At 50.6% G+C, this 256,577-nt stretch overlaps 1 protein-coding gene and 1 long non-coding RNA gene across 5 annotated transcripts; both read right to left on the bottom strand.

Annotated features, from left to right (window-relative positions):
- Positions 1-63,652: 63,652 nt before the first annotated feature.
- Positions 63,653-231,061, bottom strand: ATXN10 (ataxin 10). Of its 4 annotated transcripts, none has more exons than XM_053895386.1 (12): positions 230,724-231,059; positions 212,074-212,265; positions 204,626-204,708; positions 191,152-191,248; positions 188,782-188,940; positions 175,192-175,272; positions 165,701-165,866; positions 157,541-157,649; positions 155,947-156,116; positions 92,723-92,786; positions 65,401-65,609; positions 63,653-64,936 (listed from the first exon to the last, which is right to left on the bottom strand). In XM_053895386.1, exons 1-12 carry the CDS (start codon positions 230,837-230,839, stop codon positions 64,934-64,936), a joined length of 1,449 nt encoding a protein of 482 aa, XP_053751361.1. In that variant the 5' UTR covers positions 230,840-231,059; the 3' UTR covers positions 63,653-64,933. The 4 variants fall into 4 exon arrangements, with proteins under 4 accessions (XP_053751361.1, XP_053751362.1, XP_053751363.1 ...); XM_053895387.1 differs by having other exon boundaries at positions 65,401-65,588; positions 230,724-231,058; XM_053895388.1 differs by lacking the exon at positions 175,192-175,272 and having other exon boundaries at positions 230,724-231,061.
- LOC109265718 (uncharacterized) lies at positions 71,311-73,739 on the bottom strand. Its single transcript, XR_008419581.1, has 2 exons — positions 73,426-73,739; positions 71,311-73,028 (listed from the first exon to the last, which is right to left on the bottom strand). It is a non-coding gene; the product is annotated as an uncharacterized LOC109265718 (long non-coding RNA).
- Positions 231,062-256,577: the final 25,516 nt, after the last annotated feature.

Below are 256,577 nucleotides of genomic sequence, written 5' to 3'. Positions count from 1 at the left end.
GTCCTCATCTGAGGGCAGGAGGGGGCCCAGGCCAGCACTCAGTGGTTGGGGGGGCCCGTGGGGCCCAGGCCCCGGGCTGGCTAGTTTGGCAGGAGGCCCCGGTTCCCTGCGAGACGGTAAGCAAATCCGCGGTGGTGGCTGCCTCGGAACGCCGGGGTCCGGCTACTCCCACAGGGCCAGGAATGAGGAAGGAGCTTCGAGAATGCCCCGGCCCCGGTGCCCAGACTGTACTTACTTCTTGGCCACGGTTCAACCCCAGCCCTGGCCTCCCAGGGCCGCCCGGCACATCCTCCGAGGGGCCCTGCCCGAGGCGTCGAGCCCACACCGCCCAGCCCGCCTGGGGGCCCACCTGACCCCCAGCCCGAGGCTCCGCCTCTGAGGCTGCGACTTCAGGAGCGTCCACAGGCAGCCCCCACCCTCCACCACGGTGGCTCATCACCATCGGGGTGACACCCCTGCCCCCTGGGCTCTGGCCACACTGCTCTTAGCTGGCCACGAAGCTTCCCGTCTCCCCACCTTCACCAGGGATGCTCCCTCTCCAGACCTGCCTGCCCGCTGTGCTCCAGGAAGGCAGAGTCACCCAACAGGAGCGAGTCACATGGGCTCCGCCGCGCGATGTGGGGACACTACCAGCCATTCATTCATTCCTTTCTCGCTCATTCCCTTGGTTCGGTGGTGCCGGAGGCTGGGTGCTGGGCTGGGCCCTGGGAACAGAGGTGGCTCGTGCCTGGCCTTGACCTCTAGGGACTCTGGCTCCTCACTTGGGTCTCCCGCCCTGAGCGGCAGCCTGTTCTCGAGGGCAGCTGCTGGCCGAGAGCCTAGGAGACAGGAAAGGGCTTTGGGCGGGTGCTTCCACAGCTCTGAGCCTCGGTTTTCCTCTCTAGAATGGGTACGGGGGAGCAGCTGTGCCAGCCAAGCCCGGCTCCCTCCTTCTCTGCGCGAAGGCTGCCCTTGCCCACACTCTGCTCGAGGGCTTTAGCAAGCCCAGGATCTCCCCCACTGCCCACCCCCAGGGCTGCCCAGGCTGTCCACCCAGCTGCTATCTGGTGGCCAGAGCTCGCAGGGGGCTGTGGCCCTGGCAGACAGAGGTTTGCTCCTTGGTGTGGCCTTCGGAGTCCTCCCTGATCCTCTGGCTCATCAACTACAGCCCATCTCCACCCACCTCCACACAAAGCCCCCTGCCCTGCGGGCAAGCCACCGGTCCCCAGAGCTCCCTATCACGCTCCACACCACCGCCTGTCCCTGCCCAGCCTCCGCTTCAGCTGTGCCCTCCGGCCGGGATGGCCTTTCTTCCCACGTCCCCGGCCCACATCCCCTCCTTCCCATAATGCCCACCTTCCCAGCAAGCTTGCTGGGGCTCCTGCCCTCTCCTTCACTCTCCATTCGGCTTTCACCCTGATGGACGGGCATGTCACTGTTGTGACTGTCCCTGCACCCCAGCAGGCCTAGGGTCCTGAGAAGCTCTGTGGAATATTGAACACCCCCCACCGTGCCAGACGCTGAGTGTGGTTCACAGGTAACCACAACCTTCACCCCTTCCCCACATGGGTCAGCGCTGGCTCCATTTTGCAGATGGGAAAACCTAGGCACAGAGAATCGAGTGTTCTGTCCAAGGTCACACAGCCAGCAGAGGCAGAATCAGGATTGGAATTCGTGTCCTCTGGGGTCTTCCTTCTACCCACCTCATCTCCCTCCTCTCATGAGGGGAAACTGAGGCCCTGGGATGTTGCCCAAGGCCGTACAGAGATGTGCGGGAAGGGAATGGCTGAGGCTAGTCCTGGGGAGGAGGTGAGGGCAATGCTCTGTCTTGAGGACAGAACAGGAAAGACGAGGCTGGAAGACAGCAGGCAGGATCTGGATTAGACATCTGGGTGAACTTCCCAACGCCCAGAGCTGGGAGGCAGGGGGGCTGGGGAAGAGAGGCGAGTGGGGCTGTCGCTCTTTGCACTCAGGCAAACAGGAAAAGTGCGAGTTCCCCTGAGCGGAGCAGTCAGGACCGCTCCCGGGAGGCACCAAGCCAGGAACAGGGCCGCCAGGAGCCAGGAAGTTCAGCTGGATGTCAGCCTGGGTCTCGCCCACTGCTGTCCCGGTCCCTTTCCCTCCTCTGGGTCTGAGCTTGCGCCCACCTTCCTTCTCTGGGATGCCGCCTGCCTGCCCATTGTGTCCTTGGTCTTCAGGGCCCGGGGACTCAGCAGCCTGGCCTGGGCATCCCGGGGTCTTGCGGTCTAGGAAGGCCCAAGAGGGTTGTAGGCTTGGGACCCACAGCAGTGCCCAGCAGAGGCCTGGGCGGTGGGCGGGTGGTTGGCAAATACTGGGGCTCAGGGCTCCCTTACCGTGCGCCCTGGGCAAGCACTGGTCCCAGGGCCCCAAGGGTGAACAGCACCCAGGTCAGAATTGCCTGGCCGGCTGCCCCGGCTGGCCCTTCCCCGTGTGATCTGGGCCTCACGCCTCTCTGGGCACAGCTGGAATCCCACAGCCATCTGGGACCTTGTAGAAAGGAAAGCCCTCACGGCCTTGCAAGGAAGCAGCCCAGGAGCCCCCTGCCTGAGCCACTGGTGCAGGGCCACCGCTGACGCCATTCTGCTGGCTCGGCCTGTGTGGGCTGGGGGGGTGGTTTGCTCAAGGCCCCTCCCCTGGTTTCTGGCTCAAACCCTCACTTCTGGCTCCTGAGCCCCTGGCTTTTCCACCAAGCAGGACAGGGTACAACGTCCATCCACTCAGACGCCCCTCCGTTCCCTCGCCCCTCGTTGCTGGGCTCCTCAGTGCCCAGAGCTCAGTTAGGTGTTGAGGGCTTCCGGAGCTGAACGGGCGATGAGGTCTTCTAATCAGCACCCAGAATGGCGGATGGAACGGTGAACAAACGGGCCTTGTCAGCCCCCCATACCCAAGGCTGCCATGGAGGGGAGTGGGGTCTGGAGGGCAACGGAGTGTGGAACCCGGCCTTGGGTGGACCTTGGGGTGGTCAGCAAAGGCTTCCTGGGGGAGCTGGCATCCAGGCTGGGCCCCAGAAGAAACGGGATGGAAGGAAGGAGGTGGGAAGGATGCAGAAGGGAAAGAGACGCTTCGGGCACAGGAACGGAGGCCAGGGGGGCTCTCGTGGGTCCCGGGGTAACTGTGTGGACAGCGGAGCATGGGGTTTGGGGGTGCCGGGCAGCGAGGAGAACAGAGCTTGAAGGGCTACCCCATGCCCGATAGGGTTCCAGGACCCTCTGGAAGGCACTTGAGCCTCACGGTTTCCAGCATTTGACAGGAGCATTCCCGGCCCCCCTTCTTCTTGTGGCCAACACGGTCTCGTGCCTTCTGGGCAAAGGCCCGCATGCCAGCTGGCTTCTCTGACACCCAGGCTGCTGTTTGGAGCCCCTGTTTTCCAGTGGGAAAGTGTCTCAAATGAGACTCCTCGGGCCGCGAAGGATGCGGGGAGGGAGGGCTGACATTGCCGGCCCTCCATCCAGGTCCCTTTGCTGGGCTCGGGGGCCAGGGCTCTTGGTTACCAAGGCTTTGCCAGACCTTGGGCTGTTTTCTGAGGTCCCACCAGCTTAATGTAAACATTCGAGGACGGGCCTCCATGGGCCTCCTCTGGGCCTCAGTTGCTCTATTTGGACTCTGGTGGATCCCAGGGTCCTTGTCAGAGCCAGGAAGAGCCCCGTCTGGGTGAGCACTGGGCAGGCCGCCCCCCAGGCTCCCCGTGCCTGCCCTCTCTGGGCTAACAAGGCCGCACCAGGACCCCGAGCTTCTCCTTGTCGACCAACCTGGGAGGGAGCGCCCTGCTTACTGACGGAGTGGGGGCAGACTTGTCAACATGTCCTATCAGGGCCTGGGCGTGGGCGGGCTGTTTCACACCTGCTTCCCAGGAAAGAGAGATCAATGAAATCTCAATGACAAGGACTCTAGGAGAGGGAGGGCCGTGGTTGGTGGCCACATATCTGAGTCACCAAGACTGTCTCCAGAGCTGGGAGAGTGCCCATTAGAGGGAGGGACATCTCAAAGGGCCTGTCTCTAGTGGAGGGTCCTTCAGGCCATCAGGGTCCGCCAGCGCCTCATGGGGGAGACTTTGGGGCAGCCCAGGAGGCCCAGAGGGGGGCAGGCCTCAGGCCGTATCAGAACTTTCTCATGGCCAGAGCTACTGAAGAGAGGTGGGAGAGGTCACAGTTCTGGGCCGGGGAGGAGGGCGGGCAGGGTCCGGTTCTGGGAAGACTGCCCTCTCCTCTTGTCCTGACTTTGGCGTTCCCTCTGGAGGCGAGAGTCTCTTTGCCTCATGGTTGTTCATTCTTTCCACAAATATTGTGCTCCCCCGCCACGTGTCAGGTGCCGGGGAAGCCACGAAAGGGAGCCGACGGTCCGGAGGGGGCGTGAGACCACATTCTTTATGGAAAGTGTGAGGGGCTCCTCCCTGCAGCCTGGAAGCAGGGACAGGGGTGGGGAAGCTACTGAAATAGTCCAGGCGGGAAGGGGGAGAGTGGAGAACCTGGGCGCACTTTGCAGACAACGCAGCGGCATTTCCGGAAGGGAGTTCGGGCCTTGGGTAGGGATCCACAGAGAAGGGCCGGCCAGAGAAGGCCGATGGCATGCTCAGCCCCGGCTGTCCCTCGAGGGCAGTGGGGAGGGACTTAGCCCAGGACTCAGTCCAGCCTGCTGCTCAGAGGGAGGCTGGGAGAGCACCTGACCTGTCTTCACCCGGGTAGCCTTGGATCAAAGGCATGGCCCCGACAGCTGGGCCCCGGGGAGCACGAGGGGGCTCTGGGTCCAATACTTCTGGCCTGTGTGACCTTGGCCCCACTCTGCCTCAGTCTCCCCTCCATAGGATAGGAAGAGAGTGTCCGCCTAGGGCCCGTGACTAGGGGCCAGGGAGATGGCTGGTGATGAGTCAGCGGAAGTCAGCAGCTGCCCCCCTCCTCCCCGCCCCCCTCCCCATCCAGGCCAACTGAAGACCAGACGTGCCCCCCCAAGCTGCGAAGCCCCTCCACTACCCCCCCCCGCTCAGCTCTCCCTTTGCTAGGCAGGCTCCTCAGTGGAGGGGTGCTGTAGGGGCTGGTAGACCCTCCCCGTCCTTCCCTACCATGCAAGAGGGACCCCCCCTGCCCCACCTCCCTGGAAAGTCTGCCTGTGAACAGGCCTCTTGCAGGTGACAGCCAGACAGGCCCCAGCACAGGCCTGCCCTCCTATGCTCACCACACTTTACAGTTTACAAATTTCCCTACGACTATTTCCTGGCTCAGGGCCTAGACGCCCCAGGTCCCAGCCTCTCCCTGGTCTCCAAGGCCCTCTCAGCTGGTACCCCTCTCCTCTCGCGTTTCTCCTTGGGGGCCTCTTGCTGCCCCCTGACTGAGGCTGGGCCTCAGGGTCCTCAGGGCCCCCTGCTGTCCCCCTCACGGTGTTTTCATGGCCATGAAGTCACCTGTCTCTCTAGCCGACGTGGCCAGAGATCTCTTTGACCCTTAGCTCCCATCGGTGGCACCCAGCACATCCCCCTAACTGCTTCTGTCCCTCTGGGACTCCCTGGGACCTCTTGCCCTGCATCCTGGCAGAGCCCCCTCCCCGAGGACCCCCCGGGTCCATGTCCCGGCCGTACCCCTGGAATCCTGCCTCGTGTAGCTGGGACACCTGGGCCTGAGTGCCACAGGGCCGTCTGGTGGGCCCTTGGCGGGGCCGCTCAGACCCCTTGAACTGGCCCATTACATTGCCCACTTAGCCCCCATTCTTCACAGGCCTGCAGGCTTTTCACCCACCCGTCCCTTCTACCCTCCTCCAGGCCCTCCGGCCTCCCTCCTTGTGGCCCTGATGGCACTTCTCCCAGGATGCCCTGGTCTGCACCAGGTGCTCTGTGCTACCCCCACGGGCTGGGTTATTGTGGTCTGTCTACTCTGAAATGGGGGGAGGGGTCATTCCTGTCGGGTGAAGGGTGGGTGCCCCCGGCCCTGCGCCTGCCCACCTGGGTGTGGCCGGCCGGCGAGGACATGCCTCCTGCGCAGCCGTAATGGGCACCTTCATCCCCTAACCATCTTCTGATACCTTCATACCCCTGTCACCGACAGTTAAGTCAAAACTTGGCAGGAGCCCCGGAGGGCCAGGCCAGGCCTTGCACAACACGGGGTGGGGCGCAGGGGTGGGGGGAGGAATCCCCGCAGGGACGCTGAGACGCCCCTATTTTTAGCCTCCAGAAGAAAACTAAACCCCAACACACACACAGCATGCAACACAAATATTTGTTTTTATTCTTAAAAGGGCTCGGGTGGCGGGTTTGGGGCCTGAAGCACACGCTCGGTTGAGCCACGCTGGCTTGGAGGAAGTCTCGCCTGTCCCCACATGCCCCACCCTGCGCTCCCTCCCTGGGACCCCACCCTGCGGCTCCAGGAGCCTCCCGGCCCCGCCCACCCTCGCTGTCCTTTAGGGAACTAGCCGGGCAACTTCCCACCTCCCGCCCTGCTCCCTGCTCGACCGGGTGTCCCTCCAGCCCCGTCGTGACGCCCTGCCCCTCTGTACGGGCCACAGGCCTGGAAATCCGGCCTTCGAAAAATTCCTGCTCTGCGGAAACCTTCCCCAGCTCAGGATTCCCTGTGGCCCCGGGACCGACCCTCCACGGGCGACGCTGGGGGACAGTCGACCCCCCATTTGGGAGCGTTCGTTCCGATTGTTCTGCCACTGCGTCCGGGCTGTGTCCCTGGGAAGCAGACACGAGGGAGACATCCCCAAAGCGCTCCCGGCCTCAGGGACAGGCAGCGGGGTGTTTGAGCTGCACGGGAGTGCTGGGGAAGGAGGGGGGCATGGCTCTCTCGCCAGGGCCAGGGCCGCCCTGACCAATGACAGCAACTGGGGCAGCTCTGAACAACAATGAACTTTCTCACGGTTCTGAGACCAGGGTTCGAAGCCAGGGTGTCGGCAGGGGGGCCTCCCCGAGAGACTCTGCTTCAGCTCCCGGTGGCTGCTAGCAGCCTGGGCTCGTGGCCGTGTCACTCCCTTCAAGGCCAGCACCTGCTCATCTGTCTGTGCTCCTCCTCACGTGGCCGGCTCCTCCGGGCGCGCCAGAGGGCCCCCTCGGAAGGTCCCCTGTGATCGCACTTGGGGTCCTCCGGTAATCCAGGACAATCTCCCGTCTCAAGACCCTTCCTTAGTCACATGGACCCTAGAAGGAAACATTGACAGCTTCTGGGATTAGGACCTGGATGTCCCTGAGGCTCACAGACTCCGTGAAGTCTCTGTGAAGAGAGAGTCCCCCCAGGGGCAGCTCTTTCTGAGAAGAGGGCAAAGCCGGGAGGGGTCCACCAAGGCAGAGGACAGACCCGAAGCTGTTGCATCCAGAATTTGGGATCAGGGACAAACGCAAGCTCTCGGCTGCATCATGGACTACCAGGCAGATGGGGGGCCCTCTGAGAAGGAGCAGGCCTGGGCTGGCTTCGCTCACACTCCTGAGCCAGCGAAGAAGCAATTGTCTGAGGCTGCAGGGGTCCCCACGATCCACGGCTCCGAGGGCCCTCCCTTGAGGTGTTGCCCCAATAAATATTCGGTAAAGCGGTGGCCCTTAGCATTCTTGTGACTGCTCTGTCCCCACACATCCCCTCCTGCCCAGGACTGTCTGGTTCACCTCCAACTTGGTTAGGGTCTACCCAGGATCCTTAGAATTCCTCCCGTCTCCGGCCCTGCCTGTGGGGCAAATGAGGTGTTCCCTGACTGGTATGCTCTTTCCAAAGACCTCTGAGTGGCCACCTTTTTGCTCCTTGGGCCTCAGCTTGGCGGTCACCAACCCAGAGACTCATTTATTTGTTTCTTTATTATTTTTGAGAGACAGAGTGTGAGCTGGGGAGGGGCAGAGGGGGGAGGGAGACACAGAATCCGAAGCTGAGCTGTCAGCACAGAGCCTGACACGGGGCTTGAACCCACGAACTGCGAGATCGTGACGTGAGCCGAAGTTGGATGCTTAACCAACTGAGACACCCAGGCGCCTCCCCAGAGACCCTTTCAGGCTCCAAACTTAGAAGCGGCCCCCTCCCCAGACCTCTCACCCAGCTTGTCCCCCAGGGTTCCAGTTGGTTTGGCCACCATGTACATCCTTGGATAGGACTATTGCTGGCCCTTCATCACTGCGGCCCGATGACAGGACCTAGACCGTGGCAGAAATACGGCGATGTTCTGTTGACCCAGTGGATGGATATGTACCACACATTGGTTCGGTGATGAGAAAATGCCATAAATACCGGAAAACAACACCTGAGGACAAAATACCTATGTGTCTTGCCCCTGGCAGAGCGAATGCGGGAGCAAGCAGACTGCTCTGGCTAGGCGGGGGATGGGTGGGGTAGGTGGGGGTGGTGGGGGGTGGTGGGAGTGGGGGGCTGGGCCCGAGGCCCTGGCTGGGCTCAGGTTATAAGATGAGGAGCTCAGGTGGAACCTCTGTCCAATGAGTGCATTTATTAAGCGCCCACTGTGTACCAAGACTGTCCAGTGAACAGCGTACTAAGGGCCAGGGCCAGGGTCACTCCCGGGCTGGGGGCTGCACAAGGCCCTGAGTCTGTCCTCAGGGATCCAAGCGGTTGTTCTGGAGAAATGCAGGAGGCTGGACATCTTTCTGTCCTGCTCTCCTGTAGTCAGGACGCTGTGGGGCTCAGGGAGCACTGAACCGAGTCAGGCAGGACCACTAGGGTGGGGGGGCGCCTCTTCCGTGCACACAGCCAGGAGGACCTCCGAAAGTGTTCACCTCACAGGAAGTGTGTTTGGAGGGGAAGGGGTCCGGGGCCTGAATCCCCAGCGGCTCAGGTGGGTGCCAGGTCGGACGGACACTGTGGCACATCGGGGTGAGCCTCACAGGGCTGTTCTCACGTGCTCTGGGAGCCCTCGGCTCCGTCCAGAGCCTGCTGGGGGCAGGGGCTCTGGCCCTCAGACCCGCCTCCACAGGGCGCCTCTGCGGTGGCCGCCTTGACCGTCAGGGTTCCACAGAAGAGTTAGTTTGACAAAAGGGTCTGGCTGCTAAAAATGCCAGAAAACCACGAAAAGAGTGTAACACTGGAGTGTCACGGAAGGTGTGCAAGGCTCAGAGAGGGCCCTGGTCTGCCCCAGGTCACACTGGCTGGTCCCCTGACTCCACCCAAACAAAGGCTTCCTGAAGCTGGGCTTCTCAACGCCCCCGGGGCCCGGGACAGAGCAGCCCGGTTCTGATCCCATCACCCCAGACTCGGCTGGAGGTCCTGAAGGAAAGTTCCGGTGAAAAGCCAAAGCTGGGAGACTCTGGGCTCAAATGTTCCTAAGTGAAACTGGCAGCCGAGAGACAAGTTCCAGAAATGGCTGGAGAACTTTTGGCCATGCTAATTAGCCACTGAGGTCACGGGTCAGGGTAGGCGGCAGGCACAGGGAGGCCGGGTTACTGGATGCAGGCTGGCTTACCTGGGGTTCTGGTCGATGCCACACTTCCCGGTAGGTCTGGCTGCCTCTCTCTGCTGCTGGGTGTCACCCCGTGGAGACAGGAGCTCTGGCAGGGTCCTCCTGTGCCCGTGGCTGGGGGTGGGGCTCAGCGCTGATCAATCTCAGGAGGCAACACTCCCAAAAGGACTCGGGGCCCAGAGAGAAGCGTCTGGGGCGGAGGGAGGTGCGTGGGGCTGAGAAGGCCGACCGCCCCCAGCTTTCTAAGCAGAACTCAGCCCTCCGGGATCTGGCTGGCTGTGATGGCGAAAGGACTTCGGGAGCCAAGGCTGAGGGCAGGAAAGCCCAGGGAGCTCCAGGGCCAGATGGGGGAGTCCCGGGTGCCCCAGGGAGCAAGCAGAACCCGGGGGTCCCCAGGCCTGCAGGAGTCTGGGCCTAAGTGTGCAAGGCCTTGACTATCAAGCCTGGGCCGCTGACTTTTCTTCGACCCCTGGTGACCCCGGCAGTGGCCCGGTGACCTGGGGGTCAAACCTCTGTGGCTTTGCTGGAAGACGTCTCCCCCTTGGGCCCCATAGCCAGCACCTGCCCCCAGGCCTCCCCAAGGTGACAGGTGAAAGAATGAAGCGTTGAAGGATGCGTCAAAGGATGAGTGAGTGAATGTATGAAGGAGGGAGGGAAGGAAGGAGTGGACGAGCGAGCAGAAGCATTTCCCCAAGCTGAGGGCTTCCCCGCTGAGCAGGGCTGAGGGATAGGGCCCCAGGCCTCACCCGGGCAGGACCAGACAGGGGTCAGCCCAGGCTCTGATCCACAGGGCCTCGCTGACTGCTGGGTTCTTGAACACCCCAGCAGGTACCCTGCAGGACCGCGAACGCAGCTGGAGTAGCCCATACTCAAACCCACAGCACCTGAGGCCCCTTCCCCCGTTGGTGCACCTGCTGTCCCTTAGCTAAGGTGACCTTCCAGTCCTGTCTGCTGGGCAGACTCCTATGTATCTTTCAAAACCGGTTCATGCGGGGCACCTGGGTAGCTCCGTTGGTTGGGCGTCTGACTTAGCCTAAGTCACGATCTCGTTGTTCCCGAGTTCGAGCCCCGCATCGGGCTCTGTGCTGACAGCTCAGAGCCTGGAGCCTGTTTTGGATTCTGTGTGTGTGTGTGTGTGTGTGTGTGTGTGTGTTTCTCTCTCTTTGCCCCTCCCCCACTCACGCTCTGTCTCTCTGTCTCTCTGTCTCTCAACAATAAATAGAAAAAAAAAAAAAGCGGTTCATGCGGCACCCCCCTCCCTCCAGGAAGTCTCCAGGGCTGCATAAACAAGGGCAAGAGGAGTAGGGGCTCCAGGGGCCATGAGGGGCTATATGGCTGCTTTGCCAGCATCGGCTCCAAGTGCCCACCCAAATGCAGGCCCGGAGCGGAATCTTGGGGGGCTCACTGCTGGTGGGAGAGACTCCTGCACTCAAGGCACCACAGGCAGAGCAGGGCAAGGGCCCGGTGTGGCGGGAGGGAGCGGCCTCTGTGTCAGTGTCTGGCCCTCCTGTTACCTCCCAGGCCTGTGGCTGGGTGGCCTTAATCTCTGCAAGCCTCAGTTTCCTCTTCTGTAAAGTGGGATTATCTAAACTCCCACTCCGAGAGGTCTAAATGGCCTGGGTGAGGAAACGAGCCAGGCACACTGCCCGGTATAACGGAAGTTCTTGGTCTACCAAAGTTTGCTGCTCAAGAACGGCAGCTGTGCACAGAGTAGAGACCACAGATGCACCGAACTTGAGAGTCCGGACGAGGCTCTTCGGACACGTGACGGCTGCTGGATCAGCCCCATGGGAGGCTCTTCCTACTCCCCGCACCCTCCGTGGCTCCCAGCAGGGCTGAGCCCCTCAGGGGGCAGGATGCTGGTCAGCCTGGGGCTTGCGCACACCCTCTCTGACCCTCCTGGGTGGCCGGTAGGGCTGGGGACTGGGTGTGTGAGGGTCTCCCAGGCTGGACCCGACTCCTGCCTCACACCCCTCCGGTCTGGTGGCCCTGGGAGATCCCCTGGGTCCCCTCTGTGAGACGTCACGGCCCGACGGTCACAGCCCCACTCCTGTGAGCTGCCAGGGCCTCCCGCCTTTTTCTGGGGATGCCTCGGACGGACAGAGCTCAGAGGGGCGGGCAGGCGGGAGCCAGCGCTGGTGGGCCTCTGGTCTCAGGACAGAAGCTCCCCTCTGGGGCCTTGGCCTCCTCGTAGCCAGGCGGATAATCCCCACCAGCATTGTGGGAGCCGGAGCCCGGGCCCTGGGAAGATGCCCCAGAGGCTCTGCTTGGGCCCTGGAGGGCGACCTCTGGGGTTTTCACTGGTTGCCCCACCCTTGGGGTAATTGAGAAAGCGGCTTCCTTTTAATTAAAGCTCTGCAAAGGGTCTGAGCTCCCCAGGAAAGGAAAAGTGTAGATGCAGAATAATTAGCCAGACAAAAGGCAAATCCCCTTAGCATCTCCCTGGGTGATTGCAGGTTAATTGGTTGAGGCTCTAACCCGCCTGCCCGGGCCAGACACCCGGGCTCTCCCCAGCCTCCCGCCGCTCGCTGACCCTGAGGCCACACCTGCCCCACTGTCCGGTGTGGGAACCCAGCAGGGGCTCCGGTTGCCCTCTGATCCGCCCCTGCCCCGCCAGGCCCTCTGCTGGCCTCCTGGCCCCTCCCCCGTCGTCGTGGCCCAGAGCCAGGGTGAGCCTGCCGAGGAACCCCGGCCCGTCTCCCTGGAGCCCCTGCGGCCCTGGGCAGGCACGCTCTCCTGGGCTGTTCCAGCCCCAACGCACCTCTGAACCTTTGGCTGGGCTGACCCCTCTGGCTGGCAGGCCCCCCTCCCCACTAGCGCCCCAGGATGGCACTTAAGCACTTCCAGGCCCCAGGCAAGGCTCTGGTGCAGGGTGTAAATAAGGAGCTGGGGAGCGCCGGGGGCTTCCCTCACCAGCCCCGACTCAGGCCGGGGAGTAGGGCTGCCTTCCTGCTCAGGCCCTGCGTCCACAGGAGGGAGCTGGCTTGAAGAAATGGAAAGGTTATCAGTGAGAAAGAAAAGGAGGGAGGAAGGAGGGAGAAAGAGAGAGAAGGCAGACGGGAGGGAGGGCCCGAGGACCAGACGGCCAGACCTTCAGGATCACCAGCCCCCAGACTGGGCGAGGCTCCCTGGGAGGCCTTTGCTAAAATCATTCTGAAATGTGCCGTTTTCCCGCCCTGCTATGTGAGGCCTCTCCTTGGCTGTGGCCCCCGGGGGGACCCCTGAGCCACGGCCACCACCATCACTGTCCACAACCGTGGTCAGAGCAAGAGGTGCCCAGGCCAGCATCTGGTTTAGTTGATGAGGCCACCGAAGCCGGGAGAGGTCAGGACCGAAGGTCACACACTGAGCTGCGGGAGGGCACAGTGCAGCGGGACGGGCGCACCCCCAGTCCCCCCCCCCCGGCTCAGTGGACGGTGTGGGGCCCAGACAGGGGTGGGTCTGGCCTGAGGTCGTGGAGGGGCTCCTCGGGGCAGCCCTGAGCCCCTCTCGCTGCCTCCGCCCCGGTGGCCAGTGAGTCAGCCCCACAGCTTGGTCTGAGGCCTGGGCTGCGACGGTGTTTCCAGCTGCGGAGAGAGGGGGACAGCTGTTTATTTTTCTTGCAGTTAAGGGGGTGGGGTGGGGGCGGGGACGGAGGAAGCTGACCTTGCTGTTCTCACACTGCTTCAGGCTTCCCGGGAGCCCCCGAAGGAAAGGGGGGCCGCAGGGGTAGGCTGCTGGGGGGGGGGCGTGGGGCCTCCCCACCACACTCCTGGGGCGGCCGGCCAAAGCCAATTCCACAGGCCAGTTCCTGGAGCGGGATGTTGGGGTTTCCGAGGTCGGGAAGGAACTGGCAAAGCTCAATTCATGATGTCACCGGCCGGGCCCCAGCCCTGGCCCAGGCCCCCGCCCTGCTACCGCCTCTGGAGGCCGTGGGGCACCCTGGGGATCGCTCAGAGCTGACATAGTGAGGTGCTCAGGGGATCGCTCAGAGCTGACACAGTGAGGTGCCCACGGGGGACTCAGGTGCCTGTTCCAGAGCAGCCCTGGGCATCCCTGCCCCTCAACACCCAGATCCTGGCTGCGGGGGGCCCTAACCCGGGGGCCCCTTGGAGGCAGGGACGATCTCCTGGCTTCTGGGATTGGCCACGGTGGCACCAAAGGGGTGTTTCCTGAACCAAGAGAACATCTTTCCAAGATTCAGTGATTCACCTGCAACGGGAGGCCCTCCGAGCACTCCTGGCCCTCCTCCTGGCAGCCCCAGGGCTCAGCCCCATGGAGGGAGGGGACCCCCGCCCAGCCCAGGACCAAGTGGGGGGTCGGTGCCGGGGGGAGCGTGTCACCTGCAGCCTAGAGTTGAGGACCCCTCCGAGTGGGAAGAGAATGGACGCGAGGGGCCGTCTTCTTTCTCCTTTCCTGGGATTTCCAGTTTTCTGCCGCAAACACTATTTTTTCTGGAACTTTTTAATGAAGTATAACCCACAGGAAAGTGGACACAGAAGTATACAGCTCGACGGGTTTTCACAAACCAAACCCTGCACGTAACCGGCACAAGATCGGAAACAGAACGTGGCCAGCTCCCAGAAGCCTCTCGATCCCCTTCTGGCCGCTGTCCCACCCCGGGGGCCACGCTCCTGACTCCCACGGCCGTGGGTTCGTCTTGCCTGGTTTATAACTCACATGAACGGGTCACACAGCCTGTCCTCACATGGAGGGTCACGTAAAGCCTGTCTGGCTTCTTTGTTCAAACTTGTGTTTGTAAAAAGAAACCCCAAAAACGAAAAACCCCCAAACCAAAGAAGATTCTGTGCAAGGTAGGTACAGGGGTACCCACAGTCGTGTGTGGTTGTAACTCATGTGTTACTCTTAAAAAAAAAAAAGTCCTGTACAAAAAAATTGAGGGGAAAGTACAGAGTTCCCATATACCGCCCTCCCCACCCCTACTATTCACGTCTATTTGTCACGATTGACGAGCGGATGGTGGTATGTGATCGTTCATAAAATCTATAGGTGACGTTCGAGTTCACGCCTGATGGGTACATCCTACGGGTGTAGACAATGTGTGATGAAACCTGTCCACCATCATAGCATCATACAGAGTGTTTTCACTGCCCTCAAAATCCTTGGTTCTCCACCTCTTTATTTACTTCTCCCCTCCCAGCCCCTGGCCAGCACCGATCCTTTATGTGTCCACAGTTCTGCCTTTTCCCGAATGGGACAGACTTGGAATCGTGCGGTGTGGAGCCTTGTCCTAGGTCTTTCTTGCAGTTAGCGGTGTGCTTAAGGTTCCTGTACGTCTTCTCGTGGCTTGATAGCTCATTTCTTTTTAGCACTGAATAACGTCCACGGTCTGGATGGACCGTCGTCTATTTACCAGATCACCAGCTGGGGGATTTCCTGGTTGCTTCCAAGTCTTGGCAATTACGAATAAAGCTGCTAGAAACGTCCACGTGCCGGTTTTTATGTGGACGCAAGCTTGCTGGTCCGTTGAGTACCCACCGAGGACAGGGATTGCTGGGCCGAATGAAGAGCATGATGAGTTTGGTAAGAAAGCACCGCGCCGTCCTCCACGGTGGCCGCGCCATCCCGTGTTCCCGGCGGCCGTGGACGGGCGCTCCTGTTGCTCTGCGTCCTCCCCAGCGCCACATGCTGTCTGCGTTCTGGATTTTGTACCTTTCTCCTGGGTCTGTCGTGGTGGCTTGTTTTCACATGCAAGTACCTGATGACACAGGACGCGGAGCAGCTTTTCATGTGCCCGTTAGCCGTAAATAGGGTTGAAATAAGCCATCTCCTGTGTTATTTTCCCTCTTTTCAGATCTTTCGTGCATTTTTTATTTGGGTTGTTTTCTTCCTGAGTTTTAAGAGTTCTTTGTGTACTTAGGACAGCAGCCCTTTATCAGATACTCGTTGCAAATATTTTCTCCCCGTCTGTGGTTTATCTTCTAATGCCCTTTGCAAGCGTCTTTCACGGAGCACAAGTTTCTCATTGTAATGCTGTCCGGCTCATCCATTATTTCCTTCACGGATCGTGCCTGTGGCGTTGTGTCTAAAATGGCATCACCAAACCCAAGGTCATCTAGGTTTCCTCCTCTGTGATCTTCCAGGAGCTTTATATAAAGTTTTGCATCTTAGGTCTATGATCCGTTTGGACTTAATTTTTGTGAAGATCGCAAGGTCCGTGTCTAGATTCATTGTTCTGCACGTGATGTCTGGTGGTTCCAGCGACATTTGTCGAAGAGCCTGTCTTCCCTCCTTTGTCAGGGTCAGTGACTGTATTTACGTGGCCCTAGTTCTGAGCTCTCCATTCTGGTCCATTGAACTGTTTGGTCTTTACCCCAGCACGCTGTCTTGATTACTATAGCTTTACAGTGTTGGGTACTGTGTATTCTTTTTCTTTTTTAGTGTTTATTTGTTTTCGAGAGAGAGAGACAGAGAGAGAGAGCATGAGCAGGGGAGGGGCAGAGAGAGAGGGAGACACAGAATCCGAAGCAGGCTCCAGGCTCTGAGCTGTCAGCACAGAGCCCGACGCGGGGCTCGAACCCACGGACCGTGAGATCATGACCTGAGCCAAAGTCGGACGCTCAACCGACTGAGCCACCCAGGCACCCCTGGTGCCGCGTATTCTGTAGCTTTGTAGGAGTCTTTGCGTAATACTCTTTTTAATTAAGAAAAGTAGCCGGTGCTATTTTAAAGAGATGCCACGGGAGGAAGCCGCTTGCAGCCGGCCCGCTGTTTGGGGTGTCTCCTCCGCTGGCCCCGTGGTCGCCTGCAGTAACTTCTAGGCCCCAGCGGGCCTGTGGGTGGCAAGATGGGCAGGGAAGGGAGGTCATTGTTTGGTTTTGCTCTTTAGGCTTGCGGGCTTGTGGGGTGGGGGTAGGGGAGGTGGGAACTCCTTGCTGTCATGTGACTATTAACCATTTCGTCAGCCGGACCAGGCCTGGGGGCAGCTGGAGGGGGAGCCCCATTCCCCCGAGGGGGACCTCTCCCATTGTTGGCTTCCCACGGCCATTCTAGAGAGAAGTCCCCATTAAGGTTTGTGAGGCTGGGGTGGAGGAGGGGCCCAGTCCCCATGGGGCCTCGGCCAGGTCACTCCTTTCTTTGAGCTCTTGTTTCCTCACCTGCAAATTGGGCCCCTGAGGGACACAAGCAATCGCTGTGGCTCCGTGGCTCCCGGAGAGGGAGTGAGGCCCCTTGCAAACTGTAAAGTGCCAGGCAGACCTGTGAATGTTAAGATCGGTTGGAGCGTGAGCACGGCCCATCTGCCCGGGGACCTGTGCCACACCAGTGACGTGGCCCCAGTGGCCCCCTGGGCAGCTTGGTTCCGGGATCGACGGGACATCTGCCTCCCAGTGCTGCTTCTGTTCAGTTACCCTACTCCGTTCCACTTAAGAACATGCGGCAGCCCTGTGAGGGGCAGGGGTGTTTCCCTGCTCGTCTCCATAAGGCGTCCGGGGCCCAGAGCTCTGTCCCGGCCTGGAGAGAGCCACTTGGCCAGGAGAGGGTGGTGAAGGCTGAGCTTTGAGCCCCTGAACCCAGGGCCTGGCTACATCCAGTGACCCTGACCCCGACTCTGATGGGGGACACGGGGGGGCCTCTGTTGGGGCCCTCCCCCACTGGGGCCTATGTTCCCCTCTTGGGCCTGGCCTCCTCATCAGCCTGCCCAGTCTCCAGATGGTCATCTGCTCCCAGCAGATGCACCGGGGCCTCTCGTCCCCAGCCTGACCTGAGTGTCCCCTGAGGCAAACGTTCCCGCCCCCGGAGTGGGAGCCTGGGCGGCCCAGTGCCTGCTGCGTGCTCCATTGAGGGCATTTTAGGGAATAAGAGAGGGAGGAAAGGGTACATCCCAACAGCTCTGGAACACCAGGGGGTTTGGCCTCTGTTCTCTGGGCACTTGGGGAGCCATGGAAGGTTCTGGGACCTGCAGGAGGGGGTTTGGAAGGACATCACCCCGGTGGGCCTATTGGATTCTCTAGGATTTACAAACCCCTCTTGGGACATCTGTTCCCTCGGCTGGGAGAAAGTTCCCCGAGCAGAGGCTGGCGTGAGGCCTCAAATAGAGGGACACGAACCCACTGGTGGGTGCTGGGCCCGTGGTAGGCGGGCAGTCCCCATGGCCCCTTCTGAGGAAGTGGAGCCCTGTTGTGTCCCTGAATGTCAGGACCGGTGGGCTCTCGGCCACAGGACAGCCTGGCCCACGGTGGACCCCACCCCCCACCCACACACACAGGGTGGGACAGCACACAGCGGGCCAGACACAGTCCCTCGTTAGGCTGAAGGAGCCAATCCGGGTCCCGGAGGAGGACATTCTCGAAACTGGCCAAGCTAGCTGCAGGTGCAGTTTACCGAACCAGGCGACTGGCCCGTCGGTTTCTTCAAGAAGCGGCACCCTCCCTGCCACCTCGTCCTCCAAGGCCAGGCCCAGCGGAGCCCGAGGACGGCAGCCCGGCAGGGGTCTGGTCAGACGTGGGCCTCCCTCCCCCCTCTCACTCTCTTGTCTGACTCCTGCTCACCTTCCAAGCAAAAGCTCCAGAGGCACTCCTCCAGAAAGTTCTTCCTCCTTCCTCTCTGATGAGGGAGACCCAGGGGCCATGGGAGGCTCCTATAGGAGGTGTTGGTGGAGCAGGGGTTTGAGTCAAGAGGAGGCAGGAAGGAGCTGAAGGAGGAAGGCCAGGAGGGCCTGTCCGAGGGCCCTTGCCACCCTGAGGGGGGTTACTGGGGCATATTGTTGTTCCCCTTTCTGGAACAGGGGCTGGGCTGGAACCTCTCCAAGGGCCTGGTGCACGCGGGAGACGCCCGACCCCGCTGGGTGCATGGGTGAGTAAACAAGGAGGTAAGAATGAGTCAGATGATCTGGGAGCCCCTCACCGGCGGGCCAGGTCCTCTGGGAGGGGCCTGTGGGGCACAGGGATGCATCGATCCTGTGTGCCCATGGCAGGTGGGCCTGGCTCTGGCTGCTCTCGTCTCCGTGGTAACGGCAGGGCAGCGTAGCGGTCGAGGAGGGAGTTCTGGAGCTCCCGCTGGTTCAAATCCTGGCTCCACTCCTTCCTCCCGCTATGACTTTGAATAGCTCACTCAGCCCTGTGCTGTGCGAGAGGATGGTAAGCCACGGGCCAGGCCGTGGGGACTAGTGAATCAACAACACAAAGCTGGAGGACCAGGGCTGGCTTGGTAGACGCTGGTAACGCTGAGCTGGGGAGACGACGCCATTCGATAACGTCACAGGGGACGCGCACACGCATGCTGGGGCTTTTCGGCTTCTCCCCAGTGCTGTCCAGGGGATTATGGGACCCCAGATGTCGGTGCTGGGTGATGCCAGGAGCAGATCTAGACGGCACAGTGCTGTGCCCAGCCCGGATGCAGACCCCAGGGTGGGGACAGAAACCCCAGAGGAGGGGCAGGAACTCAGGAGGAGGGACACGGACCCCAGGCCCAGCGAGCGGGGGATAGGGGGTCGGAGGGTGGCGCAGCTCGGCCCCTGGGCAGGGAAGTTAGAGGAGGGGAACGAATGATTTATTGTCTGAACAAGGTCGCTTTTCGAGACGGAAAGGGTGGAGGCACTGAAAATCATTTAAACTATTGGTTGCTGCAGGGGCACCTGGGTGGCTCAGTTGGTTAAGCATCCGACTTGATTTCAGCTCAGGTCATGATCTCATGGTTCATGAAATCGAGCATCTGACTCTATGCCGACAGTGTGGAATCTGGGATTTTTTTTCTCTCTCTCTCTCTCTGTCCCTCCCCCACTCGTTCTCTCTCTCTCCCCCCCAAATAAATAAATAAACTTAATAAAATTTAACTATCAGTTGCTCGAATATGTATTTATTGATCAACAAATCAGTTTTATCATATTGGTGGAGCTACAAAATAGTGATGTTCAGAACCTCTTAAAAAAACAATACCATTATTTCTGAAATAATTTAAGCAAATTACACCCTCACACATTAAGGCACGTGGAAAAGATAAGCCTGCCCCGGGTTTGATTACCTGCCATGAAAAATAATGTATGTGCAACACGGATTCTCCATCACACACGTTTTTGAGCCCTTGTCTGTTCATTTGTCTGGGTTTTTCTCTTCTCAGTGTGTGTGTGTGTGTGTGTGTGTGTGTGTGTGTGTGTGTTAAATAAGGTCTAATTATTTTTAGGGTTGATTTCAATCAATTTTCAATGGACGGAGTTCTCGTTCTAATAGTTCGCGCTGAAATGTGGAAACGTTTCAGCCCAAATGTCCTCACAGGCACTGTCTTTTGGCCTCCATTCAAGGGTGCAAATATTCAACAATAAAAGAAACGGTAAAAGGCAAATCTTGTCCCAAAAAAGCTATCTCCATGGTTCTTTTAGGTGAATCTTCACATTTAGAGGCTGCAAAACCATGGGCCTTCCAGATTCCACCCCGCTTTTTTAAGTTTATTTATTTTTTGGAACAAAGAGGGGAGGGGCAGAGAGAGGATCCCAAGCAGGCTCCACACTGTCAGCTCAGGGCCTGATGTGGGGCTCGAACTCAGGAGCCGTGAGGTCATGACCTGAGCCGAAGTCAGACGCTTAACCGACTGAGCCACCCGGGTGCCCGGCTGATCCAGAACACGCATTTACCGGATTCATAGGAGAACCCCACCAGCAGGTGCTCCCCGCAGCGAAGCGGTTTCATCGGACTTTAGAATCTCGTTGCCTTGGGCGTCTCCCCGGCTGGGGGGACCGCTCCTCGCTCGCTTGCGTGGGGGCGGATTTGAATGCCTTCTGGTTTGCAAGAAAAGGCTTCCAGCGCTGAAGGTTCTCGGTGCTCCTTTTGCTGAAATATTGGATGAAAGATTCCTAGCCGATTTTCTCACGCATTGCAAGCCGAAGTTAGAGAACTCCCTTCTGCAAACCCGCGGACACCGTCGGCCTCCCGCGTTGATTCAGGAAGCGGCCTTCCCAAGCCGGAGGGCCGGAGGGCCGGCCGGCAGCGTGGGCACATCTGTGGGCGTGACGCCACATCACTGCAGGAATGTGGCCACTCGGCCCTGACCTGCGCACGAAAACCAGCTGGAAAGGCCGATTCATACAGTTCCTGGCGTGCAGCTTGGCAGAATTCTGCGCGCATCACGACCAAGCGCATCGCCACTCATGGGTTTGTGAGTGTAGCTGGAACATCACTTTTCCCGCTAGAGTCCCTCCTACGGTCACCCCTGCAAGGACCAATGATTTTGTCTCCATGCTGAACGTCCAGCTGAACTTACAAGGGCACTCGCGGTCACGCCCCCGAGTCCCCTAGACAGGTTGGACTTCTGAAAGCTTTACCTGGACTGCATACAAGAGGCAAAAGCGTCTGCTCTTGGACTTGTCCGTTGTCTGTTGGTGATTCATTGTCCATGCCCTGGGGGCAGGGATGGTCAGCCCCCCACGTGTCCAGAGTCTGTAGGACCGCAGCCCCTACCCCAGGATTCTCCCTGAACCGTCCTGACTTCTGGACGCACAGGCTGCAGCTGAGGGTCCTGGACACCTTGCCCAGGCCCCGGTGGCTCTGGGGGACCAGAGACTGAGAGGTGGACCCCACGCAGGTCCCTGGGCCTCTTTCAGCGGCTCCTTGCCGCCCACAGTCCTGGGGTGGGGGCGGGGCTCCAAAGAGGTGGGGCCACGGAGGCCCTGAGCCAGTGGGTGACAGGGAGCAAGGGCGGAGCAGGGACTGAGCCCAGGGTCTGGCCACACTTGCCTGGTGGGGGGAGACCAAGGACATGGCCAAAAGAGCGGTGTGGGGGGAGGGGCCCGCAGGGCCACGGCAAGAGGTGGCAGCTCCTTGGGGGTGTCCCAGCAGCGAGGCCACTCCTCCCACGGCCTGACACGCCACCGCCACGGTTCCACGCCCTCGGCTGTGCTCCCTGCGCTATTTCCTAAACCTCTGATGACCCTTGAACTTTTCTGGGGTCCAGCTTTCATGCCCTGTGGGGCTCCATGGAACACGGTTTGGGAATCACCGGGCAGCACCTGCACTACACGCTTTCGCAGTGACAGCTCTCTGAGGAGCTGGTGTGGCCTGGCATGCCCGGCCCACGGGGCAGCTCCCGGGTGTGTGAGCCGTGGGGTGCGGCTGCCTCCCTGTTCAACCGCCAGCTCGTCCCTTCCCTCTGCCTCAGTTTCTCCACTTGTATAATGGGGACAGATGGGGCTCCTGGTCGGGTCTGCCGGCCGGGCACTGTTCACACCGCTTCTGACTCCCTGCCGGGCCCTTCCCCGCAGAGCCCAAGGCCACCCCCTGCAGCCTTCAACCACAGCTGCCAGGCCCGGCCCCGACGGGAGCCCCACGAGCTGGCAGAGGCAAGGGGCACCCAGCAGGCCAGCGGGGCTCTTGGGTTTTTTGCGGCTGATGGGATCGCTAGGGTGTTCGGGTCCTGCGACCCCGGGACAGCCCTTCCCTTCTCTACCTGTCCCTCCAGAAACAAGAGCTGTAACGGGCTACGCGGACAGCCCCGAGGACGGGACGGCCACACCCAGGGGTGCAGTGACGGGGGCAGCCGGGGCCCAGGCTGTGAGGAGGCAGAGGGGCCAGTGCCCGTGTTACAGACGAGAAACTGCAGTCAGGAGAGCAAGGGAGGCGCCCGTGTGTCGCTGGGAGAGGCCCCCCCCCCCCACATCCCTCGGCTCTGTGCCGGGTGCTGGCGTCCTAGGCGCCGTGGGCACAGTGAGCAGGTGCCTCCCGTAACTGCTGCCCAGCGAGCGGCAGGGGCTGAGTGGGGGCTCGGGGGGCCGGGCGAGGGTCGTGAGCATTGCCTGCTAGCGGAGGGTGGGGTCCGAGGGGGCTGAGGGTGGCGGGGAAGGGGCGAAGAGCCACCAGGAGATGGAGGGCGGTGGCGGAGACCCGGTGATGGAGCGTGAGGGTGGGCGTGTCCGATTCCAGACATGTCTAGAAGGTCGAGCCAACAGGATTCGGTGATGGATGGAGTGTGGGGTCAAGAGGAAAAGGAGGCATGGGGAGGGAGGGGGGTGGTCCAGGGTTTTGGTCTGAACCTTTGGATGGAAGGAAGGAGGGCTTCCTTCCTGAGACAGGGAGGGCTGGGGTCAGAGCAGGGGAAGGGCCTGGGAGGAGAAACAAGAGTGGTCTTGTGGCTGGCAGTTGGTCCTAGATCTGATGGGATCATGGTTGAGGGAGGATCTAACCCTCTGGGGCCTAGTGGGTGTCTCCCTTTCTCTCTACGGCAGCCTGATTACTGCACACGTCCCAACACGTCTGCACACATGCCCGGCACTCTCATGCTGTCTGCTGGGTGCAGAGAGCCCTGTGGGCGGGAGAGGATGGGGAATCAGGGTTCGGAGCGGTGGTAATGTGCCCCAGGCCTCAGCCCTCGCCGGGATTTGGACAGGGGGTGTCAGAGGCCAAAGCCGCTATTTTTCCAGGGCTCACGCCTGCCTTGGGGCCTGTGGGAATTTTCTCTCCAGGGCGGGGGCGCCGAGTCCAGCTGATGGAGGCGAAAGGGCCACATGCTTTTTGTGGTTGAATTATCCAAACACTGAATCGCTCCATCCGCCCGGGTGGCTGTGAACGGGCCGGCTTTGTCCAGTCCTGAGAACAGCGGTGGCGGGCAGGGCCAGACAAAGGCGGGCGCTGACACGGACTTTTCCATGGTCCGGCAGAGAAAGAAAGGCCTGATGGACAAAGCCTGGCGGAGTCAATGGGGGGGGGGGGGGGCGGGGCGGGGGCTCCGGCGTTAGTCACGGTGGGGCTGGCGGGCGGGGCGAGGGGCGAGGGGCGAGGGGCCCCCACCCGAGCTCCCCACCGGTTGGCCAGAGGCGTCAGGATGGGAACAGAATGGCAGGAGCTGACTTTCTGGTGGCCCTCTGTGTCCTGGGGCCAGCTCTCAGGGCTGCAAGCCCCCCCCCCCCAAATCACCTGACCACATAACCCCCCAGAGGAAGCCTCCAGGGACCCCAGGAGACCACTCAGGTTCCCACGGCCATCAGCACCCACTCTGCCTGGCTCCAAGGCCTGGCCATGCCTCCTGGGGATAGCACCACGCCTGGGGGTGTGCAAGGCCTCCCCAGGCCCACAGCCGGAGACTCCTCTGAGGGGCCCCGTGACTGGCTAAAACCGACCTAAAAGAGTGTGTGTGATGGGGGCCAAGCGATAACACAGCAGGGCTGGGGCTGGGAGCCCCTTTTCCTCACCCCTCTGTGCACGGGGACCGAGGAGCAACCACAGGCCGAGAGCCAGGCCTGCGGGACTCAGCACAAGGCCTGGGGTGCAGGGAAGGGTGGGCGGAGGGGGTGCCCAGGACAGGAGCGGACCCGCTGGAAGCTGGGCACGGCGGGCTGCCTCCGTGTGGCCCCTGGACGGCGGTCTGAACCCTAACCCTGGGGCCGCGGACCTTGGTGTCACAGATGTGGGCATTTTGACCAAAAGGAGCACACGGGGGTGATGGGCTCATGCCTGCGTTGCAGAGAATTTCCTTGAGGCCCCCTTGAGAATGAGCTGGAAGGGGGAGGCCAAGCCCTGATCAGGGTGGGCCAGCGGGGGTGGCGTGGATGGTTCGAGACTGCGTTCGGTCCAGGTGAGGCGTGGGGGTGGCCACAGCAGGGGCCGGAGTTCCCTGGCTGAGCTAGCAGGGGGCTGTGCTGGGTGGGGGTCCAGATGCCAGCAGAGCAAGGCCTGGGAATAAGGGCCTGAACCGCCAGGCCTGGTGCAGCCTCTTCACACACGATGATTTCATCCTTTAACCCTCAAAACTGCCGGGTGGGTCTTGTCCCGTTTACACGCAGGGAAACCGAGGCCCAGGGACCAGGAGTCTCAGAGCCAGGCCTAGGGCAGCGTGGGCTTTACCCACCATGCCCGGTGGCTGCCTTGACTGCCCCCAGCCCACGGCTGACCCCCAGACCCCCCCAGCCTTCCCAAGGGAGCACCTCACCATCCCCGCAGGTGAGGCCAGCTCACCCCAACACGGAGCCCATCTGGGGACCCGCGGGGCACACCCGGACGCCCGTGCGAGGCCTGCCGGGAAGGCACCTGGGCCTTGGCCAGGGTCAGCGTCATCCTCCCTCGGGCAGCGCTGGGCCCCCAAGCCAGGAGGTGGACCCCCAGCCTCACCGCGGCCCGCACCGCCCTCTGAGGCCTGCCCCGGATCCCATCTGGGTCCCATCAGCTTGCCCTCGGCCAAGAGCGTGTGGCGTCCGTGGGAGTATGAAAAACAGCCGCAGGGGCCCGTCCTGCTGCCGACGGGCCTGGCTCTGCCCCAGCGGGGAGGGCGCATTTCTGATGAGGAAGCAACTTGGCTGACCCATCCCCCATCAGGTGGCGCCCGGGGAGGCTGCCCAGGCCCCCGCCCAGCCCCGGCCACCAGGCTCCTGCCGCGATCTTCTGCCAGGATGTGGCTAAAGACCTGGCCGAGGCCTGTGGGCCGCCTGGAGGACAGCATCGGGGGCCCGGCGGGCACCCGGCAGGTCGGGAACGCATGTGTGTGTGCACGCGTGTGCGTACGCGCTGTGTGCTTGCACGCACGTGTGTGCACGCGTGCGCGTGTCGGTGGCTCTGTGCTCGGGTCCCGGTGCTGGGAGGAGAAGGTGGCCGACCAGCTGTGTCCACCATGGGACGGGCCCTGTGACCCAGACCCTGGCATGCCGACCTCAGACAGCCCCGGGCTCGGGTCCCCCCCCCCCCCCCGCCCCCCCCCCCCCCCCCCCCCGCCGGTCCAAGCCTCCGTTTCCCCACCTGGAAACTGACAGTGATGAACTGACTCCACAAGCCTGTTGCGAACTTCAAGAAACGAGGTCATTTGTGCAAATCCCCTAGCACAGCCCTTGGCCTGTAGCAGGTGCTCAGTGAACGAACCTGCCCTCTGAACAGGACGGAACCTTCGCGGACCTGGCCGAGGGTGTCAGAAACAGCTTTTCTGCGCAGGCAGGGGGAGCCTCAGCACGCATCAAGATCCCATGGGACTCTGCAAACATTACCCAAGGTCCTGCAACCCACCGGGCCCTGCATTCGGAGCTAAGGATCCTGAGGTGACCAGAGCATGCTCCCTGCCCTTGGGGAGCTCACACCGGCGGGGGAGATAGACACTGCCCCCGAGGGATGGCTGCGGGACCTCAGCCTCAAAGCCTGACCAGCCCTCAGCCCCTGCCTCGCTGGGCTGGGGTGCAGTCCGGGAGGGCTTCCTGGAGGAAGAAGCATTTGGGCTAACTGCGTAGAATGAACACGTGGGCCTGGCGGACGGAGAGAGGGAAGAGCAGGAGGAGGACCAGCACGAGCGAGGGCCGGACAAGGGACTGCACGTGGTGTCCACGTGTGGGATTGAGTGCCGCGCGGTGGGGGGAGGCAGGAAGGACAGTGGAGGAGTGGGTGGGGCCAGGGGACGCTACCGAGCAGAGGCACAGACTACCTGAGGCCCCCGGGAGGAGGTGGGCTCCGGGGTCCTCTGCGCCCGCTTCCTCTCTTCCAGCCCCCGCCCCCCTCCGTGGGCGGCCCACACGTGTTGGGGGCAAGCGGGAGCCGGCTGGCCTGGACGAGGAGGCGGCTGGACCTGCGTGCCTCTCGGTGAGCTGGGCCCTCTCTGCCCCTTCGAGGTGGGAGAGCGGCCACCGCCCCCACTCCGCCCCCAGGGGGGCTGGGACCCTGGGCTAAGCCTGGGAAGCCACCTGGGAATGGCATTTGCGCCGTGGATAATGAGGGCGGAGGGAGCGTAAATCTCCAGAAAGCCCTCTGATGTGTTTGGAGAGACCAGGCAAGCGTCTGGGAATGCTCAGTCACCGCTGGTCAGCGCTGGGCCCGGCCTTTGTTCCCTGGCCTCTGGGCCCTGGCGTCCGAGAGCGTCCCAGTCAGCAGAATCAGGCAGGTCGTGTTCAGACCCCGGGCGGGGGTCACCGCAGGGCTCCCCCCAACCCCTGGGCAGGCCTCCCTGAGGACAGGGAGAGGACGCCGGGCCCAGACCCTTGCGTTCAAGTTGGGTGCGAGGCTGGTGGCGGTAGCCGGGACGGGGGGGCACCTTGGAGGCTGTGCGTGAGCGGTGGGGGCCGGGGGCTGGGGAGTTGGGGGAGCAGGGCTGTGGACAGCGGTGCCCGTCTCTCTGCCTCATGCTGTCTTCGGCTGTGTCTCCGGGTCCAGAAGTCTCCCTCACCGGGGACCAGGGGCCCTGCTCACCCCCTCACAGAAGGGGGCTCCCGAGGCTCGGTCACAGAGGTGCACCCCAAGCAGGATGGCCCCCCTGCTCTGGGGGGGCAGGGATTGGAGGCAGTCAGGTTGTAGGAGCCCCACAGGTGCCCCCAGGACCCACCGAGTAGATGGGGCCAGTGCAGGATCCTGCTGGGTCCAGGAGGGCAGCGGGTAGGGGTGCTTGGACCCAACTCGAATGAAGCCTGGGACTAGGCCGGAAGGGAAACCCAAGGGACTCCCGTATCACCACAGCTGGAGCGGGGCCAGGACCGACGATCAGGTCCTGATCCCCAAGCAAGCGTTCTTGGCACTTCTACACCCTTCCGGAGGTTTCTAACCGCCCACTGCCCTGCTCGCAGCCGGACCATTGTCTCCAGAGTGTGGATGGCAGGGACAGTGACAGCCACCCCCAGTGGGCACTCAGGGACGGCCCTGCGCCCGGGCATCAGCCTGGACCTCTCCTCCTGGCCCCAGGCATCCACCCCGCCCTCGCTGCCATTCCCAGGGACCAGCACCGCCTCACTGCCCACAGCACCTCCTGGAGCAGGTGCCACCGCCACCCCAGCGTATACTGAGCACATCGTATGGTGATGACGTCGAGGCCTCCTGCCTCGCCGGGGGTCTTCTGGGTCAGGGGCAATATGGCTCAGGAGCCATGGCCTTGACCTCCGCAGCACGTGAGGAGGGTAGCAGCCTGCTTGTCAGCTGCCAGGATTTATAGTTGTGTTTACTTTTCCTAAAATACATTCTGCTCCCTCAAACACCTCCCATAGCTCCCCATTGCCCGCGGAATGCAGCTGGCATGAGTGCATTCCCACGGTGTTCTTGCGGCACGGGGGCCCTCACTGTGTCCCCCCTCAGGACCCCAAGCTCTCTCTAAGGCTTCCCTTCGGGCTCCGGCACCCCCAGGACTCCCCAGCTGCTCTCGTTCGAGCCTGGCACGGTGCGGGTCACGGGGCATCTCGCTCCTCCGTGCTCGTGGAGGATGAAGGCCCACGTCACCTGCGTCCAGCGCCTGGCTCCGGTGACCCGGCTGTGACCAGTGAGCAGGCACTGGTCTCAAGGCTGCGCTCTGGGCGTCCCGCTGGGCCCTGCTGTAAAGAGGCGTGGGCTGGACCTCGGGCCAGACCGTCACTGGCACCGGGAACCCCCTCCCGACAGATGTAGATGTTGTCAAACCCAAGGACGCGGAGGGCCCGGCTAGCGGTCACCGTGCCACGCTCCCGGTCCGCCTCGAGGGCCGCCTCCAAGCTTGGAATTATGGTTCCCAAATCTGTCCCTACTTGGGTTTGCTTTTGAAAAGGTTAGGATTTAACTTTCACCCGATAACACGCACGCTCAGCTCCGTCTGAGATTACAGAGCGGCCGGTCCCCGGGCTCTGGCGTGTGCCCGCGGCTTGGTGAAGAGGCTCTCTGTGGCTGTTGCCCCTCTGCCCGGGCTGGGGGTGGGGGGTCCAGGCAGTGCCACCTACCTGGGGCGTCACTGGGGGTGCTCTGGGGTGTCGCTCACACCGGGCAAAGTAGGGTCTTCGGGACAGGAGGAGGCCCCTGCCGGCCGCACCCACAGGTCCTGACAGCGACGCCCTGTGTCTGGGGACGGGCACCGGGCCCGTTGTCCCCACCCTGGTGCCTCGTACAGTAGGTGTTCTCAGCTCCCTCAGGAGCTTGACCTCCGACACTTGCTGGCACTGGGGCCCTGGGTAAGTTGCTTACCTTCTCTGGGCCTTGGTGTATCATCTGTGAAATAGGGATCGGGGCGGTTGCAAGCGGAGAAAACGTGTGCACAGGCTGACCCCGGGGCCCACTCATAGCACACAACACCCAGGAGCTTTGGGGGTGAGAACGGGGGCCCGGAGCAGGGGCAGAGGCAGCGAGCCCAGGGGGGCACGTCCCAGCCCAGGGTCCAGTGGGTCCCGTGCGTGCCATTGTGGTGGGATGACAAGGACATTAGTGTTATTATTCTCTCCACTGAGTGGGAGCCGGGGAGGCGGGGCCAAGTGCATGGTGTCCGGGGAGCTCTCGAAGGTCCTGGGAGTGGATCCCTGCGGGGGGTGAGGAGTAGACCTTGGGGGGGGGGGACCCCAGGGCAAGCAAACCCTGTGTTTGCGTGGGGAACATGTGGGCGCCCCGAGTCAGGACCCCCGAGGCTCTCTAAGCGCTCCCCCCAGCTCTCCCTGACCACCCCAGCCCCGAGCCCAGCCTTGTCCCAGGATCCCTGAGTGTGTGACACACACCGGCTCTCCCTCCGCACTGGCCCCCCCCCCCGCCCCCCCCAAGGCCTCCAGGGCGGGGCTCACCCTGGGGACACCAGCTTTCCCGCTGGGACCTACCAATGTGCTCTGAGCCTGTGGGCTTGGGGCCCCAGTGTTGTCCCCTGCACCCCCCACGAAGCAGCTGCCTCGGTTCCTGGGCCTCCTTTCCACCCCCCTCCCTGGACACCTCCGGCCCCTTCAGCCATGTGAGGCAGGGAGCCCGGCAGGTGTGGGTGGAGTCTGCTTGTTCCCTTATAGCTGTGTGACTCTGGGAAAGCTAGTCAACCTCTCTGTCCCCAGGTTCCTCTCTATCAGGGCTATCTGCCCCCACCCCGGGCAGGGGCTCAATCGACATCAGAGGGACTCGTCCTCCTGCCGACGAACACGGGTCAGATTGACCCTGGGGACGACGCCTGACCCCCCGGGCCAGCGTTGGGGCCCCGAACCCGCCATACAGCCTCCCTGGGCCGCCTCGGCCCCCTTGCTCAACAAAGTAGATGCCTAAGGCACGCACCGATCGGCCCCAGCACAGGGACATAGATGAGGGGTCACCCCAGGACCGACGCTTGGGTGCTCCCCATCTGTTGTCAACGGCCAGAGCAGGGTGGGGCCCTCAGGGTCAGGAGGAGGATGGCCTGTGTCGGGAGGGGCACGTGCCAGGCTCCAACGTGCGATGTTTCGTCCTTCAGTGAGACGCCTGGGCGCAGCATGACCGGGGCGGGGGGGGGGAGGAGGGGCAGTGGGATACGGAGTGTGGGGGAAAAAGCAGACCCCGGGCACCCGGCATTTGCAGGTCTGACCCTCAGCTTGTCCTGGCGAGGAGCCAGCGTGCTGGTTCTGTCCTCTCGGGTCCCCTCTCCCGTCCAGCAATGTTGGCCATGGAAAGTCTTCGGTGGGCAGATCCCCACCAGGGGCGACAAACTCCGGGGAGGCCTGGGCCCGGGGAGGAGGGGCCTGGCTGCTGGCCGTCCAGACTCCCCACCCAGGGGGATGTGCCAGCACAGGACTGAAGACAGGGACACAGCGGGGACAGAGAGAGGCGAGGGGCGATGCCGAGTCACGGCTGCAGGGGCTCCGCGTCCAGACCCCAGCCCGGGCCCCGGAGGCCAGGGGCTCAGCTCGCTTGAGCCTCAGTTTCCTCGCGAGAGGCAGAAACGGGCCAACGCCCCCACAGAGCCGCTGGGGGGAGGGCTGATACCGTGGACGTCAGGCCAACATCTCGCTGTCGCTGTTACCAGAGAGCCCCCTGTGGCCCAGCCCCTGAGGGGGGGCCCCTGGAAGATGCCAGCAGCTCAGGTTTGAGCAGAGGCCCCCCCCCTTGCTTGAACGACCTCAGCACAAGAAGCCCAAACCCAAACAAAACGCAGCCCCAGCCTCCACAAGGGCCTGTGTGTCTGCAGAAACTTCCACCCCCTGGGACATCTGTGGCGGCCCCGGCGGGGGACGTGAATAGGTTCGGTGGCATGTTCATTCAGCCAGGCCCCAGACGCAGGGTCGCTCCCTTCGGGCCCCACACCCAAGCACCCTGGGCCGCCTCCAGCGTTCTGTCCCCGGGGTGGTCCCCAGCCCCCCCCCTCCCATCCCCAGCACCTGCCATCGCCCCTGAAGGATGCCCAGGGGCCTGTGGGTATTGTCCCGGGGCCACCTGTCCCGTCCCGGGCAGGCACGCGGGGTCACGATGGCTCCGCTCATTCACACGAGCCTGAAAGGCGGCCCCTTCCAGGCAATTGCCCTTCTCCTCCTCGGCCGCGTCGGAGCTGTGCAGGGGGAGGGGCCGGGCAGAGTCAAACAGTATTTTTTCTGTTCTCTCCTGCACAGATGGAATTCAATTAGGAAAGAAGAAACCCAAGCCCAGCCAAATACTGCTTAAAAAAAAAAAAAAAAAATCTTGCAGGAGAGAAACATCTTCCCACATCCTTAGCAAATCAATGAGATCAACGGCTCCCGTCCAGTTTCCTCCCCAAACGCCGAGGTCGCGGCCAGAACGTCCTCCCCCACACCCAGAGGGGGCAAGGCGGGAGCGGGCAGTGGAGCCCGCTCCAGCCCCTGACCCGGGTCCTGCCCCGCCAACTCCCCCCGAGAGCGGGAGTGCTCAGCAGGCCAGGCCAACTCTGCCAGACCCTGGGTGGGGTCGAGGGTGTCACTGGGCTCTGAGGCAAGAAAGCTTCTCCCCACGGCCCAGCCGCCTCCTCGGCTCTCCCTCCGGCCGCTGCCCAGGGCAGCCAGAAGCAGCCTAGGGCCAGGCCACAGAAAACCACTGCAGGAGGCTGGGTCCGGGGGCCTGCCTCCCACTGCCGTGGCCTCTGTCACCAGGTCCCCGCCAGGCTGTTCCCCACCTCAAACAGCCATCGCTCCTCAGCAGTCGCCGCGGGGTCAGGTCGCGGCTGCCCCTGTCCTGCTTCACAAGGAGCAGCCCCGTCCCAGGGAGAGGATGGCCCAGAGCCTTCCCAGCTGTCCTGACGGCCCAGCCCCAGGCTCGGCTGCTGCGAGTGGCCTTCTTTGGAGAAGGACTGGACGCTCATCGAGACGTCCTGTCTGATCTCTAGATGCTTCACGGGCTCCAGAGACGGACTCTACCTCTAGAGACAACTCTTTTGAGAGTCTCGGTATGAAACCGGAGGAGAAATGTGTTGGGCTTTAGAAGAAGCAGCCCAGTCAGTGCCCTCCGGCCTCGGGTGGGGGAGGAGGCCATCAGGACCCCGTGTCCTGGGATGGGAAGACCGCAGGGCCAGTCCCGGTGTCTGGGCTCTAGTCACGCCCCCTTCCCACGCCCTGCCCCAGGCTCAGTGCAATTCAGGCAGATCCTTGTTGTCCGAGTTGCCCCCGTCTGGGGAACAGGTGTGTTGGGGCCCAGGACCCAGAGCGCGGAGGGAAGAGAAGGAGGGGAGGCGGGACAGCCCCTCTTCGACCTGTTGATGGCTGAGTGACAGTCTGCTTGCCTTCTGCTCCGGGCCTCTGCGCCTGCTCTTTCCTCCACGCGCCCGGTGCCCAGCCCTCACCCCAGCCTCTCTGGCGCGTGTCTGTCTTCCAGAAGCCCTTGGACCCATTTTGCCCCAACCCCCTGGCTGTGAGTTCCCCGAGGGAGCCATCCTCTCTCGGACCACCCGTGGGCCCCCAGCCCCAGCACAGAACCAGCACGGGGAGGGGACAGAACGGAGCTGAGCTCCTGGCCCACGGCGGCCTGCTCTCCTCCGCTGCGTGGCCAGCACCTTCGGGAAGGACCACCGGCCCCGCGTGCGCGTGCCTCTTCCACGCCGCCCCGTGGATGCTGGCTCAATGCGCCCGTGTCCAGGTGGAGGCCCTCCTCTCGGGCAGGACAGCCGGCCGGGGGCCGGGCCCCGGGCACAGTACCCAGCCTTCCGAGAGCCTCCCGACAGCCCGCGGTCTGCGGGGCGGAGGGCGGGCCAAGGTCACACGGAGGGAGGGGGCAGAAAATGGCGGTGGATTTCAGCACAGCCCCGGTTGAGGTGCAATTCCTTCGATGCTCTGAACCAATGGGAACCATTTCAATTCTTTCCAGCCTGACTTGTCTCACAGATTGCCGAAGCACTAATTAGTGCTAATTAGAATCGGATCCACTCGCCAAGGCAATCTGTCCTGCTGGGGCAGGCGGGATCCCAGAAGCACGTCTGATCTCGAAGGGAGTGGAGTCTTTTCTGCAAAAAGGCCCCCGTGGGTAGCTTTGGGGGCGGGGTGTTTTGTGCCTCCCTGCCGGCTTTGAGGACGTCCCTGTTAGAAGCGATTCTGTTCCAACGTGTTTGACACATTCCAAGGGGAGAAAAGACAAATGTATGCCTTTGAGAGATGGGTGAGGGGGGACAGGGCAAGGCCGGCCAAGTATCGTCTTGGGCGTTTTGTGCGAAGGCACCAATGAGGCCTCACAGGCCAGGAGAGGCCCCGGTGTGGTTGCCATGGGAACTTTCTCCCGCTGGAAGGGGAGAGCGACACCCTGGGTCTTCCCTTTCTCCTTCTGCCTGGGACCCACTCCAGAGCGGGGTGACCACAGACACCTGCCCGGGCCCTTGCGAAGTCTGGAGAGGGAACAGGGGTGTCCCTGGTGTCCCTGGTGTCCCTGGTGGGAAAGAGGTGACCCTGGTGTCACCTGGTGTCTGGTGGAGAGCAGCCAGCCAGGGAGGGCTTTGGTTTACAAGGCATTCTGGCCACTGTCACAGGTGATGGGGGCGTGTGACCCCACCTAACCTTCACAATGGGTCCTGGAGATCGGCACCAGCATCTCGATTTGACGGAGACGGAAACCGAGGTTCCAAGAGGTGAAAGGAGAGGGCTCGGAGTCACGGGTGGGCTAGGAAGAGGCAGGGCTAGTGACAGACCAGGGACAGGGCTCACACACGTGTCCAGAGTCCAGAGCTGGAGCCAATCACCGAGGACTGGCTCCCCCTGTCAGCCTCCATCACAGAGGCTGGCTCTCTTTAGGGTCTTACGAGTCCAATGCTTGCCTCCATTTTACGGGTGGGGGACCGAGGGTCAGGAAGGGAGCGGACGTGCCCATGGCAAAAACCCAGGTCGAGCAATGCTCTGCCCTCATGCCGCCTTTCTTCTGTGGTTGTGCCCAGGCATTTATAGTCTTGATATTTTTATAGAAAACACCCATGTGTACGTGGGTCCCCCTCTTCTCCACTGGCAGGTGGGTGAGCACCTTAGCCTCAGGCTCGGAGCCCCAAGACTGCAGGTCCAGTGTGAAGGGGGAACATTCATTTCTTTGAGCAGAACCTCGGTGGTGCCCAGGGAACATCTGTTTATTGGGTCTGTTGCCTCGCAGATTGGCAGAAACACGGGTTTCTCTAGGTTCTCAAGCAACACGGTTCAGCCTCTCTGCCTGGACCCAGGTGCTCTGTCTGTGTATGTGGGGTAGGGGTGTGGGGGGGTCCTATTGTGCTGCCCTTGACAGTCACAAGCAGACCCTCCTGCGGTCAGGGAGATTCCACCCGACAAATCCCTGACCCAGGCCAATTTGCAGCAGGAGGAGTAAGGTCAGAACCTCCGGATTTCTGATGAGCCCCGGGATGGCGATTCAGAGTCTGGGTCAGCTCTCTGTTACCAAGTATCTCCGCAGCGAGACTATGGGCAGGATGGGGCCTCCCTTCTGGAACATTCCTCTTGCCCTTTTTTCAAAAGCAGCTTTATTGAGGTATAATTGTCAATTAACGGCGCGTGTTTAAAGGGCACCGTTTGATAAGTTCTGACATCTGCGTGCATCTGTGAAACCACCACCACAAAATCAGGATAATGAACCAGCCCGCTATCCCCCAAAGTGCTCCTCTGCGATCAGCCCCTCCTTGCCCTACCTTTTCCCCAGACGTCCACTGATCTGCTTCCTGCCACTATCCATTAGTGTGTATCCCCTAGAATCTAGATAAATGGACTCACGCCCTATGTTCTCTGTTTGTCTGGGTGCTTACCCTCAGCACGCTCAGACTGATTTTGAGACTCACCTGTATTGTGGGGTGTATCGACAGTGGGTTCCTTTTTATTGTTCAGTGTGTATATATATATATATATATATATATATATATATATATCACAGTTTGCTTTTTTATTCACCTGCTGATAGACATTTAGGTCGGATCCAGTGTAGGGTTACAAATAAAGCTGCCGTGAATATTCGCATACAAATCTCTGTATGGACGTTAAGTTTTCGGCTCCTTTGGGCAAACATAAGGGTGGAATGCTTGACAATACTTGGTATTGTGAGTTTTTCTCACTTTAGCTGTTTCAAGTAGATGTAGGGGGTAACTCACTGGGATTTCACTAACTCACTGGGATGAATAAAGCTACTGAGCATCTTTCCATGTGCTTATCTGCCCTTCATAGGTCTTCTTTGGACCTCTTTCAATGCATATGTTGTTTTGAGCATTTTTTTTTTTTTTGGAGTGGGCTGTTTGTTTTCTTATTTTGGGTTTTGAGAATCCTTTCTGCATGCTGGATACAAGTCATCAGATATATGCTTTAAACTTATTTTCTCCCGGTTTGCGGCTTGTTTTTTTTTCATTCTGTTGACGGTATCTTTCAAATAACAACAGAAGCTTTCATTTGTATAAAGTCCAATGATCAATCTGTCCCCTTATGAATCATGTTTTTTGCTGTTGTAGCTAAGAGATTGTTGTCTAACCCAAGACCGCAGAGTGCTTCTAAAGCTGTTATAGTTTTCGGCTTTCCATTTAGGTCTGCGGTCCATTTGAAGTTAATTTTTGTCGATGGGGCCAGATAGGGGCTGAAGTTTGTGCTTCACTTTGTTTGGTTTCGTTCTGGCACACATTTGTTTTGAACAAATGTTTGAGTGTTCTCACACCATTTGTGTAAAGGACGATCACACGATCACTTCTCCGCTGAACTGACTTTGCACTTTGTCCAACATAAGTTGCCTGTCTATGCGTGGGTCTCTATCTTGTCCCACTGATCACTACAGTCTCTTGATTACAGTAGCCTTATAATAAGTCTTTAAATGAGATAGTGTGACTTCTCCAGTTGACTTCTTGTTTTCAAAGTCTTGCTGGGGGTGCCTGGGTGGCTCAGTTGGTTAAGTGTTCGACTCTTGATTTTGGCTTGGGTCATGATCTCATGGTTTGTGAGATCGAGCCCCGCAGCAGGCTCTGCACTGAGCGTGTGGAGCCTGCTTGGGATCCTCTCTCTCTGCCCCTCAACGGCTCGTGCGTACTCTCTTCCTTTCTCTCTCCCTCAAAATAAATAAATAAACATTAAACAAATTTAAGGTTGTTCTGTTTTTTCTAGGTTCTATACATTTCCAAGCAACTAGACTATGAGAGTCAGTTTTTCCGTCTCTAGAGGAAATCTGCTGTAGTCTAAGTGTCGTGACATCGCATCTATACATTGACTTGGGGAGAAAATGACATTTTTACAATATTGAGTCATTCTAATCCATGAACACGTTCCATCTCTCCATTTATGAAGATCTGTAATTTCTTTCGGCAATATTTTGTAATTTTCAGGGTAACAGGTCTTTTGTGTCTTTTGTCAGATTAACCCGTAAATGTGTCATGCTGTTTTGATACTATTATAAAATGAATTTTAAAGTCTTCATTTCTGATTATGTGGTGCTAGTATATAGGAATACAAATTGATTTATGGATACTGATCTTGTTTCTGCAAACTTGTTAAACTCATTTATTGGTTCTGGTAACTTTATTGTAGATTCATTGGATTTTCTGCATAGAAGATCATGTCATCTGTGAATACAGACAGTTTTCCTTCTTCCTTTACAATCTAGATGTGATTTATGTATTTTCCTTGCCTGATTTCCCTGCCAAGAACCTCCAGTTCAATGCTTAATAAAAGTGATGAGAACAAACATCCTGTCTTGTTCCTGAACTTAGGGGAAGAAAATTTAGTCTTCCGTCATTAATATGATGTTAGTTTTAGGTGCTCTGTAGATGTCTTTTCTCATATGGAGAAAGTTCCTTTCTATTTCTAGTCTGCTGAGTTTTTAATCAAGAATGGATGTAGATTTTTTCACATTAAACCACTCTTGTATTCTTTAGATAAAAGCTCACTTGATCGTGCTGTGTTGTCCTTTTTATATATTGTTAATTGGGAAATACATCCCTTTAATATTCTGAGAGTTAGTGTAGAATTTCCTAAACGTTTCATAGAATTCGCTAGTGAAGGCATCTGGGCCTAGAGTTTTCTTTGTGCAATGTCAATTTCTTTAATAGATATAGGGATATTCAGGCTATCTATTTCTTTGTGAGCGAACTTTGAAAGTTCATGTCTTTCCAAGAATTTGACTGTTTTAACTAGGTTGTCGAATGTATAGGTATGATGTTGTTCATAGTATTCTCCTATTATCCTCTTAATATCTGTAGAGTCTGTAGTGATGTCACCTTTCTCACTTTTAATTTTAGTAATTAGTATCTTCTCTCTTTTTTTCCTGATTAGTCTGCTTAGAGTTCTATCAGTTTTATTGATCTTCCCAGAGATGGCCTTTTGGTTTCATTTTTCCTTTCATTATTTTTCTCTTCTCTATTTCATTGATTTTCACTTTGGTCCTCTTTATTTCCTTTCTTTTGCTTACTTTGGGTTGACTTTTCTCTTTTTCTATTTTCTTAAGATGGAGCTGAGGTCACTGATTTGAGTTCTTTCTTCCTTTTTGATACAGGCATTTCGTATATTTAAGGTGAAGCTTATCTCTGCTTTAGCATCAGGTCACAAATTCTGATCTGTTGTGCTTTCATTTTCCTTCAGTTTTAAATACTTCCTAATTTTAATTTGTTTTCCTCTTTGACTCATGGGAGTACAATATAAGTTGTTTGGTTTCCAAATATTTGCGAATTGCCCAGATAGCTTTATATTACTGATTTCCATTATGGTAAGAGAACGTAATTTGTGTAACTTGAATCCTTTTATATTTCACGAGCAAGAATATGATTTATCTTGGTAAACGTTCTATGTGCCCTTCAGAAGAATGTTTATTCTGCTGTTGCTGAAATGCAGCCTTCTAAAAATTGTAATTAGGTCAAGTTGGCTAATAATGTGGCTCAAATCCTCTATATCTTTGCTGATTTTCTGTCTCCTTGCTCTATCAGTAGTTGAGAGAGGAATATTGGAATCTCTTCCCATAATTATGATTTAGTACCCCCTTCAGTTCTATCACTTTTTGCTTCTTGTATTCTGAGGCTCTCAATATTTAAGATTATGTCCTCTTGATTGACACCTTTACAATTATGAACTGGCTTTGTCTCTGCTAATATTCTTTCTTCTGAAATTTACTTTGATGGTACAGCTACTCCAGCCTTCTTTGGATTACCATTATAGTGGTAAGTCTTTGACTACCCTTTTACTTATAACTTATTTGTGTCTTTAGATTTAAGGTGCATTTCTTGTATGCAATATTATAGTCTGATCTTGATTTTTTTAAAGTTTATTCATTTAAGTAATCTCTACACCCATCATGGGGCTTGAACTCATAACTCTGAGATCAAGAGGCTCATGCTCTTCTGAGCCAGCCAGCTACCCCTGGACCTTGATTATTTTATTCGATCTCAATCTCTGATCTTTAATTGGGATGTTTAGACAATTTACATTTAATGTGATTACTGATATGTTAGGTTTCTTTGTTTTCTGGGTTTTTTTTTTTTGTCCCATCTGTTCTTTGTTCCTTTTTCTTTTATTGCCTTATTTTAGATTAATTTTTATTATTACTTTTTATCTCCTTAGTTGTGCCTCTCTGTTGTGTTATTTTAGTGATTGCTTCAGGGTTTATACTATAATCTTTAACTTATCAGAGTCTACCTTCAAGTGGTCGATGTCACTTCACCTACTATAGTGTAAGAACTTTAAAAAAAATTTTTTTAAATGTTGTATTTATTTTTTGAGAGCGAGAGATAGTGTGAATGGAGGAGGGGCAGAGAGAGAGAGGGAAACACAGAATTCGAAGCAGGCTCCAGGCTCTGAGCTGTCAGCACAGAGTCCGATGCGGGGCTCAAACCCACGAACTGTGAGATCATGACCTGAGCCAAAGTCTGACGCTTAACGGACGAGCCACCCAGGCGCCCCTAGCATAAGAACTTTATAATAGTATTTCCTTCTCCCCCCTCCTGGCCTTTATACTAATGCCATACATTTCACTTATTTTATAACTATATTTGAACAATCATCTCTTTAAAAATTGAGGTGAAATTCACATAGCAAAACTTACCTTTTTTTAAAAGTTTATTTATTTTGAGAGACTGAGAAAGTGGAGGAGGGTCAGAAAAAAGATGGAAAGAGAGAGAATCCCTAGTAGGCTCTGCACTATGAGCACAGAGCCCAACGTGGAGCTTGAACCCATGAACCATGAGATCATGACCTGAGCTAAAACCAAAGCCAGACACTGGGGTGCCTGGGTGGCTCAGTCGGTTAAGCGTCCGACCTCAGCTTAGGTCACGGTCTCACAGTTCATGGGTTCGAGCCCCGTATCGGGCTCTGTGTTGACAGCTCAGAGTCTGGAGCCTGCTTTGGATTCTGTGTCTCCCTCTCTGTCTCTGCCCCTCCCCCACTCTCACTGTGTTCTCTCTCTCTCTCAAAAATAAACATTAAAAAAAAGACGCTTAACCAACTGAGCCAGCCACCCAGGAGCCCCCCAAATTAGCAATTTTAAAGTGAATAATTGTGATATTTAGTACATTCACAATGTTGTATAACCACCGCCTCTACTGAGTTCCAAAACATTTCCATCCCTCCAAAGTAAAATCCCACACTCATTCAGAAGTCACACCCCATTCTCCTTGGACCCTTGACAACCACTCACCTGCATTCTGTTTCTATGGGTTTACCTATTCTGGATATTTTGTATAAATGGGATCCCTTAATGTGTGACCTTTGTGTCTGGCTTCTTTCACTTAACATGTTTTCAAGGTTCATCCACATTGTATGTAGCATATATCAGTACTTCATTCCTTCTTTTTTAAAAAAAAAATTTGTTTAATGTTTATTTATTTTTGAGAGAAAGAGACAGCACGAGCGAGGGAGGGGCAGAGAGAGAGGGAGACACAGAATCTGAAGTTCGCTCCAGGCTCCGAGCCATCAGCACAGAGCCCGACGTGGGTGTCGAACCCACAGACCGTGAGATCATGACCTGAGCCAAAGTCAGACGCTCGACCGACGGAGCCACCCAGGCGCCCCTATACTTCATTCCTTCTTATGATTGAATAACATCCTACTGTATGCACACACCACAATTTGTTTACCAACTCATTCACTGATGGACATTTGGGCTGTTTCCACTCTTTGGCTACTTGTGAATATTGTTGCTGTGTGCACTCATGTGCAAGGATTTAAGTACTTGTTTTCAATTCTTTGGGAGAATTGCTGGGTTGTATGGTCATTCTATGTTTAACTTTTTGAGGAACAGCCAAACTGTTTTCCACAGCAGCTGAATCACTTTATATTTTTACCAACAACGTACGAGGATTCCAATTTCTCCACATCCTTGCCTGTGTTCATTTCCTTTGTTTGTCTGTTCGAACCATAGTCATGTGAAAGTGTGTAAAGTGGTATTTCACTGCGGTGTTAGTTTGCATTTCTCTAATGACTACTAATGTTGAGCATCTTTTCATGTGCTTATTGACCATTTGTATATCTTCTTTAAAGAAGTGTCTACTCAAGTCCTTTGCCCACTTTACAATTGGGTTGTTTGTTGTTGGAGTTGTAATAGCCTTTTATATAGTCTGGATACTACACCATTATTAGACATTGGATTTATGAATATTTTCTCCCACTCTTTAGTTTGCCTCTTTACTATCTTCATAATTTCCTTTGATACACAGAAGTTTTTAATTTTGATGAAGTCCAATTTACATATGTATTTATTTAGTTAGTTCATTGTGGTTTTGGTGTCACATCTGAGAATCCATTGCCAAACCCAAGGCCATGAAGATTAAGTCCTATGTTTTCTTTTCAGAGTTTTATAGTACCTTTGATCTTTAGGTTGTTGTTGATCCCCTCAAGTTAATTTTTGTATATGGTGTGAGGTAGGGGTCCGGCTTCATTCTTTTGCAGGTGGATATCCAGGTGTTCTCAGCACTTGTTAAAGAGAGTGTTCTTTCCTCACTGAATGGTCTTGGCAACCTTGTTGAAAACTCAGTTGGCCGTCGATGTACAGGTTTATTTCTGGATTCTCCAATTTATTCCACTTGTCTATATGCCTATCTTCATGCCAGTACCATACAGTTTGTATTACTGTAGACTCGTAGTATGTTATGACACTGAGAAGTGTGAGTCCTTCAACCTTCGTTTTTCCTTTTCAAGATTGTCTTGGCTATTTGGGACCCCTGGCAATATCACATGAAACTGAGGGCTGACTTTTCTATTTCTGTGAAAAAGGCTGCTACAATTTGGATAGGGGTTGTACTGAATCTGTAGATTACTTTGAATAGTATTTCCATCTTAGTGACATTAAGACTTCCAATTCATGAACCTGGAATATTGTTCCATGTATTTAGTTCTTCTTTTCAATTGTCTTTTGAAGAGATCTAAATTTTAGAAAATTAAATGTACTCGTGTAGGTACCATTTACAGTGTTCTTAATTTCTTTACATAGATACATTTTCAGCTGGTATTATTTTTCCTTTGTGTGAAGGACTCTAACATTCCTTGGAGAGCAGGTGTGATGCTAATGAATTTTCCCGCTCTTGTGTGTTTAAAAATGTTATTGTTCATGTTTCCTTTACAAAGACATTTCACTGTGCACATATTTGCTGGAATTATATTTTAAAAGATTTTTTCTTTTATTTATTTATTTATTTATTTATTTATTTATTTTTCTATTTTATTTTTTATTTTTTAAAATTTACATCCAAATTAGTTAGCATATAGTGAAACAATGATTTCAGGAGTAGATTCCTTAGTGCTCCTTACCCATTTAGGCCATCCCTCCCTCCCACAACCCCTCCAGTAACCCTCAGTTTGTTCTCCATGTTTGAGTCTCTTCTGTTTTGTCCTCTTCTCTGTTTTTATATTATTTTTGTTTCCCTTCCCTTATGTTCATCTGTTTTGTCTCTTAAAGTCCTCATATGAGTGAAGTCATATGATTTTTGTCTTTCTCTGACAATTTCACTTACAATAAAGATATTTTTCTTTTATTTAAAAAAATTTTTTTTTAACATTTATTTACTTTTGAGACAGTGAGAGAGCATGAACAGGGGAGGGTCAGAGAAAGAGGGAGACACAGAATCTGAAACAGGCTCCAGGCTCTGAGCCATCAGCACAGAGCCCGACGCGGGGCTCGAACTCACGGACCGCGAGATCATGACCTGAGACGAAGTTGGACACTTAACCGACTGAGCCACCCAGGCGCCCCAAGATATTTTTCTTTTAAAGATAGAAATAGATTGACAGCTTTTCTTCTGGTGCTTTATTTATTTATTTTTAATTTTTTAAAATGTGTATTTACTTTTGAGAGAGAATGAGAGAGAGAGAGAGAGAGAGAGAGAATGAGAGCAGCAAAGAGGTAGAGAGAGAGGGAAACATAGAATCCAAAGCAGTCTCCAGGCTCCAAGCTGTCAGCACAGAGCCTGGCGTAGGGCTCGAACTCATGGAGCGTAAGACCATGACCTGAGCCGAAGTTGGACGCTTAACCGACTGAGCCGCCCAGGTGCCCCTTTCCTGGTGCTTTAAAAAAACGCTGTTGCTTCACCTGCATTGTTCCTGACAAGAAATCTGTTGTCATCCTTATTTTCCTCCTTGACGTAATGTCTTTTTCCATAGCTACTTTTAAGATTTTCTCTTTGGGGTGCCTGGGTGGCTCAGTCAGTTAAGTGTCCAACTTCAGCTCAGGTCGTGATCTTGCATTTCATGGGTTTGAGCCCCCCCGTCAGGCTCTGTGCTGACAGCTCGGAGCCTGGAGCCTGCTTCGGATTCTGCGTCTCCCTCTCTGCCCCTCCCCCACTCATATTCTCTCTCTCTCTCTCTCTCTCTCTCTCTCTCAAAAATAATTAAAACAAACAGAAAAGATTTTTTCTTTGTCACTGTTTTTTAGGAATTTATGATGAGCCTGGGTGTCATTTTCTTCATGCTTCTTGTGCTTGGAGTTTGTCGAGCTCTTAGATCTGTGGGTTTATAGCTTTCATCATTTTGGAAAAATCTGATCATTCATTCTTCAAATATTTTTTCTGTTCCTTCTTCCTGTCCTTCAGGGACTCGAATTACACATACGTTAGGCTGATTGAAACTGACCCACAGCTCACTGATGCTCTTTACTGGGTGGGGGATTCCTTTTCCTCTGTGTGTTTCACTGTGGATAGTTTCTATCGCTATGTCTTCAAGTTCACGAGTCTTTTCTTTTGCAGTGCTGATTTTTCTGTTGGGCTGTCTACACTGCTTTTCATCTCGTGCACTGTAGTTTTCAATGAAGTCTGATTTGGGTCTCGATATCGCTACATTATTCTAACTTGTGGAATACAGTCAGGACGCGTTTCTCTGTTAACTCTCCTGGTGGTTTCAGGTGGGGAGTAACACGAGCCTGTTGATTCATCTTGGTCAGAAGCAGAACTCTCTTTTTAATCCACGTATCGGTAACCTCCTCCTTGCTGGGTGTGTGAGCCCACGCAAAGGTGGACAGAATAAAATGTCAGCCCTCTTCTGACTGCAAGTCCTCCTCACGGCCTCCCAAGGGGTAACACAGCCGGCGGTGTCGTTGGGTCAGGGCAGCATGTATTCCCTGGACAGAGGCCAAAAACAGCTGCCTCGTAAGCCCTGGTGTTCATTGTCCTTGTGATGCCGACACCGGGAGGACCCAGGGCCCCTGGGCAACAGTTCAGGTTGGTGTTCAGAATGCAGTTTTCCCCTAAATCGGACAGATAAGCCAGCAAGAAATGTCTGAGGTGTGACAGGCCAGGATGGAGGGCAAAAAGCACTCTACCCAGGTGGGGGCAAAATAAAACAGCAGCCAGTTGAGGTGTTTGTTGCAATTCCGGCTGCATGAAGGGGAGCCTGGAATCGTGGTGACCGTGGCCACGGCCATCACTACCCCGGTTCTCGAGAGCTACTAGGTTTGGGGCATTGCCTGTTGGCTCACACAGTGACCGGTGGGGTCACTTTATTCATCCCCGTTTGGGCCTGGTGGTTATTTTTTTTTTTAATTTTTTTTTAACATTTTTATTTATTTTTGAGACAGAGAGAGAGAGCGAGCACGAACGGGGGAGGGGCAGAGAGAGAGGGAGACACAGAATCGGAAACAGGCTCCAGGCTCTGAGCCATCAGCCCAGAGCCCGACGCGGGGCTCGAACTCACGGACCGCGAGATCGTGCCCTGAGCTGAAGTCGGACGCTTAACCGACTGAGCCACCCAGGCGTCCCGGGCCTGGTGTTTATTGAGGCTAGTGCTCGTCCAGGGAGGTGGCACTCTCCCTTACCGTGTCCAGGCGCGGGATGGAGGGGTGACTCTGTGCTTGGAATAGGGAGCCAAAGGTGACGTCAACCACGTCTGTCTTCAAGCAGGGTCCCTGCCCGTGAAATAAGATGCTAGACGAGATGGCCTTGCCAGGAAGGGCCTGGGCACCGGCTCTCTGGGCTCCAGTCTGATGCCAGGGCTGTAATAAATCACTAGCAAAGTCAAGAAGCCCTGGATCCCTAACCAGTGGTGGTGCCAGCAGGTGTGTGCATGTGTGCACTTGTGTGTGTGTGTGTGTGCGCCTGTGCATGGTGGTGACTCCCAGAGGTCTGAGTCCACGCCCGACACTGGGGCTACTGAGTCTCCCTGGCCTGCGCCTGTCACAAGGATGTGGCAGCCAGGGTGAAGCCGGGAGTTAATCTGGCTTTGATGCTGACCCACTGAGCATCCAGGAAACTAGGGTCAGGACCTCCCAGTCTGGCTCTGGGTGAACCAGCGAGTGGGAATCTAGCAGTCGTAGCCTGACCCGAAGCCCCTTGGAGGCTGAAGGGAGGGGGCCAGGGCTGCCCTGGGACCGGAGAGACCCTGCCCTGCGTCTTCCTGTTGAGACTCCCGGTTCTGAGCAAGGAGCAGAGGGCCTTCCTGTGTTGTTTACTTGGTGGGTGTTTCCTGGGCACCCACCTTGTGCCAGTGCTTTTTGGGGGCATGTGGGATGCAGCGTGGAGCAGAGAGGCCCAAATCCCTGCCCTCGTGAACCAGACAATACATGAAGTGGCCCCTGGGGTGGCTGGAGACAAGTATAAGGCAGGGGAGGGAGGTCAGGGCTACTGGGAGAGGAGGCTGTGGTTGTAATTTCACCGAGGAAGTGACATTTCAGCAATAGACCCGAGGGAGGTGAGGGAAGGAGCTGGCAGATATTTGAGGGAAACGTGTTCAGGCGAAGGGAACGCCAGGTGCAAAGGGCCTGAGGCAGGAGACAGTCTGACTCAAGGAGCAGCTAGGAGTCTGTGGGGCTGAAGGAGGGGGAGCCGAGCAGGTGACCCGGTCAAGCCCGGTAACGCTGGGCCGCAGTGTGAACATAAAGAGGCTTTGGAGGGTATCGGGCAGAAAAATGACACGAGGAGGCGCTCATCAACCTCAAAGCACGTGACAGTTCACGGTGGCTTAGACCAGGAGGTGGTGGGAGGTGGTCAGCTTTGGGACACGGTTGGAAGGCAAGACCACAGGATGTGCCGACGGACGTGGGCTCTGAGAAAGAGGGGAGCCCAGAAAGACGGCAAGGATTTTGGTCTGAACAACCGGAAGGCTGGACTTGTTCCTCTGTGGGGGGTGGGGAGGCTGGCGGGGGCAGGCCTGGGGCGGGGAGAGGTCGGGAGAGGGCAGGCGCGTGTTTACCCGCCAGACACCTCCGGGCCGTCCCGGTGGCGACATCGGGTAGGGAGTTGGATCCAGGGTCCGAGGCTCAGGGGGCGTCCGGGCTGGGCCTACGTGGGGACGTCGGGGCGTCACTGGTGTTAAAGCTTTGACACGGGGCACGTCTCCAGGGAGTGGGTGTCGGGGTCTAAGAGAGAAACACGGAGAACGCCAGCACCTGAGAAGGACGAGAAGGAGCGTGGCCGCAGGGAGCCACGCCCGAGGAGGTCTGAGCGCCCACCACCAGCCTGAGGGACGTGAGGTCCTTGGTGGCCGTTGGAGCCCCGGTGGGGGGAGGAGCACCGGAGAGGCTCACGGGAGAAGCGGGACCACTGGAGAAGGCCGGACAACTCTTTCGAGGGCCTTCGCTTTCAAAGAGCAGAGAAGGCGTTTTCTGCTGCAGGTCGGGTGGGGTCAGCAGAGGGATGATGGGGGAAACCCCAGGGTGCGGGCCGCTCAGGGGACAGGGCGCGACCTGGAGTGGAGAGGCGGGCACAGCTCAGGACAGGAAGGGGTGGCCAGCTGTCGCCCGGTCGCTGCTGCTCCCAGAGCTGGGAGGAAGGCCCCGCGCTGAGGGGCCGGGGTGCAGCCCCCTGGGCAGAGGAGCGGAGGGCCTCGGGTGGCCGTGGTCGCGCCCGCGTCCCCCAGCCGCCTGGTGAGTCCTTCCCCCAGGCAGGCTGCAGCCATGGCGGGGGCACCAGGTTGGATTTCTCCAGACCAGAATCCCACGCACAAGAGGGGCCGGAGCGGGGGGGAGGGTCGGGGTGCATGGGGAACACCGAACAAAGAACACCGAGCCGGGCGTGGACAGAGGGGAGGAAGGGAGGCCACAGAAGGTTCCGGGTGGGCTGGAGGGCCGTGGGGAGGAGATGGGGGCAGTAGGCTTCCGGGCACGGACACAGGGCAACGATGCGTTCCGCGCTGTGCCCGTGGAAGGGAAAGGCTGAGCGGTCCCTGGAGTCACCTCTGCCTCAGTGTCCTCGTCTGTAAAATGGGAATAACACCAGCACCGGCCTCACGGTATCGTTGAGGGTTAAAGTTCTCGGGACGCGGCCTGGTTAGGACAATAAGCACTGGGGGAAGCCTTCGCCTCGCCCGCACTGCTGGACCGGGGGTGGGGGGTGGCGAGGACCGAGGGAGCCAGGGCCGCAGGCCCGTCTCTGGGGGTGGGACGATCTCCAATCCCCCACAGAAGTAGCACGGGAGCACGGTGAGCCTGAGGCCGCCGCGGGAAGGGAGGAGGGCAGGCGGGACCACCCGGCTGCTTCCCGCGGGGCAGGCCGGAGGGTGCCCGGGTGCTGCAGGCCGAGTCCTCCTTACTCCTGCAAGGCCATCCCCCAGAGGGCAGTGCAGGATCACCTCTCGGCCACACGCAGTCTCCCCACAGCCGGCTCTTTCCGGAATCCTTGCAAACAGGCCGACCTGCCAGGATCGGGTTTTACTCTCAATGTTCCTCTGTTTTTCTTCTCTGAATCGAAAGCGGTCACGGGCTGGGTGCTGCCCTCGGCCGCTCTGTGCGTGCTGTCTCACCGGGCCTCCCCAGCGGCAGTGACTGTCATCTCCATTTCATACAGAAGGAAACCCAAGACCCGAGAGGTCAAGGAACTTGCCCAAGGCCACACAGCTTGGAAGAGAGGGGCTGCGTTCAAACGGAGGAGGGTCCAGTGCTGGGGCCGGGCTCCGATCCCTCCAGCCAGCCGCAGGGCGCGGGGCTCTCGATGGCGCAGAAAGGGTCCCTATGCTCCCCCTGCCATCCAGCCTGCGTCCTGCCTTACTTGTACTGGTCTCTAGAGGGGGCCCCGCTGCTCCTGCCCAGCTGGACCCGGTCTGTCTGCACAGGGCTTGGCACCTACTGGGCTCTCAGTGAGCACTGCTGACCGCGATCAGGATTCATGCCCGGGGCGGGCGGACTGCACGCGTCTCCAGGAGAAAAGGCAGGAAACAGGGAGCCAATCCTCGCTCCGGGCGTGCGCAGAAGGGCCGTGTCGTCTCCTTGTACCCCGACCTTTGCTTGCACGCCCCGCCCCGCCCCGCGGCACTGCAGCCACTCGGGCGGGTCGCAGGCTGGAGCTGCAGGGACCCTGCCGTGGCACGCGGGTCTCACGCCAGGTGCGCACGGGGCTCTGCCCGATGGACGGCGAGAGGGCCCGTGTCCCCGGGCCGTGCCTCCACGATCCCCCGGGACCTGCCCTCTCCGGAGCTGTGGCACATCCCCTCCAACACCCAACTCCCCACTGGGCCCCGCGCTGGGCGGGAGACGCGGAGCCGGCCGGGGAGACAGGGGGGCAGGCAGAGGTGGGGGCCTCCCTGAAGAAGCGGGAGAGAGGGGAGGGAGGGAAGGGGAGGAGCAGAGGCCGCTGCAAGGACTGAGACGGACGCAGAGACGGGCAAGGAGGAGACGAGGGCCTCGGGAGCTGGGCTCCCCAGCGGACTCGTGATTCACAGCGGATGTTAGTTGCTGGGAACGATTGCGGCTGGAAACCCTCTAAGCGCCAGCGAAACGCCTCAGAGCAAACCCTATCTGTTGGGGGGACTCCGGGAACAAAGGCTCCGCGTAAACATCTCCCGAGGTGTGGAATCTCCGGGTGACTCAGGGACCTCACATCCAGACACCGGGGTTGTGAAAGCCAAGTGCCCCGGCAGGCTGCCGAGCGTCTCCCGTGCTGATGACAGCGGGAGGCCGACTTGCAGCGTGAGTCACGGGCAGCGGCACCCGGGAAAATACCCAGGTCACCCCAATTACAGCATCATCGATCGCTGCCATCGCCCTGTAACCCAACCCAATGAAACCGGAGAAGACGCCGGCCGGGCCGGGCCGGGCCAGCAGGAGTCGGGCCCTCGGCGAAGTCGGCCTCCCTGGCAGCGGCCTCCGCGCTCATGCCAAGCCGCAGCCCTGTGTGGTCGAAGCAGAGGTATCGGCCCCGTTTCACAGACACGGGGACCGAGGCCAGCAGGCCGGGGCCACTCCTGCGGCGCAAGCCCAGGGCAGAGAACCCAGACAGAGGCAGACTGCCTGGAAGAAAGAGTGCCCTCGGGGGCCGCGGGCGGGAGACAGTCTCGCTCAGCACGTCCTGCCGTCCTGGCCACTGGAATGCTTTCGGCTCCTGGAGGCATCCATTCTGTGGATGGTGCCCGCACTTGCCGGATCTCAGCAGCCTCCACAGCGCCCCCCGTTCTGTAGAAACCAAGGCTGCGAGAGCTCGTCCCTGGCCGGGGTCACAAAGCTGGTGAGTGGCAGCACTGGGTTAAAACCTGCTGGACCCCAGATCCACGCTCTTTCCATAGTGACCTGCTGCCCGTCACCCTCCTGTGAAGATACTCAGACCCAGCGAAGGCCCCCCTGCCTCGTCTCCAAGGGGCTGTCGCAGAGCCGTGCGGGCACACGGGTGCCCGCACACGCGGTCATGCCCTGCAGCCACGACGTGCACCGAGGCGTCGCGGCGGAGCCTTCGCACCGCCCCCTGCCGCCGCTGACATGCCGGCCCGGCCTCGGCGGAGCGGGGAGGCCGGCTACCGCGGCCCACCCACGAGCCGGTAGCTCACCAGGCTCTTAATCAGTAAGATATGTTTCTGGAATAAAAACCGCATCAGCATTTTTATTTTCAAGTTCAGACAAGGTGGCTTTTTTTTTTTTTTTTTTTTCCCTTCCCAATTTTCCCTTCACATGGGCGAGGCTAATCCTCTTGCCTTGACTGACAGGTCTCTAGACGGAGCCATACATGTAAAGAAGCAAACAATCAATGACAACAGCACAGGGGAGACTTTTCTTCCTCGAGTCTTTCAGATTTCGGTAAGTCCACAACCCATAATTACCAATGCAAAATGTTTAAAAAGTGATACCAGGCCTGTGGCTGGGCCGTCCAGGCAGACACGTGGCAAGTATTGCAGGATGGCTCTTGCCTTTCCCTTGTTTATTATCGCACAGGTTCTTGCCTTTCTTCCTGAAGATCTGCCCTGGGGGGTGGGATGGTCCACGGGTAGCCGGGCTCCCACCTGGGACCAGGGAGGGGCAGAGCTCCAAGGAAGAGGGGTGAGGAAGCAGGGCGAGGGGCCTTCGGGGAAGGCTCAGGTATGAGCCAGAGCTCCAGGAGAAACCACTTAAATCCAGGGAAATGCCTCTATTTCAAGAGTGGGGAGGCTTTCCCATAGCCTCAGAGTAAATTCAGACCAAGTCTCTGCTCCTGGAATTGAAGTGACCTCTATTTAATAAAAGGGGGGTAGAGGTGGGGGCAAATCCAATGCAGTGACTTTGTTGGGTGTATGTTTGGGAAGGTCTCCAAGAAGTAACATTTAAGCCGAGCCCCAAAGGCCAAATGAGGATCAGCCTGGTGAGGAAGGGGTGAGAAAGTTATAGGGAGAACTAGGAGCAAGGCTGATCCCCGGGAGACAACAGTCAGTTCAGGTGAGACTCGGTGGGGCCCTCTGGCATTCTCAACAGGGCAACTCTTCCTGGTGGGGCCTGGTCCAGGCACTGCTGCCTATTTGACAACCGGCCCCTGGCCCACTAAATGTCGTGATATCCCAGAGTTGGGGGATTGTGACAACTCACACTTCCACACATTCCCAAATGCCCCCTGGTGGGGGCAGGGGGTACTGCCGCCAGAGAGGGACAGGTAGAAATCAGATGTGTGTGGGCTCCAGTGTGGGGGGTTGGGGCACAGAGTGGAGAAGGGCGGGAGTTAGAGATAAGGCTGTCAGGGACAGGTGCCACCTGGGTCCAGTTGCCTTGAATGTCTTACTGGGGAGTCAGCCCCGGAGGAAGTTCGGGTAGGGGAAGGACATGACAAACTTGTGCTCTAGAAAGGTCACTGGCTGCTAGGTAGGGCATGATTTAGAGGGTGTTAAGACTGAAGGTAGAGGCTTGGGATTTTCTTTGTGGAAGGATTAATCATGAATTCAATTTCTTTAACAGATATAGGGCTATCTGGATTTTCTATTTCTTTTTGTGTCCATTTTGAAAATTCATGTCTTTCACAGAAATAATTCAAGTTTTAAAATTTGTTTTGGCATAAAGTTGCTCACATTCCCGTCATTTTCCTTTTAATGTCTGTAGGATTTGTAGTGATGCCCCATCCTTCATTACTGATGATTTGTGGGTTTTTTTTTTTCTCTTAAGCAGTCTCTCTGGGGATTCATCAACATTACTGATCTTTCCGAAGAACAGCTCTTAGTTTTATTGATTTTCTCTACTGATCACCCATTTTTTAAGGGGGGGGGAGGGGCAGACAGAGAGAAGGACAGAGAGAATCCTAAGCAGGCTCCGCACTGTCAGTGTGGAGCCTGATGCAGGGCTCGAACTTGCAAACTGTTAGATTGTGACCTGAGCCGAAGTCAGATGCTCAACCGACTGAGCCACCCAGGTGCCCCCCTCACCCATTTTCTATTTCATTGCCTCCTGCTTTTAGCGGTACAGTTTATGTCCTTCTTCTTAGTGTTTCGTGTGTTCTTTCTCTAGCTTATGGTGGAATCTTTGTTGATTTTAAATTGCTCTCCTAGCAAGGCATTTTAAAGCCCTACATTTCCATCAAACATCTGCTTTATGGCATTTCAAGTATTTTCATATACTGTATTTTCCTCACTATTCAGATAAACCTTCTAAATTTGTTTCATAATTTCCTTTTTCATCCACAGGTCATTTAGAAGTGTTCTTTTTAACTTCCAAATATTCAGATATTTTCCAGGTACTTTTTTGTTATAGATTTTCATTTAATTCTGTGAAAGCCAGTATTTGATTCTGTATACAGAATTCTACATATTCTGTATGATTTCAAGCATAAAAATATTTGGATAGAATTCTGTCAGTGAAAATGAAAGGAAATGCAGAAGAAAAAGTCAGAACATAATTTCCAAGCACTTAAAAAAAAGCACTTTGAAGATGGATTATGGTGGGGACCACAGTTTTCTATGTTTCAAGTCTACTGCAGTCATTGGAAGGACTGATGTAATATTTTAAAGTAGCTCTTCTATTTGTGGCAAATTATATTATTTCCAGTGACTGAAGACTTAAAATGAAAAACTTAGGTATCAACTTGAAATGTTGGTATATTTTTTTTCAAAGTTTTTTTTAGGGAGATGTGAACAGAAAGTTGGAGGACAACGGGGCTAAATAATGAACGAAAGGGAACTGGGAACTGGAGGTTTTCTTTTCCTTAAAGATGGGTGCAACTCGAACCTGTTGGAAAGGGCGCAGGAGCGGAAGGCACCCGCACATGGGGGCGGGGCCAGGCTGGAACAGCAAGTCAGTGTCAGCAGAGCACCGGTGTGTGAAAGGCACAGGCACTGGGTTGGCCATTTCGAGACAGCAGTGCCCTGCTCTTCCTAAAGGTGTCAGATTCACCTTCCTCCCCCAGACCCTATTCTGGGTCGGTGGTCCAGCGCACGAAGCAATCTAGGGCATGGCTGCATGACCCATGGCTGCGAGTGCTGGAAGGTGCAAATTAAGGTGGACCCAAGTTCTCGGAAGGCTTCCTGGAGGAGGACAGCGTTACGGCAGAGCCTGAAGGAACGAGCAGGATTTAGGAGAACAGGGAGAGGACGGACTGGCATGGATCCTGTGGAAGGAAGCAAGGCAGGGCTGGAGCCTGGGTCTGCCCTCTGCTGCCAGAGCACGAGTCTCTTTGGGTTCCACACCCCCCCCCCCCACCCCACCCTGCAGGGGTCCCAGCAGAACAGCTGCCTGGCTGAGCATCTTCTAAGAGCCAGTCCCCTTACGCACACCAGAGGGTTAATCCTCACCTTAATTCTTGCTCGACAGACAAGAGGCAGACCCTGGGGCTCGGAGATGCACGGTAGCGTGCCCAGCTCTTGGCGCTGGGAACGGGACCTCGGTTCGCATCTTCCCGCTCTGCCAGGCTGGCTCTTGCCCGGCCTCTGTCTTTGCCTCGTCCAACACAGCTGCGGCCTCCAGAGGGAGAATCTAGTGCTGGGGGCTCCCCACCGTCTCAGGCCACAGCCCAGACTCCTCCCGCGGGCACGCGACGTCTCCCCAGCAGGTGACCTCTCAAGCAGCGGCAGGTTCCCAGAGGCGGCTCTTCTCTCTTGGCCCCAGGCTGATGCACGCACCGGCTCCCGGCCCGGAACACCCTTCCAGCCCGTCCCGGCCCGCGAGAGCTGCTGCTGGGAGTCTGGCACCCTCCGGCTCCCGGGGCTGTGGCTCCTTTGCTTACGTCTTCCTCCCCACATCACACTGGGAGCTGAGGGCAGCGGTGAGCTCACGCCAGACTCAGCCTCCAGCTAAGACGGACGGAGCACCGCGTGCCTGCATTCGCCTGCTAGGGCCGCCACAGACCGGTTTAAACACCAGAAGTCCACCCTCTCGCACGTTTGGAGGCCAGAAGACGGAGATCGAGGTGCCGGCAGCTGGTTTCCTCTGAGGCCTCTCTCCTTGGCTCGCAGGTGGCCACCCTCTGGCTGTGCTGATTTTCACGCGCGTGTCCCTCTGTGCACGCGTGCCCCTGGCGTCTGCGTCCAAGTTGCCTCTTACAGAGACACCAGCCAGATTGGGTTAGGGGCCACCCGAACAGCCTCATTGCGAGGCCGTCACCTATCTGTAGATCCCAGACCAATCTGTAGACCCCAATCTCAGAATGTGACCAATACGGTCACATTCTGAGGTCCCGGGAAGCTAGGGTGTTGACAGATGAGTGTGGGCAGAGAGACAGGATGCAGTCCTGACGTGGACAGTAAGTGCAGGCCACACAGGGGACATCAGGCAGACACAGTCCCCACGCTCGCCGGCCTGCTGACGCACTGTGGTCGCAGGCAGAGAAGCTGGGGCAGTCCTGCCAGCTGAGAGTCCCCTTCCCTGAGGCCCCAGCTGCCGCCGCTCCTCTCTTCACCCTCCTCCTCTGGTCGGTGCTCCATCACGACAAGGCGCTCGCACATCCACCACCTCCCAGATGCACAGGCCCCTGGAAGGTGTGTGGTTCATCTCACGTGCCAACTTGACTGGGAGGCGGGGCCCCAGACATTTGTCCAAACACGACGCCGGGTGTGGCTGGAAGGGTGATTCTGGATGAGATTCAGTTTGAATCAGTGGTCTGAGTAAAGCAGATGGCTCCCCCCACCTGATTGGCCCCATCCATTCGGTTCAAGGCCTGAATCGAACAAAAAGGCCGACCTCCCTTGAGAAAGGGGGGGTGGGCTTCCTGCCCGACTGCCTTGAGCTGGGACGTCCGTTTTCTCCTGCTTTCGGACTCGCACTGAAACACTGGCTCTTCCTGGGGTTGGAAGGCCTCTGGCCCCGGACTGGAGTGACAGCATCGGTGCTCCTGGGTCTCCCCCCTTGCCGACTGTGGGCCTTGGGACTTGTCAGCTTCCAAAATCACATGTGCCAATTTCTCAGAATGAATCTCTGTCTGCCTGTACATACACCGTGGGTTCTGTTCCTCTGGGAACCCTAACACAAAGGTCCTGTGCCACCCCTCCTTGGTGAGCTCCAAGGGCCTTCACCTGCTGCTTCCTCCCGGCTCCCGGGAGGGTGAGCTGCTCCATGGACCAGTCAGCCACTGCGACAGGGCCGGGTCACGTGCACATTTGAGCCAAAGCCCTCCAAAGCTCCCTTTCCTGCTCCTGTGACTACAATAGGGGGACGTTCTGATCCCACCTGCCTAGGCCCCTGGTCTGACTAAAAAACAGAAAGAAAGTCTAGGCCTTCCCTCTGAATGATGTCCTTTCCCAGGCAGGGAGTAGGATGTCACAGAGCCCCTGAGAAGGTGCTCTGAGGCTCCACACTCCCCTCTCCTGCCCCCTACCTTCTCTTTCTTTCTCTAACTGACCTAGCTCCCGCCTGTTGTTTTTAAAGTAGGCTTCAAGCCCAGTGCAGAGCCCAGCGTGGAGCTTGAACTCAAGACCTGTGAGATGTAGATCTGAGCGGAGGTCAAGAGTTAGATGCTTAACCGACTGAGCCGCCCAGGAGCCCCCTGCCTGCTGCCTTCACTCCTGTTCCCGGACACGCTCAGCTCTGGAGTCTGGTGACAGGTTGGCTCCCTCAAGTCTGACCCCTGGCACTTTCTCGGGGCAACACACTGCATGAATCCTCAGGCTTTCTCGCCCTTTGGACACTCAAGCCAAAAAACACCTGCCCAAACAGCCCTCAGCCTGAATCAGGAGGGGCTGGTAACACTAGAGGGTGAGACTAAATCCCTGTCCTCCCAGCAAAACCATGCAAGGCTGGATGGCCACACCCGTGTTGTGGCAGATCCTGTTAACTGTCCCCACGACCTGATCTCCCTCCTTCCTGTGGTCAGGGACAACTTGCACTCTGGGTGGGCACATGGCCACCCAACTGGGGGCTACACGGTCCAGTTTCACTCAGGAATCGATGTGGCCATGGGGCTGAATTCTTGCCAGTAGAACATGAGTAAAAGAGAGGCGTGTCAAGCCCAAACCCCTTCCCTCAAAGGAAACTGCTTGCCCCTCACTCTCTGTCCTTCTAGCCAAAGGCAGGAACACAGGCACAATAGGCCACCGACTTCAACTGTGCACAAGGGTCAACACTGGAGATGGCAAAACAGCAAGACAGCGAGGAGCCAAACTCCTGCCAAACCTAAGGGCACCCGGTGCCCAGCCCGGCTTCCTGGTCTACCTCTCCGGACAGACCAGAGGCTACTACGTGAACAGAAGTAAAGCCTCACTCTTGTTGGGCCATGGTATCTTGGGTTCTTTTTGGATAGCGGCTCACCCTGCACCCCGGTGAGAATCTTGGTTAAGTGTGAACTGGAAAACACATACAGAAAAAGACACAAAATGTACGCGTCCAGTTCAAGGCATTATCACAAACTGAACACACCCCCGTGACCACCGGCAACCTCCTCCCCGAAGAGAACCACCATCCTCACTTCTATAGTTTAATCTGCTCGTGAACTTCACAGAAATAGTCCTGCAGCCATCATTTGCCTGTAGCTTCTTTCACGCACCGTTGTGAACCTCCTCCCTGTTGAGCGTGGCTGCAGCTCACTGCCATATGGCCCTACACGCCGTGAACGTATCACAACTTACTCAGCCATGGCACTGTTGATGGCTCGGGTTGCTTCCATTTCCCGGCGATCACAAACTTAACGCTGCTCTGGATATTTACAGCTCATCTGTCTTTGGGTTCACCTATCCATATACTTCTGTTTGGTGTGAACCTTGTAGCGGAAATGCCGGGTCATGTGATATGCTTGCTCATCTTCAAGTTTAGCAGAAAATGCCAAATTGTTTCCCAACGTGGTTATAGGGTTGTGCCAATTTACACTTCCACCAGCAGTGTTTGCCTGCTCCACATCCTCACCAACAAACACGTGGCGTTGCTGGTCCTATTTTTAGCTCTTCCGGTGGGTAGTGGCGGTATTTCATTGTGGTTTCAATTTGCATTTCCTTATCACTAGTGAGGTTACATACCTTGGCATGTGTCTACTGGTGAGATGGGGATCTTCTGTGCAGTGCTTGTTCAAGTCTTGTGCCCATTTTTGACAACTTTTTAATTGCTACGTAGTTCTCAATCTATTTGGGATGTGAGCCCTTTGTCACTTGTATGTTTCAAGTGTCTTCTGTTGCCTTTTCACCAATTGTGACTTAATTTTTTTAAAAAGTCCATTTTTAACAGCTTATGTATGCAATGTAGTTAAGAAATCTTACCCCATCTGTTGTGAGACTCTATTTTCTAGAAGTTTTCGCATTTTGTTTTAAAAAGAGTTGTTAATATTTATTATTTAGTTTTGAGAGAGAGACAGAGTGTGAGTGGGGGAGGGTTAGAGAGAGGAGACACAGAATCTAAAGCAGGCTCCAGGCTCCGGGCTGTCAGCACAGAGTCCGATGCGGGGCCCAAACTCAAGAACCATGAGACTGTGACCTGAGCTGAAGTCAGATGCTTAACTGACTGAGCCACCCAAGCGCCCTGGGAATTGATATTTTTATATGGTACAAGGCAAGAGGTAAGCTTCCTTAACCCTCTACAGTTATTCAGTGGCCTGTGCAGGATTTGTTGAGATCACTCTCTCCCCATTCTCTGCAATGCCATTTGCCATTACCAATGCCAAAAAAGGTATCAAATGTCCACAGATGAGAATCTGTTTTTTGGACTCTATTCTGCTTCTTCATTCTATTTACCAAGTGCCAATGCAATCCTATTTTAACTAATCTTGCTTTTCAGTTTTGATATTCATCTTGTTCTTTCAGAGTGTCTTGGCTATTCTTGGCTTTTTGCATTTCCTCGTACATTTTACAATTTACTTAAAGATTTTATTTTCTAAATCTTTGTTGCTGGTATACAGAAATTCAATGAACCTTTGTACATTTACTTTGTGTTCAGCAACCTTGCTATATTCATAGATCTTTTCTTCACTAGCTACATGAACTATCCTGTTGTCTGCTTGAGGTCTTTCCCAGTTACTGCCCTTTCTCTCTTTTTTGATGTATCTCATTGGCTATTTCACCTTTCCAATATACGGGCGAAAATAAGTGATGAATTGGATTAACCTTACCTTATTCTTCAGTGTCAAAAGGAAAAGTTTCAACATTTCTTCATAATGTTCTCTATTTGCTGTAGGAGTTTTTGTAGATATTCTTTATCACTATAAGGAATTTCCTTCCTATTCCCAACTTGCTGTTTTTACTAATATAGTGATTAGATGTTGAATTTTGAATGTAACTTACTTTTTCTGCATGAATTGATCATGATTTTAATCAATGCAGTGATGTTTATTAACATTAAAAAAATGTCATACCGATCTTTCATTCCTAAAATAGTTATTAATGTGGGTAGGCTCTCTGGATCCGTGTTCATGCAGAGGATTGGACTTCACTTTTCCTTTCTTCTAATAAACTTTGCAGGTGTTGATACCAAGGTTGTGCTGCCCTCACAGAGTGAACTGTTTCGTGTTCCCTCTTTTTCTGGAGAAGTTTGTGTGTGATTGGTGGTATTTCTTCCTAAAATGTTGGTAGAATTTGTTGCTGAAACTATCTAAGTGTGAGTTTCCTCTGTGGAAGTTTTGAAGATTAAACATTTAAAATATTATACTTTTATAAAATAAATTTTAATTTGGGGCACCTGGTTGGCTCAGTCGGTTAAACATCCGACTCTTGATTTTGGCTCAGGTCAGGTCATGATCTCATGGTGAGATCCAGCCCCACGCTGTGAGTGTGGAGCCTGCTTGGGATTCTCTCTCCCTTCTCTCTCTGACCCTCCCGTGGCTCATGCATGCTCACTCTTTCACAAAATAAACATTAAAAAAAATTATATTTTTATTTCATTTTATTTAGCTTTTTTACAAAACCCATTTGTCCATGTCATATGTAAGTTCAGATTTATTAGCATAAAATATTCACAATATTCTTTTAGGGACTTTTAATGTCCAGAATATCTGTAGTGATAATATTTTTCTCGGTGCTCTTTCTTCTTCATTGACACAGCTCTATCAGTTTAATTCATTTTGAAAAAAAAATTTTAAACGTTCATTTTTGAGAGACAGAGTGCGAGTGGGGGAGGGGCAGAGAGAGACACAGAGAATCCGAAGCAGGTACCAGGCTCCAGGCTCCGAGCTGTCAGCACAGAACCCAACGTGGGGCTCGAACTCATGAACCACGAGATCATGACCTGAGCCGAAGTCGGACGCTTAACCGACTGAGCCACCCAGGCACCCCAATGCATTTTTTTAAGAATCAATTTTTGGCTTTATCTTTTTTGTATGTTTATTTTTATTTTTTAAATTACTGCAGTTATTTCCTGCTTAATTATGTTCTGCTCTCATATTACTTTTTTTACCCCCATCAACTGTGGGTTTAAGTTATGTTCATACTACTTAAGGATGTTTAGGTGACTCATTTTCTGATGCGTTTTCTCACATGTGCACTTAAGGTAATAAATCTCTAAGAAGAGCTTTAACTGCACTCCACAAACTTTGTATGATTTTCATTAATGTTCACTTAAAAATATTTTCTAATTTTCATCTCTTGGTTTTAACTTTTAGGTATTTGAGAAATAGGTTAATTCCTAAAGTTGTGGGCATTTTCTAGTTATTTGATATGTAGCTTAACTGTTTTAGGGTCAGAACATACTATGTATGATTTTAATCCTTTGAAATTTGTTGAGATCTAATGCACAGCAAAATGACAAATACGGTAAGTGGGCCCACATATACTTTAAAAGTGTGTGTATTCTGCAGTTGTTGGGTGCGATGTTCCGTAGACATCCAAGAGGGTCAGCCCTAATTGCATTGATCAAAACAATATTCTTATGGGTTGTTTTTGTCTACTTATTTTATCACTCACTGAGACAGAACAGACCACTGCATGCTGGCCATATGATGACTCCAATCTGCAGACTGGGGCAAGAACACCCCCACGTGGTGGTGGTCAGTAGACACTGGCTGGGAGTAGATGGTGGCAGCTGCAGAGAGAGAGGGGGAGGAGAAGGGACAGGCAGGCAGGGAGGGAGGCAGATGCAATCACCGCTTAGTTGACTGAAGGAAAGAATCACCTAAGTGAGATGGTGTTCATGTTAATTTTCTCTTGCTCCTGCCTTCTTGGTGGTGTTTCAAGCCTAAGGTTTAGTTCTGAGTTTCAAATGTCTTACCCAAAACTAAAACGCTCATTCTCTTTCTTCTTAGGCTGTAAATAGGGACATTAGACCTTTTTACTGTCCCGTATGTTTCTTACCCCATCTTCTGTATTTTCCATCATTTTGTCTCTTAATGGTTCATTTTGGGTATTTTTGATTGGTTGGTCTTCCATTTACAATTTCTATCTTTCGTGGTTAAAATCAACTACTGATTTCTTAGTTTTGGTTGTATTTTTTTCAGTTCATGAATTTTCATTTGATTTCTTTTCATAGTGTGTCCTGCCTTTGCTGATATGTTCAAAGTCAATCCTCAATGGTCTCTTTTGTCTCTTTAAACATAATGAACAAGGTTGTTTTAATTTTGTTTGAGGACTCTGTTATCTGGAGCCCTTCTGTGTTCATTTCTATTAGTTACTAATGGTTTTTCCTAATCTCTCATTTCTATTAGTTACTAATGGTTTCTCCTAATCATATCATGTTGTCTTGTCACCTCATGTTATTTTTGATTGAGTGCTAGAGAACATATACGGAAAATTATACAAATAACTTGAGACTTATGGTGGTCTTTTCCCAGAGAGGATTCACCTGGGACGGCAGTAATTAATCCAGGATGTCTGATGGCACAGCATACCAGGTCTCTCAAATTCAGTTTCTGGAGCTGAATATATTTGAAACTGAGTGCAGTCTCTCAACCATTTACTCTTCCGATGTAGCCCTTTGGGGTCCCATCTAAAGACAGAGAGGTCTACCAGGCAACAGTCCCCACGGCCTGGGCTCCTCAAGGCTGTGATAAGCACCGTAAGCCACTCGGCCTCTCTGCTTCCCCCTCTGAAATGACAAATATCTACAGAGGAAAAAGTGGCCCAAACACCAGACTAATCTCCCAGCCGCTGTCTATTCCTGGATCCCGGCCCCGTAATTTTTCACTGTATCTGGTTAGCTGCCTGGCACCTTTGAATAGTGGTTTAAACATATTTTGGCCTATTTTTTAGTTGTCTTCAGGAAGGCTGGTCAGAACCACCATGGTTTGAAGTGCCCTCTTTCCTGACATAAATGATTCTCCAAGAAAACGTTCTTTAGCCCCTTACCTTCCTTCTGAGACATCCCATCGTATGCACCCTAAAACGCAAATAAAGCTCTATGCACCAAGATGTTCACAACAGCATTTATAGTGATGAGAAAAAGAATACAAAATGTTCTAATAATAAGACAGTGGTTAAGTCCACTATGGAACATTCTGATGATACAGCCACTGCAATTCTTTTCATGAGGGCTTTTTAACATATGGAAATATCTTAAGCTATCATGTTAAGTGTTGGCTTACATGGAGGCTGAAAATGTGGGCTACATTTTGTTACAGTAGGCCCTCTTCTCTATCCACACTCCTGCCCCCAGACAATCTCATTTACCTCCATGGCCTCAAATATGTTTACATGACTCCGAACATGGATTTCCAGCACTGACCTGCCTTCTGAGCTCTAGTCTTGTATACTCAATTACTTTTCTAAAGTCCTCTCCATTGGGAGGTCTCAAAAGCATCTCAAACTTAGCTTGCCCCAAAGAGAATCTCGGTTCTCTCTGCTCCAAACAAAACCCACATCAGAACTATTCTCCACATCACACTTTTCCACTTCGGTGAACGTACGATCATCTACCCAGCTGCTCAACAAAGCTTTAAAGAGTGATTCTTGCTTCCTTCGTTTAGCCCATCCTCAACAATCCACCCACAGACCCTGTGAATTCCACTTCCAACACACAGACCAAACGCAAGCCCGTCTCTCCACGGCCACTGACCCGCACGTGTCTAAGTCGCCATCATCAGTAGCCCCAGGAATTATGTCTCAGCTTCTGCTTTTTTCCACCGCAATTCATTTTCCACGTGGCAGCAAGAGCGGTCACTGAAACACGTGAAGTGGGTCTTCCCATTCCTCTGCCGAATGCCACTTCCCAATGTACTTCACGCAAGACTCACATCCCCCCATGGCTTCGGAGGCCTTGTGCGGTCGGACTCCTGCTTACCCCTCTGACCTAGTCGCCCTCATGCCGCTGCTCTCTGGTCACCAGGCGCTGGCCCCATTAGCCACCCTCCTGGCCGCTGCCCACGTGAAGCTTGCCATCTCGGGGCCTCGGTGGCTTGTCGCGGTCTTGTGAATGCTCTGCCCCAGCTCTCAGAAAGGGGCCGTCTCAGAAAGGACACCCCATTCGCCATCGGTATCACCGTTTTCTTCACAGCACTCGCTGCAGTATGTGCCACCCTTGCTCTTGTTTCATCGATCTGTTTACCTGCCAATTTCCTGCCATTGTCATCAGAACGTAAGCTTCACAAGCGCATGGACCACGTCTGCCTTCGTGACTGCTGTGGCCCCAGGGCCTGCCGGGCACACCATTTGAGGAAACTTAGGCTCTGAGCGGTTAAGCAACTTGCTCAGGACCACACAGCTGGCAGTATGTGGAGCGGAGATCTAACCTAGGGTTTTTCTAACTGCAAAGCCCATGTTCTTCCCATGGAGCGCCCCTTGCTCTACGTCCTGAGCCACAATCCAGGCAGTTCCGCTACGTTTATTTTCCATGCTTCCGGGAAAGAAGCTGTATTTTCTTCCTCACTCCTTCTCCTCTAATTAACTACAGCAATTAATCATTTAAGCATTTGCTGTCTGCAACTCAACTTCCTCATCCACGAAATGGGATTAGTACTAGCACATACGGTATCACTGCTAGGAAGATTGTATTACTGATATTTTCAAAGTGCCGAGAGCCTTGCCTGGTACACAGAAGGCACTGTGCAGACAGGGGCAGGAGAAACGGTGCCATTTCTGTGCGTCCACCAGATATGCTCACGGTGAGGGCGTGAAGGGCCTGTCGATGCACGTCACGGCAGTAAGAAGAGAAACGGGCAATAACGAATGCTTACCACCCGGTGCATTCATTAATTTCTACCCTTGGACACTCCTATGGGTCAGCGGTGTCATGAGCCCCACGAGTGGTGAGGAAATGAAGGCACGGAGCTTACAGGGTGTGCCTAGAGTCACACAGGAGAGAGGCGGGGCTCACTTCAGTCTGTGCCTTTCAACCACTGCGCTTCACACGGTGGCGGAAACAATGACACCCGTTGCTATAAAACATCACGCAAACTCTCGCGCAACTGATGTAAAATAAGCACGACACAGCTGTGTGTAAATGGAGGACGTATATTGTGTTGTTTAAACAACAACAACAACAACAACAACAAAACGCACTTAACCTAGTATTTCCAGCTTAAGGTTTTAATTGAAACAGTGATCAATTAATGGAACCTCCAAGAAGTCATCTCCACTGGCATAACTGTCTCTGGTTGTGATGACGGAAGTCTGATGAATGACTTAATACCATAACCACTACATTTATAGGAAAAATGTACCTTTAAAATTCATGTATGTTAGGGGGCGCCTGGGTGGCTCAGTCGGTTAAAATTCATGTATGTTATACAAGGTAAATCAAATTTATACTGTGAAATGTCACCTAAATAAGATCTAACTGAAAAAAAAAACAAAATAAGTATATTGAAAAAATCTGTAAGGAAGAGAAAAACATATTATATCATATAACTCAAGGGGGAAAAAGTGAATTTGGAAAACAAGGATTTTTCATAGATGGGCCTTTGTGGCTGAAACAATCAGGACCTTGGACAGCACCAAAAAAAGTGCTCCTTTCCTGTCCCCACCCCCACCCCTCCCCCCACCCCCAGACTGGACTGGATTTGTATTAGATTTTAAACGTTAGGATTCTTTTGTATTAGATCTCAAATGTTAGGTTAAATGTCAACTTCTCTGCATTTTACAGTTCTGTCTTAATTTTAATGACTCTCATGTAGAAACTGGTTCCTTTACGTGCAGAACTTACTGATGAGGAACACGTAAAGTCTTTCTCCTGCAGAGACTGGCGTTTCTATCACAACGTCTTTGTTCATTCATTCAGGGATGGAAATAGAAAGACAGTAATGACATCTGAATAACATTTGGGTCCCAGGTATGGTGAAAAGAGCAGGAAATTGATGCCTTCGGTAGATACTGGGCACAGGACACACACACATAAAATGCTGATTTTTGATTTAAAATCTACTCATGGGCAGCCCAAATGACCCCAATCATTTCTCTTTATCCTATTTTGCAACATGGGCATCTTTTAGCAGTTTCCAAAGCTCTGTGGCTAGATTCACAGGTTACTGAACAAAAATGTGTCTCAACACTAGTTTCCCAAACAACTCATAAGCAAACCTACAAGATGTATTAAGGTGGAAAAATAGAAATTCTTATATTACTAAAATTGTGAAAAAATTGTATTTTTGAAATATCAACATCCATTGTGAACGAGTTGAACAAAACCCGTCTGCAAATACCTAGACTCCGTATCAAGCAGAAAAGCCTTCCCCCACTAGCTTTTATAATGAAATAGGCTGAAAAAATGCAAGTGCTTTGCTGGTTTGCTCTTGGAAGCAGTAACATGGTCGCCAAACTTGCTGTGGCCATTCTGTCCCTTTACAAATGTTGTAAGGCTGGCCTGCCTTCCTTTCTTCTTCTTCTAAATGACTGATTGAGGTGGTGATTTAATCCCCTGCAGCATGTAAAACGAGGCTCTCAGAATCACCAAGCCCTTGGGTAGAGGGCAGGGGAGCTGTTGGCTGTGCGGGAGGATTAACCGTCCAGGGCATCCAAGCAGCCACAATGCAGCCGTCAGCATGTTTTCACTATGCAAGCCCCACATTTCCTAGTTAGAAAACACACAGCCATTACCCCTTTCTGTGTTCCCACACAAGGCTCCCTTTTGTTTATTTGTGTTTGTTATTATATGGCTTATACCGCATGTTTGTTTGATTCCACTGGTGTGCATACATCCATTGAGAGAAGAAGAAAAAGAAGTGTCTATTGCAAACTTGTTAAAAGGGAAAAGGGACTCCCACTGTTTTTTTTTTTTTTTTTTCCTTTGGAGGGCCTCTATTTGAGAACAGGATGTTAACTCTTTGTGTCCCAGAAAAGAATGACTTCTTTGTGCATTTTAAATTTTGAAAGAAGGCTTCTTTACTGATGGAATGTCATAAATGAGAGAAAAAAACGTTACAGATTACCACAATTCTGGAAGTTGACGTTTCTTCAGAAATCGAGAGTACATTAGCACGTGGGACAACTTTTATTTCATTCTGAACATGCTTAAGCTGTTTGTACAGAGCAATTTACGTATGGCTACAAAAAAACTTAGAAGCACTTTATTCTAGAACAATCGGTATTTCTGTAAAACTTCTGGCTGGGTCTTCGTTGTTTTTATTTTGGAAGATTCAACAGGGACTGTGCAAAATCTAGACAGTTGAGTAACATGGCTGTTCAAGAACGTTTTATGCATTCGTACGTGACCTCCCTCTGGAGCTCTCTGCTGGTTACATCAATGCTCTGGGCGGCCTCAAAGATTTCAGTGCTCGTTTAACCCAGCTCCACCTCTAACAGGAGTACGTGTATAGAGAGAAAAGGACAGAAATAGACAGATGTAGGTCAAGCTAACTCCTGGTCCCCAAAACTACTTTTGCAACTCCAGAAAGTGGAGCCGTGGCTGAAACGTGGAGTGGCTTTAGGAGACAGTGCCTTTGAAACTGAATGAGACGTGGACGTCCTTTAATCCTGTGGTCCTAGGCACAGAGTGCCCTTCACGGAGGAGGCATGAAAGTGGGTAAGAGGCAGGCATGCGCCTGTGAGAACAATGGGTCTGGAGGTCTAGTTCCCCGGGGGATTTGGAAAGAGAAGAGTTAATGGCCCTCACGTTCTCCCCACTCACTCCCTGTATCGTCCCCACAACGTTCCAAAGGGCTGGGCTCAGTGACAGCACAGCCCAGTCCCTAAAATGAAGAGGGAGCTTCTCTATTCTTCAGCATCTCTCGAATTAATTAGCTGGAAATGAGTCTTGTCAATGTTTTGGAAAGGCAGAAAGGGTGAAAAGAGATTGCTAGAATTAATCACAGTGAGAAACCTACTTCAACTGCCTGCCAGAGTTCAGAAAACCCAACGAGCAGAGAAGAAAAGTAATCAGGCCGACCCGCCATCTGAAGGAACAAATGGAATCCGAGCAAATGCCCCAGTCTTTGCCGAATAAGGGATACGCCCTCCAGGAAAAGAATTTATTATCTGCCGCCACAGTAAGTACAATATATGACTTAAATGCACACTGTATCCATGGGGACAAAGGAAACCGAACGGTTACGTTTCTAAAGCAAAGAAACCACAAAATACTCAAGTTACTTTCACTTTCGAGCTCATGCACATCTAACTCTATTACCTAAGATTCACGGATGCCTGAATTTGTACTTAACAAATCTTCAAACACTTGCAATGTTATATGCTGCGGAAGATGGAAAGTCCGGGAAACAGATTCCCAAAATTCAGATGCTTCAATGGAGAGTTCGTTCACTAAGAGAAAAAAAAGAAAACAAAATTGCAGATATAACGGATCTATTTCTAAGAATCACCCAAGGGAAAACACACACGCACATGCACACGCGCACACGCACGCACGCACACAGCTGAGGGAGGGACCTGAAACAACCCATTCCACAAGACGAAGGGGGCTTACCTGCATCGGCTGCCTCGCCAGGAAAACCCGATTGCTGTCAGAAACTTTTAGACCGCACAGAAATTTTGACGTGCTTTTTGTATGTCTCCCCCAGACGAGTCGGAACTTCTCATTTTTAAGAAAATGGCAGCTTAAAGCTTGACCAAAATGTTATTTGCGATTAAACCGAGGGCTTTCTTGGCCATCTGAGAAGGCAACACGCTCCCATCCGGGTTCTCGGGAAGAAGCTCTGCCCGTGGGCAAGGGAACAGGGGGTGGGGGCTGCTGTGCACAAACCGGCTGCTCCCCCCGGCATACTCACCAGCGGAGGTGTGCCACTGGTGGATTTCAGAATCAGCCTGTCACCCCTCTTTTCAACTTCCAAACCCATCTTTTTGAGCAGGGAGGCGTCGGCCAGCCCCTGCTGCTCCATCTTTGCGATCAAGTCTTGGTTCTGACTGTTGTCTTCTGTAAGGTTTCGGATGGCATACACCACCCACTGGGTCAGGACTGGAAGTAGGGTGAAGGAATCTACCAACACACTTTCCCGGTTCAGGAGTCGCACGCGAGCACTACCGGAAAGGAGAGGGACGAACCCGGCACTGGCGAACGAGTTCCTCCTGACCATGTGTCATGAGCACCCAGAGGGGGAAATGATCGAACAGACGTGACACAGGAATCGTACAGGTATGTCCCACGTGCGTGTGCATGTGTGTGATATCCAACAACGGGCACACAGACGTACTTACTTAACGAAGACCCGTTGAATGAACGAGCAAGGAAGCAAAAGCTGGGAGCAGCCACGTCTGAGGTCTATGATCTCTCTCTCTCTCTCTCTCACACACACACACACACACACACGTTGGGTAATGTTATGGAGCCACCAGGGAAAGAATAAGAACACTACAGCATTAGTCACAAAGATGCCAAGTTAGAGGCAGGCGAGAGGACTCATCTTGTTTAGAGCAAGCTCAGTTATAAATACGAATTGTTCCCTAGGAGTCACCATGGAATTTCCCTCATTCCGCCGCATTTGCAAGATGAAGCCAGAAGGCCTTTGAAGGATTTGCTGTATTTAGTTTGAATACTTGTGCTCTCAAGAAAGCATCTCATCCCCTCGGCCTTGCTGGGCCCCGGCCCTAATTTTGCGTGTCCTGCACAGCAGCCTTCACAGCAGACAGTAGAGAGCCCATGAAGACGACAGAATCGCTGCATTTACTGAGGTCTTTTAGTGACCAAGAGCTGTGAAAATCTCAGGGAAGCGTTAAGTTGCTGCTGCATGTTGTTCTACAAGAAAACTATAGAAGTTGCCTCGGGCACCAACCAGCATTCGGCGCTGGGTCCAGGGATGCATCAGACTTGTCGAATACGGCGGGCCTGGCACCTTCTGCGGTTCCGGAGGGAACATCAAACACCTGGGGTGGGGCAGATGCTTTCTCCAATGAAGAAAGGCCTCCCTGCCCACCATCGGATGGAAGCTGGCAAGAAAAACAAACCCTTTCCCCGATCGCCAGATGTTTCCTGTGCAGGCATTTCTGGTGTCAGAATGGGGGCATCTGTGCCCCCAAATTGTATCAGGCTCTCCAGTCTGAAGGGTCAACACTTCTGACCCTGTCCCAGCTCCCAGCATAGTGGTGAGGCCGGTGCTCAGACATTTCTAGCTCCCTCAACTGGACACAGGAAGCCACAGAGAAAGGCTTCAATATGTATAAAGGCTCTTTCTTGTAGTGTTTGGGAAAGAAAGTGAATCAAACGGTTTCCCTAGTTCGATAAGCTAAAGTAGGGGCATCAGGGTGGCTCAGTCGGGTAAACGTCCGACTTCAGCTCAAGTCATGACCTCACGGTTCCGGGGTTTGAGCCCCGCATTGGGCTCTGTGCTGACAGCTCAGAGCCCAGAGCCTGCTTCGGATTCTGTGTCTCCTTCTCTTTCTCTCTGCCCCTCCCCTGCTTGTGCTCTGCTCTGTCTCTCTCTCAAAAATAAACATTAAAAAAAAAAAAAAGCTCAAAGCAAAATGGTAAAAAATAGGCTTGTCCACCAAAGTCAGACAAACCGAGGCATGGAAAACGTGGCAGTTTTATGTTCAGGACGTGTCTTCTTGGGGTTAAAGGGTTGCTCCGTCCCCGTCCCTCTGACACACCCACGCTGGCTCGCAATCCTGACAAGGTCTCGGAGTTCCTCATGGCCTCTGCGCTCCCCTGCTCACAGACAGTCCACACCGGCCCACCTCTCCCGGAGGCGGCCTCGGGCAGTGCCGAGGCTGAGCAGACGTCTGCTCGCCTCTGGAGGTTTATCATCAAAACCACTTGGGAGTATAAATGACTAACCTGTTCCAGACGGCACAGAACAGGAATTGTGGACACCCCGCTGATGCTGATCCTACAATTAGTTGTCCCCCTTTGGTGGGAGAATGCCCTTTTGCCACTTATCGGGCATCCTTCGATGACAAAGCCCAGGCCCTTTACAGGGCTGTATTTCCTTTCTGGAGATCGAGTCCGTACAAACATCCAGATGCATAAAGGCCTAAATTAGAATTTCCGCCCCTTTTCCACAATCACCGAACCCCGCCCCCCACCCTCTGCGCCAGTATGAAGAATAAAAATGAGAATCCTGGGTGACAAAACTTCTGATGCGTTAGTGAATTTCTGAACAATGAATTGTTTGCCGCAAGTACTTTCTCATCCAGAATGACCTCATTCTACAAACTCCTCACTTTTTGTACCAAACCGGGGGGTGGGGGTGGGGGCGGGCAGTGATCAAGAGATCGGATTGAAGGAGCAAGCAACAGAAGGGTAAATTCAGGCAGGAAAATACAGACGCTTGAAGAATTTTGGTTCGTGTGTGTACGTCCTGAGCGCTAAGTGACGGGAGCGGAGTACTTCTTTCGAAGGCTTCCTGTTAGTTAATTCACTGCAACAGAACTGAACGCGGGAAAACTGAAGTCTCACTGAGAGCTCCTAGAGACGGGGGCGGGAGGTGGGGCGCTGGCTCGGCAGTGGAGGGATCCCACGCAGCCCGGACGCTGCCAGATGAAAGGCGGAGCGTCTCTGCAGCAAAGAACCATCGTCCAGAGCTTCAGGGATCAAAGTGCGTGTGATGGGGAAACGCCCCCCCCCCCCCCCCCCCCCCCCCGTGGTCGCTGCGCACCCTTCGTGCCGGGCGCCCTTCGCCACCCGGGCTGCCTCTGAGCGCCGGGAGTCAGGCGCGCCCACTGCGTGTCTCCGACGGCTCCTCCAGGCGCACCGCGCTCACCTGACTGTGACGTTCGAGGGCGGGAGCCGCACCAGATTCGCGTCTGTGCCTCCAGGCTGGCTCCAGACACAAAGTGAGTTGCGGACTTTGGAAGCCACGGCTGGCTGTTTCTACCTGTCCACCCAGACGCCCTGCGAGCTCCTCGGGGGCAGGTGTGACCCGCCTCTGTTCCAAGCACAGTGTCGGGGGATGTCTGTGGGACCTCCGAACGAGGAGTGCTAGCTCCCACTCGCCACGTGGGTGGGGCCGCGGTGGCACGGCAGTGACCCACACAGGCTGTGCTTTTCCTTCGGGTTCCTGGTGTGGTTTGCTGACTCAGGGCGTTGCACGGCCGAAAGATCAGATGAAAGAAAACCACTACAAACGCAACCCAGGCGAGGAAGCTGCGTGCGTGGGGTCGATACAGGGTATGGGACAAGAGACACCGGGAGGATTCCCACGTGGGCAGATGAGAGGGCAGATCTCAATCACGTGCATCGTGGCGAGGCAACCAACGCGCCTTGTGGAAGCGGTGCCACGGCAGCTTAGTGGCACTTCACCCTGGAAGCGCTGGGAAACGAAAAACCCGCGCGCCCCCCACTCTGCACGTAGCAAAAGGGCAGCCCAGAGGAGAAGGAGAGGGGTGAAGATTCCCGGCGGTCAGACCGGGCAGGGGCGCCGCTCCCGGCTGGGCCAGCACGACTCCGGGAGCACAACGCAGCCGCTGCGAACTTCTCGAGGGACAGATTCGCGGCACAGCCACGCGGCGGACAACCTAACATAAGAAGCAGTAAAGCCCAAAGCAGAAAAGGCACGTCTGTCTTTTTCTGCACCTGGTGTTCAGGAGGCAAGAAGATGTGCGTAGACGGACTGGGGGGTCGGGAGAGGCAGGGCCACACGCTGGAGTCCGCTCCTTTGCACACCTTGAAGGTCGGAAATAACCGAACAGCAACCCCCCCCCCCCCCCGCCCCGCCGACTTTTCACATGAATGTATGTTTCCCATTCTCGTCAATGTGAAGTCGTATTTCCTCCTGAAGGAGGATTTCGTGAAGTTCGAACGCGGTGTCCTGAGCAAACAGGAAAGGCCTGCCCTGCTTCTCCACCCTCGGTGAGCACCCACACTCGGGGTCTGTGTTGTCCCATCTATAAATTAAATGCCACACAGACATGCTCTCCTTTGTCCCTATTTCCAGGGAGAACGCTTTAGCACTACTGTCTAGGGGCTCTGACTTAATCATAATTAAAAAACCAAATTTAGCGGTCGTTTCTTTCACAAAATTTGAGTTGAAAAGAGAAAACACCGAAACAAGCCCTTACAAGCGGCGTCTCACGCACACGAGCCTGGCTCATGAATATGCATGGCTCTCCTCGTTAGCGGCTGTGAAAGCCCGGAGCCCTGGGCAGCCTGCGCAGCCCTAGACAGCCCGAAGGGTCGCTAGGGAGATTAAAGGGAGTCCCAGTTAATATTCACATTGCCCTCTTGTTCTTTCTCTAAAGAGACAGACAGAGAGAAAGAGCGGGGGGGAGAAAATTAAACATCTTCTAAAGTCTAATCCAACCAACACGTGAAGTGCTTTATTGTGCGCCTGGCTTTAGAGAGACAGCTTCTAAAGTTTCCATAGCTACTGCAAATACAAGGCGTGAGCCTGTGCGCGACAAAACTGCCCTGAAAGAGCCTTGCAATCAGCACTCGAGTGAGGGCTCCACAGGGCTGGCCGGCTCCTCAACAGGGCACTCTGGGGTCTGGACACAGGCACAAAGGGGACAGTGGCAATGAGCACCCCAGAACTGCCGTGCTTGGGAAGGAGGCTCCTCTCGGGCCCGGAGCCGCAGCCCCGGGCTTCAGAGAGACCCAGCTCAACACCGAACCCTGCGGCCTTGGACAAGTCGGGTGGTGAGGTGTTAGTGAGGCACAAAAGTGTAGGCCCGGAGACAGTGCGATCTAGAAAATCTCCCAACACGGATGTGACGAACCAGCAGACTGACGTGCCAAATTCACTTTAAAGTCAGAGAATTAAAACACTGCAGTTGGAAGTGTCCGATGAGAAAGGTTCCATCTAAGAAGGGCAACACCCGTTCAGTTCTCAGAATCAGACACCTGTGTACCCAAACGCAGGGCCCGGGAGGACAGGGGCTCCGTTCTGGTCACCGCTCCAGCTCTGTGGCTGGAAGGATGCTGAGAACAGTGGTCAGCAAATTAGGGCCTGTGTTTTTGTACGGATGCAAGTTGACAATAGTTTTTATATTTTTAAATCATTGGGGGAGAAAAATCAAAAGCTACTACTAACTGGTGACACATGGAAATTATTTGAAGCTCAAATTTCAGTACCCATAACCAATGAAGTTCTACTGGCACTTTATTCATGCCCATTCACTGACCTACTGACTATGGCTGCTTTCATGTTCCAACGGCTGAGCTGTGGAGGTGTGGTAGAGACCGTCTGGCTAGCAAAGCCAAAAATATTTACTAAATTTAAACCTTTACAGAAAAGGTTTGCCTACCTCTGGCCTAGAACACGGAAGGCACCAATAAATATTTGTTGAGTGAATAAATGAGCTTTTTAAAGTCCTGGCATTGAAAGACTTACATTAGTAGGGCGCCTGGGTGGCTCAGTCAGTTAAGCGGCTGACTTCGGCTCAGGTCATGATCTCACGGTTCGTGGGTTCGAGCCCCGTGTCGGGCTCTGTGCTGACAGCTCGGAGCCTGGAGCCCGCTTCGGATTCTGTGTCTCCCTCTCTCTCTGCCCCTCCCCCTCTCACACTCTTGGGGTGTGTGTCTCTCTCTCTCAAAAATAAACAAATGTAAAAAAAAAATAAAAACTCACAATATCTAAATCAAAACAATTTAGCTTATGTTAAAAGATTTTGATAATGTGTGTATACATACTATCTATGTAATATCTATGATATTTTACATGTTATGAACCTGTACGTGCACAGCATACATCTATATTTAACATCATAACATACACAATATGTATATAACAAATGTAGGTACTATATACATAGGATCTATATTTAATTTTTGCTTTTGGGATACATTTTGAAAAATTATTTTTAGACAACAAGCCCACTGATGGCATGGGATTTACGTACTGCCTAACAAAGTCAACTATTTAGCAGGGCACAGAGCATAAAAACCTTTTACAAAGTTGGTGTGAGAACAGGATGTTCGATATGAGGCGAACCTACTTGATCAGGTTTTCGGGTTTCACAAAAACCGTGTAATTACCTGCCACGTTATAAATTAAGGTTTTCGTAATACGAAGTTACGGTTCTGCTAAAGATCAGGATGCTTTCAAACGACTTCCGTATCTAAACTAGTATCTTCACAGAAGTGGTAAAACTGAAGAATTTTTCAGAGTGCAAAGAAGTAGCTCAGTTTAAAATGCTTCTGAAAACGCTTTCCCTTGCTAAAAGACAAAATACTTCTAAATATGCCGATTCTGTCAGGCAAAGGACGAGCAGGCATCGAAAGGGCGGCTTCTCTTCCCGCGGCAATGACTTCCTTCCGCCTTCCTGCTAGCCACACAAGTCAGAGAACCTGCCCGTGTCGGGGGGGTGCTCTGGGGGGCCCCGCTTCCCAGGTCCTCACCAACCTCAGCCCTGCTCTTCACGTACTGACTTTCTGAGGGGAAAAAAGTGGCGCCTCTCAAACTGCTGCCCCGGGATCCCTGGGCTCCCCCGAGGCCTCTGCCGGAGGACGAGGACCTTGTCCAAACCACAGAGGACGTCCGAGTGGAGGTGGTGAAGGAGGAAGAGCTCACGATTCAGGGGTTTCTGGAGGGTGAGGGGCACCCAGCCGCGGACAGACGAGGGCCAGCGGTCAGGACACACCTGGAAAACACGGCCACCGTTCCTTCCCTTCCCGGGGCAGCACATGCTTTTCCTGCATGGACTGACTCGACCTCCAAGGGCCAACATACTTCCCTTTCCTTCTGCCTTCCTCTACCATAATTACCTTCTGCTCTTAACTCTCATTAGGTCATCCGGCTAACCCCATGCTCTTCTCCGTCAGGAAACTAAAGCAGAAGTTTCTGCGGTGCGGATTCCATCCGGGGTCTCCCCGCCTGGCGCTGGAAGCCAGAGTGTGCCCGATAACCGCCACAAACCGCCCATCTGGCTCCCTCCTCCTTCTCCAAATCGTCGGCCTATCTGGTATCTGATTTCCCTCCGCACTTCTGCATTTTAATAGGAGGGAACATCTGTGGTTCAGGCGCTCCAGCGCCGTGCGGATCCGAGCCGTTCGAGGCTCTGCCGCGTGTTGTGTCCCGGAGGCACCGACAAATGAACGCGTGCGTCCTCGCTCATTTACCAATTACTGGCTAATTGTGAATCCTGAGCGTGGTAACGGGAAGACTGACCCGGCTGGTGGGGGCGGGGGGACAGCTGCCAGATTGGTGGATCACAGGCCACAGTCTGGAGAATATGAAAGAATACTTGTGTTTAGCACGAGCTCCAAGAAGGGGCAGGAAGGCGTCATCCCGGAACCACCCCCTCTGCAGGCAGGGGCCGTTTCCTGGCCTCTGAATCCCCAGGGGACTAGGACATCACAGGAAGAGCCACGAGGCCCAAGAACACAAACTGCCCAATTCTGACAGAGCTGTGTCAGACACTATTCCTGGGCTGAACCCCAATCAGCCCCTTCTAGGTGATTCTGGAACAAAGGGTGCCTTCTCTGTCCTTGGTAGGCACGATTTACTTTCCGCAAGTGGAGCTTCTACAGGGGGACCCGACACTGAGCACCTCGCGGGCCTCTGCTCCTCTCTCCCCACCTCAGGTGGCTCCGCGTCCCCAGCACCGTCACACGCGTGCGGACGCGGTCTGTCTCTTGCCCCCCACCCCCCCCACACCAGCCGGGTTAGGAGCGCTTGGTCCTTGACAAATCCCACACGTATAAAGCCCAAGCCTCCAAGAGGAGCAAAGTGACACCGGCCGAGTGACGGGAGGAGGAGGCCCCTGCCCTCTGTCACCACACCCGCTCCCCACACCAGAAGCTCCTGCGGCCGAGTGAGGGCTGCGTGGGTAGCTCACAGCCGCGGGGTTTTGGAGGTAAGGGGTCCGAGGGCACTGCGACCAATTTCGTACATGACACAGTCTGGAGTCACTTGACTCACCACTTGAAAGCGCAGTGTGGCACAGGGCGGTCAGAGTGTGGCGTCCACATCCCACGACAGGTCTCGGATCAGAAACGGCCACCACCACTTCTAACTGAAACCACACTAAAGGCTTCTGGGGCCGTGAAGTGGTTCCATGTGCATCTGGGGCCGCACTCCAGTGTCACCTCCGAGACGCCGGGCGAGCCCCTGCGTGTCCCGTCTCAGCGGCGCCTGGCACGTGGCGGGCACGCAGCACGCGCTCGGTAAGCGGCGCGGGAAGAACCCCCAGGGCCCATCACGCTGCGCGCCCCCCTCCCCGGGCCCCCCTCCCGCGCCCCCGTCCCGCGCCCCTTCTCAGGCTGCGGTCACGGGGTGAACCGGACCCCTCCCACAGAACGGGTGATCACCTGCGTGCCGGGACCGCCGGCTTCGTCCCCGCAGCTGCTGGCGCGCGGAAGGAGAGACGCTTTCAGCGTCCGCGGAACGAATGCCCCCTGCCCGTCTTCTACCTACTTCGAAGCTCTTCCGGGGCAGGTGGGCTGTGAGTGAGAGGTTACTGAACACACACGCGCGGGGGCCCAGCCCCACACGAAGTCAGCCCTCGCGTGCAGGGGAGCGTTCGTCGGGGAGATGCGCTCTGGACACGACAAACTCCTAAAGGCACCGTGCCGCCCTGGTGCTGCGATCCCCGCTCGGGGCCGCGGCCGGAGACCGCGTGGAGCCACCTGGGACGGCCCGGCCCCCGAGGACGGAGCAATCGTGAGCAGAAGCCCGTGGTCGCACAGCAGAGACCCCCCGGGGGCTCCAGGCCCCGTCTGCCAGGCAAGAGGACGTCCGTAAGGTACCGTGTGCCCTCTGGGATGAAGGAACCGTCGGGTGAGCAGCAGTGACCTTCTCCGCAGCGACTCCGCGGTAAGCAAGGCTTTGCGAGAGGAACCGATTCCAGCGCCTCTCACGGAACCAAGACCGTCAGCGCATCTGCACGAAACAGTAAGAGCAAGCGCAGTAAACGTGTCGGCAGCGGCTGTGACACGCCCAGGACACGTCGGGGCTGTTCCGGGACCCAGAGGAAGCATTCGGTCCTCAGGATGCACTCTGCAGCAGGTACGGCCACCCTCCTTTTACGGACGGCGACACAAGACGCCGGGGCTCACGCTGGTCCGAGGTCACACACCCTCGGGCGGCTGAGCCAGGGTGGGAGGCGGGCTCGGCACCCACCCTCGCGACCACCGCGCCGCCTACTTCCGAGCACTTGTCCGTGAGCGTGGCCGACGAGGAGGGAAGTGGGGGCGGCGGGGGGGGGGGGGGGGGAGGAGGCGGACAGAGCGGTTCTTCCTGTGGCTCAGTCTAACCGCAAGCCTCCTACCTCTGCCTCCAAGTCAGTTAAAGGGTTGGTGGGTCTGCTGACACTTGAAGTGAGGTCCCTTTCTCTTCAAAGCAATCCCGAAGGACAGAATAAGCTTGCAGAGATTAGAGTGACTACCTCTGCAAAGCACCCCTGGAACTAGCTAACGGACAGTTCGAGGAGCGCCAGCGGCTTGGTCGGTTGCGTGTCTGACTCTTGGTTTCGGCTCAGGTCGTGACCTCACAGTTCGTGAGATCGAGCCCCACGCTGGGCTCTGTGCTGACACGGTGGAGCCTGTGCGGGATTCTCTCTCTCTCTCTCTCTCTCTCTGCCCCTCCCCTGCACACATGCTCGCTCAGTCTCTCTCCCCAAATAAAGAAATAAACATCAAGAAAAAACAGTTCAAATGAAATTAGTATTTGGAGTAGAAAAAGTGAGTAGTCTCGTCTAAATCACAGAAGATGAGTGTCAGTCTAGCGCTAACGAAGTCCGAGGTTTACACAGCACAGCTAAGGGTCAGAAATACTTCTGAGAGAGCAAGGCTTCTGTTTCAATGACAAACAAACAGTGTGGGGGTTCTGGCAGATTTCAGACTAGACGAGACGCAGCAGGTGCCCCAGAGGGTGTGTTCACAAACCGCACGTGCCGGGGGCCTGAACACGTTACCACTGTCACTGGTCACCCGGGACGGTCCGCTCCACGGGTCACCGTGCTGGCTTGTCTCCCCCCCCCCCCCCCCCCCCCCAGCTCCCAGAAAGTCGGCAGTCAACAGGGGTGGGCCCGCAGACGCGTCCGTTTCCCGCCCACACTCCCCCGCCCCGAAGCGAGCCCATGAGCGGTGGTGTTTCTCATCCTGTGCTGTCGGCTTCCACTTCTCTCAGTAGCAGGGGAACTAAGGACAGAGCACAGACCCGGGAGCCCACTCATCCTGGTTACGGGAGGAGCTCGGCCGTGTCCGTTTTAAAGGAAGACCACTCGGCAGAAATTTATCACGTGCAACTGCCTTCCACGTTAACTGGAAATAAATACCACGGGCCCGCTGGGCTATTTATATGAAGGCCAAGCTGGTTGTGGTGGTGACGTTAAGTTCTAAGGTTCTTCCCTATGTCTCTCTTACAACTTCTAAAGTACCGGCCGCCTCACTCTGGCGAGAAAAATCTCATTCCGTTATAGAAATCTAATACTCTAACGTGTTTTTCCTCCTCTCTGCAAACAATCTGCTCCTTGAGCATCATACTGGAATTAGCACGGGATTTACATCCAAAGATGCGAACGGCTGATCACACACCCGGCTGTCTCAAGAAGTTAGCCATGATCTAGTTGCTCGTCAGCAAATGTGAAGACACCACGCTCCATGCTGGGAAAACAACAGTTCCCAGGATGGTCAGGTCCCCGCCCTTGTGGCATCTACATTCTAGAGACTGACTCACCGGACAAGGGCAGTGGGAGGCGGCCTCTCCGAGGAGGCACCACCACTCTCAGACCCACAGGCTACAAAGAAAGGGGTGTTGGGGCAGAGGGCTGCGGGCCGTGCACAAGCCCCAAGGCACGAAGAAAGGTCCGGGGTCACCTCTGTGTCGGGAGACTGGAAAGCAACAAGGCTTTCCACGGGAAGGCCTCCCTTGCAGGGAATCGGGATACGGTGAACAGTCTGTGTTTTACTCCAGTACAATTAGAACCTGGGGCAAGAACGAAGTAGAAAAATGAGGACCCTGTCTTGGGTAGCCGTGTGGAGCGTGGTTTCGAGAGGAAAGTGTGGGAACCGGGGCCCAGGAGGGGTCCGCCGAGGCCAGAGGAAGGTCCTGGAAAAGGACAGACCTGGGCTCAAGTTCCAACGCGGCCACTTCATACGATGTGCAACCTGGAGCCAGTTGACGCAACCGCAACAAGGTAGAGCTGGTCAGGTCACGTGTGAGGACGGCGGGAGGGGACACCTGCCGTGTGTCTTGCCTGGTCCCCGGCACACCTGAGAGACAGCGTGGGGCCCCGGGCAGGCTGTGGAGCCCCCGACCCCTCTGTCAGGCTGGGACTTCACTACCCTTTGCCTTGGCTGCTTCGTCCATTCGGGGGGGGACCATGCCCCAGTGTCAAACAATCACAGGACCCACATGAAGCTCTTGGGCCCTGGAGTCAGAAAGTGCGGGTTCTAAACACCAGGCCTGCTGCTCAGGAGTGCGGAGCCGTGGCCAGTCACGACCGTTTCTGCCTCAACTTCTTCTTCTGTAAAATGGGACAATGACAGTATCTGCTTCACGGTGGTCATGAGATTTCAGTAAAATCCTAATGTTTGGTGTAAAAGAGGCTAGTTCTGTTAGAAACATAGACGGTTACAGGGGCGCCCGGGTGGCTCGGTCGGTTGAGCGTCCAACTTCGGCTCAGGTCACGATCCCTCGGTCTGTGGGTTCGAGCCCCACGTCGGGCTCTGTGCTGACAGCTCGGAGCCTGGAGCCTGCTTCGGATTCTGTGTCTCCCTCTCTCTCTGCCCCTACCCCCTCATGCTCTGTCTCTGAAAAATGAATAAACCTTAAAAAAATATATTAAAAAAAAAAAAGCAGCAGCAGCAAAGCGGGAGGAGGAGGCCAGGGACCCTCACATCATTTTCTTGCTGAAAACCTGTTAGGATTTCCTGGTGTTTCCTACCCACACTCCGAAGTGCTTTCAGAGAGAAAGACAGAAGTCGTTTCGATTCTGACATAACCCGGTTTCTCTCAAAAACTGGGAAAATGTGTTGAGTTGCTATAGGTTGTTCCGGTCCCGAACCGGGAAGTACAGATTGTTACCTGCACGGGGCCATCATTCTGTGAGCTTCCGTAAGAACGTAAAGTTAGGCCGCTACCCGAACATGAAGACGAGAATCTCTTGTAAAAAATAAGGCCGGTCGCAGTCGCGTGAAAAATCCCAAGTGCAGGCTTGGGACCCGGCTGTCCAACTGTCCTCTTCGGCCCGGCTTCCGTCCACCCGTGAGGCTCTTTCACAGCACAGGGCCGCTTCCAGTTGCACTCAGTTAACCCTAAAGAGAAGACTTGTCCGTCCCTCAAACGGCCTTTCCCGGCGGCTCGCAGGAACCAGCTGCCATTGCCGGGACGGCCGGGGCGGCCGGGGCTCAACCCGCGAAGCCTGCTTCACCTCTACCTGGGAGGGAGGTTTGGACCAGAGGACAGAAGAGCGTGGAAAAGGGGACATCTGGAAGCGAGCTTTCTTTTTCTGTTTTCTGGATTTGCGCGAGCATCCAAGGTGAAGAAGGGGTGGCCACGAGGATAAGAAAGCCTGAGGATCCGGAGGCCTTCCTTCCCGACTGCGGCCCCCACGCCTCACTCCCGTGAGGCAGGCCCGGCGTTTCCCCCAAGTTCCTCGGGGCCCACGTGGTTTGTCGGGAGAGACACCAGCAGGCTCGGGTCGCGTGCTGGTGGCTGGCGCGGCCCTCCTCCGTCCCACCCGCGGGTCCTCCTGTCGCGAAAGTGGCCTCCGCGCAGAGGCTCAGCCCACAGCTTCCTTCACGTGGTCAACAGGGACTCACCGAGGGGCCGCCGCCGGCCCTCCTTCCTCCAGAGACTCACTCACTCACCCGGTAGGGTTTGTTTGTTTGTTTAAATCTGTTGGTTCTAGAAAGTGGTACAGAGAGTACAACACTTCCTGCCAGGAATGACGATCCCAAAACACGAAAGCCAGGGAGTCACCATCTCACGGTGCTGAACCGGCCGTGGGGCGTCCACGCTCTGCCCAGACCCTTCTCTGTCACTGCTGAATCTGACCGAGGTCATTTTGGGCAAAAATCCTGACTTTAGGGTTCCCTGGAACAGGTTCCCTCGATGCCAAACTTCTCTCAAGTGTCTTACAAAATACGCAGTCTGTGTAGCAATGGCATTTAAGTACAGCAACTGTAAAAAGTCCTTTAGTAACATCCTCAACACATCCCAAACTGCTCTTTTTACTAAAGGGAATGCAAAAAAAGAAAAACTGGCAAATACTTAACTTGGTAACAAAATACAAACATCCAGTTAAATGCTACGACTACTTACTAAGCACAGACCATGCGCCAGGACTGTGTACGTTTCACGTGGGTGGTCAGTGGGGTCCAAACTCGCCAGCTCTTTCGAAGGCAGACCTCACCCTCAGGGCCCGCTGTGCCCACCAAGTGCCCCAGGGCTCACGCGCGATCTGCCAGCGATGTCGCTCGGTAATGCCATTTGGGGACGCAAGGGAGGTGCGTTACCGAGCACGAAGGGGATGTGCTGGTGGGACGCCTGCCTGGCTCAGGGGGCAGACCACACAGCTCTAATCTCGGGTGATGGGTTCGAGCCCCACATCGGGCAGAGAGATTACTTGAAAATAAATAAACAGAAGGATCTCCCGGTGACCGGTCGACTTTGCTGAATATGCTTTCAAAGGGAATGCAGACTGCTCTGTGCAGAGACAGGCTTCTGAAACCCCCCAGGGGCTGTGTTTGGACACTGTCACGCATGTGAAGTTTAGGCTGTTTCAGACTTTTCTTTTCTCTCTCTCTTCCTTCCTCCCTCCCTCCCTCTCCCTTTCTTTTTAGAGAGAGAACACGTGTGTGAGTGGAGGAGAGGGAGGAAGAGGGAGAGAGAGGGAGAATCATAAGCAGGCTTCACGCTCAGCATGGAGCACGACGCGGGGCTCAATGTCAGGACCCTGGGAACGTGACCTGAGCCCAAGTCAAGAGCTGAACGCTTAACTGACTGAGCCACCCAGGCGGCCCTGAGACATTTCTTTATGGTCAAATCCATACGGGAGATAGCAATTTTCTGAAACACAAAGTCAAGAATCAGCAAAGCTCTCTTTATGCTCTTCTCCGTACTGTAGAGACGCTGGGGGACAGGTGCAGAATGACCACCACGTAGACAGAACGTTACAGGAAGCGATTCTGAAAAGTGAGTATCTGGTCCGTGCAGACAATGCGACGCTCGGCGCGAAAAAAGAAACGAGAAGTCATGGAGCAGACTGGAATGCGGAGCACCAATGACAGAAGCCAGTCTGCGAAGGCCACCTACTGTGTGATCCCGGCATCTGCAGGGCACTCCAAACAAGGTATTAACCACGGAGATCAGAAAAAGATCTGCGTTTGCAGGCAGAGGACAGAGGATTCCCCGGGCCTCCACGTATTACAACGGGGGATGCACGTCCTTACGCACTTGTCCAAACTCAGCGCACATGACACCAAGAGCGAATCCTCCTGGGAAGTGCGGACCATGGGTGACAAGGACATGTCAGTGGGTGTTCACCACGTGCGGCAAACGTCCCACCCCGGTGGGGATGGAAATGCACAGGAAATCTCTGTACTGTCTTCTCCATCTTGCTCGTCAGCCTACCACTGCTCCAAGAAAAGCCCAGGAGAAAAGAGAGTAACGTTAGGAATGAATCTTTCATGTAGTTTCAGAATTCAAAATACTTTCTCAGGCTGGCAAACTCACCACGACCATGGAAGACCAGTCGGGAGAAACTATTTCGGCCAGGATGTCTAATACATATCCCCAGAGACGTTCTTTCCCTAAAGTTCTACTCATCAGTATGAGTATATATCGGTATATAATAGCACCTGTTATATTAATCAGCCACAAGTGTGCCGCAGGATCCTTCAGATTAAGAATAGGTGGCAACAGATCTTTGCATGACGTTTTGTTTCAGGTTTCAAACGCATTTTACGTGGTGTTACTTCAAACGTTAATAGGAACTATCAGGAAGTAAAATGGCGAAAATGCTGTGTCATCGCAAAGCCAGGTGGCTGAAGTGACAGGCCATCCAAGGAAGCGGCTTCCACGGCCACTCGCACACTACCTGCGGTGTGACGGCAGCCCTGCCCTGGTCCCTGTGCAGGCTGAGTGCGTGCCAAGGGGGAGGTGGCAGACCACACGGTCCACCCCGGGCTTCTCACCACGGGAAAGGGCAGACTCCCATCTCCTAGCTTAGGTGAGAATAAACCCCAAGCATTCTTGCTTTTTTTTTTTTTTTTAATCTTTATTTATTTTTGAGAGACACAGAGAGAGAGAGAGAGAGAGAGAGAGAGAGAGAGCGAGCTCAAGAGGGGAAGGGCCAGAGGGAGAGGGAGACACAGGATCCGAGGCAGGCTCCAGGCTCCGAGCTGTCGGCACAGAGCCGGACGCGGGGCTCGAACTCACGGACAGCGAGATCGCGACCTGAGCTGAAGTCAGAGGCTTAACGACGGAGTCCCCCAGGCGACCCCAGGCAATCTTGCTCTTTGTGAGTCAACAAGGTACAGCCAACCCTGGTGCATCCTGACCTCTGAGATGGGAACGGCTGAGCAACCAGGCTCGGCGAGACACAGCCTGAGGACAGGCGTGGGCGGCGCGTGCCCCCCGGCGGTTCTCACCTCTGTCACCTCTGGGCGCCCTCGGGGAGAACCACTTTCTGTGCCTCAGCCTGCGGGATGCAGAATCTGCGCGCTGACGATGCTCGTCATTTGTAGCCTCTGTTTCAGAGACGCGGGAAAACCGCGCAGCAGGGGCCACCCGAAGGAGCGCAACTCCAAGTGTGTGCGTCTCACTTAAAAATGGTCTACTTGCCACGACACCTGAACCAGGAAGCGGTCCACTTTTGTGAAAGCCTCATTCATTACAGGACGCGGACTCCTCCGGCCATCGGCTTCAGGCCCTGGGGACCTGGTTGCTAGGATACCATAAAAGCCACACAAACAGGGCTTCTTTCCCCTTTCACTGTGAATGGTGCCATTTAGATGCATCCGTGTGTGTGTGTGTGTGTGTGTGTGTGTGTGTGTGTGTCGGGGGGCTGGTGGCAGCGTGTCACACTCTTAGCAGCCTGGGAGCGGCACCCGCACATTGTCCGGTCCTCGGCCCGTGCTTGGCTCACGTCACACGGGGCCCCGGGGAGGCCTCCCCTGACCTGCAAAGCTGTGTGTGTACAGACTTGTTTGCTCTGGTCGGGGAGAAATGTTGGGTCTGTACATCTTCAAACGCACTAGGTGAGAGGCAAGACAAGCAGCGAGGGGCTTTACAAAACCAAATTAAATCACTGGCCAGCTAAACCGAAAGTTTATCTTTTTCAACTAAAACAGCATTAAAGGAACAGAACAAATAATCACCGTTTATCAGCTATTTCATGCTGGGGACTCAGAAACACAGAAGTAAATAAAAAATAAATGGCTCTTTCCCTCCAGAAAGAGGAGGGACAGCTTTCCCTCAGAACGACTTCCTAGCCGTTCGCTGCACTGAACGTCCGGGTGGGCAGTGTAGGGTACTGACAGCAGAAAGGCACCGTTCTGTGAACACGGCGCCAGCACTCCTTTGGTGTGGAAGCGCACGGACCCCACCAACTCTAGCCCCTTGTGCCCTCCCGAAGTATTTCAGACACTTCTCTGAACGGCCCCCCTCTGGCTGCTGCGTGGCAGGTCCAGTCACAAGCCTGGACTCCCCGGTAAGTACAGAGCTGGGGCGCCTGGGTGGCTCAGTCGGTTGAGCGTCGGACTCTTGACTTCGGCTCAGGTCACGACGCCAGGGTCGTGAGACTGAGCCTCACCTCGGGCTCCGCGCGGAGCACGGAGCCTGCTTAAGAGTCCCTCTCTGCCCCTCCCCCTCTAAAATGAAAATAAAATAATAAATAAGAAGGACAGAATGGAATATATTTCCATCATTTCCCAGGATGTGGCACTTACAGTCCAGAGTCTCCAAAATGCACATAAGAACGGTAAGGACTCCACGCAGTCCTGCTGGAGACAGGCTTGGGCAGCACGGTTCGTGCGTGTGCGTGCGTGTGCGCACAGATATGCAGGTACGGACATACGGTTTAGAAGCCTTCCCTCAAGTAATAGCCGTTCAAGACACCACATAAAACTCTGTGCTTTGGAACACACTCTGGTAACGCTCCCTTGGATCCATGGGGTCCAGTGTGGAGCGTGTCCCGAGGTGTAAACGCACGGGGACACAGATCCCACCCGGGGTAAGCTGTCCTCGAGGGAAGGGGTTACATATGCGGGTCCGTCCGTGCGGTGTGGTCACGGGGACGCGGAGCGCAACTGACCCATAAAGACGCGCTGGCGCGCTCTGCTTGGTCCCGGGGGTCACGGAAGGATCCCAGAGAGGAAGACACCCAGGTCTAGAGTTCCAGAGGAGGAGGGAGGGGAAACGGGAAGGGGGGGTCCATCTCCAGGCTCAGGGGTGCATCTTGATCATGCACGGTTGCAACAGAGCGCTGAGCGGGTACCACGTGCTACACGTTCGGCAAGATCGGTCCAAGATTTCGTACCCAACACAGCGGATTACCCACGTGTCCCGGAGAAAGTACGCCTGAAAGGAACGCCGTGACGGAGCGAAGCGAGCACGCCCGGGCAAGTCTAGACCCCTGAATTCGGACGAAGCACGGGCCTTACAGTCAGACACACCTGGGCCTGCACCCTGGCCCTGCCCCTCCCGCGCTGGGCGAATCTGGAGCGGCCGGCGTCAAGGAACCAGCTGCCTGGGCTTTAGCGTTCTCGGCGGGAAATGGAAATAAACGTTCCCAATGAAGCGGGTGGTGTTAGCCCCAGTGAAGGGGCCGGAACAGGACGTGGCACGCGGGAAGAACCCAAAAGGTGACTTAAAAAACTTGTGCGTGGCGCAACAGAACACACACATCCGAGGGCACGTCTTGAGGGGTTTCCTCACGTGGATGTGTCCCCGTGACTCCACCTACACCGAGACTAAGGACGCGCCCGCACCCCATCCCGGAGGGCCCCCGCGTGCCCCTTCCCTAGTAATACCCACCTTCCCACCTGCACACATGGTAGGAACAGGCCACCGTTCATTTATCCCTTCTACCACGGATGAGTCCCGGGATGCTCCCACCTTGGGGTTATTATCAATGGCTCTGCTGTGAAGGCTCTTGCACGCCTGGAAGACACACGCGTGCACTCCCCTCGGGGGAAGGTGCCGGGAAGGGCACCACTGGCTCGCAGGCCGGGTGTGTGCGTTGTGTTAGGAGACGCGGCCAGAACGTTTGCAAAGGGGTTACTCCAATCTACGTCTTCCCCAGCAAGGCTCGGAGGTTCAGGTTGCTGCTCCACACCCTTGCCATCACTTCATACTGTCGGCCCTCGCCATTAGCCATTCCGGTGGGTTTCTCACTGTGGGTTAATTGTGCATTTCCCTGACTGATGACACCGAGCTCTTTCCCCAGGTGTGCTGGCCATTTGGATTTCTTCTTTTCTGAAATGCCACGAGTCTCCTGTTCGTTTTGTTTTTAAATATATACATTTTAAAGTTTATTTTGAGAGAGAGAGAGAGAGAGCGAGAGAGCGAGAGCGAGAGAGCACAACTGGGGGATGGGCAGAGAGAGAGACAGAGAATCCCACGCAGGCTCCACACTGTCAGCACAGAGCCCGATGCAGGGCTTGAACCCATAAACCATGAGATCGTCCATCACGATCCTGTGAGGATAGGAGTAGGGCCTGTTTTATAAGCAAAGAAGCTTAAGGCCAAAGAAAGTAAATGCAGTGCTTACAAACTAGGAGGGGTGGGGTGCGGGTGTTGGACCCAGCGGCTGCCACTCTTGCCCCGGGCCACACCTCCTCGACACGGGTCAGGTCACAGGGGAAAACACAGTTTGTTTAATATTTCTGTAAACTACTTGCTACATTTCTGTACGCAAGGAAACTTACAAATGAGGTGTTTCAGTGTTAGAGAGAGAGAAAGAGAGAGAAAGAGAGAGAAAGAGAAAGGAAGGGAAAAAAGAGAAAAGAACAGAAAAAAACTCCTGTTTGGATTCTCTATGCCTGTCCCCTCCCCCTCCAATAAAAACAAAACAAAACAGCCCACATCAAGGACAGCTGATGAAAACACAGATCAAAAAAGAATAAAAGGAAAACATTTCAAATAAAGCTCAGTGGTTTCTATTTGGAAGCAACAACAACAAAAAATCCCACTTGCCACAATAAACTGACAAACAAGGAACTGACCCTGTGGTGGTGGGGCTGGAATTTTCCGATGGCCTCAGCTACCGTGTCATTACTGTGGGTGACCCACAAGCGAGCGGGCGAGTGAACAGCTGGGGCCTGGCTGGGCTCGTGCCCCTGGAGCAGCTGTGGAGGGCAGGTCTTCCCAGTGAAGCGCCCCTTTGACATGCTGCCCTCTCCCTGAGACTGGAAATCCCCGCTGGTTTCTAGAATCTATCTCCAAGAAATGGAGCCTCGGGCCTCGTTCCTAGCCTGGGGGCAGGGGCAGCGGCCCTCGGCGGCTCTGATAGGAGAGCCAGCCTGAAGTTCCTAATCCCCAAGGGTGGCCAAGAAAGTGGCAGTCTCACAGGGTCCCCCGCACTGATCTCCTTTGGGGACCGAGGACTGCTCCCCACGGCGTCACGAGGCCTCAGCCCCCATCCCACAGAGCATGGTTAAGTACATGTGCACGGCAGCTGACCCTGAGTGATCAGAGAATGGAGAGATTGTTATCAGCACGATTCCTCGTCTAAACATACCCAAAATATCTACTGATTTTTAACACAAAATACTGAAATTAAAGTTCTGTAAAAACTTGGCTGGTGTTAATTAGAAGAGGGGGTTAAACGAAACAAATCTGAAACACCGTCACTGCCGAGCAGACTTAATTCACGAAGAATCACAGAACCCACAGGAGCAATTTTTCGTGTGCTGCCAACCGCCCCTGTTCCCACCAAATACACACACACACGCCTCTCGCCAGGCTGCTATTTGTTCAGTGTTGTACCCACACGTCTGTGTGTCTAAGAAGTGTTTACTGGACATTTACTAGGTGCCAGACAGTGGCAGATTGTACCGGGGTGAACAGAAAAAAACGGTCCCTGTCCTCACAGCACTTGGCCCAGAGGGCAACTGAGACGTAAACGCACAAGTATTTGGTGGCACACTGCGATGAGCAGACACGGCAGGTTACAGGAGGGGTGACCGGACCCGGCCGGGCTCCAGCGACCTCTGGCTGAGGAAGAGACCGCGGGAGCCGAGCACCCAGCACGCGGAAGGCTGGCCCCGGGGAGAGCAGTTCAGGTGAGAGGTCGGTGCAGGTGACTACCTGTGGTAACCATGAGGCGCACGTGAGCCACAGTAAGAAAGCGTGTGGGGGGAGTGCCGCGGCGGGGAGAACAGCTCTGGACAAAAGTGCAAGAGGAGGCAGCGGCGAGATCAGACGGGGCCCCTCAGGCTGTGCTGGGGACTCCGGGTTGTTCCGAGCACGGTGGGCAGTCTTGGGGGTTCTGTCAACGGAGCGTGTTTGGGACAGACGGTGTGGGGGCAGGGAGAGTCCAGAGGCAGAGAGGAAGGATCCTATGTTGTTTTGCGAGGTCTCACGGAATGGCTGGGGAGTCCGTGTTTCCCGGACACCCCGAGGGAAGGAGGGGAACAGGAGTCAGGAAGCCACCGCTGACCCAGGCCGGGGTGAGGAGAGCGTGAACGGGACGGTGCCACTGGAAAAGGAGGAAGTGGACGGTCTTGGGACGTGCTCCAGAGAGAGAATCGGGAAGACGCGGTGACACGTTAGTGGCAGGAGACCGAAAAAGAATCAGCATGGCAAGGGGCTCCCGGATCTCTGGCCTGAAACCATTCCCCCAATTACGGAGGAAGGGGGGGCGGTTACGGAGCTATTAACAGCTCAACTGTGGACGTGCTGGGTTTGGAATACCGGGAAGACATACCAGCAGATGAGAGAGCTCTGTCTACAGACTGAGTCTGGGAGCCACGGGTGAACAGGTATTTGAAACCCTGAGAATACCCAGAATGCAACTCTGTCTCCCCATCTCCACGGTGACCGGACGGACTGGCCCAAGCCACCATCCCCTCTTGCCTGGAAGACCGGTCGCCACAGCCTCCCTACAGGATTCGCTGTCATTCCGTGGGCCCGGAGAGTGTCTGGCATGTGAAGAACGTTCACTAAACACGGAATGAATAAAGGAAGAAACGGGTGGGACTCCTTAGGGAGAAGAGGCAGGGTGAGGCGAGCACCCCCGGGTTCTGGAATGTCCAGCAGGGCTCCAGCAGGGCTCCAACGGGCAAACGCTGCATGGAAGAGGAAGCAACAAAGGAGCCAGAGAAGAAGGATCCAGAAAGACCTGAGGAAAACCTACAGAAGGTACTATCGTGAGGGCCAAGAAAGAGGCAGTATGTTACAGGCGAGGGATTAATTCTGCCGAACTGAGTTTTAAAATGGTAGGAACAACAGAGCACCACTGGTTCTGGCACACGGTAATGGCTGGCGACAGTAAGCAAATGATGAGGCTTAGGAGCCCACTCACCGATCTACACCCCTTTTGGAGAGCCACTGGATTTCTTAAAATAAAGACACAAACTCTCAAGCACAAAAAGAATGGTAGATGCTAAAAAGCAGACAGAAAAGAAGTAACAGGGCACTGGCTTACGGCTGGGTAAGGGGGTCTAGCACCTACCTCAGCAAACCCAAGAAAGCTGGTCCTGAACGGCAGGGAAACACTACGCCCTGCAGAATCCCTCACAGCTCAGATGCTGGTGACCACATGGATCTCTTCAGAAGGTAAAGGTGAAAATTAAAATAGAAGGCCTGTTTGCACACTTAACATGTACGTGTACCCCTAGACCCCCTTTCTCTATCTCAACACAAGACTGGAAGATTCATCAGCTCAACACCAAGGATAAGACAGAGACGCTCTGGCACGGAGGGCACCAGATAGGGTGGAGGGCGCAGACACCACGCGGGAGATGGTGGGATTAGGTGACCGTACATACGCATTAAAATTAAAATGTAGAGATCCTGCGGCTTTCCCAATAAAATGGTGGCATCAGGCATACATTTTCAAACAAACTCAACTAGTTCCCCACCAATGGCCCCACTTTAAAGGAAATTCTAAAAAGACCTCAGGCAGAAGGAAGACGATCCCAGCTGGACAAACAAGAGATACAAGGAGTGAAGGGCAGGCAAAGTAGTAAATATGTGGATAGATCTAAGTGAACACTGACATTAGGGGTTTGAAAACAGAATTAAAGTGTATAACAACAACAGCAGCATGTAAGTTGGGGGTGCCAAAATGGTCCTGTATAATCCGGGAAGGGGGTTAGGGGTGCCTGTTGTAATTTTCCCAGGAAACTATTAACGGAATAGAAAAAAAGAACAGAGAGCATTTAAATGAGAAAACGATAAAAACTGAATTATACAAAATAATCCAAAAGAAAGCAAGAAAGAGAGAAAAAGAAAATAAAATAGGAAGGACAGAGAGGCTTCAATACAAATAGGTCAGCATTTACATTATATTAAATATAAATGGGCTAAATGCAGCAGCTGAAAGACAGAGACTGTCAAACTAGATTAAGGGGAAAAAAAACCCAACTACATGGTGTTCACAAGAAGCACCTCTGATACAGACAAGTTGAAAATAAAAGAGTTGAAAATGTTATACCATGTAAATAGCAACCAAAAGCAAGTTAGAGGAGCTATATTAATATCAAGTAACAAATAATTTTAGAGTTTTAAAGGGGTTCAATTTATACTGACAACAGGAACATTTCTCAAGGCCTGTCATACACCTTTATCTAATAACACTGCCTCAAAACATACAAAGGAAAAATTTATGTAACTAAGTGAAGAAATAAGACAAATCTATAATCACAGAAGGGTATTTTAAGACTCTATGTAACTGATAAACGAAAGGAGACAAATATATCAGTAAAAATATAAAATTTTCACAAACTTCACCTAATACACATGGATAAAATGCTGCTTCCCACTACTGGAGAATAAATGTTCTTTGCAAGCACACATAGAACAGCTGCAAAAAAGTACCATATACTGGGTCATAAAGGCAGTCTCAATAAATTTCACAGGACAGAAAAGTATGTGCTCGTTGATCACAACACATTTATGCTAGAAATCAAGCTCCAAAAGAGAACTAGAAATTTTCAATTTGTTTGGAAATTAAGAAATGCATTTCTAAATAATCCAGGGGTCAAAAAAGAAACCATGACAGAACTTAGGAAACACTTTAAATGTATGGTAACAAAAATAACATACACCCAAATCCATGCAATGGAGCTATAAAAATACATAGAAAAGGATAAAAGCTTAAAATTAAGAATCCTAAATAAATGGACAGATATGCCATACTCATGGACTGGAAGATCCATCCAGTATCGTTTAGATGTCAATTCTCACCAAATGGACTTTAGTCAATGCAACTTCAATGAAGAACTCAATGTGCGGATTTAAATTTTTGTTGGTTAAATTGGTTTTTTGTTTTTTTTTTTGGTTGATTTCATGTGTGTATGTACATGTAGGTGTACATAAACATGTAACCACATGTGTACAATTTGACAAGCTGGTTCTTGTATGTAAACTTTTATGTAAAATACAAGTGACCAAAAATAGCCATAACACTTTTTTTTTTTTTTTTTTTAAATTTTTTTCAACGTTTTTTATTTATTTTTGGGACAGAGAGAGACAGAGCATGAACGGGGAGGGGCAAAGAGAGAGGGAGGCACAGAATCGGAAACAGGCTCCAGGCTCCGAGCCATCAGCCCAGAGCCTGACGCGGGGCTCGAACTCACGGAGTGCGAGATCGTGACCTGGCTGAAGTCGGACGCTTAACCGACTACGCCACCCAGGCGCCCCCATAACACTTTTTAAAAAGAAGAGACCAGTTGAAGATTTGACTCAACTAATATCAAGACATGTTAGAAAGCGACACTTAAAGAGTAAGGATGACAAAGAGATCAATGGAAAAGAAAACAGAGTCCAAATACAGACCCACACATATTTATATACTTGTGATAAAGAGGGCACTACAGCTAACAACGCATGTTCTTTTCAGGAACTTGGGCTCGGACAATTGTGTGTCCATATGGAAAAATATAGAAATAGACCCCTAACTCACACTATACACAAAAATCAACTCTAAGGGAATTACAGACCTAAACAGAGAAGGTAAAACTATCAAGTGTTCAGAAGATAACACAGATTATCATCCTGACCTCAGGGTTGGAAAATATTTCTTTAACAAGATACACACCAAAGAACTAACCATAAAGGGAAAGTGATAAATTTGATTAACTGTTAATACCTCCTGTTAATTAAAATAAACTATAAAGAGAATGACAAGATAAGTCACACAATGGGAGCAAGAAAACATTAGTAACCATGTAGTTGACTAAAAACTTCTGTTTAGAACATAAAAAGATCTATTACAAATAAATTATAAAGGAAAAACCCAATGAAAAAATAGTCAAAAGGTTTGCTCAAGCATGTTTTATGTCCACTGACACACATGCACGCGCGCGTGCGCGCACACACACACACGAAATCCAAATGGCAAACATGTTAGAGGATGCTCAGCCTTGTTAGTCATGCAGGCAACAGTAAACGAGATCTGTAGTCTTAACTACAGTGACATGAGAAGAGCGAGGAGTGAAGGTGGTTTATAAGAAAATAAATCTTCATGTCGTAATAGATTCATCAGAACCCAATATACACATCAAGAAGCAGCAACAGAGCAGGTTACTTAGGTGTACAAAGCAGCTAGTAAAACAAAGGGCGAAGAGTGAGTTTAAAGTGTGGCCAGTGGAGTAAGAGGCCTCACTCAGTACCTTTTGGCACAAAAAAAAAAAAAAAAAAAAAAAAAAAAGATGTATTGTTTTGATGAACAGAAAGTAGGAGAAAGGAAAACACCTAAAATGGGTGGGGAAGGGTAAATGGGAGGTAAGGAGGCGAAGTCAGGGAAATTAGAGAATTCTCTGGAACACCTACTTCTGAGTCAGAGCCGAGGAGCAGCACAGAAGGGCACTGGTGTGGTTTTATTCCATAATCCGTATCGTGTCCTTTTTGCGCTGGCTACCAGGAACGCCAGGTTCAAGTGTATGGCTCCCGCCTAAAACGTGATCCCCTAGGCTCTAATGCCTCTTCGTTTCTGACCATTCAACCATCAATTTCCCTTCTGCTCTGGTATCTTAGTATGTAGTATCTCCTATCTTATGCATATTTTATAGGCCTTTGCAATCTGGCCGGCTTTGGTAAATAAAACTCCAAAGAAGGAATGAATATGCGTCATACTAAACTACGTGGGATTTTAACTTATCTTGACAATTTAAAGAATATTCTGGGATCTTGCACTTCTTCATTAATTATCATTGTAAAGACACCAGTTATCTATACAGATTATCCACATACATTTTTTTCAATTTCGAAAGCTGAATAATTTCTCCGCCACATGAACAGGTTATTGCGGTTTCCCTACATGAGTTCCGTCCCCGCCCTGTGACTCCTAAGGAGGAAGCACAGCAAAATGGCTAGGGACCGGGCACACACCAAGCCTGCACTCTGGGTCTGGCCCGCAGGACGAGGCTCTGAGACTCCCTTGCCGTGTTTCCTCATCCACAACACGGGGGTGGCGACGACGACAGCGTGTGCTCCGTGGCGCTGCCGGGATTAAATAAGGTAACGGGCGTAAGCGCACAGCGAGGAGTCAGTGAGTGTTTCTGGAAGGAAGGAGTGAGTGAACGGAGGAGCCGCCCAGGAGGCTGCCAGGGAGACCCTGTAAGCGTGGAACCACAGGCGGGCCGTCTGCAGAGCCACGACGCGCTGTGCGCAAGGGCCGGGCCGTCCCCTGCTCTCGGTCAGAGCCGAGACCAGTGATAGAACGTCTTCTTCACCAGGAGGTCGGTTTAGGGAGCAGAACGCTGTGGGTGAATGTCTCGTTTCGGGATACATCCTCTTTGTCCTCAGGAAACGCACCACCTGTCCCTGCACCTGAGTGACCTTTCACTGCCTTCCTGTGACCCCCAGCTCTCTTTCCTCCCTTCTTTTTTGGGGCTAAAAGACTTCCAGACTGTGGGGGGCAGAGCCTGTAGTGGCTGATTATAATGCGATGCAGCGAACCAACTTTGTTTTGCCTCAAGGACGAGTCTTCCGAGGCTTCTGTCTTTTCCTGACTCAGCTTATAAACCGTTGTGCTCTTTAAAATCGGAGATTTTCTTCTGTTGCTAATCAGACAAATGACAGTGTCGTCAGCACCGGGATGAGCAGTCCTCCCTCCACCTACTTTCAATACACGATTTTTATCAACTCCTTTTGTCTTCTTGACAGAAGCCACAGTGAGGGGTGCTGTTCGCACGCCCCCCCGACCCCCATCCCCTGAGCCCCAGGCCGGGCTCCTCACTGTCCCTCAGAGGGTTACGCTCTCAACGTCCTTCCTCGCCAGCCCCGCCCCCAGCAGGCGCCCAGGGCACAAGGGCACGCAGCGGCCAGGGCGAGGGACTGGACGGAGTCCGGCTCTCGCCAGGGAAGTCTCGAACTTACACGGAAATACCGCTCAAACCTCACCGGGCTCAACCTGGTTTCCGGATGCGGTTTCCTCACGGTATCAGAGCAGCTTCCTAGCGTCACTCCTTGGTGAAGTGGATGAAGTAATGGGGTTCCCCGAAGAACCCTGCAAGCAGGGTGGTCAACCAAGGGCAAGAACCGGGCCCCCCCCCCCCCGCGCCCCCACTTGGGTAACAGAGGGTCACAGGCCAGAACACGTCAAAGACAGGTAGGTGGTGCCACGAAAGTGTTTCTCCCTATTCCTGGGGCCGCAGGGCGCCCCTCGAGCTTCTCTGGCACGAAACCGTTACTAAAATGGTTCCTCTCAAAGGACTTGATACTTAGAATCTCTAGAGCAAAAGTTAAAAAAAAGCACGATTCTTCACATTTACTCCGAGGAACACACACTTTGGAAAGGTGACGTCGGCGGCAGGAGGCACACAGGGACCCTGGGTGGGCGGTCTTCCCCCCCAGAGTTTAAAGCATTCGTGAGTACAGGACTGCTTTAGAAGGTCCCACTCACCTTGAACACCAGCTCACTGCACTGCACAGACGGCAGGAGGGCTGGTCCGGCGTCCCGACTCTGAGAAAGTGGCTTAGTTCTTAGGAATAAGCACCCAAGAAAGCCAGCCGGCCACAGGGCCAGGGAACACAGGGAAAGGGAGTCACACGGAGGGCCCTGACTGTGAACGGATGCTCACGGGTTCACGTGCAAGGATACAGGGGTTGCTGTCATCGATGCTGCAGCTGTCCAGGATCAAGGGGATGCCATCCAGCTCATTCACCTGCGGAGAAAAGAAAAGGCACATTTATACACCGAAAAAGGCCTGGGTCAGGGTGAGAGATCATAGACGGTCTGTCTCTCCTGCTGGTCTCCTCACTCACTGCGGTAACGTAACAGCATACTGCTGTATTTGAAGCCTGCCACCCCAGCCACAGCGGACGACGAAACTCGACCTCCAACATCGAGGCAGGCAGACACAGCAGGTGTAGACGTTAGTGACCTGCCTGCCCTAATGGAGTCAGACGATGAGACGTTAGTTAACAGAAGACCCTCCTCCTGTCTCTGCTACAGCCCAGCCTCCTGCACCCGCCACCACCCCGACCTCCGACCACCCAGCCCAACACCTATCCCACCACCTCTGGCCTTGTGGGGCGGGGCGCTCGCGGTCTCCCTGATCCTGGTGAAAGCTGAACTACGCTGTATGTACATTGTGTCCTCTTTACACAGACTGTGGAGTTATCACATCACGCCTGCTTTTACGACACAGTGTTACTTCAGGTTTTATGTGTTATTTGGTAGGATTTGGTAGGGTATTTTGGGGGACAGAGAACGCTCAAAACATTTTCCATTTAATTAAGGGCAATCGTTTCTTTGCTTTCTGCCGTTTCGGCTGACGGGGCTTCATGGGAACAAGCAACTTCTGGAGAGCAGGGGAAACCGGTATCTCAAACACGTACACCGACCCAGAAATCTTTAAAAGCAGACATGAACAGAAAGGGATACACTATTTTTCTTTTCACCCTTCCTTAAAAATGCGGGGGCAACTGGACAGCCATATAAAAAAGGATAAAATGGATCTCTCCCCAGCAATGTTCGCCAGGGTAAACTCCGAACGAATCTGAGTTTATCACAGTTTAACAGTACTAGTAAGTGGACAGTTTTTCTACACGAAGAGTAGGAAAAGCTTTCCAAACTATGACTTAAAATCCAGAAGCAACTGGGAAAAGAGGTTTTTAAAATTTGCCTGCAGTTTTTTAAAAAGCAAATTAAGGGGCAGCGCCTGGGTGGCTCGGCCAGTTGAACGTCCGATTCTTAATTTCGGCTCACATCATGGTCTCATGGTTCGTGGGTTCAAGTCCTGTATTGGGCTCTACACTGTGAGGAGCCTGCTTGGGATTCTCTCTCTCTGCTCCTCCCCTGCTCACGCTCTCCCTCTCGCTCTCAAATAAGTAAACATTAAAAAAAAAAAAAAGGCAAATAAAAGCTAGGAAAGTTATTTGTAAAACATTACAGGCAAAAGGTTAATCTTTTAATATACAAAGAACTCGTAAAAACTGAGAAAAGATCAGCAATCCAATAGAAAAAGAATGGATCAAGTGCATGAACAGAAACGGCACAGAAACAAAGAAACGCAGCTGGACCACAGAGACATCAGAAGACGTTCAACCTTGCAAACTGTTACCACGCGGAGACACCACCTCTCGCCCGTCAGAGCGGCAAGCGAGCGAGTCTGACGACGCACGCAGGCGACGGGGAAGCCGGCGTCCTCGCACACTGCTGGAGCGAGCGCCAGATGGCACAACGCCCGTGGACGGGCTGCACCGGGTGAAGCACCTACTCACCGATGCAGCCCTCCCAGTCCTAGGGCAGCACCTCCGACTGCACTGCCCCACGGAGGCTTTGCCTGCACAAGGTTACTCACTGCGGCACAGTTTTAGGAGACACAATTCACACACGGTAACGCGCACCTTTTAAAGGACAGAGTTCAGTGGATTTCTTTTTTTTCAAATTTTAGACAGAGAGAGAAGGGGAGAGTGGCGTAGGGAGAGAGAGAGACTCTCAAGCACGAGCGTGGAGCCCGACACGGTGTCTGATGCCACGACCCTGGGATCAGGACCTGAGCCGAAATCAAGAGTTGGACGCTCGACCGACGGAGCCACCCAGTGGATTTTAGTTTTATTCACAAAGTTGTACAACCATCACCTCTATCCAATTTTAGAACATTTTTATTATCCCAGGGAAGAAACTCCATACCCATCAGTCACTCCTCATGTCTCCTCCGTCCAGCCCTTAGCAATCTCTGATCTACTTTCTGTCAACGGATTTGCCTCTTCTGGACACAGCGTACAAATGGAATCTTTCAGTGCGTGGCCTTTTCTTTCAGTTAGCACGATGCTTTCAAGGTTCATCCAGCACCGCGTTCCTTTTTGTGGTTAAATAATATTCCACTGTCTGGAGAGACCATGTTTTATTTATCTGTTCATCTGTAGATGGGCGTCTGAGTCATTACGGTTTTGGTTACTGTGACCGCGCTGTGAGCATCTGTGTACATGTTTTCGAGGGGACATTTATGTTCAGTTCTCCTGGCTGCGTACCCCGAGAGAGGAACTGCTTGGTCCTGGTAACATCTGGAGGAACTGCTGGGGTGCTTTTCAGAGTGCTGTGCCGTCTTCTAGTCCACCAGCAACGTATGAGGGTTCCAACTGCTCTCCGTTCTTACTGGTGCGTGTCGGTGTCTGTCTTTTATTTTAACCATCCTGTGGGTGCGAAGTGACGTGTCACTGCGGTTTTGATTCGCATTTCTCTGACAATTAGGGATGTTGCAGGCAGTGCAACTTATGAAAACAAAGATCCTGGAAGCAACTCAGGTGTTCTCCGATACGGGCCGGCTGAACGAACGACAGCACAGACGCAAAACACGTCCGTGTAGCTGTGAAAATGAGTGAAGAAGGCCCAATTCACTACCTGGAGGGATCACCAGGATACAGCGGTCAGTGAAAAAAGCAAGCCGCAGACAGGCTTATACGTGAACCTTCCGTGTAATAAAGGAGGAGAAATATACAAACTTTCTTAGAGTTCCCAAAAGACACAAGAAAGGGTTAAATAAAGAACTAATAATGGCTGTCCACAGGGCATGAGGAGAGAGGGAGACAGCAGCAGCAGGAAAGGGAGGCAGATGTCTGTGAATGCACCTGGTCATACAAGTATGACTTTGGAATCCTGTATGTATTTTATATAATTCTCTACAATTAAATTTATAACGGATGTTAACTACACTTACTGTGTTGATAACTTCACAACACACAAATACTGAGTCATGTCATGTTCTATGAGCACAGTACGTTACGTCAATTACATCTGAGCAGAAAAGTTAAATTTACAAAGTTATAAAAATAGAAAACAGAAACACATTAATCCAATGGCATGTAAAACAAAGAAAAATTACACAAAATTAAAACAGTATTTGATTTTACACCCCTAGTGAGACGTATCCGAAGCTCAGAGAGAACTGCACAGAAATCTTAGAATGGCATTCAGCTGTCTCTGCTTCCTATTGGTATCGTTATTCTGAACCGTTATGCACTTATTTTTTTAATGTGTATTTATTTTTGAGAGAGAGAGAGAGAGAGAGAGAGAATGAACGGATGGGGGAGGGGCAGAGAGGGAGACACAGAATCTGAAGCAGCCTCCAGGCTCCGAGCCATCAGCACAGAGCCCAACATAGGGCTTGAACTCACAAACTGTGAAATCATGACCTGAGCGGAAGTCGGACGCTTAACCAACAGCCACCCACGTGCCTCTATATTTAGTTTAAAGCAAATGGGTCATTCATGTTATTAAGGAACTAAGATTTTCAGCATAAAAAAGGATTAAATCCAGAAAATAATTTTACACTTAAATTAGAAATATTAGCAAGATTTCGTGATATATTTTTCAATTTCCAAAAAGTATTTATTTCCTAGCTGTTCACTGAAAAGGCCTAGACGTGAAGAGAAGCACCCCTCCCAGGATCGGATGAACCACAGATCCTCCCTGACTTACGACGGGGTTATGTCGCGATGAAGCCATGGCTACCACCCCCTGCCTACCGAGCGCCACTGCTTAGCCCCGCTGACCCGAATCATGTTCGAGCACTTGCAAGAGCCTACGGATGGACAAAATCATCTACCGCAACGCCTATTTGGTGATGAAGTGTTAAGTATCTCTCACGTAATTTGCTGCACAGGAAGGGAGAAACTGAAAGGCTGAGGAGCACACAACGGGTGTCAGCGTAACCGGTGCTGCTGACCCTCGTGATCGCGAGGCTGACCGGGAGCCGTGGCCGCCGCCTGGCGTCGCGAGAGAGGAGCGTACCGTGCATCGCTAGCCCAAGAAAAGATCCACACTCAAAACTCCAAGCACAGTTTCTACTGAACGCGCTCTCACTTCCACACCATCATAAGGTTGACGATCCGTAAGCTGAGCCACCGTTAAGTTGGGGACCGTCTGGAAATACACGTCCCGGTGAAAGATGGCAGCTCTCCACCTGCCTGTGATGCACAGACCCGCTGAAGAACACTGTGACCAGCTGTCCTTGGTTTCCCCAAGGCAGACGGGAAGAAAACAAATCTAATTTCTGCAATTTTTTCTAGGTGCCGGAAACAGGGTGAGAAATGTCCTACTATTTAATAGGCATCTGGCACACACTAGGCAATGACAAATACATCCATGATTTCCGCCTTCCGGCAGAATGCCAGGGTAAGCCGTACTGGCTCCATTTTCCTGACAAAGGAAGTGGGGCTCACGGGTTAAATATCGTCCCCAGGGTCACTTCACTAAAGAGTGCTAGTCAAAGTCTAGAGACCACCGTCAGTCAGTGAAAACAGGCAGTGAGAGGGAAAAGTCAGAAAGGGTGCTAACAGTTCAACGGGGTTATGCTGTGTCTCCTGAATCTTGTAAGAAAATCTAGGTTTGAAGCATCTGTGTCTTTTTAAGTTTTTGACTTTTTTTTCTAGTAATTCACTTGTATTACATTTTATAAACATATTGGTCCAGGATGGCTTGGGGGAAAGATAACCCGTTCTTCGGCACAGAGAGTTTGGGAGGTTAGGACACTAGAGAGGGCTGGACCGGGAAGGGATCACGGGTTTGAGAAGCGCAGAAGGAAATTTTATGGCCAAGCTGTTAGCGGCCCCACCTGAGACCGAATTCAAAGCTTCCCAAGGCAACCCTTGCACCGAACGTCTCCTCCCACAGCCCACGGCACACCCTCCAGCGGGACTGGGGTGCTGACTGTGACGTCTTCAAAGGGGAGGGAGAGCTACCGTCAATGCCTCTGCCCTGGGGTGAAGACGAGGGGTCCAGAAAGGAGCAAGAGCCTGGCGACGGGCACAGCAAGGAAGCAGCTGACCCTCACCAGCCCTCGGCAAGGACGTGATCTAATCCTCCTGGAACATACGTCAGCCTGGTGTCAGACGGTATCACACAGGGCTCACAGGGAAGGCCTCCTTGCAGAAGTGACACGTGGCTGGGGAGGCGAATGAACTGGCACTGAATGGACAAGTGGGGGGGGGGGTGCGCTGTGGAGAAGGCTTTGCAGGGACAAGAGCACGTGCAAAAGCTAGGAGATCAGAAGGAACACGGAGCGTTCCAGGAGCTGGATGTGCAGCGCAGCCCTGGGATTAAGAGTGAGGACTGTGGTTCCCAAAGCCTGGTTCTGCAGCAGTGCTGAGCTGTGTGACTTTGGACAAGTCCTTTAACCTCGGAGACTTGCCATTCTCGCCCATAAAACGGAATGACGGGTCTCACTTCCAAGGGCAGCTGCGAGAATGGGATCGATGGCTTCAGCCAACGCTCGGTGACGCGCAGCAGGACTGGCGGCAGCAGCTGTTAGTCCTACTGTCAGCAGGAAGTTCAGGTGCTTGGAGTGAGCGGTGAAGCCCCTGAAGGGCTGAGGAAGAAGCTTCAGGACAACTTCACCCAGCTGAGTTTACGACCCCACTCTGTATTGGCAAAATAGTACCTTTATTTAAAAAAAAAAAAATTATTTTTTTGGTGAGGAATAAAAAACTATTCAGGATCTATTATTTGATGCGGAAAAAAAAACATCTCATTTGCTTGGGGGGATAAAGTAGAATTCTCAGATATGCGAAATGGGCAAAATTTCCTGTGAAGGACACGAAATCACGTGCCAACGATGGAAACGTGAGCAGCATGAAGGGTGAATTACAGCGCCCCTGAAGATCACAGTTACGGGGGAGTCGTGACTGAATCGAGGGCATGCTTTCCTAGGTGAGCATTTCGCATTCACACCGCTCCGTTATGAAACGATACAAGATCAATTTTTACAGAGATACGCGAGACGTGTAGCACATAAATGACAGGGACGACAGTGGCACTGTGACAAACGCATCATCGTTCCCTTCAGGAGCAGTGACTGACGACACCTCTGTGCTACGAGCAAGCTCAAGTTTACTGCCGCAGCTACGAGTGTGGAGCTCTGTCTGGGGCAGGGGAGAACAATTAGGAAATTAACAAGTTTTCTTCTGTTCACACTTCATAAAACAAGGAAGCTGTTTGTTTTCTTACCTAACATGTTGGGAATTGATTCTATACCCATAACAAATGAGTCACAAGCTGTAGTTCATACGAAGGAGCCAAGCTCAGTCAACACTTTCACAAGGTAACACATTTCAACAAGACAGCGAGTCTGGCTTAAACAAACGAACATTTAGCCCCTGGAAATAAAGTGTAAACAGAAGGACAACTAATTGATTTGCTAACTGTTCCTCCCACCTGGGCCAATCAGCTCGGAGAGCGTTCTATGCACAGTGCACACGCCCAGCCCTGCTCCGTATGCTCCCTTGGGGGAACCTACTGGATTGACAGAGAACACAGCCTCAACTACCCGGCTGCTGTCACGTCAAACGGTAAATACAAAAATCCAAGAACCCAAAGAAAGCAAGGGCACGGTACCAGCACAGCACCTTATCTCCTACCCGAATATACAGTGAAGCGAGCCTGACTGACCTGACACGTGGCAAAAATGTGTTCACCACACAGCTCCTCAAAGCAAACGCACACGCAAGTAAAGAGACCATCAGAGGCCTCGTTCCAAAGCCGATCAATGACGAGCGTGGGCGCGGCAATGCTCACACGAGGTCCCCGTCCGGATGAAGCCATCGTCAGACGTGCTGACAACCAACTCAAAGGGCCTGGAGCCCAAAGGCAATGCTGGACGAAACGGACCGTCCGGTCAGAGATGTGGACGCACCCACCCACCCACGGGCAGGACTCAGGTGTCATCCCAACCACCTGGAAGGACGGGGCACACTCTGGAGACAGAACTACATGAGAATCCCGGCTCAGGGATCCTGTCAGCCGTGGAACCTTGAGGAGCTCCCTGAACGTCAGGAAGTCTAGATTCTATGTGACAAGGGGGTCACGCCCATGTCACGGGGTCATGGTGAAGATCCACGAGGAAGCATTCGGCATGGCCCCCCGCACGCAATCGGGACGTGAGAAATGGCAACACGCTTGTGATACTGTTTTCACTTGTTCTGAGACTCTGGAAGTTTCCTTCACGGCCCACACTTGAAAAGGGCTGGACACGGCGCTCCTGTGCCAACCGCGAGTTGAGCTGTGGCAAAGCTCCGGTACGTCAAGACTTACACTTCCGTGACCAGCCAGTAAGTAGATACGGTGAGTCTAAGTGTTTCGTGCAGCTTCGTGCTGGGCGCTTCATGGCTCCCCTTCATGGGCACGCTGGGAACAGGTAATGGTGCTCCTCCAGAAGCTTCAGGGCAGCACAGGGCCTGCGCTCCACAGACACGCTTTCTCTACAACTCCGAGCGTGAGGCTAGGCCAGTGGTTCACCACCCTGGGTCCGCATCAGCATCCCCTGGGACGTGTCCAACGGCACTCATCCTGTGGTCCCAACCCGAAAATAGACACGTCCCAGTCTCGGAGAGTGAAGCCTGGGCGTCAGAGCCGCAGACACGCTCTTAGGAGATTCCGACACGCGGCCGAGCTGATGATTCCTGACCCGCGCCAAGTGCGAGAGCACCCACTGAGCCAGCGTCTGGGACCCACCGCAAATCCTGCGAGGAGCCCCTAAAGTGGAGCACGACGGCCTTCCCGTCCTCCCCTCTGGAGCTCCGCTCTCCTTGTTCCTAAACCAAGCTCTGCTGAGCCGCGACAGACACACAGCAGATCACAGCTGCACCTGCACCACCACAGCCACATCAAGGCCAGAACCTCACGGCCCAGAAAGCTCCCGCGCGTGTCTGCAATCCCTGCGGCTCGCCCGCCGGCTTTCGTCAGCCACGGAGCCGCTTTCTAAAGCCACTTACGAACCCTCTCTCTTTTTATTTATTTCTTTTTTTTTTTTAAAGTGGTTGCTCTGGGGTTTAGAGTAGGCATCTTTAACTTGCTGTGGTCTATCCACAGATAATGTTATATAAATAACATATTACTGTTTCACACACGATGTAAGAATCCCACAACCGGACACTCCACTTGACGTTGGGGCTCTCGTACGTTTACTTCTACGTCCGTCATAAACCCCCAAATACACTGCGATTATGATAAGGTATTTCGGTTTTAGCTACATGTTTCCTTTCCTGGTGCTTTGATTTCTTTGCATAGAGTCAGGTCTCCATCCAGCACCATTTTCTTCCACTTTATTCAACTTCCCTCAATACCGTCTCATAGCACAGTTCTACTGACGGCAAATTCTTAGCTTGCGTTCGGGGAAATGGCTTTATTTTACTTTCATTTTTGAAGGCTATTTGAGCTGGATATATAATTCCGGATTGACAGTTTCTGCATTTTAAAGATGTTATTGCACCGAGTCCTGCTTTGCATCACTGCTCCAGAGAAGCCTGCTATCAGGAAGCCTTGTATCTTTGCTTTTCTTGATTGGCAGGCAACGGTCAGTGTGTCAGAGTAACGGCACAGCAGAAAGATGAACCACAACCAACGGGGGTTCTTGGCAAACATTAACAGAAGGAAAAAAATGCCAAGAAGACTGATGAAGAAGAGAGAGACATTTATTTAAACAGAACAGAATGAAAAGAGACAAAAAGGTACAGAAAACACAGATTACAATAAAATATTATGGACTTTATGAAAACAACTGGAAGTCTAGATGGAATGAATATCTCTGAGGAAAGGAGAAAATGTCAACACTGACAGAATAAATCAAAATCCTGAACAGAACAATTTAAATACTTAAATTTAGACGATTTAATGATACAAAAATGACCAAGACTCACTGACAAAACAAAGACCCAAGGGCTCTCCAAGTGAGTGCCACCGAATTTTTCAGGACCACATAATCTATTATGTATATAAGTTGTTCCAAAACAACAGGCAAAGAGAGAAAGCTTCCTAAACCTACTCTGACTTGGTTCAAAACCAGCATCAGACAGAGCGGTGTAAGAAAATCACAGGCCTATTTAACTTTTAACAGGGACCCCTCCCTGCCCCACACAAAAAAGTCCCACAAGGAGTATTAGATGAACCAAATTACACATGCTACAAAAGTTCCTCATGATCCTAACGTCAACCAGAAAATGTACAGTAAGCATCCTCATTAATGTAGTAATAATTATCTCAATATCACAGAAAAAACCTCTGATAATGGTTAGCACTGGCTTATGACTTTTTTTTCTTAATTCTCAGAAAACTGGAGAACTTTTTTAACTTGAAAAGGGCTATGTGCCAGGAACTTGTAATAACCATCATACCTAAGAGAAAATTTAGGTAGATTCCGAGACCAGAAAAAAACACAAGATGGTCTTCTTATTCTGATGTAGAAAAACAAACTCGACGAAATACTGCAACTTAAAAAGGTCTTTGTTCGGAGCATTCAGTCTCTGGAAATCAATAAGGAGTCCGAGTGGCCGTGAACAAGGCTTCGGACTCACTGTCAGAATGGAAGCAGAGGAAGAACGAGAAGAGAAGAAGGTAATCAGGCTGATTTAGATGAAGGAAGAGTGTTTCTTTGTTTTGCTTTGTTTTGTTTTGTTTTTAGGAGAAAAAGTTGAAATCTTAGAGGATAGATTCCCCAGATGGAACATGGAAAATAATTATCTAGAAGGCCAGGAAAGATCTAAAGGGAAATGAAAATGCATCCAGTCCCAACGGCTCTCAGAGATGGGGTAGATGTGTTAGTTGTTACCGGAACAGAAGACTGGGGCCCTGCAAAACCCAGGACAGGACAGAAACATGGTCTTGGCTCACTGGGATTGCCCTTACAAGGGAGAGCAGTACCGAAGAAATGAGTGAGGACACCACCCCTCAGTGTCACAGGCCACCAACCGTCACAAACTGAAGTCCTGCAGAAGCGGAAACTCAGAACTTCTATGTCAACGCTCTTGCCCTCACAAACCAGAGACTTTCTGCTACTTGGCAGCAAAGACTAAGCACTCGTATCTGGGGACCCGCTTTTGCTCGGGGGTAACTATCAGAGGACTGGGAAAGGACGTATTTTCTAACTCTGGTGTGGGGACACCGGTGCTGTGATAAGCCTGTGCCCTTGTACCTTTTTTTAATTGTAAGAAGCAAGGCATGTCAGAGATTTGGTACTGGGGTTCTTGAACCTGTAAGACCCCAACCAGGCCTGCAGCAGGTGGAGTCCTGACCCCGGGCAGGCACGAAGAGCCCCTCTGGGTGGGATTCAGCAGAATAAGAAACCGGAAAGGATACATTTTAAACCTCAGTCTCTTTGAATTTCAACTCTTAAGGGCAGAGAGTCCGACTAAGGTCTTGGACTTTAATTTAAAATGGAATGTAATCTTCGGATTTTAATGTCTCCCTGGGAATTTGATAATGAGATAGAATTAATATTCAAATTTAGAGGTACCTCTGGTGGGCATTTTATTATTACACTGAATTTAGTCTCTTAATAGGGAATGAATTTTGTGCCTTGGGGTCAAAGTGACTTTGGAGTTAATTTAATTCATGGATCGGGGTGACCCACTTAAGAGTCCTGTGGGGGCAGAATCTCCACTCTCCACCAACGGTCCAGGAGAAGGAAAGGCGCCCGGTCGGTATAAGCAAAGTGGCCTCCTAATGAAGCTGGGAGCAGACGGTCCTGACACCTGAGGTTCTCCCCAGAGAAGGGACCCGCCCTTGGCCCAATACCTTGGCAGAACAACTACAAAACCCAGAAACAATGCTGAGAGGGGCAGACATCCGCTCTTTGTATGTTGTGGAGAGAGCTGTATTAGCACAACCTTCCATGGCTTCTCTATGCCCTCCACTGGCTCCTTCCCAGTGCAGCGACCATCAGACCAGTGAGTCTGGTTGTATGAAGTCCATGGTATACAAATGTGCTGGTCTGTCTGACTCATTAGATGCCGGGGTTTTCAATTACATGAAGCTCGCTTCTTTCACTCCTGTATCCCTTGCCCTGCCCTTCGATTAGATGTAACTAGTTGCTGAAAAACTCTGTGTATGTGACAGCTCTTTTGACTGACTCCATGCACACATCCACATGCAAACAGGTAAACAAGGTCCTTCCTTGTGCCCGTGAAACTTAGCACGCAGGGGTGTGGGAGCGCGGGACGCATACGGGAGAGAGCACAAGCAAGAAATAAGTAAATAAAAACACACTACAGATTAGAATAATTGCTATAAAGGAACTAAACAGGATGATCCACTAGAAAGTGACAGAGGAGGCTCTATGTGAGACAGGGGGTGGGGGGGTGGGGGGGAGGGCAGGTAATGCTTTCCTATAAAATGGTGACGTCTGAACTAAGACCTGAGTCATGGAAAAGCACTCAACGATCTCGAGGGAACCCAGATCACCCGAGGTTGAGGGAACCAGGGGTGGAAAGAGTCAAACGTATCCAAGTGACAGAAAGGAAATCAGCATGGCTGCGTGCGGGGGAGTACCGGCAAAATGGCAGGGGTGAGGCTGTAAAGGCAGGAGCCAGAGCCTACAGAGTAGCGGGTGGTTCTCAAAGCGGAGTCCCTGGAGCAGCAGGACAAGCATCACCTGGGGACTTGTTCTTCCGAAACGCACATCCTGAGCCAGCCCCAGCCCTGCTGAGTCAGACCCTGGGGTCAGGACCCAACAGACAGCTGTTGAACGGATCTTTAGACAATTATGCTGCGTGTTCAATTTTAAAGATCACTGTGCCTCTCAATCCTCCCTGTGAATCCGAATCACCTGGGGAGCTTTTAAAAAGCAAAGCCTGGGTCCCACTTGGTCAACCTAATCTGAATCTTGGGGACGATGGTCCAGGCATAAAAACATACATGCACGTACGTATTTTACAGGCCCCCTAGCTGATTCGGCTCCCTAGAATACAGTCTTGAAGGGCAGGAAAATAACTTCGGTCTTTTCTTTCCTAAGTGTAAAATGAGCCATCGAAGATTTTTACAGGGGAGTGAATCCAATCTGGATTTTCAAAACCATGACCCCTGGATGCCATATAAATACGCGGGGGGGGGGGGGGGGGAGAGCCAGTGCTCGGGGCAGGTCCGTCAGGAAGCACTGGGGCAGGGGAGTGGGAAGCGGACCCAGGCAGGGCTGCCGTGGTGCACTGGGGATAAAATCCCACACCACTGACGGGAGGCAGATCCCACGGGAACTGCTTTCTCAAGTGAACAAAGAGGACTCCAAGATTCTGAGTTTCTGGAGGGCTGGTTACCATTTACTGAGATACAGAAGGGCTCTGGGGTGGAGCGAGTGAATGGACTGCACTTCGGGGGTGAGGCGCTCGGAGACATCCAAGCGGGCGTCGGCGGTCCTATCCTTCTGTACTTCCTGTAAGGAGAGTGTGGGCCGCCATGTACCCCAGCGTGGACCCTGGGGGGCAGGTCTGGGCTCCAGAGATACACGTGGGGGTCATCTGCACACAGACGGGCTTTAAAGCCCGGGACCAAGGGGCTCCCTAGAGGAAGGCTCAGGACCAAGTCCTAAAGCATTCAAACATCCGGGGGTCTCAGGAGAGAAATCTTTGTGCTTCCTCTGTAACTTTGGTATCATCACCAAATACCATCTAATCCGAAGGTTTCAGTAATCCAACACTAGGTACTATAGGCAACTGTTAAGCACTTTCCCTGGAGTAATTTGTAACCAATATGAGTATTTTCTTCCTGGAAGGAGGTCATCAATAACTGAAAAGCCACAGTGACAAGATTTTCTTCTAAAAGTCACAGTGATGGGGCACCTGGGTGGCTCAGTTGGTTAAGTGTCCAACTCTTGATTTCGGCTCAGGTCATGATCTCACGGTTTGTGGAGTAGAGCCCTGCATCGGGCTCTGTGCTGGCAGCCTGCCTGGGATTCTCTCCCTCTCCCTCTCCCTGCCCCTCCCCCATGCTCTCTCTAAATAAATAAATCAACATTAAAAATAAGATAAAAGTCACAGTGATCATCACATTATTTGTCCACTCATCATTTTTCAGGGTGACTTTTTAGAAGTTTATTTCTTTTTTCTTTTTAAACGTTTTAAATGTTATGTGGGCTGCAAATTGTTTCCCTTGTTAAGATTATATAGGAATAACACACATGTACGTACATACCCCACTAAACTGAGTAAAAAATACTTTAATCCCAACTAACTTGCTCTGTGCCAGCCCAGACCTTGAGAGGAGCAGAAAAGAACTCGATGGGGAGTTCAACCTCAAGATGGCTCATCTCCGTTCAGTCCGCCTACTGCCCAACCAAGGTACAGAAATGCCAGCCTTGTTAGCAAAGGCTGGAAGGTGGGAGAGAAATAACCAGCGGGCTCACCATTCCCTGAGCCCCCCGTCCCTCCATGTTTGAGGGCAAAGGGGCCCAGCAGCAGGGGAGAACGGAAAAGGTCTGAGTCCACTTTGGCCCACGATCACCACCTTGCAATCTCACCCCCAACCAGGCTGCCATCAAGGATCTGATCCCTTCCCTCGGGGGCCAGGCCCGAGCCCTGAGGAGGGGACAGATCCCATCCATGAACGTGTTCGTGTACCGCCAGTCTGTGTTCGACCCGTACGTATTAACACACGCACGCATCTTAAAAAATGAAAATCGTCTTTATATATGTACGCTATTCTACATCTTCCTGTATAATAAAAATTCTCTGAAGATGTGATTTTTAAAATGGTATATGCTAATCTGTCACTGCAAGCCACCATAATTTAATCCTCCCCTACTCAGGATTCTTACATAATTTCCAAATTTTTACCAACAATATAACAAACATCCATGTATCAGCATTTTAACTGTGTCGCTGATTATTTCCTTTGCAGAAATTCCCCAAGGAAAAACTACTGGATGAAAAAACATAATCATCTTTAAGTCTCTTCGATAAAGTGCTCCCCGTCAGGGTCCCACCACTTCATATCACCCTAACAACTGCCCACTTTATCCTTACTGACCATGCATTATTTTTTCTAAAGTTGCTTTTGTTAAACAGACGAAAACTTTTATTTTCTAGCTTCACTGAAAATGAAAAAAAAAAAAATGCTCAGCCTTTTTCCATTTTTCCACCTGCCAAAGTTTGGCAACTGAAAGTTTCAGGAGCATTTTTCCACCTGCTAAAGTTTGGCAACTGAAAGTTTCAGGAGGTAAAAGGCCTTTAACAGTAAAGTTTCGGGGACCAGCTAAAACGCACAGCAGGGTTACCCTCGGAGTTCTGAAACCCGAGTCAGGAAGGACCCACAGGTCTTGCAATGGGGCCAACGTGCGGGCAAGATGACAGCCAACGATGAGACGAGCCTCGGCCCCCCCGTTTCCCACAGGGACTGGGACACCACAGAGCCTCGGTGAGAACACCAGCAAAGGGTGGACAGTGCCGACGGCAGGGCGGTGGCGGGGGGGGGGGGGGGGGGAGGCAGGGGTGACGGAGGCTCGTTCAGAGACTGCGCCCCGCAGGCGAACCTGGCCGAGACCCCACGAGGCTGGGCATGCTGGGAAAGAAGAGCCCGTGGAAAGGAAGCCACAGAGAAGACGGGCTCTCCAATTCCACAGTACAACTCACCAGGGCACCACGGCCGCGTTCTGCCAGAGCTCACGGACGGACAAAGAAGCTTTTCAACAACGTAACACTGCGACTTTTAAAAGTACTCCCAAGTACAAAGCACAATATGATTAATAAAAATATTTTGTACGCCCAACTACCAGATTCCAGGAAGACTAACAACTAACTGTTCTTTAGCAAATATCTGCATCTGAATTTAGTGCGATTTTCTCATGAATTCCTCACCCAGCAGATAAAATCTTTGTTGAAATGATGAATGAAACGAGCTGGTTTTAAAGGAGCTTACTACTACATTCTGCTTGCAGGACTGAAGAAAACAGTAACTGTTTTGAAGTGAGGAGGGCACAGGTGACACACGGATGACACCGTGGTGGCCGAGTATGGAATCAGTGTGCAGCTACAGATGTCCCTGCTTCCACCCTGACCGATTACTAAACTACCACACACTGTAGGGCCGGATGTCAGAAAGGAATTTTCAACTGATTCGGAACGCAAAACACCTTCCAGTGTTTGGTCTCAGAGGATGAGGTCCCGGGGGAAGGGGCGCGCCCCGCGCACAGCACTGTTCGTGACGCCGGACCCTCCGCTTCGTCAGGCTTCCACGTCCCGAGGGGCACGTGAGCCGCAGAGGCTCCGATGAGTCACCCTGGTCTCACAGGGAAAAAAGGGCGAAACGCTCCTACCGCGAAGCAGAGGGCGTCACTTAACTAGGGGGTGAGGAAAGGGAAGGTCTTGCACAACACCTGGTTTCCAGAAAGTGCCCAATAAAACGGCAGGGAGTAACATAATCTTTTTTATTTGTCCTTCTACTTATGGCATTTTTGTTGCGTTCTTTGCGAAGAACTCGAAACAAGCAGAATTAGAAGGAAAGAAGCATACGCGCAAGGTGACCTTTGCCACCATAGTCATTTCTGGAAGACGGTTTCATCAACAAAACGTCAGAAGTTGTGCAGTGAGATATCTGAAGCGCGAGATGAAAGGCCACTGTTTTTAAGCAGAAGCAGGAGAAAACACGTATCAGGACGTGAACTGATCTCTAGTGTACTCGAGAGCCCGCGACTTAAAGCTCCACTCCATTTAGCAGCCTCCTTGCAGGGCCACAAGATACGACTTGAGAAAGCAGTAAGACCAGAAAGGGATCGGTAAAGCGTGTCAGCGGCAGAGAAAACAGAGCAGCTCAGGAGAGCTGTTCTGGCACATCTGTGCTATCACGCACAGCTACGTTTAGCACAAAAATAACCCATAGAGCCAGTTTTTTAAAAATACGCATTCCGCCGCTGCTTCTCGGGATGTGATTCCCACCCATGCTGCATCGTCTACAGTGTCATACTTCAGTGCCTGAACAAACAGAAATCTGTCCTGAGCACATTCAGCCTTTAATTTTTAACCCACGGACAGAATCTCAATTTCTCGCTGTAACAGGATGAGCTCCTTGCTACTAAGAAATCCAGCCTTGGAAACGGTTTATCGAACTTGGCCATGGTGTTTTAAAAAGAAAAAAAAAGGGGAAAGAAAAGAAAAGAAAAGAAAAGAAAAGAAAAGAAAAGAAAAGAAAAGAAAAGAAAAGAAAGAGAAAGAAAGAAAGAAAAAGAAAGGAAGAAAAGGGAAATGAAAGAAAGAAAGAGAAAGAGAGAAAGAAAGAAAGAAAGCGAAAGAAAGAGAAAAAGAAAGGAAGAAAAGGGAAATGAAAGAAAGAAAGAAAGAAAGAAAGAAAGAAAGAAAGAAAGAAAGAAAAAGAAAGAAAGAAAGAAAAGAGAAAGGGAAAAGGAAAGGAAAAAAAAGGCAAGAGAGGAAAGGCAAGGCAGGCAGACCGCTGAGAGCCCGCATCTCTCTATCCAGCACAGGGCATCATGGCACCCGTTGGCCCCTGGGAGGAATATCCCGACCTGGGCCTGTTATGAGCCCTCCGTCCTGCGGGCACCGGAATGAAGCCAGCAGGGGAACCTGTCCTTCTCTTCCCTGCCTGCCTGCCTGCCTCCCACAAATCCTGACTGACATGCCCACAGCCTGTCGTGGCCTCTGAAGGGTGTCGTGTGGAAGCCCCACGGTCACCTTTCGGGTGCAGGGTGACAATGGGGGGAAGAAGTCTATGAACAGAGACGACACACCTCAGAAACGCATCCCGTGGGAGAAAGGCTTTATCGGTGCAAGAGAACGGGACCCAGAGAAGAGGAAGGAAACGTGCACCGAATATGCTCTGCACACAAAAGCCCGGGGCTCTTTTTTTTTTTTTAACGTTTATTTTATTTTTGAGACAGAGAGAGACAGAGCATGAATGGGGGAGGGTCAGAGAGAGGGAGACACAGAATCCGAAACAGGCTCCAGGCTCTGAGCTGTCAGCACAGAGCCCGACGCGGGGCTCGAACTCACGACCGCGAGATCATGACCTGAGCCGAAGTCGGCCGCTCAACCGACTGAGCCACCCAGGCGCCCCGGGGCTCTTAAAAGCCCTGCGACGTAGGAATCAGCGTTCCTCTCCGACAGGTGAAGACAATGAGATGTGTAGGGTTAACCGACTCGATCCGGGTCATGGAGTGGAGTGAGCGGCAAAGCCCGGGTCTGTTACACTCAAAACGTCAAGCTTTTATTCGACTGCAGCACCCACACTGCAGGAGGGGGTTTCTAATCTTCAGAGTAGAGATGCGGCCCGAAATACTAGAGACGTGCTGGGAACCCTCACGGTGTACAGCTGAGCCCGCTCGGGGTGGAGAAGGGGAGGGGAAGGGCCGGCGAGGCAGGGCTGGACGGCGACAGGGCCACGGCCCTGGGAGCGGCCACAATGATGGGGACGGTATGTCGCCAGCCCCGGCACACCAGGAAGGGCCTCTGCAGCGAACAGAGCAGCCCCTGAGCAGGAAAGAACTGCCCTCGGGAGGCTCGCCACCCACCGGCTCGATGAGAACGTCAGAGTGCCATCTATCTGCGGTCCCCTCCCTGCGCGACTGACTTCTCTGACTTCTCTCCCTTCCCTAACCCTAACCCTACGACTGTTTACTCATTTGCTAAACATTGAAGATAAAAGCTACTTTGCGACAGACCCTAAGGTGGGGACCAATGGGTGAATCAGACACATTTACTGCTCTTACCAAAGTCAAGGTGGGGTGGGAATAAGGGAGACAGAAAGGCCCTGGAGACGGGAGAACACAGCATCGGTATCCAGGGCTGGAGGAAACACGGTGGAGCCGATCAGGGAGACCTTGAAGGCCAAGCCTACGAGTCTCACTTTTTCCTGAAAGCAACAGAAAGACTTTACCCAGAGATTTGTGTTTCAGAACACGTAGCTATAAGTTAATAAAATTAATTATTTAAAAAATTAATTTCCTAAAGTGTGCCAATCTCAAAGTGCACAGCTTACGGAATTTTTGTATGCGTACACACATGTGCAACTATCACCCAGATCAAGACGAAGAACGCTCCGGCACCCAGAGGCTCCCCGTGTCCCCTACCAGTTGCTAACCCCACACAGTAACTAGTACTCAACCTCTGTCATCTTAGATTACTTCTGCCTGTTCCGGAATTCTGGCTGAATGGAGCCACACAATATGCACTCTCTACTGTGGCTTTTCCCGCTAAACAGACGGCTACAAACCACAGAGCTTGTCCCTTCTCACTGCCGGCTTTATTCCCCTGCACGAAGGACATGCCATGCTGTATTTTTACCCATCCTGTCCGCGATGGACACGTGGGGTGTCTCCGGCGTGGGGCTTTACGAGTGAAGGCTGCTATGAACACTCATGCACACGACTCGAAGTGGACGAAGCACTCGTTTCTACCAGGTAATTGCTGGTTTAGGAAAACAAACTTTGAACAAACAGACTATCTTGTCATGATCGCGTAGAAAATGCGGGCTGACGTAACCTAGACTGAGATAAGGTCAGTCATTAAGAATAAAGACTGAAAGCAAGATCCTTTTTGTTTTAATAGGATGCACGGGTTAATGAGACCGTAAACGTTTCCAGACAGGTGGCTCCCCTGCTACCCGTAAGCTAATCGAAGGAGACGTGACCCAGGCTCCACCCTTCCGAATCCTCCGGTCGTCAGATTCGGTAACTGTTTCTCGGACCACGTCTTCAGCCTTACCGGCTTTCTTCTCGTCTCCTGGGACTCTGATGACAGACTCCCAGACTATTTCTGAGGACCCTACATGTCCCTGAGGCTCCATCAATTTTTTTTCCCCGGTCTATTCTCTGTCGCTCAGACTGGATGATTTTGATTTCAGCCCGAAGTTCCCAGACTGTCTCCGACGTCCTCTCCACTGTGCTACCAAAGCCCACCCAAGGGGTCTTTACGTTTTACTTCGGGTCACCGTACTTCTCGGTCCTAAAATCTCCAGTTGGCTTTTCTTCACATCTCGTTTCTTGGCTGGGACGTCCTATTTCTTCATTCGCTTCCAATGTTCCCAACTGCTCACGGAAGCGCTTTTCTGAAGGCGGCTTTAAAATCCTTATCAGATCACCCCACATCCGTGTCATCTAGGCAGCCCTCAATCGCCTCTTCTCATCAGGTCGAGACCCGCCTGGTGCTCGGCAGAACGCGTGGCTTTTACGTGTCCCGTAGACATTTTGGGCTTCAGGTCACGCGACTGAGAGTCTCGAGCACACGTCCAGTTTTGGGGGGCCTCCTCTGACACCTCGACAGTGACCGGGTCGGGGCGAAGGGCAGCACCTGCTACTCCCACGTGGGGCCCAAAGTCCAGGCCTCGGCTCACCTGGTCTCTCCCGACAGTGGAGCTGTGGTGGGCGTGGGGGCTTGCCTCCTTACTGCTTTATGCCCATGGTTCCCGAGCGGGCAGGAGTTCCGGTCCCCCGCAGGGCGTCCAGCAACAGGGAGGGGAGGAAGATGCCCAGTTACTGCTGACACCAGGTCTTTTCGGAGTCCACCGGTGGGGCCGCGGGCACTGTGTCACATCCAGGTGAACGCGTAAGTCTGGGCTTCCCACGTAGCCTTTGCTGATGGGGGAAGGGCTACATGGTTTTCCACGGTGTCCGTCTGAAGTAGGGCAGTTATATTCTAAAAGGCTGCCTTGCCAAAGTGCCCTTTCTTGGTCCTCTGGCAACAAAGAGCAACCTTCTCTTGGGTGTGTATGTGTGCGTGTCTGCACCCATCGGTGTTTCTGGACTGACAGCTTCTCTAACATCCAGTCTGAGATACTGGAGGCAAAAGGAACACCCCGGGGACATACGCTGGGCTGTTCCTTGAGCCCTGAGGTCCCCAGGCGGGCCGCCTGCTTCTCCCCATCTTTCAGAGGGCTCCTGTGTTTGCTTTACACCTGACGTCCAGGGGTTTTAGCTGTGCTTAGCGGGAGACATACAGAGAAGTACCTCTAGGCCACCACGATCCAGAATCGATTCCCAACATACTGTTTCCAAGGTGCAAAGGACTTCCACTGGGAGCCAGAAAAGCAAGTCCACGATAAGAATGACTGGGATGTGTATGTGCAAACAAGAATAACGCAGTTCCTACTGACTAATACGTCTCTGCCTGGCACAGTTCACATTACAGGCTCCCTCGTGACCCTCCCAAGGAGCCTCGGACACAGGACTTCCTGTTGTCCCGTTTTTGAGGGGGGAAACAGGCTCACACAGGGTCACTCCCGGTCTATAGCAGGGCCAGGATTTGGACCCAGATCCACCTGACTGTAGAACCAGAGCTCCTAACCACCACACTACATAAAGCCTTTCGCCATGAGCCACACTCTACCACGGGCACTCTGGGGGCACTGAATCCCACGCTGCTGTCCTCAAACCACACGTGGCAAACTCAGTCAGTGATCAACAGCTTACAGTTACGCACTCTTCCCTTGTGTCTTTAGAATTCTTCTTTTTCAAAAATGTTAACAGCCCAAACTTTGAGAGTGCTATATACAATTTAGAGGTCACAACTATGATCTCATGGACACTCCTAACAATCTTACGAGGTGGGTATTTTGTTTCATTAAGTGTTTTATTTTATTTCCGGTATGGTTAACATACAGCATTATAGTAGCTTCAGGCGTACAATACAGTGATTCAACGTTTCCACACATTACTCAGTGCTCATCATGACAAGTGCACTCCTTAATCCCCATCCCCGATTTCCCCCAACCCTCAACCCCTCCCTTCTGGTAACCATCAGTGTTCTCTACAGATGAGAGTCTGTTCCTTGGTTTGCCTCTCTCTTTTTTCCTTTGCTCTTGCATTTTGTTTCTTAAAGTCCACATAGGAATGAAATCGTATGGTATCTGTCTTCTGTTCACTTACTTCACTTAGCATGACACTCTCTAATGCCATCCGTGTTGTTGCAAACGGCAAGATCTCATTCTTTTTTATCGCTAATATTCCATCGTGTATACACACCGCGTCTTCTCTATCCGTTCACCTACTGATGGACACTTGGGCTGCTTCCACATCTTGACTATTGCAAATAGAGTGCACGCATCCCTTTGAATTAGTGTTTTTGTACTTTGGGGGCAAACACCCAGTAGTGCGATTACCGGATCGCAGGGTAGTTTTATTTGCAACTTTGGGGAAACCTCAGAAGTCCTCCACAGTGGCTGCACCAGTCTGCATTCCTACCAACAGGGCACGAGGGTCTCCATATCCTCACCAACACCTGTTGCTTCTTGTGTTTTCTGTTTTAGCCATTCTGACAGGTGTGAGGTGATATTTCACCGTGATTTGTATTTCCCTGATGATGAGTGACGTGTCGCTTTTCATGTGTCAGTTGCCATCTCGATATCTTCTTTGGAGAAATGTCTTTTCATGTCTTCTGCCCATTTTTTAACCGGATTATTTGTTTTTCGGGTGTTGCATTGTATAAGTTCTTTATATGTTTTGGATGCTAACCCTTTACTGGATAGGTATTTGCAAATACCTTCTCCCGTTCAGGAGGCTGTCTTTTAGTTCTGTTGGCTGTTTCCTTTGCTGTGCAGAAGGTTTTTATTTTGAAGTAGTCCCAATAGTTTATTTTTGCTTTTGTTTCCCTTGCCTCAGGAGTCGTATCTAGAAAGATGCCGTTATGACCAATGTCAGAGACATGACTGCCTGTGCTCGCTTCTAGGACTCTCATGGTCTCAGGTCTCACGTTTAGGTGTTTAACCCATTTTGAGTTTATTTTCGTGTATAGTTAAAGAAAGTGCTCCAGTTTCATTCTTTTCCGCGTAGCTGTCCAGTTTTCCCAACACCATGTGCTGAAAAGACCGTCTTTTCCCCACTGCATATTTTCTTCCTTTGTCAAAGACTAATTGACTGTATAATTACGGTTCATTTCTGGGTTCTCTGTTCTGTTCCATTGTTGTACGTGTCTATTTTTGTGCCTGTACCACACTGTTTTGATGACTACAGCTTTGCATTAGAACCAGAAGTCTGCAGTTTGCCTCCAGCTTTGCTTTTCTTTTTCAGGACTGCTTTGGCTATTTGGGGTCTTTTGTGGTTCCAGACACATTTTAGGACTGTTCTGTGAAAAATGCTGTTGGTATTTTGATAGGGGCTGCATTAAATCCGTACACTGCTTTGGGAGCATAGACATTTTAAGAATATTTGTTCTTCCGATGCAGGAGCACCGAATGTCCTTCCATTCCTTTGCGCCCTCTTCCATTTCTTTCATCCGTGTTTTACAGTTTTCAGAGTACAGGTCTTTCGCCTCTCTGGTTATGTTTATTCCTAGGTATTTTATTATTTTGGTGCAATTAAAAACGGGATTGTTTTCTTAATTTCTTTCTGCTGCTTCCTTATTAGTGTAGAGAAATGCAACAGATTTCTGTAGATTGATTTTGTGTCCTATGACTTTACTGACTTCATTTGTCAGTTCTAATAGTTCTTTGGTGGGGTCTTTAGGTTTTCTAGATATAGTTACCAGGTCGTCTGCCAACAGTGAAAGTTTTGCTTCTTCTTTATCAATTTGGACGCCTTTTATTCTTCTTATCTGACTGCTGTGGCTAGGACTTCCAGTACTATTTTGGATGGAAGTGGTGACAGTGGGAATCCTTGTCTTGTTTCTGACCCAAGGGAAGAAACCATCAGTTTTTCACCATCGAGTATAATGTTAGCTGTGGGTTTTTCACATATGGTCTCGAAAAAAAATGTTTCTGTATTTTGAGAGAGAGCAAGCATACAGGAGAGGGGCAGAGAGAAAGGGAAAGACAGAATCCTAAGCAGGCTCTGTGCCGCCAGCGTAGAGCCCAATGTGGCGCCTGAAGTTATGAACCGTGAGATCGTGACCTGGGCTGAAATTAAGAGTCGGACGCTTAACCAACCGAGCCATCCAGGTGTCCCCATATATGGTCTTTATTATGTTGAAGCATATTCTCTCTAAACCTACTTTACTGAGGGGTTTTATCATGAATGGATGTTGTACTTTACCAAATGCTTTTTCTGCGTCTACTGAAATGATCATGTGGTTTTTATCCTTTCTCTTATTGATGTGATGTATCACATTGATTTTATAATTCTTCTTAGTTGGGGATTTCATAAATTTGAAATATGGTAAATATTCAGTCATAGATAATATTACCCTTAAATTTTTAAGGGCAATGACTCCCAGGAAAATCATTTGAGTGTATTTTTCCACTTTACTTCTTTATCAACCAGTGACTTTTTTATAAGCATATTACTAAGTACCGAATATCCTAAAAATGAAAGTCCCAGAAGAATGACATATTTTCACATAGAGTAAAAACGTTTTTTTCTTTGTATTTTCAAAAAAGTACATACGAATTTTGTTTAAGCTCTGCCAGATCACAAACCACGAACTGTAATTTAATTTTCAAATCTGTAGAAGGCAATCTTGAATTGGTCATTTCACATCACCTAAGCTTTTAGGTATAAACGTTTCCTACAGAGCTTTGTGTCAAAAGGGAGAGTGTTATAGGAAAAAGGATACTGGGTAGCACAGGAAAATGCCAGAGGTGCGCACTGAGAACCTGAAATCACTGCCAGTGGCCACAGCCTTCTGCTGCGATAGCGAATCTAGTCTCTGGAAGCTCCAGGCCATGCAGGTTCTCCCCTTTTCCACCTGAAACAGACAAGACGGGCGCCCGGGTGGCTCAGTCGGTTAAGCGTCCGCCTTCGGCTCCGGTCATGATCTCACAGTCTGTGAGTTCGAGCCCCACGTCGGGCTCTGTGCTGACAGCTTGGAGCCTGGAGTCTGCTGTGGATTCAGTGTCTGTCTCTGTCTCTGTCTCTCCCCCCCTCCTCTGCTTGTGCTCTCTCTCTGTCTCTCAAAAATAAATATTAAAAGAAAAAAACTTGGGGGGGGGGGACAGACAAAACAAAACAACACAAACAGCCCTCTTCCTCCTGTCCATCTTTAGTCTTCTAAATTGTATTCTGGAGTCTTAGAACGTCAGAACTGAAAAATACCTCAGGTAGTTATGTGGTCCATCACAATGACACCCCCACCTACAGATGAGGGCCACGAGAGGAAAATATCCTGCTTAAGAAGATGAGGAAGGTAGGGCCCCATCACCCCAACGCCATGCATGTTGCACCTACAACCACGAAGAACCAAACGTGTTGTATCATTATGTGCAGGACAAAGTGGCAGATCCAGCAGGAGAGGAAAACAATACAAAGCTTTCGACTTTGGGGAGTCTGGTCGAAGAGAAAATCCACAGATTATTTAATTAGAGCTGAAAAGGACCTGGAAAAACTTGGTCCGATCTCCTTACTTTAGAAATGAAAACACGAGGGGTGCCTGGGTGGCTCAGTCAGTTGAGTGCCCGACTTCGGCTCAGGTCGTGATCTCGCGGTGAGTTCGAGCCCCGCGTTGGGCTCTGTGCTGACAGCTCGGAGCCTGGAGCCTGCTTCAGATCCCGTGTCTCCCTCTCTCTCTGCCCCTCCCCTCTCTGTCTCTCCAAAATAAATAAACATAAAAAAAAAAACCCAAAAAGAAATGAAAACATGAGCAAAATGAACTCATTTTCCCCAAGTCATACAATCGGGGGCCTCTGGGTTCTTAGACATACTACGTATATTCATTCCACTCACCGGTTAACTCTACCCCACTCCCCGTACCGGTCCAAGTACTGGTACTTGGTACCGGTCCAAGTACCAACATGTAAAATACTCGGGTCCTAGGACCCTGTGCACAAACACCAATTAGATTATCAACATTTAATGTATATGAAAAAAACCAGTATAGACTTCATATTTTCCAATATTGACCTTCAGTCTTAAAACATAATCATCACTTCAACGAATATTAACCTTTAGGCCGACCCTTAAAATTCTCAGTACTTTTTCTCACTACTCCTGTATGGATTCAAAGAACCTCAAAAGTCCAAGGAATCTAATGTCTAATGAGAATTTTTAAATATAGAATGAGCATAAAATGCTCGAGTTAGCTCCATGTTCCACGGGCGGATTTTCTCCTTTCCCCGCTCTCACCTTCTACATGTGAGCAGCCCAGTACACCAAGAGCAATCCGTGAATTCACCCTGCCCTGGGCTGGGACTATACAGTGATACTATTTTACAGTTTCCCATGAACCATTCCCTCTCTTCAGGAGGCTAATGGTACCAGTTATGCTCCTTATTATTTCTAGCTGTTCATTCTCTCGGTAGAAACCTTAGGGACATAGACACGGAATTAGAAGGGTTCCAACCCCGAATTGAGTTTCCACTTTGTTTGACACATTAACAAGCCCATACTTAGCACAGTAAGAGCCAACATCACAGAGTATGTATTCTACTGATGCCTGTCTACGCCAAGGAATGTTCCAAATGTGCTTTTCCAAATATTCATCCACGAAGCCCTCCCTGTGCTATTATTATCCTCAGTGAACACGTTCCCCTGGAACGTAAGCCCCACGAGCACAGGTATTGTGTCTTCCCTGCTGCACTTCCTCAGCCTAGAACGGTGTTGAAATGTGGCAAGCACATGACACTCGCTGAAGGGATGAATAAATGACATTCACAGAGGAAAAACGAAGCTACAAAGAGGTCACAGAACAAGACTGAGGTCACACAGCTACTGAACGGCACAGATGGGACCCACAACACCGTTTTTTGATCGCATTCTATCAGGGGTCAGCAAGCTTTTTCTGTGAAGCGTCAGAAAATAAAGAGTTTAGGCTCTGAAAACCACCCGGTGGTCTGTGCGCACCTCCCCAACGGTGCTGGTAGAGCGTGTTAGCAGCCATAGACGCCACTCGAGGGATGGACACGGCTGTGTCTCAATAAAACTTTATTTACAAGAAGACGCCAGGACACTGCAGTTTGCCAGCCCCTGCATAAATCTTCACAATAATCAAGCCAAGTAGATGAACGAGAACCAGAGACTCAGCTATTTTATTAAAGGACTTCGTCGAAGGTCACACCGTGGACCTCAAAGTTCATATCCTTTCCATTAAGCCTCATGGCCTCCGCGAAAAGGAGACTTGTAGATCGACCACGCACTCAAAATCTGCTGCTTCACTTGCACGCCACAAAGCAGAACCTCACCTCATTCTTCCGTCTTGAAATCAGAACCGTGACGTCAGCAGGTGGCTGGCGCTAACCGCACGGGCGGGTGTGGAAGGGTGCGTGCAAGCACACAGAGTTAATCCAAACTCTGTTTTCACAAGAAAATCCGACCTTACGTTAAGCACCGTGATCTGGAAACAATGCAAAGACTCCATTTGGGAGACAGGCAGGGCACAGGACTGGCCATTTCTGTTCTCGTAAGGAAAACAGCCTAACCAAAACTAAACACTAACCTGGTTAAACGTGAGGCTGAACATAGCTGAATGCATTAATCATCAGACAGGATAATAAAGGAAAATATGCAAGCTCTCTCCCAACTGTTTACCACTTCTATTTTTCTTGGAACAGAAATGCATTTTATATATTATACGAACCTGTAAGAAACACATACCTGGTAAAGTATTTGAACACATACTGTGTATGAAGAATACTGAAACATGAAATATTCCATCATCATAAAAGAATTTTGAGTTCACAAGGGTTTAAACACTCACCCGACTCCGGCTATGGTAACAACTACATAACAAAACTTTATGCTAACATAACTGCACTTTACGTTAACTGGATGATGACAATTATAGACTGTTCAGTACGCAGAAAAGTGTGACATACTTCTCTTTAATGCTGGCCAATCCCGGGAACTAAGGTGTTACTCAAGAGAAACACAGTACGATTTAAATGGGAAAATTCTAATCAATTCCAAAATAAAAGCTTTTTGGTTAAGATTCCTAATCATATATTTATAATCATTCAAACTCAATGCTGTCTACTATTGGACTGACATAAATATTGCTTGGCCCAGGAAGTTCAACTTAACACATTTATTTACTGAGAAATTATGTGCAAACTGGCATGTGAAAATAAAAAGCTGAGAAAGGAAATGGACGCCCACCAAGAAATTTTAAAAACTCACGTTTATCTCAGACTCACTGGCACAAAGATGAGCAGTTTGTATTTTGGGGTGACGTCATATACAAGGATCACTTGATGTACTTTACATATATGGTCTCTAATGCCTACAGCGACCCCGCGAGATACAACGCAGGCATCATTCTGTTCCACACACGAAGCTGGGCTTCAGCGGGTCTTGCCCCGAACCACACAGCCAGGGAGCACCTGCTGCCTTCCAGTCCACACACTCCTTCCACACCACACTTTAATCCCCCCAAATTCCCAGGGTTCTGGCCCTGACATCCCAAGACAGGTCTCAGGGAGTCTGTGACCCCTGCAAAGTGTATAAGAAATGCCTATGGCGTGTAAACTTTCCGAAAGGGGTAATTTTTATTCTTTTTTTTTTTAACGTTGATTTACTTATTTACTTACTTACTTATTTAGAGAGCGAGTGAGCAAGCGAGGCGGAGAGGGTCAGAGAGAGAGAGGGAGACAGAGAATCCCAAGCAGGCTTTGCACTGTCAGGGCAGAGCCAGATGGGCTCAAACCCACGGAACCATGAGATCATGACCTGAGCCGAAATCAAGAGTCAGACGCTTAACCGCCTGAGCCACCCAGGTGCCCGCGAGAGGGATGACTTTTAAAGGAGAAAAAACAAAGGTGGTCAGATCAAAGATGCTTGTCCTGAACGCTGCCTGACAAATACCAGCACTGTCCCGTAGAGTCTTTTCGAAGACTTACTGCTCCCAGATGGTGACACCCCCCTGAACAAAGAGTGATTCACCCTTCCTTTCTGACCATGAGAACGGAGGTGCTCTCACAGAGCCCAGCCCCCGGATTCATGGCAGGACCCGCCCGTTCTCTTCCACCTTGAGGAATACACAACATCCACGCACAAGCTACAGGCCCCAAGACAAACACCGCCGTGAAATGTTCGCGTCACTGGAAACTATTTCTGCTTTTCTGGAAATGGGAAGATTCATTCTATGGCTCTTTAGGAGTTGATCTGGAGGGGCCATGGCCGTGCATGGAGGCTCCTAAGAATCACTCCACCACCACCACCGGCCGCTCATTTCTTTCCACACGCACCACAATTACGCAAAGACGATTCTTCTGCAAACCCTCCTTAGTGATGTGCATGTCAAGGTGCTTTGTAAAATGCCAAGTGCTATAAAAACATGAGTTATTGTTAACGAACGAATCAGCGGATGATTCCAGATTAAGGTGAAACACGGTCCATGTTGGGTGCAGCCTCTACGTTGCGTATGTTTTCCTTCTGCGGCCCGTTCCCCACTTAACCACAGGATTACAGAGCGGATCGCCGTCTGGGTTTTAAGGACACGAAGTGACGTGAAAACTGAAGTTGGGAGAGGTCGTGAGAGGTGCTCCGGGGCGCTGGTGTGCAACCGTGGGCTCTCCGGAGGGCCAACCCTGGGCTCGAGCCAAGGGATGGACAGACAGACGCACGGGTGGGTGGGCGGGGTGTGCAGGCTGGGACGGAGCAGGTGGCTGAGGAATGGCCGCACAGCAGGCCTCCTTCATCCCCGGGGATGAACACAAGCTCCGGGTTTGTGTTCAAGAGCGAGGCTGCTGTGAGGGCCCGAACAGGCTCACAGAAGCTACTGCTCTTAGTGTCACTATATTAAACAGAGTGGAGACAGGCTCCACAGCCTAAGGCACGGAAGATGCAACGGCACGTTTGGCCACAGAGACCACAGATGCTGGTTCACGGCGTCTCTCTCAACAGCAGAGGTCCAGGCTGCACCTGCTTTGCAAACAGTCCCCGTTCCACACACTAAAATGGCCCAAAGCCATCCACGGCAGTCACCTCATTCTACCCATTTTCCAACATTAGTTATATTTTCATAAAATCGAGACGCTACAGAGCAATTATTTCTGAATCTGATTCAACAGGCAAATAAGCAAATGTTTGAACAGAATGAAGACAGCTAAATACGGACCAACCATGGCCTTCCAGCAAGAGGCACGCCCCTTCTACAAACCCTCACGGTGTTTGTGTTTTCCAACATCAGTCTTAACTTCTTATAAAATCTGAACGAAGCCACCGAACAGGGGGCGTGCTTAAGCCACCAGTGCTGAAGTCCAGGATGCGAGCGCAGGGACAGGACACAGAGCCCGGTCTCAGAACCAGTGAGCCACCAGCCTGCTGCCGATGAAGCACAAAGAGGCACCCTGATGTGCCACAGACGCCGACACTCTTCTGTGGGCACGCGTGGACCTTCTTTCCCCTGCCCGCCCCACCCCTCCTTTTCCAAGGATGGCTCCAGACTGAGTGGCAGTGTTTCTCCAAGATGGCCCCAGGCCAGAATACAACCTCTAGACACGGTGGGGTCCTAATCTGCTCGGTCAGTACATCTGGAGATAGGGCACTAGTGATTTAGAATGACTAGGGGTGAGCACAGGGGAGGGGACAAAAGCAAGAAGCTACTTTAGTGTAATGTCTCCCACCAGTGACCTCCCCCCCATTTCCAGTTTGTAAAAAACATTTAAAATTCCTTTTCCTCTTCAAGAACCTGACCCGGATGACCACCCGGAACTGGATCCTCTGCCGCGCGGCACCGCTCAGGGCCGGGGAGGCGGGTGGGTGTCACGACGGCACCGGGAGTCTCACAGCACTGGTCTCTTTCGACAAAGCACTTGTTCTTTCCCTCCGAGGCAGCTCTGGTTTTCACGGGGACGGGGTGGGAGACCCTGAGCGTTCTCCCAGCCTGCTCTCACGCTCTCTCTAGATTATCTGCCCTCTGAAACGGTGACGCACTGGAAGCGAGCGGGGGGCACCCCAGCCAGGTGTAGCATCGACTCTCTCTCCACGAGACAGACGGCGCGATAGACAGTTAACAGAGTCATGTGGCCAGAGGCTCCCCTGGGGAAAATGTGGAGAGAAGGTGGTGATGCACCACGTTGCTGAGCCAAGACCCTGGGTGCGGCCCACGCTCTGCATCAGCAGACTGTCACCAGGGCTTCCCAGAGTGTAACCTTCCCATCCCTGAGCCCGCGGGAGTGGTGGGAGCCAGAGCACACGGTCCAGAAGATGCTCGGCCGCCACGGTTTGCATTTCCTTACAGTTCCGTTCTACTGGCCACTCTCTGTGCCCAGGAAGGACTGGGCTAATAAGAACTCCCCATAGTTAATTCCAGAAGAAGAAACCTTTACATACAAATAAGCCTGTGTATACATAAAACTACCTTTCTGTTGTTCTTGTAGTAGTTGGGTCGTTTTTTAAACATTAGGCCATCTTCCTTCTTTCTTTGCATTTTGTTTTCCTTGTGATTATTTTTTAGTTTTCTCTTCAGTTTTAGTAAGTCACCGTTCGGGAAAAAGGGATTTCTGTTCCCATTCAGCACCCTCAGAGAAGAGGGAAGAGACAGACGTCGCAGCATAATCAGAAAAGGCTTAGCAGTGCAAGCAGACAAGAAGCGGCAATCAAAAGCAAGCAGACTGAAAAAGAGGAAAACAACTTCCCCTCATTTACAGAAGATATGATTGTATCTTCTGTACAAAATGCCAGGGGCTCTAGTTTTTAAAACCCCTAGAGTAAGTGAGTTTAGCAAGGCCCCAGGATACAAGGCTAACATACTAAAATCCATCGTAATACATATATAAGCGATGAACAACCAGAAAGTAAATCTTTTTAAAAATTTTTAAAAATATTTATTTTTGAGAGAAAGTATGAGAGAGAGAGAGAATGAGTGGGGGAGGGGTAGAGAGAGAAGGAGGCACAGAATCCGAAGCAGGCTCCAGGCTCTGAGCCGTCAGCACAGACGCGAGGCCCGACTCAGGGCCCGAACCCACGAACCGCGAGATCATGTCCTGAGCCCGAGTTGGGTGCTTCACCAACTGAGCCACCCAGGCGCCCCCTGAACCCTTTTTTAAAAATATCGTTTATAAGGGAAATATTTCGATATAAATCTAACAAAGCATATGGAGCCTCTGTATCCTGAAAACTACAAACCGTTGATGGCAGCCATCAAAGGAGATCGACAGGAGGAGGAAAACATCTCTCGCTCGCGACTGGAAGACTCAATGCAATAAAGACGCCAATTCTCCCCTGCAGGGAGCTGTAGATTTAACTTCATTCCAACCACAACCACGGCCGGGCTCCGCACAGTTCCAGACGAGCTGCTCTAAACTTGCACGGACGGGGAGAACCGGGAGCTGAAAGAATCACACTGGCCGACTCGAAGACCTGACGGAAACCCCCGGGGCTGGGACTGGTACCAGGGTGGCACCAGCAGGGACCAAAGACCAGAGGCACAGAACAAACTGGCCAGAGACAGGCCCGCACAAAGAGAGCCAGCTGATTTCTCACAAAGGTGCAAAAGCAATTCAGCAGATAAAGGACAGTCTTTCTCACCAACGGCGCTGAAATAATTGGTCATCCAGATGCAAAAAAAAAAAAAAAAAAAACCAACCAGGACACGTGACCTAAACCTCACGCGTTATATACAAAGACCAACTCAAGTAGAACACAGATCTAAACACAGAACATACAACTGTGAAGCTTCGAGGAGAAAACACACGAGGAAGCCTTTGTGACCTGGCACTAGGCAGAGTTCTTAGAATAATACCAAAGGCGTGATCCACGGAAGGAACAACTGACAAATGAAACTCCATCAAAATTATAAAGCCCTTGCTCTGTCAAAAACACAGCCAAGGTGGGGCGCCTGGGTGGCTCAGTGACTTGAGCACGCGACTTCAGCTCAGGTCATGACCTCACAGTTCGTGAGTTCGAGCCCCGTGGCGGGTTTGCTGCTGTCAGCGCAGAGCCCGCTTCGGATCCTCCGCCCCCCCTCACCCTACCTCTGCCCCGCTCACGTTCTTTCTCTCAAAAATAAATAAGGCATTAAAATAACAACAACAACAACCACACGACTAAGGAAGTAACAAAGCAAACTACAGACTGAGAGAAAACACCACAGATCCCAAGTCCAACAAAGAAACCGTACGCAGAATACACGCAGAACCCTCCAAACTCAACAAGAAGACAACTCCGCTTCACGAGGCACTTCAGAGAAGACACAAAGATGGCAGATAAAGCCCCTGGGAAAATGCTCACCGGCAATAAGCATCGGGGAAACAGAAGCGAACGGGAGACCCCGCTACGCCCCTGTCGGAACGGTTCAAATACACAGCGGTGACGCCGCCAGGTGCTGGCGGGGAGGCGGAAGAGCAGCAGCTCCGCGGGCGGAGACGCAGACGCGCGCGGCTGCTCTGGAAGACGGTGCGGCGGCTTCTCACAAAATTAAACGTACGGGACCATACGATCCAGCGGTCCCGCACCTGGGTTTGCACCCTAGAGAAATGGGAACTTAAGGCCAAACGCGAGTGCTCACGGCTGCTTAATTTGTGACGGCCCAAAGCTGGAAGCCACCCAAACGTTCCTCACCGGGTGAATGGACGGGGGAGCGGGGGTGCGTCCGCACGTCCGCCACGCTACTCGCAGGAACAAGAAGTAAATTCGGATGAGCTGGATGACGCTCCAAGATGCTATGATGAGCGAGGGGTGAGTCCCAAAATATTGCATATACTGTATGGTTCCATTTACATGAAGCCTTTGAAGAGATAAACCTAGTGGCAGAATGGAGATCACTGGTTGCTGGGGGTTACGATCGGGGAGAGGATGGGACACAGGATTTCTGGGGTGAGAGAAAGGGTCTCCATCCTGATCGTGGCAGTGGTGGTTACAGGAATACATACACTAAAAGACGCGTATATTCCCCCCGAAAGTCATGTTCCTGTACGATGATTAAAAGCAGGAAAAAAGAGGGGCGCCTGGGTGGCTCGGTCGGTGAAGCGTCTGACTTCGGCTCAGGTCATGATCTCGCAGTCTCTGAGTTCGAGCCCCGCGTCGGGCTCTGTGCTGACAGCTCGGAGCCCGGATCCTGCTTCGGATTCTTTGTTCTCTCTCTCTGCCCCTCCCCCGCTCATGCTCTGTCTCTCTCGGTCAAAAATAAACATTAAAATATATGTATGTGTGTGTGTGTGTGTGTGTGTACACACACACACTAAAAACAGGAAAAAAGAGGCTCAGAAGATACAGAGCTCGAAGGGGGAGGAAGGAAGACGGCCTCTGCCCGTTCCCAGATATGTCGGGGGCAGTCAGACCGGAAGAGTCCATCTGCGGGAGGAAGTCGCCGCCAGGTCTCCTGGAATTTTCCGAGTGCCCTCCCTCCTGCTAAGAAGGGCCCTCCTGTCAATCATGCAGAAAAGGCAGACCGTCCAGCATACCTGTATGCTCTAGAAACTTCTTTAGCTCTGGTGAGAAGAAAGAGAGGAGGCAAAGAAGCCCCAGGGGAGACCGTGGAAAAGGCAGAGACGCCTGTGGTCCCCTCAACTCGGGTGCCCTTCTTGGGAGAGCTGCCGGGGTGGCTGGAATGGCCCACGGGGCCCTTCGGGGATCCAGAATCCTGACAGGAAATGGTCGTGGCCCAGACAGGATGCAGCCATGAGTGCCCCGAAGAGAGGAGGGCCTCGGAGACTGTGGTTCCCCCGAAGGTGGCCAAGCTCTATGCCCGCAAACGAACGGGAAAGAGGCAGCTCTGGCGAGCCGGAACAGCTGCCCTGGCGATTTCCCAGGCTGGCTCCTGTGTGGGAAGGTTGCTGCCTTCTTTTTCCAAGCCAACGGCTTCCGAAAGGCCACACGGGGAGCAGTGAGGGAAGCAGGGGTCATTCCCGGGCCACACGATCCCAGCAAACAGCTCGCTGGCTAATGAGTCAAGGCAAGGGCTGCAAAGTGTGAGGCTGCTGGGTCCTGGCCCTTGGCTTCCCTCGGGTCACGAAGGCCTCTCTGACCCCGGGCCCGGCCTGGCAGCGGTGAGCTCCGAAGTGTCCACGTCTGCCATCCCACGACGGGTCGCGCTTCAGCAGGTGTCTCTCCCACACGGGCCACGTGCTGTGTGCGTGGTCCTTCCGCCTGGTCCACTCGGGGCCACCTCAGAACCCAGTCTGGCTCCCCTCCGGCTCAACCCCACAGCCCTCTGCAATGGTATTTATGTATCTGTGAGCTTGCCCCACGGTAAGAAACACATCTTATATGAAGCCTAATATACACATACGAGCCCCGACGCCTCCAGAAACATCCGGTCGCTCGTGCATTCACCACATACTGTCCCCGACCTCTTTCACGCCGTCTGTCCCACCTGGCCACAGTATTTATTACAACATGTGTCATTCTTGCTAACCAGTCGTGTGAACAAGGAAACACTGTCTCCTCCACCTTATCCTATCTCGTTTTAAAATAATTCTGGCTGTGACCAATGAAATTAGTTTAATATCCCATTAATGGGTTGCAATCTAGATTTAAAAAACTCTGCTTAAGATGGAATTCAAATAGATCTAGGGTTTTTGTTTTGTTTTGTTTTGTTTTTTTAATGTTTATTTGTTGAGAGAGAGAGCAAGAGAGAGAATCCCAAGCAGGGGCTTGGGACCCCCGACGTAGGGCTCAATCCCACGAACCGTTGAAATCATGACCTGAGCCAAAACAGTCAGATGCTTAACTGACTAAGCCCTCCAGGCACCCCAGCAGATCCAGGTTTCAATCGTACTTTGCCGGAACTGGTTCGGGCAAATTCCTCCTGTGACTCTGGTGCCCCCTCTGAACAACAGGGGTTCAGACCAGCAGACGGCCCAGGACAGGGCCCAGCGTACGGCAAGCTCTCAGGGAGCTGCAGCATTATTAGACCAGAAACACTAAAATCCGCTCTCTTAGCTTTACCATCTGGGACACGGCCTGCTCTGTGAACCTGCATCTGGTATCCTCATTTAGAAATCTATTTATAGAGTGGCAAAACACTTCTGGCAAAGTTTACTTTTTACCCAACCAACATATGTACACCTTGTGTTCCATCCGAAAAATTTTCGTAACTTTTAAACCTCCAACAGTTTTACAAAGTTTTTATTCAGATCGGGCTCCCGTACCGTGGACAGAGTACTCACTCATCAAGTATTGTCTGAGTACCTAGCAGGCACTGCACCAGGCCACTCGGGGAGACAAAATACAGGAGGCGGGGCTCCTGGCCGTCAGGTACTCAAGACCGGCTCCGCGGGCCTGTGACATTGGGCCTCGGTCTACCTCCCTGACCAAGTCTATTCAAGCCAAACTGGGCTTGCCTGCTTTCCTTCTCCGTACTTCTGCTGCTCTAATTCCTGCTGAATATCCTCTTCATTGCCACAGCACTAACTGTTCCCTACCCTTCCTTGAGACCCGGTCCAGACCATCCCTTCTTGACCTCTGCTGGCGTATTTGTGGCCTTCTGTCCTAATCATACAGAGAGAGGGTGACCGTCCCGTCCTTGATTCTCCCCATCAACCTAGTGCAGTGCCCTGCACCAACCAGAGCCTGGAACTATCTGTTGTCTCTGAACGTAACAACTCAAACGCGTATATTTGGGGACGGGCATCCATATGCACTACATGTGCTACTCTCTCGATGAAGCTTTCAGATTCCATGGTGGCTCCCCGGACCCACCGAGAACTTTTGACCTAAGGTCAACGAAGAAGTAACTTTAAAAATTTTTAATCTTTCTTTAAAATTTTGCATTTACTTTTATTTTTGAGAGAGAGAGAGAGAGCACAAGTGGGAGGAGGACAGAGAGAGAGGGAGACGCAGAATCCGAAGCAGGCTCCAGGCTCCGAGCCGTCAGCACAGAGCCCGACGCGGGGCTCCAACCCACCAAGGCGAGATCATGACCTGAGCTGAACTGAGACGCTCAACCGACTGAACTACCCAGGGGCCCCTAACCTTTTTTTCTAAATAGAAATTTCCAAACGTACCACAAAGCAGAGACAGAAGTATAACAAGTACCCATATACTCAACACCCAGCTTCCAAAATTACCAATCATCAATCATTATCAATCTTGTTTCGTTTACTCTCCTCCCATGCATTTATTCTACTTAAAATAAATCTCAGATCAGTATATCTGATACCACCTTAACATACGGTATTACTTTGCTCTGTTAAGATTAACTACGATTCCTTGAGGCATCTGGGTGGCTCAATCAGTTAAGTGTTCAACTTCGGCTCAGGTCATGATCTCGTAGTTCATGAGTTCAAGCCCTGCATCGGGCTCTGTGCTGACAGCTTGGAGCCTGGAGCCTGCTTTGGATCCTACGTCTCCCTCTGTCTCTGCCCCTTCTCTGCTCATGTTCCGTCTCTCTCTCTCTCTCTCTCTCTCTCTCTCAAAAGTGAATGAACATTAAAAAACAAAAAAAAAAAGCAGAATGGGACGCCTGGGTGGCTCAGTCGGTTAAGCGTCCGGCTCTTGGTTTCGGTTCAGGTCACGATCTCATGGTTTGTGAGTTAGTGCAGAGCCTGCTTGGGATTCTCTCTCTATCCCTCTCTCTGCCCCTCCCCTGCTCGCTCTCTCTGTCTCTCTCTCAAAAATAAATAAATAAAAACTTAAAAAAAAAAGATTAGCTATGATCTCTGAATAGTATCTGACAGCCAGTCCACGTTCAAACATCCCTGCCGCCTCAAAAGGGTCCTTCCACAATGGTGTGTTGAGAGCCGCCCTCAAAGTCTACACACAGCTGTGACAGGCTTCCTTGAACTTGTTAAATTCTCCCCTCTGTTTTCAGGTCATCCATTACCGAAGAAGCCGTGTATCTCGCAGGTTTCCTCGCCCTCTGGACTGGCTCACTGCTCTCTGAGGACGTCTTTATCTTGAGTCTCCACCACCTGCATTTTCCCTACACTGGTAGTGTAGGGCTAAAGGTTTGATTTGATCTCCATGATTTTAGCAGGAAAAGTTCACAGGGCATGCCGCACGTCCCACCGTCAGAAACTACGCCATCCAGTTTCTTCCAGGTCAGTGACTTATCAGTGGGTTCCGGTGCTGGGGCCTGACGTGCCACCCGTGACACAGCCCACACCACTGTGCACCCTAATGGCTTTGTGCATTGATGACGACAGTCATTGATGACGACAGCCTACATCCTAGAGTTCTTTAAAACAGTGATTGTCCTATGACACGATTCCTTCTCCACTTGTTAGCTAGAATCCTTCCATGAAGAAGTGTCTCTCATCAGTCGTCTGCCCCGAAATACAGTTCAAACTTCCAGAAGAATGAATAATGATGCCTTAGTAATCTTCAAAAGCAATGGAGGAGAATTCTCGTGTTTTTAGTTAGCATGACACCTCACATCTTGCATTGTGAGCATACTCAAATTTTCTTTTTCATCCTCTGGCCAGTGGACAAACCTTCAAGCAGGCGCTCGTGACCTTGGGACACAGCTCCGGGGAGTCTGCGACAACTTCCCTGCACATTTACGAGTCCAAGGGACGTGTTCCCGATGTCCTGCCCCACCAAGAGCCAGCCATCCATCCAAGGAGCCTCAGTTCCTCTTAGAGAGAGAGGGTATTAAGAAAACACAACGCGGATGGTACAGGGGCTCGTCGGTATTAGTATTTCTCAGTGAAGAAAGCTAGCAAATACATACTTTCTGGGAGGAAAAATAACCAATCACAGATGTAAACTGCCTGTCCCAACTCAAACTTCAAGCCAGGGGGTTTTAAACTGCTTTTCTTCTATTTTTGTGTCTGTTTTATGCTGAAAATCTTGCTTCCTAACAGCATACACACGACTGCTTATTTTCTTTATCCTAAATGCAAAGTATGTGACACGCACACATGTGGAAGGACGTAAACACGTGTGTGTGCAAGCACTTGCTTCAGAACAACAACAACACTGCTCCCGGAGGCAGAACGTGGTCTACAATTTCTCTGTGGCGCTTTGGTCCCAGGATGTATCCCACTAAGTTATACAGTTAAAAGTCACTTCAGGGGCGCCCGGGGGGCTCACTTGGTTAAGTGTCTACCTCTCGATTTCAGCTGAGGTCATAACCACGGTTCAGGAGTTCGAGCCCCACGTCAGGCTCTGTGCCGACAGCGTGGAGCCTGCTTGGGATCCTCTCTCTCCCCCTCTCTGTCTGCACCTCCCCCATTCGTGCTCTGTCTCTCAAAATAAACAAACTTAAAAAAAAAAAGTCCCTTCAAGTAACTCTTTCTGTGTTAGAGATTCCTTCCTGCCCTCCTGCCCCCCTCGTTTCTCTGGCGAATGCATTTGTATCTGTTTTCTTTTTCATCTGTTCATTTCAGTAAAACACACACAGGGATTTGAAGTAAATCCCATACAACAAGGGACATGCAGGCAATTCTGCTTCCCATCCCTGCCTATTCTACCCCGTCCTCTTCAAGTTTTAAAAATTCGTCTTTACTTTTGCATGGCTTCTCTGTGAACACACACGGGGAGGGACGTGTGCCCGTGCACATGCAGAGCCCTCCCCCCTCCCCCCCTCCCCGTGTTACACAAGGCCGCAGTCTCAGTCTTCTGTGGCCGCTGTTCTCACAAAACATGTCCCTCACGTGACTCCACAGACTCTAAGAGGAGGACTTCGTGTATTTCTGTAATGCTGTAAATCTGTACGGATACTCCCTTCTGAGGGACATCTGGGCTGCTGCTAACTTCTCAGAATTCTGAATAACGGACGATTAGTGATCCTGAGCTCGTCTCTGGGATAGATTTCTAAAAGCAAGGCTGAGGAGTCCAAGAGGAAGCGCGTATGCGCTCTGCCGGACGCCATCAAACCCCCAGCCACAGGGAGGTGCCAGGCGCGCGGCGGAGGCCCCGCGGTCCTGCCGGCTGTGTCACACGGGTGTCCCACAGGAGTCACGCGGGTGAGACGCAGTGGCTCGGCCTGTGGTTTCACACGTCCAGGGTGGGGCGCTGTTTCACTGATTTAAGGCCCCTTTGCATTTATTTTTTTCTGTAAATTTCCGTTCCAGTCTTAATCCAGTTTTCTGCAGGGCCACTGGTCTTTTCCTTCCGAATTCTCAGAAACCACGTATCACGGAGGCCGGCTTTCTGTTTGTGACCCAAGCTATAAATATTTCCCCCATTTTGTCATTTATCGTTTTTCTCTGCTTATTCATTTTGTGCCACCTAAAGGGTTTTGTTTTTTAAGCACACTTACATTTATCAAGATCTTCTCTACGGCTTTCAAACTGAGCTATACAGAAAGTCTTCCCAGCTCTTAGGGTATGAAGGAATTCAGTCCTGTTTTCTTCTGACATTTGCAGGGTCAGGTGTTTTAACATGCAGATTTCTGTCGTTTGGAACTCAGCCAAACCAGTGCGCCCGTTTAAGGGATGGATCCAGTTTTATCAGAAGATAATGGATGTCCGGTCCTCCCTGACACCATTTATTAAACAGTCCTTCTTTCCCTCCAGTGACCTGAGACATCATCTTTAACATACGTGCAATTCCACAGAATCCTTGTATCTATTTCTGGAATTTTCTATCCCGTTCCACCAGTCTGTTTCTTCATATGCTAACGCCACACCGTGTTTAACTGCGGAAGCTTTACGTTTTAGTATCTAGTAGAATGATCTGTCATTTTTCTTTTTCGGGGACTTTCCTGGCTGTCACTGCTCACTTACTCGTGTACATACACCTTACAATCAACAGACCTAGCTCTAGGAAAAACCCGAGTGTTACTGAGATCACGTTAGATTTCTAAGGTATTTCGTAAGGAGAAATGGCACCTGCACGAAACGGGAGCCTCCCTGCCCCAAGCCCATGGCGTCAACAGGGGGCCACTTTCACGCGGGACGCTTCCTTCCGGTCTCTACTCTAGTTATGAGAGTAACTGATATTCCGAACAGCAAGATGAAGGAATCTGCCAGGAAATAATTTATGTTGGAGGAGTGATTTATGACACAAGGGTTTTAAAGCATCCGCACTGCAGATCTGAGTAACCCCAGAGGGGCGGACTTGGCAGTGCTGGGGAGCACGTGGAGGCCGGGGAAGCCACAATCCCAGGAGCAGCCTCTAGGGCAACTTCTTGCAATCCAAAGCTGGGTTTAGAGGAGTTAAAACGCTCCCCAAATCCTGGAAGGTGAACTCCCGCACGGCTGAGTTACCCTCTCCGCACCGCTACTGACAAAGCTAGGCGCTACTGAGAGCCCACGGCGCTTCCCCAGCTCTCTGCTTCCCTCCCGCCGGCTCCCAGACCTGCCTCCTTCTCCGCGTTTCTATGCGCGCATTCCTCCGAGGGTCAGCTGCAACCTGCTGGCTGCTCCCTGTCACCCCGGCACTAAGGCAAACAGGTCTCCCGCTGCTGTCCTGAGAGGCAGCGCTCCTGGGGCGCCCCGGGGGCGGGAAGGTAATCACCTGACCCCCACGCTCTTTCTACTGGACCTCACATTGCTTCCCTATCAGCACTGACTCTACATTTCCTGAAAGGGTTTTTATCATCCAGAAAAAAAGAGAATTTATCAGGTGGTCATTTACACTGCAGAAAACCAGGATTACTGGAAACAATGGCTGGTGAGAGAATTAACCGGTAAGTGTACAGCATGAACTAAGGATGTGAGGCTCATCCCAGTCAAAGCCCAGTGAAGTTTAACAGGGACGGGAATTTCTCTAGTCGCTGATCCACTCATACAAGGGGCTGCCACTCTCGTTGTTTGACTCTGACCCAGAGTAGGTGAGGAGCGGACGTATCTGTGAATTTCAAGAACGACACAGCTTTGCTAAATATGTGTGTGGTTTTGGAGTTTTGTTGTTTGTTCCATCCGGGGAGTCTCACTTGAACACAGTTTTGGGTAAATTCTTTGGTTGCTTAAGAGACTATTTTGTGGCTCTTCACCAAAGCATGAAAGGATGTGATACCAACAACGAGAAAAAAACCCTATCTTAGCTTGTGTCTTAGCTTAAATCTACCCACAAAGGACAATGGGGGAAAAGTCAACAGAACCACCCCTGGTGAAAGACAGGAGGATAAGAGTGAGTCAGCCCGTGAAGCCTGGAGAGCCGGGCAAAACGAACCGGGTTAGCCAGAGGCAAAGCTGATGCCTTCTGGGAGCTCAGACCCTCAAGGACACACGGAGGAGGGCAGAGCCGCCGTGGACGCGGTATGTGCGAGAAGCCCTTCTGCCAACTGCCAGCTCGTGCCCCAACATGGTGCCCGCCGGCTGAGAGGGACTGGTCCACAACTCTAGCAGCAGCAGGCGAAGGTGCTGGTAGGGATGGGACTGGGGGTGTGAACTTGGCCGTCCTCACGTGGAAGGGGAAAGGGAAAGAGGACGCGGTGCAGACCATTTTGATTTGGAAACGTGGCCAGCTTCTGAGGTCAGGTTCACGTGCTTCAGGATTACACAAAGCGAGAGCGATATGGGTCATCTGAGGACTGGAGGAAGAGATTCTAGTGCCTGGAGTCAAAGGTAAGTGCAAAGGCCACCACTGGGAAGGCTCAAGGAAGCTGGGTGGACACGTTCGGGGGCGGAGTTCACGACACAGGTATTCCAGTAGGTCTCCAATGACACTGTGCAGCTTAAGAAGCAAGGGGAGCCTGGAAAATATGGTGGGAGCAAAAAGCGGTCAAAGACCCAACACGATGGGCATCTCATGCCCCGCGAGACTCCTTACAAACACTTCCCCATTTTGTCGGTCTGCACGCGGAGGCCACTTATGTCTGGTGCCGTTTTAGGCACCGGAGCAGCAAAGGGAAACCGGGTCCCCGCCCGCCCTCCCTGCCCCCACATCCTGGGTCGCAGGGTCCCTGCCCATCCTCCCTGCCCTTACAATCAAGGAACGAAGTGGGGGTGGGGAGCAGACAAATACAAAACACAGCCCATAAATGCACAGAATGACAGATGGCAGGAAATATGCCAGAGGAAAGAGCAGCGAGTGCCAAAGGAACAGGGGAGGAGGGGGTTGGGGGCGGGGGGGGGTTACAATTTCAAGGGAGGAGGGGTAGGAAGGCCTCCGATAAGATGAGCCCAAACCTGAAGGAATGAGGGAGCAAGAATCCGGCAGAGAGAAAAGTACGCGAGGCTCTGGGCGGGAGCGAAGGGCAGGCAGCAGGGCCGCCGACGCGGCGGAGCAAAGTGGACACGAGGCATGAGGTCCAAATTCCTCAGCTGATACTCAAAGGCCTCCTATAATCCTGACCAGACCTCCGTTGCCGCCCTCTCTCTCGGGAGCCCTCCAAAAGAAAAGCTCTTTTCCAGCCGGTTACCTCTTGTCCTCCCAGGGACACAAGAGGCCCATCCCGCCACCTCACTCCTGTGCGGAACTTTCTCCGGCTTGCAAATGCTCTCCCGCCATCTTCCGGCCCCCTCCAGGATATTCTGTCCGGCGTCAACCGGCCCCTGCCGCTGAGGGTTACCAGGTCAGGGGGGACAGGGAGGGCCGGCCACAGGCAGGGGGTCACCTTCCGGACTTCCTTCTACACTAGCGTGCTACAATCACGACCTCCTGCTGCACGTAACGACACCCTGTTTACTTGGTGCGAGAGCGGCCACGACCCGCACAAGCGCTTCTGAAATTTACTGGACACTCAAACCAGCCGGGGATCTTGTTCACGTGCGGGCTCTCTCATTCGACAGGTCTGAGGTGGAGATCTTGCGTTTCGGACAAGGCCCCAGGGGAGGCCTCTGTTTGGGTCCAGGGGCCACGACTCTTGAGCGGTCAGGGACCTACAACAAGGATGGAAACTGAGCCAAGAGAAGCCACGCAACCATTCTCACTCAGGATCTGGGACCGAGACATGGGAACCGCGTCTGGCAGCGAGTGGCAGGACGCGTGAGGAGTTAGAAGGTGCAGCTAGGTGGCCTCCGAGGGGGCAGGGGGCAGCTGTGGCTTCTCATGGCTTCAGAGCTCCCTGAGGTCAGAGAGGCCCTTCAGCCCCTGCCCTAGGGTTCCTTGTCCTCACCTATCCTCACAATACACACTCTGGCTCAGCTCTTCCCCGGCCGGCCTGAGACCAACTGGACGAGAGAGCCTGGACCAGACCCAGTCGGGCAGGACTGCGGGGGTGGGCGCGGGGTGTACATCCAGGAAGGCCCAGCAAGTTCAAGGGCACATATTTAAAGAACGATACAGTTCAGAGACACATTCAAAGATGTCACCAAGTGTGTGTACGATCAGCAACATTAAGCGAAGAAGATACAGTAGTCAAAGGATCCCGCACCTGACTGGAATAGTCTGCTTTATCCGTCATCTATTATTGCGAAGGTAAGTAAGAAACAGTCACCCCTCTGGTTGGCAGGGGAGAGGCATCCATGAAGGTGTGAGGGCCTATTCTGAGCCAGGCCCTCCATCAGGCCGGATGCACACGCACGCGCGCGCACACACACACACACACACACACACACACACACACACACACACGCTAGTAGGTAACTGCCCCTCAAGAAATACAGACCAGTCAAGGGAGACATCCGAGGGGGAAAGGGTTACAAAAGCAGCTTCAGAAATGCCATGACCAAAGCCAGCACAGACAGAAGGAATTAATTTACTCCCCCCACCCCAGTAACTTCAAGCCTCTATTTCTGTAATTGTTATGAGTACAATATCATTTTGATGACTGATTTTCGTTGTTCAGCTCATTTAAACCATAAAGCAAAGTAAAAACATAGGTTTAAATAGGAAATTGTTTAAGGATCAGAAATCCCTGGGAGTCAGAAGGCAAAGGCTCACCTGGTCCATTCACCTACTGAAAATTAGTACCGCACCTACAACGTCCCAGACAGATGTGGTTTTTTAAAAAAACAAATTAAACTTTAATCCATTTAAGTACCATTTCAACCCCACTGCTCTTAAACCAGCCTCCTCTGTTTTAGCCAACATTTGAAAAATACCTCCACGACAACCTAATTTTTTTCAACTTTAATTAGAGACCATTTAGACGAGCAACCAACTTCTGCCATTCCCTGGGGTGTACCTTAGAACAGATTTTTGTGTAATTACTAATAATGACTATGCAAAAGCAGGGAAGAAGTAGATGATAAAAGGCTTGTATAAAACGTCTTATTCACTGCATTTGCAAATTCCATAAAAAGGAAAAAGATGTTTCCTAGCACAAACCGTATCACAAGCCTGCACCACAGTTAACTTTCACTTTTAAAAGGAGTTTATACCTCTTATAGTACAATTTCATCGACTGCTGCTTTTCCAACCTTCCTATAAAGGGGAGAAGGGAATGAAAAAGCAGATAGATACGCCAGTAAGCAAGAGCTTGGAGGAGTTTCACGGTTCGAGAACAGTCGTATTTGGAAATCTTCATTCGTTCGCCCTAAGAGCGGCCGGAGCACTCACGCAGGTGCCCAGGAGTGAGGAGAGGCCCCGCCATATTCTAGATGGTACTTCAACGGCAGCTCAAACTGCCGAGGCGGTCCTGGCCACGGTCAGGCTTCTGCGAGCCGCTAGCTCACTTCTCCCCGCAGCTGGTCCACCAAGAGCCATGTCCCCAGCAGCCCTGCCTCTCTGAGCTCCTTCCTGTCAGGTCCCTTCATTTCCTGTCTTCTCTTCATACCCCAATCAGGCCTCCCTCCACTCCAGATGCCCGTGGCCAAAGTCTAACTGCCTTCTCCTCCCCAGGATGGGATGGGGGAGTCCTCCTGTCCCAGTCCCTTCCATACTGACCCTCACACCAGCTGGGATAGGTTAATCTGTCCTGTGGGGACAAATACACCCCGCCCCCCCCAATCCAAGCAGCCTAAATAACAAAGTCTCTCTTACTCATGTCTCTTAACAGCTGTGTGGTCCTGGGCACAGATACTTAACTTCTCTGGCCCTCAGTGTTGTTTGCTGTCATCTGCAAAATGGGAAAAACAGCATCAGGAAACACAAATGAGTTAAGAGCTGAGTACCGAGACCTGCCTGGCACTTAGTAAGCACTCGGTAACTAAGGGGCAACTACTTTTACTGCCGCTACTGTTATTCCGGGGAAGCTTCCACTGATGCCCCAACTCGTGATGCTTACACCCCCCTTCGATAGGATAACTGTCCGTTTAACCGCCTCCACCCCACCCTGGATCATAAGCTACTCAAGAATGAAGGTGCACCCGACTGGGTCTTGGAACCCAGAGTTGAACAGAGTCTGGCACAGGGCAGACACTGAGTAGATGCTTGCTGAGCTAAAGGGAAGAATTCGAATCACCATCCCCGATGTTTGAGTAAACCCTACACGTGCTGAGTATACGTGCGGAGGACTCTAACAAAGACACGTTCCCAGGGGGACCTGGCCTACAAGAAATCTACCTAAAAGCTCGTGCCGAGGGTCCAGAACATCATCAGGAGACGGGAAAGACTACTGCTCCGGGGGCCCTGAACTGGGCCCCGGCGCGTGCCAGGACGCCAGAGGTGGGCCACTGCTCGCAGTGAGGTGTGAATAAAGGAAATAAAGGAACGTGGACGCTTAGCATGAGTCTATGTCCCCACAGGAGAAGAATGCAGCCCAGGACTCCGGCCTGCTCCCCATTCCTTACTTGGGGCACGATGCCGTACCGGCACCCAGAAGCCAGCCTCGACATGGCAGAACCTTCTGAGGTGATGAAAACATCCTGTCCATGTTGACTGGGGTGACAGTTACACGGGTGTATACGTTTGTCGACACTTACCAAGTCATTCATTAAAAATCTGTGCATTTTTTGGTGCCTGAATGAGACAGAGAGAGAGAGAGAGAGAGAGAGAGAGAAGCCACGACTGTTCTACCCACCCCTCTGTCTTCCTTAGCTGCCAAGAAGGAGAGAGACGGAGGGAGGGAAAAATTTATGAACAGTTAGGTGAACCCGGCGTCTGCTGACAACATCATTAAACACTTATCCCGAAAGTTTGTGCAGCGTCAACGCCCTCGGGAAGCCCTTCTTCCTTCAAGGTTGGGAGCCACGAGAAGAACGGGGACTCCTCCGCCCTGCCCGTCTGTCCCCAACCACACAGTACCGGCCTCTTACGTCTATCATGAAGACAGTACTTCTCAGCACGGTAATCTTTTCCTTTTCGGCACCCTCCTCTAGGTGCATGTCCCTCCAGGGCTAGGACCACCTCTCTCCCGTCCTTCCGCCCTGGCACTTGAACACAGCGTTTGGCACACGGTACACTCTTAACAAATATTCGTTCCTCTGGCGCTATGTTTTTCGGATTCCCTTCAAAGATATGAGATACGCTGCCTTTAGATAAAAACGTTACTTCTAAGTAAGAATAATGTCTAAATTACATTAAATCTTGGTAACCCTGTAAAGATTTAATCCCTTCGTTTTCGGGTATGTACGAATCCTACTGTCATGATTTATAAGCCCATAAAAGCCATATATTTAGTGGGCAGAAGAGACAGTGAGCCTGGAATGCATAACACGGCACTAGAATTCTTGCTATAAAGATTACTGATGCCTCGGGCTTTTAACAAACGAGATGTCACATGAAGCTGTACGAGGAGCCCGCCTAAATATAACACATTACACACTGCTCTATCAATTCCACTTTAGATCACAGCTCCTGGCGCTCTGCGGAGCGTGCAGGCATGCGTGCAGGCGCAGGCACACAGGCCAGTGTGCGTTTCAATTAACGCCTGGCAACCGAAAACAACATCTTAAAGATAACCGTCCGCGCGCAAAACACCGCACTGGCGAAGAATCCCCGAAGCCGTGGACGGGCACACCTCGGAGGCGCTCTTGCCATCAGGTGCGACAGTCCACGGACAACTTCGGTTTTTCAAAAGCAGTCACCTGAATCTAAAGTTCTGAACCAGAAACAATGAGGTACGACACTACAGCAGGTGAATCTCAAGCCACGGATCTGTCGTTTCACCCACCGAGCTTGTACACGGATCCAAAATGGCCAGAAAGCCCGTGGCGCCACACGGAGGCACCGATGACGGTCCGCGCTCCCCCGCTCCTGACGACAGCACTGCCAGGGAGGCCACAGACCGACTTCCCAGGGGAGGGCAGGGGGCAGGGGGGACAGCTGGGAGCCTGGGAGCGCAGGGTGACAGGGCTGAGGGTCCGTGGAAGCGGCACCGGGGCCCCCGACCGCCGCACGAGCCTTCCTGCGGCCGCGTTCCGGCGACGGGGCCGAGTCACTCTCGGCCATACCAACTTGGGAGCGTCAACTGTAATCTGAGTCTGTGCATCTCCGCACAAAAGCTGAACTCTGTGTTTCCTCTTTTGCAAATTGAAATAAAACCAATAAACGGTGTACACAGAAGTCTAATAAATGCCACTTCAGTGACTACGTCAGATACGGGGAAGCGTTATCGGTGCTTAACTTCCTAATAAAGCCCAGCTGAACGGTTTAGAAAAACGACCCAGAAGGCGGAGAACACTGAAAGGCAAATGAAATGCCAACTGAGAATTTGAGTCAAAACTTTGGTAACTAAAATTCCAAAACAATTTGACCCATACGGTTAGTATCCACGAGACTCCCCGAGTCCTCTGTGTATGTGGAAAACAACACGTTTTGTCCAACACGTTTTTGTCCGTATTTACCAGTGCTGCACTAAGGTTTCTTCTAAAACTGCTAGAAATGATTTTTCGAGATGAGAAATCTGTCTTGAGAGGAGTCCAGAAAGGACCCATCTCCTTCTCCAAGCGCCGAATGAAACGTCCACTCCTCCCTTTTGCGGCGCACCCCTCGGGGACCCCCGGGGTTGGGCCAGGGCTCGGGGCGGCTCCGAGGGCTCCCGCCGGGGCCCGGCGGCTGGAGGGCGCACCTCCGCAGGCCGCCCGCGCCCGCCGTTTAGCAGGGCAGCTGGTACTGCCCCTCGCTGCACTGAAGCGCTGAGATATTTTTTTGTTTTGCTTTGTTTTTGGTTAGGGGAGGGAGGAGGATGTAGCCCCAGAGTTGCCAGGGCTGAAATTCCAGCAGGCGGGAGACACGCCCTCCCCTCCGCTCCCAGAGGCCTGCCAGTCGGATTCTTCCTGTCAACACCCCCGCCGCCCACCTCCCGGCTCAGACTTCCCGGCCCTCCTCCTCCACACCCCCAGCCCCCAGGCTGTCCGTTCTGGAGCTGCAGGTGCAGACCCAGAGTCACTCCTCGCCCCAGAGAGGAGGAGGAGGGTGTGATCTGCTTCGGAAAACATCTCAAACTGTGTCTGTCCTCTTAGTGACAGTCCTCACCCTGGCTCCCTCCTCCTCCACGGTCACGCACGGTCCCCATGGGATTAAACACACAGAACTTCAGCTCCGGCAGCCCTCGGGCCCCAACTCTGCCGCGGAAAGGACTTACTTTGAAAGTTCCCCGCTGGATTTCTCCAGTGGGTAAATTCAACACTGTCACTACATCACACCCAGAAATTAGTCTCACGCTAAAGCAATTATTCAAATGTCCAAGAGTAACATGAGCTAAGTGCGGCTTGGGGAAGGATTTGTAACATAAGATGTACAATAATACAAACACTTCAACCTGAAAAGGACAATCACTCCCCAGCACACACACAAGGAAGCTTTGGGTGAGGCCCCTCCGCTTGGTCTCCTGCCCTTCTCGGAGAGCGGCCCCCGTGCCCGAGGGCCTCCTCAGGTAACATCAAACAAAAACTGGAAAGACCTTTTAAGAAGCTCATCATAGATGCTGCTTAGCTATTTTCTTTTAATGCTAATAGTTGGATTTTTCTTTAAATGATTAAACAACACACATTCTCTTTGCCTGGGTGTGTGTGTGTGTATGTATTATGTATTAGTAGATAAAAGTTTCTTTAATCAAGACCTCTTTTTTGAAATGTCAGCCTTTCAAAGCTTAAAAATCGTCTGGGTGAGCAAAGACAATCCTATTTTAAACTTAATTCACAAAAAACTGACTCTTGCACTGAAAGATTGATACTGGGTATTCTGTGTGCGTTCACAGAAACCGACTCCGGGGCCACACAGAGAAACTGGAAGAATCATGTCTTTGGCTCACAATGTCCCCAGCGGACAACCATCCCAGAGACCCAGCCGACAATGAGTCTAGGCCAAACACGGACAGGAGAGCGGGCAGCTGGGAGGCGGGGTGGCCGGCTCCAGAGCCTGGGTCTGAAGCCGGGCTGCCCGGATTCTTACGTGGCTCTACTGCTGACTCGCTACGTGTGACCCTGCGAAAGTTCGGCAACCCCGGTAGGCCTCCGTTTACAAATCTGTGAGGCAGGGATGATGATACACCCTACTCCAGGAAACATCACGAGGATAAATGCACAGACAGTTGTAAGGGGCTGACGAGGCGTCTCCGGCCCAGCGGGCACCACACTTGCTCCTAACACTGTCACTGCTGCTGTTTCTCATTTTAGAAGTAACTTATTTTCCAGGGTCCTGAACAGGGCTTAAAATTTTATTTTTCCAATCGAAGTAAGCGGCCAAGGCAACTAATGACTTTTCTCCAGAAGAAAATGTAGGTGTCCAAGTTATTACCATTAAAGAGCCTGAGCGAGGCACAGACCACCGTGACGGACCACAGAAGCTAAGCGTGGGCTGTCCTCACCATCAGGGGAAAGACGGCAACGCGTCGCACAGATACACGGGAGACCGAGGCGGCTCTCAAGCGTTTCCCTCCAAGGCGCCTTTGCCTTTTAACACAAATGGGAACTACGAGAAGCAAAGGGTTAATAGTGGGACACCGAGCATCATGAAACACAGAGGGAAGACAGAGGCGTCCTGAGAACCAGGGCCCCTCCTTGCCCAGGTGACAGGCGGCTCTTCGCAGATACCGGCAGCTCCATACAGGCACGAGATTTCCCGAAGCTGACCTGGAAGGCTTACAGGGCTAACCTGACGAGCGGGGACCAGAGGGTCCTCCTTCCCAGGCCCTGCACCCAAGAGAGAGCCAGTAGGTTGGGGGGGCGGGGGGGGGGGGCAGGGGTGACAGCGACCATCTACACGCAGCTCAGGCGGAAAAGGACCTTAGCTTTTTCCCCTCTCTCGGTTCCCATTCACGGGGGCGGCCTGCTCACGGGCCGGCTGGAGACAGGCCGAGGCCCTGCTCCGAGAGCTTCGGGGAACTGAGCCAGCACTGAGATCGACGCTGTTGGGAGCCGGGCCTTCCCCACCACGCTGAGCCTGGAGAGGCAGACCGACTCGGTGAACACGGCTGTGGAACTGGACGGGATGAAATAAAGCACGCGTACAGAACGCCACACTCGAGGCCACACAGGAGGCACTCAGAGAAGGCAGTCAGAGTGTTATCACCACTGGGGCCCCCGGGTGGCTCAGTCGGTCTGACTTCAGCTCAGGTCATGATCTCACGATTCGTGGACTCAAGCCCCACGTCGGGCTCCGTGCCGACGGCTCGGAGTCCGGAGCCTGCTTCCGATTCTGTGTCTCCCTCTCTCTCTGCCCCTTCCCTGCTCTCTCTCGTTCTCTCAAAAGTAAATAAACATTAAAAATTAAAAAAAAAAATGTCATCCCCATCAATGATAACTTAATCCTCACAACGAGTGTGTGAGGCAGGTAATATCTTATCTACAGCGGAAGAAATGGAGACTCTGAGAAGTTAAGGGACAGGTGCAAGGCTGCCTTGTCGGTTAGTAGAAAAACGAATTTAAACTTTCTTTTCCCCTGAAATCAAGATTTTCCCGTGCCGAAGGTGAGAGTGCACAGATGCCAGAGGCGGGCGGTCGGGGAGGCTCACACAGTAAACCCTGGTGCTCACCTGCTCGTGCGGTCCCGGCGGCTCTGCGTGGCCCACAGGACTCGCCTTTGTACCTAACCTCCTACGGCTGAGGGGTCCTGGGCGCTATCCAGTCACCGGGCAGGCTTTGCATCACTCAAGATGCAGAAACGAAGGGAAGGTGTTCAGCATCTGACCAGGACGAAGTCCCTAGAGGCTGGGATTTCGGAACCACCGTGGGGGTGCAGGCAAGTGGCCCTCAGAGGGCAGTGACCAAGAATGAAAACCCCCAGTGCAGAATGAGGCCCCACCACAGGCTGAAAACTCTGTCTGCTCATTTAATGAGGCTTGTAGTTTGCCCGAAGATCTGGTGGGGGTGGGATGGGGCCACGTCCACAGGGAGGTGCAGGGTCCACACTGCTGGTGTGCCACTGGAACCCCTGGTCAAGAAATAACAATACAGAAACTGGTGAGACGTGGGATCTGTGGACCCTCGAGGGCCCCAGGAGACGGGAAGCAGAAGCAGACTCCTCTGTGAACAAGTGCACGACCCAGGGGACCACGAGAAATCCCTGCGGGCAAACCACAGGGAGGGAGACGGAGGGAAGAGGAGGGGAGAGGAGTTGGGGAAGGGGGGTGACAAATGAGAAAATTCTACCGCAACGGCTAGAAATAATAAAGCAATGTGAAAGAGGGAAGAAGCTCGGCAAAGGATAAAACACACACAGAGAACACAAAGAAGGAATATGTGGGTGTGAAGGAGACCCAAAACCATTTTCAGAGCTGAAAGATACTTCAATAAATTTACGAGGACACACAATTCCTCCAGCGGAGTTCAGAGCCCGTCGGCGTGGCCCACAGAACCCCATGGCCCGCCGCTCTGTCACCTCCGCACCCCCACCCCCCGCCCCTCAGGCCCCAGCAAAGGCCCAAGGCAGGGGGTCCCACCCACCTGCCCCCAAAGCCAAGCCTTTCCTCCACCGGCCCCGTTGCTCCTAATTCTTCCCTGAAGGCCCAGATCCTGGAGGCCCTTCAGGAAGCTCCAAGGTGAGCCACTTGTACGAAGCCTTTACAGCATTTCTACTACTCCGTCGGAATACTTTTCGCCCACCACTTTCTACTCTACTGGAACGATCTGTTTTTACACCTGTCTCCCCCTTGGGAGTAAGCACCAGGCCAAATCCATTTCTGCACTCCCGGTGTCTGCAGCGCTGGCTGGTACACAGCATATGGCAGGCACGTATTTGTTGAGCTGAACTAAAAGCTCTTGCCCCTACGCCAAATAGCATGTTCGCTCGTACTCGGGAACTCAGAATTATTCCCGACTTCGCTCTTGACTGCAACACAGCAGCAGATTTAAATTCAAACTAAAATCCACAGCTTGGGACTAAATATCATTCCTGGTCCACTAGAATGTAACGGGTATGAAATTCAATTCTATCAGGACAAGACAAGCGACAGGCTTTTAAAAAGGGGTGGAGGGCGCAGTCCGATCGTGACTTCAAGCGCTGACGAAAACAAGGCCATTAAAGGAACGTGGCTTTGATCCTCTTTTTAGTTGCTGCCAGGGGGGAAAGAAAAAAAAGAAAAAGCAAAATATGGTAAGGATCAAAACTGTGTTAGATGCGTGACAGACAGCTCCACTCTAGCCTTTGAAAAAAATGGGAGACTCTCCAATATTTGAAAGAGCGCTTTTCTCAACGAAGGAGAGCCTGGGGAGACACAAAGAGATTTCACAATGTCAAAGTACTCAGATCCACACTAGGTTGGGGTATGTGCTAGAAAGCTTGGATACTTGAGCATTCAGCAGATGCTAATGTACCCAAAACAGAACACCTGATAATAAAGGGTAAATTCAAATTTCTATTCCTTTCGGGGGGGGGGGGGGAAGAAGTTTAACACACTGGAAGAATCATCTTTATATTTTCTTCTCTCTCACTCCCCCTCACACTCTTTCTCACACACACACACACACACACACACCTACCACCTCCATCCCCACTATTATTCATTAGCAAAATATCCACGTTGTATGCTAACGTTTTGCTTATTAGAATCTTTCAATTAAAAATGTAATTGAAATTGTAACTGTTAAAGCCCCCAGACCTCGGCCAGGGAGTGGGGGTCAAGATGCCGTCCCTACCGTGGAAAGTAGAATGAAGAACTATTTCAGTCACCAACGAACGAAGTATATTCTCTTATCAGGAACTCTAGACATGCATCCCTTTCCTTTTTGAATAGCACCTTCTCGTTATTAGGAAAGAAATTCACATTCACTGTAAGACTACGAACAAGTATACCAGAAAAAATGAAACCCACCCTAATTTTACCAACCAGAGACAGCTGTGGTCTATCTGTGCGGGATCCATTTGTTACGCGTATATGTATTCGTGCCTCTAAAGTACGCTTACAACACAGATACACATGAACGCGTGGCTCCTCAGATACAGTATTGTGTCCTGTGCTGAATTCCCACCGAGCATGTTATCCTGAGCACTGACTGTTTCAAGAGAATAAATGTTCTCTGAAAACACGATTTTTATTGGCTGCGTATCACATTACCGTAATTTACTTAAACATTTCCAATTATGGAAAAGTTGGTAACACAGATACAGCTGCCCTTGACTAAAGGCTTATCACCTGTCCTAAACGGATTATCTAACCCTCACAGCCACCCTTTGCCATGACTCCATTTTGGGTTGAGTAAACCGAGTCACAGACAGGATGAATAACTTGCTCACGATCAGCCACGTACTATCTATCTAGCCCAACCCAGACAGGAGCTCCGCGCCCCGAGTTCCTCCCTTATTTACAGTCCTACCTATGCTAATCTTCATTATTCCTGCTCCATAAAATATCCCTGGTTATTCTGACAAGTTAATTATGTGCTGTTCCAGATTCCCATGAGTTCTATCCGTAACACTTTATTCCTTAATCGACACAAGTTTGTCTTCGTGTTTCCTCCAGGTAAGCTTAGCCTTTTTCAAATAGTTAACAAGCTCCCTCTCCTCTCTGGTCACATGGGGCCTTCTCCCCTCTTGGGATCTGCTTCCAAAGTACACGCTCTGTTCCACCAACCTATACGCTCTGGACATTGTCGATTATTTTAGCTGTAAAGTATGTTTATTTTGGGGGCACCTGGGTGGCTCAGTCGGTTGAGTGTCCGACTTCGGCTCAGGTCACGATCTCGCGGTTCGTGGGTTCGAGCCCTGCGTCGGGCTCTGTGTTGACAGTTGGGAGCCTGAAGCCTGCTTCGGATTCTGTGTCTCCCTCTCTCTCTCTGCCCCTCCCCTGCTCAGGCAAAATAAACATTAAAAAAAATATTTTTTTAAGTATATCTTAATATTGCTAAAATAATTCTCTAATTCTTTTCACATTTTTTTGGTCAAAATTCTGGGATTTTTTCCCCTTTAGTGGGGATATAATTGGCCTACCAATAAACAGATAAAGCAGTGTAAAAACGGTACCAAACAGTATCTTTACAATATCCCCACATTTCCACCCAGGAACACGGTACTTGTCTCGGTTTACGTGGCTAGTTTTCTGTCACCTAAAGTCTCAGCTATTTCTTGTTATGGATACTGTGAAATAATTGTTTTTACCGTGAAACATGAATCCGTTTAAAATCCCTGTTGTCTAGAAACTGATCAGAAGGCACAGTAAAGAAAACGGAGTGGCAGTTAAGAAAATCGGATTGCAGGCTTTTACAAACTGCTGAGTCACCGCAGACAAATACTTGCCCAATGACTTCCTTTCGGTACGTAGGAGATGGATCAATCATGCTTCTCCGAATGTGCACGTCCCAGGAACATAGGTCTCTACGCTGACCTCCAAGAAGTCACGTACTCCTGGGGCACTTCAGACAACAAAGAAAATGGTTCGGCCAGAACCAAGGAACATGACCGCTGTCCAGAACGACTCCACCGCCAGCTCCCCATGCGCTGCTCTATAAAACGTGCCTGCTCTAAGGATTCTCACCAAGCTGGTCAAAGGTTTCAAGCGACAAGCCTCAAACGTCCTTTTCTGGTAGGTGCAGAACAGTAGAGGCCAGCCGGCAGAGTTTGGTTCTGGAGGCAGAATGCAGCCTGCTATCGCTCCCAGCGAGTAACTTAACTCCTCCAAACTCTCAGTAACCAGCACGGGGGGCACCGATCCATGGTTCACGGACTCCTTGTGCCGCACACCAGGAGCTGTGGCAGGGGTTCACCAGACAGGGTGCGTGCTGCCTTCAAGGAGCTTACAGGTCGGTGGGGAAGAGGGCCGAGGAGGCCGCATGCTCGAGAAAGCCCAGGCCTGGGGCCTGGTTCGTGTGCAGGAGTGAAACAACAGCCACCAGCAGGCTGTTACGTTTTATTTACATCTTTAGTATGATTCCTCCTTTTAAATAATTTACCTCTTTTCTCCGAAAGAACAAGCTGACCGCTCCGTGACAAGACACAAAAAGGGGTTTTGGGTCTTTAAAAAGAAAAAATTTACAGCTGCACGAAGCAGAGCCACGGTATGTGTCCTCTAGGTAGGAATTTTAATTTCACCTACTGTAACAGGAACTGTAGGTTCAGGAAACTAATGGTGACAGCTTGATTTATGAATTTTGACATATTTCTTGAACTAGGATTACATTACAAAGAAGAGGAATTCTAAGCAAGCCGGATCTTGCCTATACATTCAATCTTCAAATCAATAAACTGCGATTCTGGGCAACTTGTTTCTGACAGAGGACAGACACAGGCTAACCCAGACAGGCCAGGTCCCTGTAACGTGAAAGTTCCTTAACACGCTCTCAGAAGTGAGCTAGAACGGATTCAGGGACCCACAGAGAAAACCCTTCGGTTCTTTCCTAGGCAATAACAAAAGAGAAATTCAACTCAGAGAGCAGGTGTGGTCAAAGTGACCACGGAAAAAAGGATTCCCGTCCTAAAGAAAGTTTTGTCTACTCCATTTTACTTCCTTCCAAAAGCCCCATCTATGAGAAAAGCGCTGAACACAGAAGACGGTATGTGAGGGTTACTTTAAACTGTGTAAATACCCGTGAGGTGCTGTCCATAAATTTCCATTTAAATACAGGCACTGGGAGACACTGACTGAAGCGGAGCCTCTCAGTTACAGTGGGACGGGAGGGGAGCGGCGGGCAGAGGCCACACACATGCTGTCAGCCACTTCCCGCACGCGATCTCACTTCATCCCTCCAGCCACACAGGCAGGTGTTTTACACGTGATGGAGCTGAGGCTCAGAGAGGTTAAATCACTTGTCCAAGCCTACACAGCTAAGAGACGGTAAAACTACGAGGCAGATCTGGGGTGTCTAACCACGAGGTTCCGCGTGGGTTCTCTGTACTATTCTCAGCTTGCTGTATGAGTATCACGTCTACTTGTGGACCCAAATGTGACGAAGCACGCAAAGACAGAGGAGCCACGGGCAGGAGAACCCACTGCCGGGATGTCTGCACCAGCCTACCTGAAACCCCCCAAGTAGTCAGGCACGGAGGTACGGGTGGAAGATTTCCGTAAAAATGGAAAACTACGTACGTGGCAAAGCGTGCAGGTTATGGTATTACCAGCCGAGAAGACCTGGGGAGAGCAATCTCATGAAAGGACACTGGTTGGCGGGGGGGGGGGGGGGGGGGGGAGGGCGTGGAGAGATGACTGGGAAGGAACCAGGCTTTGCCAAGGTAAAAGTGAGTGACACTGCATGAACTGCCAGGGGTCAGTTTACACGTGTGTGTTACACTGGAGCCATAAATGACAGCCACCTGCATACGGACACGTGTGCCAGAATCCACAGCCAGTAACACATTCACATACAGAAACTGAGGGTATGAGTCCAGGATAAAGTCGGGGTAAAGAGGAGTAGGTATGGGCTCCAGAGGTGAGTGTGGGTGGAAAGCCTTCCCTGCAGTGACCAGAGAAGGCACCTGTGACCTTGGGTACTGAAGGCCAAGCTACGGTCACCTGGGTAAAGAACCCACAGGCCGAGAACGCAGGTGCTGGTCCTGCATGAGGACGCAGGGCCCACCATACAGCAGCACGGAGGACCCCCCACACTCGTCGGGCATTCCCTTCCCTGCGCTCCCATCAACTCCCCGGGGGAACCGACAAGCCAGCAGTAGGGACGCAGCACAAAGCAAGTAGTGACCCTCCCCAAGAGCAACGGCCTCACTAAAATGACTGGGGGCCCCTGGGGGGCTCAGTCGGTGAAGCGTCCGACTTCGGCTCAGGTCGTGATCTCACGGTTCGTGGGTTCGAGCCCCGCGTCGGGCTCTGTGCGGGCAGCTCAGACAGAGCCTAGAGCCTGGAGCCTGCCTCGGATCCTCCGTCTCCCCCTCTCTCTGCCCCTCCCCTGCTCACACTCTCTCAAAAATAAACAAACCTAGAAAAAGGATTAGGAAATAGCAACTGATTATTTCGGGTTCATGATCTGATAGGCAAATATGCTGGTTGAGAACATGTCAAATAGAAAGAAATCATAGAAAAGGGTCGAACAGCTGGCCTGCTCTTGACCCGTCACATCTAGATGCGAAAAGCTGACGGTACCAGTCCCCCTCCAGAAAAAAAAGCAACGAAAAACAATCATGTTATGATCGCTTAACAAGTGTTTAGTCTAAAACTTTTTTTAACGAAAAAAGTACACTGGGATCTATAAAGCTAAATTTGGGGTTAAAAAAATATCGTTTAACTCCTTGCGAATAGTACGCTTTGCAGATGTTCTTATAGTCTAAAATTTAGATCTGGGTAAGTCAAATCAAAATAAGGCATGTTACAGTAAGAATACATTCAAATACGTGACAAACATAAAAGACTTTCGAAAATAATTACGGAACCCCAAATCTAGAGGAACTCTTGATTTTCACGTGGAAAAGTGGTTTTATTCTCACTACATGTCTCTGTTTGCAAACAGAATAAGGACGTTTTATGGTAAAATACACACTCCTTGAGGAGGAGGGTCATGTCTTGCTTGCTTTCTATTTCCAGAACCTAAAACTGTGTTCGGCGTGTGGAGACGCTGACCATAAATCCCCACGCGAGCACTTCCCGAATGCCTGCTGTGTGGGAGGCACCATTTAGATGTTGAGGGTAACACAACGGGCAGAACTTCCTTCGTCGAAAACAGAGCACAGAGGTCTTCCACGTGTCTAAATGACACCTACCTCCGCAGCAGATAATTCGGGCCTGGGACTCAGAGCTGCCCACCCAGCGCACGGTCTTCACGTGCTGGACTTTTCCGTACGCTGGAGGCTTATTTTTAAATAAACGAAGCCAGGGCTGTGATGAAAGCTTTCTGTGTGCATATGTCTGAACACATGGGATCCAACATATGTGCGAATGCCGGGAATCTTTTCTATCAGGGAGGAGGAGAAAGAGGGACTGAGCAGCATTTCCACAAACCTTTTGGCAGAATGGACCAAATAACCCAAACTGCGGAGGGCCCGGTGTAGTCGATACAACTTCTTTGGGGGGAAATGAAGGCAGACAAACTAGTTCATTTGCTGATCCGCTTTGAAAACACGCAGTTAGCTTTATGGAAAAAACCAGCAACCGTGTTTGGTTTTGTTTTTTTTTTTTTTTTCTCATGAAGAATTCCCTTAGAGCATTTCTGACAATAGCGAAGGAGAGAACAGGGAAGAAAAAAAGTAAACCATGCATTCCTTCGGCTAACAAAGAAGCAGCCAAAGAATGCTTTCTTCATGTTTACGGCATTGATACCCATGTGCTTCTTACAATAGAAACCAAAACAGAATCTCCATTTCAGGTCCACAAAGGTTTAAAAGTAAACCAATCACCAGAGACGCAGCAAGGAGATACTATGTTTTGTCGAGCACAGAAAACAAGGTAAGAACAGAAGTCACCAAGTGTTTGTGAACAGCTCCCTACCACGACCTGGGAAAAAGGGAGTCTAGCAACCCTTTTGCAATTCAAGAAACACCACGACCCATCACGGGCAGCGAATTAAGAGTTCAAGACCCAGGGGAGGCCTGGGGAAATAAACTTCCATCCGAGGCCAGGCACACTGGACCGTCTCACCCAGAGCCCAGAGACACAAACGCAAAGGGGGATTGTCACCCTTCCTGTCACGATGGTGCAGTCGGCTCCTGTCCTTGAGAGACAGAGGGACTGCTAGCTGGCACAGCCCGCCCACAGGACCACACCTCACCTGCTCCTCGCGGACGGGAGGGGGGGCCACAGGGGCTTTCGTCAGAGGTACCGGTGCCACGCAGACCTCCCTACGAAGGTGACTCAGTCTCCTCCAGAGCGCGCAGCAGGAGTTTCTATGCGAAAAATGCTAACTGAACGAAATCACAGTCTCTCTGAGCCTTGGTTTCCTCATTTAGAAAATGATGATGGTGTCTTTTTAGCCTTTTCCACAGAGGCATCCGAAGCCTCCACTAAACGAATGTAGATAAAAGGATCTTTATAACAGGGAAAGGGCCCCACAACCGTAAAGGGTGCCATCCAGGCGGGGGCCCCACATTCAGTGCAAAGAATGAACTTACGCGGACAAGCACAGAGACCCAGCTGGGCTTAAACGGCTTCTGATCAGACCTCCAAGCAACCAGGCAGTGCACAAAGATCTAGGAAAATCTGTCAATCATTTTGGGATCCTAGTTCAAAGAGGCAAGGATAATTAGGCCCTAGATGCTTCTCGAGTGGAAGCTTCACAGAAGAGATACCCGTCTGTTTCATCCAACAAAAGGTCCCCACAGCCGGGAACATTCACATTTGACGAGTGGATGAACCAGAGACAGAGGTGCGAGTCCCCGGGAGTGCCAGACTTGAGCCAAGACTGGGCACAAGGGGCCCGGCTGGCCTAGTAGATGCAGACTCACCAGCCGCCAGCACCTTCGGTCTGAGGTCCATCAGGAAGGAAGCCTGTTGTAAACCTCTTCTTGCAAACCCCGGAACGCTCTTAAATGAGAGGCAGGCATGATGGTACAGGCCCAGGAGCTCAGAGTCAGACAAATCTAAATACTACTCTGGACCGGGCAACTCACCAACCTGGTGGCCTCTCCTAAAATGCGGTTAACAGAGCCTGCTTTTCGGGGTTGATACAAATATCCAAGTTGGTAACACATGTAATTCACCCTGCACAACGCTGGGACATAAGAAACACTCAACAGGGTATCGGTCCCTTCCTCTGGGTGAAGAATGAACCAAATCAGATTAGGCGGCACAAAATCCCCCTAACTCAAACAGAGTTAAGAGCAGAGACAGAGCCAAATTTCCCTTTGGGCCCAAATGTGGGTGGAAGCAAGAGCCTGGTCGCCGCATAATCCTCTGTCTCTCTAACACCGCGACTAAAGTTATCTTTAATGCGCGTGACTGCTTTCCCTGGAGGCAACAATGACCAAGGTCAATGTCTAACAGCCAGCGAGAACCAGGATTTGACTACAAGAATGAAGAAGCTTCTAGGACTGTGACGCCGTGGCAGATTCTTTGGAAGGAGAAACAAACCCCAGAAGGAATGGGTTCAGGGAAGGCACTTCGTTGGCACAGTAAGAAAGCAGGGGCAACAGGGGCATTCTTCTAGTCAGAGAATGACCTTTCTCATTCCTTCGAGAATGTTTGCTCAGAAACCAGGAGGGCTATTAGCAATCACACACGTGAAGGAACGTACCACCGACTTCCTGTGGGCCCCGATGACCTCTCCACAGCGGCACCTGGGCACACTCCAGATTGACTTATGGTGCAACCTGATCCTGACTTGAGTGAGTTATTTCACAAGCCTTTTAAGGGTTACTACATTTTGTTCCTATAAGAGGCCTATCCAAATCAGCAACAAAAGAATAGTTAAACACAAGAAAAGCCACCTCTTTTGTGCTCCTCAAGAAAGGCAGTCTTGGTCATTAAAAAGGCAAAGTGTGGGGCGCCTGGGTGGCGCAGTCGGTTAAGCGTCCGACTTCAGCCAGGTCACGATCTCACGGTCCGTGAGTTCGAGCCCCGCGTCAGGCTCTGGGCTGTTGGCTCGGACCCTGGAGCCTGTTTCCGATTCTGTGTCTCCCTCTCTCTCTGCCCCTCCTCCGTTCATGCTCTGTCTCTCTCTGTCCCAAAAATAAAAAAATAAAAAAATAAAAAAAAAAAAAAGGCAAAGTGTTTCTTATTCTCGATCACCTTTCTCTCACAAAAATCGGCCCAGTAACTTTCCAGGGTGGGGAGGGGACTCGGAGTCTTTCACTCATACCTGCTTGAAAGTGGGGAGGAGTCGAGATGCTGGATGCACATCTGAGCTAGCTATCTGGCATCTGGTTCCGTGCCACATCCTGTAGAAATGATTCCGATGATCAACGATGCACAACACACAGAATTGAGACGTCAGAGGACCGTTTTCTCGTCAACCTTTTCTCTGTTCTTCAGATCGGATGACTTCTATGGTTCTATCTCCAAGCACACCGACTCTTTCCTCTGTCACCTCTCTGGAGTTGTCAAGCTCGTTCAGTAAAATTTTCAAATTGTATTTTGGATACCGTGTTTTTCAGTTCTCAATTTTCCATTTGGCCCTTTTACTTTTATTTGTATTTTTTTAGTTTCTATTTCTCTGTTGAGCTACACTATCTTTTCATTCATTAGAAGCATATTTTCCTTTACATCCTTGGGCACAGTTACAATTGCTTTAAAACCTCTGTCTGCTAAACCCAATGTCTGTGTCCCTGCAGTTTCTGTTGGCCATCTTTTTTCTCTTGGAAAACGGGGCATACCTTCTTGTGCTTACAGTAAGTGTGGGCTGTATCCTGGACATTGCGAATGCTAGGCCACAGAAACTCTGGTTTCTATTTTATTCCTCTAGAAAATGCTGAATATTTTTGTTTTAGCAAGCAATGATCTTGGATGGAGTTAAACTGTAAACTCTGGCACGGCAGCTCAAATCTCAGTACAATCGTTTTATCCTTGGCTCAGCTGCCTGGAGCCTGCCCTGCATGTGTGATTCAGGCATCGGCATGGGCTCAGGCGACTGGTGCCCAGAATCCGGGGCTTGCTTTCTCCCACCTGGGAGTCCCTCCTTTGCTTTCCAACGGCTGTGATTACTCCAAACTGTCCATTTCATCTTGAAGGTGAAGGGAGTACAGATTTTCTTTCAGAGCTCTAATAATTGTCCTGCACAGCACACACGGGGCTGCTCCCTTCTTCCAAGCGGCAATTCAATTCCCAAACCTGCCGGTTTGTGTCAAATTTGATTATGTTCACAGAGCTGTCTTTTGTCCAGAGTTTACAAGTATCATCTGCAGGAGGACCAGTCCAATGGTAGCACACAGGGCCATTAACAGAAGCAGAACCCACACAACTTGGTGTTTGGTTTTTTTCCCCCAATTTTTCACTTCTTCCCACAACGCTGCGGGTCACAAATTCAGAAAGGGCTCTGTCAGGCAGGCTGTCTCCGATTCATGTGGCCTCTGCCGTGCAACTAGGGAACTGAGCTTGGAACTAAGGATCTGAGCAACTACCCAAAAACCTTCCAAGATGGTTTCCTGATCCCACGTCTGCTGCCTTGGCGTTCCCTGACTAGTCTCCTTCACTCTCCTCAGTACGGTTCATCCTCCAGGGCTTCTCCAGGCAGACTTGGCAAAATCACGGCACAGTGATCGCAGGGAATCTGCACATCTTACACGGTTACTGGCTTTTACGAGGCTAGAAACGGAATCTCCAAGACCAGTCAACGGCTGTATCAGAAATGGTGGAAGATCACTCCCACCATATATTATTCTTCAAAGGAGCCACGGGGCTTTAGTCATCACACTGAGGAGAATGGGGAAATAAATGCTAATCCCTGATGGGAGAATAGCAGAGTCAAATTCCAGGTATGAGTTTGCAGCCATCTTGGAAAAAATAGATCTGTCACACATACATCTGATCTATTTCATCAGGCAAAACAAGTGCCACCCGAAGAAAATTCCAGTGAAATAGAGGCAGGCTAATTCAGTGTTAAGCATGTGGTCCGATTCTCCTGCCATCTTTTTTCTCATCTTTTCGTGTATCAGTGTAGTTCCACCTAAGCTATTCAGCACAAAAGAGGTTTCCAGGGGCAGTTTATTGAGTTTCCAAAGACTTAATACTTAAATACTGTATCAGTTTCAAAATATCTAAAAGAAATGCTTATGATGCAATCATCCAGAAATGCTGGTCACAGATTTAAGGGTTTTTTTTTTTATTACTAACATAATGGCCCATAACTACCGTTTATTACATATCTACTGTGTGTTTGAAAATTTCTAGCATTTTAAATACCTGTTTTTATTGACTATTTCCTACGTGATAGTAAGAATGTGTTCAAATGCCCAGGCTCTGGACAAACATTGATACTTTATAAGAAAAGAGACTGACTCGGGGTGCCTGGGTGGCTCAGTCGGTTAAGCGTCCGACTTCGGCTCAGGTCACGATCTCGCAGTCCGTGAGTTCGAGCCCCGCGTCGGGCTCTGGGCTGATGGCTCAGAGCCTGGAGTTTGCTTCTGATTCTGTGTCTCCCTCTCTCTCTGCCCCTCCCCCATTCATGCTCTGTCTCTCTCTGTCTCAAAAATAAATAAAAACGTTAAAAAAAAAAATTTTAAAAAAAGAAAAGAGACTGACTCAAACACACGGAGGACACATACAAAGCCAACACTATAAAAATACAAACCCTGATATAAACAAATATGCCACATTATGCCTATCTGTGGGATATATGCACATACCCAGCATCTCCAACTACCTTCTAAGCAAACTTTCATTCCAGAAAAGTGTACGTATTCTAAATCCTAAATATCACATTCTAAAGGAAGCCACATACATATGAAACATCCTCAGAAATAATCTTACCTTGTCTTGGTTATCTTTATTCTTGTAACACAGATTTCCAATCAGACGAATAAGATGAGACTTAAAACCTTCAGCCACGTTTGAGACGTCACCCTCTGCTTTTACACAACCACTGGTACTGAAGATGTTCGTAGTGTCATTGCCAGCCACGTGAATCAGTCGTAAAAGATCTATACAAAAAACAATAAACTTTCTTTTCCAGAAGAAAATTTTTACCGTTATAAAATAAAGCTTTCTTTAAATGAAAAGTAGAAGACTCTTTCTTTCGTTTTAAATTTTTTCATGACTCGGGTTTTGGGGAGATAAGCCACAGGGATCATCCCGACTTGGACTTTCTATCCACAAAGGGAAGTTAGCTAAAAATTTTCTGCTATCTTTCTTATAAGGAGGTTTCCAACCCCACATTCTTTCTTTATGAAGGAACTCATGTGACAACCACAGTCCGCTGAGTCGAAAATGCAATACCTATTCTGCAGTGAGCCACAGGACAGAAACCAAGAAGTATGCTGACTTTTTTCTCATTGTGCAGATCATCAGAAGGCAGCATGTAGTCTCCAGAAATCTATTCTGGCTCCATTCAAAAGGAGTAACACTGTAATGCTCTGTGAGATGCCTCTCAGACAGCACACGAAAAGAGATCATCCTCCAGAAGCTGCAGTGACGTGTTTCCACATTCTCTCATTTAACACTCTCAACAAACCTAGTAGAGGCAAGTATCATTTTCTCCGTGTCAGAACGAAGAACTCAAGCTCACAGAGGGTAGTAATTTGGCAGAGTCGGGTGGACAGCCCATGGCTGCCTTGGCTGCACGCACGGGTTTCAACAATGATTCTGTTTCGCAGGTCTGTGGCATTTTATTTTGATCACCGCTAAAAGCACTGCACTCAAAACAAAACACTCACATGAGATTCTAAATATCTTCTACAGCTCCCTGCTGACCTGTCTGCCCACCTAGACACAATTCATCCTTCTTGGAGAACGCATCTCCACCAGAAATATGATCTTTTTTTAAAGGAAAAAAACAGAGAACAGCAAATAACAACACCATAAGCATGGCTAACCACAAGGAACGGGTCCTACTTGAATTATGCTGCAAACAGCTTTTTAGCAAAGACGGTGTTCCAGACAATGGCTTCTTGTGTAAAACCATTTTCTTCTAAGAGCGGAATGCATAATTACTATGTGTAGGGCACTATTCTTTGTGTCCCTGAAGGTAATTGGGAAAAATCTACTAGCAAACTTGGAAGACTGATATAAAAGGCACCATCATCATCACTGAAACTACTACCCCCATCATCACGACCCCCCACACCACACACCCCTGAGGAGACGCCCACGAGGTGCAGCCTGTGGAACACGTGTGAGGTCTCTCATCTACTGACCAGGCGCCCTGAGTTACACAGCAGGTGAGTGGCAAAAGCCTGAGCTGTTACCAAAACACAATGATTCTTGTTAAGAAAGACTATTCCAAAAATAATCGCAAAAATATACCAATACAATGAAAATTAAGGATCTGTGTTTGGACTTCTATTTCAGCGTGACGAGCCGAGGATTCCTCAATGAAACATGGTGATAAGGGTGACACTTCACTCACCAATCACTCTTTCCAGCAAGCCAGGGAAAACCTGCAGATAGCTGAGCAGATCGGTGTTGGCGGTCATTTCACACAAGACATCGAGAAGCCTAATCGTGGCCAACGCCTCCTAAAAACAGAAAACGTGACTTTTAAGTCAAGCTACATGGTCTGCAACTGTTACAAGTAAGGTAAGAGGATGGAATATTACAGTAACTACTAAAGAGGTGGTGCTTGTGGAGAGTGTCTGAAGAGAGAGACAAAACGATCACGAATGAGACAGAAGTATTAAAAATGTACGTGAATAATCATTTTCACTACCAGCAGCATCAGCCATCAAGAACGCAAGATTATGTGTCATTATGTGTCTTCCGGGAGCAAAGAGGCAGAAAAGTTCTTATTCAAGCAAAAATACCTTCCAACAGTGGAGCAAATGTTCAAAATTACTAGCTACGTACATAACATTTATGCAAATACTTTCTTTTTAAAGTGTTCCCAGCAAGCAAGTTCTACTTTAAAGATACAAATATCCCATGAAATACATTAATTTCTTGTCCACAGGAATCCTGTAAAATGCTGTGGTCGAAAGAACTCTGGCTGCAGGAACTTGCATTATTTCTGGGGAAATATAAACTCACATATGCAGTATGGTGGAAGGTAGAGAAGATAGTATTATTTGAAAATGTCAGTTCACGTAATAATTGATCATCAAATGGGCTACACGAACAAGAGACTACCAACTACCAACCATATGGCATTAGGTGATCTGAATAAAACGTCAAAAATCCAATCCTCTGCAGATTTCGACCCTAGTTTCTAAAGTACACGCTATTTGACAAAATGTGGTAGATGCTATACATTTAGGTCATAAAGATAACACTCTTCAAAAGAAAAATAAATTACTCGGGTGGGTTAACTCTAACTGTGTAGTTATTTTTCTCCAGTTAGGAGATTTAAAGGTAATATTTTAATCTACCATTCTGAAATCTCAAAATAAACAGCAAGAAACAACGCATATTTTTAATGCCTTGTTTGTCATCGCCAGATACCATTCCTCCTTCCAGAAGAGGCTGATCGGTTCGAGGGCTGGGGCAGAATACATGCCAGAGAGAGCAAAGAAACTAGGAGCGACTATCGGGATCCCGTCAGAAGGAACCAGAAACAACCTGAAGAAGGTCCCACTGGCCAGCAATGGCACATTAGGACATCAGGAAGAATTAGAGCTAAAGTGGACGGAAGATAAATCAAGTGGCTTTAAAACCATGACTTCACGATGGTGATGAAAACCTAAACAATTCACTCATCACCTCTGGATGATGCCACAAAACCAACTCCTTACTCTGAAGACTGATAATCAAAGGGGGAGGAAAAAAACAAGCATTTGTTGTACTTTTCATAAACACGGTGTACTGTGGGTAACCTAATAGCGGATTAAGAGAAGTTTCTGAATGATAAAAGTCAAGATACCACCATCTGCAATGCCCAAAGAATGAAGGGATCTAGGGAACAGTCATTTACAAGTGCTAACATCACAGAAAGAGACAACCGGACGTCACGTGCCTCTTGATGAAGGCACTCATCGCCAACAATAAAACACTATTGGAAAAAAAAGACACAAAAACCTAACCAAATGTGAACAGGTTTCTGGAACTAATTATCAGTCACAGGAAATGCCAGGAAAAGAAGAAGAATATGTTAAACACCACCATGGAGTTACACTCAAAATCCAAACTGTAGAAAACTCTACAGATAAGACAACCCAGTTTCTTCCATCAAGAACTCGCAAAAAAAAAAAAAGAAAGAAAGAACTAGCGGGGGGGGGGGGGGGGGGGGGGCAGGGCAAGAAAGGAGACCATAGATATTAAAGGATATCTGAGATACAGCAACTGATTGCAGTGCATGGACTTTATTTGTATCCTGATTCAAAGGAATAAACTAGAACAAAATTACTGGATAATGGGAAAAGTCTGAGTATTATAATTACATTGCTAATTTTTTAGGTGTGTGCTAACTGTAGTTTACTTCTGTGTGACTCATCACCTTTTAACACATAAAACATCGGGCTGATGAAACACGTGGGAATTTTGTTTCAACGCAGGGCGGACGGTGGGATTGTGGACAAAACAAGAAAAGTAATGAACGGAGAGGAGAGCTGCTGATGCAGGGCATGGGCTTGCAGGATACTTTTTTCTCTTAGTTGCTGGAAATTTTCCATGATAAAGAGATAACAGTAAAATCAGAGGGTTGGAAGAGATAATCTAGAAGTTTCCTTCCAGCTCCTAAATTCTAGGACATTAACTGAAATCAACCCCAGTGAAAATTAATTTATCTCCACCTAACACATTCCCAATTTTAGTCATTAGAATCCTTTTATTACTAACGTGTTTCTAATGTGCATTTGGAAACTAATAATGAAAAAACAGCTAGGAAAAATATTCTCTTAAAAAGCAGGATGGGGAGCCTGGGGGCTCGGTTGGTTGAGCATCCAACTCTTGGTTCCGGCCCAGGTCACGATCTCACAGTTGGTGGGCTTGAGCCCCGAGTCGGGCTCCGCATTGACAGCACAGAGCCTGCTTGGGATTTTCTCTCCCTTTCTCTGCCCCTCCCCTACTCATTCTCTCTCTCTCTCTCTCTCTCTCTCTCTCTCTCTCTCTCTCTCAAAATAAATAAATAAACTTAAAAAATAATAAAAAAAATAAGAGGAATGAGTGAGATGTCCTTCTGCTACTTACAAGTATTATAAAACCATATTCATTAAATTGGGCTCTGGGGAAAAAAGACACAGGCACATCAAAGGAACAGGACTCTGCAATGGACACAAGAGGGGGAAGAAAGATTTGTCTCCCGTCTAGACCATCTGGCGAGATTAACTTCACCCTTACAAAACTTAACGTTGGGGAAAACTGATAATTATGCAAATGACTCTTATCTACAGAAAGGCAGATCACTTGTGTCTGGCTGGAATGTAATTAATTACTGCCTTGTGCGCAGACCAGCGTTTGCATCTACGTTTAAGTCATTCCAGCAGGCCTTCAGTGCCTATAAAACACGTAGCTCTTTGACTTCTTTGACGGTTGTTGGTATCTCACTGGTTCTCTCTGTAAAACGTTGGAAATACAGAAAGGGATCCAAAATTATATAAGAATTTAATATATGACAGAAGTAACATTAAAATTAATGGAAAGGATGAGATTACTCACTAAATGGCATTGATACAACAATTAACAGCTAATATTTGGGAAACACTATGTACCAGTCAGCATACTAAATGCCTACATGAAATACCACTTGTCTTGGGGTGCCTCAGTGGCTCGGTCGGTAAGCGTCCAACTCCTAGTTTTCGCTCAGGTTATGATCTCACTAGCCCCAAGCTCCATGTCGTCGGGCTCTGTGTTAATGATGCGGAGCCTGCTTGGGATTCTCTCTCTCCTTTTTCCTCTGTCCCTCCCCTGTGCGAACTCCCGCACGCGCTTCCCCCCCACCCCCACCTCTCTCTCAAAATAAATAACTAAACATTAAAAAAAATACCATTCATCTTACTGGTATGGAAACGGAGGCACAGAGGGTAGGTAACTTTTCCAAGATGAAGATCAGACACCAATGATAAAGGAAATCAAGATTCAAATCCAAGCCGTCCTTTACCAAAGATTATATACTCTTGGATCATCAAGACATAAATAATTCACTTGGATCTATACTTCACTCCTTACTCAAAAATAAATTCAAGGCCAGTTAAAAATGTGGACAGAATACCAAAAAAAAAAAACCCCTAAAATATACAGGTGCGTATTTCCACAGTCTAACTGGAGATGGCTTTATAAAATATGTAAAAAAAACAAAAACAAAAAACTAAAACAACTTCAGAAACCAGAAGGATAAAATTGGTAAGCCTAACTAGATTAAAAACAAAAATTAAAACTTGTAAAAGGCTAAGAATATCATAAATAAATTCAAACAAACAATTAACTCTGGGGAAAGAAAAGTTTCCTGCATATGTGACAAAAACACTAATTTTCTGAAAATGCTCACTAATAACTTTATTTTAAAAGGTAAACTGACACACAAAAAAATGAACATGCTGGACAACGAAACAATTAACGAGAAATGGTAATCAAATCAGATTAGTGAAAGGCTGCAAACCCACATACTCTCATGCTCTGTTGGTATGGCATTTAGAAATATTCCTAAAATTTTTAAATAAACAGACTCTGACTCAGCGATTCGACTTCCAGGAATTTATAATTCCAGATCTGCTGGTCCAAAACTGCAGAGACACCTACACCAGAGCATTATCTGTGAAAAGGTTTTTAAAACAAAACCCTGGAGGCGACTGAGGTGTATGTTGACAGACGGTCAATGAGAAAGTTCTGGCAGATCGATCTAGTGAGACACTGTTCACCTGTGAAGGAGGAGGAAGTGCACAAGACACACAGAAAAAGCAGTACTGGAACAAACCAAGAGGCAAAACACAGGCGTGTACGTACAAAAAACTCTGAAAGGAAAAGAAAAAAGTACACGCTAATATATCCGCAGAAGACAGGAGGGCTGGGCGAGAATGAGGACTTTTTGTTTCGCTGACTTCGGTGTGAACTTTTTTTATTTAATAAGCAAGTATTATCTGCATAGCACAAATATTTAATCCCTTATCAGTCTGTGGAATAAAAGATTACCCGTTCTCGTTCAAATGCCTACTACAGAAACATATTACGACTGAAGCTGGGGAACGCGGAGGGAAACAGGATGAGAAACCCACAACCCGAACATCATTTTCCTAATGGACAAATACAAGAAAATACAAAACTGAAGGAAATATTTTTCACTTTCAGAGGAAAGGCCAGGCTCACCACAAGCAACAAGACGAAGGCTCGAGACAAAGCTAACTGACCCGTCAGTCCTACGAGATAAACAGCACACTAGGAGCGACAAAAATGTATCAGAAACTAGAAAAAAGAGTACACGCAAAATACCAAAGGCAGAAGCACGCACGTTAATGTGAGAACCTAAGACTATTTTCACTACGGCGGCATGGACAAAAAAAAAAAAAAAAAAAAAAAAAAAACCCTCAGGATTTTAGAGGCACACAATTACGTAAATTAACACACAGATGATACAAACACGACTTTTCGTTCCAATTTTTCAGCCGCAGCATGGTAAGAACCTTCCTGGGTATCCTGTCCTACGGATACCCCAGCCGGGTAAACGCGGTGGTTTGCTGTCTGCTGGCTGGGGGAGACAGGGAGAGGAGGCAGGAGTGGGGAGCCCCGATCAGCGCATTTGCTGGTTTCCACGGTGTAAGTTTCCGAACATTTAACGATGGACTCAGAAGTCAGTACAGGCCAGCCCCGGCAGCCACTGGCTATAGGGTATATCGAAATATTGAGGTTAGAGGTCTTCTTAAAAACTACTGTGGCTTTTTTAAAACCTTCTAACTTAAAGGAGAACACACATACGGTAACGTGCACAAATCAGGAGGGTAGGGGTTAATGAGTTTTTAAAAAGTGAACTACTGGGGAAAGAACCATTCTACCCGTTCTGGCTTTAAGACAGAAGGGAAGGAAGATAGGACAGTTCTCAAAAGAAAACGGTCTATACATTTTTATCTATTGGTGCACCTGGGTGGCCCAGTTGGTCTGACTCCTATAGTTTTGGCTCAGGTCATGACCTTGCGGTTCGTAAGTTCCAGTCCTGCATCAGGCTCTGTGCTGACAGCACGGGGCCGGCTTGGGATTCTTTCTCTCCCTCTCTGCCCCGCGCCTGCCTGCTCATTCTCAAAATAAGTCAATAAACTTAAGTTAATTTCTATCTATTAATATACAGTATTTCCTCCCATCTTAGAAATGAAACTATCTGAAAAAAATACACAAACTTTCCTCAATATAGAAAGTTCCATCGGGCGCCTGAGTGGCTTCGTTGGTTAAGCATCCGACTTTGGCTCAGGTCATGATCTTGTGGTGTCTGAGTCTGGGCCCCATGTCAGGCTCTGTGCTGACAGCTCAGAGCCTGGAGCCTGCTTCCGATCCTGTGTGTCCCTCTCTCTCTGCCCGTACCCACTCACACTGTCTGTCTGTCTCTCTCTCTCAAAGAAAATAAACATTAAAAAAACTAGTTTCATCAGGTCATTTCTTATGACAATATTGAAATTATCTGTACTATAAATACAAGTGCCCTGAAAAAGTTGAAAGCTGGGTCTTAACCAAGTACTAAGTTTTAGTTCCTTTTCTGTCTCCTGGAGAATTGATTTTTGAAACTTTTTAGAAGCACAGCTCACTGCTCCTCCTACTGGAAACAAAGGCAAATCTATCTCCAGGAAGGAAAGGCAGTAGGAAGTCGAGATTTGGCTCTTGTAGCACAGAAATGAGAATGAAAGTACCAGCTTTGCCCGCGAGCGCAAATGTGGTCTGTAGGAACGCGGCACAGAAAATCCACAGCAAAGTAACCTTGAAACACGGTACATTCACCGAGAAGGAAATCTACCGTCACAGTGAAGTCCTAACCGCGGCCCGCGGTTACGAGGGAAGCTAAGAGGTTCGTGGCATCACGCACAGCTCCCTGGAAAACGCTATGGATCCGCATGGTGGGTGGTCCTGTGGAGGGCAGCCCCTCCCACCCATCATTCCCACAGACGTCAGTGTTACCGAGGACGTATACTTGACACAATAAAAATACGCCCACCTTGAGTGTATGCTACAGAGTTGTGTCGACATACACAGCCAGGTACAACCTTTCCATTACCCAAAACGTTCCCTCGTGCCCCCCACAATCAATTCTACCCCTCCACCTCCAGCCCCTGATGACCTTTCGCAGGCTTTGTTATTATTGGTAAGTTTCGCGCTCTACTCTGGCTACCCTCATGCAGCAGGTTTGCGATTCCTCTCTGCTGTGTGACAAACACATCCCTTTCTACTGTTGAGTAGTATTCCAGAGAAAGAACCATTCTAACTTTAAGACAGGGGGGAAGGAAGATGGGACAGACAAAAATAAACAGAATTCCTCACGCAAAGAGAAGGGAAGCAGAATCGGCATAAACTAGCTTCCATCCCCTTGGTAAAGACTCGAATGATCCAGGGCAGCCTTGAGGAGAATAAAAAAAGATACTTGAAGAAGCTGACCAGGCTGGTGTATGATCGCGAATCTCCTACAAGGACAGAAGAAACAAACTTTCTGGAAGGCAATTTAAAATGTGTACCAGAAGCTTTAAAACGGGATACACCCTTACAGGCAGCAATTTCACGCCGAGGCTAATACGAGGGAAACGTACAAAGATGTACCTGTGAAGGCATGTACCACAGCCCTGGCGACAGTGAGCACAAGTGGGAACAACCTGAATGCCAGACGGGCAAGCTGTGGCAAGTTCTTTACTTACAATGCTACCCTGGCTTTTCTCACGACATTCACAATGGACTGTTTATGCAGTCAGCCAATACTAAATGCCTACTGTGTACCATGAACATAGGAACGTAAGAGTCAAAACTTTTACCCTCATAAAACTTACATTCCGTAGAAGAAAAAACAGAAACTTACAAAAAGCACAGCATGGTTTCATTTTTCAGAATACATGTTTGTGCACGTGTGCATGCATGTATTTGATGTTAGCTGCCTGGAAAAATACGTTAACCAGATTTTTGTCTCAAGTCGTTAACTCTGGATGGTAGGAAGACAGGCACTGTCTTCCCTTACCTGTGTTTTCCTAACTGTTCCAAACCGAGGATACTGTCCTCATCCATTCGGGCCACTGTAACAGAACACCGCACACTGGAGGGCTCAGAGACAACATTTATGCCTCACAGTTCTGGAGGCTCAAGTCCACGGTCAGGGTGCCTGCACGGCTGGGTTCCAATGAAGGCCCTCTTCCGGGCTGCAGATGGCCAACCGCACCATGTCCTCACGTGGTGGAAGGGGCAAGGGATCCTTCCGGGGTCTCTCGAGTAAGGGCACTAATCCCATTCACGAGGGCTCCGCCCTCAGGACCTCAAACCTCCCACGGGCCCCACCTCCGAACAGCATCACATGGGCCACCAGATTTTCAACATACGAATTTGGAGGTGGGGCACACTCAGTCCGTATGTTACTTACGCACTATATTTTAAAGCTTTAAAAGAGAAATTCTCGTGGAGGACCAGACTAGGTCCGAAAATCTCCCTTTCCCTCTCTCAACCAAGGTTATGAAACCTGTCCTCGTACCTCATCGTCAGCGTGCTGCTCAGAGGTCAGTTTCAGCACGATCTTGCACTGATTCACAAACGTGCTTGCAATCAACTCGGCATGGCTCAAAAACACAGGGATGTCATCCTTGGTCAGTGGCTCATCACCCACGATTTTCGCTATCATAAGGTCCAACAAGGTAACTCTGTGAAACATAAAAAAATTTTACATAAATACGAAATATTGAAATTGCACCATACTAAAAATATTTATAGAGCGCATTTTTAAGAGGATGTTTTAATTTTTTAAATTCCTTACTTTGTTTATGATGTCTAACTAGGGCAAATATTTTTTGTGAATAAAATCAATCTTCATCAGTTACGTGTTTTTTCAAACCTTGACTTCTCTGATGTGACGTGGCTACAGAAACGAGCCCCCGTTATATGCCCTTTACTGTGAGCCCTTAATTCAGTTATTTCAGAAACGCTGTCAAGTGTTATAACACGTCCACAATATCAACAACAGCGAAGTCCAGGGGACTCACATCCATTCACAGCTCACTCCTGGGCTACTGAGCACTTTACACACACGGATCTCATTTACTCTACCGACACTCCAAGAGACAGGCACTGCCACTGGCCTGCACTAAGAACGGCAAACAGGGCTCAGTGAGGCCAATTCACACGCCCCGTATCACACGTGCCGAGCTGCATCAGGACCCAGACACAGGATTCCAGCTCTCACTCCTGGGCCACAGGCCTCAGCCACTCACTTCGCTGTCCTTCCTGGGAAGGCTGGCTTTGTTTATTTCATCATTTTAGTTTACCAAGACATAAATCTGAAGACCAGACCTATTTGATTTTACATCAACACTTGTATTATCCCATAAGTATTTCTATTCAACAAACTCTTTCCTTCTCTGAGAAAAAAAAACAAGTCTCACCCAGGGCAATCTATCCAGCATAAACCAAGCAGGATGTTTCTCAAAATTACGCTCTGACTTGAGATTACATGTATAACTCTCATTTATTTTTAAACCAGAAAGGACAGGAATGCTTAGCAAATAGGGGTAATTCACTTACAGGAGGCTTGGAGCGTTTCTTACCAAACAAACAAACAAAAAAAAGAATTTGCAAGTTTCAAGCATGAAATGAAACTATACCAAACTCTTCCTGTATTTTTGCCAAATGACGGGAAAGATCATCCTTCTGGGGAGAAAAAAAAAAAATCATACACAGACCTTACTGGTTTTCAAAACTCCTAAAACCTTCAGATTTCTTACAGCAATTATTAATCCAAAATGAAACAGATGACCCCCTCAACTGAGTACAAAAGAACAACAAACAGTGCAGTACTAGGGTTATTTTTGTTTTCCCTTATTCACACAGAAGCTTTAAAAATGAATGGGGTGCTCTCAGGCCGTAAAGCCAGGCTTTCCGCTTTCCCCAGGCAGGTCGACTTTCTGGGAACGCTGGGGAGGAGGCTACCTACTAGGTATGATCCAAAAGGAACCCAGATGTCTGCACTAAAAATATTCTTTTTAAACTGGGAAAGCGTGACAACGGCTGCTAGGTATGACAAGTCATAAGCTGTGGTTTCAGGGAACTCAGCGCCTCGTGGACTCAGAACAGAGCACACAAAAAGGAGGAGCAGACCCTGAAGGGGTTGTGTGAGGTCCAAGACAGAAAGAGTAGGCCCAGGGTGGTACCCAAGTTCATCAGGCCGAAGCAGGAAGGCCCTGGAGTCCCAGGGGACACACGGAGGGAGGCCTGGAAGCGGCAGCTGCCAGATAAGGTAATAGATGCAGACGCTGCCTTCATTACAGGCTCACCAGAGGCCGTCCACCCCTCACACTCCTCCCTGCTCGGGCGAAGCACCTCTACTGTGTGACTGTAACACGGGACAGCAGAGCAGACGAGGACTTAAGTGATTTGGGGGGGGGGGGGGGGGGCGGGGAGGAAAAACCAGAACATGAATGTTCAAAATAAAAAACTACAAGTCAAGTTTAACTATCACCTGAGAATCAGTTATACTTCATTAAATGATCTGACTTCTATTCTGTTATCTGTCAATAAAAACCTTTAACGGCTCCCATCATTAGGGAGCGGGTCCAAACACTTTCGTCTGCCATTTACAAGGGGGCCGGCCCAACCAGAGGCCCCATCTAACTGCCCAACCCCCCCTACATCTAGCCACCATCAAAAACCATCCGTCTCATCAAAATGTGGGGCTCACGCGTGGGACTTAACAGCTCAAGGAAGAGGTTTTTTTCCGAAATCATGTATTTTAACGGTGGATTACATCTGCCCCTCCATTTCTAAGCCAGAAAACATGTGTACTGAAAAGTACCGTGTGATCAGGGACCGGGGGATGTCATGCGGGAAGCCTGACTCCTTCCAGTTGCAGGGGAACCACTCTAGACACTTCCTTGGAAACAGAACAAAATACCAGTGCTACTCACTCACTGACTTGGTGACTCTCCCAGAGGTGAAGAACGAAAAAGCGAGACGTCAGAGACTAGCTATCTAAAGTCACACATCAGTGTGAGAGTCCCCCATCCTTCTTCAACCCAGAAGTCCTCACTCGGGCTGCCACAGGCTCACCGGACACACCCCTTAATGCAGACCGAAGCTTCTGTAATTTTCTCTCTCGACCCCTGGCTGTCATTAGCATTCTATTTCTGATTCACTTCTGATTAAATAGTTACACAGTCTGCCCTCAAAATCAGGATTCCCGTTTCATTAAAAAAAAATAATAATAATAATAATATATATATATAGAGAGAGAGAGAGAGAGAGAGAAAGAGAGAGAGAAAGAGAGAGAGAGAGATACATATAAGAGAAATATATACATTTAAGGGAAAATTCTATAGCAAAATTTATATCTGAAAGTCCTGCTTAGATTAATGCAAGCTCAATTTTTTTTTAATTTTTTTTTTTTTTTTTACGTTCATTTATTTTTGAGAAACAGAGTGAGACAAAGCATGAGCAGGGAAGGGGCAGAGAGAGAAGGAGACACAGAATCCGAAGCGGGCTCCAGGCCCTGAGCTGTCAGCACAGAGCCCGACGCGGGGCTCGAACCACAAACCGTGAGATCATGACCTGAGCCGAAGTCGGACGCTCAACCGACTGAGCCACCCAGGTGCCCAATGCAGGCTTAGTGTTAATAGCCACACCTGTACCACCCTGAAATGGGTAAGGTGGTTGTGGGGGGACTGGAGTGAGGTACCAAGAAGCAGGGGGAGCTTGTAAGGGCGTGAGTTCTATGAGCAGGGCACGTAATAATAGTCTCTCCTTCTGGAAATAAAATGTCTGCAATTTGGGGCTCCTGGGTGGCTCAGTCAGTTGGGCGTCCAACTTCGGCTCAGGTCACGATGTCACGGTTCATGAGTTCGAGCCCCAAGTCGGGCTCTGTGCTGACGGCTCGGAGCCTGGAGCCTGCTTCGGATTCTGTGTCTCCCTCTCTCTCTGGCCCTTCCCCTGTTCCTGCTCTGTCTCTCTCTGTCTCAAAAATAAATAAACGTTAAAAAAAAAATTAAAAAAAAAATGTCTGCAATTCAACTAAGGGCTGATGGCCCCAACGAACTGGGAATTTACATCTGGACCGCCCCACGGATACCATCTGTTGAATGGTGTGCCATAAAGGCCAAAACCTGTATTAACCTGGACAAGCTAACCAAGATGCAGGCAGGCACAAAGCCGTGGCCGAACTAACCTCGCTAATCCCTAAGTTACAGGCATACGAGATTCCTGTGTGGCGGGGAAGGAGACTGCTGATCCTGGCATCAGACACGCTGAGTCCAAACACTAGGCCGGCCACCTTTGCAGGGCAAATACCTTAACCCACAAAGCCTCAGATCCCGACGTGGAAAATGGCAAGAATGACACCTATGTCGCGGGGTCTCTCGAGGATGAAGTGAAAAGGCTGTAGGGTGCTACCCGGAGGGAAAGTCAAGGACGCGGAAGAGCAGGAGCACAGAAGCAACTCACTGACTGAGTGATGACCGCATGCCAGGCACTGCTCCCTTCATCCTACGCTTCAGTTAGTTACGGCCACGTCACGGGGAGGCTACCAGCCGTACCCCTATTCGACAGAAGAAACACAGCTGCACAAGAGGAGGTAACTTCTCCAAAGCAGTGAGCCACGGAACCACCGCCGCTGTGCGCGTTACCCTGCTACAGACGTCACAAGCCTGGAAACTGCAACAGTGTTTTCCGAGGGCAGCTGTGTCAATCTAACGATAGTGCGACTCGCTGGGAAGGGGGACCAGAGAACTGCGTAAGCGCAGACCCTCATTTCTGCCAATCAGTCACGGGAACTGCCTGGGACTCCGCAGCCACCACTTCTCACCAAGCGGCCTGGAGTCAACCGAGGGCACAGCCCAAAGCAGCTGCTCCAGGAAAGGGCAGCAAAACACTCCCAGCACCTTCCGGCCAGGCCCACCCACACGAAAGGCAGGGGCGGTGTCTCGCTGTCACCTCGAGGCCCCAGGGACCAGCGGCAGGCACTTAATGAACACACCGCCCGTTTCACTGACCGATCCTCACACGATTTTAAACCTAGCAGCCGCTAACCCGACGGGCCACTGCAATTCAGCAGGCGGGGGCCGCGGCCAGGGCACCTCCTCAGGCGATTCGGGGGAAGCACCACGTATCCCCACAGGGTTCTCGAGTGGAGCCCCTCACGGGAACCACAAAACACAGGACACGGTCTCAGCGCCGCCACAGAGGTGGCGGCCATCTAGAACGTCCATTCTAGATGCACAGGAAGCACGTTCATTCACTGCCTGTCCCTGTTGAGAAAAACTCAATCTTTTCCATCCTATTAACCTGCAAACGTACCACTCTGAGCGCAGAATTCCCCGTTACTGCCTGAAAAGGGGTCTGCGGGGAACCCAAGAGCCTCTCCTCGATCACAGACGGAGTGCCTCTGCTGAGCCCCCCCACTCCCCTCCTCCCTGCGCCCTCCCCCCCGCCCCCCTGCACACACACCAGCACAGACACCATCAGCACTGAGGCCTCAGGCCCTTCCGCCAACTGTTCGAGGCGGTCACCACAAAAAGCTCAGATGAGCTCTGAAAAGGACCTAAATGCACGAGTGTACAGCTGACCCCGAACAACACAGGGGACAGAGGCAGCGACCCCCTATAGGGTTAGAAATCCATATTTCACTTTTGACTCCCCCCAAACTTAACTACTAATGGCCCACTACTGACAAGAAGCATTACCAATAACATAAGTTGATTAACACATATTTTGGATGTTATATGTGTTATATACTATATTCTTACAATAAAGTAAGCTAGAGAAAAAAAAAAGGTTATTAAGAAAACCATAAGGTGGGGGGTCGCCTGGGAGGCTCAACTGGTTAAGGGTCGACTCTTGATTTTGGCTCAGGTCATGATCCCAGAGTTGTGGGATCAAGCTCTGGGTCAGGCTCCACCCTGAGCATGTACTCTGCCTAAGACTTTCTCTCTCTCTCTCTCTCTCTCTCTCTCTCTCTCTCTCTCCTTTGCGCTTCACCCTTGCTCGTGCTCTGTGTCTAATAAAAAAAAGATGAAGAGGTGCCTGGGTGGCTCAGTCGGTTGAGGGTTGAGCGTCCAACTTCGGCTCAGGTCATGATCTCGCGGTTTGTGAGTTCGAGCCCCGCAACGGGCTTTGTGCTGACAGCCCGGAGCCTGGAGCCTGCTTCAGATTCTGTGTCTCCCTCTCTGTGGCCCTTCCCCATTCATGCTCTGTCTGTCTCTCTCTCTCTCTCTCAAAAATAAATAAACATCAAAAAAAAAAAAAAAAGCTTTTGAAAAAAAAGATAAATAAAAGTTTTTTTTAAATTGAAGAAAAAAAAGAAAACAGAAGGAAGAGGAGAAAATACACTTACAGTCCTGTACTTACTGGAAAAACCTGGCACATAAGTGGACCTGTGCAGTTCACATCCATGGGCTCAAGGGTCAGCTGTACATTCACGAGGAGGAGAGGCGGGGGCCAGGACTTCCAGGCAGAGAAAGGGACACATGCAAAGGCAAGCAAGTACAGGGAAGGCCTCAAGAACTGAGAGGAGTTCTCTGTTGCCACAGTGTGGTGACCGGGAGAGAGGGGGCAGGGGTTGGAAATGAAGCAACATTATAAAGGGCCTCAAAGAGCCACACCACGGAATTTAACCGCGTCCTGGGCAGGCAGGACCTGCCACTGAAATGGCAGGGCGAGATCCATGCCAGCAGTACGGTAGGTAACAGAGAACGGGAAACAAACATCGGAACAATCGGACTCTAGGCCGCTGCCCTGCCATGGTCATGGCAGCCTGATTCAGGAGAGCTGAACAGCAGAAGCAACCTAAGTGTCCACCGACGGATGAGTGGGTAAACAAAACGTGGTCCATCCACACAACGGAAGAGGATTCAGCCTTGCAAAAGGAAGGAGAGGGGCGCCCGGGTGGCTCAGTCGGTTAGGCATCCAACTTCAGCTCAGGTCATGATCTCGCAGCTCGTGGGTTCGAGCCCCCGGGACGGGCTCTGTGCCGACAGCTTGGAGCCTGGACCCTGCTTCGGATTCTGTATCTCCCTCTCTATCTCTCAAAAATGAATGAAAGTTAAAAAAATTTTAAACCAAAAAAAAGGGAAGGAGATTCTGACACCTGCCACGATACGGACGAACCTTGAGAACATTATCATAAGTGAAATAAGCCAGTCATAACAGGGCAAAGACTGCAGGATTCCACTTACGGGAGGCACCCGCTGTCATCAATATCAGAGGGACAGAAAGTCAGATGATGGCTGCCAGGGGCTGGGGGAGGGGCGATGGGGAGCCGTTAACAAGGAAGCTCTGGTTTTGGAAGATGAGGAAGTTCTGGAGGCTGGCCACACAACGGTGTCGTGTACAGAGCGCTACTAAACTGCACACGTGAACACGGTTACAGTAGTACATCTGAAGTTACGTGTCCTTTATCACACTTTTTTAAAATCTTGTTTCATGTTTGCTTTTGAGACAGAGAGAGAGCATGACTGGGGGAGGGGCAGAGAGAGAGGAAGACAGAATCCGAAGCAGGCTCCAGATTCCGAGCTGTCAGAACAGAGCCCGACACAGGGCTTGAACTCACGAGCTGTGAGATCGTGACCCGAGCCAAAGTCAGACGCTCAACCAACTGAGCCACCCAGGCGCCCTATCACAATTTTTTAAAAGGCCACAGCGGAAGTCCAGTCAAAGAGGACGTAAGGGTAAAGCAAAGGTGTGGTGAGAGCGAGCTCACCAGACACGGGGATGGCGCCCTCAGCAGGGCCACTGACCCGGGAACCCGAAAGGGGACCCTGAGGTTTCCGACACGGCAGACGGTATAACCCGAGTAAGCGTGCTTACTGGATAGACCTTCCCGACAATAAGAAAATTCATTCGCAGGGCACCCGGGTGGCTCTGTTAAGTATCCGACTTCAGCTCAGGTCATGACCTCATGGTTCAGGAGATCAAGCCCCACATGAGGGTCTCTGCTGTCAGCATGGAGCCTGCTTGGGATCCTCTGTCCTCCTCTCTCTGCTCCTCCCCCGCTCATTCACTCTCTCTCTCTCTCTCTCTCTCACACACACACACACACACACACACACACAAATAGATAAATAAATAAAATAAACATTAAAAGACAAAATTCATTTGCCTCATGTTTTCATCCCAACAACCTTTTCTGGCACCTGTGACGTGCCAAGCACTGTCTGGGAAACGTGGGCACCCCAGAACCAAAGACAAAATCCATTCCCTCTCAGGCTGACAGCCCAAGGGCGCTGTCACAAGGCAGCACGCAGGTGTGTGACACAATACGACGTACAATGAGTGACACGAGGAAATGAAAGCACTTCTCCTTTGGAAGAAAAGTAAAGAGGGGCGGTGACACGTGAGCAGACGCTCCATGAAGGGAAGCAGTGGCTGCGACTTTTTTTTAAATAAAAACGGAAAATGTTTAGTCTGGCACCGTCTTGGTTACGTAATGGAGCAGCCTAAACACTGATCTTTTGTAAGGAATATGAAGAATACAAAATTGCATATTAAAATACAACTCAAGGGGCACGTGGGTGTCTCAATCGGTTAAGCGTCCGACTTCGGCTCAGGTCGCGATCTCGCGGTCCGTGAGTACGAGCCCCGCGTCGGGCTCTGCGCTGACGGCTCGGAGCCCGGAGCCTGCTTGGGATTCTGCGTCTCCCTCTCTCTCTGCCCCTTCCCTGCTCACACTCTGTCTCTCTCTCAAAAATAAATAAACATTAAAAAAAAAAAATACAATCCAACCAGGCATTATTCTCCTCGCATTCGGGTATTCCTCACTACAAAGCCATTTCCTAACTTATAGCCCTGTTCCTTGTGTCACATATTTTAGGTCAAAAACTAAGAATAATTCTTTTTCTGCAACAGAAGTATGCATATGGTGGGGCGGGGGCACTGGGTTTATAAACACGGCATTTATTTATTTATTTATTTATTTATTTATTTATTTATTTATTTATTTATATTTTTTTAGCGTTTATTTTGAGACACAGAGAGACAGAGCTTGAACGGGGGAGGGTCAGAGAGAGAGGGAGACACAGAATCCGAAGCAGGCTCCAGGCTCTGAGCCGTCAGCAGGGCTCAAACTCATGGACTGAGATCCTGACCTGAGCCGAAGTCGGACGCTTAACCGACTGAGCCACCCCGGCACCCCATAAACATGGCATTTAAACTGACTTTAAAAGCACAAACTTTTCCTCTTTGTCAAAGATATTAAAGATATGAGAGTTCCTCAACAAGACTACAAAGGAGCATACACGGAACTGTTGGAAGCCAAATATACCGTAAGAACTTCAAAACCACAGCAATTATACAAATGGTGACTACAATCAAAAGATTAACATTTTTTACAGTTTTTCATCATTAGACCTGGGATTTCTAAGTTAAGTTTTATGTTTCCCGAGGCAGTGTCTCCAGTAAGGCTAGGAAAGCCACAAGCCGCCGGAGTCATACTGGAAATCGTTTCACACCGTCCTCTCCGTGTCCAGGTCTGGAAACCGAACCCCAACGGGGTAAAGGGCCCGGCTACGGGCACGTGAAGAATCACCATCACAACGAGGCACGGAGCCAAGGTCTCGGGGCTCTGAGGGCACTCTTCTTCCCACTGCCACGGCAGGGAGGTGGCAGATGGGCACCAACTTTGCCGGAAATACCCATGGGTCCCTACGAGCTTTGGTGGAGCACGTCCCACATCGTCACACCGAACAGGAGCACGTTGCAAATCTACAGACAGGCGTCAAGGGACGAGCCTGACATTGTGCCGGTCACAGTTTTCGAGCGCGCCCTCACTGAACGATGCCATCAACCTGGACTCCGCAGCCCCACGTAAATCACTGCCTGTTGTGGCCGAGCGGTAATGCTAACCAGCCAATTTAAAACCATTCCCGACCCAGAAACATGTAGTTAGAGATTTTGTGCCAGCTAAGAAACCACACAGTTTTTCATTCATGTGTACGGGATACTCTATATGGAATGCTAAATACTCAAAACCACACTGGTTTTTGGGGTTACCTTTCTTGATTGCTCATTTTGGCATACATGGCTTTCACCAATTCCGGGCTTTTCAGAAAATGGTCTGTAATAATCAAGAACCTAAGAAAAAAGGAGGAAAAAGTGTGGTTACCAGAAACATAGTAAAATGGACATAGCCTTATCTCTCTATAGGCGTTTTATACATAAAAACATTTCTTTTTATTGAATTTTTGATTTGCTGCAATATTAAAATGTTTTAAGAGGTTCACAGGCGATGTTTCCATTAACAGCTAAAAGAAAATAAAAACCCTCAAAATAGGTTTCTCCAACTTTACCTCTGAAAAATGTACTGATATGATTCATTTATTCCACCGGAAGGAAGGGCCTACTCTGTATAGGTTTTATCTAAGTTTCATTTTCACAGTAACATGAAATTGACCTACAAGTTCAGATATAAACAGAAAACACATTAAACTGTTTTACTCAGAACGTTAAGTGCTAAAATCAACCAGAGCAACGGGACATGTCATACATTTTATTTAAACATATGCCAACAGCCTGGTAAGGCACACGGGCTTGATTACCTCGTCCGTAAAAGCTCTCGAGTTACCAACAAAACATCCTCACTGTCAAGCAAACCACTCATCTAAACTCAGAGATCAACGTATGAAGACCCGGAGGCAAAGATTACCAGCATCCTTCTTCAAAGTACCCCTGTGACAACTAAAAAGACTGTGTCGTATTATTAATTACTTCTGAATCGTATCTGCCGGAGGGCGTCTCCAGTCTTAGGAACTAAAGAGGATACTGTTTAGAACCATGGTTATAGCAGTAAGGGTGACTGTGAAGCATTAAATATATTTATGGACACGGTTTATCTAACTCTTTAACCAAAAAGTTAACAGATGTGTTTCAGCATAACCAAATGATGCAGATTAACGACCACAACACGTCGTCACTCATAAAACACCAAAAGCTAAATCAGTATTCTATTTCTTCCACAGCCTTCAAAATAACTGATTGACACTTTGATACGAAATATTTCTAGTAATAACGGATATACTCAAAATTCTCAGACAGTTTTCATACAAGGTTAAGTCCTCAAACTGCAACGACAGAAACTGACGCATTTCAAGCCAGGTACGCAGAAGTGACCGTAAAGCACGTTCATAATCGAGCTTTCTGGAGCTCAACACATTTTCCCAAGAACATTCGTTCAAAGCGCAATGCTCCAAACGGCCAGGAGCTAGGTCAGAAGCCGTCTTCCCAAACGCTAACAGTGGAGAAAGATTCACACACAGAGAATCAGACAAAAATGTCTTAGGGGCAACACACACCCTTCATGGATCAGAGTAAAAGCAAAGTTTATCTAACCAGAGGGCCAGGGCAGGACGTTCAGGAGGCTGGAGGAGAGCAGAGCATTTAAGTTACCGGTGACAAAAAGGACTTGGAAAAACAGCATGGCAGTGCGCTCAGGGAACCACAGCCAGGAAAACACGACGAGGGTTTAAAGAGGGTTTCAGGGGGCGCCAGGGCGGCTCAGTCGGTTAAGCGTCCGACTTCGGCTCAGGTCACGATCTCGCGGTTTGTGGGTCCGAGCCCCACGTCAGGCTCTGCGCTGACGGCTAACTCCATGACGACCATGCCCTCCTTGGAGACACTGGGCATGGCGCCCTTTCTTTTTTTGACCAATTCTACTGATCTTAAACAATCTTGCCTTGGTTAATTTTTTCTAGTGTGTTTCTGTTTTCTGGGTCACTGACTTCGGCCCCGATTATTTACCGTTCGCTTTTTCCTGCCGCCTACTCAGGTTTTACTGTGCTCTTCTGTCTTCACAAAGTACAACCTAAGGTCACTGCTTTCAGACCTCTCTTCTTTTCTGGTAGAAACATTTAAAATTATAAATTGCCTTCCAAGCACTGCTTTAGCTTTATCCCACAAATCCTTAGACTCTCATTATCCTTCCGTTCAAAAGACCAACTTGCCCTGTGATTTCTCCTTTGACAAATCAATTATTTAGATGAGCTAATTGCCAAAAACTTGGAATATTTCTAGATATCATCTGATTATGGTTTTCTAATGTAAATTCACTGCGGTCAGAGACTCCGTCTCTGTCTGTTCTCATTCTCATATATTTACTGAGACTTTACAGCCCAGACTATGGTCTAGATTGGTGAACACGACATGTGCAGTTGAAAAGAAAGTAGATTTTTCCAAGTTCTGAGATGATGTCCTACAACCTCTCTCGGGTGAAGGTGGTTCTGAGTTCATCTATGTCCACACTGACATCTGTCCACTCCAGTGAATGGCTGAAGAGCAGGAGTTAACACCTCCAACCATCACTCCCAATTCCAAGCATAAAGGACTCACAACGTACCCTCCTACCTCAGACAACCATAAATGCGGGGAAAACACAACGCTACAGTTTTTGGACAACCGACAAAAGACCCGAGTCAAGTAGGCTGTGGAAATAAAAGGCACTTTGGAGAATTTCTTCCTAAACAAATAAAATATTCTAGTAAGTGTGTGATAAATGCGATTTCAGATCAGTACGTTTACAAAATCCTTACGGCCCAACAGCAGACCGGGACACACTCGGTGGAGGAAGGGCTAAGTCTCCCACGGTGGAGTGGGTGCCGAACAGGCGGAAATGGAGCTGCAAGTTTCCAGGGACGCGGGGCGGTGAGGGCAAGGGCGATGGGCAGGGACAGAGGAAAGACGCGTCCCAGTCACCGTGGCGCTCGGCCGCCGCGCCCATCGACAGCGCCCGGAGCAGAAAGGAAAGCGGGTCCGCACTCTCACCTTTACACCGGGAGGTGCGACCACAGCAAACGGCTCAACCTCAAAAGCGAAATGACACGACGCTGACGAAACCCTGAGTAGGGCAAAGACCTCTGCGTCCATCGCCAAAAATCTACAGGACGTAGAAAGACGGACGACTTCATCTACCAGGACATCAAAAAAAAATGTTTAATGTTTATTTATTTTGAGGGAGGGGGCATGAGTGGGGGAGAGGAGCAGAGAGAGGAAGAGGGGATCCCTAGCAGGCTCCACACTCAGCAGGGAACCCAACGCGGGGCTCGATCCCACGACCGCGAGATCACGACCTGAGCCGAGATCAAGAGTCAGATGGTTAACCGACTGAGCCACCCGGGCGCCCCTCAAAAATTTTTACATAAAAAATGCCACACACAAAATCAAAGGACAAGGAAGTGAGACAAGTATCTGCGTTTTATTTCACAGAAAAGACCACTGGCCCTAATTTAGAAAATATTCTTCAGCTACAGATAAGACCGACCTCCTAAAGGAAAAACAGGTCAAGAAAATGAGAACGAACATAAAAGAAAAATAGGCTCTTCGGCATCTAAAACGGTGCTCGGCCTCGTGACAAGAAAAACAGGAGATAAAACTCTGTAGCGATGCCACTTCAAACCTCGGCAAGATCGGCGCTTCCAACACTTTGAGAGCACACTCTGTTAGCACCGAGGTAGCAAACCGGGTCCTCTCAACGGCCAAGGGGAGTGTCCGTTGGTACGACAGCTACGAAGGACCTCTTGGCAGTTATCTGTTAAAATATAAAAAGCACGTTTCCTTTGGCCTAGTAATCGCACCTACGAATTTATCGGACAGTCGTACTCGCCAACACGCAACGTGACGTACGTACGAACGGGGCCACTCACCGCCACATCCTGTAGTTACGAAACGCGGGGGGCCTAGATGTTCACCAGTAAGGGGCCGATGAAATAAATCGCGGCATAGTCGCACAACGGAAGACAAAAGAAAGTTCTTTATATGCTTCTAGGGAAAGATCTCACAAGTCTACCATCTGGTTAAAAAAGCAGGAGACTCAACGGTGTGTCGAGGACGAATGGGCGGCCCACCTGTTCAGGGGCCGGGGCCGGAGGAGCTATGAATGGAATGGGAGAATGAATCTCCCCCCAAGTTAAAAAGATCATTTAAGTATATCCTGGGGAATTCACCTCAAGTTGGTTTCTCTTTACTGCCCTACGGTGGCGCGACGCCACCTGTGGCCCGGGCGGCTCAGCGTCCCAGGGAGAGGGCCGTGGCGGTGGACGAGTCCGGTCGGTCCCGTCTTACCGGGAGCTACTTCTGGGCAGGGAAAGCTCAGCCATTTCTCCAAAGCGACTTGACTAACAAATCTCTACGTCTCTCCCCAAACGGACACAGAAAAACAGAAACACAAGACGAGGTCACTTCACCTCCCTGTCAGGGCGACTCAGCGGCACAGCGCTCAGGTCACCTAAAATCTTGGTTACACAGCACCACTACCGCGCAGTCCTCACCGCCCCCTGCAGCGCGACTGCACCCGCCAAGCACGTCGCCCACGACACGCTGCCAGGGCTCCTCTCCTCTCCCCCCGGTGCCAACGCCGTGCCCTCTCCGGACCCGCGCTGCCCTCGGCCCGGAGTTTCAGCTCCCGCTCTCCGGAAGCCCCCCTCGCAGGCGAGCTCCCAGCCCCGGGCTTCCACGGCACCCTGTGCTCCGTCTTCTGGAACTTCCACGCTGGCCGCACCACAGGACGTCTCCGCTTAGGTGCACGGTGGGCGTCTCCAATCCCGCACGGCCCGCACAGAACTCCCGATCTCCCCATCGCCGGCCAACAAGCCCAGACCCTGACCAGCGCCCCTGCCTTTCTGCTCCCAACCTCACCCCACACCCCCAACCCGCATGAAGCCCCACGGGCCCTCCCTGCAGAGCACATTCAACCTGCGCGCTTCTCCTCACCCCCACGCCACCACCCTCAGCCAAGCCGCCTGCGCCCCCTGCCCGGACCTGGAGGCCACGGCTGCCCCACTCTACCCACCCCCCCCAACCCCCAGCTCAGCCTCCGCCCAGAGGCCAGAGGGAGCTTTTAAATCGCAGACCAGGTCAGTACAAATTCTGCTCAGAACTCTGCGATCCCCTCCCATGGCACAGAGAGAAGGCCAACGACGTCTTCCCGGTTCACGAGGCCCAAAGCAACCGGCTTCCAGCCGCCCCTCGGGCTGTGTGTCCCGCCCAGGACTCTGAAACCACCCTGGGCCCTGTCCCGCAACAGAGGCCTCTGCTGGGGGGGGGGGGGGGGGAGGACAGACGGGAGGGGGGTGGGGGGAAGGGGAGTCTCCACACTCTGGGGACTCACTGCTCCACATGTCCCTCCCGATTGGCCTCCTCCACCTTTACCACACAGGCTATCAAGCAGGCCGGTGACCCTGTTCTCAGCTCAGTATCACTGCCTCAGGAGGGACTTCCCTGAACTCCCAATTCCAAAGCAGCACCCGGCCCCTCCAAGCCCCATCACCGCACTGGAGGACTCTGCTGAAGTCAAATACTCCTCGTTTTTCTTCACAGTCTGTGCCCCGCACCGATCGTATTTAAATGATTACTAATAAGGGGCACCAGGGTGGCTCAGTCAGCTAAGCATCTGACTTTGGCTCACGTCATGATCTTGCGGTTCGGGAGTTCGAGCCCCAAGTCGGGCTCTGTGCTGACAGCTCGGAGCCTGGAGCCTGGAGCCTGCTTCGGATTCTGTGTCTCCTGCTCTCTCTCTCTGCCTCTCTCTCTCTCTCTCTCAAAAATAAACAAACATTAAAAAAAATTTTGATAAAAAATAAGTTACTACGAATAAAACAGCAAATGCTACGCTGTTTGCTCCGAGCCAAGCACCACTCGAAGGACAGCTTTGTAAACACAACTGGGTGTGTATCTTTTCTCAGGCATTTATCTGGCATCTTAGGTATTTATTTGGGGGGGTTTTGTTCATTATCGGTCTCTCTCCCTAAAACATAATGTCTTCTTAATTTTGAACCTCCAGTGCCACAAACACTGCCTGGCACACGTTAAAGACTCAATCAATGATCACTGACTTCATTAATCAGTTCCTGTTTGAAGTGAGCGTTTTAAGTTTCCTGAGTTTCCTACAAGCGTGCACAGGGCAGGAGGGGTCTCTAACTCACAAGTTCTCCGAGAGAAAAGCAGGTCAGATCGTCGCATGGAGGGCAAATTATTCCTTGCGCAGAGCCCAAAGCCCCTTCTCCTGGGCACGGTGGACAGGCCTGCCAGCAGGGTCCTCACAGCAGACCCGAAGTCAGTCAGAGCAAAGCTGCTTCAGAGTATTTGCCAGTGCAAGCCAGGCCCCAGACTGGAGGTGGGGGCGGGGGGGGGGGGTACTATGGGCTCTCAGGTCAGTACATCAACCCAGGAGATGTTGATGAGCACCTAGAGACGCACAGATGGACTGTTCAGTTTTCAGAGTTTCTTTGCATTTTTGAGTTACCCAGGCAAGTACTGGGTGGCAACGAGGTCAAGGTCACACTCACTGGGTCACCAGTCAAATGCAACACCATACGCTTTAACAGTCACCAGAATTAAATACCAGCTCGTTCACTTTAACCAAATGTAATTAAAAAGGCAAAGCCATCAGAGCAAAGGACAAAAATGACATCTTCCCATGATGCTACATAAGAAGAGGCTGGAACGAGTACTGCCACTGAGGCCTCAGAGCGACAGCAAGGGACACGGTGTTGTTAGCCAACAGTCCCCAAGGCAGACCAACCACCCCAGCGCCTGTGTTGTTTTTATTTTTACTTTTTTAAGTAGGCTGCATGCCCAGCGTGGAGCCCAATGCGAGGCTTTAACTCTCGATCCCAAGATCAAGACCTGATCTGGGATCAAAAGCCAGACGCGTAAGCAACTGAGCCACCCGGGCGCCCCAATCCATACGCCTTTAAACACAGGGGATGTGAAGTTCAAAAGCGTGGAAGCGTCTGACCTAAATCAGCCCCGTCGTTTAAGAATTAAAGAAAGAGAGGCCCACAGAGGTTTAGTGTCCTGGGAAAGGTCCCTCAGCTCCCTGAGAGTCAAGACAAGAGCTCCGTCTCTGCCTTCCGGGGCTTCTCTGAAAATGCTCCCCTTTAGAGAGCTTGCGGCTTGCTCAAGCAGCCCTTTGGGAGAGAAGTTTCAGGTGAACTTAGCATCCGGTTCTTCGTGTCACCTTCAGTTCAAAGTGACCAAGCGTAAAATTCCTCCATTCTTTTTTTCCGTTTTCTTTTGCGAAAGATTTTACCTTTAAGTAACATCTGCGACCAACATGGGGCTCAAACCCACAACCCTGAGATCGAGGGTCTCACGCTCCACGGACTGAGCCAGCCACGCGCCCCCTCCATTTTTTTTTTCCACACAAGAAAGAGGAAACGTCTACCGGTGAGTGAAGATAGCGGCATCTGTACTTTAACGATTTCGAGGACGAGAATAACTGTCACTCACCTTCAACCTATGCGAAGGGCAGGAAAAAAGCATCCTGTGTGGACATCCATACAAACAACTGAATTCTCCGCTACCACGTTACGGCGTAACATCCAGCGTCCAATACCGATGGCAAATACGCAACAGAGCAACGAGAAGATGCCGACGGGAGGGCGACCTTTTCCTTGCACCTTGAAAGCGGCCACTGCGATGGCTGCCAATCACGCGTGTCTGTGTTAGTTCCTGAGACTGTTTTTCTAAACGTAATATATTCTCCATGCCAGCATGTCGCATCAAGTTACAAGTGGAATCTCAACTTTCAACCTAGAATCCACTGCATGTACTTTCTTACCGAACGTCGGCTCGGGGGGAACCGAAGACAAAGACTTTTACAACAACGAGAGACCCAACCGTGGTCAGTGTTTCCTAAGTTACAGATTTGACATCTGTGATTAAACTCTTCTGGAGAACAACCATCTCTGTAAATTCCGAAATTCTGTGGCAGTGTTGTGTGAGGGAGGTGGGTCCTTCTGATCCGAAACCTGAAACGCCACAAGGACATCTAGAGACTTTAAGTAAGGCTCCACTAACACTCCAGACGTCACGGAAGAGAACAAATGGTCTTGGGGAGGGTCAGAAATATCTTCTAGCAAAGGCAGGAGTTGGAGTAGAAAGGGCATCAGAGAAAGAGATTTATTTTACAAAAAGAGTAAACGAGAAATGCGATACTTTTGTTAAGTCCTGAACTGCACGCACAGACACACGAGCTGAACCCTCTCCCTCACGTGCACGAGGGTCCCAGGCCGGCTTCGCCTATTACTTTCTGTTTCTGGTGCCAAAACGGACTCATGCAGGCCAAGAGGCAAAACGCCTCCGCTTAATCTGGAAATTCATCACCGAAATGCGATTACAGAAAAGCTAACGTTCACAAATCGAGCTGTCGACGTCAAAGCACTGACCACATATCTGCATCATCTTCCATACTGGCTAAAAACCCAGATGCATCAAGGTCCTTCTTTCCATCTCCTTTCTTTCGATCTTCCTCATTTATAAATGGTGTTAATGAGGTATGTGAACAATTACAGACAGATTAATTATTGTCTATGGACAGTGTTCCTACTCCACACAGAAAGTGCTAAAAGCCATCTCTAAGCATCAAGAAGCAGACATACAGGGGCTCCTGGGTGGCTCAGTTGGTTCAGTGTCCAACTCTCCATCTTGGCCCGGGTCATGATCTCACGTTTGTGAGTTCGAGCTCCTCCTCGGGCTCCACACTGACAGCGTGGGGCCTCCTTGGGATTCTCCCTCTCTCTCTGCCCCTCCCCTGCTTGCGCTCTCTCTCTCGCTCTCTCTCTCTCAAAATAAATGAATAAACTTAAAAAAAAAAAAAAAAGACAAAGAGCAGTATGCCACTGACACACGGAGTGGCTGTAAGCCAATAAGCAGTAACTTACTGCTGAAGTTCAGGTTTTAGGGAAATTTTTTCAAGCGAGATCCCTGTCTTATCCCCACTTCCACATAAGCACGAAGCACACAGTATCAAAGCCACACTTACAAAATATTTCAGGGACTGTGAAAACCTAGAAAATGCTTTCATACCGCACTAATTAAGCGAAGAATCTGATTTAACCAGGTTCTGGAAAAAAAAAACCCCTATTCGTTTCTGAGGCCGGGGAAATCCCACCCACAGCTGCTTCCTACAGCAATCTGGACAAAGCTTACAAAGCTGGTATAGAAAGGAACTTTCTTCTCTTTGACAAGTAAGTAACATCTTCACCAAGGCAGAAAATCCCCCTAGAACACAAATAAGTTAAAACCTCTGCAAAAGACAGCAGCCGGGATCTCCTACGGCACCTTTACTGTAGGATTTAGAGGAGTTCAAACACCAAGACCCAACCCCTGGATTCATGCGGGGTCATCTCAGAGCAGGAAAACGTCCTTCACACCTACAAACAAAAGGAGCAAATATTTTTAGAAGGACATTATCCCAATAACTCAAACCGAGTAACGCCAGAGCCCTTGGCACCCACGCTTCCCTGCGTCCCTGGTGTATCCAAACAAAGGACCTGGCTACTGAAACCTTGCATTTGTCCCTTTCCAAGAAAAGACACCAAACCCATGAATTCTAACACTGTTGTGTCTTGTACTCTTTGCCAACCATCCCATCGTGTTAGCAGGCGGGACGGAGAAGGGCGGATGCTCCCTAATTGTCAGAGATGGACGGGTTCATATTTAACGGTAAAAAGTAACAATGCTGTCGGAAGCCTCTGGATGCTGGGACAGCTCAGAGACTGCGTCTCATCTCACTGCACTTTGCAAGGAACGCACTTTGCACAAACTGAAGGCCTGTGGCTGGCGCCCAGCAAGTCTGTCGGTGCCATTTCTCTAACATTTGCTTGTGTCTCTGGTCACATTCCGGGAATTCTCGCAGTGTTTCAAACTTGTTTATTATTGTATTTGTTACGGTGATCTGTGACCAGTGATTATCCTTCACTGAAAGCTCAGATGATGGTTAGCATTTTTCAGGAATAAAGTGTTTTTTAAGTAAAGTACATACACTGCTTTTTTAAGAGCTAATGCTATTGCACACTTCATAAACTACCCTACGGTGTAAACACAACTTTTTTTTTTTTTTTAATGTTTATTTATTTTTGAGAGAGAGCGTGAGCAGGGGAGGGGCAGAGAGAGGGGAAGACACAGAATCCGCAGCAGGCTCCAGGCCCTGAGCTGTCAGCACAGAGCCCGACGCGGGGCTCGAACCCACGAACCGCAAGATCATGACCTGAGCCGAAGTCAGACGCTTCACCGACTGAGCCACCCAGGCGCCCCAACACTGCTTTTACATGCACCGGGAAACCAAAAATTTCACTTGAGTCTTTTTACTCCAATACTCGCTTTACTGCAGTGGTCTGGAACCGGACCTGCAGCATCGCTGACAAAATACGGCTGTATTTTGTGATCTCATTCTTCTCATTCTTGTTTAGCGAATGCGCAGCTCCTCTAACACAAATCAAAGTGTCAGCGCTGCCCCAGCGGAAGACATCAGTTGCCACCGCCACTTTCCATCCTTCTTCCATCTGGCGACCTGTGAGAACTCTCACTCGAGCTACTCCGAAGCACACTGCACCTTCCGCCCTTGACCCCTCCTGCCAGAAAACCGCCGACGGCCAAAACCCAGATCTAAGATACTTAACACACGAAACAGACTTCAACTAAAAACTGTGCTAAGTAAGCAGACTCTAAGGATTCATCCACCGTGCTCAATTATAAAACAACCCATACGGAGGAAGGTAATCTAAGTCAAGCACAGTATCCTAATCTTTTCAGACACCAACTTGTGTCTGTGTGCAAATGGGTAATCCAAATACAAATGAATGCTGGGAAAAGTAAATGATTTTTAAAAGAGGCATAATTTCCGGAGGACAATAAAGTTCACACTGAAAGAGACCCAAATTGAGAAAGCGCCTCTGAAACGCAAGTGGCACGGGGGCGCCCGGGTGGCTCCGTCGGCTGAGTGTCTGACTCCGGCTCAGGTCGTGATCTCGCTGTTCATGAGGTCAAGCCCCATACTGGGCTCGCTGCTGTGGCCCAGAGACCGCTTCAGACCCTCTGCCCTTTCTCTCTGCCCCTCCCCGGCTTGCGCTCTCTCTAAATTAAATAAAAACATTAAAATAGTAAAAAACTTCTAAAAATAAGTTTAAAAAAAATGCAAGCAGCACTACCGGCAGCTCCAGGCTCCCCCCGCTCGGACACAAGCTGTGCCCCGAACTCACTGGCCGCTACGTGAAAACACACATGAAAATAGATCTTACGGAAAACGGAAGAACAGGACTAAAAGCAACAGGATTTTTGATGAATTCTACAATGACGAAAGGAAGGACCAATTCCTCAAGACATAACAATTACAGACAGATATGTTCCCAACCACAGAGCCCAAAAATAAGGGACACAAAAACCAACTGGTCTGACTGGACAGACAGAAAACGGTCCCCTTCCAGGAATGCATGAAACAGGTGGACAGAAGACCATCAAGAAACAGAAGGTCTGGGACGCGTGGGTGGCTCCGTCGGTTAAGCATTTGACATCAGTTCAGGTTATGATCTCGCGGTCTGTGAGTTCGAGCCCCGCGTCGGGCTCTGTGCTGACAGCTCGGAACCTGGAGCCCGCTTCCAATTCTGTCTGTCTGTCTCTCTCTCTCTCTCTCTCCCTCTCTCTCTCTCTCTGCCCCTCCCCTGCTCATTTTGTTTGTCTCTCTCAAAAATAAACATAGAAACAAAGAAAGAAAGAAAGGGAAAGAGAGAGGGACAGAGAGAGAGAGAGAAAGAAAGAAGAAAGAAAGACAGAAAGACAGAAAGAAGGAAAGAAAGAAAAAGAAAGACAAACAGAGGTTCAACAGGCGTCTAGACAGCGCCCCCACCAAACCCGAATCCACAGCACATGGGACAGTCTGCATGACAGACCAGGTGCTCGGCCATAAAACACACCTCAACATATTTAAAAATGAAAAACGGGCTGGGGCGCCTGGGTGGCTCAGTCCGTTGAGCGGCCGACTTCAGCTCAGGTCATGATCTCACGGTCCGTGAGTTCAAGCCTCGCGTCAGGCTCTGTGCTGATGGCTTGGAGCCTGGAGCCTGTTTCAGATTCTGTGTCTCCCTCTCTCTGACCCTCCCCTGTTCATGCTCTGTCTCTCTCTGTCTCAAAAATAAATGAACGTTAAAAAAAAAAAATTGAAAAAAAAAAAAAAAATGAAAAACGGGGGGCACCTGGGTGGCTCAGTCGGTTAAGTACCCAACTTCGGCTCAGGTCACGATCTCACAGTTCATGGATTCGAGCCCAGCGTGGGGCTCTGTGCTGACAGCTCAGAGCCTGCAGCCTGCTTCAGATTCTGTGTCCCGTCCCCCCCCCCCACCCCTCCCCGCCCCTCCCCTGCTTGCTCTGTCTCTGTCTGTCAAAAACAAATAAAAATGTAAACTAAAAAAAAAACCTCACTGAAAAAATTAATAAGACCTAAATAAATGGAAAGATACCTCTACACATGGACTGGAAAACTTAATCTAGTTAAAATGGCAACATTCCTCAAGCTGATCTACAGATCCATGTCATCTCTACCAAAACTCTAGCTGCTTTTCCGAACGAGCTGAAAAGCTGATCCAGAAATTAACATATAACACAAGGGACCCAGAAGGGCCCAAAAAATCTTGAGTAAGATGAACAAAGTGGGAAGACTTAAGAGTTTTCTGATTCAAAACTTACACAAAGCTACCGTAATCGAGATAGCGAAGTACTGGCTTAAAAGAGAAAACAGAAAGCAGGAAACAAGAACAAAACATACAAAAACCCTGATCAGAGCCTCAGGGAGCTCCGGGGCAACCAGAAGACTAAGGCGACATCAGGGAGCAGGGACTGCTCTGGCCGCCTCCCTCCCACACGTGCATACAGGCCAAGCGGACAGAAGCCCAACACCCTGTGATCCTCCCACAACTCAGGGACGGCAGGCCCGAGGCTTCGGAGGCTGTCAGGGACGGTCAGATGAGGGGCCGTCCTGACGAGATATGGAGCGGTCTGCCCAGCCCCTCAGAATATAAAACCGCTTCAAGCAACGTGGCATCCCGTTGGGATGACAACGGTCGTCCCAGTCATCCGGCCCCTTTTCAGCATGTGGGACGATGGGACTCACGGCTTCTCCTTTTCCTTGTCCACAGGATAACAAACCGTCTAAATCTAACAGTGGCTTCTTGGGTCTTAAAGGATCACAGTCAGCCTCAGCCGTGGCCTGATGTGGAGTCCCCACAAGAGAGCGGAAAGATCACGGGGCCAAAAAAGCGTTCAGACAAATAATGGCCGGAAAGTCCCCAAATCTGGCAACATAAACCTACAGATTCGAGAAGTCGAGGGAACCAAAGAAGATACACTCAAAGAAATCCACATCAAGACATCATAATTAGGCTCCTGACAAGTCAAAGAAAAATCTTAAAAGCGATTGGAGGGAGATGAGGCGTTATGTACGGGGCCAGGGGATGGACGGACACTACGATGTGGACGACAACGGATGTCTCGGTGGAACACGAGCCGCGAGACACGTATCGACGTCCGATCCGTAACGAACCATCAGGCGCAGGCACGGCGGTGTGACCCGGACGACCCCAGAGGGCTGCGTGTCCTCAGGCTGCGCCCCGGGCCTCACCGCCTCCCAGGACCCCCGACTCGCCCGTCACCCCACCTTCCCCAGCCTCCAGGTGCTGCCCAGACGCTTTCTCATTTTGTCCGTATCGTTTAGCGTCAACTTGCTGTTCAGCTACCGGAATTCAAACTCTGGTTTGCTCCGCAAGGAAAGGGATCCGCTCGGATGTTCTCAAGCAATCAGACTGCCAGCGAGAGACTTACGGCCATTCCGACTCGGGCTGCCTCTGGTGAGCTTCGACGACGTCAATCGCGATGTTCAGATTCTCTTCCAGTTCTTTCATTCTCTCAGAGTTCAGGGAGGTGAACAAAATCATTGACGAGTAGGCAACAATTTTCTTGTCCGGATGATTTAAGCAAGACCTTCCAAAGAAAGACATCAGGGCATTAGCCCCATTGAGCAATATGGTAAAATATGGATTCTGACAAACAACAATCACCCAATTAACAAATGCAGTGCATACTGATGTTTCTGAGGATTTAACAAAGAATGACAACACTTTGAGACAAGTACCTTATCTACTGGAAAAAGAGCAATCTAAAACGAGTCGTGACACACTGTAGCCAAAATTAAAGACGCAGCGGACTTTAGGACTTGAAAGCAAAAAGCAAACACCACCCGATTAAAGGAAAAGATAAATGATGACATCTATAAAACGTGAAAATGTTCACTCTTGTTAGAAAAAAGAAACCAAAAGGTAAAACGTGAGGCCCCGTTAACTACGGGCACTCCTTTCAGCATCACGAGGGTCGGAGGGTTTACGGGAACGGTGGAGAGATGGTACCCTGGCAAGAGTGGAGCCAAGAGCGTCAGGGTGAGTCCCGCCTCATCACCTCTCAGCTACGCGATCTTAGTTAGGAAGGTCGCTGAGTTACCCACGGCCAATTACGCCCCGGGTTGCGCACTACGGCAGGATTTTTCTTTCCAGTTCCACTTCATCATACTCTCCCGGAGGAGGTATTATCCATACGTTACAGACAGCGACTGGGACTCTAGCTGCCCAAGTGCACAAAGCCAGTACCTCTCAAAGACGGAACTCAAATTTGGTTACATTTGTCTCACAAACGCGCGCAGAGCGCAAATTACCTCTTTCAGTGTGTTTTCTGATATAAAAATGGACTACGACGACCTCCCCGGCCTATCTCACGGCGCTTCCGTGAGGATCAGATCTGACCCCGTAAGGAACACCACCGCGTAACCTGTCGCGGCTTCTCTGCCCTGTCCAGGTGCCTCTGTTCTGGGTTTCCGGGACACTCGGATTTGCTCGAACCGTGTCCGTCTTACACTACGGTGTGCTCACCTGTTCCTTTATCTCCCCCAAAGCATGGGCTTTTGGGGAATTATAAATAGATCTAAATTACCCAAATTCCACTCACCTAGCTCAGAACCACAGATACTAGGTGTTCAAAATGTTTTAAAGGCAGGGATTCTCAAGAATGAGCAATTTCTATTTCTGTAGCTCGAATTCCACAATTCTTTCCTTCCACCTAAGCTCAATTATCGTAAATCATAAAGATTTGGTGCCTTCAACTCTCATTATTTGGAGGAATTTGAGAGCCAGTTATCGACTCAAGCGAGCTAGGGATCACACTCGAGTTTATGTGATCCTGACATCATACTTTACACGGAAGCCCAGAAACCCGACACGACCGGGGAAGGCAGCAGGGCGTTTAGGCAGCAGAGCACCGCCTTTGGACCCGGAGAGCAGCTCTGCCCTTGACCAGCGGTGAGCGTCGGTCCTCACCCCGCCCTGCACAGGACAGGATTCCTGCCGCTCACAGGACAGGAATCGCCCGCACGGAATACCCAACCGGGGCGGAGAAACAGCCACTGCTCGGCCGCCTTACTGCTGCCACGACCACGGACACCCCTCGTGGGCCACGGGGCCTGGACTAGAAGCCAGGCCGCCCACTCTGAGACAGCGCTTCCTACTGCCTACCCTGCCTCCGTTACCCACTCGCCTTCTATCCCGGTGCTCAACTTTGTGTGAACTAACAGAAGTTGGTCAAAACAAAGTACCAAATCACCAGGAAAAGCACCGCGAACCAACCTAGACAAACGGATTGGCTGTGCCCATCTTACCGCTCTTCAGATCTACCCAGACAGCCTTGTGCTGGGCACATAACAAGTGCTCGATGGATAAATAATGACCAATTCACTGCCCATACTCCAGCATTTTATGGCTTGTTTTCTTACGAATGTGTTTTCCTATAAATCACAGTGAACTTAACAGTATTTCTTACTTTAATCAAAACTCTTATTTTCTTAAAAAAAAAAAAAGCTGACATACAATAAAGGGCATAAATCTTGAGTGTACAGCCCAATAAATTATTAGATGTGGATATAACTCCATAACTACCATGCAGGTCAAGACACGGAACATTCCCAGAACCCCAGGAGACTCCCTCGTGCCCTCTCCCGGCTGGTGCCGATCCTGCCCCCGCCCACCACCACCAAGGGCCATCCTCAACTCTCTGACCAAGGGCTAGTTTTCCCTGTTTTTGAACTTCACCTAAATGGAATGATATAACCAGTCTTTCCAGAATGAGAGAAACTTCTATCGATATACTCACAGAAAGAGTTCTGGGAAAGCGTGCACCCACACGACAGACTGCGAATCTTCATTCCGTGAGGCGATGTTGCCTAGAAACTGCAGGCCACAGCGAAATGCTGACGATTTATAAAAATAAGAAAGATACAATTTAAAAACTTGTTAACACACCAAATAAACATATCTTAATAGAAACCATTCCACGTCATTAAACGGGAAGTTTCTGTTAACTTCTTTTAACTACATAAGTCTCTCACCGCGATGAAACTTTGGGCGTGACGTTAATATTAAAATGCCTTACCAAAACAACGTGCTCCATACAAACTGAATTAACTTCTTTAAAAAACTGTAAATGTCAACACAATATACCTCTAATTTACATTAACTATCACTGGACTACGTGCTCCAATTAAGAGTTACTCTTTGACCGGATTTTTAAAAATCTAACTTAATGCTACTTAAAACAAAACATCTAGAATATAATACTATAGAAATATTAAAAGTTAAAGAATAGCAAAAAGATGTATTAGGCAAATACCAGCTAAACAGGAAGTCACAGACCCCTTAAAATGAGACGTAAGAAACATTAAGGCAAACAAGCATTATCATTTCAGGGGCGCCGGGCTGGCTCAGTCGGTGGAGCACAAACTCTTAGTCTCAAGGCTGTGAGTGTGAGCCCCATGTTGGGTGTGGAGACTGCTAAAGAAAAGAAATAAACTTCAAAAAAAAAAATGATTTCAGAATGACAATTCACCAAAAAGATAATAATTATAGACTGTAATCATAACATGGCCTCAAATATATATATATACATATACACACACATATATATAATTAAAAGAAAAATTAACAAAACTACAGAAGAAAGAAAAAAAACCCACAATTAAACTCTGCAGTAGTAATACAACTTTCCTGGTGACTTATAAAACAAGCAGACAAAAAACTAGTCTATGTAAAAGATTTTAACAGCATTTAGTAACAACCTAGTTGACACATTCAGAACATTTCACCCGATAAAACTAGAGCATATTGGACAACACCCACAACACTGACAACACACAGTGCCGGCACGGATGTGAGGGACAGGGACGCTCACGCACGGCTGGTAGGGACGCAGAATGGTACGGCCACTGTGAAGGACAGTTCAGTCCCGCGGCTTCTTACAAAACCACGCACACGCTTAACACACAATCCAACGATCGCAACCCTTGGTATCTACCCAAAGTGACCGAAAACTTATGTCCACACAAAACCCTGCACATTAATATTCACGGCAGCTTCACTCATAATTGCCAAATGAAATTATGAAAGCAACCACGACGTCCTTCCGTACATGACCAGATAAAGGAACTGCAGTCCGTGCACACAAGGAAACGTTACTCAGCACTAAAAAGACACGAGCTATCAAACCATGAACACACATGGAGGAAACTTCCATACAATTACCAAGTGAAAAGGCCACATACCGTATGATCCCGACTGTGACGTTCTGGAAAAAGCGAAACTACGGACACAGTAAAAAGATCTGTGGTCGCCCAGGACCAGGGCAGGGACAATGAACAGGCAGAGCACAGAGGACTTTCAGGCAGTGAAACTATTCTGCATGATTCTATCACGGTGAATACACGTCACTGCACATACTTTTGTCCAAACCCATGAAATGTAAAACACCAAGAATGAACCATGATGTAAACTACGGACTTTGGGTGATAACAACATAACAAATGCATTACAGATGACCCTTGAACATGGGGCGGGGGGGGGGGGGGTGGTGGGGGTGGGTAGAGGAACTGATCCCCACACGGTCGAAAATCCACAGATGACCTCTGACTCCCCTAAAACTTAACTATGAATAAATAACCTACTGCTAACCAGAAGATTTATCAATGACATAAACAGCTGATTAACATATTTTGTACGTTGTTTCATACACTATATTCTTACAATAAAGAAAGCTAGAGAAAAGAAAACACTAAGAAACTGACGGGGCAGAGACAATACATTCACAGCATGTTGTGTAAAAGTCCATCTGCGAAGGTGAGGAGCCGCGCATTCAAGCTTATGGCTCAGGATCAGCTGTCACTGTGGCGCCACACGTGAAACGCGAGGGAGGCTGTGCAGGGGCAGGGGCAGAAGACCCACGAGAAATCTCTGAACCTTCTCAATTTTGCTGTGAACCAAAAACTGCTCTAAAAAATAGTCTGTTAAAGGAAAGAGTAACAGGAGAACACAACTGTGCACCGGCCACAAACACAGACCTGTGTGCAACTCCCAACGTAGCGTGAATGTGCGCAAGGCACGTGACCTCTGTGAGATCCAAGTTCCCCCCCGGAACGTGGACAGTCCCTGTTTTGTCAGTCATAAGGATGACACGGGAACCTGCTAGCACAGTTGAACGTGCGGGAGAGAACGCAGAAAAGGCTCACCTGGCCACCCTCTTTACTGGCACAATACGGACTTGATAAATACTGGTTTAAAATGTCAGGTTTCCAAATGTTCCGTGAAAACATGTGTTTGTTCCTGGGGTCGGAGACTCTAAACAGACACCGTGAGCGCTCACTATATACGCACTCGCTTATCACAATGCTTACTGTACTACCGTATGGAGAACCCTACTGCCGAGACAGGTGCTTCTATCCTCGTTACAGAGCACAGCAGACCGAGACCCACGGCGGTTAGAAGGAATCTGACCCAAGTCACACAATCACAAGGTATCGCGATTCCGGATTTATTCCTGCGACCGTATCAACCCAATACGGTTGTCTCGTGCTTATCCGAGCACCCACTTGCTTATACGTGAAGCTGATTAGCGAAAAGGAAAAATGGGTTTCAGCCGCAGAGCGTATGGTCTTCCCAAGGACACACCGCCAAGCACTTCACCACGTGCCGGAGAAAAAGACGAGTCTCCGCGCACTTTCAAAGACTGCCATACAGACAGTGCTCGCTTCCTACGTGGCAATTACACCTACGTGCGAGTATTTGGGGGAAATTAGTCCCCAAAATGATCGGAAAGTCACCAGGTTTAGAACAAGAAAACAGACCCCTAAATAACCTGTGGGGACAGAAAAGAAATCACTACGGAAATACAATATTTCAAACCAAATGTTAACAAAAATACCTCAAACCAAAGCTTCGCGATGCAGCTAACACAGTACAGAAAGGAAAACCTTTTTAAAGCTTTAAAATGCGTATTTTGGGGAAGAATGACAAAAATCAATGAATACCTGCTTCGAGAAATTACAAAAAGAATAAAAATATCCCAAAACAGGGAAGGAACAAAATAAAGATTAAGAGCAAGAAATTATTAAAACTGACAGCAGTCATAAAAAGAGGGTATCAGGAAATCGAAAACGTGACTCTTCAGAAAGCACCATACAGACCAACCTTTGGAAAAACGGGTCAAAATGGAGGAAAGGCACAAAGGACGCCGACGTTACACGTTCAGAAATGACAAAGGCGAGGCTGCCAAAAGAGAAAGTCAGAAGATATCACAAATAACATGAGGCCACACTGTTTGCAAACTTCAATTAAATGAACAAAACCCTAGAGCACAGCTAACACAAACTGTCTCTGTAAAATATCCAGGGAACGCCCGCAGAGCGCGACGGCCACGAAGGGAACTGAAGCGGCAGTCACATTTTCCCACAAAAACACATCCTACACCCAGACGGCTTTCCCGCCAGCTCACATTCAAGGGAGAAAGACTTCCAACTTACACAACCCTTCCAAGGAACGGGAAGAGAGAGAGCAGACCCTCAAACCAAGCCGGTGCGGCCAGCCTCACTGGGACCGATACCCAAGTTGAACACGCACACTATGAAAAAGGAAGAGAACAGAAGGTAAAAACGCAAAACCCGTGTTTCAGGAGGAATCTCGTACCAGAGAGGAAGCTGCACTCACACCCGCACCGCAAACTGCTCTACCCTCCCAGAGTCGAACTTTGTAAGTGACCGCATCAACCTACAAAGGACAAAACGATCCGATCATCCCGAAGACTGCAGAAGACGTAGCTGGTGAAATTCGACACCCGTTCATAATTTTAAACAACAAGCCAAACTGAACAACTCATAGCCACCGAGGAACAGAGGAGGGCTTCTTTACCCTAAAAATGGGTCCCCAACACAAAACGCAAGGTGCACGTTATGGTTAACAGCCAGATGGAGAAGGAGCCTTCCTTCTGAAAGGGAAGGAGACGGAGGTGCCTGCTATCACCACTTCCAGTCCACACTCCCCTGACGATCCGGGCCGGCAAGACAAAGAAAGGCCAAACGCTGGAGAAGACAACACTGAACTGTTTTTTTGTTTTCCTCTACAGTTGAAAGGTCATTTCTAATGTATGTGGTCAACACTTTTAGGCGTACGAGTTGTCTGAATTAGTAAGTCCCAAAAGCTTCTGGATGCAAAGTCAATATTTAAAAAGTCAGTAATACTTCCATACATATAGGGAACGAGCAAAAAAAATCAAGAATGGAGCCTATTCATAAAAGCACCAAAAATGGGGCGCCTGGGTGGCTTAGTCAGTTAAGCATCCGACTCTTGATTCTGGCTCAGGTCACTATCTCACGGTTCATGGGTTCGAGCCCCACGTCAGGCTCTGCACTGGCAGCATGGAGCCTGTTTGGGATTCTATGTCTCCCTCTCTCCCTGCCCCTCCCCCGCTCACATCTCTCTCTCCCTCTCTCCCTCTCCCTCTCTCTCTCTCTCTCATTCTCTCAAAATAAATATATAAACATTAAAAAGAAAAAAGCATCAAAAATGTAACTAAAAATGATGCCCAGTGCCACTAAGAAAAAAGATTCTAAAACTTGATCGAGTAAAGAATTATACCACGTTCACAGATGAGAGGAATCCGTTTTTCTCTAGAGATCAAATGCAATCTGAGACTAAATTCCCCACAGGGTGTGTGTGTGTGTGTGTGTGTGTGTGTGTGTGTGTCATTTTACACATCAGAGAACATCTATATGCTTGTGTGGGCATCTCTAATCTGACAAGATGATTCTAAAATTTATGTCATGATATAAACAGCCGACAGCTGAGACGCTGTTGAAAATCACGAGGTAAGAGGATTTGTTTTCAGAAAACAGTAAGCAATGGTAGGTACCAGTATAAAAAATGGAAACTGGGCTCCTGCCCCACACAACACAGAAAATTCAACTCCAAGTACTAACCTAAGCGTAAAAAAGTGAACTAGAAAGCTTTTAGAAAACAACACTGCAGAGTAAGATATTTTAAACAAGACACACAAAATAATACCATAAAGAAAAACATTAACCACCTAGACTACATCAAAACTAACACTTTTTTCTCAAAAGTGTTAACATCCTAGGGTTCAAAAACAAAAACTATCCATAGAACAGGAAAAGATATGAATGAACACGTAACGGAAACACGTAACTACCGCAGGATTTGAGCTTTTGTAAGTCGGTAAAAAGACAGACAAATCTGATTTGAAAAACGGGAGGGGGGGATTTGAAGCAACGCTGAATAAAGATCTCCAAAAGGCAAAGTATAGAAAGTGCTGAACCCCATGGAAGAGGCCAAGATTCTACTACACACCCGCCGGACTGGCAAAAATCAGCCAGATGACACCCGAGCGTCTATGAGAAGGTGGTGCGGCGCAGCTGAGGGCTCTCTAAACCCGGCGCCTCCCGGACATCCCCGGGAGCCGTGCGCGGGCCGGGTTTACTAGGTTTCCGAGCGGGCGCCGGTCTCGTAAACCCTCCACCGCCTGCCCTGCCAAAGGGCAGACGGGCCCTTCCGGGAAGTCTCCTTCGCCGGCTGGCAAGTTCGGCATCGCCAGGCTTCCTGCAGCACGCTGCTTCTCCGGCATCCGCCCGCTGCGGTCGAGTCTCTCCAGTGATTTGCTCCGGCAAATTGTGACCAACCGGGCGTGTCCAGCAGCCGAGAACTTCCTCGGGATGCTTCTGAGCAAGTTCCGAGTCAGGATACCTCCCTGTGAACGACCTGCCCCTGCACCCCAGAGGGTGGATTTCCAGCAAGTTCCGCCGACACCGCCTCCCCACGACTTCCCCACCGGCCAGATCCTCTGTTGTTTTTGATTTGTGTGTGTGTTTATTTATTTTTGAGACAGAAACAGGGCATGCGCGGGGGAGGGGCAGAGAGACAGGGAGACACAGGATCCGAAGCAGGATCCAGGCCCTGAGCCGTCAGCACAGAGCCCAACACAGGGCTCGAACCCACGAACCGTGTGAGATCATGACCTGAGCCGAAGTCGGACGCTTAACCGACTGGGTCACCCAGGCGCCCCAATCCTGTATTTCAAGACTTTGTGACAGTTAGCAGTTCTTTACATGAAATTGTCCCCGTTCAAGTTATGGCGTTCAAGTTTCCATCTCCTGGACGTGCCCTCTCCAGCAGAGCAGATGGAGAGAAGGGAGAGCAGGAGGGAGGAGTGGGGAAGAGAGGGAGGAAGGCATAGGGGGCCCCTGTGGGAGCAAGAGAAGAGGCACCAAGCACAGGCCTTAGAGCAGGATCATAGCTCAGGCAGGACCTCAGGCGAACAGAACCGAACTAGTTGTTTCAACGAAGAAAACTTGCTATCAGGGATCAGATACGCTGCAAAGGCAACACTGAGGTAACACAGACACCGGGGCTACAGGAAACAGCTACCACCCTCGGAACCGACGGCACCAGGGGGAGCTTCTGAGAGCCCAGGACCTGCAGGGGCTCCGCGGGGCTGGGAGCCAGGCCCCTGGGGAAAGGGGCCGCCCGGTGACCGCGGATGCCTCGGGAGCACAGGGGACACCTTAGGGAGGGGGCGTGGACAAGGCCTGGCCAGCTGATGACGGTCCCCCCCGGGGGAAACAAAACGAGGCCGACGGGGAAAGCAACGGAAGGTGGGCGCAGGTACGGCTCTGGGAGGGAGACGCGAGTGGGGAGCGAGTCCCTGCCTCCTCCTCCCGCCTGCCGCTCAGCTGGGCCCGACACACGGACGCCCGGGCCCGGCAACGCCACACAGGACCCGGACGCCAGGGTGAGTGACAGTGGCCGAGGAGCCAGAACGACGTCCAACGCACAGCAATCGCTCCCGTGATGTGCAGGTGGAATTTATGTGGGTTCTTACTGTATCTTCATAGTTAAGGCGGACGGCACCGTCCACATTTCACAGATGAAGAAAAGAGGCACAGAGCGAGCACATAAATCAGCGGCCAGTGAGGGGCCGGCCACGACTAAGGCTGCGCTGCGCGCCTTCAAGGCCAGCCGGCTGATGGGAGCGAGCCGGTGTCCGTATGGTTCACACGGGCACCGCAATGCTGGCCGGGGAAATACTTGAAATACTTCTGTCCTTTGCGGTAACCAGATACTCCCCCGAAACGCCAGTCCCAGCCCCCTCCTGGCGACACACCCCATACCTAAAAGGCCCCTGCTGGCCGGGCCTCGGCCTCCCAGGGCCGCGCCCCAGCTATGCGTGGCATGCGTGCCGAGGCGGAGACGCCCGCGCCCTGCTGTTTGCTCACTGTTTTGGAAGCGGTTCACGTCGGGGCCAGCGCAGCCCATGCAGGCGGAATGGCATGTGACGAGATCCTGAGCGGAAAGAGACCGAGACGCTTCCGAGGAAGTAAACACCAGCACGGGTTGAGCGCCAAGAAGCGAGGGCTGAGGGACAGCGGCAGCGAGAACGGAGGCGGTAACTGACGCTTGCGGAGGATCCACCGGGAGCACCTCCTCTGACCCCCGCGACAACCTGGGAGGCAGGTATTGACATCTACGCCTTTTACACGGGGCAAACCAGAACCCCATCACACAGCCCGCCCCGGGGCAAAAGCAGCAGCAGGCGGGTGGCTCTTCCCCAAGGGGGGAATCGAGGCTGATCAAGGTAACAAGTCACAGGAGAAGGAGCCGAAATGAAAGATTTTGCTCCCCGAAAGGATCCCCCCGCCCACCCATCAGCAACCAGAGGGCAATTTTAAGAGCGGGGGGACTTCCGAAGTCTTTAAGCTTTCTAGGCCTCTGCTTTGCCAGAGGAGGGGGCCGGCCTGCTGTTCGGGGCCCAGGGCTCCCGTCCTCTGTCCTCAGGCTCTCAGGGGATCTGGCCTTCCCTTCGAGTCCTATCACCTGATCCCTGGCTGAGCACGGGACGCGCTGTTCCTCCAACACCTCAAAGGCAGAGTAGCCACGAACATGAAGGAAGATAAGGTGTGTAATGTGCCTGCGCCCCTCACTTACACAGTGATTCAACGATTCCTGGCTCAAAGATGGCCGAGCTGTGGCCGGGGATCGCCAACACCGAGAGAAGGACAAAAAAAAAAATACAAAGGAAACGATGAACCAAGAACTTCAAAACTGAACAGAGTTAACATTACGATCCAAAAGACGCAAGATCTAGAATTCCAAGTACACAGTCATTCCCATACGTACAAACACTGAAAAAGGACTAAAAAAAGTCAAGTGTTTGTCTAAAGCAGCCTGCATGTACACGATGACTATTTTTCTTTCCACTTTCCTGAGTTTTTAAAAATTACTCTGTAACAAGTTATGGAAAATGGTTACAGTGAAAAGTTAGATCCTCATTTTTAATCTTAAATCACAATTTAAAATGCCCTTTATATTTTCACTGAGTATTTTAGAATGTTAACAGCCAAATCTTTGTAAAATTGCCCACACACACACACACACACACACACACACACACACACACACGCCAACAATATAAGTTGGTCTGGAAGCCAACTGACCTAACAATTCATCAGGCAGCTAAAAATTAGCACTCTGAATCAGAACACGATTCCAGGAAGGAAAAGGTTTAAAGATGTCCTAGCGGCAAGAAAAGAAACCCCAGACAAGTACAAATGGCCGTTTACTTTGACCAAACAGCTTATCAACTGATCTGTGTAAATATTGCAAATGTTACAAAGCCCCTCAAAAATCCCAACATTATTTTTACAGATTAGAAAATAAAGGCCAAAAACAACACCAATAACTCAATTAAAATAACTCATGCTTGTGTTTACATAAAATTTGATGAGCATAATATATTCGTCACACCACTGCAATTATTCTCTGAAAATAATACTCTAAATATTATTTTGACAATGTAATTACAGTTTTTACCTCAAGAGTGGTAACAAAAAGCTGGCACAGATACCCTGCTAAAAATCCACAAAAAGACGATTCTCACAGAGAAACAGTCACAACACAGTATGGGCGCTTTATTAAGAACCAGAATACTTCTGGGGCGCCTGGGTGGCTCAGTCAGTGGAGCGTCAAACTTCGGCTCAGGTCATGATCTCACGGTCCGTGGGTTTGAGCCCCGCGTCGGGCTCTGTGCTGACAGCTCAGAGCCTGGAGCCTGCTTCGGAGTCTGTGTCTCCCTCTCTCTCTGTGCCTCCCACTCTCACACTCTGTCTCTCAAAAATAAGTAAACATTAAAAAATTTAAAAAAAAAAAGAAAGAACCAGAATACTTTTTACAAGGCTTATGTTACGCTTGAACTAACATACTATAAAACTTCTTTAAGTTTCATTGTTGAGTCCAAATTTCACTGCTGAATTCCAAATAAATTCAGGAATACCGTGAACTGCCTTTCCCAAGGAGTGAGAAATACCTTTTTGACGTCCCTTCTCCTCCTTGCCTCAGTAATATCCTCCCACTCTGCCTATAAACACACGTGATCCGCCTGAAGCCAGCACAACCGGAACTTACAGACCTAAATGCGTGGAGAGACGGTCCACATTCACGGACCAGAAGACTCAGGGTCACGAAGATGGCCAGGTGTCCCCAAATGGATCTACAGATTCACCGCAATTCTCAGCATGCACAATATACAAATAACTCTTGAAATTCACCCACAAAAAAGACAAACAGCCCGATGAACAGCTGGGCAAAGAACCTGAACAGACAATTCCCCAAAGAAGATCTACCAATGGCCAAACCAGGCGCCTAAGAAGGTGCTCGGCATCATTCCTCAAGAGGAAAACACAAATCGCGATGAGACACCACTGCACAAATGTCAGCATGACTAGAGTCCAAAAAAAATTTAAAAAAGGAAAATAAACGTCGGCAGGGACATGGAGAAACCGGAATGATGTACGTTCTCAGTAAAGACGAAAAACAGTTCAGCCGCTGAGAAAAGTCTGGCAGTTCCTTGACAATTTAAATATAAAACTGCCCCAGAAATTCTTCCTGATACACTCAAGGAACAGAGAACGGTACTCGGATGGGACACATCCGCGCCTGCTCAGAGCAGCACCGATCCGAACAGCCAAACGGTGGAGACGACCCCACGTCCGGCACTGAGTGAACAGACAAACTGTGCTACGTGCACACGACGGAACGTCGTTCAGTCATCTGAAACAATAAAGCGCTGACACAGGCTACGACGGGGATAAACTCTGGACAACATTCTGCTGAGTGAAAGAAGCCAAAGAAGGTCCAATAATCCTGATTCCACTCCCAGGAGAAATCCAGAAGAGGTAATCCCGCAGAGACAGAACGCAGACCAGCGGCAGCCAGGGCTCAGGGGAGGGGAAGCGGAAAGCAGCAGCTCAGGGGGCACAGGGTCGCCTTTCGGGATCGTGAAAGTATCTGCAGTCTGAGCCGGTGGGGGCACAACACGGCGACTGCCCCAAGTGCCGCTCAACGGTTCACCAGCGAGTGCTTACCCGTGTGCCCGTGAGTCTCACGTCAGTAAGAAACGTATCACTTAATGAAACTAACACAAACGCAGCTGCCAAGGGGCCCTCGGGTGGCTCCGTCGTTAGGCGCCCGACTTCGGCTCAGGTCGTGCTCTCGCGGTTTGTGGGTTCGAGCCCCGCGTCGGGCTCTGTGCCGACCGCTCGGGGCCTGGAGCCTGCTTCGGATTCTGTGTCTCCCTCCCTCTCTGCCCCTCTCCTGCTCATACTCTCTCTCTCTCTCAAAAATAATTAAATGTTAAAAAAAAACATTAAAAAAACAAAAACAAATACAGCCGCCAACCCGGCAAACAACTCTGAATACACCAACACAACACAACACAGGTGTCTGAAGATCTGCCCTCTGACTGGCACGTATCAATGAAAAGCCAGGCCACCGACCACACAGCCAATGTATTCATCAACGACAAATCAGGTCATGAAAAGTTTCAGCAATCAGCTCCTGTAAGTTTTTCGTCGGATCGCCTACTTGCTTCGGCGAAGAGAAAAATCAGTCCCGTGAAACAGTCTTTGATCACGTGAACACCCTACAGCAAGTCTCCCGTGGCGCGTCTGGGGTAGAGCGGAGGGGCCCCTGGAGCCGGGGGAAGACAGGAGGGCGCCTGATGTGCTGCCATAAGGATGGGGAGCGGCGGGCGAGGGGCCGTTTCGGGAGCAGCGCTGCTGCGCGGGGGGCGTGGGGATGGGGCTCGACGCCCCCGCGGCGGGCCGCTGGCTCTGCCAGTTACTCAGTCACAGCGTGCGCGCCCTGCCTCCCCGGGGCGTCTCATGCAGGAATCCATCCAGGGAAACCCACGTCCGCCCGCTTCGGTGCTGCCAGGGCCCCACTATCCACCACACCAGGAGGTCTCAGTAATTATGGAACGCGGTCCACTCCGAACTCCCCTTCTCGCGCCACACGCAGGCTTCAAAACCAGAGGCTTTTCCACGCAACAGAGCGCAACCTGGATCTCACTGCCGATTTGTCTTCCCCCAACTGGAGCACGGAGGCTTCCGTTTCGCCATAAAATGAAGCTACAAAAAGACCGTTAAGCACAGAACGTCTTCAAAATGCCCTCCAACTAAATCCTACACCCTATCGGTTTCTCGAGAATACCTGAGAAATTAGAGCTGTTCAAAACAACGCAGAGCAAACGCTTTGTGTGCAGAGTCTTAGACAATTTAGTTAATTGAAAAGATCGCTGCGATTCCCCAAAAGAAGAACTCTCAACCAGGTAGAGACGCAGGAATTTTAACAAAGGCGTTTTAAATGAGAACACTAAGGAATCACAGAACAGGAAGAGAACTGAACTGAGCCAGGCAGCACCTCTGACAGCTAATTTAGCCCCCTGTGCTCTGTGCCTCAGTTTCTCTGCCTGTGAAGAGACTACCCCATCTAGTTCTCTCCTCAACCCCAACGGTAGCACGTATATTACCATGAACATGAAAGGCCTCACTGTTTAGAGTCAGTACAGGCAATGAGAACTAAATGTAAACCAACTTATAAATAAGATCATATTCTACAAATTGCTGGAGATTGCTCCTTTATTATTTTTTTTTAAGTTTATTTATTTTGAGAGAGACAGAGCACGCATGTGCGTGTGTGGGGAAGTGGCGGGGGGCGGGGGGGGAGGACGGGGGCGGCGGGGAGGGAGAGATAATGAATCCCAAGCAGGCTCCACGTGCTATCAGAAGAGCCAGACTCAGGGCTCTGATCATGACCTAAGCCAAGATCGAGTCAGATGCTTAACCAACTGAGCCACCCAGGCACCTGTGGGGATTTCTCCTTTAGAGGACGTATTTATTGAATTATCAGAAAGAATTTGTTCACTCCACGATCTAGTAAATCTTATAAGCTGAACATTTACATTAAGATTTTATTATTAAATGACTTGGGTTTGCCAAGAAGCGTTCCGAGGCCTTGGATAGAGATCATATGTTAAAATTCTGTTTTCTTACAGGATATTACAGTAATGATCCCTGTCCAAAGAAGATGTATAGATGCTAATACCTTAAGAACCAAAAACATTCAAAAAAGTCTAGAAAAGCTTCCTGGTCTTCAAATCAAGAGGCTTGATTTCTCTCCTAATCCCTTATCAACAGCTATCCAACAATCAGAGAGCTACCCTCCCTCAGTCATGCCAGGTATTTGACTTAGGTAACATATTTAGCACCGGACTCCCTCCACTGCACTGTAAACACGCTGAGGCAAAGATTTTCTGCCTGCTTTGGTCACTGTTCAGAGCACACTCAGCACCAAGAACAGGCATGCCACCTTCACACATCCTGAGAGACACCATTACTTGGCGAGGCCACCATAACGAAGCACCACAGAGCGGGTGGCTGAAGCAACGGGAATTTATTTTCTAAGTTCAGAGGCTAGAAGTCCAAGGTCGTGGCGTGGGCAGGGCTGGTTCCTTCCGAATCCCCCTCCTGGGCTTGCAGATGGCTGTCCCCTCCCCGTGTCCTCGCGTGGTCATCGTCTCTCTGCGTGTCTGTGTTCTGACCTCCTCTTCTTACAAGGACACCAGTCATAATGGATTACTTATCTTACCTTATTTATCTCTTCAAAGGCCTGGTCTCCAAATATAGCCACATTCTGAAGCGCTACAGGGTGGGGACTCCGCCATGTGGATCTGGGGACAGGTCGGGGGGGAAGGGGGGCACAGTTCAGCCCACAACAGAGGGAGGAAAGGAAGCCGTTGCCACTTTTTTATGGAAATTCACTAACATCACTAAATAAGTTTCTCTGTATCATGAAACACGACACATTTGCTTTAATGAACGACGTAACAACACTCCAAGTTGTAGTTTTTAAACCCGTTTCAAAGACACAAATAACCTGTGAATCATACTGCAAGTTACCTGTCAACAGGGATTCCTGTTCCACCCGCAGTTCACGGAAAAGAAGAATCAAATCGACAGCGACGCCAATTGTATCCAAGTTCCTGTAAAGGGTTTTTAAAAAAAGACAAAGTTAAACACGTTGATTTTCTTAAACCCGCATTTCAAATGATGAGCCAGGGAAGGGCGCCGTGAGCACTGGCTAACGGTTCCTGCACTGAACAGAATCGTGGCCCTGAGATGTCCGCGTCATAACCTCCAAGCCTGTGGACGCGCTACCTTATGTGGCAAAGGGGACTCCAGGTTGTGAGGAGATTCGGGATCTTGAGATGGGCAGATTATCCTGGATTAACCGGGTGGGCCCGATGTGGTCACGAGGGTTCTTGAAAGCAGAATACTAGAGGGTCAGAGTCCAGGAAGGGGCCGCGAGCCCGGGGAACACAGGCAGCCTCTAGAAGCTGGGGAAGGCCAGGAGAAGGATTCTCCCCGGGAGCCTCCAGAGGGAACTCAGCCTCCTGAACTCCTACACCAGAGGGTAACAGATCCGTGTTGTGTGAACGCCACTCAGCGTTGGGTAATCCGTCAGAGCAGCAGCAGGAAACTAACGCGGATCTGGGAGCAGAAGCAGAGGTGCGCCGCGAAGAAACATCTGAACAGTGGGCGCGGCTGTGGGACCGGGGACCGGGACCGGGCCGGGGCGGGCAGAACTGGGAGGCGCAGGATGAAAAGCTCTGATGCCACGGGTAGGTGTGTGGACACTGAAGGCACCGCCGGTGAGGGCTCAGGAGGAAGTGAGGGAGCGATCATCGGAAACCGGGGAAAGGGGGCCCTTCCTCCACAGGGGAAGAAGCTTAGCAAACTGAGGAACCTGGACATTCGGCTGAGCACGTTTCCAAGCGACATGCTGGACGCGTGATCTGACTGCTTCTTGCTGCGTATAATAGTGACGCCAAGGGGAGAAATAAAGGAGGTGGAAAGGGAACCAGGTCTTGCTTCAGGAAACTGTCAGTCTAGCCAGACTGCAAAAGATGCTACAACTGGGACAGACTGTCAAGAAAAGTGTGCTCTGGAGGGAGCCAAACCTTTCCGGACAACCTTCTGCTCATGACTTGGAAGGATCAAAAGGTCAGAGTGTTCAGTCACACGGTGGGGGGAGCTCTCTGAAGAGGTAAGGGTGGGACTCACTCCCCTCCGTCACCACAGCAGGACCCAGGAATAGAGACGGGGTTATCTAGGAAGGCTCTATGGAGGGCCACCTTGTCTGATGGTGTGAATCCCCATGACATACAGGTGAGACCCACAAGGTTGCTGGAAAGGTTCTACTGGTAGAAACTCTGCCAGTGTGGACAAAATGCACCGAGAAAGGATGAAATCAGACTCCCCAAATTCTACAGGCGGGAAGTAGGCTGATCCAACTACTCAGGGGCAAACGTGTGCTACCCTTCAAGAAAAAGGAAGGGTGATGCTGAGGGGAGGGCCGGGGGCACAGCCTCAAGCCACAGAAGATTCTTCCCAGGCCCTGAAACCTGAGTTTGCCCAACGGAATTCTGAAATTGCTTGGGATCAGTAATTCCTCTTTTCCTTCAATTTTCTCCTCTCTCAAAGGATAATGTCTAAAACTGTTACCTTAGGCTTTGGGGAGCAGATAACTTGTCTTTGGGGAGCAGATAACTTGTCTAGCTTCACATGTGCACAGACAAAGAGAAATTCTGCCCCAGGATGGAGCGCGTCCAGAGTCGGACCCATAAGTAATTTTTACATGACTGGATACTGAGATTTGGAACTTCTCAGTTGATGACTTAGATGAGATTCTGTACTTGAGCTGATGCTGTCAGAGTCAAACACGTGGGGACCTCGAGAAGGGATGAATGCTTTCTGCACGTGTAACAGACGTCAATCTTTAGGGGCCAAAGGGTGGGCTGTGGTAGGAAAATTATGGCCCTGAGAGGTGTCCACATCCCAAACTCTGGAACCTGTTAATACATTATCTCACATGGCCAAAGGGATGTGGTATAAGAAGAAAAAGACTTTTGGTCTTTGTCCCCAGTTCCTGGCCCAGAGCTCCTAAAACCCCTGGAATTTCTGGTGTGGTCAGGAGTGTCTTCTGTTACTCACGCCAAGCCCCGTTCAACCATACGTGACCTTATGCTGATAAGGTGACTCTTACTGGGTCTCCAGGTAGCTTCACAGGGGGCCTGGCTGCCGGGGAGGGGGGACCAACCAAGTGATCAGGGGCTGTAACTTTCACCCCAACCTCCAGACCTCTGGGGAGGACGGGGTCTGGAGAGCGAGGTTCATCGCCAACAGACAATGATCAAGCCTATGTGAAGGAACCTTCGTAAAAACCCTACTACACGGAAGTTTGGAAACCTTCAGTGTGGCTGGGTGAACACAACAGAACGCCAGCAGGATGCAGATGGGCCCAGGGAGGGTAGAGAGCCCCGTGGCTGCCCACCTGTCCTACACATCTCTTCTGTTTGGCTCTCCGTAAGTTGTATCCTTCATGGTGAACTGGGGACAGGATGTAAAGGCTTCCCTGAGTTCTGTGAGCCTTTATACTGGATTACCATATCTGAGGGGTGTCACGGGAACCTCCAAATTTGTAGTCAGCTAGGCAGAGATGTAGCTCAGGTACCCCGTTCACATCTGAAGCAAGGCCATCTGGTGGGACTGAGTCTTTTAAGTTATGAGATCTGATGCCACTAACTCCAGATAGGTCCAAATAGAACTAAACTGCTGGACCCCCAGCTACTGCCAAAGACTCGAAGCTGGTCAGAAAACACTGCGAGAGACTTTTTCGATGTGATTAAATCAATGGTTTTGAGATGATGAGGTTATCCTGGATCATCTGTGTGGGCATCATGTGATCCTGAGTGCTTACCAGAGGGATACAGGATGGTCAGAGCCAGAAAGAGATACCGGAAGATGCCACAGTGTTGCTTTGAAGACGGGGAGGACGGAGCCAGGAGCCAAGGAAAATGGGCGGGCGGCCTCAGGAAGACAGAAAAACCAGGGAACGGATCCTCTATTAGAGACCCCAGAAGGAGCCAGCCCTGCCGATACCTTCACTTGAGGTCAGTGAGACTGATTTTGGACTTGTGACTCCAGAACTATGAGGCCAACGAATTTCTGTTGTTTGAAGCCAACGGGTTTGCAGTAAGTTGTTAGCAGCAAAGGAAACCGACGCAGCTCCCGACCTGCCTCGCTTCTCAACAGGAATCAGACCGGAGCCAAGATACTTCCTTCCAGGGCTAGTGGGTACACGGGGAGGGTCCTCCCTCCCTTCCCCAAGGCCAGGGGGTCAGAAAGCCACTGTTCCTTTCTCCTTTACTTGTCAGACCAGGATAGGAAAAGAGGCCGTTCCTGCTCTTGCCTCTATACGGCCAGATGGTCACCGGGCCAATGTGCCCACGGCCTATTTCTACATGGCCAGAGCTCTTGAATTAAAAAAAGAGAAAGAGAGAAAGAGAAAAGAAAAAAACCTGTAATTTCATGAGATGAAAATTTTACCAAATGCAAACTTAAACGCATCCACGGGCATTCAGTCACGTGTTACCTGTGGCTGCTCTCACACCACGACAGGAGAACTCAGAAACCGGGACAGCGATCACAAAGCCTGAACCATCTCCCTGGCTCTTGAGGGTAAGAGTGTAGCGACCCCCGCAGCAGGGTTTACACCGGCCTGCGGAACTAACTGCTTTGGGTAGTGCTGAGAACTTCCTGAAATTTCACTGGACTCTGATTGTCTGCCTCGCCGTGTTATACACTCCATATGTGCAGAACACAACCTTGGTCTACACAAGGGCAGCGTCCAGACAGAAGATGTAAAAGGCCTGGAGAGCATCACACCTTTTGATTAACTCCTTCATAACTTAACACAAAGCGCCAGAAAACTTCAGCTGCAATCTGAATCCCGACAGGCTCGGAAATTAGCTAAGGTCGACTTTGAAGTCCTTACTAGAATCTTTTGTGTTTCTGACCAGAAAAATGGTTTTTCCAGGAGCTGGTGCCTTAACCGGTCGGAACTTCCCTCGAAGATCAACTGTGAATAATAACACAATCCTAGAAGGAAAGAGGCAGAAAAACGAACACCTTCTAATGTTCATTCTCACTTCACCCCTAAGTGTAAGCTGCGTGCAAGCGGGATCCCACGGCCACGAAGCATAGTGCGGGCTTTGACGGCCCCTCCGGAAGACGGCTGACGTTTCATCTGCCATAGTGTTTACTCTTGTAATGTTTGAATTTTTACAGTTTAGGTGTTACTTTTACACTCAGAAAAAGAAAATGAGAATTCATTTCCAAGAAAGACATATCCTCATCCACTTTCATCGTACCACCCCATTCCCGAGCAGGTGCAAAACCCACGGACGCAGCACACTTGCAGTCTGCAGGAGTAAGCTCACGGGACACTCCTGACGGCCTGTGTGGGAGACACGGCCCGCCCTGCTCAGGGACGCCGAGGCTCTCGTTCAGGGTCCCGCGGCTGTTTAAGGGACGGAGCCATCACACACAACAGGGTCAACGGGTGTCACAGAGCACTTGGGGCAGCTGTGGAGTCACAGAGAAGGTTCCCTGGCTCTGCTGTTCAGACAAGTTCCATACCCCAAGTCACAGTTTCTTCTCTGTTAAGAATGGAAAAATAGTAGCATGCTATTTCTTGGGTTTGTTCTAAAAATAAATCAAGATCCTGCAGGTCAAGCCCTTGGGACAAAGCCTGGGCGTAGGGCAGGCCCACCGAAGGCTCGCTTCCTTCCCCACGAGGCTGGCAAAGCACGGGATGAGTCTGCCTGCCCACAGTCAGAGTCTCCGTCCCAAGGCTCTCCTATCCCTCCCCCATCACGCAGGAGGGCCTCTCTGCCAGGAAATGGGACAAAACACACTAGTCCCTGCCCACTGCTGCTTAGCACTAACTAGTTATGTTTTTACATGGTAACTATTATTAGCGACATTATTATTGTTTCTAGGCATTTATCTGCAGATGGACAGCAGGCTCTGTTTGGTATTAAAGTTACACAACCCTGGCATTTCTCCCCGCTCTCCTTTGATCTTAAAAATCTCATTCATCACGGGGCGCCTGGGTGGCGCAGTCGGTTAAGCGTCCGACTTCAGCCAGGTCACGATCTCGCGGTCCGTGGGTTCGAGCCCCGCGTCAGGCTCTGGGCTGATGGCTCGGAGCCTGGAGCCTGTTTCCGATTCTGTGTCTCCCTCTCTCTCTGCCCCTCCCCCGTTCATGCTCTGTCTCTCTCTGTCCCAAAAATGAATAAAAAACGTTGAAAAAAAAAAAAATTTAAAAAAAAAAAAAAAAAAAAAAAGAAAAAATCTCATTCATCACATCAAAGCCCCAGGTATAAGACTGTCTAGGCAGCAAAGGGGGTCCCTCAAGTGGCTTCTGGACCAGCCCAACTTTGCCCACCACAGCAGTGACGGAGGCCTGGAGGCTCTGTCTACATTCAATTCCAGGAAAGGAAGCTGAGCGTGCTCTTTGTGGCTTCTGACTTCATCTCAAGAAAAAACGTGTAATAAAAAGCAGATTCCATTAAGTCAGAGGAAAGGTGCTCAGTTCTGGGAAGAGAGAGTAAGTAGCAGGCAAAGAATAAGAACAGTGCCTGGCAATTCTCTTGCTCATCTTCTTAACTACTTTAAAAAATGTGCACCTTAGGGGCACCTGAGGGGCTCAGTCGGTTGGGCGTCTGACTTCGGCTCAGGTCGTGATCTCACGGTTTGTGAGTTCAAGCCCCGCGTCGGGCCCTGTGCTGACAGCTCAGAGCCTGGAGCCTGCTTTGGATCCTGTCTCCCTCTCTCTGTCCCTCCCCTGCTCATGCTCTGTCTCTCTCTCAAAATAAATAAGCATTAAAAAAAAATTAAGAAATGGGGCGCCTGGGTGGCTCAGTCGGTTAAGCATCCAACTTCAGCTCAGGTCATGATCTCAGTCCATGAGTTTGAGCCCTGCTGACAGCTCAGAGCCTGGAGCCTGCTTCGGATTCTGTGTCTCCCTCTCTCTCTGTCCCTCCCCCGCTCATGCTCTGTCTCTCTCTCTCTCTGTCAAAAATAAACATACATTAAAAAAAATTTTTTTTAAATGTGCACCTTATAAAATGGGTGGAAAGAGTTTCCAACCTTGCACAATCTTAAGGAAATCTTAAGACAGGTGATCTCAGAAACGTACAAGACATGCTCCTTGTTCAAAGCAAACACAAGGGTAATGAATTAAAAGACTAAAACCAAGTAAAACATTTCCAACTAAGAAAAGTGAGGTCCAGAACGGCATATGCCTTTAGAAAGGCAGAATCTAGGATCAGAGAATCAAAATTAGGTTAAAATCACTGTGCTACATAACTATAACCAAATCATAACACATTAGAAACATAGTAAAACCTTGGTTTGCGAGCATAATTCATTCTGGAAACATGCTTGTAATCCAAAGCAATTGTATACCAAAGCTAACTTCCCCGTGAGAAATAACGGAAACTCAGATGATTCATTCCATGACCCAAAAATATGCCTATAAAAATGATTACAATACTGTAATATAATACAAAATAATTTAAAAAACATAAAATATAAAGAAAAACAAGTTAACCTGCACTGACCTTGGAAAACCTTCGTGGCTGGTGTGAGGGAGACCAGAGAGAGGAGGGTTACTGTGCAGGACGACTGTCACTATCACTAACGGAATCGCTGCTGTCACTGGCTCAATGGAATCTTCTTCTGCCTGGGGGCCACTGCAGATGCTCGCAGCGATGTAGGCTACAGTGCAGTATTAATAAACTCTTGTCATGTACCGTATTTAATGTACCTGGCAATAAGGCAGCAGGGGAAAGGGTCTATAACTGCAGGCAGCCTGAGCTAGAAGGAAGCAAAGCATTTCTAAGCTCAATCTTGTCCGGAAAAGCAAAGGACTATCCACAGGTGCTTTGAAGTGACCAAAAAAAAAAAAAAAACAAAAAAACACTAGTGTCAGCTGTGGGCACCTTCCAACGTCCTGAAAAATCACTGATTTCTGCCAAACACCGCGGCCTGAGACTGAGCATCTGAGCACGGGAGACGATCACCCACAGTCCCTCCGTGAGCAAGAGAGAGAAGAAACACTGGCTCAGTTGTGATCACGTGACGTCTGGCATCACGTACTATTCATATTGCAAGACATCGCTCATTTATCAATTAAAAACGTATCGGAAAGGTTTGCTGGTCTTGCGGAACCCTCACACGAGTTACCCGCGATCGAAGGTTTTACTGTATAAATCACAAACTGAAATAACCCCCAAGGTTAAAAACATTCTATCCTATGTCGTGCCATCTATGTGCTCATCTAAAAGCCTCTAACGGCAAAGCCTGCAGAGCACCTCTCCCCTGGAGACGTAAAAACAGAGCCTCGCGGTAACGCTGGTTAGGCACTGCGACACCAACGCTGTTTCTCGCCGATAAACCCGCACGACGGAACAAGTGTGCACACACACAAAGAGTACTACCTGATGGAATTCTGGTTCACGGAACACTCTATGCAGGCATTTCGGAGACACCGGAAGCATTCTGTTATCAGCTGCAGACTGGAAGTGAGATGTTCCACTTGGGAGGGGTCTCTGCAGGCCAGCTCAACAGCATGAGAAGATTTCTTCAAGATGTCCAGGACTCTTTGGAAGATAGTCCTGGGTGCCGTTTCTCTGAAAAAGGAGGGAACTGTTACAAACCAGAGGGAAAAAAAAAGTCTAATTTCCAAATGTCTCCAGAATACGGTTTATACTTCTATCTGTGGGGAGCCGGGCTCGGCCTGTCTGTCCCAGCTCCTTGGCTTGCAACACAAAACAAAAGAGCTACATCTATGGAGTGCTGAGCCAGGTACCATTCTTAGCAACTTCTTCGTGTATTATTTAGTAAAAACCCAACTGAAGAAGAGGGGAGTTGAAGCAACTTGCTCATATAACTCGGCTAATAACGGGCAGAGCCACATTTCCAATAGGAGTCGGACTCGAGTACTCCCACAGCCCGGAGACCGGTGACGGGGGATGGTCTACGCCTGTAGATCTGTCCTTAATCAAAACAGAATATCTACATTTTATGTTCTAGAAAGAGAATATAACCACGTCTGCTGTCACCCAATAAATACTAAAGTACAATTATGAGAAACAGTCTTCATGAAGCTGCCAGGGAGGCCAACGCGTTATCCACTCCCTAGATACAGAGAAGCCAGCAACAGCACATGGTCTGAGCTGGAATATTCCACTGCAGGTGAGAGGCAGAGAGAAAGAGGAGGAGGAGGAGGAGGGAGGGCGGGAGACGGAGAAACACGGAGAGAGAAACAGAGATAAAGAGAGAGGTGGGAGGAGAGGGGGAGAGGGCGGGGGGTGAGGGCACCGTCCACCCGCCCCGAGTGCGTGCCCAGGGGAGAAAATGAGCCCGTGGCCGTTCCCTGGGGGCTTCTCCGTTCCCACATGCCTCTCACTCGGGAAGCATGGCCTGCAGGGGCTACCGTTACAGAGCTACGGAGATAAGAATTTGTGGCGCAACGTGGCACCGAAATGCAAGCCAACTTCCTCATTCCGTGAGTCTCCTAAAGAAGCAGCAATCTGTTCTCATGTTAGAAGAAAAACTGCTGTGCTGGGCGATTTGAGACATTCTCGCAGATTCTTTCTGACCATGAGAATTTTCGCCTTTGGCCCTGTTGGAGAGGCCCAGCACCCTCCTTTCTTCCTCGCTCCGCGCCAGATTATCAGATTATCAGGGGAGCGCGCGCTGAGGCAGAACCGCGGACACGGAACCACCACGGTCACGGCGCCGGTGCTGGCGGGGTCCCTCCACACGTCTGCCCCCCTCCCAGAGGAGACACTTCCCTCCCTGAGTCCTGTGCTTCCACTGGTGGGTTTTTACCGCACGGACAGATAACATAAATCACACTGTTTACCGGTGACTGAGTGAGTGACCGAATAAACGACGTGCAAGTCCAAGGGTACAGTATTTATCCTGCCTCAATGACCGTAAGAAACAATTATGCGCGTGAGCCATTTTCAGTGACGATTTGCCATAAAAAAGTTCACAGACACTCTCACGACATCTTTAAGGAGCACTAAACACGGTGCAGACGCAAACGTGCTAAGAAAACACCCAAGAGTTCAAAACATTTCGAAGGATGCCAACAGTGATCAGGATTTCCAGAACAAAGATTACATCTAATTATCTGCCCCCACTGCACAAAGCTTCGATGGCATTTATGATTTAATATTACAGTCAAATGAACAGAGAGCTATAACTTGAATGATCAACAGTAATACCTCTTTTTCCTACTAAGAGAGCTGAGAAACATTTTTCACACTTGTGATGAAGAAGCCTCCCTCTGACGGTCCTTTGCAAGCTACCCTCACTCGGGCAACACCTTCCTGCTGCGAACCGTCTCCCCCGATGCCACCCTTTGAAATCCTGACATCTGTTTTACTCAATATTCGTATCGAGCACATCAAAAGCTTTGGACTCAGACTACGGCAGACTAAAAAGCAAAACAGAAAAAAAAGCATTGTTCTTAGGAAAACTGGAGAACTGATATTCCCACCATAGAACAATTAGCAAGTTCATGAACTATCCTATGACTAATTCCCAATGCTACGTGATAATCTGTCATATATGCACCATGACTTTCTCCTTTATTACTCTTCTAATCAAAAGAAAAATGTCTGAGCTGGGGCCAATCATCATATTCCCGAAATCAAAATAACTATTAACAGCTACTAGAGAATAATCACGACAGCGTTCACTCAGCATACAACAATTCACATTCGCAGTATAAAGAGAAAATAATTCGGGCTTGCGATCACGGTCATTTGTTCTCCCCCAGGCTGCCCACCCATGGATTCCTGAAAACACCAAGCACTGGGCAGCCCTCTTTGTCTGTTCAAACGTATGCCCTCCCAGAATGCACTCTGCACACAACCACCCCCAATTCTCTGCCTGGAAAATCTCGCATCTCCTTATCGAGGCCTTTTGAAAACTCTCAGCCCTGGGGAAACTCCTCCGCTACTCAAGGCGGAGCAGCTCCCATCTCTATGTCCCACTGGAACGCACTCTGTCCATAACGCTGGAATAACACTTATCCACCGTAGAGGATACGCACTTATCCAGTCTAGCTCCCCAGCTAGCCCATAAATCCCAGAAAACAGAGCCTATCCTATTTGTTTCTGCATCCCCAGGGCCCAGAACTGGCATTCACTAATTGCATTTATTCAATTCAAGTGTATAACAGAAAGACTACTTGCACGTTCGGTGGCACCTAACTGCCTCGCAGACTTGTACTGAGAACGCGGCCTGAGCCAGACACCAGCCCCAGGACGAGCAATGACATTAGCGCATCCGGCAGCAGCAACTGGAAGAAGGGTACAGAGGCATCGACTCCTCCATTCCCATTAAGAAATCCATATATCCAGAAACTTGAAAAAACATCACATCTTAAGTAAGATGTAGATATCTCACGAGTAACATTTAACAAACATCTAATTTCTTCTCCACTACATGATACAATGGATGAACTTAAAAGCGGGAATGTAACCCGATTAACTGTACTTTAAATTTCTTTAGGGGCACCTGGTTGGCTCAGTCAGTTAAGCATCCAACTTTGGCTCAGGTCATGGTCTCGTGGTTCATGGGTTCATGGGTTCAAGCCCCACGTCAGGCTCTGTGCTGACAGCTCAGAGCCTGGAGCCTGATTCACATTCTGTGTCTCCCTCTCTCTCTGCCCCCTCCCCCCGGCTCACACACACTCTCTTTCTCTCTCTCTCAAAAATAAGCACTAAATTTTGAGAGCAGAGACTATTTGTTAGATGTCTGGCTCCCGAGGTAAAGGGTAGGAGGAAAAAACTCTTCTAGAGCCATATAATAAATATAGACTTTATTCACCATCTTTGCGTACAACGTATTAACAACTTTCATCAGACGTAGACATAAAGAGCTTTTACTCACTAAGAGAAAGACCTATGAAAGCATCTAACAGTCTTCTATACTTCTTCACTTCTCTACGGCCTTTAAAGAAAGCTATTTGGTATTGAGATCCAAAGCAGCCCTAATGTCCTCTATCTTCAAATTCTAAGTTCGCTATCAAGAGAACGCAGTTAAGTTATGTGAAATGATTAACCACAGTGAAATGGCCAACATCAGTCGATCGTTCCCATATTACAAATGTTACTATTAATAATAATTGCTGTCATTTCTGCTTTAACCAAACTAACACAAAATATTCACAGACTTTACAAAGCTTAGCTGCCTTATTCACAGAAGGCAGAAAGTACTTAGGAGGACAATTAAAATTCAACCGTTAGACATTCCTGTTAGATAGGAATGCATACCCTGAAGACAAGGTACCAATGAAATGTTACATTACAGAACAAAAAAAGAAAAAAAAAAGCCTTTGAATTATACAAAAGGTAGAATTTCATCTCCTTCAAGTTTGAACAGATCTGTAGGTTTAATCTTGGCAAGTCCTGTCTGAGTAAAATTAGATAAACCCACCCATGATCGTGCGTCAGAGATTAGATAGGTCTATCACACCGTGTGCACACACATTTTACAGCTAGGGCATCAGGTGGCACCTCCTACAGAAAAGGAAAACCACCGCTCATCACCGCACTGCCCTGCTGAGACTTCCCTGCATTCTCGTATCTCACGTTCAATGACAAACCAGCATGGTAGGTTAGAACCGCGTAAGCACCGTCACTGCGAAAAACCATTCGAATGTGCACAGGTTCTGAGATTAAAGTAAGAATCACTGGTTCTCCTCTAAAACCACAAACGGTGCTCACTGACTTCACCAGGCTGGACTGAACAAAAACAGAAAATAAAAACATCTGCACGTCCTGCCAGAAACAGCTTGGGGGCAAAATTCTGAAATTCATCTTTGCAGACCTCAAAATGCTTTTTCTACCTTTTCCCTCTGCCGTGACATCCAGAACTCTCAAGCTGGCCCTGACAGCCCAGACCAACCCATTTTTCTGTAAAGGGCCAGAGAGTAAATACTTCAGGACCGGAGGGCCCGACGATCTCGTCACAGCTTTGCAACTCTGCTGCGGGAGTAAAACCAGCCACGGACAACACCCACGCGAACGACCGTGGCTGGGTGCTAATAAAGTTCTACTTACCGACACTGCAATTTAAAGTTCATGTGATTTTCATGTGCCACAAAATTTATTTTTCCCAACCTTTAAAAAATGTAAAAACCAGAGTCGTCTGGGTGGCTCAGTCGGTTAAGTGTCCGACTCTTGATTTTGGCTCAAGTCGAGATCCCAGGGTTGTGGGATCAAGCCCCTCCACATTAAGTGTGGAGCCTGCTTAAGATCCTCTCTCTCTCTCCTTCTGCCCCTGTCTTCTGTTCACACACCCTCTCTCTCTTAAAAAAAAAAAAAAAAAAGGTAAAAACCATTCTTAACTCACAGGCCATTAAAAAAAAAAAAGGATACAGACACATGAATGACGGAAGACCAGCCTTGGCCCCCGGATCAGAGTTTAGCAACCCTGCTTTAAAGAATCCGAACACATCAGTCCTCCCCCAAAACCCCCAAATCGCAAGCTTCCCCCTTTCCACTGTTCTCAGTACAGTCAAAATTCATCTCGTAAGAATCAAATCTCAAAAGCACGATGCCAAGTCACAGAGGCCAAGAAAAGGTGAAACGGGCACAGACGTGGAAAAATAAACCACTGGCTACAGCGTCCCGCGACGGCGCTGTGCATGCAATGACAGCACTGCCACCAGGCCTGCGGGGGCCGGGCCATTGTGGAAGGGGGCTGCAGCGACAACGATCCACGTGGGAAACCAGAGCTGGACCCTCCCCTATAACCACACAAAGAAGGTAACTGCAGATGCATCCAGGAATGTATGTTAACCAAACCTGTAAAGCTCTGGAAGAAAGTATACGGAGGACGTCTTACACTCTCGGGCAAAGAAAGATTTTGTGTATGAGGCCTCATTAAGAACCTGATGAAAAACCTTACCCAAAACAGTGATGTCTGAGCACAGAACTCAGGAAGGTAAAGGAAGCCCTGGGCACCTTCCTGGGAGAAGAGCACGGGGGAAGGGAAAGGCGTATCTGGAGGGCTCGCGGAGAAGAAGCCCAACGAGGGAGTGGAAAGGTCACGTGAGTCCGAGGCAACATGGAACCAAACTGCACAGGCCAGAAGGACTTGGGCTCTTATCCTGATGTGAAGCCACAGAGGGTTCTGAGTGCCCTTCATTTTGAGGGACCCCTCTGGCTGCTCTATAACGACTGACCACAGGTGAGGACGAGAAGACACCAGGAGACCAGGCAGGACACTATTCTTGGAAACGACCATGGCAGCAGCAGGCACAGTAAGCAGAGATCAGATTCTGGATACATTCTGAAGAAACGGCCAATGAGGTCTGACGGGAAAAACTGTCAGAGGGCTATCTGAGAAAGGGGATTCCAGGAGCACTCCAGAACTTTGGCCTGAGCACCATCAGGAAAGGTGTATATCCTGCTTACTGAAATGGAGATGGCCGGGAAGGCACCTGGAGGGGAGGGACTCAGTCCAGGCAGGGATCCGTGAAGCGGGAGGTACCCACCCCAAACAATGAAACGTGCAGGAGGCAGACAAATGCACAAGTGTGACGTTCAGAAGGCAAGTTCGGCCAGAGACAAACATGACAGCCACCAGCAGATGGAGAGTTATTAAAGCACAAGACCGAGCGAAGTCACTCGGGACTACAGGTAGAAGAGGGAAGAGGTCTGAGGACTGAGCCCTGGGACCTGAGGAGGCGGCGATTCAGAAGAGGGCGGGGACACAGAAGCTGAGTGAAGAAAGGGTCAAAGGCAGCTGATAGGTCAAGTGAGCTAAGAATTTAAGAGGAAGACCACTGGACTTAGCAGTGGATTAGAATGGGTTCAAGAGAAAGAGACATTGCAGTAGGTGAATATAAAACACTCTCCGGAGTTATAAACAGCAGCGGAAAACTGGGATCATGGCTCAAAGAGATAGAGTTTCCTATGAATGGGAAAAACTTATAGCAGATATATAAACTGATGAAAATAATCCAACAGAAAGGGTAAAACTGATTATTTAAGAGGAGGGGTGGATTACTGCAGCAGTGGATGCAAAAGGGAGTGATGTTTAGTGCAGACCTGAGGGGGGTCGCATCAGGGCAGGAGGCTCATCCACAGCCACAGAAGGCAGGGCAGGTTATGGGCACGGACACAGGCAGGTGGGAGAGCGGGTGACGGGAGCCCCTGGGAATTATCTTCTGGTTGCTCCATCTGTCTCGGTGAAACAGGAAACCAGGAGTGAGGACGAGGGAGAGGCAACGGAAACAAGGACCGCGAAAGGCGTGCAAGGTTGGGCGGGGGCAGGAGACTATGGCCGAGGGAAACACAGGAGCACCGCCAGGCAGCGCTAAGTTGGGCTAGTGATCAGTTTAAAGACAGCCCCATGAGCAGGGTCGTGTAGTAATCACCACCGTGATATGAGACCAGCGAGCATGGCTGGAAGTTCTTCTCCAGCCTCGTTGGGTGCAGGCACCAAGGACAGGGCAGGTGGGCTTTAACCAGAGCTGAAGCTGTCCCAGGAAAGCATGAGGATGAGAAGTAGCAGATCAAGAGACTGTAGGTCCTGGTGGGGCTGAAGACTGCTGGGGTAGGTGACCTAGAGAGAGCCAGAGCAGACCTCCCGAAATTGAGATCGTGACGGGAAGGCAGCTACCATCAATGAAAGGCCTAGGGGAGCGCTGGTTGGATGGGGTGCGGGTCAAACTCAGCAAAGGAGAGGAAGTCAAGGAACAAGAAGGGCGGAGTAACGCAACGACGACCTATGCGGATACCGAAATAACCAAGACCTAAGATAGGACAAGCAGCACAGAGTTAACAGTGAGCCAGAGCTAAGTCTGCAAGGAACGAGCTGACATGACCCACAGAACTCTCCTCCTAACAGGCAGAAGTGACCCATGGGCAGCCTACGCCGACGGTGTGAGATGGAAAGCTGGAGGGGTCACAGGGGAAAGGTCTGGAAGCAGCAACGACGATCAAGGTGAATGCCCACCACACCTTCAAGCCCAGCGGCACGGGATAGAGAGAAAACAGCCTCCCATTTGGAAGACCTTCTGGAAAGGCATTCCTCAGAGGTGAGCCGTATTTCACTTAGATCAAGAAGATGAATGTTCAAGGAAATGAGCACACAAAGAATTTTGCTAAGGGTGTACGAGAAGGGTTTTCAGGGCTGAGGGGTCGGAAAAGGAGTCATGACAAAGCCTTCAGGGAAGCAGGGAATGAGAGAAAACCTAGTTTACCGTATAAATTAGAAAATCAGCTTGTGAATGTCTACCAAACTCCCGGCCGAGATTTTATTTTCAGTGGCTCCGAAACCACAAGTCACTACGGGGAAAATTGATGTCTTTGCGCCATGGAGGGTTTCCATCACGTAACGGTCTATCTTACCATCTGTCTTCTTTAATGACTTTTGATAAAGCTGCACAATGTTCTCAGGGAGGACGAGAGCCCCTGACATTTCACCGTGCCCGTTAACACCAGGCACTTGACTAAGCCCCACGCCGTGAACTGCTCAAGGGCTACGAGAGCGCCGCTTGCTTCCGAGCGGTCTTCTTAGCCCAACGAGACTTGTCCAGGCCTGCGGCCGTCAGACAGGTTGACTCAGCGTGGTCGGGCCCAGGGTTCCTGTCCCTCCGAGGAAGCTTCCTTGCCCACAGTCCAGGGACCACTACAAAAGACTAGAAGAATAAGAAGCTGAGAAATCCTGCTTGAGGGCACTGGTGGTCACAGCTCCAACCTTATTTATTTTGACTCGCTGGCTCGAACTTCTTCCTGTCTGTTTTGTCCATTTAAGATAATTGAATGTGAGGGGTGGCTCACACTGACCACATCTGTATTTTGAAGCTGAGTCAGAACACCTTACCAAATAGTTCCATGTGGTATTCCAGCTCATGGCCTAGGTAAAAATAAAGGAAGCTGTCATCACACTCTGAAAAGTGCTTTTTATAGTGGAACTTAATTGATGTTCTCTCTCAACAAAGCTGATCTGAATCATGGTTGAGTCAAGATGCCATATGGCAACCTTCGCCAAGCTGAGGACTCGTGTGGGCTTTTTTGGGTTTTTCGTTTTGTTTCATTTTTTGTTTTTGTTTTTGGTGCGGCCCAAGATCCCTGCCGGCCGGAGGCTCAGTCATGTTTGGGGAAAACCTATGTGAGTACGTGTATACACAGGCGGATAGGTTTATTTGGAGTTCTGCAGTGTGGTGACCTCTGAAGTGCTCATTCTATTCCCTTTCTTTGCGAAAGTTAGTCAACGTGTTTATACAAGCAACTGGGAATACCAAGACCTTTTGTACCTCTTGAAATCATAGTCATCTGTCACATTTGGTATTTTTCCTATACCTTCCTTACAGGAGTCTTTCCTCTGTGGTCTCTCTCTGTATCTTATGACTCAAGCAAACGAGCTATTCAAGGAAGTAATAAGAATACCATCAGGTGCTCATTATGTGCTCGGCCTTAAAGCAGGTTCTGAGAGCACAGAGGTAAACAAGAAGCCTGCCCTCGGGCTGCTCTCACCCTAGTGGGACCGGCAGGTGACTGAGTGATCGTAACACCGCATGACGATTTTCCAAAGAGGGAAGCAGAGTGCCAAAGGGAACAGAGGGCAGGAGGCTCCCCGAAGATGAAGACAGGCTTTCATCAGGAGGTGAAACGGTAATTAACCTCGAAGGGAAAGGAGATGTGTGCGTGGCGCAAGTGAAAGGCACACGGCACTCGCACTCATAAACTCGGTGTCACAGCAACTGAGCTTTCCCACTGCGGGTGTCGAACACACGGCTTATGCGGTACCTACAGCTGCGGTGCTAAACACCGGCGTGTGTGAAGTGACCAAATAACTGAAAGGTCAGTAAACCAAATTAAAAGCTTTTCCGTAGCCAGAACAATCATTACTGACCGGCTCTCAGTGCCAGGAAGTGACCTTCTCGTCTCAGCCACTGGCTCCTCGCTGCCAAGCCCTCGAAATGGACCAGGAGCTGGGTTAGAAAATGCTGGAGAAGAAGACAGTCCCTCAACAAGGTCGCAGTCCAGCGAAGTCCAGGGAGAAAGACATACAGAGGCTAATGAAAAGTGCTGTGAAGGAGCTCATGCCAGAAGCCTCTCTCCTCCATTCCAAGCAATGTAATCACAATTATTTTTAAAATATCTAAACGCACGGCCGACTTTAAAACAAGACACGTATCTCCATACCCAAGGCCCGAATGGAAACACTCAGCCACGATCAGGTCTAAGACCAAGGAGTGAAACGGGTTCGAGGATCAGCAAAAAGCCCGCCTGATGGGAACCAAAATGCGACGCCCCTGCATTACGTGGCAACGAGTGGCAGTGAGAGAGCCAACACGTGCAACTCCGCACTAGGATGGGCCTCCCCTGCGTCTGAAGATGGAAGAGTACGGTGTGAACTGCCCCAAGTCCAAGGCGATCCAAATGTCCACCAGTAAGAAAAAAGGCAGATAAGTTCTGTGCTCTTGTGATGGCACACTTCACAACAGCTGACGCTAACGGCCCAGCTCTCCACGCGTGACAGCTGGCGGCACTCGTGAACTCAGGAACAACTCAACAGAAGTGTGAAATGCAAACTAGAGCATATAGTATAACGCTCATGGAGTAAAGAGGGAAGAACGGGATTGGAAGCTGAAACAAAGACCCGCCCCCCAGCACAAGCCCCGCCTCGCGGTGTTCACGCTGTCCTCCCGGGGCCATTACAACACGCGACAGAAAGGCTGGTCATTTCCGAGATCATGAAGACGCTCCGGCGTCCACCTCGAGCACGCTCTCTTGGATCCTGCGTGGAACGAGCCAGCCGCCAGGGCGTGCGCAGCCCTAGGGAAGAGTCCACGTGGCAAGGACCCGAAGTGTCGGGCGCAAAGCCTTGCGTGAGCTTCAGATCAGGGCTCCAGCCCCAGTCAGGCCTTCGGCGGCTGGCTGACCGGGTGGACAGCCTGACGGCCACCTCATGAAAGACGGAGCCAGGTCCACCCAGCCGAGCGACTCCCGCCCCTCGCAAACCCTGTGAAATAATAAACGTCTGTGGCTTTCAGCTGCTAATTTGTGGGTAATGTGTTCTCACCCAGGGGATGTTAACAGTATCAGTAATGTTCTGGACTTGGCGAGAACACGACAAAATTTTAACATTTCACTTCACGACATAATTTTAACATTTGTTGATTCTGCAAGTCAATTACATGGGTACTTACTAGATCATCTGTTACACCACCTTCCACGAAGGCATTCACATTATTATGTATTTGTGGTTTTGATTTGTCAAGAGTTTAAAAACAAGCAAACCAACAAAAATACACGGATGAAAACTAATAAAAAGCTTCAATTTCCTTCTCCAAAGAGCACACGAGTATGGTTGTTCTAAACGTTGGTTCCTACAGCTGTCACGCCATGCAAAGACATCGAAATTCTTCTGCCTAAGTCACAACACTGTTATTGGCAAGTATTTACTTTTTGTTTTGGATGTTCTTATAGCTTCTTAAAATTATTTACTATTGCTAACGTAACTTTCTACCGAGGAATTAAAATTTTGGCATGAAATCACTGCCCACATCTTGGATCTGAAAAACCATCTTTCTTCCACTGTGTTTCTTGTCCTTACACCTACTTCGTATTCCAAAGTTTCAGAGGCAGTTCCAAAAGCCTATTGAAACTAGAACCTGACCGCAGAACTGCAATGAATTTAAAGCTTTCCCAAGCACGATTGTGAATTACACAAAATTCTCAGGAGTTACCACACAGTTCTTTTCATTTTTCACTCCTGACTCTGACCAGAGCCTGCAATGATAATAACGGTGTTTGCTGGGCACCAGCCACGTACCAGGCACCGTTCCGAACTCTACATACAGGACACTCTAACACCTACATCCCCCCCCTACAGGGGAAGCATAATTATTATACCCATTTTCTTTTGCGGGAGGGTGAGGAGAACTGTAGTAACTTACAATTTTACGTTATTTTAATGAGTTGTGACAAATGCATGCCCCCGGGCACCCAATCATACCCCCACCTAAAGACGGCACATTTCCTTTGCTCCAGAGAATTCCTCTGCTCCTCCTGTTCCTTTCTAGTCAATCCCCAACCTCTTCTGACAAACACTGTTCAGATCTGTGCCACCACTGATTAGCCTTGCCAACTGTAGAACTTCACAAAAATAAAATTACACAGGACATACTTTGTGCCTGGCTTCTTTCACTCGGTATGCCACGGAGATCCACCCATAGTGTTGTGTGTATCGGTGGTTTTTTCATTCAAAATACCACATAGTCTTAGCCATTCTCCCGCTGGTGGACATCTGACATGTCTCTAGAGTTTGGCTATCGTCAATAAAGCTTCCGTAAGGATTTTTTTTTACAAGTCTTTCGTAGACGTACGTTCTTGGATCTCTTAGGTAAATTCCTGGACTCGTGGGTTAAACTTTACCAAAAACTGCCAAAATGTTTCCCAAAGCAGGTGTTCCATTTACACTCCCTGCAGCAAGTCGTGAGAGTTCCAGATGCGCCACGTCCTTGCCAAAATTTGGTGCTGGCGGCCATTTTAATTTTAGCCATTCTAATGGGTATGCAGACGTATCTCATTATGGTTTTGTTTATAAAAGCTTTATTGAGATATAATTAACACAGCATACAATTTGATGGATTTTTGTATATTACATTAATTTTTCCATTGCAGTAAAATATGCAGCACCCCCTCCCCCCCACCGCCTTATCCACAAGTTCACTTTCAACCGTTCCAGCGACGGCAGTCAACCTCAGTCCAGAGGCGGGAGCCTGCTTTCTGATACACCATCAGCAGGTCAACAGCAGCCTAGCACCGCGTCACAATGCCTACGTCATACACCTCCCTTCGTGTTATCATGCAGGCGTTGTATCATCTCACATCATCACGAGTAGGGTGAATACAGCCCACCACGTTCACAGAACTTTTACTACAGTGTGCTACTACTGCTCTATTTTGCTATTAGTTTTTGCCATTAATTTCTTACTATGCCTAATCTATGTTAAATATTATCATACATTGTAGTATGAATAGGAAAAAACACAGTATATACAGAATTCAGGAGTATCTACAGTTTCGGGAATCCACCGATGGTCTTGGGACGTGTCCCCTACGGATAAGGGGGAAACTACTGTGTATCTAACATAAATGTTGCCATTTTGAGCATTTTTAAATATAAAATCCACTGGCCTGAATTATATTCAGTGTTGCGCAACCACCACCACTATCTAATTCCAAACTTTTGAACACCCCAAACAGAAACTCTAGAACCATTAAGCAGTAACTCCCCCCCCCCCCGCCCCACCCCCTGCTGGTAACCTCTAATGTGCTTTCTGTCTCCAATTTGCCTAATTCTAAGTACTTCATGTAAGTGGCATCCTACAATAGTTGTCCTTTCATGTCTGGCTTCTGCACTGAGCATGTTTTCAAGGTTCATCCACGTGGTACCACGTATCGGCACTTTGTTCCCTTTTACGGCTAAATACCGTTGCAACGGACGGAGGGACCACACTTTGTTTATCCATTCTTCCGCTGACGGCCGCTCGGGCTGTCTCCACCTTTCGGCTATTTTGAGTCGTGCTACCCCGAACGCTGGCTCACAAGTATCTGTGGGCGCCCCGGCTTTCAGTTCTGTGACACGTGCCTCTGAGCGGGACCGCGGAGTCGCATTGGCTCGTCAAGGAGCCACCAAACTGCCACAGCAGTGCTACCACTTGGCAGTCCCACTGACACCACCCAGGCGCTCCGATTCCTCCCCGTGCTCCCCGGCACTTCCCTTTCTCCGCTGCCCGTCACTGCATCCTAAAGAATATGAAGCAGGATCTCATTTCAGTTTGCATTTCCCTAACGACCACTGACACGGAGTCCTTCATCAGGCTTGCTGGCCGTTGATGTATCTTCTCTGACGAAGCATAGAACTTTTCCACCCAATTTGTTAATTGGGTGGTCTTGTTACTCCCGGGTTGTAGGAGCACTTCGTAATTTCCGAAACAAGTCCTCTGTCAGACATATGCATTGCAAGTCTTTTCTCTCAGTTTATGGCTTGCCTTTTCATTTTCTTAATGGTGTCTTTTGAGAAGTAGCTTTTAATTTTGATAAAGTCAATTTTTCCTCGCATGGTTAGTATCCTCTGTGCGCTGGATAAGAAACGTCTGCCTACACTCCAGCTCACAAAGATATTCTCCCGTGTTTTCTTCTCAGCACTTTATAGTTTGAACTTTTATGCGGAGGTCTAACTCAGGTTGGAATATTTTTTGGTGGATGGTGCAATGTGTGAGCCGAAGTTCATTTTATTCCAATCAGATATCAAGTTATCCCACCATCATTATTAAATCGTTTTTAAACTGATTTTGGTTTTGAGTTCTCAAATATTCTTCAAAGGGAACATATCTGGAAACGGCCTCAATTTTTCAAACACATTTAGCACTCAATAAAATGGGACCAAAGTACTGAACACAAGAAACTGACCACGGGAAGTTATCAGGACAAAAAAGGGGGGGGGGGGGTTATCAGGCAAGTTATCTTTCAAATAACTATAATTAATACACGTTCAAGAAAGTAAGCAACAAAATGAATCTCTTAAAAAACTCAAAGAGAAATTCTGCAATACAATCACTCAAAAACATAGTATCTGAAACTAAAAACACAGCAGATAACAGCAGACTAGACATAGTAGAAGAGAGGATCAGAAAGCTAGAAGGTAGATTAACAGAAAATTTTCAAATAGAAGCTCTGAGAATGGACATCACAGAAAGGAGCCTATGATACATATAAAATACAGGGAAAGGGTTAACCTACGTGTAAGTGGAGTCCTAGAAGGAAAAGAATGGGGAAGAAGCAAAAAACATCTGTCAAGCGCCTGTAACTACCAGATTTCGTGTTACTGGCTAGGGGTAAGTGACTGTGACATGCTCACTTCCGTCAAGAAGCTTATCAAATGGAAGCACAATGAGGTAGGAGTCTAAGGCGAAAATTTTAGAGAAAATAGTACCCAAATGTAACATTACTTCAGGAATACTCAAAAACCAGAACATAATCTTCTCTGTAGAAAAGCATACAGAGCAACCATCTCCAACAGAACTTTCTACAATGATGGAAATATTCCACAGCTACGGTGTCCGATAAGGCAGCCAATTGTCACAAGTGGCTACTGAGTACTTAAAATGCAGCCAGTGCAGGAACAAAATTATTCATTTCACTTATTTCTAATTAAACAGCCACACACAGCTAATGGCTACTTAGTGGACAGTGGTATAGGTATAGGGCAGGACAACAAATTTCATATGACTGCACATGTTAACAGGGAGGTCTGGCTACATCATAAAGAGAGATGATGTAGAGATACACCATGAAGGTAACTAAAGGGTTGGAAAACCTCCAGCAAAAACCCAAAAATAGAATTTTTAATGTATTTTTATCTTGCTTTGTTTCAGAAAGGATTTAGTATGACTTACAAAGACTCCCACCACAGCAAGAAAAATCACAATAAATGTTAAAAATGCAAATACATACATTAAACAAAAGATATAAAACAACTTTAACACATAAGAAAAGGAATTACCTTCCACAAAGAAATAGCTGAGTATCTTAACACTGGTATTTATGACCCTACGCATTTTTTTATGGACTTTTGTGATTAAGATACTATTCAAGAAGTGGGTTACAGAATCCAGAGCATGAAGAATTTAGATTGGTATATTAACCATCTATTGCCATATAACAAAGTACCCCCAAATTGAACAGTTTAAAACAGTAACACTTGTGGTCTTGCGCAGGTCTGAGGGTCAGGAATCTGCAAGTGTGCGACTGGGGTGGCTCTGGCTTAGGGCCTCACGAGGTTGTGCAGGTGCCTGAAGGCTTCCCGTGGACCAAGCGTCCGCTTCCAACACAGTTCATCACATTCCTCACCACACAGATCTCTCCGCATCGATGCTTGAGTGTCCTCACGACATGGCAGGTGACTCTGTCAGTGATTCAAGAGAGAGCGCAAAGAGGGAGCTGCGCTGCCTTTTAGGACCTAATCGCAAGTCGCAAGCCTTCAAGTCTGCCATGATCTATTACGACAACAGCACGTCCCTAAACTCAGCCCACGTGCAAGGAGAGAGGAATTCACCTCCTCCTCCGGCAGGACAGAGTTGCAAAGAATTTGTGAGCACATCCAAAACCACTGCGATGTGATAGGAGGACTTCTGTTCACTTGGGGGTTGCCAGAGTTGTAATGAGATCCTGGGATCCCTCTCCCTGGAAACCCCAAAATCAGAATAAATTATAACCTTTTGAAAGAGCTGCAACCGCTTTCTCAAATGCAAGACATTAAGCACAATCGGGTTCTCGGTCACTTACAGCCCCATCGCTTTTGAACGGCAGCTATAAAATAAACAACATAAAACACCGTGCTGTGCAGATAATATTACAGATCCCCACGGTAATCCTGCAAAGCGAGAGGCTTGATCCCCACTTTCCAGAGGAGAAGTACGTCCAGGGAGATGAGCCATGATCCTTGTCTGGGTCTACCTGGTTCCCAAGGTTTTCTTCTTCCACTACAGGATACTTCTCTCGCTCCAGCCACCGCAGAGGCTAGTGTCATGGCGACAAACGTACGGGAAGTACCACAAAATACGCTACACCAGCTAAGATCTCCACCTTGTGTTCCATCAAGTACATGCTCACTCTCCTCCATCCATGTTTGTTTTGCCTGGTGTTTCCCACTGGCTGCTCGGAGGCCTCCATTTGCTTCACTTTATGTCCCATCCTCCCTCCGGGCCCGTCGGCATCGGAGGAGCGACCAGTAACTTGCTCAAAGACACACGGAAGCAGCAGCGACAGAAGCAGAACCAAAGCCTGTCCCTACAAACCCTCAAGGAGGGCTCTCTGCACCACCACGCATTTCGGCCTCCCCCTCCCAAGACCTGCTCGCCAGACTCTGCCTGGAACAGGACCATGGACCCAGGAAAGCTGGCGCCAAATGTGGGAAGCTTCTTCCTCTGCTCGTTCTCCCCCCCAACAATCCAGTTGGACCCCGAGACCTGTCCGTTCAACCTTGTAGATATTTTTCAGCACTCATCCCATCCATCCCCAGAAACAAGGTCCTAATTCAGATTAGCTGTTCTTTGACTCGGGTTCCACATCAGCTTCTTAAAAGTCCCTTGCCTCTAGCCTCACCCTCTGTGATTTATTCCCCATACAGCAGAGAGTTCGGTCTAATGCCCAGATCTTAGCTTGCCATTCCCTTAAAAGAACCGTCAATAGCTCCCCATCAACTCGCCTCACAACAGTGCAGAGGGCCTTGTAAACTGGCCCAGGGCCTTGGATTTCATCCTACAGGTTATAAAAAGGGATCTGATTTTTTTTTTTTTTTTTAGTTTTTTTAAGGTTTATTTATTTTTGAGAGAGAGACAGAGAGTGAGTGGGGGAGGGACAGAGAGAGAGGGAGACACAGAATCGGAAGTAGGCTCCAGGCTCCGAGCTGTCAGCACAGAGCCCGATGCGGGGCTCGAACTCACAGACCGCGAGATCATGACCTGAGCCGAAGTCGGACGCCCAACCGACGGGGCCACGCACGCGCCCCAAAAGGGATCTGATGTTTGAATGTCTCCTCTGTACCAGACACCTTACCTATGCTACTGCATTTAATCCTCTCAGGAACCCTACAAAATCCATGTATGGTCCCTCTGCACCCAAAGTAATCCAAAGCCTTTCCCGGCCCACCAATCCATCCAACAGATCCACAGACCCCTTCCGTGCGACCGCCTGCTTGTCAAAAACCCCATTACAATTTGCTCAACACGGCCAATGCTCGACAAAAGGGATCGTGTCAGATTCACCTTTATACCCTCCGCACCTAACAAAGAACCTGTTTCCGAGTAGGTACTCAGTACATGGCTGATGGCTGATAACGGACTACAGGGAAGGGCCCCCATGGTATGGGTGCACTGAAGCGTTAATCAACATATCTCCTAGCAGTACCGTATCATGTAACTTGTGTCCCAAGAAGCCCCCAGAACAGTGCCCTCGGCTTTCACCACTCCTTCCGCAGCTCAGTGCTCCTAATGTGACTTAAGGGAGACGTGCCCAGACCCAGGTGTCCCATTCAAAGACTAGAGGGCCTCTGGGGATCCATCCTCTGGACCAACCCACATCTTCTTTCTACGTTCCCTCTACTCTTTGTACACCCCCCCCCCCATTGTAAAATTATCTGCTGGCTCCCCAGAACAGGACTTCTCACGAAAGGACTTCATTTTTCACCTTCACCACCCAGCGCAATACCTGGCCCACGAAGGGCCATCGATAAATGTATTAAAGGATAAGAATAGCAGCCAACATGCATTTAGCACTACGTGTCAGGCATGAATTAGGGATTTAATGCGCATCACCTCATACCGTCCTTACAGCAATCCCACCAGGGACGTGCTGGGCAACACCGGCACCGAGGCCCGGAGAAGACTAGAAAATCAAGCGCTGACTTACAACGTCACACGTTTTGCATTTTCACGCGCTTTATTTATTTCATTCATCCCTCTGTACAATCCAGCAACGAGGGTACGTATTGCATTCGCACTTCCAGACCAGGAAAACCTAAGGCTCGGAGAAATCGCCCAGAAACGCACAACTTGTAAGGCCAGGAACCGAATCCAGGCGCGCCGGACTCGCGGGCCCTTCCCACCCGGCCACCTTGCCCCCCCACTGACAGTCAGGACCCAAACGGCCGGTTCGCTCGGGACCAGGGCGCAACCGCCCCGCACACCGCGCTGCCCACCCCCCCCACCCCCCCCCCACGGGGACTGTCCCCACCGCGCTCTCGCGGCCCCCCGCCTGCCCCCCCCCCCCCCCCGCCAGCGGGCCGCCGGGCCACCGCGGGCCGCGCCGGCGCTCCGGGCCAGGGCCCGGCAAGCCCGGGGGCGGGTGGCAAGGGGCTCGCGTGGGGCGGTCCCCTTCGCGCGCGCGCGGCTCCACGCCCGTGCCGGCGGGTGGGGGGCAGGTGTCAGCCCCCCGGGGCCCCTCGGGCCCACGGCCGAGGCCTCTGCCGCCCGCCTCCCGGGGGAGGGGCGCCCGCTCCCCGCCCGCCCGCCCGCCCGCCCGCGCCGCCCGGCCGTTACCGGTTCCGCTGCTCTTTGAAGAGCGCCGTCAGCGCGCGGAGGGCCTCCAGGTCCTGGATGGGCGCGGGCACCATGACGCCGGACAGCCGGGCGGGCGGAGGCCTGGGCGCCGCCATCTTGCCGCTCGCAGCTCGCGGAGCCGGGCGCCGACGAGGAGCAGGAGGACGAGCAGGAGGCGCGGGGCGAGCGCAGGCCGGGGAGGAGCGCGCCCCGCAGCCGCCGGTCGCCGCCGCCGCCTCCGCGCCGCCGCAGCCCGGGCCCCGCGGGAGAGCGCGACGTCGCGCTCCCAGGCTCCCCTCGGGCGGCGACGGGGACGACGCGGCGCGGGGAGGGGGCGCGGGCGGAAGTCCCGCCTGAGGGGAGGGGGGCGCGGGCGGAAGTTCGGGGGGGAGGGGCGCCGGGAGGGCGTCGGGTCTGAGAAGTGGAGCCGAGGGTTCAGGCTTGGAGGGGGAGCTGCAGGAGGGGGTGGGCGCCTGGCCAGGAGGGGGTACAGGGACAGGTGCACCCCGGAAGGGGGGAGGAGATGCGGGCGTGGGAGGCCCTGGCCGGATGGGGGTACAGGGACAGGTGCACCCGGGAAGAGGGGGGAGATGCGGGCGTGGGAGGCCCTGGCCGGATGGGGGTACAGGGACAGGTGCACCCGGGAAGAGGGGGGAGATGCGGGCGTGGGAGGTCCTGGCCGGATGGGGGTACAGGGACTGGTGCACCCGGAGGGGCAGATGCGGGCGTGGGGGGCCTGGCCGGGAGGGCGTACAGGAACAGGTGCACCCGGGGAGGGGGGGGAAGATGCGGGTGTGGGAGGCCCTGACGGGATGGGGGTACAGGGACAGGTGCACCCAGAGGGGGAGATGCGGGCAGGGGGGACCCGTGGGAGGGGGTGCACAGGAGGGACAGAAGTTCTGAAGCTCCCTGTGAGGAGAAGGTTGAAGACCTCATCCAGCTGTTGAAATGGCTTTATTCGTGCCCCTACATGGACCCCCTGGAAAGTGGATCTCAGCCCCTGAAGCCCAGGTCCCAGTACTTAGTGATCATTTACTGGTGATACCAGATCATTTACCAGGCACTTTAGATACCTTGAGAATACATGGATCCAGCTCGTGGAGGGCTTAAAACATAATTAGAAGTCACGTAGCTAAATTCTGTAGCAGTAACTTGAGAATTCTTTTTTCCTAAATAGGATTTTTTTTTCGAGAGAGAGAGAGAGAGAGAGAGAGAGAGAGAGAGAAAGCACACATGAGAGTGAGGGAGAGGGGTAGAGGGAGAGAGAGAGAGAGAGAGAGAGAGAAAGAAAGAAAAGAATCCCAAGCTGGCTCCACACTCAGTGCAGAGCCCAATGTGGGGCTCTAACCCACGACCCTGGGATCATGACCCGAGCCAAGATCAAAAGTCCGATGCTAAACCCACTGAGCCACTCGCATGCCCCCAGAGTTGCTTTTTCCAAAGGGAAATGAACATATTTTTCAAGAATCACAATATTCTGTGGCTGGTGTTGGTAATGCACATATTTTCTTTCTACTACCCTTTATCATACTGTGCATACATTAAACATTGTCCCCAAGCCCTGTGCTAGGTGAAATGATCCCAACTCTGAAGGAACTCCAGACAAAAGAGCCTTGATAACTATGACGGAGGACTGTACAAATTGCTATGGGACCACATAAAATCTGTAGATACGTGCGCCTGCCATTTTGACTTGAAAAGTAGGACTGTGTTTCTAATGTGGCACTTTTGATGATCTTTGCTACAGAAAACTACAGAAAAGACAATAACCACCACCAGAGAAACGCCTCTTGCATCTGCAAGTTACGGGATAACGTAACTCAGTCTTACCCATTCAACTGCCTACGTATTCATTCCAGAAATACTTCTGTACGCCAATTATGTGCCAGGCATTAGATCGCCTAACGGTGCCAAAGAAAATTCAAAATGTTTAGCAGTCCTTGGATTAGCAAGGCAAAATCAACCAATATTTCCCTGAGGAGCAGGGGATGGTGAAATGCTTCATCATGCATCAAGATTTCGCCCCTTAGTTTTCTATCCTCAATCGTAAAACAAAAGTAACTACCCTGATTCTTCCAGAAAACATTCCCCATAATATTCAAATGTATTGCCTGGAAAGTTGTAATATCCTAACTGGTTTCTTGGCTTCTTCTCTTGCCTCCCTACATTCCGGATCTTCTAAAAATAAGCCAAGGAGAACCTGGGTGGCTCAGTCAGTTAAGCGTCCGACTCTTGATTTCCGCTCAGGTCATGATCTCACGGCTCGTGAGTTCGAGCACTGTGTCGGGCTCTGCACTGTCAGCTTGGGATTCTCTCTCTCTCTCCCTCTCTCTCTCTCTCTCTCTCTCTCAAAATTTAACATGTAAAAAATATACATGTCAACGTTTCACTTTGCTTAAAACCCACTGAAGGATTTCCATCTCAAGATAAAAGCTCAAATTCTTCCATTGGAGAAGTCCCTAAATAGCCTGTGTCCCTCCTCCTGCCCGCCCCGACACTTCTAGTCTCTTCCTCCCTCACAGAGCTTCAGCCACACCGGCCTCCTTGTTGTCTCCACCAGAGGAGTTACGCTCCTGCCCCAGGACTTCATACATGCAATTCCTTTTGCGTGGGACGCTTTCCACACCCTTCCAAGCAGATGCTGGCGTGGTTAGTTTCCTTCAACTGTCTGACGAAGTGATCTCACCAGTTTTTAAAGTTGTAATACACCACCCAAATTCCTGATTCTAAGGAATTTTTCTCCATAGCACTTAACACTCTCTATATCCTGGTCTACTTATCTGTTGTGTTTACTGCCATAATGTCCCCAGGAGAGGACCTACCACGTGGCAATTTCTCAATGAACATTAGTTAAATTAATGAACAAAGAATATTTTTAGAGATATTTTCAGAAAGGAGAAAGAAAGTAGCACGCCTCCAGAAAAAAAAAAAAATGTACACCAATCCAAAAAGTACAGGAAAGAGAAAGGATGGAACAGGGGAAGAAATAAATTATAAGACGATCAAAAGAGCTACATTAACAGGACAGACTAGTAGTATGAGCAAGTAAAAAAATAATAAATTGGTCAAACAGTGGATGTTATTGACTGCCCAGAATCGACCAAGAGATATCGACCTTGACTGAATTAACAGAAGTAAGTTAATATTTCACTTGGGCAAAGTGGCATTTTTTGTTTTTGTTTTTGTTTTTTTTTTTTTTGAGCTTTTTTTTTCATCTTTTTTTTCTTTTATTAAGCCTTCTTATTTTAATTCCAGTATAGTTAACATACAGGGTAATCTTAGTTTCAGGTATACAATATAGTGATTCAACAATTTTATACATTACTCGGTGTTCATCATGATAAATGTACTCTTTAATCCTTATCACCTATTTCTCTAGCTCTGTCCATATTGTTGTAAATGGCAAGATTTCATTCTTTTTTTATGGCTGAAAAATATTCCACTATATATCACATCTTCTTTATCCATTCATCTATCAATGGTCGCTTGGGCTGCTTCCATAATTTGGCTATTGTAAATAATGCTGCAATAAACATAGGGGTGCATGGATCCCTTTGACTTAGTGTTTTTGTATGTTTGGGGTAATACCGAGGGTCACAGGGTAGTTCTATTTTTAATTTTTTTTTTTTAATTTGAGAGAGAGAGAGAGAACATGAGCAGGGGAGAGGGGCAGAGGGAGAATGAGAGAGACTCTCAAGCAGGTTCCATGCTCAGTGCAGAGTCCAATGCGGGCTCTATCCCATGAACCGTGAGACCATGACCTGAGCTGAAATCAAGAGTCAGACGCTTGGCACGCTGGGGTGGCTCAGTAGGTTGGACGTCTGACTCTTGGTTTTGGCTTAGGTCATGATCTCATGGTTGTGGGATCGAGCCCCGAGTTGGGCTCTGTGCTGACAGCGTGGAGCCTGCTTGGGAGTCTCTTTCTGCCCCTCCCCCACTTACGTGTGCACGCACGCTCACTCTCTCTCTTTTGCTCTCTCTCAAAATAAATAAACATTAAAAAAAGAGTCGGGGGCACCTGGGTGGCTCAGTCGGTTAAGCGTCCGACTTTGGCTCAGGTCATGATCTCATGGTTCGGGAGTTCGAACCTTGCATTGGGCTCTGTGCTGACAGCTCAGAGCCTGGAGCCTGCTTAGGATTCTGTGTCTCCCTCTCTCTCTGTCCCTCCCCCATTCGCACTCTGTGTCTCTCTCTCTCTCTCTCAAAAATAAACATTTTAAAAATTTTTTAAAAGAACCAGACACTTAATCAACTGAGCCACTCAGGTGCCCCTATTTTTTTTGCAAAACTTCCATACTGTCCTCCATAGTGTCTACACCAGTCTGTATTCCCACAACAGTGTATGAGGGTTCCTTTCCCCCCACACCCTTGCCAACACCTGCTGTTTCTTGTATTTTTGATTTTATCCATTCTGACAGGTATGAGGTGATATCTCACTGTGGTTTCGATTGGTGTTTCCCTGATGATGAGTGATGTGGGGCATCTTTTCATGTGTCTGTTAGCCATCCAGATGTCTTCTTTGGAAAAATGTTTGTTCATATCTTCTGCCTATTTTTAAAATGGACTGCTTTTTGGTGTTGAGTTGTATAAGTTCTTATGTATTTTGGACACTGACCGTTTATCAAATATCTCATTTGCAAATATCTTCTCCCACTCGGTAGGTTGTCTTTTAGTTTTGTTGGTTGTTTCCTTTGCTGTGCCGCAGCTCTTTATTTTGATGTAATCCCAATAGTTTATTTTTGTTTTTATTTCCCTGCTTCAGGAGACCTATCTAGAAAAATGTTGTTCTGGTTCTTGCCTATGTCAGAGACGCTACTGCCTGTGTTCTCTTCTAGGATTTTGTTATGGTTTCAGGTCTCACATTTAGGTCTTTAGTCCATTTTGAGATTATTTTTGTGTCCGATGTAAGAAAACAGTCCAGTCTCATTCTTTTCCATGTAGCTGTCCAGTTTTGCCAACACCATGTGTTGGGAAATACACAACCCATTGTATAGTCTTGACTCCTTTGTCAAAGATTAATTAACCATGTAATTATGGGTCTGTCTCTGGGCTCTCTGTTCTGTTCCATTGATCTATGTGTCTATTTTTGTGCCAGTACCATACTGGTTTGATGACTACAGCTTTGTAACAAAACTTAAGTCTGGAATTGTGATGCCTCCAGCTTTGTTTTGCTTTTTCAAGATTGCTTTGGCTATTCGGGGTCTTTTGTGGTTCCATACAAAGTTTAGGATTGTGTGTTGTAGTTCTGCGAAAAATATGCTGTTGGTATTTTGGTAAGTATTACATTAAATCTAAATGACATTTTTAAGTTTTACATAAATATTGTTTGCCTGAGATAATGTGTCAACCATGCTGATGTACCTGAATAAAACTCCAAATGAAGTATGCTATATAAATGTGTGCCTTGAGCCCAGTGCAGAACAGGACCAGTAGTCAAGAAGCAAAAATAAATAAATTTTAAGAAGAAGGAAGCGGGGGTGGGGGGTTGGCACCTGGGTGGCTCAGTCTAAGTTAAGCATCGGACTTCAGCTCAGGTCATGATCTCACAGTTTGTGGGTTTGAGCCCCGTGTCGGGCTCTGTGCTGACAGCTCGGAGCCTGGAGCCTGCTTCAGATTCCGTGTCTCCTTCTCTCTCTGCCTCTCCCCTGCTCTCTCTCTCTCTCTCTCTCAAAAATAAATAAAATATTAGAAAAAAATTTAAAAAGAAGGAAGGGGAGGGGAGTAAAGCAAAGGGGAAAGTCGGGGAAGGTGTGAGACAAAAAGGTTTGGACCAAAGTACGGATGATGCTGGCGAGGAAAAGAGAGAGGAAATAAGTGAATAGTGGTAAAGAGAAGAGAAGAGGAGTGACGAACGGATAGAAAAAATCTTGCTTGTGTTGGCTCCTCTGAAACTGTCTCCTTGCCATCTCTGCCTGTGGTTCTCTCGCCAGAAAGCTTATGCCATCACCACCCACTGCACTGAAACACCCTGTGTCCGTCGGGAAAAGCTCCAGTCAGTCTATACCCCTCTTTTGGCACTGACCAGTCAGCTCTGTGGTATAGATGTGTTTGTGTACTGTCCTTCTCATCTGCGGCCCCTCCAGTCAGGGCCTTTGCCTTCCTCACCCCTTCCAGGACCAAGTTCAGTGCCTTGTTCTCGGAAACAGTGCTGTAGATATTTGTTGAATGGATAACTCTGGAGATTAAAGGGGAAAAAAAATAACAGAATGGTGTAATCGTTAAGAGCGGGGATCAGCAAACTACAGACCGCGAGCCACATCTTTCCCACTGTTTCCATAAATGTTATTGGAAACTGTCACATTCATTTACACGTTGTCTGTTTCTCCTCTGATGCTACAATGGCAGATCTGGGAAGTTGTGACAGAGACTGTACGTCCTACAAAGACTCAAATGGTAACCATGTGGTACTTTATGAAAAAGGTTGGCCAATCTCTGGTAAAGAGCACAAGCTCCAGAATCAAACAAACCTGCACGATGTCAATCCTGCTTTCATCTATTAGCACCTGACCTTGGACAAGTAACCATCTCTTTAAGCCATTTTTTTTTCCACCTGTAAAATGGAATACTAATAATGCCTACTCAATTGGGTGGCTGGGGGGATTCAACGAGATAGTCTAGGTCAATCCAGTGTCATACATTTATTAAGCTTAGCTCAATAAATGATGACATTGAACTATGTATGGAATAAAATTCAGTAAACAGGAGGGATAAGGTGGGCAAGGAGGGCAAGGAGATAGAAAGCTGTTAGGTAGTTGGGCTAGTTAGGAACACAGGGAGTGGGTGGAAAATTGTAGGTAGGCTCAAGGTATAATTGATAGCATTAACAATAGACGACTGGTATTTGAGGTAATAATTCCAATGTTACTAGTCATAGTTGGATTGTAGGGATGAATTATTTTTATACAATTTGAAAAGTGAGTAACCTAACTTTAGAAACAACAACAAAAAATGGAATGCATTCTCACGAGGAAAGAAACTTAAGTGAATTCATCCATATGATGAGCTAGATGTTAGAATGGACAGAAAAGACTTTATTTCACTTTATTTTATTTTGGTAGGTTTATTTATTTATTTTGAGGAAGAGAGAGAGAGACCACAAGCAGGAGAGGGGCAGAGAGAGAAAGAGAAGGAGAGAGAATCCCAAGCAAGCCCCAAGCGGGCATTGGTGATATAGTGGTGAGCATAGCTGTCTTCCAAGCAAGCCCCATGCCATCAGCACAGAGCCCGATGCAGGGCTTGAACCCACGAACCATGAGATCATGAGCTGAGCTGAAGCCAAGAGTCCGATGTTCAACCAACTGAGCCACCCAGGCGCCCCCAGAAACAGATTTTAAAGCAAATATAACTAAACTCGATGAATTAAAACAAAACATGACTTCAGTGAATATGCACCTCGGGAGAAAAATAAATCTCAGCAGAGAAAAACAATAAAAAAGGACCAAATGGAAACTGTAGGCCTGAAAAACACATGGCAAACAGAAGAATAAATGAAATTGAATCAAGACACAAAGGATAGAAAATAGATAGAAGATAGATAGACAGACACACCCAGGAATAGGAACAGAAAGAGAAAATATTGAAAACACAATGAACAGAATCTCAGGAACTTGTTAGAGATGTCAGATGTTCAGATTCCAGTCTAATTGCAATACAGGAAGGATGAGAGAGGGAGAACGTGGCACACACAGAAGAGCATTTGAAAAATAATGGCCAAGAATGTCCACATCTCGATTTCCAAGATAGAAATTTGCAGATATAAATGTTACAGTAACACCAAGCAAAATAAACACAGAGAAGCCTCCGCCAAGACGCACCACACCATCGAAAGCCAAAGAGAAAGAAAAGACATATTATATACAGAAAAACAATTATCCAAATAATGGCTGACTTACTAGAAACCAGAGAGGCTAGGAAACAGCGGGACAACATCTTCTAACTGATGAAGGAAAAAAATCCGTCCATGAGGAATTCTATATTCAGAAATGATATATGATATATCCACATCATTCAAGAATGAAAACAAAATAAAGGCATTTTAATATAAAATATAACTAAGAGGATTCCTCACCGACGGAACTGCACCATGAGGAACACTAAAGAAATTTCTTTGGGCTGACAGAAACTCAAATCCTCAGAAGCATTGAATAGCATTAGAAATGGTGAATATCCAGGTCAAATCAAATGACCATTCTTTTCTATTTCCCATTTCCCTTCTAATATCATATCACATCACGGTTTTTAGCAAAAATGACAAATTTCTTGTGAGGTTTAAAACATAAGTAGATGTATTAAATATAACAACAAGAACAGAAGAGACAGAGGAGATACTGACCCATAAATTCAATGTATATCGTATTTTCTAGGGCAACCACTTTAAAAAAGACAAAGAAGTATAGCTAAGATAACAACAGGATAATTGAAACAGAATTGTAAGAAACATTCTAAAAAATTTAAAAGGAACAACAGAGGGAAAAAATACAGAGGAGACAAACAAAACAAAAATAAAATGAAAAATCCAACCTAACCATATCAATGATACCAGTAAATGGTAATAGAAGAGACACTCTAATTAAAAGTTAGAGATCATCAGAAAGGATTTTTTTAAGACAACTATATAAAGACACAGGTGGAAAGTTAACTAATGGGAAATAGATAACCCTTGTGAATGACAAGCACAAGAAGGTCAGAGGGGCTATATTAACATGGGATAAAATAGATTTCAAAAAGGAATGTTTTACCACGGGTAAAGAAGGACCCTTCACAATGGTGAAAGAACAAACTCATTATGAAGACATAATCATCATAAACGTGTATTTGCCCAATAAGAAGTTTTCAAATACCTGAAGCAAAAATCAACAGTTAAAGGGAAACAGACAATCCCACAATCATAACTGGAGATTTTAACATTCTTACCTTAGCAATGGCTAGAACAACTAGACAAAAATTAGCAATGATATGGGATATCTGAACAATACTCTCAACCTCTTTTAACATACATATGATGCAACACCCAGCGATGATAGAATGCACATTCTTTTCAAGTGCACGTGGGTAGACCATATTCTGAGCCATAAGTCTTAATACGCATATGAAGATTGAAATCCTACAGAGTGTGTTTTCTGACTACAGCAAATTTATGTTAGGAATCGGTAATAATAAAATAACCTAAACACCTCCAAAACTTAAAAAAAAAAAAACCCTTCTAAATACTATTGGATCAAAAAAAGGAATCACAGAAGAGGTAAGAAAATGTTTTGGACTGAGTGATAATGAAAATGTCCTATCAAAATTTGTAGGATATGGTTGCTACACTTGTGGTAAGCATAGCGTTGTGTATAGACTTGTTAAATCACTATGTTGCTCACCTGAAACTCATGTAACATTGTGTGTCAACCACAGTTAAAAAAAGTTTTCCTTTAAATAGTTTTGTGGGATAAAGTTAAAGCAGTGGTTAGAGGGAAATATACTTGTAAATGCCTGGATTGGAAAAAAAGGAATATCTCAAATATACATCTAAGCTTTCACTTTAACATCCTAGAAAAAGAGGGTGCCTGGGTGGCTCGGTCAGTTAAGTGACTTCGGCTCAGGTCATGATCTCATGGTTTGTGAGTTCCAGCCCCACATCAGGCTCTCTGCTGTCAGCACAGAGCCCACTTCAGATCCTCTGTCCCCTTCTCTTTGTGCCTCTCCCCTGCTCACATGCTCTCTCTCTCTCAAAAATAAATAAACATCTTTAAAAAAGATCCTAGAAAAAGAAAGGCAAATTAAATCCAAGGCAGGCATAAGGAAGGAAATAATAAAGATAAAGATCAAGGAAATAATAGAAAAATATAGGGAGTACCAATGAAAGCAAAAGCTACTTCTTTGAAAACGGTAATAAAAATGATAAACTTTCAGTTGGGCCGACTAAGAAAAGAGGAAGTCACAAATTTCTAATATCGGGAACAATGAAGTCATTACTACAGATTCAATAGACATTAAAAGAATAAGGATATGTTATGAACAACTTCATGGCAATAGAATGACAACCTATGTGAAATGACAAATTCCTTGAAAGACATGAATTGCCAAAGTTCATCCAAGAAAACATTACAAAACTTGAACAGCCTGATATCAATTAAATAAATCAAAGTTATAATTAAAAACCCTTCCATAAAGTGAACTCAGAGCTTCAGTGGTAAAAACTATCATGAATTTAAGAAAGAAACAACATCAATCCTACACAAGTTCTTTCAGAAAACAAAAGAATTAACACTTCCCAACGTATTCTATAAGGCTAGTATTAACCTGATTCCAAAACCAAGCAAAGACTTCACAAGAAAAAAGAAATACAGACTAATATCCCTCACGACCACAGACACAAAAATCTGTAACAAGATATTAGCAAATCAAACCATATATAAAAATGACAATACATCAGTACCAAGTGGGGCATATTCTGGGAATGTAGAATTGGTTTAACATCCCAAACTCAATTAATATGATTTGCTGTATTAATAGAATAAAAAAGAAAAGATCATTTTAAAAGATGCAAGTAAAAATATTTGATAAAATTCAATTTAAAATCTGATTAAGGATATCTACAAAACAACACAACCCCCCCAAAACAAAAACAAAAACAAAAACCCTTACACCCAACATCATACTCAGTAGTGAAAGATTTAATGCTTTCTATTTAGAATAGCAACAAGTCAAGGATGTCTGCTCTTACTGTGTCTATATTTAACATTTTACTGAAAGTCCTAGCCAAGGCTAGAAAAATAAATGAAAATGAAAGACATACAAGTTAGGAAAGAAATGAAAATGTCTTTTTTGCAGACTACTTAATCATGTATCTAGAAAGCCCTAATGAATCTATAAAAGACACTACTAGAATTAATAAGTGAACTAGAATTAATAGCAACGTTGCAAGATAGAACGTCAATAATATGAAGGCCAGTTGTATTTCTACATACTAGCAATGAACAATTACACATTCAATGTAATAACCAGCTTCACTTACAATAACATCAAGAATATTTAGGAATAAATTTAATGAAAGATGTACAAAACCTGTTCTGCTGTAAAATATTACAACAGGAGATTGAAAAAGACCTAAGTACACAAGAAGATATACCATGTTCATGGATTGGGACACTTAATATTGTTAATATATCTGTCCTCTTCAAATTCATCTACAGATTCAATGCAATTCCAATTAAAATTTTAACACACTTTGTGGAAAGACACTGACAAGCAGATTTAAAAACTTACGTGAAAAGACAAAGTGCATACAATATCCAAAAGAGTTTTGAAAAATAGGAACAAAGTTGAAGGACAGAAACTATTTAGATTTCAAGATTATTATAAAGCTACAGTGACCAAGACACTGTGCCATTGGCACATAATCAATGGGACAGAATTGACTTCAGAAATAAAGAAATAAACCCACACGTACATGGTCCATTAGTTTTTGGCAAAAGCACCGAGGTAATTCAAAGGGGAAAATCAATGAGATACCACTGTGCAACCATTAAAAAGACCAAAGTTTAAAGAAACAGATAATGGGGGTACCTGGGTGGCACAGTCAGAAGAGTGTGTGACTCAATCTCAGGGGCGTGAGTTTGAGCCCCATGTTGGGTGTCGAGATTACTTAAAAATAAAATATTAAAAAAAGAAAGGTAGTTGTGCCTGGGTGGCTCAGTCAGTCGGGCATCTGACTCTTGACTTTGGCTCAGGTCATGATCTCACAGTCGTGGGATTAAGCCCCACGTCAGGCTCTGTGCTGAATGTGGAGCCTGTTTAAAATTCTCTCTCTCTCTCTCTCTCTCTCTCTCTCAAGTAAAAAAAGGGAGGGACACCTGGGTGGCTTAGTTGGTTAAACATCTGACTTCAGCTCAGGTCATGATCTCACAGTTCATGAGTTCAAGCCCCACATCAGGCTCTGTGCTGACAGCTCAGAGCCTGGAGCCTGCTTCAGAGTCTGTGTCTCCCTCTCTCTCTCTGCCCCTCCCCCGCTTGCACTCTGTCTCGATCTCTCAAAAATAAAATAAACATTAAAAAATATACTGGGTGGGCGCCTGGGTGGCTCAGTCGGTTAAGCAACCTACTTCGGCTCAGGTCATGATCTCGCGGTCAGTGAGTTCAAGCCCCGCGTCGGGCTCTGTGCTGACGGCTCAGAGCCTGAAGCCTGTTTCAGATTCTGTGTCTCCCTCTCTCTGACCCTCCCCCGTTCATGCTCTGTCTCTCTCTGTCTCAAAAATAAATAAACGTTAAAAAAAAATTAAAAAAAAAAAGAAAAAAAATATACTGGGGCGCCTGGGTGGCTCAGTCGTTAAGCGTCTGACTTCAGCTCAGGTCACGATCTCGCGGTCCGTGAGTTCGAGCCCCGCGTCGGGCTCTGGGCTGATGGCTCAGAGCCTGGAGGCTGCTTCTGGTTCTGTGTCTCCCTCTCTCTCTGCCCCTCCCCCATTCATGCTCTCTCTCTCTCTGTCTCAAAAATAAATAAACGTTAAAAAAAACATTAAAATATATATATATAAAAATAAGAGAGAGAGAGAGAGAGAGAGATAATAGTGTCCTTGATGATCTAGAGCATCCTAGATCATCCATTGCTGGTAGGAGGGCAAAGTGGTATGGCTACTTTGCAAAACAGTAGGGTGAGACCTTTAAAAGTTAAACATACACTTACAACATGTTCCAGAATGTCCATGCATGCAAAGGTTACATATATATATATATGTTTTTCCACACAAAGATGTAGCATAGTAACATTATCCATTCACAGACCCAAACTGGAAGCACCCCAAATGCCCACCACCCAGTGAATGGGGTAAACATCTACCCACACAATGCAATACTACTCAGCAATAGAAAGGAACAAAACATTAACACACACAATAATGTGGAAAATCTCAAACCCGCTAAGCGAAAGACCACATACACAAACACTGTGTACTGTAGAATTTAAGAATCACGGCCAAGGTGAAAGCTATAGTTACAGAAAGAAGTTACACGTCGGGAGGGGAGGGGATTGAGGGTGAGGGGGCACGAGCAAGCATTTTAGGGAAGGGAACTCTCCCCCATCACGATGGTGGTGATGGTTACCAACTGTATACAGTTACCAAGATTGTTTAGACCATTCATGTTAAAAAGCTGCATTTGACTGAATATAATAATAGCTAGTGAAGAAATTCAACAAGAAAAGCATGGCTGTCCTTGATGGATAACCAAGAGCAGACTTGCTACCAAGAAGTAGAAACTGGAGAAAATATACGGGGGAGAGACCTACGTGTTTAAGACATTAAGTAACAGCCAACATGGCACCGGGATCCTCGAGAGGACAGAAATGCATGATTGCCCTGCCTCTCTGCCTGGACTACCTTTCCACATCACAACGCAGAAAGCAGCGGCCCCGGGTAGCAAGACAAAGGGAGACCGAGCTCGCAGGCTGCAGACCAAAGTGGCTGGAATTTGCCGAGGTGGAGCTCTGCAGAGAACAAACCGCAGAAACCAGCTAGGAACCTGCTCGGGTCTCTGACTACATATCAGACCGTGCGTGCACAAGGTGAGAGTCCGCAAAGCCAGCCAAAGAACAGCTGTCACAGAGCTGCGACCATACCAATCCCCAGAGCTCACGCAGGGTGGGGAGGTGTCAGAGTTTGGGCCAGATTGGAGAGAGACGCACAACGGATGAAAACAACGTCGCGGTGGGCGAAACAAGTCAGAAAAGAAGACTACAAATCGTGCGACGTCATTTATGTGAGATCTCCAGGAAAGGCAAACACTATCGGGACGGAAAGCGGATCTGTGTTTGCCCCGGGGTTGGGGGTAGCAAGAGGGGTAGACCGCAGGTGGACCCCAGGGAAACTTGGGGGAGTCACGGAAGTACCCCCAAACTGGAATATTGTGACGATCACCCAGCTGAATAAGTTTACCAAAACTCATCACACTCTCGAAGCAGAAAATCTCCTAGCATCCGACGGGATCCTGGTAGATAGGGGGCACCTCCCCATGACTGCCGGTGGCTGTGTGGCCAGGGGCCTGAATTCCACCAGACCCTCCAAGGCAGCAACAGCATTCCTCGAAGCGGAGGTAGCCCATCTGGGTTTCAGTACTAGCGAAGGCCAGAGGGCAAAGGTAGCACCAGCCAGGTGCCCAAACTCACGGCCCCTACCACTAGTGCCCTGCTACTGTCCCTAAGCCGTCACCACCTCTGGCCGCATGAATGGGAGGCCTTTGCGATCAGAAGGAGAAGGGAAATAGCCAGCTGGGTTCACAGATGTGATCGCTTGCTGTGATACTCCCTTCATCAACAGCGTCTCACAGGCCTGGAGTGGAGAAGACGGAAACGGATCCCGCTGGGGCTAACATCAAGGTGTAGACGGGGACAGGCGTGCGTTCCTTCTGGAGACCCGAGGGGAGACTCTGGTTCCTTGCCGTTTCCAGTTCTAGGGGCCACCGGCGTTCCCTGGCTTGTGGCCCCTTCTTCCTTAGCAGCACAGAGCTGGAGGGCTGGGTCCCTCCCACGCCGCCGTCCCTCGGGTGCTCCGCCACCTTGGCTGTGTCTTTGCCAATTAAAATATGCAGTCTGACATGCCCACAGGTTCCCGGGAGTAGGGCAGGGCCGTCTCCGCGGGACCACTGTTCGGCTCACTGTCTTTGGTATGTGGGTACGAGCCAAAAGGGGGACGTGGCGTTAGCGCAGCACCGGCCCCACGTGGAAAGGGGCCATCTCACGTGGAAAGAGAAACGGCCCAAGGTTAGACTATATGCAGACTGACGAGCCGGGGCAGTTTGAAGAAAGAAGAAAATTTAGAACAAGAGAATTTGGGAGGAGGATGTGGACGAACTGGAGAGAGTGAGCGCCAAGAGAAAGATGTTTCGTAGGCATGAAATGCCCGCCAGGAAGCATCCAACACAGACGCGGCACTCAACGACCAAGCAGACAGGACGACTTTGGCCACCAGCTGGCTGGGGAACTGACGCAGTGTTCTCGTGAGCCGATTCACCGTAGTGGCGGGGACGGACGCCACGCGTGGGCCCAGCTGCACGGGCGGCCGGCACCGAGGCCGATTTATCTGCCGCCTCCGTCAGTGTCTTCTCCCTCCCCAGTCCCGCTTCCTCCACTCCCCGCAGGTGTCGATCCCAAGCGCACTTGCCCATAAGCTTCCTGCACCCAGGTCTCCGTTCCCCTCTCCCTAGGGAACCCAACCTGGGACACGATGTTCAACACTGGTTGGATGGACCAGAACTCACCTGCCTCCGTCGCCCTCGGGGTCATCTTTCTGTCCTCCGCGGAGGAATTCAGCTGCGGCCAATGATCCAAGCCTCCAAGGACCCCTTTCTTCCCTAGGTGATTGATTGATTGATCCCAGAAATACCCCCACTACGTTCCCATCTCGGGGCCTCAGTAACTCAGCCCTCTAAGCTCATCATCTACACAGGGGACACCTGCTCCCAGTGCGAGTGACATCATCTTGCTAATAAATGATGGCATCCAGAGCGGGGGTGGGGCACCACCCTTGGATGGCACAAGTGGGGAGTGAGGAACGACGGGGGGCCGTCAGCACACCTTCCCGTCAGGGCTCCCCGCTGACCACCCTACCCAAGCCAGTCTTTTCCGTGTCACCGAGTTCGGCGTCTTCCTTTGCTGGTTCTTATGCAGCCGATAATTATTTGATGTAGTCCCTTATTTACTTACGTACTGTCCTCCTAAAACGTAAGCTTCATGAGGGTGGGAACCTCATCTATCTTGTTTATAATTATATCGTCAGCATCTAGCACAGCACCTGGCCCTGTGGGTTAAGAGCACACGTTAGAAGACATACAACCTCCTTTGACCTCAGGGCCGTCCACGAGCCTGCGGTTCCTCATCTGCAAACATGCGAATCAAGGAGGGGCTGTTGCGAGGACGAAGAGGTGACCCGAGGACAAAGCGCTGAGCCTACACAGAAACACGCACGTGCAGGTAGGGGAGCGCAGAGCTCCTGCGTGAACCAGGGGCAGAGCCGTCTGCCGGGGGGAGACGTCGTAGGCTTGGAACGGATGCCCAAGAGGAGGAGGGGGGAGCCGTGGGGAGCGAGCAGCTGACTCCGGGCACCGTGGCTTTGTGGGCACCAAACATCCTTGGTGTGGGATTTCCTCCCCTGGAGTGCCAAGGCTGGCGCAGGGCGGAGAAGACAGGTGCCTCGCAAATCCCTGGCTCGAGCCTGGCCGGATGAGCTGGGCGGAAGGACGGAGGGGCGAGGCAGTTGAGGGTATTGGCGAAGAGATCGGCCGCGATGATGTCCTGTGTGGTCTGGAGGGCTGGAGACGGGGAGCCAGGAGGCTCCGGTCCACGTGGGAAAGTCCAGGGAGCGGAGGTGGGGATGAGGTCAGCCGGGCGGGGAGGGAGGGGACGGCTTCGGAAGCTGTGGTCAGGGAGCGCGATCCCGGAGGGCAGTGGGAGCCGTCAGGGTGATGACGAGGCCCGGGGTGTGGGCGGCCGGAGGGGAGCGGAGGTGAAGGTCACCGGGCCAGGAGGAGGTGTGGGAAGGGATCCACAGAGCTGGAGGCCCCCTCGCGTCTCCTCTGCACCCTCACTTCCTCTCCTCCCTGGGGCCTCACTGCCCGGATTCTGGGGTTCGGCCCAACCTCCAGGTGACTCGCAGATGGGTACCCCTGGCCCTCGCCTCTCACCCTCAGTTCTGCCTTTTCTGTTTTGCCTCCACCTAACCTGGGAGCGAGCTTTCTCCGCCGCTCACGACGAAACGTTTCTCAAACGGAACTTGTTTTCTTTCTACCGAATCCTTCCCCCTGCTTAAGCGCCCTATCGTCGTCTTCCCAGTCCCCCAATTTTTATGCCACTCTCGTTTCCCCTTCTCCTTTGCTGGTTTTTGTGCCCACCATCCAGTCTATCGTGGATCCTCGTGAATTCTTTGGCCCGCAACAGCTCTAAGCTAAGCACCCCCCCTCCATTTCCAAAGCTAAAATCCTGCCCGTGAATTGGCATCCCAGACCTCAAAAGTGAGGGTCGAGAAACGGGCTGAATCCACGGTGGGCGGAAGAAAGAGGAGAAGCCCTCGGATGGGGCAGAAATAGCACGCTGTGTTGCCAGGCAGATGCGGGTTTTCGGGCCTGGCCCGGCCGGCTTCATGGAGGGCTGCAGACAACTCCTGCCACTCAGCCTCGGTGGATATTGCGAACTTTAGGTGAAATCAGCTGTTAGCACGCCCGGTAACGGGTCGTATCCGCTATGTGCTAGCTCCTTTCTGGCAAAACAGCTCCAGCTGTAACGCCTTACCGCCCGCCGTGCGACGCCTGGGGCGCTAACCTCTGGGCCCGAGTTAAGTCCTGCCGCAGCCCTGACTGGCCACCCACCCCGCTTCTGAGTCTCCGTTTCCTCATCTGCAAAATGGGCCCATGCATATCTGCATTGCCCCCAGCGCGAGGCTGCTGTCGGGAGAATCGAATAGGGTTCTGTACCTGAAGGCGCTAGTCCAGATGAGGACGTTTGAGTCTCAGGCCAGCAAACTCTTACCCGTAGGTGCTCCTTCAGTCTGGGTCCGAGGAGAAAACTCTCCCCGAAATGCTATTGTCTTCGTATCGTTCTGAGCCCCCGTCGTGCAGGCTTGTCGATGGAGACTGCGGTTGAGACGGGAGTTCTAGACTTGAGCTGCCGTGCCCAAACCTCTGTCTTTAGCGCCACCAGCCTTGTGCCCTGGACGCCTCCTGCGTCCTTGATGTGACTCAGTTTCCACAGCTGGAGGGTGGGGACGGACAGTGGGGATAGGACCACGTCACGTGGTTACTGAGCACTCAGCCAGAGGGCGTGGGGGGCTCTTGGGACAGCGTCTGGCAAGTGCTCAGTAAATGTAATTAAATTTTTTTAATTTATTTTTTTATTTTGAGAGAGAGAAGGGGAGGGGCAGAGAGAGAGGGAGAGAGAATCCTAAGCCGGCTCAACGCGGCCAGCGCAGAGCCCAACGCGGGGCTCGATCTCACGACCAGGAGATCGTGACCTGAGCCAAAGTCGGACGCTCAACCGACTGAGCCACCCCGGGGGGCCCCTAGCTACTCTCATTATAATCAGACCTGTCCCGGTTCGCCCCACTACCTAAAACTTGTCCACACATTCTTCCAAATGCAGGAAGGTGCCTGTCGTCTGCTCTGTCCTGGGCCGAATGCCTGAAGGCCAGACCCCTGTCCACAGTGACCCTTCCTCAGTGGTTCCCAACTTTGTGCCGTTATTTCTATGCTACGTAACAGACCTCACCACCACAGGCAGAAACCGCCCAGAAAACATTGCTAAAGGTTGATGGTTTGGTCACTTTTCACCTAGGCCTCTGGGAGAGCAGACCTTTGCGTGAGACGCGGGACTGGACGCGAGGCCCTGGGCGGGAAGGGGATCGCAGCGGCCCTCAGAACTTACAGGAGGCCCCTGCTTCCTCTCTGTCACCAAAAGGCTCTGTTCGCTCTCTACAGGCATCTCGTCTCTGCCTCCAAGTCCTAGCACACGCCTTCCCTTGCACCCCGGATGCTGGCCAGTCCCCCAGCGCCCCGCCAAGGCCCCCCTTACAATGCAGGTGGACACCCCTGCCCCCGCCGAAGCTTTCCAAGCCGGCTCCTCGCCAGACCAAGGAGTGTCTGTGTGGACACGCCCCTCCCTGTGCTCCTCGCTTTTACCGTTGGAATTGTTACCGGCTTTGAACCTGTTTCCTGTCTCCGTTATCTGCGCTTACAATGTTCCTTTCCTTTTTTTCCCTTTCCTTCAGTGACATCAACCCCAAATGCTGTCCATCCTACTGTGTGTTTTCTTCTGTGGCGTGGGGCACAGAAAGATGGGAGATTTTGGGGGGTCTGCAATCTAGAAGGTGAGACAGATGGGAAGAGGCAGGTGTTCCTAGGCAACCGCGAGAGAGAAGTCATCAGGGGACAAGCAGCACAGCTCGGGGACGCAGGCTCGGCCACGCTCACTCCAGGAGGTTCTGCAGGCCAGGATGGCCCCTCTTGGGCACTTGAACCCGGGGAGCCGCCCCACAAAAGGCTGGGGGAGTTCATCCTGGAGGCAGGGGCAGGGAGAAAACAGGGGAGGCCATTTAGCAGAAAAGCAAAACTACCTGTCACGGGGGATTTTGGAATGTTTGTGCCAGAGGCAGAGAAGAGGAAAGCGTTTAAGTCTGAAAAAAGCCACCTCTGGGGCCTCGGCAAGCGGTCATTCGAGACCACAGAGTGACACCTAGTGGGCACTTGGGGAGGTGCTCCCTGCCGAGATGGCGGGCTCAGGCAGGTGGCTCCTAAGGGCTCAGGATGCTAAAAGCAAAGGAGAATCCGGGCCAGGTGCTTACCTCCTGGAGCTCGCCTCACTCTGTGCTTGGAGAACATCTGGAAAGAGCACTTGGAGGGTTCTGGATTCCAGTACTGGCTCAGACGCCAGGGGGGAGACTCCAGGCCAGAAACCCCACCACACGTAGCCCTTGCCCTGGCTGTCCTGCCCACCCTTTCTGTGGAACTGGGGTGACTGGGGAGGAAGGAAAGAACCCCCCCCCCCCCCAGGGCATGAGGTCCACCTTTAAGCTTTTTATTTTTGTCCCCAACAGAAAAGTCAATCCGATCACGGATGCCAGGCTGTTGGCACAGTGCTTTGCTGGTGCTCAGTGCTCCAAGAAAGATCTATCACAGGAAAGAGTCCTGGATCTTGAGTCAGGATTCTAGCCCAGTGTAAACATCAGCACCTTGGGGGTGGGAGCTGAGCAGTTCTTCTAGAAGGTTCTCCTTCGTTCCTTCGTTAAAATCGGCCTGTCTACAATTTTACCTCATTTGTCTTTGTTCCGCCTGCTGAAGCAACTCAGAATGACTTTCATTTTTTTTAAATTCCATACCTGCAAAGAGCTTTCACCTTCCCTGTAAATATTGTCATTCTGAGCTAAATGTGCCCAATTTCCTTCATTCTTTAGACCAGTGGTTCTCAACGGAGAAGGATTTTGCCCCGCAGGGGACGTTTGTCTGGAGACCATTTGGTTGTCACACCTGGAAGAGGGAGGCCGCTACTGACACCTAGTGGGCAGAGGCCAAGACGCGGCTAACCTCTTGCGGTGCTCAGGCCAGCCCCACCCCCACCGCATACACAAAGAACCATCCAGCCCCAAGTGCATTAGTGCTGAGGTTACAGAACCCTGCCTGGGACACGGTAACGTAATGTCCCTTCGGCGGACATTTTCCACTCGTCGTCGGTATTTCTACCATGATGTAGGATAGAACCCTAGGCCAGCTCTGACCAGCCTCGGCATCTCTCAGTGGAGCCCGAAGACAACATCAGTCTTCTGAGCCTTCCTTTGCTCACGTGGTCGGTATGTCCTTCGTGTTTTTGAACAAAGAACTTACAAACTCAACCATGCGTACAATTAAATACAAGCCATATACTACCTAGAATAACTAGTCTTATTTTCACACATACAAAAATACTGGGCGAAATGAGCATTCCCATCAGATCGATTCAGTTTTAAATAATTACTCTATAACTATGGGTTTTTTTTAAACCATTCCCCTTAACAAAGAAATGGCAAAGCCCTGCTGAAGCTCTCCAGAGCAGACAGAACAAAGGGGGAAAAAAAGATGCTTGTCAAGTAAAATATGAAAGGCGTGCCCCCCAGCTCCCCTAATTACATCTTGGAAGGGAAGCTTTGTCCTATTGACATTCAGGATCATTTTTCATAAGCTCAGGTTACCCCCTGGAAGATTTTTAGGAAGTTTCATGATATGCAGACATTGGGGAAAAATCAGCCGCTTGACTTCTGCTAAGCAGTCGGATTCAGAGAACAAACCCATCCCTGCCCACTTTCCTCAGAGCAGTCCCGGTTTTCTTGGGCAAAATGAGCTGGCAAGTTTAACGGGGACTTTTAAGGAGTCAGATGGTTTACTCTGTTCTTGTGTGTGTGTGTGTGTGTGTGTGTGTGTGTGTTTAACAAAGGATCTCTGAGGGAGCTCGGCTGAGGGTGTGGACTGACTTCTGATATCTGACATATTCTGTGTTCATAAACATCAGAGTAATTAGGGAACGACAAACACCGTTTTCCTTTTCGTAAACCGGAAGCAGAGGAAATAAGATTGCTTTCACCAGACCCTTAGTTCTTTCCTTTAGAATACAAAATTCTAAAGTAAATCGTGGCTTCCTCTCGCCCTGCCCTGAATTTTAAGGGTTTGACTGCTTAAATTATCATTAAAACTTAATGCAATTAAACTCGCTTGGCTCTGTCGAATCCTGATTTACGCACATCTGTTTGTATGCTCGTGGACACCCTGACAGAGCGTGTTTTTATACGGGGTCAAGATATTAAGTAGACCTGTTTCTGCACTAGGCCGTCGTTCCTGGGAGCAGGACTGTCTAGCGAATAGGAATATATTATAAATCACATTTTTTGTGAGCCTGACAAAGCTTAGCAACCCTCGCCTTAGGGAACCTGTCCAATTTGTCAGTTAAAATTTAGCCTTCTGATATAAAACGAGCCCGTTCATGTTGTGTGAGGGCTGATTCCTCGCGGAAAGAATCTGTTTGGGATCTGCGGGCAAAATGCAGAGCGCTAGTCACATAGGGTGCAGTGTGGGAACCTCCGCAGAAAGCTTGGCAGTGTTTCCTCAGTTTACCACCCGGCCCCTCAATCCCTCATCCCCCCAGGGCCCACAGGGGCGGGCGGACGGGCCTCCGAAAACACCGGGTTCGCATCCAGGGGAATTTCTGCCTTGCAAAACGAGGACACGGATGGGAATCTGTTACTTTCGTGAACAGAACAATGGAAACACCGAATCCAAAAACAATTGCCCAGGCAAAAAGCATTTCATTGAAAGGAGAGGGTGAAGACACACATTTCTGTCCACATTTGGGTCTAGACGAGAACAGGCCCTTCTGGGATGGCAGGCAGAGGAGTTGATGCTGGACCCTATCATTTGGTGGTTCGGAGAGTGTGCTGGGGACAGGTCCCCCGGGGCCCCCAGGGAGCCGTGCAAGGGGACTTGATTCTCGATAACAACACTACTCTGGGGGGCAAAGAGGATGTGGTCTCTAGGCCCACAGCTCCAAATCCTTTGTTCCCTCGGTGCCCCACACGTGTGGTCTCCCCACCCAAACCCAGGGGGAGCCCAGCTCCGTCGGCTCTGTCCCTGAGGGGCCAGCAGCTCCGGCCAGCCCTCCAGAGCCTCACGGAGCCCCTGCTGCAGGGCCCGGCACCCGCAGAGGGGCTAAAATCACACGGTCTCGGACCCCACCCCAGGTCTTGTGAGTCAGGATCCCCGTGGCTCGGTGATTCGGCTGCTCACCAAATCAGGAACCACAGAGCAGGCCTTGGCGGCTTGGTCCAGTAGCATGCGCAAACCGGCCATCGTCACACCGAGGGCTCCGCGGTGACCTCTGCGAACACCCGGGACGCAGGTTGGAATCCGTTGCTTTCACGAACAGGACAGTGGCAATGTCGGATCTGAAATGGTCCCTCGGGCTGAGCTCCCTTCCGGCCCCTGATGGGTCCCTGTAGAGCCTCGGGTTCCCCCCTCCCCCCCCCCCGCCCCCCCCCCCCCCCCGGGCTCTGCGCCCACCTCTGACCGCTGGGTGCTCCTCCCCAACAGAGAGGGGAGGAGCCTGTGTAAACCCCAGGCACCGTGCGGGTGGGGCAGAGGCTCAAGCCCGGGTCGGAGCCGGGGGTTCCAGGACCACCGTCCCTCAGGTCTGTCCCATCTGGAGTCACACAGCATGCTCTGCAGGGGGCACAGCAGGCCTGTCTTCGAGCTAAGCCAGCAGGAGCGAGACGGGCCCAGGGCATCGGAGGAGCTTGGCTCTGGGCCCACTGAGCATCTCCCTGGCCGTGCTGCTTCGGGTCTTTTGGTTAACCTCTCTGAAACCCAAGTGCTGTATCTACAAAGCAGGGAATGGGAGCCCCTCTCCGCCCCTTCTCAGGAGTGAAAGTGCTCTAACCATGCCCGCGGCGAGGGGTGGTCCTGCCCCCGCTCTCTTCGTCCTCCCCTCCCCTCCCAATTTGAGCCCGGGCAGAGCATAGACACTACTCTGGTCTTAGTCCTAAGGTCTTGGTAACGTGAATGCCTGGGAGCCCCCAAAGCTGAAAGCGGCTGCCACAAATCGCCACACGCACAAAGCCGCCAGCTGACCCCCCTGGACCACCGGCAGTTCCCCGTTCTGGAACTCTCTCCCGGGGCTGCGAGCCCTATGCCTTCGATATGAGCGGGTCTCAGAGCAGGCGCGGACATGCCCAGGAGGGGCATTCACGCACTCCTTCCGAGCAGCACCTCCACAGCCCCCTTCCTCGGGGACGCAGGGACTCTTCCCCAAGCCCCCTTGACCCCCTCGCCGGAGGCCAGGACCTGCCCCAATGATGCTGGCCGGCAGCTCGGGACAGACCCCTCCCTGGGCTGACCAGGGACCAGAAGGGCTGAGAGTGTGCCTTACTGACCACCCCGGAGGCCAGGGCACTGCTGTCCCCACCCGCCCCGAGGAGAGAAAGCTCACAGCATTTCTCAGGCCCTGCCCCGGCCCCTGGGTTAAGGAGGGTGAGGACGGTTTTGCCCTCAGAGACCTTAGGACCTGACCGTGAAGCTTCCTCCTCGCTTGCCTACCCAGATCTCCAAGGACCAGGAGGATTGATGCACAGGGGGAGGAAAGGACAAGAGAGACTCCCTCGCTCCCCCCTGCTGACCCCACTGTGCCCTGCTGTCCAAGGACAGCCACCGCCCTGCGCTCTCACACCTCCATGGCTTTCCTCCCTCAGCTCCCTGGGCTTCTGCGAGCTTCTCTTCACTCCAGACCCACCTCAAAAGCCACCTCCTCCAGGAAGCTTTCCCCGATCCCTCCCCTTGAACATGCACGAACCACCCGAGCCTCTTTGCTTCCACCTGGCATTCTGGGCACCTCTAGCTCACACATGAACTTGGCTATGGCTTTCCTGTCTCCCTTCACACAGCACCTCCCTGCGAGGACTGTGTGTATCCAATCTAGAGACATTTTTGAAGCGCCTCTCCTGGCCGGCGCTTTGCCAAGCGGGCCTCACCTTGCAGTGCAAGCTCGGCCTTGGAGACTCGGCCTCTGGAGACTTCTCTCCAAATGCATGGGGTGACGGGAGACAAGGGATTCTCCTCTGTGGCCTCGAGAGAAGGGGCGGGTGGCCTGCGTGAGGCCAGCGACATCTCCCTGGTTAAAGTTCCGCGGAAGGGTCTGAAAGCACCCAGTACCTAGACCAGGGGCCAGAAAGTGGATATGCTACCAACTGAGCCGCGATCCTGTTGGCCTCTGTTTCTCTGGCCGCCGAGACATCAGCGGTGTGTGCAGATCCATCCAGACAATGCTCTCAGCAGCCCTTCCAGGCAGGTTCCATGACTGATCCCGGCTTATGGAGGAGGAAGCCAAGGCACAGAGAGGTTAAGCAACTTGCCTGGGTCACACAGTATGCAGAAGGTGTGCTGCAGGGGTCCCTTGCTGTTGGTCAGCACTCTGGCTACCCAGGCTTGGCTGCACGGCCCAGGGCCCGACTCCAGCCTCACACTCCCTGGATGGCAATGATCGTGGATACATTTCCTTTGAGGCACCAGCCATCCTGAGAGAAGGAGGAGGCAGTCGTGAAGAAAGGGTTTCTAAAATTTTTAACGTTTATTTTTGAGAGAGAGAGAGAGAGCGTGAGTTGGGGAGAGAGAAACAGGGAGACACAGAATCCGAAGCAGGCTCCAGGCTCTGAGCTGTCAGCACAGAGCCCGGTGCAGGGCTTGAACTCATGAACTGCAAGATCATGACCCGAGCTCAAGTCAGACGCTTAGCCACTGAGCCACCCAGGAGCCCCCCGCCTCCCCCGACGGGGCTTCTATGCAGGTGGTCTGGATCTATGAGGAGGGCCAGAGGCGAAGCCCAGCTGGGACGGTTCACCTCTTCCTAACCTTGGCGGTGACCCCCAGGCTGGGTGGGCGACCGAGGAGAAAGCGCTGACTCACTCCAGCCACCTGGAAGAATAGGAAGGTGGGACACTCCCTCGGTGCAACCCCAGCCTCCCGGTGTCCTGGCCTTGCCCGGTTTGCATCACCGCACACAGACCTTTAACCTCTCTGCCCCCGGGCAGCACCCTCCAGCTGGTGACTCACACCTCCTCCCAGCCCTGTCCGTGTGCCATGAAATGTGGACATCCTCGTGGGTCAAACAGAGGGACTTCGCCTCTACTCAAATCTGTTTGTCAAACCGAAAGGTGCTTTGTGTTTAAGTCCAAGTACCAAGTACCCTTAATGCATTTTCCATTCTCGACAGAAACCACAGCCGCCAATTAGAAAAAGAAAAAAAAAAAAAAAAAAAAGAACCCAGCCTCCAAACCACGAAGCACACGTCTCTTGCCCGGTTTACCATTTTCTTTGATCCATTAAAATCTGAGAGCCAGTCTTCCTCGGCCTCTAGAGTGAGGCAGAGAGGGAATAATTATCCATAAAGTGGCCATCCGAGTGTTTGCTTTGTGATGAAAGCAAACTTTCGAGAACTTGGAATGAAGAAGGAATATGTAAGCCTCTCCAGATCCCATCAATAATAGTACAATGAATTAATGATTTACTCACGTTTTATGTGTCTATTTGCTTTGCTATTCATAAGCATACATCGTTGCCTTGGTAACCTTGACATCAGACTGAACTTCATCTCTCTGGGAACTGAAGGGCACCTCTCAAGGAAAGGCACACAGCTTCTCGGGCTTTTTTTTTCGGTGTTTGCAAAGGAGAAAATGATGAATGGACATATTCTAAAGGAGGTATGTCTCCTCTTTCCTTTCCTTCTTCCCATTACCACTGAAATGTGACGTTTGATACACCTACTGTATCAACAGGTAATCCCACCACCACGTCTCTCTCAAACAGTGCCTTCGGTCTTAA

Source organism: Panthera pardus, unplaced genomic scaffold (assembly GCF_024362965.1).
Source record: "Panthera pardus isolate Hobbes unplaced genomic scaffold, ASM2436296v1 HiC_scaffold_6, whole genome shotgun sequence".
NCBI classification, from domain to species: domain Eukaryota; kingdom Metazoa; phylum Chordata; class Mammalia; order Carnivora; family Felidae; genus Panthera; species Panthera pardus.
This window is presented reverse-complemented; position numbering and strand designations above follow the sequence as displayed.

What these genes read in the sequence shown, in the direction of transcription:
- ATXN10 (XM_053895386.1), bottom strand. Translation starts at nt 230,839, where the DNA reads ATGGCGGCGCCCAGGCCTCCGCCCGCCCGGCTGTCCGGCGTCATGGTG. An exon ending in CAGCCCGAGTCGGAATGGCC is followed by an intron (nt 175,273 to 188,781) that starts GTAAGTCTCTCG and finishes CTTTTTTCTTAG; the next exon opens with GTTCTTGATTATTACAGACC. An exon ending in CTTGCTGGAAAGAGTGATTG is followed by an intron (nt 156,117 to 157,540) that starts GTGAGTGAAGTG and finishes TTTTTTGTATAG; the next exon opens with ATCTTTTACGACTGATTCAC.